The sequence below is a fragment of the Chanodichthys erythropterus genome, chromosome 15, assembly GCF_024489055.1.
Source record: "Chanodichthys erythropterus isolate Z2021 chromosome 15, ASM2448905v1, whole genome shotgun sequence".
In the NCBI taxonomy this organism is placed as follows: Eukaryota; Metazoa; Chordata; class Actinopteri; order Cypriniformes; family Xenocyprididae; genus Chanodichthys; species Chanodichthys erythropterus.
The window spans coordinates 33,716,611-33,999,533 of record NC_090235.1 but is presented as its reverse complement, the minus strand read 5'-3'; the positions used below and the strand labels follow the sequence as shown (position 1 = coordinate 33,999,533).

At 38.1% G+C, this 282,923-nt stretch overlaps 4 protein-coding genes and 1 long non-coding RNA gene across 6 annotated transcripts; 1 reads left to right on the top strand and 4 right to left on the bottom strand.

The window, feature by feature from the left end:
- Positions 1 to 88,227: 88,227 nt before the first annotated feature.
- tent5bb (terminal nucleotidyltransferase 5Bb) lies at positions 88,228 to 101,538 on the bottom strand. Its single transcript, XM_067411308.1, has 2 exons — positions 101,153 to 101,538; positions 88,228 to 91,619 (listed from the first exon to the last, which is right to left on the bottom strand). Exons 1-2 carry the CDS (start codon positions 101,306 to 101,308, stop codon positions 90,594 to 90,596), a joined length of 1,182 nt encoding a protein of 393 aa, XP_067267409.1. The 5' UTR covers positions 101,309 to 101,538; the 3' UTR covers positions 88,228 to 90,593.
- Positions 101,539 to 144,850: 43,312 nt separating this feature from the next.
- On the bottom strand, positions 144,851 to 148,009 carry LOC137002246 (uncharacterized). The gene is made up of 5 exons (XR_010891804.1): positions 147,963 to 148,009; positions 146,913 to 147,002; positions 146,675 to 146,764; positions 145,357 to 145,413; positions 144,851 to 145,232 (listed from the first exon to the last, which is right to left on the bottom strand). It is a non-coding gene; the product is annotated as an uncharacterized lncRNA (long non-coding RNA).
- A 4,635-nt stretch (positions 148,010 to 152,644) lies between these two features.
- Positions 152,645 to 179,684, bottom strand: zdhhc18b (zinc finger DHHC-type palmitoyltransferase 18b). Its single transcript, XM_067411258.1, has 9 exons — positions 179,012 to 179,684; positions 176,364 to 176,524; positions 170,176 to 170,331; positions 161,897 to 162,034; positions 161,040 to 161,091; positions 160,540 to 160,642; positions 158,494 to 158,606; positions 158,261 to 158,357; positions 152,645 to 154,026 (listed from the first exon to the last, which is right to left on the bottom strand). Exons 1-9 carry the CDS (start codon positions 179,251 to 179,253, stop codon positions 153,691 to 153,693), a joined length of 1,398 nt encoding a protein of 465 aa, XP_067267359.1. The 5' UTR covers positions 179,254 to 179,684; the 3' UTR covers positions 152,645 to 153,690.
- LOC137002119 (zinc finger BED domain-containing protein 4-like) lies at positions 164,127 to 167,640 on the top strand. The gene is made up of 3 exons (XM_067361630.1): positions 164,127 to 164,299; positions 165,103 to 166,496; positions 167,258 to 167,640. The coding sequence occupies exons 1-3, from the start codon at positions 164,127 to 164,129 to the stop codon at positions 167,638 to 167,640; spliced, it is 1,950 nt and encodes a 649-aa protein (XP_067217731.1).
- A 3,319-nt stretch (positions 179,685 to 183,003) lies between the features above and the next one.
- arid1ab (AT-rich interactive domain 1Ab) lies at positions 183,004 to 265,249 on the bottom strand. 2 transcript variants are annotated; one of them, XM_067361844.1, is made up of 20 exons: positions 264,071 to 265,249; positions 238,516 to 238,728; positions 234,233 to 234,799; positions 233,970 to 234,086; positions 212,763 to 213,003; positions 212,560 to 212,634; positions 211,018 to 211,182; positions 209,552 to 209,858; positions 198,498 to 198,634; positions 198,237 to 198,334; positions 197,629 to 197,838; positions 197,231 to 197,435; positions 189,053 to 189,185; positions 188,759 to 188,931; positions 188,131 to 188,272; positions 187,813 to 187,923; positions 187,527 to 187,623; positions 186,609 to 187,443; positions 186,394 to 186,524; positions 183,004 to 186,301 (listed from the first exon to the last, which is right to left on the bottom strand). In XM_067361844.1, exons 1-20 carry the CDS (start codon positions 264,950 to 264,952, stop codon positions 184,391 to 184,393), a joined length of 6,750 nt encoding a protein of 2,249 aa, XP_067217945.1. In that variant the 5' UTR covers positions 264,953 to 265,249; the 3' UTR covers positions 183,004 to 184,390. The 2 variants fall into 2 exon arrangements, with proteins under 2 accessions (XP_067217945.1, XP_067217946.1); XM_067361845.1 differs by lacking the exons at positions 233,970 to 234,086; positions 234,233 to 234,799.
- Positions 265,250 to 282,923: the final 17,674 nt, after the last annotated feature.

The following is a 282,923-nucleotide window of genomic DNA, read 5'->3' as shown; positions in this document are numbered from 1 at the left end:
GAAAGCATGGCTGTCAACTCTGAATCTGAGTCAACATTAGCACACACCATTACAAGTGGGAAGCTCAGCGTCATCCTCATTTCCAGAGCATAACAGTCCTCTCTCCGATGCAGTGATCAACATCTGATCCTCAACTGGAGCCCAAATTAAATGCTAGGTTCCTCCATGAGAAGGACCAGAAATCCTGTCCAGAAACTGTACAGCTTGCGATGTGCTAGAGGGGGAGGGGCCCTAGGGGTTGGTTCCCCGAAGGAGAAGCCCTCCATACTCCTCAGGTCACCCAAGCTATATCACTAAGAGCGCTGAGTTAGCGCTGGGTTGCCGTGACAACCCGTGCTGCAGCCCAGCAGCTCAACGGCACATGACACGCAGAGGAGCAAGAGGTCAGTCCGAGTTTTGCAAGGCGGATAAGTGCTTGCTGATCTCTTCAGTCTCCCAGAGTGTCAAGCAGACCTGTGGCTGTGATTTTACACACAAGCAGCGACTGGCCAACAGCAGAGGGGACTTGGTTATGTTCTCATGCAAAAACATGAACCACCCACATGCTTATGCCCCAGGCATGTGAGACAGTGATCATGGCCATCAATGAGGACAGGAAACGACAGCATCTAGAAACACACAGGCTGAATTTTATCTTTAAAAAGATGCAAGCTCAGTCCTGTGCAAGCTCTTCTAGGGAAAAACACTCTCTTTTAGTGCTGAAGCACACAGGGGATAACGGCCACAGCAACACTGACAGCGATTTAGTGCAGACTGCAATGCGCTTTCACTCTCATTGAAAATGCAACTTCAGCTGAATAAACATCGGCTCATTGAAGGTGCCCTCACTCAGTAGCTGTAAAAACAGCTGTTTTTTTTTTTTAAGTGCTCTGGAGATTGCGACCACCGCTGAAGTGCTATAATGCCAACAGGAATGAAGAGGCTTCTTCCTAAAGAACTGGCACGTAAGAGTACACTCTTAGTAGATTAGTAGAGTAGAAAACAGCTGAACCACTTGGCTCCAAAGCAAAAAGCTGATATGCGCTTGTACCTTCTGCTCATTTATACCTACACTGCAAAGCAGAGCATCTGAATGCAATTATCGCATGCCAATGTGCATTAGCTCATTTAGTTTACACTTGTTTAGTTTACATCTCTAGCAAGATCTCAATTCCTCTGTCCTCCGACAAGACATCATGAGTGACTGACTGAAAGGGAAACAATGCTTTTCATGCAGGTCTAACAGTAGTTTTCAGGTAAGGCAATTTAATAAAGTAGGCTAATCAAATAAATAACAATGCATAGTCTTCATATCCTTTTTAAAGTTCAAGAGCAGTGAGTGATTTTTTTTTTTTTTTTTTTTTTTTTTCCGTTTGTTGTTTGGTTAACATTAAAAATGCAGACAGTACAGCAACAGGATTATTAGGATGCTATCATTTTAAGACCAAATGAACACACAGATCATGCATTTTCTTTCTCAACTGAAGACATAAGTTACTATGTTTACTACAATACTTACAGAGACGGGTATCTTTAAGATAATTTGCAGGAACTGCAAGTTAATTTAAAATTCAACTCAGCTCAATTCACAGTAGCAAACCCAACCGCCGTAAAACATGAATAAGTAGTCACCTACGCCATCAAATGGAAGAGCTTCTGTTGGCTACACAGGTCCGTCAATGGCAGTTGCGTCACTTACTGATCCAGGATCAGAGATCCTTAGCAGTTGTATTTCCGATTTGAGCTTGAGCTTCAGAAATACTTGGGAAAATGTAGCTTGTGTGGACCATACCGTACTACAAAAGAACTTCGCTACTGAAAAGCTATTTGATTCAACGAAGCTACCACCACGCTATTGAGAAACATAGTTAAACTAGTAACGTCACTTTGTTGACCCCTTTGTTGGGGTCACTTAATATTCAACAGTATAATTGATCTGACTGTCCTGACGCTGTTGTATGAGAACTGATCTGAATTAGACAGTGGATAAATGCCAAATTCAATAAATTACAAGGGCATCCTGAAGTCTGCAGGTAGGTAAATATCCAGGAACAGGATTGGACACTCCTGTTCTAGAGGGTCAATATACTGCACAAAAATCTTGAGTTTGCTCCAGTCCTAAACAAAACTGTGTTGGGTCAAGGTTGAAGCTCAGGACACTGGTCCTCCAGAAACAGGACTGAACACCCCTAGAACCTATAGAAACACCCTGGTGTCATGACGCTGGGATTTGCACGCACCAGACAACCACCACTCATATTTGATTCAGAAAAATTAAAAGTCTGTTTTTAATGTTATTGTAATGGGCTCTACCTAAGATATACAAGATATACACATATCAAACAACCACACCAAACATTTCATAACCCTTATCTAAATCATCAATTTGAAAATGCTGAATAGAGTGGATTATAAGCATTATAAAGGCTTTGGGCCAGGTAATATAATTATAAAGTTTGAAAGAATGATTAATATCTCATCAAAGTGGCCAAACACAAGGGTTATTTAGCTGTTTGTCAAAAAAAGGAAAATAGACAAAATGTAAACAGAAAGTTATGCTATTAATCACAGTTTCCATAAATACTTATATATGATATAATGATAATATAATGATAATAATAAACATTGCTGAGAATTGGTTTGCTTATCACTCGTGTGATATGCATATTAACTCTATAAACGCCATCACAGACAAAATATGTTCCTCCCATCTGCTCCACTGTTCTACCTAACTGCTCACCCTTATCCTCCCAAACTTAGAGGCCCCTTCTCTTCCAAACACAGGGTCTTTGCAAAGAGGGCACAAACAGTAGGATCTCTATCAGTTACCCAAATTTTCCATCTAGCCACCCCCAACCATGAGCAACAGCAAAAAAAAAAAAAAAAAAAAAAAAAGCTGCAGTCTAACCTCAGCAGGAAATGGGGGCTGAGTTGTTTTAATGAGCATGGGACTTGGAGGCAAAGAGGTGTTTCATATGTAGGGGTCTCACAGGGCTCCCATAATTCCTGTCTCCTGGGGTTAACCTGAAGCTTAAGGGGACCATAAGAGGAGGATGTACACGTTGACTGATCTCAATTTCAAGATTAACCTGAGTTAGATATATAGCTTGGTTTAAGGGGAAGGAAGGTAGTAAAGGTCTGCACAGGATCGATTTGTTAGTCCCACTTCAGACAAGATTCTGTCCCACTCCTGCTAAAAATAAGTTATAGATCTTCCTGCTTCCGCCTGCAACAGGGGACAGTCGTGGCCTAATGGATAGAGAGTCGGACTTGTAACCCAAAGGTCATGGGTTCGAGTCTCAGATCCGGCAGGGATTGTCGGTGAGGGGAGTGAATATCCAGTGCTCAATACCACCTCAATACCACGACTGAGGTGAGACCTGTACCCCGGGTGCTCCCTGGGCACCGCAGCAATCACTGCCCACTGCTCCGGGTGTGTGTGTGTTCACTGCTGTGTGTGCACTTGGATGGGTTAAATGCAGAGCACACATTCCAAGTATGGGTCACCATAGTTGGCCACATGTCACTTCACAAATAAGTTATAGATCTTCCTGCTCCCGCCTGCAACTTTTATGTTTTATCCTGTTTTTATCCCTCCCACAAAATCCCACAGGTAAAGATTAAGACAAATATTCAGTTCCATTTCAGTATGATTCAGTCTCGATCCAGTGTCAGATTCTTTCATTTCTTCAGACATTTCTGACCTCACTTTGTTGCATTTGTCGTCACAGGCAAAAAGAATGTGCTCACCTCACCAAACCTCTGAAATACACTAAAAAAATTGTTAATGGCATTAAATCACATTGATGACTGCTGTAAATTATTCCATAATTGAGAAGATTTTCTGGGAATAGTGACATTAAATATCAGTATCTGTCGTACAAAAAGCTATCATAAAGCTTTAGACAAGTTAGAATTTAGAGCATGAGCCATATGAGCTACTTTCACAATACTTTTATGGTTTTATAGTGGACAACTTTTACTTTCATTAAAAGGAACAGAATGTGGTCAGGATATTTTCCAACAATTTTGTGTTCCATGGGGGACAGGATTGGAAACATGAGGGTAAATGATAAGATAATTATTTTTCAGCTTATCATTTTTAGGTGAACTTTTCCTTTAATGTCAATGTAATTAGTGGATCTGTCAGCACTCCTTTGATTTGACTCAACCTGCAGTCCCATGATGCAATGTAGGTAACCATTCCAGCTCTGATGTCCACTGTTACTTCATGTGGAGTTGTGGGGAGGTTTGGGATTAAAAACCTTGAGAAGAAAAGGAGAGGAGGAATTAGAGACAGACTCACAAAGCCACTATTGTTTGGCCTCCATAGACATATTTAATGCAAGGCCACTGTGATTTTCTCAAAGCTCCCACCTGTTTTTCTCATTAAACATCTCCGCTGTACTTCTATTGGGTACCTTACAAGTTCCACCCTCACTGCGATATCTGGTTAACTGTGTGGGAGGGAAATTAGAAATTGAGTATTTGGGGTATTTGTTGGATGCAACAAATAACATACATTCTGCATTTGGGTGGTGGACTTAAATGAAAAAGAGATCCAGACAAGGAGGAGGAGGTGGCCAGACGGACAAACACCATGTTACACTGGCAAGTGCTATATTAAAGCCTCTTGGAAACCCAAACACAAATACAGACAGATACATGAATACAGTGAGACAAAGAAGATTCCTGATGGCCCAAGATTAACATTGTTTACAAAACAACTGTCTATAAGTGTGCTCAAATATTACTTTCTCTGCAATGAGAAAGCAAAGTTAGAGTTTGTGTTCCATTATAGATTTACATTAAAGACGAAACAACACTTACTGTACAGTACAGACAAGCTGTCAAAAATATATTTTATAAATTGCATATAATAGGGATGTTTATATTAACATATACATATTAATACCAGTCATATCAAAGTGTCATCAAGTATAAACTTCTAATTCATAAACTTACAATTTGAATAACTTTAAATCAGCTTTTATAAAGATTTCTTATTCAAAAACATGTTTTGCACAATGGCCATTTTAAAATTTACTGTTTAAAATACTTTTGTAATTTTTTTGAGAAAATGTTTTCTATAACAGAGCTTGATGATGCCTATATAAATGCAAACATAATGAAAGAGAAACTAATTCTGCTTGAAATGTAGTCTGAAAGCCAGTCCTTGAATGAAAGGATAAAATCATTATTTTATAGGGGATAATTCAGACTGAATTGCCAGATGCATGGTTTATAACACTGCACTCCATTGTCCACCTTTTTCTTTCCACTATGGAGCACAAGAAGCCAAAGTTCTAGTATTAAGCATCCTGGAGTGAGTTGCCAAATTCAACAAATATTTCCTTTGTTGTTGGCCTGAAATGACTAATGATCCCTCATAGCCAGTACTGAAATCTATCCACTGGTAAAGATTTGACCATATGCAAACATATGACAAGAGAGAGACATTTTAAATATTTGAACATTGTGTTTTTATCAACAAACATGTATCTACTTTTTGTTTCACAATGCAATGCCAGAACAGAATGCTTATGTTTGTTATAGCGACCTGTTGAGTGTCTCTACACAGATATTTTCATCTGTGTATTTTATATATCAACACATTTGTCTGAAATAAACTGTTCATACACAATGTTTAAGGCTCCCATTCAATTGCATAACAATTATTAGAAATATTTAAAATAGATAGCCAAGCAATCAAGTAGTATTATTTATTTCCAGGATTGGAAATAAAAGGCAGTGAAAAAGCACAATGTTTTAATCATTATACCTAAGAGACAGAACTTCCAAATCTCATGTGATTTCCGCTTGTTAAAAAAAAGAGTGCTTATTCATATTTAAATGTAATGTACTAAATTTTCATAAAAATTTTCAAATTCAAATGTTCATAAAAAGTAAAAGGATATATATATATATATATATATATATATATATATATATATATATATATATATATATATATATATATATATATATATAGTTTTAAAAGTATAAAAGTTTTTGGTAACACTTTATAATAACTGCATGCTATGACTCATTAGTTAAGCATTAGTGAATAGTCAATTATTAGGCATTAATAGACATTAGTAAGCAGTTTATAAATACAGCTATAAATGCTTTGTTCTTGATTTATAATTGCATTTTCATACTTTATTAATGATCAAAACAAAGGTACTGGGTTGTTTTATGGGTTGGTAGATGCACCCAGTTATATCATTTAAACACGGAAAAGGTCAGCTTTTCACGATATGTCCCCTTTAAAGGACACTTAAAGGGTTAGTTCACCTAAAAATGAAAATAATGTAATTTATTACTCACACTCATGCTGTTCTACATAAGACCTCCCATAAGACCTTTGTTCATCTTCCAAACACAAATTAAGATATTTTTGATTTTTATATTTCTGAAGATGAACGAAGGTCTTATGGGTGTGGAAAGACATGAGGGTGAGTAATTAATGACAGGATTTTCATTTTTGGATGAACTAACCCTTTAAAGTCAGAATGAGTTGAAAATACACCCTATCTATTTTCTAAATGCATATTACAGATCTTATTGTGAACAGTTTATCATTGTATAATTTACAATGATAAACTTTTTTTATTAATTTCTTTATTTTTATCTCACATTTTTTTTTTTTTTTTTTTTATCAAATTATCATAACTGGATCGTCCAGTGAAATGTCAGATTTCTCTCTAGTGAAAACTGAAAAACTGAATTGAACTGGATGATGACACCACTAAAGCAGACTTGAACGTGACTTGTACATGAGAAGTTGATATAAACATGCTTGACTAAACTCACCAACAGCAGGTTACATTAACAAAGCTAGACAAGGGACAAAAAAAATCAAAGGGCTATCCACCTTTTTTCTTAATGAGCCTACTGCATTTTAGATTATGAGACAGCATAGTTACAATCCTCCTGCAGCAAAGCACCCCCATAACATGATGCGCCCACCCCCGTGCTTCACGGTTAGGATGGTGTTCTTTGGGTGGCAAGCTTCCCCCTTTTTCCTCCAAACATAACAATTGTCGTTATGGCCGAACAGTTCAAATTTTGTTTCATCAGACCAGAGCACATTCCTCCAGAAACTAAAATCTTTGTCCCCATGTATAGTTGCAAACTGTAATCTTGCTTTTTTATAGCGGATTTGGAGCATTGGCTTCTTCCTTGCTGAACAGGCTTTCAGGTCATGACAATATAGGACACGTTTTACTGTTGAAAAAGATACTTTTTTTTTTTTTTTTTTTACCTGATTCCTCTAGCATCTTTACAAGGTCCCTTGCTATTGTTTGGGGATTGATATTCACTTTTCGCACCAATGTACGTTCATCTCTAGGACTGAGAATGTATCTCCTTCTGGAAGGGTATGATGTTTGTGTGGTCCCACATTGTTTGTACTTGCATACTATCGTTTGAACAGATGAACATGACACCTTCAGGTATTTGGAGATTGCTCCTAAGGATGCACCAGACTTGTGGAGATCCACAATTCTGTTTCTGATGTCTTGGCTGATTTCTTTTGACTTTCCCATGACATCAAGTAAAGAACTTGAAGATTGGCCTTAAAATATATTCACAGGCACACATCCAATTAATTCAAATGATGCCAATTAGCCTATAAAATACTTCTGTAGTTATTACATCATTTCCTGGAGTTTTTCCAACTGTTTAAAGGCACAGTAAGCTTGGTGTATGTAAACGTCTGACCCACAACAACTGTGATATAATGAAGTGAAATTATCAATCTGTAAACACTGTTTTTGGAAAAATTATGTGTGATGCACAAAGTTCATGTCCAAACAACTTGTTAAACCTATATTATGTTAATATGAAATCTTTAGGGTAGATTAAAAAGTTTTAAGTTTAAGTTTTAATGACTTCAACCTAAGCGTATACACATATGACTTCAACTGTAGAATACTGTCTAACACTTGATGGCTGCTCTGTTAAGTCTTCGTCATCAGTTAGGAACCTGGGTACTCTTTGATACCAATCTTTCATTTGAAAGCCACATTTCTAGCATCTGTAAAAAAACGCATTCTTCCATCTTAAAAATATATCTAAATTATGACATATGCTCTCAATGACAAATGTGGAATAGTTAGTTCATGTGTTCATGACCTCAAGGCTAGATTACTGTAATGCTCTACTGGGTGGTTGCCCTGCACACTTCATAAACAAACTACAGCTGGTCAATAATGCAGCAGCTAGAGTTCTTATTAGAACTAAGAAGTATGATTAGCCTTTATGTAAGTAGGATTAGCCATATTAGCCTGGTTCTGTCAATAATGCATTGACTCCCTATTAAACCGTACAGATTTTAAAATTTTGCTAATTACTTATAAAGCACTAAATGGTTTAGCTCCCAAGTACCTGAGCAAGTTCTCATTATAAAGAATTATAGTCCTTCACGTCTATGGCGATCTCAGAATTCTGGCCAGTTGATAATACCTAGAATATCAAAAGTAGATTATTTGCTCTGAATGAATAGTTAATGTCTTAATGTGTCTGTAATGAACATAAACTGCTCTTTGTAAATAATTGGAATCTTTTCTGGGAGTGACATAGGCTTTTGCATGCTGATGGCCTGCACCTCAGCAGAATAGGTGCGGATGTGCGGAACATCTCCAAGATGCTACACACTGTATGACTAGTAAGTCAATCTTCAAATCACTGTCTTTGTTCTACCCACTTAATTGATACAAATGCGAGTGTAGTACATTCTATAGAAACTGTGTCTCTTCCCTGAATAGTGTGGTCAAACAATAAATCTATAGGATCTAGAAAAAATTTGATTGTGATTAAACCAGAAAATTTCAAAATTAAAACCTGGCTTAAACCAAATGATTATTTCGGTCTTAATGAGACACCTCCACCTGGCTACTGTTATAAGCACGAGCCCCATCCATATGGCCATGGTGGCGGTCTTGCAACAATCTATAGAGATATTATTAATGTTACTCAGAAAACAGAACAGGTTTAATTCATTTGAAGTGCTTGTGCTAAATGTTACACTCTCAGATACAAGAAAAAGGTCCTTACTATCTTTTGTTTTGGCTACCATGTATAGACCTCCAGGGCCCTATGTTGATTTCATAAAAGAGTTTGCAGATTTTCTCTCAGACCTATTGGTCAACGTTGATAAAGCAATGATTTTCAAAGATTTTAACATTCACGTAGATAATACAAATGATGCGTTAGGGGCTGCATTTACAGATTTACTAAACTCTTTTGGGGTCAAGCCAAATGTCACTAGACCCACTCATCGTTTTAATCATAAACTAGATTTAATTATATTACATGGAAACAATCCTACTTATATAGATATTTTACCTCAAAGCAATGATATCACTGAACACTACCTTGAAATGAGCATACTGCTTACTGCTGATATTTGCCATGTTGCGCCGCATTATCGACTAAGTAGAATAATTCTCCCAAAAACTATAGATGTCACGGACAACCAACACAAACAACATACAACCCATCGTCACCAGATCACCACGCTCCACCCACTCGTTCACTCTCCCCTGAGTTCTGATTACCTGAACATGCACATCATCATCAGCACTCACTATAAAGACTCACTTCTCCTGCACTCCCTTGTCTGGTCTCATCCCTACGAACATCACAGACTCCTTACCTGCTACTTACCTGATCCGTTGGACTACTTTACTGTCATCTGCCTTCTGTCTGCTTCAGCTGCATTCACCTGCAATAGAGATTAACATTACTATTGCAACCCAGCTAAGTCTTCACATCTTCATTCACTGTTGTTTCTATTCACCAGTCTGCAATCCTGTCCAGTTCCGTGCATCTGTTCAATAAACTGTGCAATAAAATGTTCAAGCTCAAACTGGTGCGCAACGTTTTGTTACGGTTTCCGGGTTAAACGACATGTTTCCTGCAAATGGTGTGCAACGGGGTTTGAGGCTACGTTTACACGTGGGCGGCTATTTTCATAAACGGACATTTCAACCTCTCCGGTTTCAAAAAAAAAAACCATCGTGCACACATGTCTGTTTTCAGAAAAGTGTTCATATACACGTACCCGTGTATATATGACGTCAAGAGTGTAACGAGAAGCTCAAGCCCATGTAAGCCAATCAGAATCCCGAAAATAGCAACGAATCACTTCCTCTTGAAGTGATCCGAAGTTGTTGCAAAATTGTTGACCTCCGAGCACTCATTCGTCTCTGCTCCTCGACATAATGGAGCAGCTGTATTTGCAAATGCAAACACACGAGAAGAGTTTGCACCAACATAAATGCGACTGCTACTCTGAACGCTTCCATGATCACATGTAAACATAGGTTGCACTTTTGACGTAGGTGCGAGCTCTGGCGCATAATGTGACGTTGGTTGCCTAAACACCTGTTTGTGTCAGTTTACATGCAAACGCGCAAACTAAGATTTTCAAAATCTCCACTCTGGCCGGAGTTTTTAGAAAGACTCGTTTTCAGAGGCGAATTTTCCGTTTGCGTGTAAACGAAGGCCGCAAATGAAGGGAAATGTCTCAGTTTTTCAAAATAAACATGTACGTGTAAACGGGGCTACAGATATGTTTGTTCTTGTTTGGTGGGTGTGTCAAAAATGTCTGCCCAATCAGCAGCAACCACTTGGAATTAAAGAGATAGCTCGCACAATGGGTCCAAGTAAAGTCGTTTACAAATGTGTCCGTTGCAACTTGGTATATGCAACAATTGAAGATGTAAGAAGACATGTTTGTCATAAGAGTTTTATAGTAAAAAATATAGCATATCAATTCTTAAAAAAAAAAACTCAAAGAATGGCCTTCTTAGCTGCCATAGTTGCAACTCTTGCGTCATCAGAACAGGGTGTTCAATGCACCACCGTTTCAGTTTAAAAAATGTTTTGCAATGTTTTGTTGGGGCTGAACGCAGCCCCGGTCATAGCTGTATAGGGCGTGTTTTTATTTCTCATCTCCATAAATATATCTAGTAGTAAAGCTAATGTAAGGGCTAGAAATCAATTAATCCTTTGCTGATTCTTCCATGTCATCATGGACAGCGCAGTTCATGGTTGCATAGCAACGACAGATGCCACAGGAGTGCAAGTGCTTGTGGAAAGGAGGAGAAAGTTGCGCAGCCACGCTTACCACTTGTTTTAGACGCGATATATGAGTGGCCACTTATACTGTAATCGCTGAACACATGCAGAACACTTTTGGCAGAGGTTGCATTATTCAGCATGAGGGTGGCTCTAATGTTGGCTGACAGGCTTTAACCCTCTACCGCATAGTGTTGCCATATGGCAACATACTCTTTATGTTCATTTTCTTGCCACCGTCTCTTTAAGAGAACATTCTAGTTTTTTTTATTGGTAAGAGAAGACCTTAATTTAGCCAATGATGTGCTTTGGTTAAGTCACATGACATGCAATTTTTTTCTTTGACACGATATCTGACAGACTGCCATCTCTTGTCGGTAGTTGCTGAAAGCAAACTAAAACGTCAGTAACAAACAAGGACCTTTACCAGGTAAGGTATGATGACATATTCACCACTCAAAAATGTTTTTATGAAATTAGTTTTTGGTAAATCGAGAAAATGTCTGTGTTGCCATATGGCAACACTGCGCAATAATGGAATGGAATGATTATAATAGGTTAGATAGCTAGCAAAGATCAGCTGCAGTCTGTTAAGCTATAACAATAAAAACATTAATGCTAATGATATAATGTTGATTAGTCGTATGTTAAGGACTGCCGTGGCATTTGTATTATGGATTAAATCAACATCAGAGATTTGCCATCACAGCCATGTATACTGGCCCAGACCTACCACTTTCCTATCATGGTGTCTCAAAAAGGCAGGTGCAAGTGGCTGTAAGTGTATTGTAAGTGTGAAGAGCACCAAATGTGATGTCTACATGTGTCTCACCTTTGGAAAAAAAAAATGCTTTTTGAAGTTTCATACAGAAAAAAGGTGAAATTTAAAGAATATAAAGCATTATTCAGCAAAAGAGAATGGAAAAACACAAGATGTTGGAAAATAAGTATAAGGTATTGTTTATAATTACTGCTAAAACTTATAATAGCACTAATTGATTCAATACAAACAACATTTCTGAGGAAAAATATGAACTATATACACTTACACTTATTCTAAGTTTTTCCACTATTGTACGTTGTTGCCATATGGCAATGTATCATAAAGTACCTTAAAATAATATTTTTTTCCAATTTTTTTTTTTACAGCACTTTAAGTTAAGCCATTCTAAGAAAAGAAAAAGTCACATTTTTTTTTTTTATAGATTTATCATAATGTGTGCGTGTTACGGTTGCTGCACAACCAGACACGACAGAGACGAAGATAACGATAATAGCGATACTTTAATAATACACGGGAGATTACTACAAAGGGAACAGCATTTACACATCAACGAGAACGGACAAGGAGTGAAGGAGAACACTAGGTATATATACACAAGAGACTAACAAAGGGAACTAAACAAGGTGATGAGGTAATTAACTAGACACAGGTGGAACAAGTGAACTAATCAGACTGGGGAAAACTGGGTCAAAGGGGAAACAGAAACATCAGATATGTGACAGTTCGCCCCCTCCCGGATAGGCGCGTCCTCGCGTCGTCAGAGTCCAACAGAGGAGGGAGGGGGCTCTGGAGGAGGAGCAAAACAAGTCCACAGAACACAAAAACAGTCCAAGGGGGAGTGGAGGGTGGGAGGATCCAGGGGACAGCCTGGAGCAGAGGAAGCCAGAAGATGACCCAGGCCACAGTCATCATGATGTTCCTTGGCGGTGGTGCAGGAGGGAGGAGCCATGGAGGAGACAGGGGTACTTCATCCTGCGGCGCTGCCAGCCACGGTGGAGAACCAGACGGAGCCGAAGAGACACGGAGCCTGGGTGACACCGAAGATCCGGAGGGCCGTGGTGGAGCTGACGGCTCATGGGACTGAGGCGGAGATGGGGCAAAGGAAGACCTCTGTGGAGCCAGTGCGACCGAGGATAACGGAGGAGCTGGAGGGAAGGCAGAGCCCGGTGGAGCCGGCGGGATGGAGGGCAGAGGTGCAACCGGCAGCCAGAAATCCCGAGGTGGAACCAGGGTGATGCCTGACCAAAGCGCAGCCGGTGAGACGAGGAAGCCTGGAGGAGCAGGTGGGATGACGTGCCACAGTGGAGCTGAGGGCGCGATGAGCCAAAGCGAAACCAACGGGTCAAAGGATCCAGGTGGAGTCTGGGTTTCTGTGGCTGAAGGTGAAGACAGGGGATCCTTACGCCAAGGCCATGCTGGAGACTGGAAGCCCCGCAGCGAATCTGCAGCATCGTGAAGAGGCGGCTGAGGAGGAGATGAGGGGTGGACAGGAACCAGAGGAGTCACAGCAGTAGAAGTAGGTCGGTGAAATAGAGGAGGTGGGAGAGGGAGGCTGGGTGGGTAATCTGCAGACATAGGAGGCGCTGGAGATACATAGGGTACAGGAGATACAGGGAACACTGGAGAAACTTTGAGAACAGGAGATACAGGGGTGTCTGCAGAAATGACCTCAGAAAACCAGTCTATTAAATCCTCCTCAAAATAATTAAATTGTCTCCCAGTGTCCATATAGCTTTTGCACTCAGCAGTGGGAGTGTAGGCGGGGCTTCCTTCCGAGCCCTCAAGCTCCACTAAAACTCCCTCGGGGACGGGCGTTGTTGCCGACTCGCTCACCTGGTCAGACATCATAACGGGCTCTGGCTCCGGGGTGAAGCACGGCTCAGCTGGGCTCGCTGGCGCTTTCTCCGCGGCAGGCACAGGCTCCGTGTCTGTGGTGGAATCAGGCTTCAGCTCCGTCTGGCTGGGCTTAAGCTGACTGGGCGCTGGGTTTGGTGGAGTGGTGCTGATAGGCTCCGCTGGGCCGATGGTGAACGCCGAGTTGTTGTTTTTCAGCACCCACTCCACACATGCGGCGAAATCTTTCTGTGGACAGCTCCCTGGGAGGCGTGCACGGGACCGCTCGCTCAGGCTGGCGATGTAGAAAACACAGAGCGAGCGGTCAGGATAGTTTGTGAGGCACGCCAACTCCAAAAAGTCCATGGTGTGTTCCTCCAGGGAGCGGTCCTTCTGCTCCAGGCATAAAAGGGAAACAGCAGGTTCCATAAAGACGGGGAAAAAATAAACGAAAGAAAACACCGCAAAAAATAAACAGTATTGGTCCGTTCTTCTGTTACGGTTGCTGCACAACCAGACACGACAGAGACGAAGATAACGATAATAGCGATACTTTAATAATACACGGGAGATTACTACAAAGGGAACAGCATTTACACATCAACGAGAACGGACAAGGAGTGAAGGAGAACACTAGGTATATATACACAAGAGACTAACAAAGGGAACTAAACAAGGTGATGAGGTAATTAACTAGACACAGGTGGAACAAGTGAACTAATCAGACTGGGGAAAACTGGGTCACAGGGGAAACAGAAACATCAGATATGTGACAGTGCGGTAGAGGGTTAAATATATGACACACACATAGAACGCTACCTTAGAATTGCAAAAAAAATAAATCATATGGGAATGCTTTATATTGCAAGCTCACGTGTTCCTAAAAGTCGAAACATCAAACAGCACAAACAGTACTAACTACTGTAATCCATATGACCCCAATGGATGAATCAATGTCTTCTGAAGTGAAACAATACGTATTTGTGAGAAAAATACCTAAAAAAACTTTTGACCAACTGTCTTCTGCACGTGCATATGCGAGGGTTGAGAGTTCATGCTTGACGTAACTTGAGGTGTGACGTAAGTGTGCCGAGAAACTCGTGCAGATGTTGGATGCTGTCAGTTTTTTTTTTTTTTTTTTTTTTTTTTTTAATTATTGTTTTATTAATGCTCACAACAAAATACACAGAATAACAGATAATGAGAATAAGAAACAAACAAGACAGAATAACAGAGACGGCAATTCTCGCACGAGTTTCACATGAATCTCCCGCGAGAACGTCCTGAAAGCTTCACGTTGCTCATTATAATGTGCTTCGTTGAACACAAAGTCGAGTCTCATGCAGGCGCTGGTGACAGTTGGTCGGAAGCGAAAAGATGAATAGCCTAAACCATGAGAAAATTTCTGGGTGTACTGTATTTTCTTATAATACAGAATAGCAATGGGATTCCTTCTTAAGATTCATCAGCTGAGAAACAAGAGCAGGAAGAAGCCAAGCGAGAAACAACAACAACCAAAAAACTGATAAAACTTGTTACTTTCTGTCAGGACTTTAGAATTTGAAATGAAAAGTTGATTTTAAAAAAATGAATAATAAGTGTTGTAGACCTGTTTTTAATAAAGTTTTTTTTTTTTTTTTTTTTCCAAATAAAGGTTTCGGAGTCAGTGATATCAGATTGTTTGCATTTTAATAATTATTTACCATGTAACTACATGAAACAAGAGTGTAACAAGCTCCACTTTAATTTACGGCCCGTAATATCATATTTACCCTGTAACTACATGAAAGAAGAGTGTAACAAGCACCACTTTAATTTATGGCCTGTAATGTCATACTTACCCTGTAACTACATGAAACAAGAGTGTAACAAGCTCCACTTTAATTTACGGCCTGTAATGTCATACTTACCCTGTAACTACATGAAACAAGAGTGTAACAAGCTCCACTTTAATTTACGGCCTGTAATATCATATTTACCCTGTAACTACATGAAACAAGAGTGTAACAAGCTCCACTTTAATTTACGGCCTGTAATGTCATACTTACCCTGTAACTACATGAAACAAGAGTGTAACAAGCACCACTTTAATTTATGGCCGCAATGTCATACTTACCCATACTTACCATACTTACCCCGTTGCCGAACTGAATTGTGGGTCGCTTGTAGCAGAAGTTAAAAACTTCTCAACTTTTCAAGCACCAATGCGATCGTCAGCCAATTAGATCACCTTATGCAAATATCCTAGCGCAGATGCTAGCCAATTGCATTCATGCAACACCGGAAAGTAACGTGATTGGCTGTTGCCACTATGACGGTCCCGTCAGCACCAAGCTTCAGACACGCCCTCCATCAAGCATTGACACCAACTCCCCATGTGAATGCACAGTTACAGTTCCTCCTGAACCAAAACAATGAGCTTATGCTGCATTCATGCCATTAGTATTGTAATTAAGAGATGGCAACCCATGACGTTATACTCATGGGTTGCCATTTGAGTTTTGTGACTCAAATTTATGCGTTTCAGTGGCAACACTACCAACTACGCAAAGAATCTGCAGCAGTGGTACAGATCAGAGCTCTTTAAGTTATGTTCATCACTAAATGTTCATTATTAATGTAATGTTATGTGCTTTGAGACATGAGGTAATTTAATGCCGTATCTTGTGATGCTTTTGCTCCCTGCTGTGCGCGTTCATGCATTTTGAAGGAGGCATGGCTTTGGAGATGTTCTGAAGGGAGAGTGGGATCTTATGCTTTCAATGCCAGCTCGCATTTTCTAGCCTCTCCGAAAATGACCTACCCTACCTTTAAGCCTGGTGATAAAAGTTATTGTATGTGAGAATAAAATAACATATTTAAATGTATTTTTAGTATTTTAAATACAAAATACTTTCTCTCAAAGTATTTAATTACAAATTACATTTGATTTTTTCTTTGTTAAGGAAAATACAAATTACAAAATACTCAAAAATAATTTAATAAATATTTTAAATACATTTAATTAAAATACTGCCCATCTCTGGCTGAAGTGGATTTATATCGTCTTGGTCTGAAGCAAGGTTTACATAAGGTAACTTGAAAATAAGCGGGGCAGTCTGAAATCTGCCCCAATGGCTCTCAATAAGAGCACGCTGCAGTTTCATTTTTCACCACAGATTTAAAGTATGGGCCATTGTAGAGCTGGGGAGGACTCAGGCACCCTCTGACCTCCTCAGTATCATGATACCTGCCAAAGCCATACATTAAATTTTAATTTCACTTTATGACTTAAAATCTAGAAAATCCTAAAAAAATTTGTTGCAGAATGAATACAATTACAATTTATATTGAGAGAGCTAGTAATAAAACAAGAATCAACACTGGCATTTCGGAAATGGCGAGAACTGGGGGATATGTCTTGTTAGCAACATGCTAATGTAAAACTTATGTGACTTCAGTCTCCTGTATGCAGAGCCTTTGTAGAGCCTTTGAAATCAGTCAATTATAATTGCCTATATAGGCAGTAGATAGAAAGACAGTTCATTATGTTTTGGAACAGAGCTGTTATCTAGGAACTCTGTTGAGTCACAGATGCTTATTGAACTCTATTGTTTACTGCTAAATCACATAAATGCAATTTCACTTGCAATGAGGCAAGCAAGAGAAAACGAATATCCATTCTTTGCGCATAGGCCTACATGTACACTCATCCAGTTCCAAAGACAGAAAGAGACTATAATCATGAAGCAAATTAAAGACTCTGAACTGAGGTCATACACGGTCACACCCCCTACTCAAGTAGCAATCTTCATTGTTGCATTTCCTAATCTCTGGACCCACCCAGTATATTCAATACACACACACACTCTCTCTCTCTCTCTCTCTCTCTGCTGGGGTGAACTGGCAATGAGAACAGTGAAATGTACTGTTTTATACAAGCTTGGTTTACCGCTGCCATTTCTGTAAGCCCAATTGCCACGTGCAGAGAAGTGAAGTCACTAGTTGAGTTTACAGATGATGAGAGCTTTATAGCATCAGGCTTTTCTCTGCTCTTTAATGTAGAATAAAACAAATGAACCAAAATCTGTCGTCAATCAGTCTCTCAGAAATTTGTCTTAAACTTCCCTCAATCACTCCAAGAATTTTTTTTTCTTCAGCTTTCTGTGCTCTGACTTCAGACGTTTGAATTCTTTGTCTATTCTGTCATTATGTCTGAGCTCCTTCGAAATTTTTACCAACTATATATTGTATTCTATATCATACAGTATTCTCTGTACTTCTCTGTACTTTGAGACTTTTCTTGTAAAAGGAATTGTTCACTCAAAAATTAAAATCCTTTGGAACACAAAAGGTACTGTGGTGGTTGCTATTTTACAACAAATAGGGTTGTCAGGTCTATGTTATAAAGTTTCCCCCTGTGAAAAATAAGTACACATTAGGGTCTCACTTTATATTAGGTGTCTTAACTGCTATGTAGTTACATCAAAAAATAAGTACAATGTGCTTACTGTATTCATATTGTATTGCAAAACTCATTTGCTGCTATTGAGGTGTGATATGGGTAAGGTTAGGGACAGGTTTGGTGGTATGGATAGGTTTAAGGGTAGGTTAAGGTGTAAGGGATGGGTCAACAGTTTAATTATAAAAATTCAGAAATTAATTACACATGTAATTACATGCAGGTATTTTTTAAAATACAAGCACAACGTAAAAACATGTATGTATCAAATTATTATTTTAAATGTAAGTACATAGTTAAGGAAGGACACCTAATATAAAGTGGGACCCACATTAGCATGCTTTAAAAAGAGTACTTATTACAAAAATAAAAGATTGTTAACCTTCATCATCTTCTTCAGGTGTTTTGTCTCTCATGATGGAGGACCTGACCCAAAAGTGAAAATAGATGTAACAACTTGTCCTGTTTCATTTTTTTTTTTTTTTTTTTTTTATTGTTGTTGTTTGTTTATCATGGACTTCTCTGTTTTAAAGATACTATGCCTTGAACAAGGAGAACACTCCCTTGTGGAACCTGGAGGAATTCTTGGATTTGGCCCATCAGACCACTTTCTCGGATGACATCACCATATGAGCACAGTTGTCCAGGGAGGCTCCTCGAGGGAGCTTTGCCGTCTTTGTGGAGTGGGTGGTGGTATCCTGTGGATCATCCTTCACTGTTGATGACGTCACCAGCCCCACTCCCAACCCAGTGTGCTGCCAGAACCCAACAGTCAGGATAAAGTAGTTTGAGCCCACTGCAGACATTGAGCTGTGAGTCCACACCATGGGGGGCGTGTGTGAGCCCAACATCGCCGTGGAGCCTGAGATGCCCGAATCTGACCAGGTGCAAGTGCCGGCTGTGCCATCCACTGCTGAGGGAGCTATCGTGGAAATTGGAGGGCAAGAAGGAGAGCATCACCCACCCTCCCACCACTGAGTGCGCGACTCTGGCAGCACCATATTCAGACCTTCAGTTAAGCGATTCTTCGCCTGTCCCATCAGTCCCACCTAGCCTCCCTCTCCCACCACCTCCTCCAACCACCTTAGATGACTTAGCCCTTATCATAGGACTGTTTCTTTCTCTCCAGGCTCATCCTCAGCACTCAGCCACTCCTGCCACCCAGTGACGTGGATCCATCTCGGGCCAGCTGGGAAACATCTCCGCCTGGGCAAGAGGAGCCCACAACTCCGCCTACAACCTTGGCATTCATATGATTTCATTATTGTGTTCAGGTGTGTGTGTCTTATTATCTCCTCTATTTAAGTTCAGTTCAGTTTGTGTGCTTGTCGGGTCTCGTCAATGTGTACATTGTGTGGAATGTCATTGGATTTACCTTGTGGATTTTTAAAGACTGTTAACCTTCATCACCTTCTTTGTGCATTTTGTCTCTCACCTCACAACCCGTGACAGTTTCACATTATCAGTTCCATAGTTCCACAAGTTCTGCAGTTCCTCTCCATATTTCAGTTCTCATGAAATATGGAGAGGAAGAAAAATATTTCCGAAGATGAAAATCAAGAAATGGTGAAATGTTATGTAAAAGACATGAAAACATCTAATATAGTGTGAAAATTGAATGGAGACAATCGAATTATTATAAGATTTGTGAGTAATTTACAGCACAAGACAACTTGGCCAGATAAAAGCTTATTAAGGAAAGTTTGTCAAAAAAAAAAAAAAAAAAAAAAAATTGTATTAAAAGGACAGCAATAAAAAGCCACTGTTGAGCAGCAAACAGGTATTTGAAGCTGATGGTGTCTCTGGAGTCTCAAGAACCTCTTCATGCAGGCTGGCAGTTGTGCACAAAGTTGCATTTTTAGCCATCTCTGACCAAAGTTCACAAAGAGAAACGTTTTACAGTGGATTTAGAAATACGTTTTCAAACTCCGCATGAGAACTGTAACTTGCTTAATAACGTGGAACAACCTCTTTAAATGGGGTTTCCATTTACCTAAGTAGACCTGACAAACTATTTAACAAACCTGTCTGTGATTGATATCAGTTATCTAAAAAGATGGGGATATAAAACACACATACACTTTCTTTAAAAAATTTAAATCTGAATGTTTATTGTACTGAAATCCTACTTCACTTGCATAATTTGGAACACAGTGTGGTTTGTTAAGATTACTTTAGATTAAGACTAAGATGTTACAGTTATAAATGTGTAATCACGAACGTTCCACAGGTTGGGGGGGGGGGGGGGGTATAAATCATAAATTCATAACTTTATTATTTGTAAATTGTGAAAAGTATTAAAAGTTAATTATTTAAAAGTTAAAGTTAATTATTGTTGTTGTTGTTGTTTTTTTTTGTTTTTTGTTTTTTTTCATAGTGTGATATTTGGGGAATTGTATTGAATCCAATTAAGATCCATTTTAGGCTGTATACAGAATTCAAACAGTGCACCAGGGTTTATAAACAAATAAGTATAAACACAAAGGTTGTGGACCAAACCTTTTGCAATTCGTCAAACATGGGTCTATGCAAACTACTCATCTTTTAAAGTTCAGCCCTTAATTTAGGTATGTAAAGCTCTTATCTTATTTTATTTTATTTTATTTTTTTGTGTGTGTGTGTGTGTGTGCTGGTTATGGTGGAAACAATATGAGAAATCCTCAGTTACTTATTAGGAGTTCAGCTGGTCTCCTCTTTGTCAGTTTTAACAGCACAGGATGTTTGAGCAGTCTACAAGCAGAAGTTCAAAGCTACTGGACCACAGCAAGCTGTTTAATGTGATGTTCACAATCATCTTGCCGTTTAGTCTGTTCAGTTCTCTTTCCTTTCTCATGTCCTCTCAGTGTGTGGTCTCTAACAAACAGTGAGATTGTCCATAACATCTGGACAGACATCACCTACACACACACGTTGTGATATAGTGTGCGAAATGAAAGGAATTGAACAGGGACTGTGAGAATGAAAGGGCAAACATGCTTTTTGTGAGCTTAATGTCCAATATTTCACTCTCTCTTTTTTTAGGCTACACAAACCCATTGACCCCACCAAGCCACTGTTCTAAAAACAGCTGGGCCTCTTTTTCCTCCAAAAACGTCATGAAAATAAAGAGCGCTGAGCCACCACCCTGGCTTAACTTTCCTTCTTCTGCAGTATTCTTAGGCATTCTTTCAGTTTTCTTTCATTTAATTCTATTTTATTGTTTTAAAAATATGTATTATGATGACTATATATTCTACAATTTATATACTACCTTCCCAGAGAAAAAAATTATTGCTTAGAGGTTGTTCTAGAATACCAAATGGAGCTCTCAGTCATATTTCAACTTTGTCTCAGATGTTTCATCTAAAATTCTTTTGGAATAAAAATAAAAGTTGGACTATTTTTTTAACCAAGGTAAATGAATAGCAGCTCAGATCATTTGATTTTGGAAAAATTGGAAATGTTTGAGTTCATGTTAAAATCTCTGGTTTCACTTTATTTTAAGGTGTACACTTTATTTTACAGTGTAATTATACATATAATACTGAGTAATAAAAATTAGCTTCATGTACTTACTATAGGGTAAGGTGTCACGAGTGAAGCTCCCCTGGTTCATCCTCCGGACCGCCGGAGGGAGCCATCACCGGAATATTGACCCGCTACCATCCGAACTCCATTTCCCATAGGCCCTCATTCCTGGGACTGATTACGTGCCCACCTGCACTGCATCACTCACACACTATTTAACACACTCACACACACACACACAGATCGCGAAGTCTTGATTTGCTACGGTGGTCATTTCTGAGCATTTTTGTGGATTGATCTCTTGTTGTTACCTGGACTGTTTATCTCTCACGAACCTCTGCCACTTGCCCTGATCTTAGCCTGCCTACCATTCTGTGATTGTTTGCCGCCTGTCCTGAACTCTGCCTGTGACCCGACTCTGATTCTCTGCTGCCAGCCCCGACCCTTGTCTGTCCCTGTTTACGGTAGTGATGGGCAGATCGAGGCTTCGTGAAACACTGAAACAGTTGAAGCACTCCACGGTGACCCCTAGTGGTCAGAACAGTGGAAATGCAAAAAAACTCAGGCCAAACATGCATTAAAAATACCCTTTAACAAATGTATTGCAAATGTTTTATTGAAAGTAAAATCAATCAAATGGAATTAACTAATCATCTAATAAGATTAAATATAGAGTGTCTGTATAATATGTGTTCTTTTATCAATTTTAAAGCCTTGTTTCTTTGTTCCATGGATCAAGCTAAACAGGCCAATAAGAGATTAATAACTACCATTATTCATTTTAATTATTCTAATGTATAATTAAAACATCTACAAATGTATAAAACTGATCAGAGATCAGGTAAAACCATAGGGTAAAGACACTTGTTCAATAGTTCTCAGTGAATCTGCATGATTCATGGGCTCACTTTATCATCGCCCTCTATCGGTGAACCATTGAAATTTCGAACGGTTTCGAAACAGTGATGACGTAACGAAGCCTCGTTTACTAAAATCACGTGACTTTAGCAGTTTGATACACGCTCCGAATCACCGATTCGAAACAAAAGATTCATGAAGCTTCGGAGCTTCATGAAGCAGTGTTTTGAAATCGGCCATCACTAGTTTACGGTATTGCTCTGCCCCTTGTCTGTATTATTGTTGTGAACAATAAAAGCTGCAAATGGATACACACTCTGTTGACACTTCATTACAGAAGACTTCGCCATCCAGTGATCCAGCAGCTCTGTTACAGATCTCCACCGAGTTGTCTGCACAGGCCAGCCAGTTAGCGATGCACCATCACCAGCTGAATCGTCTGACTACGGAGGAGCTGGTAAAAGCGCTGCACGGCCTACACCTCAATCCAGCCGAGACTGCCACCCCGCCTACTGCGGCGCCTGCCACGCCAGCCTCGACAAGCCCGCCGACCATGAACCCCCAGTTGGCCTTGCCCGAGAAGTTCGAAGGCAATCCAGTAAAATGTAAGGGTTTCCTCCTTCAATGCTCGCTATATATGTAAACCAACAACCCTCACTGTATCCCACGGAGACCAGCCGAATCTCCTTTGTGTGCTCGCTACTCACTGACAAAGCACTGGATTGGGCCACCGCTGTGTGGAGGGATGATAACTCAGTGTTTCCCACATTCTCTGAGTTTCTGGAGCGGTTTTGTGAGGTATTTGAACACCCTGCCGGAGGACAAAGCCCGGGTGACCAACCGCTCTCGCTCACGCAAGGCAAGAACACAGCGGCTGAGTACGCTCTACAATTCCGCACATTGGCAGCTCAAACGAACTGGGTGGAGGATACATTAAAACTGTTGTTCCGTCGGGTTTTGACTGTGGAATTACAAGCGGAGCTTGCCTGCCGGGACGAGGGTAATTCTTTAAGCTCATTTATTGAATTAGCTATTCATATTGACAACTTCCTGCGATCACGTCATCCCACACGCTCTGTCAGTGCACCAGGCCCAAGCCCCGAACCCATGCAAGTGGGCTACACACTGCTTCAGCCCGAGGAAAGAGAGAGAAGACGGCAGAAGAAGATGCATCTCTGCCTGTATTGCGGCCAGGCGGGTCACTTCAAGGTTAACTGCCCAGTACGACCCCCGTTTACCAGCGCCAAAGCGGTGAGTTCAACAACCTCATCTGATTACTCATCCTCCTGTCTCAAGATTCCTGTCCAACTCACTGTCACAGCATGTTATTTTCACTCAAGCCCTACTGGACTCAGGCGCAGCCGGGAATTTCATGTCTGACACATTCATCAACGAACATAATATCTCCCTAACTGACTGTCATTTCTCATTAACAGTGGAGGCGCTAAACGGGAAGCCGATCGGAGGAGGAAAAGTGGCTCATATCACCCGTGAACTCGGATTGGTCTACCATGGCTCCGCACCCACAACCCACACATCTCCTGGAAGGATGGACAGATCCAGCAATGGGGCGCCACATGCCACCAGAACTGCCTGCAACAAATCACCCTTCTCCCGATTCAAACCATCAAACTGGAAGAACTCAGGGCTGAGAAGCTGGACATTCCTGCGGAATATGTCGATTTGGCAGTGGCATTCAGTAAACAGAAATCAACCAAACTACCTCCGCACCGTCCCGGGGACTGCGCTATCGAATTACTCCCTGGTACCACACCTCCCAAGGATAGGATCTTTCCCCTGTCACAGCCTGAGTCCGCCGCCATGAAAGCCTACATTGAGGAGGAGTTAGCTAAGGGATTAATTCGGCCGTCCACGTCACCCGCCTCATCAGCCTTCTTCTTTGTGAAAAAGAAGGACGGAGGACTCTGGCCATGTATCGACTACAGAGGTTTGAACGACATCACCGTCAAATTTCGTTATCCCTTACCACTAGTACCTGCTGCCCTCGAACAACTCCGACAGGCCGAATACTTTACCAAGCTGGATCTCCGCTGTGCTTATAATCTCATTCGCATAAGAGAGGGGGACGAATGGAAGACGGCGTTCTCCACGACCAACGGCCACTACGAGACCCTTGTAATGCCTTTCGGCCTGTCCAACAGTCCTTCCATTTTCCAATCCTACATCAACGATGTGTTCAGGGACATGCTTAACCGTTGGGTCATAGTATACATTGACAACATCTTCATATACTCCAAGATGCTAGAAGAGCACATTCAACACGTTAGAGCTGTATTACAAAGACTTATCCAACACCAACTGTACGCAAAAGCAGAGAAATGCGAGTTCCATCAAACCTCCACCGCCTTCCTGGGGTACGTAATTAGTCAAGAGGGGGTCGCCATGGATGACTCCAAAGTCAAGTCCGTGCTCAACTGGCCGAAACCACACACCCTTAAAGAATTTCTGAGGTTCCTGGGCTTTGCGAACTTTTACAGGCGATTCATACGCAATTTCAGCATGGTAGCAGCACCTCTAACTTCCACGACAAAACGTCAAACGTCACATTTACACTGGTCCCCAGCAGCAGAGGAAGCCTTTAAGGGGTTAAAGGAACGGTTTACCACGGCACCCATTCTCCGTCACCCAGATCCCGATCGCCCGTTCATTATGGAGGTTGATGCTTCTAATACTGGTATCGGAGCCATTCTCTCTCAGCGCCAAGGTAATCCTGAAAAAATGTTCCCCTGTGCCTTCTAATCCCGAAAACTATCTGCAGCAGAGCGAAATTACGACGTGGGTGATAGAGAACTGCTGGCCATGAAAGCATCGTTAGAGGAATGGCGCCATTGGTTGGAGGAAGCCCGCCACCCGTTCACTGTGTTCACTGATCATAAGAACTTCTATCCACTCTCCACTCCATATCTCCACTCTGCCAAGCGCCTGAATCCCCGTCAGGCTCGATGGGCCATGTTCTTCACACGGTTCCAGTTCAAAGTGACTTACAGACCGGGCTTAGTGAACACCAAGGGGCGGATGCTCTGTCCTGGCAGACTGAACAGGTAGAGAGACCCAGAACTGCAGAACAGATAATCCCCAATGCACTTCTAGTAGCCCCAGTGCAGTGGGACATAATGTCAGAGATTACCCAGGCCAACGCACAAGCTATTCCACCACTGACATGCCCGCCTAACCGAAGCTTCGTACAAGTACACCTCAGAGAAAGACTGTTGCACCACGTTCACGACCTCCCCAGCTCTGGTCACCCAGGTATCACCGCCACTCACAAATAGGGCTGGGCGATATATCAAATGCTTTTGTTACGCGCATTTCATCAGTAAAGCCGGTTCCCTGATTGCCGCTAAATCGCCATCACCTACTTTCAAATGGAGCAGCATTTAATAGACAGAGCCGTAGTTCACTGATAAGCCACGCAATATTGCGTTCAATATCGATATGAATCGCCGTCGATATTGAACGCGATATTGCGTGGCTTATCAGTGAACTGATATGACTCTGTCTATTAACCCTTTCGCACGTAAGTTTCAAATATTCTGTATGACCCCCCAGCGTGAGTTTTTTTAAGGTGACCGTTATTTAGAATGTATCACTTTATGGTTTCCATGGTGACGCGCCATTGCTTGTTATGTGACACACCACAGCACTGTATGAATGATGATATGCTTTCATTTTATTTTTCCTTTTTTATTTAAAATATTCACAAATTTGTTAACTATAGCATACAATATCTAATATTCCGATTGCCAAATATGTGCAAGTGGATGTGCTTTGCTGTTTAAACACCTTTATAACGATCACGTTAGTTGAGTCATATGAGCGATGGGCGCCGCCATGTTAGTTTGCACCGCGCAGAGAATCAGATCTGTTGGATTTACAACCCGTGAATTTATCCACTTCTCCCGAAATTTATGAAAGTAAGTGTGCCAGTGAACTGGGGAAGATTAGAGTAAGCTTTAAAGTTACTTTCCCAATGTATATCTGATATGAATTAAACGTGTTGTCAAGTTAAAATGGAAAGGGTTGTTATTTCCACTTCTATAGACATCATTGTGTATTTTACAAACTCTAAATATATTGTTTTGTTAGTACTCATGTGCATTTAAATGTCTGAAACCTGAAATGAATATTATTTGGTTGAAAACACTGCATATATGTGATATGAAAAGCGCTGTGCGTGTCCGTCTCTGGTTTAGCGCCAGTTAAAGCGCGCACGCACATTTGAATTTGGCAGTTGATCACGTAATGCACTGAACGTTCTAATCACACCGGTGTGATCGTACGCTCCTGGGGCCAGCCAAGACTGATCACACCGGTGTGATCGTATGTGTTAAAGGGTTAAAGGGGGGAATCAGAGGGAGCTGTAGGAACTGTGGACGAACCAGACAAATGAATCATTCAGATGATTCTTTCAAAACATAATTCTAATTCAGAATTGAGGTTCCGGCTCCGGCCCGTCTGCAGATAAAGCCAGGCTGATTACTTTTACGACAAATGCTTCCTGATAGCAGAAGTGACATACCAAAGGGTCACCCAAGAAGACAGAGAGACAATCCAGACCCTTTTGTTTCCTTACTTCAAAGGAAAGCCAAAGAGACTGTTGAACAAATAAATCTGCTTCAAAATTGTTCCAACAATTTTAACGGACTTATCAAACATCTTTTAACTACATACATTTTGCATTATGTGTCCACAAGTACTACCTGTAAACAGTTAGAAACACTCACAATTCATGTAAATGTGTTAAATCTTCACTGAATGACTGAAAGTATGCCTTATTTGGACTTAATTTGATTCTTTCCCCCTTTCCTATATCCTGACTTGAATGAAATCTGTTTAAAATGTATTGTATCCCATTTAATAGAAATTATGTTAAAATGGCACTCTCTGCTGAAGCAGAAACAGGATGTAACACTTATGTTTTATTGGGGGCAGAGGAAGGCCCTCTTGAAACAGGACAATGTCTGATTGGCCAGGACTCCTCAGAGGGGTGACAAACAACTAAGTTTAAAGGATCATATTGCAAGATAGTGAACGAGAGAAGTTGGTTAGTAAACGAGAAAGGAGTTGGTTCTGTTCTGGGAAAAGAAGCCAAGACAAGTACCAAGAACAATGGAGTGACAAGAAGAACAGACAAGCCGCTCATTCAAGCCATCCAACCTTCACTCACTTTTCTTTTCTTTACTTAATTTTCCTTTACCGCTGAAAGTCTTGTGTCCTAAGTTTCGCCGCAAAGTTCAACCAACGACTTTTGCCGCTTCAACTCCAGGGACAAAGAGACTTCCTTCATTGTTCCACACGGACCTGATCTGGAACAATCATCGACTTGGGAAACCCCTCTCTGCACGACGAGGGAAATTCACCTTTAAGTCAACGCAAGCAAGTACCTCCAGATGAAAACTGAACTGGTGCATTTAAATGAATGATTCATGGTTCGTTCTGGTCTTTGAAATGCATTGATAGGAATTCTGTTAATCATATCACTCTCTCTCTCTCTCTCTCTCTCTCTCTTTCAAAGCTCTTTCTCGCAGGAAAGTGTCTTGTATTATGTGCTTTATGATTTAATGTCTTAAACTGTCGATTTCAAGTTACCGTGCTCTAATCAGTGTTTTCACGATTGTTAGATATTTATATCCGTTACAAGAGCTTATTACGGCTCGAGCAAATGAACGCTGGACGAATCAGTTGCTCGGTCGTAATCTAAACAACTCTTTATTCATTTGAGCTAATTTTACTTCCTATGGTGTTTTCCCTACAGAGCCGAGGACTGTCATCCCCCACATCTGGTGATTGAAGGCGAGGAGGCTTACCAAGTTCGAGAACTACTCGACTCCTGGCATCGGGGTCGGAAGTTGCAGTATCTGGTCGACTTGGAGGGGTACGGACCGGAGGAGCGATCCTGGGTCGATGCGGATGATATCCTGGACCCTGCTCTCATGGAGGAATTCCATAGGACGCACCCGGAGAGACCGGCCCCTCGACCACGCGGTAGACCCCGGCATCCGCCTCCTCGCATCTGGAGCCGCTCGCAGGGTAGGGGCTCTGTCACGAGTGAAGCTCCCCCGGTTCATCCTCCAGACCGCAGGAGGGAGCCATCACCGGAATATTGACCCGCCACCATCCGGACTCCATTTCCCATAGGCCCTCATTCCTGGGACTGATTTCGCGCCCACCTGCACTGCATCACTCACACACTATTTAACGCGCTCACACACACACACAGTTCACGAGTTCACACTTACAAATAAGTCAGGTAAATTAATTGGTAAACGTATTTGGCGTGCTGTCCGGGGAGAGGGCTTCGAGCTCGGTAATCGGCCCGAACACAGAGTACCCCCCCCCCCCCTCCTTTTAGATTATATGCAGTAATCCAGACAGTGTGAGGAGATGGGGTGGTGGAGGGATTCTGGAAACTGTCGAGGATCCTTGGGTGAGTTTGACTGTGATTATATACAGGCCTGAACTCATGCCGATTGGGTAGATACGTTGATTACAGATTGTTGACAGTTGGTTGAGATGATGTAATGATTAAGATGATGTAATGATTGGGTATCTTATTTGACTTGTTCCTCCTGAACTACGTTTATAAAACATCATATCGCAAAGAAGTCTTGATTTGCTACGGTGGTCATTTCTGAGCGTTTTTGTGGATTGATATCTTGTTGTTACCTGGACTGTTTATCTCTCACGAACCTCTGCCACTTGCCCTGATCTTAGCCTGCCTACCGTTCTGTGATTGTTTGCCGCCTGTCCTGAACTCTGCCTGTGACCTGACTCTGATTCTCTGCTGCCAGCCCCGACCCTTGCCTGTCCCTGTTTACGGTATTGCTCTGCCACTTGTCTGTATTATTGTTGTGAACAATAAAAGCTGAAAATGGATCCACACTCTGTTGACACTTAATTACATAAGGATTAGGGTTTGGTTTACAGTCAGTTGCATGTAATTTTGCATAGTTTATAGTTATTACTACAGTGACTTCATGTAATATAACAAGGACACATTTTTGGGGCACAATTGCAAGAAACTTGAGCAAAAATTGCCATTTTCTCTCAATTTAATCTTATTGCTTTATAGGAGATACAATCAAGATAAAGATATGGTGGCCTTTTTTTCTTTTTCTTTACCACATATGGACTAATGGATATTTTGATATTCTGTTTTGTTTCCTTTACTTCCTGTTTTCCTGCTCTATTTAGTTCCGGTTTCCTGGGTTACTGATTATGTTCTTGTTTGATTCTATGGTTACTTATGATTTGCACCTGTCTTTCATTATGTTTGTCTTGTATTTATACTCCCTGTTTTGTTCAGTCCCTTTGTTGGTTCTTGTTTATGATTTAATTTGGTAAGCGATAATCCACGAATACAGTTCCTGCCTCAGTCGTATTCTCTGCCAAATACTAACAACACATCTCATGGGCGTTGAATACGTGGGGGACAGAGGGACGTGTCCCCCGTACTTTTAATAAAACATCAGTTCGTCCCCTGCACTTTTTGCATGACCTGTCGTTTTATTCTTAACTAAAATGAGGCCATTTAAGTATTCTGGAGCGCTCACTCTCCTGTAATATATGTTTCATTCATACTGGAAGCCGGAGGGTGCTGTCTTGCAGAAAGTCCAAAACGGTTTTGTAGAAATAATTCAGCTACTCTCTGCAGCTGAATAAAATGCAGAAATGTATTGACTGAAACATGAAGACAAACACACGATTGCGACAAGATATGGTTTGTGCGTGTTTTTCAAGCCATCTCAAGGTATTTATTGACAATAAAGTATATATGAATAATGCAGTGCTGCTAATTGACAATGTTTTAAAGGTGCCCTAGATCACTATTTCACAAGATGTAATATAAGTCTAAGGTGTCCCCAGAATGTGTCTATGAAGTTTCAGCTCAAAATACCCCATAGATTTTTTATCATACCATGTTTTAACTGCCTATTTTGGGGTGGGATTAAAAATGAATTTCTGAATTATACAGACTGCAAGTGTTTAAAAATGAAGATAACGACATGGCTTTGGTCTCCATGAATACAGTAAGAAATAATGTTAACTTTAACCACATTTAACAGTACATTAGCAACATGCTAACGAAACATTTAGAAAGACAATTTACAAATATCACTAAATATATCATAATATCATGAACAGTTATTGCTCCATCTGCCATTTTCGCTATTGTCCTTGCTTGCTTCACAATACATGCATAACTTCTGATGATTCTACTGTGCATCTCAAGACGTTAACACTGCCTTGTCTAATGCTTAGAACATGGGCTGGCATATACAAAAGTTGGGGGCATACATATTAATAATCCTGACGATTGCGTCACAGTTGGTGTTATGTTGAGATTCGCCTGTTTTTCCGTGGTGTTTTTCAGGCACGAGATTTACATATGAAGGAGGAAACAATGGTGTTTGAGACTCACTGTATGTCATTTCCATGTACAGAGCTCTTATTTTCCAACTGTGCCAAGGTAAATTCAATTTTACAATCTAGGGTACCTTTAATGTTTTTGAAAGAAGTCTCTTATGCTCGCCAAGACTGCATTTACTTCATCAAAAAAATACAGTATAAACAATAAGACTGCAAAATATTATTACGAATTAAAATAGCTGTTTTCTGTGTGAATATACTTTAAAATGTCATTTATTCCTGTTATTTAAAGTTAAATTTTTTGCATCATTACTCATTAGCATCAGTCTTCAGTGTCACATGATCCTGCTTGTGAAAACCATGATACTTTTTTTTTTTTTCTGGATTCTTTGATGAATAGAACGTTCAATTAACTGTTTTTACTGCATTTTTTTGATTAAATAAATCCAGCCTTGTTGAGCAGAAGAGACATAAGGCTATTTCAATTGCACAGTTACAATTGTAATGTTTCCTAACTTTTGATAGGTACTGTATTTTCTGCTTTATTCTGTGATTTTTTTTTTTTTTGTTTGTGTTTTTTTTTTTTTTTTTTTTTTACATTGTATAAAATCCATGAGGACTTAATACACAATTGTTTGTAGTACATAAACCAATCATAAAATTGTCATAAAATATAGGGAAAAATATTAGATATTGGTTATTGTTCAGCAGTGGATTTGATTTCTCATTAAAAGCAAATTGATTTCAAATTAAAAGCAAGAGATGATTTCTGTCCCCCTCACTTCTAAAATGATGGTTACGCCCCTGAGTGTCACAGTCACCATCTTGTCCCATTTGTTTTGATTGTCATGTGCTTCTTTGTTTTCAGTTCCCGCCACTCATCATTCACCATGGACACTGATTAACCTTACAGCTATTTGTCATTTGCATTATGTATTTAAGTTCCTGCCTGTGTTCTGTTCAGTGTCCAGTATTGTTGTATGTTACTCGTGTTTGCTGTTGTCTGTAGTTTAATCTCAAGGAATGGAAGCACAATGTATTACTTAATCCCAATTAATCCTTGTAATTTTGTTTTGTTTTGACAGCAGTTTATTAATGATTCTACATTAATTAAGATGTTATACAGAGCTATGAGTATAGGGAGTGATATACATTGCTAACAGCAGAGGTGCTGCCGACACTTTATTGGGTTAAAGGGGTTTCAATGGGTTGCAATGGGAAACTGAAGATGAATGGTGTCAGTCTGCTGCTCAGGGGTAATAAGCTCTTGTTAAATTTATTGTTGGGTCATAAGTGCTGCTTTGAACATGAGAAGACAGATGAAGGTCTATGAAAATGGTTTAGGAGGTAAATGAGAGGCTTTTCACAAGTAATAAAGCTATTAAACTGTTGAGTCACTGCTATAAATTAAAAACATGCTGAAGCATTTCTGCTTTCATTGGTCACAATAGTGAATCAACCAATAACACTGCTAAAGTTTTATTCTTCACTTCACAAAAAAAAAAAAAACTACTGCATTGAATTTCACTGTCCAATCTTTTCAAAAGAGTTTATTTAAAAGGCTTGTGTGCACTCTAAAAAATATGTTATGATAACTTCGAATTAAATTATTTTACAATAACTTTTCTTAAATTTTTAAGGGGGGGGGGGGGAGGGGTGGTAATGACTACAGCAGAGAGACAATACAAAACTAGACAAAGCAACAACAAACTAGAAATATGACATAAAAGAAACGGGGAACATGTAACCATTGGGTGACTAATCCTTTGGCTTTTAAATCTGTCCACTGCAATTGTATCAGATGATATACATTAACTAGCATAATTTACTGTCCAAGACTGCCTCAAAATTTTATAATGCTACAAACTAACATATTAGCTCACATATTATCTCCTAAAATTCTCCAAGCAGTCTGCAGAAATGCAGTTCCTGGAGGTTTGCCAAAAAGCATTTGTACTTGGGGTTATAAAACAGTAACTGTATTCATAGAAACTGATAAATCATTCATATCCTACCACTGGAAATGTTATAATGAGTAAAACAAAAGTTTAAAATATGCACTTCGTCCAGAGTAAACATAGGAATGAAAATAAACAGCTGTTTGAGTCATTTTTTTTTGTGGATTCCAGGTTAGGATTCATTCTGCAGTGTTTTGATGAGGTGGAACATAGATTAGAGAAAGCCCTCATCAACACAACAAACACACACACATATACTGTATGAAGAGAGACAGCAGAGCAAAAATCTATTTTCATAAATGATCACAGTAATCAGAGCGGGGCACGCGGCCCACAATGAGACTTCACTGTTGGTTTAGTGTTATTCTTTTGGTCAGTTTGACGGCACACATCTCTTTTTCCTCTTCCTCTCTTTTATCCTCTGGCACACAGACTCATCATAAAGGAAGTGAAATGTTGGTTTTGATCACGTCTGTAATGAGAATGTTCTCAAAGCACACTTTGATATTATGGTGCACGTTTTAAGGTTTAAATGTGGAATATGAACAACCTCTGTGTGTCATTGTGTTTTTTCATACTGTGGAACTGTTGACATGTCAGAAAAAATTGTGGACTGTGTTCAGTCTTTTTCAAGTTGTAATTCGCTACCATACAGTATCTTAAGATTCTTTGGCATGGACCTTGCGTTTGCAGAGGCAACACAGATTATGGGTCTGTAATATATTTACAATGCAGAGGGAACTGAGCAGATGGGAGCTTCCCTTTCTCTCTCGTTCCTGATCACGTGCAAACTAATTACTGTATGTGTGTTTGCAAGCTATGATTTTTTTTGTGTTTGAGATTCTAATACTAATATTCAGCCTGTCATTCAGACAGTGTATGCGTGTCTGGTTGTTTCTTGGCAGAATTTAATTTTGATTAATTAAATTAAATATTTGTCTGGCTTTGAGACGTTGGATGTCTGTATGAAAATATTATATTCAGCCATTCATCTAGACCGAGTTTTCATGTCTGGTTGATTTTTGGCTGCATTTAATTTTGAGGAATGAAATGGTAAATACTCATCTGATTTTGAGAATTTAGATGTCTGTATTAATACACTATATTCCGCTTTTCATCTAGATTGTTTTTACTTATCTGGCTGATATTTGGCTGCATTTAATTTTGAAGAATTAAACGGTAAATATTTATCTAAATGGTATAATATGGTGCTGCAGCTGTCCAGCTCCTAGGAGGTGGATGTGCTGAGCATCGAGTCGTGGGAAATTGAAGATTCACCATCTCAATTCCTTGTGTATGAGGAGCTTGTGTAGGTTTTAACTCATATTGTGGCCAAGGTAAACATTATATGGCCGGCCGAGAGATGGGGTGCTCAGCCAAAAAGCAAAAAGACAAGATTTTCTTGTCGTCAAAATTATAATCTCCATGTTGGGGCCTTCCATTCTTTCCTGATCTCCACTATGAGTTTTCAAAATTGCAAATTCAACCATTTTCAGCTTGGCTTTTCAGCCCTTAAGGAAAAATATATGCAAATATAAGGGGGCTGAAAGAGCATGGGAATGGGGCGATGCCGTAGGTGGAACAGACGCTTGCAAGCTATCTGTTCCCTGGCATCTTAATGCGAAGAAGGCCTCAGCCAAAGAGAAGTCCTGATGCCAGAGTGCTGGACTTCAGAAGGCAGGTCCATTCGGGGGAGAATGGTTCCCACCTCATTATACAGTGTCCATTCCTCCATTCTGCCAACCCTACCACCCTTGGTGCTTCAGGGCACAGCAGTTTCCAGCGAGCTCATGCCTCAGGCACAAGACATTGCATCAGTGCATCTGAGTCAGTCCCTCGATGTTGTGTCGTTGAGATGCTCACATCTTCTGGCACCAACTACTCGAAGAACACCAGAGGCCAGTCTTGAGAGGCTGCTTCCTGTAGTAGACCATCTGTTGTGAAACTTCTGCCAAATGTATCACAATGGGTCCTACAGACTGTATAAAGAGGCTACAAAATCCAATTTGGTGTTATCTGCCTTATTTCAACAGGGTTTTACCACTGCGGTGGGCCCCGAGCAGGCTCTGGTAATGGAACGGGAAGTAAAAAACTCTCTTGGGCTAGGAGGCCGTAGAATGTGTTTCTCCAAAGAAGGATGGGGGGTTGCATCTCATTTCAGATCTGCATCTAAATTTCTCAAAGCATTGTGAAACAAATCATATCCGAGAACTGGTCGCAATAGATCTCAGGAAACATACTTCCATGTATCCATCCTTCCACAGCACAGGAAGTTCCTGAGATTTGCTTTCAGGGCAAAGTGTATCAATATTAGGTTCTTCCCTTCGGACAAGCTCTATCACCCTGCACTTTCATGAAATGTGTGGATGCAGCACTGGCTCCGCTGCAACTCTGGGGCATCCAAGTGTTAAACTACATTGACGTTTGGCTAGTTAACACAATCAGAACAGATGGTGGTTCAGCATCGAGATGTTGTCCTATGAAAGAGTTTGAGTTAAGGTTGAATGCCAAGAAAAGTGTGTTTTCCTCAGCACAGAGAACCACTTTTCTAGGTGTGGTGTGGGATTGAACAACAATGCAGGTATGTCTGTCTCCTGCTCATATCGATTTGATTCTCACAGCTGTAAACAAGATAAAGCTAGAAAGAAAAGAAAGTGCCTGCATCTCACACACAAAGTTCTTGTAACCCTCATGGCTGAAGTGTCTGGCAGGTTTATAGATAAAGATCTTTTCAAAGCTGAGTAGAAAAGAGTTCAAAATCTTGCAGAAACATTTCTGACAAGATGGCACCGTGAGTATCTTACCACTCTACAAATTAGAGACAAGAAGCCTTTTCTCAAGGAGGGAGACATTGTGTTGATGAAAGATAGCCAAGCCAAGAGAAAACAGTGGCCTTTGGCTATCATTGTAAAACACTACCTAGCAAAGATAATCTTGTGAGGAAAGTGAAGCTGAAATTTATTAAAGGTGGCATACAGAAAACCTTCATTCACCCTATATCAGAAATGGTTCTACTTTATAACTTTAGTGTCTTAGGAGAATTAAAGTCAAAGCGGGGTCTTTACAAGCCCCAGTTGGGGAGGACTTTTATTTTGATAACTATTTTTTAGTTTTTCTTAGCTTTCTTATAGTTTCCTTTTTTAAGTGGAAGTAGGCCATATTTCTTCAGTGCTTTAGTTGTGCAAGGTACTCTATGTGGCTGCAGACATCCAGCTTCATCTTGCTTATCAAAGCTCTTTGAAATGCAATATCTGTAAGTGAATTTGTTTAATTTTGTTTCGTGAGCATTATGAGTACTTTATATGATGCATACACTGGATTGCTTGATTGCTCCTGTCTGCCTCACTGCCTCTGCTTGCTGCCTCGCTGCTGGTGGTTTGCGTCTCTGAATAGCTTTGTTTTCTCTTTTATTGAATCTCTTACTTTTATTCATTGTTGCTTATATTATTATTATTGCCTACCACATTAATCTGACGTCACTAGCTTGTAATCTTTGAATCTAAATCACTGTTACAACGTGTTTGCATCTCGCTAGCTTGTTAACTTGTCATCAGTCTCACGCGCGCTCCTTTTTAACGCGTTCATCAAACAGCTGTGGTAACTCGGATCGGATCAGTCTACAAACACGGTGAGTCATGTCATCCTCTCCCAGAATTGTTTCCTGTTCCATCTGTCACATGTTCAGTATAGCTCTCTCTGTCAGCGACAAGGGATTTACATGTCTTAAATGTAGGGAAATAGTCAGGCTGACAGAGAGAATCTCAGAATTACTTTGCAAGAATTTTCTTGCAAGATTGATAATATTAGAGAGAAAATGATAACCATGCAACCGTCTACTACAGTATTGTGTCAGACAGTGCATTGTAGTGTCCCTGCAGAAAAATTCAATTAATTTTCTGCTTTAGGAGAGGAAGAATTGTCTAAACTTGTTAAATCATCAAAATCAACAACATGTATGTTAGACCCTATACCGACTAAGCTATTGAAAGAGATGCTTCCGGAGGTCATAGATCCTCTTCTTAATATTGTTAATTCATCTTTATCACTAGGATACATACCAAAAACTTTTAAGCTGGCTGTTATTAAACCTCTTATTAAAAAACCACAACTTGATCCTAGAGAATTAGTCAATCACAGGCGGATCTCAAATCTCACTTTTCTGTCAAAAATACTAGAAAAGGCAGTTTCATCACAACTATGTTCCTTTTTAGAAAGAAATAGTATATCTTTGAGGATTTCCAGTCAGGATTTAGACCGTACCATAGTACTGAGACTGCTCTCATCAGAGTTCCTAATGATTTGCTCTTATCATCAGATCGTGGTTGTATCTCTCTATTAGTGTTACTGGATCTTAGTGCTGCATTTGACACTATTGATCACAATATTCTTCTAAATAGACTCGAAAACTATGTTGGCATTAGTGGAATTGCATTGGCATGGTTCAAATCATACTTATCTGACCGTTATCAGTTTGTAATAGTAAACAATGAGATGTCATATCAATCACAAGTTAAATATGGAGTACCGCAAGGCTCAGTACTAGGACCGTTGCTTTTCACTCTGTACATGCTACCCTTGGGAGATATCATTAGGAAGCATGGCATTAGTTTTCATTGTTACGCTGATAATACTCAGCTCTATATTTCGTCATGCCCTGACGAAACTTATCAATTCGCTAAATTAACAGAATGTATAGCTGATATAAAAAACTGGATGACCAGTAATTTCAGAAAAACTACTACTACTAAATTCAGAAAAAACAGAGATTCTAATTTTTGGACCAAAAACTACTTCACGCAGTAACCTAGAATACTGTCTAACACTTGATGGCTGCTCTGTTAAGTCTTCGTCGTCAATAACAATACCAAGAGCGAGACTGCTCTCATTCGTCGACAACAATACCGAGAGGTAATGACTGAACTATGTAAACTTGAACTTAAACCAGCCCTGCTGTTCCCTGCCAGGCTCACCATTAAACTGAAAGAGGGAGGCAGGAAAGGATTTACATCAGTCACGGAAGCTAAAGATTATATAGCATCTTTTCGTCAAACTAACACTATTCACTAATCATTGTGTACGATTGCATCTGACTGCCCTGGGGAGCGCGGGTGTGTGTGTGTAACCATATCCTTGAAATATAGTCGTATGTTTCACCAGACTGTTGAGCAAAGTATTGATGACTATGGGCTTGATTTTTGATTTATGACGTTCAAAGACTTTACTACTGAGATATGTTCTCCAGAGGTGACACATTCTTCCCCTATCATGTGTTCTATTATCTCAATTTATGCATCTCAAAAAGGGGAGAGCAATTTTGTGTTCTTCTTAAGTATAGCGTCTAAGGTTGTATTTTCTTAGATTATTATATTACTGCTGGCCCTCATTTATTTTCCTATAAGTTCTCAACATAATGTTGTGGGGAGAGAGCTAGTTTAGTTCATTATAGCAGAAGATTAACGTTATCTGTGTAAACATGTACGTGTATGTATGTATGGGTTTTGTGTGCATATGTTATTTTTATTTTTATATGATCCCAGCAAACTTTCTGACCAATCAATTTAAATACGATTCTATCGGTGACACAAATCCACAAATTTGGATAATAAATATACGCATGACATTAATTTAGCAAATAATTTTAATAATTACTTTAACTCTATTGGGGAAAAACTCTCTAACAAAATAGTTCAACCTCAGGGTATCACTTTCGACCATTATTTACGGGGCTCTTATGTACATTCTTTTTTTATGAAACCAACTAATTGTGATGAAGTCTATAAAATAATTACAAATTTACGAAGTTCGTACACTGCTGGGGAAGATGAAATTTGTGGTAAAATTCTGAAAGCCATAGCATTCAATATCATTGAGCCATTGACTTATTGTATTAATCTCTCTCTGCTTGTTGGAATTGTACCAAAAAGATTGAAAGAAAGAAAGAAAAATTGCCAGAATTATACCAGTGTTCAAATCTGGGGATAAAAATGATATGTGCAATTATCGTCCAATATCAATCTTGCCCTCAATTTCTAAGGTTTTAGAGAGAGTAGTGTACAATAGGCTATATGGCTATCTTGATAAATTAAATATTATTGCTTCTTCTCAATATGGTTTTAGGAAAAAAAGAACCACATGCATGGCGGTACTCGATCTGATTGAAAAGATCAATGATGCCATTGATAAAGGCGATAGCGGTATTGGTATTTTTTTAGATTTATCTAAAGCGTTTGATACTATTGATTTTGACATCCTATTGAATAAATTACACTATTATGGAGTTAGAGGATTAGCCCTTAGCTGGTTCAGAAGTTATTTGTTTGGTAGACAGCAGTATGTAAGTATCAATGAACAAATTTCAGTAAGTAAACCCATTAAATGAGGAGTCCCTCAGGGATCCATTTTGGGCCCTCTTCTTTTTTTAATATATAAAAATGATTTTGAAAATTCCACAATGGCTTTACACAAGGTTTTATTTGCTGATGATACAAACTTATTTATGTCACATAAGAGTCCAAATGAAATGGAAGAAATAATAAATAGAGAGCTAAGAAATGTTGCTATCTGGTTTCGGTGCAGTAAATTATCTCTTAATATAAACAAGACAAACTACATCGTATTTCATTCCAAACAAAATCAATTGGCAAATAAGCATTTCTGTCTTAAAATCAATGAACAAATTATTGAAAGAGTAAACACCACTAAATTTCTTGGAATCTTAATTGATGAATGTCTACAATTTAAATGTCATATTGAGCAGTTAATCAAAAAATTATCAAAATACGTTGGATTATTTTTCAAAATTAGAAATTTTTGTCCCACAGTCAGCACTTGTCATCTTATATAAAACCTTGTTTGAGTCCCATATAAATTATTGTAATTTCATATGGTGTAACACTTTTGCTAGCTACCTGAAAAAAATACAGTCTTTACAGAAAAAAATGATAAGGGTAATAACGTGGTCTGAGCCAAATACCCCTTCGCGTCCATTGTTTCATCGCCTTGGTCTATTAAGACTTACCGAATATAATACTTTTCATAATGCCTGTATGATATTCCAGGTTGTTCATAAGTTAAATTACAGGTTGTGTGAACTTGTCCCAATTAGCCGACCCCAGCATACATATCACACAAGGGAAAAACTTTTAATTACTGGTAAAATAAGACGATTGAAATGTACGAGCCTGAGTGTAGTCTGTAGAGGTCCACAGATTTGGAACGAGCTTGAGGACAACCTTAATTGTTGCATTCTGTCTTCGTTTTCAAGAAAAATCTAAGGGAAAAACTGCTTTTAACATACTTCTTGATCATTTTGAAAGTGTTATATTTGTGCTGGGATCGTCTGTTTGCTGTAGTCTTGTCTTGATGTATTTATATATATATTTGTGTTTATGGATTGAGATTTTGTTCTTGTATGTTATATGTTGTATGGTGTGATTGGGTATTGGGCCCCCTTTTAAAAGCTTTCAATAGCTTCTTTGGGGTTTCCCCCTTTTTACACACATTAACTTTTCTTAATTATTGTTAATTTTGTCTTTAAAATGATGAAGTGTGTGAAATAAATTTTCAATCAATCAATCAATCAGTTAGGAACCTGGGTGTGCTCTTTGATACCAATCTTTCATTTGAAGGCCATGTTACTAGCATCTGCAAAACCGCATTCTTCCATTTTAAAAATATATCTAAACTATGACGTATGCTCTCAATGAAAAATGCAGAACAGTTAGTTCATGCGTTCATGACCTCAAGGCTAGATTACTGTAACGCTCTACTGGGTGGTTGTTCCTCCCGCTTGACAAATAAACTACAGCTCGTACAAAATGCAGCAGCTAGAGTTCTTACTAGAACTAGGAAGTATGACCATATTAGCCTAGTTCTGTCATCGCTGCATTGGCTTCCTGTTAAACATTGTATAGATTTTAAAATCTTGTTAATTACTTACAAAGCACTAAATGGTTTATCTCCCCAGTACCTGAGCGAGCTCTTAATGCATTATAGTCCTTCATGTTTATTGCGATCTCAGAATTCAGGCCAGCTGATAATACCTAGAATATCAAAATCAACCGCAGGTGGTAGATCCTTCTCCTATTTGGCACCTAAACTCTGGAACAATCTTCCTAGCATTGTTCGGGATTGTAACGTCTGGATGGATCCGTTCAGAGTCAATAAACTTTGGAGTTTTCAGAACGCTTTTAACCTGATGAACTTTGTTTGTTAATCACTAACTCGGCTCCGGACAACTGTGACTTTCGGCAGGTTTGTGGACCTGTGAGACTAAACAGAAAACGGCAACTTCCTCACTTTGGTGACTTCAAAAGGAGCACCCCCCCCCCCAGAGACTGACCAGATCCACATTCCAACACCCCACACACACAGGGACACACAAAAACACACACACAGACACACACAGAAACACACAATCATACATTTTGAACTGTATTTGTAAACTACCACTATGCTGAAATATATATTTCATATATTTTAGGGCCTATGCATATTTCCTAGTGTTTAAATGAATGTATTTGTGCTAGTGTGCATTTTAATAGTGGAATTCTGTCTGTAAACCATATCTTCTTGTCTATGCCTTTCTGATCTGTCGAGTTTGGTCTCTCCGTAAAGCTCCAGACACGAGCTACTCACTGAGATGTGTCACACAGCTGACAAATGCATTTTTCTATGTGTTTAATGATACTGTGAAGAACACACTCCATTTGGAGATCTGATCTGATAGTCATAAATCATTGGATTAAGTCGTGAGGCCAAACAAAGGGAAAGCTTTCCCGCCAACTTTGCACCCATGTTATTGGCTACCCCACCTCAAGGAGGTGTGTCGGCTTATCTGTCATAAAAGCAAAGACGCACAATTTCTTGTGTGTTCTCTCCCGATTGTCTCACGAGCATCTCGTGCACGTTTTTCCCGGACATCTCCGGTGACCACGCGCTGCCATCGCGCTCAGCTCCGGGACCGCCATCTTTCAGCGAAACTCACTCTCAAGTCCTCAGTTTAAACTTTCCCGCGGAACGGAGGAAGCCAACGAACTGCACCAGCGCTAACCTGAAATTCGACACACGCAACCAATGCAAGTATACTGCCGTTTCTCAATCTTAGATGATGAAACTGATTTCCGTGCTGGCTTAGGACTGGTTGTGAGTTTGCTACTTGCCTTCTCTCTTTCCTTCTCTACTTCCACTCTTGTACAGAGGTGTGTATTTATATATTTAGATGTATAACCTCTGTATTCGTAGTTTGCATATATTAAAACGTTATTCATGCTCGATTGTTCTGTTTGTTCTTTCAGCTGAAAACCAAGTCACTTTAACGTTTTTCGATCGCTTTATGCTTTGATGCTATAATAACAAGTTATTTTCATGGCCAGATAATAACTCTGTTTATAATATGCTGTGAGGGACTTAGTTTGCTGGACAAACGAACTGTTTCTCTAAATAATTATTAAACCAGAACTAATCATATATGTAATTGATTATAATTCGTTGTAATTGATTCACAATATATGTTTAATTCCCTGTTGGGTCGATATATGAATCATAATTTATTCATAATCTTATGAATTATTATATTCATATTTCATCCATAAATTGGTTAATATCCGCTACATTTCGTTACAGGATACAGACACACTCTGTCAGTTTAAATCTAGACTAAAAACACATCTCTTTAACCTGGCATACACATAACACATTATCAATTTATATTTTCAAATCTGTTAAAGGATTATTAGGCTGCATAAATTAGGTCAGCCAGAACACTTCCTATAACACCAGATGTACTCGTTATATCAGAAAAAGAATGGCATCTACGCTAATATTAGTCTTTCTGTTTATCCCGAGGTTTACCGTAGTCAACCGGATCCGGGCCGTATCCAGCTGAGACCAAGGACCTGCGCCTTGACACGACCGCAACGCAGCCCTGAAGTATCAGCAGAGATAGAGTCAACTAGATCATCCATTGTGAAGACATCATCAACACGACAGCCAGTGCCACAGTTCCTCAACAAACCGTCCATACCGGCATAATGAATGGAACTGAAATAAATACTTTGAATGTTGCGATCCCATCAGATTTATGATAGCAACCTGATTTGTAACAAAGCACTGTTCACCAGAGGAGCATTGGCCCCCTGACTAAGCCTGGTTTCTCCCAAGGTTTTTTTTTTTTTTTTTTTTTCATTTTAACACCTATTTGCCACTTGTTTGTCACCTGTTGGGTTTGGGTTCCTTGCCACTGTCGCCTTTGGCTTGCTTAGTTGGCTTGCTTAGTTTGGCTTGCTTCACTTGACATTTGATATTCAACAGTATTCTTGAAATTTATTCAACAGTGCTTTGATCTGCCTGCATTGACACTATTCTTGAAGGGCAATTATGAAAATTGTACCAGTTATCAATGTAAAGCTGCTTTGATACAATCTGCATTGTAAAAAGCGCTATATAAATAAAGGTGACTTTATTGCTGTGGTATGTGTTATAATTGCATGTGTTGGTAAATTTTGTAATGTAGCATTAAATTCAGCATGTTTGTAACTTTTTCTATTTAAGTTTGCAAAGTATTTATCTATGCTGTTGATATATAAATACAAAGTTCAGTCATGAAACTCTAACCGAGCGCTGATTGGGTCTTTCTACGCCGTGGCATCAGCCAATCGGAAGTAATTCCATATCCACGCAACCATATATATCGTACCCTAGCCTGCGATCGACAAGCTGCGCAATGAGAAGCGCTGTTATCCCTCCTCCTCCCCAGCGCCACCTGTAGAGATCTGCTACGGGGGTTCTACCATTCTTGCAGCAGCCTTTTCCTTGTTGTTTTATTTGACTAAGCTAAACAATTTGTATTTGTTCAGCAGCAACAGCAGCAGTAGCAGCAGCAGCAGCGTAGCAGATCTCGTACGCCAAAATCAAGCCATGTATACTTCATACCCCATGCCAATAAATGCTGGTTGAATTTAATTCACTCCGAGAGTTGTCATGATTGAACTATATTGTTGATTTTTCTTTGACTTGTCTGTTTGAGAATGTTCATTTATTTGATGATTTATCTACTTTGTGAAATCCATGCTTGTGTATTTTCTCTTCTTTGTAGTTTCACAATTTTCATGATTAAACTTAATAAACTGCATCTTCGTGGAGTTTATTGTGGAAATGTTTAGCGGCTGGATAACTGGATTAATTAAAACAGTGAGGCCAGTAACACCAGTCACTCACTGTCAAAGAGTTTCAGAGACTGTTGGGTCTGGTGGCAGCTGCATCCAACCTGATACCTTTTGGGCTGCTTTTCATAAGACCCTTGCAGTGGTGGCTCGAAACCAAGGGGTATTCCTAGAGGGGCAACTCCAAAGAAACTCATACAGGTTTGGAACAACTTAAGGGTGAATAAATGATGGGCTGAACTATCCTTTTAAAGCTACAGATTCACCTCTTTAAATATCACAAATTAGCCATGTCAGTCACTATCTCAAATACAAGATTTTTTATTTTATTTTTTCATTGGAAACAATGTAAATATCAGTTTCCTCAAATTCAATAGTGATTCAGGAATATGAATGATTACCTGATTAAGCAGTAATGAGGGACATGTCGACATCAACTCAATGTATAATCGTTAGCTGTGTTTGAAATCGGCTGCGGCTGAATGCAACCGATTGGCGAGAGTAGCCGCATGCAGGTGGGGAGGAGCTGAACATGGAGATGTGAAGTCGGACACTTTCTGAATTTACATACTTTATCAAAGTGAAATATATGCAATATTTGTCAAATACACTGATGTTTCAGAGATATTTTCATTCAGTGCTTTATGTACTGCTTACAGCATCTGTTTGTACAAAAATAAAGTTCAACATAAACATGTATTATTTAAATACCAAAGTAGTGGTCTAAGTTTTTTATCAGTTTTATTTTGATAAACATGGCACAATATAACATCGCGACTATATGTTACAAATCTTTTTTTTATAACAGTTGTATAAGCATTAGTGGAACTAAAGTTCCCTTTCGTGGGAACTATCGACGCTGCGTGAAACGCATTGGGAACCTTCTGCGTGATATCGTCATTGAAGCACTCCTGTATCCAACCAATCGTGTAATGAGACGTCAGAGGCGGGTGACGTCACGGACCAGGAAACTATAAAGCATGCCCGGATGCAGAGAACGCTAGCTTCTATTACACTTCACTGAAAAAAGCATACCTGATGGCGCCACTGTGTTTGGCTGGCCGTCTACCTCTGCCTTGTGTTTTATCGTTATTGTTAATTTTGTTACACTTTGCACAGAATGTGTCACCACTGTTAGTATATGACCGCCAGACTCTTCTGAATATAAGGAATTATGTGGTTATACCTTCAATCTGTGGCTTTAGTGGACAGTCTAAGATGCCACCGCCATTCCTGTCATCTGTACCTTCGTACCTGTGGCGTGTGCCCTGCCTGCTAACTGCCTTTAATCACTACCGAAAACGCAGCAGAAGGCGCGGCAGAAGAGGCGGTAGACTTGTCAGATTAAGAAGAGCCTACCTGACCCTGTCTTCGGCATCTGATCCTCGTTGCCTCAAGGAGCTCTCTCAAGAGTATGACGGCTATGTCGTTAAGTGTTCCTCGGAATACTGTTATCGGTGGCTTCGACCCGTTGTCCCCGATGCTGAGTACACACCTGCTTGCCGACGACCCGTGAGGATTTACAAAAGGCATCCCATAAAGGACAACCATCGCCCGATTGCACGCATCTCCCAGCAGTCTGGTCTCAACACATTGCGCGTTGCTTTGATCAACGCCAGATCGCTTACAAACAAAACTTTTATTTTAAAGGATTTTTTTATTTCTCACTCATTGGATTTTCTTCTGTTGACGGAAACCTGGGCTAAACCAGGTGACAACAGCATCTTCACGGAGCTCCTCCCACCTCGGTGCTGTTTTTTCAGCTCCCCGCGTGCATCTGGGCGCGGAGGAGGCGTGGCTACTGTCTTTAAAGACAATTTTAAGTGCCGACTTTTATCTATAAATAATTATTCTTGTTTTGAACTGCAGTTATTTTTAATTGAGTTTACACGCCCTGTGTTGTGTGCTGTTGTTTATCGTCCTCCTAAATACAACAAGAATTTTATCCAAGAGTTTTCTGAGTTTTTAGCTGATGTTGTCCCTAAATATGATCAGCTTTTGATTTGTGGTGATTTTAACATCCATGTTTGCTGTCCGTTTGATCAGCTGGCCACTGATTTTAAACGACTTTTGTCATCTTTTGATTTATTCCAACTAATGGATCGACCCACACATCTTATTGGTCACACTTTGGACCTTATTATTTCTCATGGACTCTCTATTTCCCTTACTGAAATATCTGAGACTGCCATCTCAGATCACTTCCCTATTATTTTTGAATTTCCAATTCTGCCATCAACAGCCAACAGGTCTATTGTTTCACCATGTTACCGTCGCATTTTCACCTCCTCAACAGCTGAAGTGTTTACTGCTGCTTTTATGGACTCTAAACTTTATGCCCTTAGTGAAGCTGTCTCTCCTGCATGCCCTGATGACCTTCTTTTATCCTTTTATTCCACTTGTTCTGAAATCCTGGACTCTATTGCCCCTTACAAGCATAGATCTCCTAAGTTAAGAGTAGATCCCTGGATGAACAATGCCACCAGAGACCTTAGGCAGCTCTGCAGAAAGGCAGAGCGCAGATGGAAGAAGGACAAATTACATGTGTCATTGGAAATATTAAGGAGCTGTCTTTCTGATTATCAAAGGGCTGTGAAGGAGGCAAAGTCTAAATATTTGTCAAATATTATTACCAATAGCGGCCATTGTCCCAGGGTGTTGCACAATTAATTCTGTTGTGAACCCACCTACCTGTTCTCCAACAGATGCCTCAGTCTCCTGTTGTGAGAATTTCCTTCACTTTTTTATTAATAAAGTGGAGTCTGTCAGACAACTCACGATTAAGAGCTCTGGAACTGATTTAGCTGTTGCTGCAGCACATTCTGCAGTGTTTGAACAGTTTGAAGCAGTCACACTATCATTTCTTAAGGAAGTAGTGCAACAAATGAAAATTACAAATTGCCCTTTGGACTTTGTTCCAACCAAATTGCTAAAAGAGGTCTTTACCACTGTAGGGCCTTTTCTGTTGGTTTTCATTAATAAATGTCTTAGCTTAGGATATGTTCCTGCTGCTTTTAAACACGCTGTGGTTAGGCCTTTACTCAAAAAACCTAATTTGGATCCCTCAGTTTTGTCTAATTTTAGACCAGTTTCCCACCTGCCCTTTCTTTCAAAAGTGCTAGAAAAAGTAGTTTTTACACAACTATATTCTTTTTTAGAAAATAACTCAGTTTTTGAGAAATTTCAATCGGGATTCAGATCGCGACATAGCACTGAGTCCGCACTGTTAAAGGTGCATAACGATATTGCTCGGTTTGTTGATGCTAAGAGCCCTGTTATTTTAGTATTACTTGATCTCACGGCGGCTTTTGATACAGTGGACCATGAAGTCCTTCTGTCTCGCCTTAATCACCATGTTGGCATTCGGGGTACTGCACTTCAGTGGTTCTCGTCATATTTGACCAATAGAACTTTTTCTGTAGCGATTGGGGACTCGTCCTCTTCCACCTCCTCTCTCTCTTGTGGGGTGCCACAAGGCTCTATTCTCGGGCCTGTTTTATTTTCACTTTACATGCTGCCTCTCGGGTCCATCATAGCCAGGCACAATATAGCTTATCACTGCTATGCAGATGATCTGCATATTTACTTGCCTTTGAGCCCAAAAAACACTGACGCAGTTGAGTCACTAATTGATTGCATTAATGACATTAAACTATGGTTAGAGCAAAATTTCCTTCATTTAAATGAAGAAAAGACTGAGTATATTTTATTCGGAGAGTCTGTAACTTCCGACTTTAATGCGCTGACTTCAAAGCTTAGACCATCAATCAGAAATCTCGGTGTGACTTTTGATAGTAGCCTGAAATTTGATAAACAAATTGACAGTGTGGTTAAAGCTAGTTTCTTTCAATTACGTCTCTTGACCAAGGTCAAACCATTTCTGAATCGCTCTGATCTTGAGAAAGCTATTCACGCTTTTATCAGCTCAAGATTAGATTATTGTAATGCACTTTATGTTGGTGTCTCACAGTCATCCCTCAGGCGCCTTCAGCTGGTGCAGAATGCTGCAGCCCGTCTTTTAACCAATACACGCAAACGTGAGCACATAACTCCGATTCTCTATTCGCTCCACTGGCTTCCAGTTTCTTTTAGAGTTGATTTTAAGATACTTTTGTTTGTTTTTAAAGCTCTCAATGGCCTTGCCCCTCTTTATGTAACTGAGATGCTGGCTCTGTATCAGCCAACCAGGGCTCTTAGGTCAACAAACCAACTTTTACTGGAAGTCCCAAGGTCACGGTGCAAACACTGGGGTGACCAGGCTTTTTCTGTTGCTGGGCCCAGACTCTGGAATAAGCTCCCCGCCGATATGCGCACTATCACTGACCTGGGCCTTTTTAAAGCTAAGCTTAAAACTTATTTATTTAGACTGGCTTTTAATATCTAGCAGTTGTGCTGGCATTTTGTGTATTTTGTGTATTTTTTATTCATTTTCTTGTTGCTTATTAATTTTTGTTTACATTGTTTTGTTTTTATTGGAAAGCACTTTGGTTCACCTTGAGTGTTGTAAAGGGCTGTATAAATAAATGTTGATTGATTGATTGATTCAGCAAGCACTCTATGTTATCCCTATGTATTATTGGTCTCACTCTTCATCTGAGGACAAGAGCTGCAGCAACAAGTGTGTGTGTGTGTCTAAGATCGCTGTTGTGCGTCTTATTGTTTGTGATTCATCTCTCTTTGTCTGAGGACAAAAAGTGTCAACATACATACATACATACACATCATAAGACACAAAAAATATAAAGAAATGGCGGATGAAAGCAGCAAGCGGTTCAGGAAATGTGTCCATCCCTGCACTCGCTTTATCCCTGACGGGGATACGCACGATATGTGTGTTGTTTGCCTGGGGGTTGAGCACGCGCAGGCAGCTCTCGAGGGAGCTGTCTGCGTGCATTGCGAAAGGCTCGCCCTCAGAGTGCTGCGATCTCGCCGGGCACTCTTTCATAGAGCGGAGGGTGCCTCGGCTGATGTTCCCCGCGGATCGGGTCCCGCTGCTGCCGAGGCAGAGCGGAGGCTCCATTCGTGGGGTTCACAAATGGATCTGGCAGCGGGGGATGAGACGGACCCCGCCCTATCTCTCCCTTTAGCTGCCAGACCCACTGTCTCTCCTGCCGTGGTGGAAGCACGCCCAGCGGTTTCTTCCCCTCGGGGAGAGACATCGGCACTTCATCGGTCTTCATCTGAGGATGTTGATGTGATGAGTGTCGACGCAGTGGAAGAGGAACCGCCATCCTCTTCCTCTGCAGATGAGGAGCTCATGGAGGTAGTGGCCAGAGCTGTTGCCAAATTAAATATTAGCTGGCCAGAAGCAGAGCGGGGAGATGTAAGACCCAAAAGCAAACTCGATGAGCGCTTTCTCCCCGCGCGGTCATTACCTCCACGTCGGTGCTTACCGTTCTTTCCAGATCTACACACTGAGGTGTCTAGATCATGGAACAGACCAGTCCAACACAGAGTGTTCAGCCCCCAGATCTCGGTCTATAGCAACATCTTGGGGCTGAAACAGTATGGTTATGCGGCGATGCCCCGGGCTGAAGAGACGCTCGTGGGCTATCTCTCACCCGAGTCGGCATCGTCCTTAAAAGCACCGACGTTGCCCACCAAGCCTCTTAAGACTACATCTTCCTTGGTGGGCAAAGCTTATGCGGCAGCAGAGCAGGCAGCAGTGTGTCTTCACACCATGGCGCTGCTGCAAGCTTATCAAGCTGAAGTGCTGGGGGAAATTGATACCAGCGGGGAGGCCACATTTGGGTGCATCCAGGAACTGCGCATGGCGACAGACCTGGCTCTCCGTGCCACCAAGGAGACGGCTAAAGAAGTGGGCCGTTCTATGGCAGCCCTGGTGGCCACGGAGAGGCACTTGTGGCTGAACCTCTCCGACATAAGGGACAGAGATAAGTCTGCCCTTATGGACGCGCCGCTGTCTCCTGCGGGCCTCTGCGGTGATGCAGTCACAACAAAACTGTGAATCCAGAAAAGTGTAGAGCAGTATAGTGTAGGTCAAAAAACTATCTCCCTTCCCCCTGCCATTGCCACATCACTTCCTGTTTTAAAATGGCTAACCCCCGGCAGATCCCAAAATGGCTCCTTAAAGTGGAAGTACAAAATAAAATAATGGATAAATTGATTAACAACATTAGTAACAATATGGCTTCTACAGTCGTCGAGAGGTTCCAGGAGACCAAGAAACAATCTGCGGCATTTCAGAGGTTCCTCCCCCGCCGGTCCAAAATCCCCGCCGAGACTGTTGAGCGGGAGCAGTCTCGGCCCGCAACGAGCTCCTCAGCGCACCACAGAGCACAACAAAAAATTAGCGTGGCCGCCCGTGCTCTCCCACGTAGATTCTGGGGACAGGGGCGAGCTGCACAGAAGCCTTCTCAGCCCAAGACAGACCTGCGGACTGTTATTGTGGCGCAGAAGGCTTCTAAAAAGCGGTCCTGATATCTGTGGATCAGGACCCAGGAGGGCGGCCCCCGTCTGACACCCGCTTCCCTCCAGCGCCCTCCGGGGACCACGCCATATCTATCATCCAGTGTGCGTCAGGTCCCAACCGTCCTTCCGAGGAAGGACGGTTGTCACTTGATTCGGCTGACTTCTGCCGGCGTGCCGTTTCAGAGCCAAGTGCTCAAAAAACACCAGAGACCAGTCTCGAGAGACTGGTTCCCTTAGTAGATTTTCTAGAAGAATGGAAAACTCTACCGAATATATCAAATTGGGTGCTGCTCATGATAGAAAAGGGTTACAAAATACAGTTCGGGTCTCGCCGCCCAGATTCAACGGGGTCCTTCCCACAGTGGTGACCCCCGAGCAGTCTCTGGTTATGGAACAGGAAGTTATGACACTTTTGCAAAAAGGAGCCATAGAAAGGGTTCCTCCTCCCAGCAAGCTGTCAGGTTTCTACAGCCGCTACTTAATAGTTCCGAAGAAGGATGGAGGACTTCGTCCTATCATAGACTTACGGATGTTGAATCGGTCGGTGCAAAGACTAAAATTCAAAATGCTTACACTCAAACAGATCATTCCCCAAATCAGGTCCGAGGACTGGTTTGTGACGATAGACTTGAAAGATGCTTACTTTCATGTATCCATCCATCCTTCTCATTGGAAGTTCCTCAGGTTTGCTTTCGGGGGCGAAGCTTACCAGTACAAGGTTCTTCCGTTTGGCCTATCTTTATCACCCCGCACGTTCACAAAGTGCATGGATGCAGCCCTGGCTCCTTTGAGACTCCAGGGCATTCGCATACTGAATTACATCGATGATTGGTTGATTCTAGCTCGCTCAGAGCATCAAGCAGTTCAACATCGAGATGTTGTTCTGTCTCACATGAAAAGGCTTGGGCTGAGGCTCAATGCCAAGAAGAGTGTGCTGATACCGGCTCAGACCACCAATTATCTAGGTGTTATGTGGGACTCCACAACAATGCGGGCACGTCTGACTCCTGCCCCGTGTGAGCTCTGTTCTCTCAGCCGTAAAAGGGGTGAAGTTGTGAAACAGTTTCAGAAACTGTTGGGTCTAATGGCAGCCGCGTCCAACCTAATTCCTTTTGGCCTCCTGCATATGAGACCCCTACAGTGGTGGCTCAGGACCAGGGGGTTTTCCCCGAGGGGGAACCCTTTTCGAATGATCAAAGTCTCACGGCGATGCCTTCGTGCTCTAGCCGTGTGGAAAGACCCCTGGTTCCTGTCCCAGGGTCCTGCATTGGGAGCCTCTGGTCATCGCGCAATGCTTACGACAGACGCTTCCCTCACGGGCTGGGGAGCGATCATGAGCGGTCGCTCAGCTCAGGGTCTTTTGGAGGACCATCAACTCTGGCATATAAATCGGCTGGAGATGATGGCGGTGTTTCTAGCACTAAAACACTTTCTCCCAGACCTGAGAGACCATCATGTGCTGGTCCGCACAGACAATATGTCAGTGGTCTCTTATATAAACCATCAGGGGGGTCTACGGTCTCGCCAACTAAATTACTTGGCCCGTCAGATCCTCCTGTGGTCTCAGGGGAAGCTGCTTTCGTTGAAGGCAGCCTATATCCCCGGGAGTCAGAATGTGGGGGTAGACGCCCTGTCGAGACTCCATCCAGAAGTGGTGGATCTCATTTGGAAAAACTTTGGTCAGGCACAAGTAGACCTGTTTGCTTCAGGAGAGTCAACCCAGTGTCCGCTCTGGTACTCCCTCACGCATCCAGCACCCCTGGGTCTGGATGCCATGGTACAGACGTGGCCGAGGCTACGTCTGTACGCATTTCCCCCGTTCGCCCTGCTCCCACGAGTCCTGGAGAAAGTACGCCAGGAAGGGGTCAGCCTGATACTGGTGGCCCCATACTGGCCGACCCGAATATGGTTTTCGGACTTGGTGTCCATGATAGACGGTGCCCCGATGGAGCTCCCCTTGAGGCGGGATCTTCTATCTCAGGCGGGCGGCCGATAATACATCCCCGCCCAGAACTATGGAAACTATGGGCCTGGCCTCTGAGGGGGACAGGTTCATAGAGGCTGGTCTCTCATCTGAGGTTGTTGAGACCATACTTAGCTCCAGGGCTCCCTCCACGAGGAAGCTTTACTCTTATAAGTGGAATTTATTCTCTACCTGGTGTAGACAACATGAAACGGACCCTCTCCGTGCTCCTATCAGCTTTGTGCTATCTTTTCTCCAAGAAAAATTCTCGGAGGGCTTATCTTATTCAACCTTGAAGGTTTATGTTGCGGCTATATCAGCCTATCATGTTGGGGGGGATTCCTCGGTTGGTCGAGACCCCCTCGTGTCACGCTTCCTCCGTGGTACATTGAGGCTGAGGCCTCCAGTGCGCACAAGGACCCCGGTCTGGGACTTATCAGTGGTTCTACGTGGGTTAGCTGAGGCTCCCTTTGAACCACTGGAGGAGGTGTCTGTAAAGTTTCTGACTTTAAAGACGATATTTTTACTTGCTATTACTTCTCTAAAAAGAATTGGAGATCTTCAAGCCCTTTCAGTGGCCCCCTCATATTTGGAGTTCGCTCCTGGAATGGTGAGAGCATTTCTTCATGCTAGACCTGGCTATGTGCCGAAGGTCCCCACCAATGTCCCGGGTCCCATTGTGCTTCAAGCCTTTCATCCTCCTCCATTTATATCTTCGGATCAGAAAAAACTAAATCTGCTTTGCCCAGTGAGGGCTTTGGACGCTTATGTCCACAGAGCTGCCCTGTGGAGTAAAACAGAGCAATTGTTCATCTGTTATGGTTCTCCTAATAAAGGTAGACCGGTGTCCAAGCAGAGGATGAGCAAGTGGGTGGTTGAGGCCATCTCACTTGCATACAAAGCAGTCGGACAGTCTTCTCCCTTTAACGTCCGCGCTCATTCCACAAGGGGTATGGCGGCATCGAAAGCTTTGATGTCTGGCGTCTCTATGAGTGACGTTTGTGATGCAGCTGGATGGTCAAACAAGCACATATTTATCAAATATTATAACCTTGATGTGGGCTCCACTCCGGGGTCTTCCGTACTGTCGAGCTAACATAGCAAGCATTTGAAGTACGGCACAGTTGGGATTGCGTTCCCAATGCGTTTCACGCAGCGTCGATAGTTCCCACGAAAGGGAACGTCTCGGGTTACGGATGTAACCCTGGTTCCCTGAGTAAGGGAACGAGATGCTGCGTCTCTTGCCGTACCCCTGCATGCTTGCGAGTGCTTGCTTCAGATTTTCCACAGAAGCTAGCGTTCTCTGCATCCGGGCATGCTTTATAGTTTCCTGGTCCGTGACGTCACCCGCCTCTGACGTCTCGTTACACGATTGGTTGGATACAGGAGTGCTTCAATGACGATATCACACAGAAGGTTCCCAATGCGTTTCACGCAGCGTCTCGTTCCCTTACTCAGGGAACCAGGGTTACATCCGTAACCCGAGACGTTTTCAGAGTAAACACGAAACACACGTGATTGTTGTCATGCAGTGAATTCGGCCAATCGTGAAACAGCTGTTTCGTCATCGGATCTCATGCAGCCGCTCTTGAGATGCTGTGCTGGCTGACTCATCCGACTGCTCTCGCTGTACTTTGATGCTATACGTCAGAGTCACATGGCAGTGGCACTCAAGTCGGACAAAATTGGTCTCAAGTCGGATAAAATTTCTTACCGGCATGCTCAGCTTCAAGTTAGCTGCTGATCGGTCTGTGCAGTGCTACATCAAGTCGAACAAACCTGATGTCAGCATTATCAGGAGGCTGCTTCTCTCTTTTTTTTTTTTTAATTGTCCATCTTCATCTGCCTTCACTCCTACTGAAGTAGAAATGTGCTCTGCAAGCACTGATGGATGCAAGACATGGGCTTTGTGCAATGTGACAATCTTGCTCATGATCATGTCTCTTGTACTTCAGTAAAATTTGTTAAATGATGTTAGAACTTTATTCAGGAAATTCCTAATAAACATTACTAAAACAAGTTAAGAATGTAAAAAAGTGTTATTAAAGTGCTTTATTCAAGCACTTTAATAACTTTTTAATAGCGCTGACCGATATATCGCATGCGATTGTCACGTGCATTTCGTCAGTAAAGCCGGTTCCCTGATTGCCACTAAATTGGCATCACCTGCTTTCAAATGGAGCGCCATTTAATAGACAGAGCCGTAGATCACTGACAGCCACGCAATATCGCGTTCATTATCGAAGGTGATTCATCTGCGATATGAACGCGATATTGTCAGTGATCTATGCCTCTGTCTATTAAATGCCGCTCCATTTGAAAGCAGGTGATGGCGATTTAGCGGTAATCAGGGAACCGGCTTTACTGACGAAATGCGCGTGACAATCGCATGCGATATATCGGTCAGCCCTACTTTTTAATATATCTAATTACAGTCCGTAACAATACAAATCAAACACAAATAACAAGCATGTTAAACAAAGGAAAAGAGAAGTAATAAGGCTGATGCACTATTGTTTGAAACTGTGCTAGAGAAGTCATGTCAGGTGGTTTAACACACAAGACTTCTGTATATGATGCATCTGTGTTTTCTCTCTAATGAGGAAGCATCAGTTAGACTACTGAGAGAAGTACACATGCAAAACCAAAATGGGTGGTTAACAGTAAGTGGCCAATTTCAAACCACAATAGATGTTTTTCAACCATTTTTCACTTGCTGAAATCATATAGGCCCACCCCTAAACCAAGCCCCCAGTGGATTAGAGCAAATTGGGTAAAGCAGTTGAAAATGCCTATTGTGGTTTGAAAATGCCCCACTGATTGGGAAACACTAGTGTTCTGCAGAGATACATGCCTGCATGATCTTGTGGTCATCACCCACATGTGCTGTCAACTTCCATCAAAATTTCAATGCTGATCCCACACACTTTAAACGTTGAAATTTCAATCTCAACCAAAATGATGGTTTGGATCAAAACTCAACATTGTATCAATGCCACCATGCTATAATCTGGGACACCATCACTGATGGTCTGCACAAAGTGTTTTTTAATTACACAACCTCCGTCCATTATTGTGGTGTGCCATCAGATGCCTGCAGAACTTATCACATTCTGATGTGAGAATTTCGTTGCTTATTGTTTTCCACCATTCTGGCTTGTTGCTTTCCTCTGTTTGTGGCTTAGTCTCTGGAGCACAATGTATTCAACTAAACATAAAATGTTCTTGCCAATAATGACCTGCTGACAGCTGTGAATGAGGGACCAAATCAAGTCACTCTACCAAACAGCTCTTCCTGCCATAACCAAAGCACTCATCAGTCTGAGTGTTTTAAACCTCCAGAATTGATCCCATATTACATCACTATTGGAAAGCTACACAGACATCTAGAATCTGTTAGTATGTACTACTTTCAGTCACTTATTCAAATTGTATAACCTAGCCAAGATGCAAAGATCAGCCACCCTTTCACATATAAACATGAAAGTTTTCCATATAATAGCCAAGTTTAAAAAATGATGACCTTTACCCTGGTAAGAAGGTAGAGAAGGTCTGCCATTCGGTAGCTAGAGGTCTGTACATTTTTACTGCATGTAGAATTCTTCACATGTGTGATGATTTTACAGGAAACTGTGTTGGTGTGTGTTGACCCTTTTAAGCTGAAACCATAAATAGTGCGGTCAAAGATCTCAGAAGGTATGATGAAGGACCTATTCCATGCCAAACTTAAAAAGGTCACATTTACTGAAGTTTGGCAAAATCTTATATTTAAAATTTCAATATCCAGTAATCCCAAAAGGAATTAACATGATTCATACACAGGTTTTGCTATTTAAAGTTGGTCACATGAACTTGTGAAGAGTGACTTCTGTGCAAGCAGTGCTACACTATTGACAATGGACCTTTTTGCCAACGAAATTTCACCAAAATTGTTACTAGCACATTCTTGCAGTACCTAAGCATTAGCCCATTCTGCAAGGCTTTTTTTAAGGTCATTATAGGTATTTGCCTGCAAAATTCAATACTCTGCGTAGTTATGAATTTAAATGGACGGTATAACATTGTGTTCTTTGAACCTGTGTTAGAAATCATACATTTTTGGTTCATCGAAAGTTATTGCTCTTCATAAAAAAAAAATAATCATTAGCAATAATTTAGATAATAAATAAGTGCATATGTGAAGCATTTCTGTCTTCTTGTTTCTTCAAGTAGCATAGCTGGGAACACATATTTCACTCACAATGTATCCTCCAGGTAAGGAAAGTAAACACTGGCAAGCAATTTGTTTGGGTTGTGGAAGACTCTGGTTTGATCCCAGAACTGAAGTTGTTTCAAATGGAACATTCCTATGTGCAGGTTTATGCCAGGCATGCTGCGTCAGGAACAGGAGATACTGGAGGTTTGTGTGTACCATTATGTAAAATTCAGTAAGAAAAAGAAGATGAGGTATGCTGGTGCACCTACACCTACTGATGCCAATAATCTTTCCCTCACAAGCAAAAGAGCATCTTGGGAGAGAAAGGAATGGGCTGGAGTGGGGAAGGGATCAAAATTTCTTTTTTCCCCTGACAGAGACCAGTGCTCAGCATTCCTGGCATTGCCACAAGAGCTGGAAAACAATCCTGACTCTATCCTGTGTGTGTAGCCAGGCCTGAATGGATGCAGTGTCTGTAGCCCAGTCTATAGTCCAGTGCACTCCAGGCCTGCTCACTGCTCCCTCACCACTAACCCAAACACACAGACGTCTCAAGAGCCGGCGTGGTGTCACAGCACAAGTCCACCACGACCAAATATACACTCTGTAAAATAAACAGGAGGCCTTCAGCAGGAAGAGAAAATATTTGATTGAGTTGCGAGTGGACGAGAAAAAGACCTCTTTAAAGTCTTAATTGTTTCTTCTAGACAGCAGGAGATTAAAGGGTAAGCAAATGGAGACTCATGGGTTAGTTATTTGTGGGTTAGTTCACCCCCAAAAAAAACTAAAAATCTGCCATCATTTATTCATCCTCATGACATTCTAAACTTGTATGACTTTTACTATTTTGTGGAACAATGTTTATGAATCTGTTTTCTAATGTACCAAAAACATACCATTGTGAAATAGTAACACTTTAGAATACTTAAAAAAAAAAAAAAAAAAAGTACCTGCTAATTATTTGCAATTAAATTAAAATGTATTATAGTGCTTTTTATACTTTTAAAATTTGAAGTACACTACAAGTGCACATTCAATACACTTAAGCACACTTTTTCAAAAGGGTTTTAACCAGAAGCTCTAAAAAGCAATTTTTTTTTTTTTTTTTTTGCTTCATCTGACCATAGAACATTTGAAAAGTAACTGACACTACTGTGACTTCAAATAGGATGGGTTCTATGGTCAGATGAAACAAAAAAGAAGATGGGTCACTGAACACAAAACCAAGCTTCTGCATGGTAGAAGTCATTGTCGCTGCTCATCATGCTGTTAGTTCTGCGATTCTTCAGGAACGGCCTTAATTTTCATCAGGTGGGTGGCATTCCTCATGACTATGTTGGTATGTGTCATCCATAGTGTTTACACTGCCTCTGGCAGTCATTAGGAATGAAACAGAATGCTAGTTACGCATGTAACTGTGGTTCTGTGAATTCTGGATGACCACCAGAGTTCTTGGTCTCTCAGAATGCGTAGAGTGCTGAGCTATTGTGGCTTATAACCCCCCAGGGCTCAGCATACGTCACTACATGACTTTGTTGGTAGATTCTCTCGACCTACAGTCTTGCTCAAAATTATTCATACCCTTGGTAAATATGACCAAAGAAGGCTGTGAAAATAAATCTGCATCGTTGATACTTTTGATCTTTTATTCAAAAATTCAAACCTTTCATTGGAGAATAATAATTTTAAATGGGGGGGGGGGATCTCATTATGAGAGAAATGTTTTTCTCTCCAAGTTAAGCACATGGTGGGGGTCGTGGGGTCGTGGCCTGAGAGGCCACCAGCAGGAGTTGTCTTGGGGCAGTTGAAGATGCAAGAGAAGGAGGCAGAGTTGTGCATCTCTTTTTCTTTAAGGTCTAGGAGAAGTCACGCCTCCCAGGGTGGATCTGACCAATGAGGAAAGTGAAACTTCCCTTGCCCCAGTTGGTCCATTGGGAGATGACTGCTCACAGACCCCAGAGTGAGTTTTAAAGATTATTTGTTTAATATGACCAATAATTGTGTCTGATTTGTCTAAGTCATTACATCATCATTAGCCAACTATGATAACTAGTTTCGTTGAATTGTGTTAGTAATGACAGAACTTGCTACCAGTGTTTGAAGCATGTGTAAAGCACAATAATCTTGATTGGCTAACGTCAATACTATGACATCACATAGAGCACCCGTATGTATAGAAGGGTGCCTGCATTAGACGTCATCAGATTCACTGTCTGAAGGAGATGCGCAGGCGTGCCCGAAGCATGGCAATGTGATGCAGCTTTACATACACAACCCCAATACATTCCCTTTTGAGGGAACAGGTGCTAGGGAAAACCCTTAGAGCTCCATGCTCCAATACTTACCTTACCGATATTTTAAAAGGGAAACTCCACCACAGGTAACACATGTCCCAATAGTGGGACAGGCACCTGCTTAGAGCTCAGGGGCAAATTTGTTTAGGAAATTCATTAACATATTCATAACTATGTCCCAGTAATATGCTTAGTCATAGACTAAACCACAGAGGCTGGAGTATAACTCTATCACTAGTAGCACCTGTTCCAACTCATTACAGAAAGGGACCCAAACATTTGTGGAGGGGGACAAAATGAGAGAATGGGAACATGAGTGCCTGCCAAGATAACTCTTATTCGTCCAGCTTATACTTTGCTTTCACTTAAGGAGCGACTTACGGAAGGGGGTGCATAAGAACCTCTCACTCACCATGACCACAGCTTTGATAAGCTGCTACCTGAGCAGTTCACTGCTACCACCTCCAGTCAAACTGGAGGGAGGACAATGAGAGCTGAAGGGGTTGCATCATCTCACCCCGACCACTCCTTCAGTAAGCTGCCACCTCAGCAGTTTACTGCTAACACCTCCGATTCACAATCCAAAAAGGGTCACATCACTGCAAGTGCTCCTTATTTAAACAGTTGTCCCTCAGTAATTACCAGTCTCTAATTTCTAGTGCTAAACACCTCTGCTAAAAACTGTCTCCAGAAAGTGAAGGGGTTACATCAATTCACCATGACCAAGCTGTCAACTATGCTGGAAACCAATAAAAAGTGGATCACAGTCCATCTTTATTTTATTTCACACAACCACGCCCTTATATGCAGGGTATAAGCAACAAGAAGGGTTTTCCTCAAGAAGCATGCAGACTAACTAGTCCACTTTAATCTACAAGCTAGTGAGGCCACAGAGCTATTTACAGAAGAACACAGCAGGTCTATGACAGCAGACCCCAAACTCAGCATAAGCCTAGAGTGAGTGAGAAATATGCCTCTTCTATCTTTGCTAATATTATAACCGTTACATTGACCCCACAAAAGTATTAATTCTATATCTGTTTTAAAGGGAGGGAACTACTAACTAGACTTTGTTTAATGCACAACAGAAAATCAATAACTTATGTTGTTAACTTAGCAAGCATTGACAAACCTGTGATAAATAAACCCAAACAATAAATAAATGTTTCTCATTCATTTACATCTCTTTATCTTTCAAATACTTTATACCCAATACAAAAAAAAAATAAAATAAAATACATTTTTCACCAATCAATAACCAGCAGCATAGAGATGAAAATCTTATCTGTGTTTAGGTGATGATGATGTTAATAACAATGAATGTTCCTTCACCACAGCATATGAATGTCCATGAAAACCAATGTCCAGGAACGCCATCCAAAAGTTTCCCAGTGCAACCTGTACTCCTAGTGTCAATATCAGTCCATGCCAAGTAGAAAGTCTCTTAATTCCCAAGTGGCAAAATCCGGTTTAAGGATCCACTGCAGTTGAATCAACTCATAGCCTCTAATCCCATTTTAATGTCATCTTTCTGACATGGGTCAAAAACAACAGGCATATGAATAAAAGGATAAATCCCACAGAATGTGGAGTCCTTCTATAAATTAGATGAAATAAATCACATTAGGAAAATAACATAAATTAACCAGTAAACATTCAATAAATACAAGAAAAGAAACAATGATTACTTCCGATTGAGCATAAAACTCACGGTTTCTCAATCAGGACCAGTGATTGTTTGGAGCCATAAGCCATGATTACTCCCTCCATTACAAATCTGACTTCTTCTACTCTTTACACTAATTTTTTCCTGAGAGTATAGCTACTTGTTGCCCCCTCATGGAAGGTAGTACACGTTAAAAAAAAAAAAAAACATGTTGTTAATATTACTCCTTTAACCCTCACAGACTCCTGAAAGATACTAAATGAGACCTTGCCTCTGTAGACTTCTGTTCACCGGCAGTCTGAAAAGGCCAGAGTGCAAGATCAGAGCATCAAGGAGAAAGGTTTTCTCTTTTCTCCTTATCACAGATGTATCTCCTTGGTATCTATAGCAACCATTGAACGGCAGGGTTTTTTTGCCTCAGGAAACAATACTACTCAATAAGTAGGCCTGGTTACAGCAGACATGGGGACTAAACCCAAGTGAGAGGGGAGCTCCCTCGATGTGGCTTATAACAATAAGAGCATCCAGCTCCCTCAAGAATCAAACACATGTTGGCATGTTTAAGAGACACCGGTCATGGTGGATGTTTTCCCATAGCGTCAATATAGACGCAGCATGGAGTTTCTTCAAAAAGGGAACTTCTCAGTTTACAACTGTAACTGTGGTTCCCTCAGAAGGGGAACAAGACACTGCATCTTGGATCAGCGTATGGGGAACGCCATCAGCGTGACCAGTGTCTGAAGCAAGTGTAAACAAATTCCAAATTGTAGTGTGTTTACATGTGCTTCAGACACGGGTGACGCCGATGGTGTTGCCCATAGCGTTGATCCAAGACGTAGTGTTGAGTTCCACTTCGAAAGGGAACTAATAGAGTTCTTGACATAACAAATTTGAAGTGCAAATGATATCTGCTAATACTTCATGACAGAAATTATATTTTGGGATGAACTATTCCTTTAAGTCTGTTTCTCATATTTTTCTCCAGAAAAAAAATAATAAATTAATATTACGTGTTTCAGAAAAGATCTTAACAATGTCTCAAGGTGTGCATAGATTTGCCAAGGTACCAATGTCTGCTATATGTCAATTTGCTTAATTTGTTTAATTTGTTTCCATTTATATTTCTTCTGAAGAAATGTAGACCTCTGAGCTTTTTATTGCAACTTAGAAAAAGAGGTAGATGAGGGAAGAAATGGGCTAAGAACTGAAAATGAAATGGCTTTTATGATATCCATGACATGGCTTATTAAATTTAAACCTTTGTAAGTAGTATTACAGTAAATGAAAAACAGGGTAATTGAAGCATCAGTTAAACATCCCAAAACCAAGTGCAAAAACAATAGACGGGAATAACTGGGTTGTTGTTATTTTCTTCATCTATTAAAGTAGCATGGGAAAAATAAAGCTTGAGTTAAACCGAATCCCTAGACATAACTCAATCTATCTCTCTCAATGCCTGAATAATCTCTTCAAGATTGTTTTATAGAGCGATTGTAACTTTACCATTTCCTGTAATGTCAGCACAGAATTCAAGATAATATAAAACAGCAATAAATTACACAACTGTCTGTGTCAGTTATTTGTGATTCTGTGATTATTTCTGTGATGAATGGTCACAGATGGAAAAGCATGATCATAATCAATCATTATGAGTCAGTGTGGTAAACAGTGTGGTTGTGAAGTAAACATTCAAAAAGTTATAAAATGGTTTGACAAACAAATTTTATATCATGTATGACATATTTGTTGCTTTGGCCATCCTTGATTGATGGTGGATTTGCAACTTGTTGTTCAGTTCCAGAAGTTTATTCAAAAATAGCATGCAGACAAGGTTCCTGTTTACATTGACAACATATCAGCCATTCCCCAACATGGTCTAATAGTCTTGAGATTAATTTACTAGTTTACTTTAAGATATGATGGGGTAAAAAAGTGATTTCATTACTACATGACATACAGGTAATTTTGTCTCATTGGAATTCTAAGGTTATATCTGCATTCTGAGCAGTTCTGAGATATTGCTTCAAAGTTGTAGGTATAACCTTTTTGTTTTCTAAATAAAAAGTCCCTAAATGTATTCAACATTACCAAAAATAATGTAAATAAGTTGTCACAGAATAAGAATATGTGAATAACTCAATTTTGACAAAAATGTCAGATAGAACCTTATAATTCGAAGAGGACGATTTGTCTCAAAAATTTGTTATTCTCTAGCTATTCCTTGGTTCTGAAAAAGTACTTTTCCCAAACTAACTATACAACCAACTAACTCTACTATATAACTTTACTAACTATACATAGGCATTTCTTCCACAGGTATTTCAAAACAGGAGGCAGGAACCAAACCAACCAGCTCTGAAAAGAAAGAAAGAAAGAAAGAAAGAAAGAAAGAAAGAAAGAAAGAAAGAAAGAAAGAAAGAAAGAAAGAAAGAAAGAAAGAAAGAAAGAAAGAAAGAAAGAAAGAAAGAAAGAAAGAAAGAAAGAAAGAAAGAAAGAAAGAAAGAAAGAAAGAAAGAGAGAAAGAAAGAGAGAAAGAGAGAGAGAAAGAAAGAAAGAAAGAAAGAAAGAAAGAAAGAAAGAAAGAAAGAAAGAAAGAAAGAAAGAAAGAAATATTCTTACTGTCACATAGGTTGGAGTAAAGACAGGGAAGAGGATCTAATCACAACAGAGTCAAAGTCAATTAAACAAAAACTAAGAAAACAAGGAAACAGAACAACCAGTATAACACAACGTTAAACAGACAACTGAACAAAGGAAACTAAGGACTTCGATACACAGGGGTAAACGAGGAAACTAAATGAGCATCAGGTGAACTTAATTAGTGAATAACTGGCACAAGAAAATTATTTCAGCATACAAAAGCAGGCAACAGAACAGAACCAAACCAAACCAAAACAATAAAAATATACAGAACAAAACATAATCCTGACACATACAAAGTAAAAGATTATTTATTTTAAAGAACATACTATACTTAATATGTTTTCTTTAGTCATTAATCAAAATGTCTCTTAATGTATAAATGAAATATTTTTGGTTTGCTTTCTGCAACTCATTTTACCAAAAAAAAGAAAAAAGAAAAAAAAAAGAAAAGGTAAATTAGCTATAATATGACACAGTCGTTTCACTTTTTTCAGATTACTCAAATTATAAAAACACTGTAAATGACAAAATCAAATAAAAATAATATGGTATCACTTTATTTTAAGGGTCCATAATCATGCAGTAGTTAAGCATTAACACACCAGTAGTTAATGATTAACTGAACATACAGTAAAGGAATATTGGCCATTATTTATGGAGTAGTTATGCATGAACTTACCAGAAATTGTCTTTAGTAGTACTGTAACTTAAAGGTCCCATTTTTCATGTTTTTTGAAGCTTTGATTGTGTTTATAGTGTGCAATATAACATGTGTTCATGTTTTGCGTGTAAAAAAACACAGTATTTCTTACATAATTTACTTATCTGTATACCGCTGTTTCCACTGTCATAAAAACGGGCTGATGACTTCCTTGTTCTATGAAGTCCCTCCTTCAGAAATACGTAACGAGTTCTGATTGTGCCAGCGGTTCCTGTGTTGTGATTCGACAGCAGCTTAGCGCACCCAGAGCCATAGAAAGCGCACCTTGCCCGGAAAGGTCACGCCTCTTACCATAACGTGTGATGCACATAGTTTTACATGTGGATTATTGTGGTGTTGTGCCGAATGAACACAAAAGACAATAATTCCAGAGAGACTGAACTCTTTAATCTCCGCAAGCAGCGACAGAAAATGTACAACATTAGCACTCACTCAGAAGAGTACCTCATACGGAAAACAGCCATATACATAAACATAGTCCCCTCTTGTGGCCTTTATGTGCACTGCAGTCCAACATTAACTGTTGCAGTAAGGATACCACAATTATAATTTTCGGGAACCGAGTTAAACATAAATTGTAACCATTGATCTCTAAGTACAGCGTGCCTGGGAAGGCCAAACAAAGGTGATTGGACTGCGGGATGAAAATAACACAGTTTCGACGACATGGCGACAAACACACTCTACAAACGCAACTCTTGCTCTTCTCCGTGGGAGCGCAACAAGACCACGCCCCCTTTTTTGTGTATTCCTGTGGGCGGAGGTTAGTCAAAAAACTGTTTTAGTGACGTCATTAAAGAAGGAAGTAGAGGGATGTAGTCCAAACTGGCCGTTCAATGTAGGCGACTTCTGTTAAATAAAATATCTCGCTTAGCATTGAACTTTGAGCTTTAAAATTTTACAGATTTTATTTATACTCTAACAACAACATTACACACTAACTAAAGTTTGAAACATGGGATCACGAAGAACGGGACCTTTAAGCAATTTACTTTTTGGTGGCTTAATTTTGGTGAATAAACTTGAACATCACAATCAAAAATTAATTTGGATATACTATTCACTTTAGAATGGGGGGGGGGGGGTTCTTTATTGCACAATTTTAGCAATTTATTACTCAAAACTGTAAAACTTACACTAATTAAACAATGATTAATATTTACTTAATAGATGGAAAATCATAGAAATATAACATTTTGTAAATCACTTACTACACAATCATATTTACAAACAAGTTGTAAATAATGGCTAAAAGGGGTGACATTTTATTTTGATAGTCCACTTTAGACATTCTGCTGATTATAAGTAACATGTCAACTAACTCTCATTAGAGTATTAGCAGACTGTCTGCTTAATATCTGCTGACACTTGTTGCTTTCCCAACAGACATTATACTGACTATGAGTAACTTTGAATTACATGTCAACTTATTCTACTAACCCTAAACCTACCATACACTCAATCAAATTAATCCCCTTTTTAAGATTTATTCAATTTAATTAATAGTAAAATTCCATCAGATTGAATTGAATAATCCTTGCATGTTTTAATTGAACAATCCTTAATCAATATAATTTTAAATATGTGAGGATTATTCAATTTGATTTGATGGAATTGTATTATTAATTACATTGTGTTAATCTTTAAAAAAAAAAAAAAAAAAAAAAAAAACTTAATTTTTTTGAGTAAAACCTGACAGTCTACTAACAGTTTACTACAGTCTACTAATTCGAGTTAGTTGACATGCAGTGGCAAAGTTACTTAAAGTTAGTAGAGTGTTTAAAGTGGATTATAAATAAAGTGCATTTAAAAGGCATTTACTGTACATTCAGTTACCAATTCATTGTTGGCTTGTTTATCCTTCAAATGTTTGATCAGTGGTAAATAATAATATGCCCTTAATATGTTCAGTAAAAGGGATAGTTCACCCTAAAATGAATATACAACATTAAAAACAAAACGAGAACAACATGAATAAATAATGACTTTTCATTTTAGAGTGAACTATCCCTTTAATTATTAATTACTGTCTTGTTAAAGCTTAACTAATTCATAAATAATGGCTAATATGCATTTACTAATTGTTCAGCTAATTATTAACTACCGGTGTGTTAAAGGAGCTTTATGTAGGAATAGGTACTGTACTGCAGTCCAAATTCAAAATATTGTTTGCCCCGCCCCCTCCTTCAAAGACGTGGGTGGCCAGCTTGAGGACACGCAACAAGAGGGAGCGCAATTTATAACGAAAGCTGAGGAAATTTACACACTGTCAGCTGATGAGTTGATTTATCTGTGTTTTAATATGCTGTCATTTATAGAGATTTTTAGATGGATGCAGAGGCTTTTTAGGACAGATAGAATCTGTGATTCTCTTACACAGTTTGCTTGCTGGTTTCCATGGCTGCAATATGCTGTGTTTTCTGCCAACTGGCAACCTGTGATGTCGAAATACTATAGGATAAACTGGCAGCACAAGGTTTCGCACAGACCAAAACAAAGACAGACATTCCAACACAGACGCACATTTCAAAGTAGAATATCTGGCTGTAGCATTGTTTTTCTGAGAAACAAGTAGGTGAACTTAGCATGTTTCCTAAATATCTGCAAACATATTGGGGTAATTTTATGCTTTATTAAAGTAAAAATCTTACTTAAAGCCCCTTTAATACTTAACTACAGCATAATTATGGATAAATGTTAAAATAAAATGAAATCTTAAAATAAAATGTTACCAAAAATACAATAAGTACAAAAGTACAATAAAAAATACAATAAAAAATTGATTCCAAATTGATTACATGTATAAAAACAAATTATTTTATGTTATATGTGTAAGTAGTTTTACAGTTTAGCTTTATAAGTGAGAGATGGTGCTGCTGAGCTTACTTTGTTGGAATTTCTGTTTCAATGGTAAATCTGACTTCTCTCCAGAATTATGGGTAATGTAGGCTGGTCACCTAGAAAAAAAAAAAAGCTTGTGGTCAAAAAAATGAGGTCAATCTGTCTTGAAAATGTATACATTATTGGATTTTCTATGAAGAAAAGGAATGGGATTTTTAACTTTTAGAACCCTAGTGTCACATCATCAGTCACCAGTTCAGTCACTTCACCATCACAGATCACCTTGGCACTACAATTCCCATGATCCCTCCTGGCTCACACCTGCACCCAATTCATGATCATTCACACCTGCCATCACTAACCCTCATCAGCTCCACTGCATTTAAGCAGTCACTCTTCAGTTCACTATTGTGGGTCTCGTTATTCACTACTGATCACCTTACTTGGATACCTACCTGATCTAGTCACCTGTTGAGATTCTGTTCCATCTTCAGCATTCATCATCTGTCATCATTTGTCCAGATCCACTGACATTTCTTCAGCATTGACATCCTCAATACCTGCAAAGAGACAAAGACTATGATCATAGAAGCTAAGTTTGCCTAACCTGCCATTTATTGAACACTCGCCTATTTCCCCTGCACTCTGCCACCTGCAAATAAACTACCATTGCACTTGAGTTACCTGTGTTGTCTCCTTCTGTATGCTGACAGCTGACTAGACCATATAACGACAACTAGCATGTTGATTGTTGTGTCAAATCGGGTATATATAAGGAGAACACCAAGTTTAAAAAAAAGGCAGCGGTTCCACTCATGCCTGGTGAAACTGGACTGACGTTCACTTTTTCGTGGAACACTTTGTCAAGGGTTGGCCCTGTTTTGGACTTTGGACTGAACGTTATTTCCACGAGTGAGCTGCGCTGTCGGAAGTACCGGTGTGGTAAGCAGCGGGAGTTTGTATGTTTGAACCGCTGTGTTCTGCTTATGCTTTCTATGAGTCCTAATGACAGCGAAACGAACGCATTGGACTGAACATGCATTAATATGCTGGTGTGGTAAGCAGCTGGAGTTTAAATGTCTGAACCGCTGTGTTCTGCTTATGTGTTCCACGAGTTCAATTGGCTGCACAAAACATGTTTTAAGGTGGACTGAATCGGAAGAGATTTTTTTTAAAAAACTTTTTAACAAAAGTTTTACATGCAGACGCAATCAGATTCCAGCCTATGCCCTTGAAGCGTGCTGTGAAATCCCTTATAATATTTGATGAGATATAAGTGGGTTCTTACAATATTGATTATGTACTGTGGCTATGGGGTTTGTCTCTCACTGACAGCATGGTGGAGGAAGATGCCAATTCCACTCTGTCACTTTCTCGCCAGTTCACTCCAGCCATCCTGGTATCATAGGTTTTGTCCGTCGAGCCACCAAACACCACCGAACTCTTTCGCTATCTTCACTCCTCATGCGAGCCCAGGAGTCTCCAGTCTTCCCTCGAGCCCCTGTCTCAAACAGCATGGACCTGATAGCAAATCTAGCGGACCCACCTATTATAGTCGTCGAGACTGCTCTCAAGATTTCAAATCTTCGGTCCAGAATCCTAGCCGGTAAGTGGAAATCACGAGTCTGTTCGATTGAGTCCTCGTCTCCAGTCAGTTCCTGTGAGAGAAATTCACCAGTCTGCTCAAGTGAGAGAAATTCACCAGTCAGTTCCTGCGAGGAGAAATTCCAAATCTCATTCCAGAGTCCTCTTCTACCCAAGAGCCAGCTCCAGAATCTGTCCAAAGGAGGCAGAGGATGAAGAAATGGTCCTCTACTGGGCCAACCCATCTGTTCCAGCCCCTGACCACAGCCCAGTGTCTGTAATTCCAGCCCCTGACCACAGCCCAGTGCCTGTAATTACAGCCCCTGACCACAGCCCAGTGCCTGTTCCAGCCCCTGACCACAGCCCAGTGTCTGTTTCAGCCCCTGAACAGAGCTCAGTGTGGTCTCCAGCACCTGACCCCAGTCTAGTGATGGCTCCAGCTCCTGAGCACAGTACATAGATGGCTCCATTCCCAGAATTCAGTCATGAGTCCACTCCAGCACTAGAATTCATTAATGAGTCGGCTCCAGTCTCAGAGTTCTGTAGCGAGCCTGTTCCGGCCCCAGAGTTTGCATCGGAGTCCACTCTAACCCCTGAATCTCCATTGGAGCCCACTCTAAACCCTGAATCAGTATCAGAACCTGCTCATAGAATTCCCCCAGATCAAGAGTCCGCTCCAGAGTATAGTCCTGTGATGGCTCCAACCCCTGACCAAAGCCCAGTGCCCACTCTCATCCCAGAGCTTGACCAAGAAGGTTGTGTCCGACTTTTCAGTCTGTCCAAATTTCGACCCAGACAGTTGTTTCTCAGTCTTCTGTCTGCCTTGATCTGACCACGGAGGTCATTCCTAAGTTTCCTGTTTGCCCAGAGATGACCCAGGAGGTCGTTCCCAGATTTTCACTCTGTCCAGATTCAACCATGAGAGTCATTTTCCAGTCTTGTCTGTTCAGATGTGACCACAGTGGTCATTCCTAAATTTCCTGTTTTCCAATATACGACCAAGATGGTTGTTCCCAAAGTGTCTGTCTACCCTATTATGACTAAGAAGATCCTTTAATTTCCTGTGTGCCCCGAGGCAACTATGGAGTCGGCACTGCTGTGGTGATCATCTGCTTCACCATGGGGGTCTTCAAGATTGTCTGCACAGCTATGGTGGTCATCTGCTCAGCCCCCTGAGCTACCTGCTCCACCATGGCTCCCTGCACTGCAGTTACCTTACTGGCTCCCTGAGCTACCCTTTCCTGCTGGCACCACTCTGATCACCTGCTCCCCATGAACCATCCTGCCCAGCACCAGGGTGCCCACCCTCCGTCCCTCCCTTCCTAGAGGTATCCTATTAGGCGTGAGGTCATGCCTTCTGGTACGATGAGTACTATCACATCATCCGTCACCAGTTCAGTCACTTCTTCATTTCCCATGACCCCTCCTGGCTCACACCTGTCTCCTTCTGTATGCTGACACCTAGAACCCTACTGTTGGGTTTAAGAATTTAAGGAATTACATGTGGTGTTGAAAAAAAAAAAAAGACAAACTGTTACAGAAAAGTATGATATTGTAAATGTAATATAACTTTAAAAAAAAAAAAAAATTCTATTAACCTTTCCAATAAGAAATATTTCCATACAGTAGTATTTTCATTTTGAGGGGAATGAGTGAATCATCTAAATGTGGGTTGGTTGGTGCAGGAATCACATATCAGCCCATTCCTGCTGAATTCCTGAATTCCAGAAGAGGGGTGCATGTCACATGACTGAGCCCTTTATACCAATAAACCACAATTACATAATTCTGTTGCGTAACATTCCAGAATCGGGGTTACAGAATAGCTGGGGTTGAAGGCTTGGTCAGAAAATCAGCCTGTTCTAACTTTTGTATTCCAGACAGAATACATTTTTATACAGCAATCAATTAATCATATATTTGAAGTTAAAGTTGGCTGTCATCAGAATGCCTGCTCCAATATGGCCTTGTTGATTTGTGACAGTAAAACGTAATGGGATCCAGATTTGCTGTTGGGCGGCATGCCAACAAATCTTTAGTTCTTTAGTTCCATATGTTGCCCCACATTTTCAGGAACCTTAAAGCACTAGTATCTTTAACCTTCCTTTATTAACTTAAGGATGCTATGTAGCAGACATTCTGAAGAATAACTTAAGTTATTGTAATTAAGATTTACAGTAGGTCTATAATCATATTTCAGTTCCACAGTAATTTCAAGGTACTGTTATTATATAAATATATTGTAATTATTGTAAAAATACAGGTTATCAGTACACTAATGTAATTCATTAATTTTTACTAAATATATATTAGATTTTTTTTTTATTTTTATACAGAATTTTATCCTACAATACTGTGTAGTAGTACTGCTGACATTCAGTTCAAACAGACACAATAATACAAAATAAATACAACAAAAGCTTTATTTAAAACATTGCATATAAAACACTTAAATGCTAAAAAAAAAAAAACACTTAAATACACAGCCTCCACCTCAAGCCTTCAAGTCTCGGCCACCAACCCATTGACTCCACCTTGGATTAATGCTCCCTCAGCTCCACCATGAACTGCCATCCTTCAGCCTCCACTGGGCTCCCTCGTACTTCTGGCTCCACCTTGGTCCATCCTTGCTCTGGCCTCAGACTTTCTAGTCAGTTTTTGCGGTGTGACCCTCCATCCCTCTAGCTCCACCGGGCTCCTCCTTCCCTTTGGTTCCACCACTGTCCTCACTCCCATCGTCTTTGTCCCGGTCTGCCAAGTCCATGCCTCCACCTCAGTCATGCCTGCCTGCAACTCCACCATGGCCCTCCAGGCCTTCTGTGTCATCCAGGTTCTTCGACTCCATCTCAGTCAGTCATCTTCTTGGTTTTGCCTGGCCTCCCTTCCAAGGTTCCACCATTGATCCTCCCTCTATCGACACCTAATATTCAGCATGAATCAATACTGAAATTACTTAAGCTGGCCAATGACACAATCTTCTTCTAGAGCGGCTATACAGCCAAAATTGTTTCCTGCTATCACTGTAAAGCTGCTTTGAAACAATTTGCATTGTAAAAAGCGTTATATAAATAAAGGTGACTTGACTTGACTCCACCTTGAACCTTGAAGTCTCTGCTCTGGGTCATCCTCCTGCTCCTCCCATCTTTGCTTTGGTTCCTTCTGTCTCCGCCTGGCTGCTCCCACCTTCATCTCCTCCCTGGTTGTTGTCTCCTTGTTTTTTCTTCTACCTGCTCTTCATCCTCATCCACAGCCCTCTCCCTTTTTCCTCAAATCTGGACTATGGTATATGCCCAAGGATCGCCGACGGCACTGTATTATTGTTGTTCAACATCCACTGCACATTAAAACATCACACTCTTACTTGTTCGGGACAAAATGAGCATCATTAGAAAGATTTAAGACTCCAGCTTTGATATTTGACCACTGTTTATGATAAAACTAGGTTGCAATGACATTAATTTCTTAATTTATGCCAGGAGTTCAATTATTTTGATTTGTAATTTTTTATATATATATATATATTGAATAGAATATCAACACTTAAATGAATTCAGTCACATCTGCTTCGGTTCATTTGTGTTCACATTGCTTCACTGAACTGCATCCGTTAAGGCTCTTAGTCCAAAAGTGTGCATATTTGGAGGAATATTGATTTATTCTCACATGTTTGCAAAATATTTCATCATACAGAATAACATTTCTATTTATTTCTCACTGAATTATGGGATCTGAAGAGCTGAAAGAGCATTCAGAGCAAGCTCTGTCTGTCTTCTTCCTGGTTTACATCAGCTATGATCTCAGCTCTCTCTCATTTGGCGTAGAGCTGTAAATCATCTTACTTGACCATATTCCATGCCCTTCTGCATGATGTTGTCCTATACACTTCCTTGTTCTGAGCTCTGTGAAGAACAAACCTAAAGAAACATTTCTGCACATGAAACAAGAAGCAAATAAACACACGATTATTATAGAATATGGTTTGTGTGTGATTTGCATGCGATTTGGGGTATTTCTATATCAATAATGGATGTTGATGTTATAAATACTAAGCAGGTGTAGTGATTAGCTGCATATAAAAGGCTAAAATAACATATTTCAACAACAATATATTACTAAAATCCACATTAGATTGCGATCGGAAGTTAATACAAACACTCAAAGGTAGTTAAAATTGAGTTTTGAGTAAAAGCGTAATATAATTTTTTAAAAATTGTGTTATGTACCTTGATGCTGATTGTAGCTATAATGCACCTGTCACACTAGGATGTATTCTATTTCACTATTTTGTTAAAAGTATTCAAATAAGGTCCCAAGAATATGCTTATTTTTTGTTTTCTAGAAAGACTTCGGTTAATAGGATTAATATATAGTGGGATGAAAGTGGTGTAGATGGACAAACAATGTAATGCCAGAATAAAGGCTAATAATGGCTGAACACAAACAAAAGAATAATGATAAAAGAACAATGAAGATTAAGTCTCATGCCGGCAGAGGTGTGAAAGGTTCGTTGAGTGAGAACAAAAGAAACATAATTTGGTCAGTCTCCTTAAGTACAAAATTAGTGCATGAAAATAGAGCACTTTAAGTATATTATAGAAATGTACTTTTTTCACCTGGGAATGGATGCTACAATAAGTACAATGACAATTTCCAGTTAGTCTAGCAAAGAATGCATAGAATTTTTTTATTTTTTATTTTTTCAGTTAAACAGATAGTATTATCAGGACAATTTTTCACACACACAAAAAAATGCATCTTTAGCAGTCTCTTGAAAATGGTTTGAGTTAGTCAGGTTATTCCACCAGCATGGGACAGTCCAGGTAAAGGTCAGTTAAAGTGAGTTTGTGCCCCTTTGGGATGGCACCACAAGATGCTGTTCACTTTCAGAGTGCAAGCTTCAGGAGGGCGTCTAGGTACAGGCTTGAAGAGCCAGTTGTTGTTCTGTTGTGTAGCATTTTCCGACAGGAATGGCCTGGTCTTCCCAATGTTGTACTGATCAAATCTGCAAGATCGGGCAGTTCCAGCACTGTAGTCTGTGAAGTTTAACTGATTGATTATAACACAAGGGATGGGTGGCTGAAACCATGAGCACTTCTGTCATGGCAAGGTGGAGTTGAATGTAAAGGTTGAATGTAAAACTCTTACCTCAGCCAGTGATCGGTTGGTATGATGTCCGCTGTGGTCTTCTCGCTGAAAGGACGTGTTAGTTTTTCCTCACACTTCTGAAGAATGGATCAACGGATGTGTTCAAATAAATTCTCCTGCCCACGACTGCTCTTTACGATTGCTTTACACAACCCACAAGCATAGCCTGAAATAAATTCAAATTACCTGCGGGGCTCACCCTTCCATCACTGACTGTACGGCTCAGACTGGGAACTGTTGTGGGCGGGATTAACGGAAAAGTAATCGGAGGCAAATTTGAATGCGTCACACGAATGCGGGCGCGCACACACAAACAAAGCTAGGCATTTGCAGCTCGATTTGGAAAAACATAAAATGTATATATCAATAATAGATGTGTTCAGGAAATTTAGAGGAGAATAAGTCAAGGCCAATCAGCAGTTTCAAAATAAGCATATGTGCAAGATTAGGTTAAAATATTAGTAAAATAAGCATTGCATAATTTATAGAAGGCACACACCTACTGTATGTACCAATACTATAACTGAACCTTAAAAAACTAACTTTCACCAACACATTATCTTAAATGGATGAAGACAAAACATGTTGAATGACTGTTGACTTCTGTAGTTAATATTTATATAATATAAATTATAGAAAAATCTGCAAATTATGTAAATTTACAAATTTTTCTGTAAAAATACAGAATATTTCTTTTAAAAAAACAGAAATTTAACGTAATACTAAAATACATGCAATTTTCTGTAAATTTAATAGTGGAAAATTAAATTACAGCAAATATCTGTAAAACAACAGGCATTTGAGAGTATAATGACAAAACGGGAAAAATCTGTAAAAAAAAATACAGACCATTACCTGTAAATTTACATTTATTTTTAACAGTGCACTCTCCTGTAAATAAAGCCTGCATGTGGATCTCCAACTCTGTTGCCCCGCTCCCATCCGTTACACGTTTACAGGGCAATAAAATATTTTATTAGCATCTTATGGTGTTTCATTAACAAAGTTGAGGACAAGCACATTCAAATGATCTATCCAATAAACATGTCAGCAGCAATCAACACTTCTATCCTATCAGCATAAGAGGAGGTCTATATATATGTATATACACACAGGTCAATTCATCAACAGTTTTTCAGCATCCCTTCATCAGCCCGACTCCTCACTCTTGGCTGGTTCCTACCACAGCCAGGGAATATAGGGGGAGTACTCTGGGTTTGGGCCAAATACCAAGCTCGGAGCCCTCTCCTCAGACAGCATGCCAAATATGCATACCATTTACTCTATCTGTAAGTGCGAACTCGTGAAATCAGCCTTCTCTAAAAACTCACTCTAACATGGTATTACAAAATGTTTAATTAAATTCATGGTTTTAGAGATATCTTCAGATTTGAAATTAAGCATGAGCAGATTGTGACTTCACTTTAATTGTTGTTAAAATTTGTTGCATATAAAATTTTTATACATTTAAAAATTATATTCTTGACCTTAAATATCTCCATATTAATAACAGTCTGAGTAATTCAGAGTATTGAACTGTAAACTCTCAAGTGTTGGCTTTTTAAATATATATTGGTTTGTGCGGGTTGGTTTGTGAAGTTGTGAAGTTCAACTTCATGAATGAACTCTGGGACATTATTCTAAAGTTTTGTCTTCACCAAATCGCTAAACTCTGTTATCACAACTCGCTGCGCAGTCTCTGCTCTGTATCTTCATCCAGACAGCGCAAAGAACATGACGGAAGCACAGGCAAACCCGGCATTGCAATGTTCATCATGCCACCAAATAATATCCAGTACGTCCATAAAAATGTATTTTGAATTTGATGTAAGTAGATTAAAACAATTTCCAGTAACATGCATACGGTATGCCTATCTGAGTGTGGTGTAACCATACTTATTAGTGAATAATCAGAGTAATGAAAATTGAATGTACACTGTAAAAAATGACCGTGATTTTAACAGTAAAAGACTGTAAAAATGCTGCGGTGAAAAACTGTCAATTGGTTTACAGAAAGTTTCCGTACTATATACGGTGAATAACTGTAATAGATCTAATGGTACATTTAATGTAATTTTACAGTAAAATACCGTTAAATTCACAGTTTTTGGAAGTGGAAAATAACAATTCATTGTAAAATTTACAGTGAAAAACCGTAAATTGACATTCCCACAATTCCCTGCATGACACTTCACATTTGATATATTTTCGTTGAAATAACTCTGTTTCTTCTTAGTTTTTCTCATTTTTTTTCTAATCAGTTATGTACATTAGAGTTTTGTTACATCTAATGTTGTTAAATTAATGTTTATTGCATTTTTAAAATTTCATGCATGTTACCATGATGGTGTTTAGTGTGTGTGTGAATGACACTGTGTGCACCTTCTATATATTAGTATTGTCCTCCTCAGCTTGTGGAAAAGCTGCTTGTGATGAACTTTGATTCAACATGTGACTCTTATCACCACTGTTTTTGGTGACTGTCAGTGTATTATAAAGGTACAAAACAGATATTAGTACTTCATTAGGTTGGTAAATTAACATTATATCAGTTGATGAAATACGTTATTTTACCGTAAATTTAACAGATTTTTTTTTTTTACGTTGCTAATGTATTTTTTACTGTAAAGTTCTGGCAACCACAGCTGACGGTTTTTTTACCGTAAATTTTAATGGGATTTTTTTTACAGTGTAAACTGGAGTGAAGAGTTCTGCTCGTGTAATGTAAACATCTTACTGCGATTAAGACCTTACACTGATTATGAGAAATAATCGCATTATTGGTCCAATGTAAGCGTAGTCAATATTCCACTTTTAACCAGATTAAGACAATACTCTGATTAAGAAACTACCATGTAAACAGCGAGGCCTGTTGCTGCAGAATTTGTATCTACCGTCATCTATTTGCACTCATAGCATGACAAATAATTGTAAATTTCATAAAATTAAAAATGAAACACCCAAAACTGTATGTGGGGATGTAATGACATGTGCCATTAACCCTTAAATGCATGACTGTTTCGCAAATCATTCTTACATATTCGGGTCTTTATCGACCCGGAACTATATCTAACATGGAAGGATCTCTACCTGTCGTGATAATATAAAACTCCTCTGATATTAGAGTAACAATTACAGAAGAATAAAATAAATCGTATTTTGTTACCTTTTGGAGCTTGAAAGGGCTCATTCTGAGCAGATGTTTTATGCCATCATCACTGTCCTCATCAGAGCTCATTTCCCAGTAAATTCAGCAAATAATGGGCTAGTTTTATGTTTCTGGTCACGAATATGAGCCCATTCGCGATCTCAAACGTATTCTCAAAACTATTTCATTTTCAACATCTTCAAAATCAATATTTCTATCACTAACAGCTTCACCAGATCAATCCAGTAACAGTTACAGTCATATTTCATTGTGTTCAGTACTTACTCTGCAGTAAATCACTGAGCCATTTCATGTTGTTATTATTATTTAGTTTTCTGTTTGAATGAGTTGTCACTTCATCGCACTTATTCCGTCATCTAAGATTAAATTATTGTTGTGCAGAAAAATATATGTACACTCATACACACCTCGGGTCTGTTGCGACCCTATACAATTTTTACAAAAAATGAATACAAAAATAGGCATTCTTTTATAATTTTATGATTTTTTTTCTTGTTATATTCTTTATAATGAATTGATTGAGGGATACCAAGAAGGTTGATGTTTAACTTTAAAAAATGAACGAGAAGGAGGGTAGTGAATAACGTCCTGGGACACAAAAGACACGAGGTATGCATTTAAGGGTTAACCATGATGTTCTATATCATGTAAAATGGGAACATGAAAGGAATATTTTAAAAGCAACTTATGTAAACACTTTAACCAAAATATTGTCTTATTCAGAATAAATCAAAAATTAGAGTCAATAATTAGATTATAGCTGTCTATGTAAACATAGTCATAGTCCCTTGTTGAAGTTATATTAGTTGTGTATGCTATTGCTTTGTGTGTTGATTAAATGTCTTCTTAGATTTAGCTCATCCAAGCCCTGACAATTTAAGTGTGTTTAGAAACATGAAATGCAGTCTTTATTCTTAAAAATTCTTTATAATTAAATTGACTTGACAGTGAATAATATGAAATGTACACACTGTAACTAACTGAATACCTCTATACATCCAATAATTTACAAGGTGACCATTATATAATAACATAATGACATAGTGACATATAATAAACTTAGTGAAATAATGAAAGTGAAACAAAAAATAAATTATTTTAAAACCATCAAAAAACAAAACATTATATATTAACAAGCCAAATATTTTAAACGAAAAAGATAGTTTTTTGTTGTTGTTTATTTGTTTGTTTGTAACTTGAGTGTATTATTCTTATGAAATATTGCCTTTTTAAAAAAATATATATATTTTGAGGTTAAACAATAATGAGCTAGATGAAAGAAAGAGAAAGGAGAGTAAAATAAATGTTTCTTAAGCAGTTCTCGATTGGCTGGATAATGTGGCGGAGCCATGGCGGATCTTGACACATGAGTCTCTCCCTCCTTCAGTTTCTGCTCAGGGGCCCCTGTAAGATTAGGCCTTATTAATATTCAGCAGGCATTAGCCACATATGGGGCCCAAGAGAGACAAACAGAACAAGCTTTCAGAGAGGCAGTGTTTAGATAGCGCACACAGGATGCTGGGAAGACAGGGGTCCCCCGTCCTTCAGACATACACAGTTTCACATATGCTGTTAAGTGCTCAGGAAATCCAAGTGAGAGTGAGAAGACTGCTGTATGATATGCTGTGTTTGTCAGTGTGTCTGAAAGATTCTCTCTATCCACTTTTTTGCTGTTATGCTTTTTCCATTTCAAATGAAGTCTGAATTTTGTCTGCATTTAATTTTCTTTTTTCCCCATCTTAAACCACTAATTTTGTTGGCTGTACAAAACTGCTCTGCATTTAATATTATAAAATAAGTATGTTGTGATTATCATGTGTGGTTGTAACTCCAGATGAGCAGGAAATCAGTTGAACAGATCGTCATGCTTCTGTAAAGCTTGTATTCAAGTAGAAACAAAATGGCAAACATGTGAGTGAATTATATTAAACCATGCCTATTTCAACCTACTAAATACTGAAAGGCAAAACTCTGCTTTTGAGACTCATAATTGTGGTCAAATAAATAAACAGGCAGTTTTGTCAAGCGGGAGAAGAAGAGAGTTTAGTTTATCAGAACTGCCACTACATAAGAATCAGTAAAAGCATTGTAGGCAATACTGTAAATGGCTCATTTTTAGAAATATGCTCACGTTATTCTTGAACGCAGAACCATCCAAGGTAGGGGTGTGTGATACCACAGTATGAAGACAAATTAATTTAATGCTAAAAGAAAATTGATATTCTAAGATTGTGTCTCTTAAAGCCTGTAAAAGGAAATACACAGAAACATCACTTCCATGCACAGCTTTGACTGCCTTCATCAGGCTTGTTCCACTCTGTTTATTGGTAAATGGATACATTTTTTTTTATCATCTGGCAAGCAGATTTGTCTTTCAATTATTTATTTTATGACTTTTTTTTTAATACAAATTGGATATTTTATAAGGGCATGGTGATTATGGCTGCTTTGAATCAGTGCTGACCTTTCCTTTGTTATGTCTTAGTCTTAAAGGGATAGTTCACCCAAAAATGAAAATTCTGTCAAAACATTCTCAAAATATCTTCTTTTATATTCCACAGTAAAACAGTTTGTAAACAATATGTCACATAGTAGGCTATTACATTTACCTCAGAAAAGCCATTCAGTGTCCACAGCTTGTTAGTTCGAGAAATGCACTATTTAAATAAATGCACTATATTAGCCTATATATTAATTTTATTTTACATAACCTAGTAGGCCTAAATAAAACCATAATGAAAAGAAGTTATGACAGCCACAGTGTTAATGATTATATTTCAATAACGAATTGGAGAAACATAAATTCATGCAAAAATTAATTGATTTATTGTCCCAGCCCTATTAATTTCTCCATGCTATTCAGATGGATTGCTTATAAACCAACCAAATAAACCAAAACAAATGCTTTTCATTAACTACTACTGTAAACTACTACTATTTTAAACTATACAAATACTCTTATCAAACTACTACAAACTAGTATTGGTATTTAATAAAAATTGGACATCATATTAACTCTGTAAAGCCTGACAAATGAAATAATAGTCAGACCAGTCAGTTTTTTGCTGTTGTTTGTTTTTTTTTTTTTTTTTTTTTTTTTTTTTTTTTTTTTAAATGTTATCTAAAAGAAAAAAAAACTGCATATGGGATTTTGTTGAGTATAGTATTTGATACATCAGGCTTTTGTAGCTCATATAATATGACAGGAGAATATGGAGCAAAAAGACCCAAGCTGGCAAAAATATGCAGTTGGATGCAGTTGCTGTTAGCTATATGACCAGAAAGTGAGATGAAATTCTCTGTGGTTTTTATTTTAGGTTGCAAAACATATAATGGCATGCATTAGATTGTGTACAAAATATTTTTCAGTTTTGATCAAGTTGATCATTTACTGTAGATGCTCAAATATAATATATTTGGCTTTATAAGGTTAAGTAGCCTTTATGAAAATTTACTATGGTAAACATACAGGTAGTTACCACCGCATTAGTGACTTATACCAAGATACCAAAGTTTTATTGTTTTTTACTGTGGTATCATCGACAAACTTTCTGTACACATACTATAAAAACAAAACTGTGGAACTGTAGTTGGTCTTTTTACATTTCAGGTAGACAATGGTTGCGTGCAAAGTTTAAAAATGCTGTATTCTGAGGATGCATTCCAAGGTAGGAAGGCATCAAGGCATGTCCGAAACCACTTTTGCCTTCACTTCCTGTCTTCTGAATGATTTTTGAAGGCAACATCCTTTGCTGCCTTTGAAATCTCATAATCCTGTGCGTTTCATTCTGAAAGAATTAAGATAAAAATGAAGATGTCACCAGAAGTAGCAGTTGGTAGTCAGTTTGTTTGTATATGTTTTTGACCAACTTTTTCCACTTTCGTATTAGGGTTAGTATTACTACAATTAGTATTGTAGTAATTAGTAATTAAATATTCACTTAGTTATCACTAAATCTCTCTCTATTGTGTTGTAGATCAATAAACCGTTACACTGCCTCAAAAGTCTGTCTGAAATCAGTTTCATGAGGTACCTTTGTGTGCAAAAGCTGCCTGTTAAGTCACTGTCTGATAGAGCAGCGAGGCAACAGGTCAGATGCCCTGTCAGACAATGTGACACATGAAGCTGACACATGAAGCCGACGTCAAAGTACTAGCGAAGATGAAAGCCGACTGGGTTATCGCCTCACGTCGGCTGTGTCTGGGCCAAAAAGCTACACTTGAACTGTAACACTTATTCCAAGACGAAGGTAGACAAGGTAATTCAAATATAAATGTGGTTTATCAATTAAGTAAAACGTGTGCATAGCACAACCAATACTCAACAATGTATGAAAGGAAATGAGGAACTTAAATACACAATGATGACTGACTCAAAGACAAGATGTGATCGAGAATGAGTGTCCATGACAACTGATAACTGTAACAGGAAAACTGTAACACTCAGCCTATGCAAGGCAGGCTACACAAATAAAGTTTGTCCTTTACCCTCCTAAAAGTGTGTTTGAATGAGTGCAGACACAATAAATAACCACAAAAACAAAGTATAAATGTCAACCCAGAGTGTATTATACAAGAAGACACAGAAAAACTATATATACAGTATGTACAAAAATGTATGTGTGCGTATAAGATTGTCTGTAGCAAAGAACCATCTCGTCACTTTGCATCAACTCCAACCATTCAGCCAGGAAGGAGGAATTTAAGGGGGGAGCAGACTGTCAGCAAAGCTGTGTTTGTGGATTGTGGAGTTTCCATTTTACGGACTTACCTCTCCAGTCACAACTTTACAGACCTTTGGATTATCACTACCATAGACTGGTGGACACTCACATTAGGACTTAAATGTGAGTGTCGTTTTAAAGTCTCTGGGGAATATTGTAAATACACCAATCTTTTTTAAACTTCTCTCCGTTTTATGTCTCATTCTTTTAACCAATAATGATCTCACACATAATACAATCGCATTTTAAATCGTCTAACCCAACCAATTTGCCCGATCATTACAAAATGAGAAAAACAGGAACACTGGAAAACAGGTGAATAAACATACTGACAGATAATGAGACCAAAACTAAGGCAGCACGTAACAGAACTCCTCCCTTCCAGAAGGCATCTCCTGGTGCCGTAAATGACAAAGGTAAGAAATAAAGTTTATAAGAGTGGAGGAGAGTTGTATTTCCCTGGTGGAGCAGAGGAGATTGAAGATTCCTATGGCGGAATGGCAATGACGATGGTGGGAGGAGTCATGGAAGAGGCACTGGTGTAATGACGCAGGTGGAATCTCTGAGCCCAGATAGAAAGGCCCACGGCAGAATCGATGGTGGGAGTTAGTGGCCCGCCCAGCAGCGATGGAGCCACAACATCTGGAGACCCAGGCAAACCTGAAGTGATGGCGAGATCGGACCACACCACAGGATCCAGATGCCTAGGCAGAGCCACAGCAACGAGAGCACTCAAGGTGGAACCAGGGTACCGGAGAACTGAGGTGAACAACTGAGGGCCAAGGCGGAGATGGAGGGAAGGCAGACCCCGACAAAGCCATAGGGGTGGAGGAACGGAGAGCGCAGCAAATGTCCTGGAAATCCATGCAGCAGGCAGAGTGACGTCTGACCAAGGTGGAGCCAGGGGGACAAAAGAACCTGGTGGAGCCTTGAGGACAAAAGTACCTGGTGAAGTCGAATGGGCAAGGAGCCAAGGTGGAGTCGTTGGTCCAATGTGGAGTAGTTTCATGAGGATCAGCAGCTCGAGGCAAAGCCTGGTGATCCACTCTCTGAGGCAGAGCTGGTGACTGAAAGATTGTGCCAAATCCAACATAAAGGATGGAACCACTAGAGGAGGAGATGAGGAACTGGAGGGAACCAGTGTCTATAACTGTCTATATCAGCAGGTATCAATATTCTATATTTATCATTCATAAAGGGAAACTGAAACTAGGTATGCAGATATGCAAATTTTAAATATCAATCATGCTAATCATATTCTTCATTCTAGGCAGCTTACGATGTTATGAAAATATTTGCATGTAAAGTTAGAACAGCATTCTGTCTGAGCCATCTTTATTTCTGTGCTTGCTTTCATCACTTTCGCTTTTATCCACTAAACTGAACTGCCAGAGTAATCTCTCTCACCGACGACCATAACGCTGATTCAACACGCTGAATCGGGTGAACTCCCGCCGACGTGAGCCAGATTACAGCTGACGTGTGGAACTCACCACAAGAAATAGCCTGACACGCTCCGTCGGCTTGGTATGTCACGACCCTAAGCTTTTGGATGCAGTCAAACTCTTTCTGTCGAGGCTGATGGTTCTTAGCCAGAATTAGCGCCAAACTGAACCAGACTGTAAGTCAGAGGTAATGAGGTCAAAAGTTCAAACCAGAGCACTAGAACATTTACATTTTTTCCTTACATTTATCTTTTCGGTTAATGTCAGTAAGCTAAAAGTCAACAGAAACTGTGAACTTTGACCTTAAAAAGAGAAATCATAATGGCAGGTATGGTGCTCATCAAAAAGTATGTTTAAAGAAAGAATGTCCTAGCAACCCATAGTATGTTTTAAACTAAACTAATTTGACTGAATAGTTTTGGTGTTGTTTAGTCTGTTTGTTATTTTGTTTTGTTTGTTTTCCTTGGCTTGGTTACCCTGGCAACCACTTCAAATGCTCTAAAGTGGGATGAGGGGTGAGCGCTGAAACATTTTGGTTCTCGTTGCCATGGGAAGAAAGATTCCCTCTTACACACACACACACACACACAGACACACACATCTGGGAATTCCTCTGCATGTCATTACAGGTGTCTTCCCTCACCGAATGCATGGAAAAGTCATCAAACTCCACATTCCACAAAGAATGAATGTTTTTTACCACTAAACACACACACATGTGCCAATCTTCTCTTCAGTCACAGTGACTCCGACTGCAAAAATGACAATTCATAAAATAATGGCTGATAGACTGGTTGGAGTCGCCCACCCAAGTGGTTGCAGAAAGTCGACACCACTTCTTCCCTATTGTACAGATCAATGATCCGATTTTTCTTATCAACACAAGAAAGAAATGGCCATAAAGTGGGAGTTGATTATGCAACTTGGCTGAAATGGTGAATTTACTTTAAGTTTCTCACTCCCACTGTCCCACTGTCCTAAAACTAACAAGTCCATGCCATCCTAAAATGAAAATATGAATTTTAAGTGTGACAACAGACAGATGGTGCAGGGTTCATAGGTTGCTGCTCTGTTTTGCAATACCCCGCAAGTCAGCTGTTGATACGTGATGTCTAATGTCATTGATATGTTTGTTATAAAAGCTTTTTTACAGCAGTAAGGGTTGCATCAACTACTCAGTTCATTCTACAACTTTTTTGATGCTTTGAGTAAACAGTTAAATGCTTTCCTGAATTATCTGTTGCTGTTTCAACATGTGGATGACAAAAACTAGTCATAAATCCAAATGTGAGCTAACATTTCATGTGATTTGTGTACACTACCTTTGAAAAGTTTCACCAAGGCTGCATTTATTTGCATAATATTTTGAAATATTATTACAACTGTTATTAAATATTAACATATTTTAACATGTAATTTATTCCACTGATGGCAAAGCTTAATTTTCAGCAGCCATTACTCCAATCTTCAATGTCACAAGGTCCTTCAGAAATCATTCTGATATTCTGAATCAAAAAACATTGCTTATTATCAATGTTGAAAACAGTTGTGGTGCTTTACATTATTGTGGAAACTGAACTTTTTTCCCTAAGATTTAAAAGTATTTATTTCTTTGAAAAATAAATTGTACTGACCCAAAACAGGATGATAATATTCTATGACTGGTATTCTGTGGTTGTGTTGGATCAGCTGCATTAACATGAAAAGGGAGTATACTATACCTGTACACCTGTGCTTTTCTTTGCCAGAGCCAAATTACACCAATTAGGCTAATCATAGTGTCATAATCATCAATTCCACTTTCATAAAGTGTTCATAAAGGCAATATAATTGGATGAAATTAAAGCTAAACTAACTTTTTTTGTTCCGTCTTTAATTGAAACTTTAAACAATGTGACAGCCAGGAGAGATTTCTTCAAACAATAGATCAGAAACAAGCCCTGTTCTGTCATTCAATGTTAATGCATGATCTTTAGAAATAAGAATGCCAAACAAGTAATTTAAAGAAGAAAAACATGAGGAACAAAATGGACAGACATAGACAACAGAGACAGTGGTTTAGTATGGACAAACAACAGAGACAGAAACACAAAATGGAGCTAATGTATCTCTAGCTAAGAAATATCATGGATTTCCCTGCTGAAGACCAACTTTGACCAGTTCATGCTGGTCATATTGGTGGAACAATATACCAATTCCAAAGCTTTGCATCCAATAGGCTGTTCTTTTCAGTCTTGTTGTCACTTTGAGAGTGTTCTGCACGTTTCCCTGTCAGATCTGAAACTGTGAATCATGTTCTGACCCAATTAGTCTCTAGAACCAGACAGAGAAAGAGGAATATGGAAAAAGAAACACACAGATGTACAGAAATACGATGCGCTCCACCCTACGCTGGCTAATTCTGTTGCGTGATTTTTTAATCTCAGACAGATATTAACCAGATGCCTCTGTGCAACTCTTTCTTTGTCAACTGTCATTTACACCGCTTGCAGAAAACAGCAGCAGGCAAGTAAAAATATCCTGAACTGCAAAGCATCTGGTCCTCCATCTTAGCATTGCTCCCTTGAGGGCCCTTTTTGTTTCCACAAACAGCCAGTTTCATGATTTACATCATGATTCCATTGCTTGTGAACATTTCTGAATAGAAATATTTGGACTGAGTAATCAAAAAAAGCTTCAATCCTATCATTTTAGAAACAGTTATCAAACGTTTGTCACAGCAGGCCATGCTTCATGGTACACATGCACGGCTGTCTGAATCTGACATCAATCTGACAGCAAGCTTTATTCATGCTTCCCATAAGAGTCTTAAATTAATATCACAGGGAACGATCTGTCACACTCGAATGGTCAAGACGCCCCACTAACCAGATTTTTTTTCTCTAAGTGGTTTTTACTGTTCCTCTATTAATTGCAGTTCCATATTCTATAACTCACACTGTGTTATTACAGTAAGTCAAGGGGACATGGCCTTTGTTGCCCAGAAATCATTAACTTGTTTAAGAAATAAGATATGTTCTGTGTAGTTCACCAGTCTGTCTTTCCCCTTATTTGTTTTTCTATGACATTCACAACTTCTGTGATGGATGAAACTAGGACAGAAACTAGGAGTTCCCGACTTTTATTGCTATTTTGTGTGTGTGTGTGTGTGTGTGTGTGTGTGTGTGTGTGTGTGTGTGTGTGTGTGTGTGTGTGTGTGTGTGTGTGTGTGTGTGTGTGTGTGTGTGTGTGTGTGTGTGTGTGTGTGTGTGTGTGTGTGTGTATTACTGAGATGAGATGTTGCGAGATCCTTAAACAACCAGATAGACTTGATTTCCTGAAGCAAACACCAGTGCTTGAAAGGCAGAGAAATTATAGTTTGACAAGTTGTTAACCCTAACTATTCAGTAAAGATGAATAAATAAAGGAGGTTTCTGTGCCCAGTGTGCGTCATTTTGGAATTACCGTAATTAAGAGTTTCCGAGTAGAAAAAAAAATCTTGTAATTAAGTTAGAAATTTTATGAAAGCTCTGACTTTTCTCACATTTGATGTCATGTAAAAACAGCCACAGTGGATTAAACACTTAAATGTTGTTGGGTAAAAACCTCTGCACATCATTTTGTTTGATATGTCATTTTATTATAGCTGCCAGGTGCACTTTCTTCTTAAATACAGTATTTTGTGTTTAGTATGGACTTTGGTGTTAACATGTTGACATGAAATTTGCATGTTCATCTTTAATTTGCAATTTAGACACTGCATGACTTTAGAAATAATAATCTTGAAAAGAAAAAAAAAAAAAAAGACTTTTTAGGATGCAAATTACATTGACGTCATCACTGTCAGTTTCTACCTGATGTATAATCAAAGGGATTTTCAAAAAGATTTTCACAATCTTAACTAAAGTAGTTTTTAAGTTTATAAAGACTAAAAAATATATACAGTATGGCACAGCTAAAGAATAAGTGGTTTGAAAGGCATACAATCATCAATATGAAGAATGCAGTGATTGCCGTTCCTTGTAAAAAAAAGTACACTTTATAGCATACTTCTAAAAAGAGCACTTACTGTATTATAATAATAATATACTGTAATAGAATACGCTTAGGGTTAGTTCACCCAAAAATGAAAATTATGTCATTTATTACTCACCCTCATACCGTTCAACACCCGTAAGACCTTTGTTTATCTTCGGAACACAAATTAAGATATTTTTGATGAAATCCGATGGCTCGGTAAAGCTTCTAATGCCAGCAAGATAATTAACACTTTAAGATGTCCAAAAATGTACTAAAAACATATTTAAATCAGTTCATGTGACTACAGTGGTTCAACCTTAATATTATAAAGTGATGAGAATATTTTTTTATGCACCACAAAAAAAAAAAAAAAAAAAAAAAAAAAACGACTTTTCAACAATCTCTAGAAATGGCCGATTTCAAAACACTGCTTTGAAGCTTTACGAATCTTTTGTTTCGAATCAGTGGTTCGGAGCGCCAAAGTCATGTGATTTCAGTAAACGAGGATTCTTTATGTCATAAGTGTTTCGCAATTTCAATAGTTCATGTGACTTTGGTAGTTTGATAAGCGATCCGAACTACTTATTCGAAACAAAAGATTCGTAAAGCTTCGAAGCAGTGTTTTGAAATCGGCCATCACTATGTATTGTTGAAAAGTCATTATTTTGACGCGCAAAAAGTATTCTCGTCACTTTATAATATTAAGGTTGAACCACTGTACTCACATGAACTGTTTTAAATATGTTTTTAGTACCTGTCTGGGCATCTAGAAGTGTAAATTGTTAATTGCTCCTCACTGAGCCATCAGATTTAATCAAAAATATCTTAATTTGTGTTCTGAAGATGAACGAAGGCCTTACGGGTGTGGAATGACGTGAGGGTGAGTAATTAATGACAGAGCGAAGAAGAATTTAAATTTTTGGTTGAACTAACCCTTTAAGTGTGAATAGAATGTAATGTTTTCAAACACTTAAGAGCATGTCTAACTTTATAGTGTATGTAACGTACTTAAGTAGGACTTAAGCACATATTTATATGTAATTTCATAATTCTATTTTCCTTGAAATGGGTCAAATGTACCACCGAATATACTGACAAGCAACTAAGATATACTTTAATGTCATTCTATTGAAACTTCTATGTATTTAAATATATTCGTGATTACACATTTGTAATAATTTTGCAATTTAGTACATTTAAAATATATTAACTTTAAATTTAATATTGAATAACACACTACACTTATTATAATCAAGTACTTTACATTTGCTTCAGTATGTTAGTCAACACAACAAAAAATTATTGAAACATGTTTTAAAGTAAAACATTTAATTTAACATTATTACAAAGTGCACTAAAAGTGTACTTAAGTGTGTTAAGAAGCATATCAAAGTGTACTCTCCTTAAATTACCTTTTATTTCATTAATTATCTCCAAGTAGATTTTTTTAATATACATTTTTTTTTAAATTTGAAGTACACTACAAGTGCACATTCAATACAATTAAGTGCACTTTTTTTCCAAAAGGGTTAAGAGCCATAAATATCCAATTATCCATCCATGAAAACATGTTGTACACACCTGAAATCTCAGTTTACGAACAGCCCATGGCACAGCTTCCTTTTTGCCACGCTGAATAATATTAGTCAGTAGTACATTACGTACCATGACACCAGTGCTTGAATAATGGCCTGAAGCATATACAGAAAATACAACATGTGGTGCGTCTGTTTCTAAACTGCATATTCAGCAAGCACATTCACTGCTTTCCTAACAGCTGTTCATCAGCTGTGACTTCAGCAACAATGAGCGCAACACAAGCACAACCTGCCCTGTTAGAGTCAATGAGAGATATAAACCCACTATGTCCCATAGACCTATACAGTGTCCCCAAAAATATTTAGACATTTCCTTAGCACTTGTCAGAATGTTATTGTATTCAATAATAAAACAACAAAAGTAGTTTATTTCAGTCTATTTAAGGACCTACTCTTAATTTTTATTGTGATTGATTGTTTTGCATAAGTTACTGCAAAATGCTGTTAAACATTACTTGTTCTTGATGAGATTTACTTGATTACGCTTGGGTAATGTGGACAAAAAAATACAGAGCATGCACTGTTTGTTTCTCCCCCTGTGATATTAACCTTTACATAGATCAAACCACTACATCTTTGACTTATCAAACTCCTCTATTAAACACATTTGTGCGCATACATTTCTACAGATACAGGGAAAAGGACTAGGAGCGGATTCAGCTTTTTTTTTTTTTTAATGATTTGTAAAGGAAATGCCCTGACCCTGAAAATAAAAATACTGTACTATACAGTAGCCCAGAGAACAAAACAATTAACATTTTTAATTTACATACATTTCAGTTTGTAGTTGGTTTTTAGGCACTTGAAGTCAAAGAAGTAACATTCCACTTAAACTGCTACATCTACAGTCTTTGGTCCTCAGTTTTTCAAATAAGGAAGGAAATCAAGTACGAAATCATCAGAATTGAACATCCTTCCAGTTTTACTGCTTTTCTTGATTTTTTCATTTTTCATAACTTCAACAAAAGCTGTGTTTCATAGCTTAAAAACATTTAACTTATAAAACATGAATGGGTTACACTTGAATGTAGAGAAGAGAAGTGCTTTTAGACATTTCCCCTTAATGTTCATTGTTATTGTTTCATCTGCACTGGAAAAAAATCCTCACAAAATGTTTTTGAGTGGACTTGGAGCAATTTAAAGCATTTTGAGTTTTCCAGTACAGCAGAGTTGATAGCATCCATATAAAGACACAGTATCTCACTTCTGGTCTCCAATTTTGCAAATATATATATATATATATATATATATATATATAATTGGATCATGAGTCTCATGACACTTGACAAAAACATGACTGGGTCATATTTCACCCCAAAATCACAAGGGGAAAAAAATTATATTTTACATAAAGAAAATTAAGTTGTTATTAAATTGTAAAACCATAAAGATTGTTTTGTTATTGTAATATTTTTATGACAATTAATGTTTTCTAAAGTCTATATAGGTCTATAATTTAAGTATTTATTTATCCTATTTCATTTTCTTTGTTCTAATTATATTACTGACTGTTTACTTTATTATTTATTAATTGAGAATTTTTTACTTAAAGGCAAGTATTTGTTTTACTGTGGTTTGCCTAAGATTTTGGTCATATTGCCCTTCCTAAGTGATCATGTTATTAAAAGCTAGATAGTACACAGTTAGACTTGTGTAATAAGGCTGTGCACCACACTAAATATCCCCCTTTCTAAGCCTGGAAAAAAAAATGTCTATATGATGTCTATAGTTAAAATGTATCAGAATTTGGTAAGAGACCAAAATAAACAAGATTTATGCATTTTGTTTGTTCTTTGTTTCATCTATGACTATTGTGTATCTAACATAATACATAATCTGGTAAATGTGGTGTGCTAATTATAAATAAAACATCATAAATATTTCGCAAATTTCTGTCATTTTGATCGCAAAAAAAAAAAAATTGCGATATCCTGGTGGGACTGATTAGTTGCACTTGAATGTTTGTTGATTTAAATAAACAAATACGTAAATTTTCACAGTAATAAAGTAAAAATCAATTAGAACGTAATAAAAATCACAACCGAGAAATTAGAATTTCTTTTTGCAAAATATACTTTCTTTTTTTCTCTTGATATTGAGGTGAAATGTGACATATTAACGACCATCTGAAGACTGCAAATATTCCCCAGAAGTGTTTTGGTCCCTTCCTGGCTCAGCTACAAGGCAGCCATGTTTGATAGGAGCTGTTACAGGCGGAAATGGGCGAATGCACATGTGCTATGTAGTAGTTGCTGAAGTTGACGTCTCTGACATAGGGAGCTGGTTGGTAGTAACACGTAACATTAGACAGTGCAGGAATTGCGTTCTGTTCAGCCAGCACGCGTAGTGCAAGAGAGGAGATGAGCGCGAGTGTCTGTCTCCGCTCATGGCCCATGAGACATACGGTGCTTTCATCTACCACTTGATGGAGAGTCACGAGACAATCGTAACGCTTGTGCTCCATGCCGTTAAAGTGGTTCTGCAGGTACGCCTCCAGCTTTCTCTGCTGCTCATTGATGTCAGGGAAGTCGATGAAGAAGCGTGAGCACATGTAGCGCTGGAGCGTCTTCATCTGCGCCTCGGAGGCTGGATGGAAGCCTCTTACCAGCAAGTGGCAGTACTTTAAGAGCCCACCTCCACGGATTTCTTCAGGGCTGTGCGTAGCGATGATTTTGGCATGTAGGTGTCCTAGCGCTTCTTCAAAGTCTCCATACATGCTCTCTCCGAGAACAGTGGGATGGAAACTCTCGGACATGGGCGTCTCGGAGCAGCGGTCGAAAAGCAGCAGTGAGTCCAAACCGATCTGAAATGAGTCCACGCTGAACTCAAACTGTCGTCGCAGAGAGTCCACAAACTTCAGCTCCACGTTTTTGCCAGTGTTATTGGAAAGTGAGATGAGGCTCCAGCGGTCCGTGTCATTGCAAACCTTCACCAGCTTCTGCACGTACGCTTCCTTTAAGGTCAGGGCGGTGATGCGGTCCCGGCTCACGCCGGCGGGCAGGAACTCCAGGAGGCTGTCCAGAACCACATCCTTCACCAGGCGGAAGGTCTTGTCATCAGTCAGACTCAGGCCGAAGATTAGGTCCAGGTCCTTGTAGCCCAGGCCAGTGTCCTGGTGGAGCACATAACTGGCAGCAGAGCCGTTCAGCTTCACATCACGCACCGCTACACCTCGCTCCTCTAGACGAGCTCGCACCACCTACACATGAAGGAGAGACAAAGCAAACTTTTTTTTTTACAAATTTCATATAGATTCCTGAAACTTTATTAAAGAGAATGGAATATTTAAGACAGTGTTATAGTGACTGAATCTGGTCCAAGACTGGTTTCATGGACTCTGGAACTCAGCGGATACGTTTTGTGGTCTCTGCAAACTTGAGCATATAATACGCTCTGTGCTTTTGTGCATCTCTGAACCGGAACACACTTCATGTGCCTGCAGCGGTTCGCGTGACACTGACGAGAAACCAGGCTTTATTCATCCCAAAGGAAAGCATGTGTACACTGTCTGAATCGTTCAGACTCCCTTCTCATATTGGTCTTAAAAAGCATTATCAATTAAGCCAAAATATGCAATAAATAAGCATGTAGGTGGTGATGAATGCATAGAACTTTGTGAATGATGGGCTTCCAATCCAATATGACCCTGGTCATACAGTACCTTGTTTGAAATGATTTGCCACAACAGCAATTGGGCATCCAAAAAGCACAAGTAAAAAAAAAAAAAAAAATGGTAACACTTTAGAATAATGGTCCGCCATTAATAAGTAACTATGCAGGAAGTAATGCAGGACTAATGAGTAGTACTACATTAACACTTCAGCTACTACTATTTACTAATATAGAAACAAGCTTAACTAATCAGTAAGTAATATCAAATTTAGGACTAAGATAGTTCCTTATTAGTTAATCAATAATTAGAGAATGAGATTGGCATCATTAAGAACTAATAGGTAACTATGACAAATTATAAAGAGTTACTAATTAATTACTAATCGCAACATTAAAGTGTCTGAGATGTGAGCAATTGTCTTTTTTTACTCTCAACGTGGTCATAAAATGCATCATTAATTACTCAAGTGTTACCTAGTCACTATGCAGGAACTACTAGTGATCAGGACCATTATTTTAAAGTGAAAAACATCTTTTTCACTTTAAAATAATGGTCCACATCACTAGTAGTTCTTGAAGATTGTAATTTTTTACTCTCAACGTGGTCATAAAATGCATCACTAATTACTCAAGTACCTAGTCATTCTACAAGTGATCTGAAACATTATTTTAAAGTGAAAAAAAAAAATGTTTTTCACTTTAGAATAATGGTCCTGATCACTAGTAGTTCCTGCATAGTGACTAGTGACATAGGAAAATTGTTATCCTCAAAGGCACTACCAGTCTAAACATTCAAGAGGAACAGGAATTAAGTTGGTTTGACATACTAGGTAATGGCAACTTTTATTTTCTCAGGTTCATGAAGTGCTGCAGTGTAATCTTAGTAAGCTTTTTCACACAACCTTAGAGTTCTCAGAAACACACACCTCTACCAGATTGGACACAGGTGAGAACTGAGATGTAACTTCTCTAGAGGAGGGATTTGGTTTTCCTAAAGCATGCGGATTAGCCCTGGAAGATGACAGGTCACTGTTGGTATTTGTTTAAAAGCTCTTGACAGCTTTCTTGCTTTTCTGACCCTTTATTACTCCATCTGTACATTTTTTCTCTCAAATACCCACAGAGAGAGGGAGAGAGAGAAGCCATCCAAGAAGATTCCAAAGCTAAATTACATCAACTTATAGAAAACATTTATTAAGACAGAACCATTTATAAAATAAATGGACCATTATATTAGTGATCATAGAGCAACGAGGAAATGGAGGAGCTCCTATTAACTTGACATTTGAAAAGTCAAAGATGTGACTTAGTCTGACTTGGCACATTGAGTTTTTGTGAAAGTCTAGTTCTGTGGAGGTTCTGGATTTCCTCAGTGCCTGGCCAGACCAGAAGAGATGTCACTAGCTATGTTTACATGGATACTTTTTCCTTCAATCTAAATGAATGTTTTCTGAATTCCTAACTGTGTAAATATCAAGAGGATCAGCTGCAAAAAAATCCAGTGGAGAAGAAAAGTCACCGCCATGATACTAGGGGTGTTGTGGATCGTTTTTCAGACCATTGTTATGTCTAGGGGGATACAAGAGGCTTTTAGTGCATTGCTATGTGGTTGCTAAGGTGCTCTAGGTTGTAGAATATTGCTATGCGGTTACTAAAGTGTTACGGTGCACTGCTATGTACTGTTTGTTCCACTTTTTTTTCTTTCTCTTTGTCTCAGTCTGATTTATGAAGGTAGGCTTGCACATTTTCTACACATCACAACACATGATATTGGTTGACCTATTTGTCTGCTCAGTTATAAGCAGTGTCTGTACCTCTCAGGATCTAAATGGCAGGCTTTTATTTCATCATATCTGTCTGCACACTTCTGACAACTTGTCTAAAAATGACCAGGTGAAAAAAAACAAACTATGAAACACTGGAAAAGTACTTAAGATGAAAAATGACACTATGCTCCAGAACAAATGTTGAATTTCTGGGATACAGGGGTCAGGACATATATTGAAACTTTCAGATCAGTTTCCACAATGGAATTATAATGACCTTGAAAAAAGAAAGAAAGCTTTTTCCAGTTATTTACATTGGTAACCAAACACTTTCAGACAGATGTGGCCTGTTACATGAAGCTAGTTAAACAAACTCTGAGTTTCAGAGTATGTTTGGAGTTGACAAATCCAGATAAATCCAACCTGGTTTAGATCAGGATCAAAGGTTGCACAACGCTCAGTATAAACTTTCTCTGTCAACTCAGGTTTAATCCAGAGTTTGCTAAGCGCGTGCACCTGAAAGTGTGACACGTGCGGCAAACAGCCAATCACAGGGAACAAGGAGAATGTCAGTTTGATTCACTTCTCGCTAGAGAGCCGCGCAATTCATGTCTCTTCCAAAGATTAATAAAGAGATCGTTATGAAAATATGAAATTAAACGCATTTACAAAGCAGGAATAAACACTGATGCAGTGGAAGTTTGAGGAGGCAGCTGAAAGAAAATATGACTATATCAATGCATGTGAATCAAACAAATAGACCAAATAATTAATATAGTTTCACAAAGATCTCAAAAGAATAAAGAAATAATCGGTTTAAAAGCCTTATATATTATGCATTTATCATATTTATTTTCATTTAAAAGCAGAGTTTAATATTGTCAATTAATATAATAGGCCTAATTATATGAATATGTCATGTTTTATTCATAACTTTAATTTATTTAATTTAAATATAATGAATAAGTAACAGCAAATGTTGAGCAATTTTTTCTCTATATTGTTTCACTATAAACTGATTTAATTTGGAACGAGATACAGGGGGAGTGGCTTTATTGCATCAGATACATGTCACTTTACTCACAGCTGATTGGTCGAGTTTGGGTTTGTGATCTCTAAATCAGAATAAAACCTGCTCCGGAGCAGGTTAGCCATAGCAAGTTACCATAGCAATGAAACCCGCTAAAAACCAATCCACCTTCATAAGCCCGAAAAACTAGAGTTTGCTCAAACTAATCTTGAACTTACCTGGGTAGCAACTTAAACCAGCTTTGTGCAACAGGCCAATAGTGGCTAAAAAAACTACATTCATATTGACTTCTGTTTAAACTTAATTTTTTTTCTTTCTTAAAATAAAAATAACATTTCTATTTTCTAATTTAAGAATAAAGTTCAGCATATTCTGTATTCCCAAAAACATGTCTTAAGAATGTTCTTATCTTTTTCATAAGTTTGCTCTAAAGACAAAACTTAAAGTCAAAGGGTCTCATTCATGAAACATTCGTAAATATACGAGTAAATATGTTAGTGATTTGCGCGTAAAGAGACCTTCCCGAAAACTCTTCTCCTGATTCACAAATACTTCGTAAACGTCAGAAGTGATGTGTGTGTATTAATGAATTCCAATCAGTCGTAAATGGGACGCGCGTGCACGCTCATTCTCAATTACCATAAATCCCGCCCATTAAATCGAACTGACAACTATATATGGGCATCATATTACCAAACAAAGGATTTTGGCCATTTTATAGGAAACAATTTCCATAACAATTAAGGGGCCATTAGTTTGCCCAGCCCTATTGAAATCAATTAATTATTTGATTAAATTGCTCCATTTGCAGATACTGGCTCTCACAATAAAAGTAAAAAGAAAAAACATATGTAATTACTATATATAATATTTTTATCAAAATGCTGTGTAATGTACCTTATTAAGGTGAATTAAAATGCAGCCTTATTAATGAGCAAAACGTTCGGATGTTAAACGCACTATTTACGCATGGCTGGGAGTAGGTGTAGATTTCTTTCGTACCAACTAACATTTGGAAAATACGAACATTTTAATGAATCCGAAAATTTACGCCAGAACCACTTTACACACAATTTACACAAAAATTCATTCTGCTCGGGTTTCATGAATGAGACCCAATGTGTATACATGATGTGACATTTTGCTTAATTCAAAATTCAATAACAACTCTATAAAAATGTCTCAGGACGTGATCACGCATAGCAGAGTCTACAAGACTACTTCCTTTAACCTTGTGTTGAATGCTTGTAAAAAAGCCACAAACACACTGGTCTGACTGGTGCCGACAATGCCTTGGTGACGCATGTCCTGTTTTGTTTTCCAACCTGGCCAAGATAAGTTTCATGTTTTATTTGTATGATGATCATAAGGCAAATTTCCACACAGCATTTTACAGGTTCAGGTGGGGGAACAGGCCAACAGCACATCATTGGCCCCTGGATACAGACAGCCACTCTGGGCAGCCAGTCTCACTGTGAACTGCAAAATGCAAAGGGATGAATGAACCACTCACGAGTCTCTGACACTGGCCCAGGCTCAGGAAATGAGTCAGTGAATCCACTGTATACTGGACCAGACTATTAAGAGTTTTATCCTGATTTTTATATTTTTTCCAAGAATTCACAATGGAATCTTTGAAATGCTTTGGAATTCTTTGAAGCTCGGATAAGCTCTTAAGCAGTTACATGTACATAACTTCCATTACACCAGTTCTATGCTTCGTTGGTGAAGGCCCAAAGAATCATTCATCTGATTTTCCAAACACTGAACCACTGAATGCTAAAGTTTGTCATCATTTACTCACCCTTATGTTGTTCCAAACCATGCCTTTTTTTTTTTCTTTTTTTTTGTGAAGACTAGGAATGTTGAGCTCCAAATAAGCACCATAAAAGTGATCCATACAACACATGCTTTTTAGCTTTCTGAAGTCAAACGATTGCTTTGTGTGAGAAACAGTGAAAATGAAGGATTTTTTTTGCTGAACACTTACAGGTTCTTACAGGTCTTACAGGTTTTGAACAACACGAAGGTGAATAAAGGCTACGATATACTTCAAACGAAGGCTTCAGCGCACACCTCCTATTACGTTATCGTCAAGGACCAATGGTAGTACGAAGGTATTTTGCAGCTGAACTTTTACTGAAAGTTCGCTTTCGAACTTCCAAAAAGAACACAAAATGAATTTGTTCAAAATGACGTCACATCAGTTCGTTCTTCGATTTCGTTTTAAGTATATCGGGGCCTTAAACAATGACTTGAACTATCCCTTTAAGACTCCATAATTTCTTGAACTATACTAAAACAAGTTATCAGGGGGTCAACATTACTACTATTTTCCAAAAAAGATACAGTTTACACTGTAAGAATGTTAAAAAGGCTCTGCTGATTAGCTCCCCCTGCAGGTATGGGTGTATGGTGTAATGTATACCTCTAACCCATTCCAGCCCCTGGTTTTACCAGGTTTATTTTACATGCTGGAGGGATGAATTCCTTTAAGACATCCTCATAAAAGCACCTGTTCTAAGACAGGAACAATGGGAATGGCTTAGTCTATGTATCCTTTCAGATTGAAAAAAAAAAAAAAAAAAATGTAATCCTGAGGTGTTAGTTTACACTCTGGCCAAATAGAAAGACTTACCAGGCTCCTCTTTACCACACGGATGCCGTGTCAGCTCCGGCCCACAAGTCTACTGTTTCCAACAGGATTAATCCACTTTTAACCTTATGTGCCACAAACAAGCCAACTTTGTCTGCTAAACAGGCCAGTGTAAGCCAAGCAACAATGCAGTAATGATACCACTGAGAAAAATGAAATAGTGGTGATTTGTGTCTGAGAGTTCTTTCTACACTTGGTTATAAGAATGATACATGCTTTACAACAACACCAAATACTGATGCCATGTAAAAAAAAAAAAAAACATTAAATAAAAATAAATAAAAAAAAACCTTCTTGAGGGCTGATGACCAACAAATCTAAAAGTTTGCTTCAAGGTTTCCACTATTATATAGACAAACCACTTGTGAAAACTGCAAGCTCCAATCAGATTGTCAGAATTCTACTTAACATCCATGATCAGGATGAACAGGTTTGTAATCAGTCTGTCAGGAAAGAAAATCATGTTTAAAGGATTCTGTTTTGGTACTATGAGCAGTGGAATTCAAATCTTTCAAAGATATTCATTTAGCATATTGCATTTGCATAGTTATGAGCAGAACTGTATATTGTTTGTCTTCTGTCTGGGAAATAATCTGTGCTTATTTCGTTTGGATAGACAGTTATTTTATGGACGAAATTGGATGGCCAGTAATGAAGGTGTTTTTGGTGTATGCTTTATATTCTCAGAGATTGCTGCTTTTTCTTAAAGCCTATTATTGTGTCACAGAAATATTTTCAGATAAACCTACCACTAAACAAGTTGAATTGTGGTTGGTTGCTTCACATGTCAGTCAGACGATTTCTTCCTGTCTATGTGGGCATTTCTAACCAGCCTAAACTGCAATGTGAACCAGACCTTGTGCCAAGTCAAAATTCAGGCTATGAAAGACTATTAGGTTGTCACCATGAATTGTAGAATAACTGCAATGCCTGTTCTATGTGTACCGTACATATTACATTAGTGCCTTGATTTGAAATGCATATTCCAAGTGTCAAGAATATAAAATTGACATGAAATGTTGATAACAATGTTTGGCAAGGCAAAAATTAATACTGACCTTATCGAGAGGGTTTTATTGAGAATAAAAGTAAATAGTTTTCATAAATCAAAAAATCTAAGTAAAGATGAGATCCTTAAAGCTTGTGGACTTGTCTGTGGCTCTCACATTAGAGGCAGAACCACACAACCAGATGGTAGAGAAATAAGCACTTTCATTTGGAGGTCAGTGATGTCATCAGAGAGAGAGGCCTAATTTTGAATAAGCCATTTAATACGGCTGGGTAAAAATACTATATATCTTGTTTCACAGTTAATTGTCTGACCTGGCTTCCTTGCAGCAGTGAGGTTGTAAATAAAACAAGCTAAATGAAGGGAAATACTGCATTGTCATTAAATATATGTTGACACAGAGGACTTTTAGTCCATTAATCACATTTAAAATGTTTAAGTTTATAGAAAAATAAGTTTCAAACATTTTGAATGTTTTTGTTATCTCTGTTAGTAAAAAAAAAAAAAAAAAATCTTAAGCCAGAATGTGTTTACAGGTTCATGTGCAGTTTTGTGTATTTACTGTTTATTGTTCCAAATTGAAATAAGTTTGTTATTGGGCTGAGGGGCAAGTGTATATTTGTGCATGGAATAAGACATGCTATCATAAATAATATGAATGACATTTTGTTTTTCAACATGAAGGGGACGTTTGTGAGTGTCTCAGGCATCAGTCAGCAGACAGCAGGTTCACTAAGAGTTTCTCCGGATGTTAAACAGATTAAATTGTGTGATTTGATTGCACAAACACCTGCTGATATCTGCTGGAATTCAGTATGGAAGAAAAGCTGCCACATAAACCTTTTCCAGAAAGGCTGCAAAAGTCATGACTGACTCCAAAAACTAAAATGTATCTATTACAGTAGAATAAACAAGAAAAAAATCTTCTTGGCATCTCATTGTGAAACTGACAAATCACAATGAAATTTTATATGAAGATGAGATGCTTAAGAACTTATACTTGAAAATAATCTACCACTTAACATTTTATGCTGGTCAAATAAACAAAAAGTGCATTTATTCATCAAGGATAATTAATAATCCAATTATTTCCTGGATGTATTAACAAATTGTTTTTCATAAACAATGATCCTTATGTAGGCTAAATATTTATATAAATTATATAGATTTATACATATTTTATAAGTCTAATTTTTCCTGCTCTATGTTAATTAGGCTCATTATAAAATAGCCAATAAATCCATATCTATTACCACATATTCAAAGTTTCTACATTGCGTGGCAACCATAAACACCCTACAGTTTGGATAATAAACCATATTACTTGGTGGAGGAATTTGTAAACCTTTAAACCTTTTTCAAATAATAAGTTAAGAATTAAAGGATTAGTTCACTTTAGAATAAAAAAAATCCTGATAATTTACTCACCCCAGTGTCATCCAAAATGGTTATGTCTTTCTTTCTTCAGTCAAAAAGAAAGGATGGTTTTTAAGGAAAAAATTCCAGGATTTTTCTCCACATAGTGGACTTCAACAGCTACCAAATTGAAGGTCCAAATTGCAGTTTCAGTGCAGCTTCAAAGGGTTCTACACGATGCCAGCCGTGGAATAAGGGTCTTATCTAGTGAAATGATCAGTCATTTTCAAATGCATCACGCATTACATAATCATGTTGGAAAGGTCACGTGTGATGTAGTTGGAAAAAACTCCATCTCATTTTCTCCTCCAACTTCAAAATCATCCGATATCACTGTTACCTTTTTTGTGTGTGTAAAGGCCGTTTGACTTAGTCTTTGCACGTTCGCTTTGTAAACACTTGCTCGGTACTTCCGCCTACATCATGCATGACCTTTCCAACGTGATTACGTAATGCGTGGCGCATCTCAGAGCTAGTGCAAAATGAGCAATTGAGGTTAAAAAGTATATCATTTATTTTTTTAAGATAATGACTGATTATTTAGCTAGATAAGATGCTTATTCCTTGGCTGGGATCATGCGATTTGGACCTTCAACCCATTGGTAGCCGTTGAAGTCCACTATATAGAGAAATATCCTGGAATGTTTTCCTCAAAAACCATCATTTCTTTTTGACTGAAGAATGAAAGACATAACCATCTTGGATGACATGGGGGGTGGGTAAATTACCAGGAAATTTTAATTCTGAAGTGAACTAATCCTTCAAGATTGCAATACAGAAACATCCTAACTTTCCTATCTGTTTCCAAGTATATCTGTTTAGTAGCCATGGTAATTCCATTTAGGAAACATAACTTTCCTGCAACACAATAATAGGCCTACTTTTGAGTATTAAATATACACTGTCTTTAATCATATTTCTTCATACAGCCTACCTTTAGGGCCTAACACCCCTTAACCGAGACGTAATAAAATAATACACTTGTATAAAACATAAAATGTTGTTTTGTGAAAAATAGAAATTTAATTTTTAACTTTTTAATATTTTAAAATTAATAAAAAATTCAGCCTATGTCCTAAATGTCTATTTTGTGTTGTGTCAGAAAGGATCCTTCAGGAATCCTCCAAATTACGTTAAAAATTTGTAATTAAAATTCAGTCCACATCTCTTACTGCATTCCTTCTTTTGGTGAACAGAGTTCAGCTGAGGTTTCATATAGTGTTATATTGGTTGGATCCAGTACCTGTACGATATGTCGTGGCTGAACGGAAAGTGTAGGAAAGTTTCCTCGCCCGTGGATCGGGACACACTCTCCCAGGATGGAGTCCAGACGCTGCACCTGCTCCCACGACAAAACACAACAGCGCCGGCTCTGCTCCGACACATCCGCGGAGGACATGGCGAAATCAGTCCGGTGAAGACACAAGTCTGCTCGATGGATGTCAGCTGGATGCCCCAACTTTATGATGTCCGACGAGTTCGGCTTAAAGTAGAACGTCAATTCAAGATCAAAGCGTGGATTTGAAAAGTTAGTTTATCAACGAAACAGAATCCAAATATTTGCCTATGAACAAACGAACTCAGGAGTCTGTTTCCCACAGTCGCAGTACCCACACAGTCTACCGTTCATTCACTGTGCCTGCCTGGAATAAACCTACAAATACATTTAAACCTCCCATATTTACATACGCCGCTCAATTGGTCAGCTTTATGAATAATTAAGTCGTTTATAAGAACTAAGGATTTGTGCACGCCCACGTCCATACGTCACAATAACCCGCTGCGATCATTGGTTGTAGGAGGGGCGTGCGATGTGTTGGAGCATGTGTTCAGTTTATGGTAAACAACAATCCAGAATTGTCGAAGCTAGTAAGTATCATTACCTTATCCAAAAGGTTAAAGATATGATAATATATTCACATCGTATTTTTAATGTCAGAGGTAATTAAAAAAAAAGAGTTATAGTAGGTTTTGTATAGGTTTCACAAAAGTTTTTTTTTTTTTTTTTCTCATTGCTTTTAATCTATATCATAGCACCTGTTCTAAAAGAGTTATGTGACTTTAGTTATCTTTTTCTTATATTTAAATGTCTATACAGTATTTAGATTTGCACAGTGAGAACTCAGCTATTCAAAAGGAAGTGAAACTGAAGAAAGGTGATATCATTTGTACACATTAGCTGGTAATCTGATATCTTTTTACATGACGCTGGAGTAGGTGTGGTTTCAAGCAGTCTAAACCGTAAGTTCTCCATAGTAATTTGTATAAACAAGACATTTATGAGTCCCATAGAACACAATTCTATGAACATTATGCATGTAATACAATAAGGCAATTTACAGAACAACATAAAGATATAAACAAGCAGAGTAATAAAAGGAAGCATGTCAATGATAAGCAGCAAGAAAGATTTGGACATAATTAGACAGTTTTACTGTTGAGGTGAAAAAGACTTTGAAGATGCACTGTGAAAATATTTTGTTGGGTAACCAAAACCAGGGGATTTCAATCTTTTAGAGGCCAAAGACAACCAATCCTTGTATCCTAAAATGTAAAAGCAGCTATATATTCTAATTTAAATTGTATACTATTAACATATTATTTGGAAAATATTTAGTAAATAAGTTACATCAAGTTTTTTAATGTTAAATGTTAAATTTATTGATTTTAACATTTTGTTGTTTACTTAATCTAATCTATATTAATCTAATTTCTGTTATTTATTTTATTCAAAATGTATTTTAATTCATTTATTTCAATGTATGTAATTATTCATTTTAATCTTTTACATTTTAGACATTTTTTACACTGTTTTTCTCTAAACTGTTTAGAGAACCCTGAAAAACCCTGACCTAAATGTGTCCATGTGTGTCCACTTCTGTAAATTGTGTAGTGATATGAAAATAAAATGGTTTTATTCAAAATAAAAATATATATTATTTATTACAACTGTATCAACAGTCATTTTAAGGTTGAGATAAGCAATAAACAGCTCTTCAAGGTAAAAACTGCACATTTTTGCACAGCCCTGTTAATTTTGGCTCCTGTATGTCTTAAACTTTGGGTCTGATATTATATTTGATAAGTCTCACAGGAAGTTTGAATGGGCCTTTTATAACCTGATCAAACAGTAAGGCCCTTACCTCTGCAAACATCCTTTATTTTCCCAGGCTCCATATAGCAAACAGAGAATGTCTTCAGCTTGAAACACTGCTTGTATATGACTTCAATCCTGCTTCTATTCCGTCATAGAAATATGATCTTTAGCTACAAGGCATTTAAAAGACGTCATCAAGTAGACCGACCTGTTAAGTCTAACAAAGTATCAAGTGAAGGAACAGAAACAAATCTCTGGCAGAAAATAGAAAAGAAAAGCCTTTAAAATGTTTTTATTGTGATATACTGTACATGACATGCTTTGATTAATTCACTGTAATTTGTGTTATTTTCATGAATCAAATACAGACAACCTCCTTAAAAACACATTTCAGTATTTTCTCTGCTGAAACATTTGTCTTGTAGTTTGTAAACCGCTATTTAAATGCTCACAAATATTACTACTGTAAAAACCCTGGAAGTTGTAGGCAAGTAAACTAACCACAAAGATCCGGTATTCTTTATTAAGATTGTTGCTAAGAAATGTGTATGTGTGTGTTTAGATAGAGAGGAGTCTGGGGATGTGTTTGATATTTGCCTCATAAATCTATCTAAGACTGCTGACACACACACACACACACACACACACACACACACACACATATACATATACTTGCCAGGGCATCTGTTTGTTTCACATAATGTTTTTTTTTTTGTTTTTGTTTTTTTTTGTTTGTTTGTTTTAATAAAACAAGCATATAAGAAACATACTTTCATAACATAGAAAAACATTGTACAATTGAAAATGATAAAATTATAAAACCAATTTATATAAACACACTTTTCAAACAACATTTTATAGGTTTTCTATTCTAGGAATGATATGACAACAAAATTAAGGTAAAAGAATTGTGACCTTTTGTGGCTTTTAAACTGAATAATGTTCAAAGACTTTTCCTATGGTTTCATACATCCACATCGAGATGTCACTTCTGATTCTTTGTTGGTTTGATGTTTTGCAATCAAAATACAATTAATTATATATTTGTGTAACTTAAGTCCCAGGGTCACCGTGATTTTGCCTAGTAAGACATGTTCCTGGATCAACATATTTTGTTGATCCTGGAACAACATTCCTATCTGAAAATTTAGTCCTAACCTTTTCCCAACCCCTAAACCTAACCCTACCCATAACATATCCCTAAAATCAGAGGGAAATGATAGTTGAATAATACTGTTGTGGAAGCACCTCACCCAGGTTGTAAGCCTAAACTTGACATAAACAGTAAACTTGTCCCTCAAATCTGTTTGGTTGATTGGAATGTTGTTCCAGGATCAACAAAGATGTTGAATTTCGCTTTGTGTTCATTTCAGGAGTTCGAAACAACTTGCCAAAGTGAACTTTACGGAAAAATTAACTCTGGCTGGTAAACATCTTTAAACTACCATTGGTCCGTGGTGATTATGTAATAGTTAGGTGTTCTCTGAGGCTCCGCCTTCTTTCACGTGGAAATCTTCTCCGATTAATTTCTTCTGTTCAGTCCCTCGAGGTCAGACATTTGTTAATAAAAACACGAAAACACTGGAGAGTCGCTTTATAGTACAAAATGTAGTTGTAATTCTAAATGAAAGAGACACTTTTTTCATGTTTAATACTGCTTGCTTTTAAACAATTTATTGTATAAAATGGTATATAAATAAACGTGACGTGACTTGATTGGAGTGCCAAATTGCAGAGCTTGCAAACATCCACATCGCTATGATCAGATGCTTTCTTAACTACTGTTTTCTCATCGCTGTCATTTTTGTAGTATTTTTATTTAGTTATGGAAAGGGAAGCACGCAGCACATATTTACATATTCATCTAAAAGCCGCTTTCTGCAGCGTGGACGTCATGAGGATGTTCGCTAACAGTATACAACATAAATCAAGAGGTTTATTCCAAGTGTTCTGAAGAGACATGATCGCTTTATATGATAAACAGATTTCATTTACACATAAACATTAATCAGTGTACATAAAGTACAACAAATATGGTAAACGGAAGCTCAAACGTGCTTGCTTGATGCATGCGCAAGAACCAATGAAGTTTGTTCTTGCATGTCACACAAGCACATTTCAGCTTCTGTTTATCATTTTTGATGTGTTCTATATGCGTTGATCAGTTTATATTTAAATAAAAGTGTAAATTAAATCTGTCCAACATAATCATAGCAGAATATGATTGTAGAATCTATATTGTAGAAATACAATAGTAAAACTATTGTAGACATTTCCTACTCTGCGCTTCCTTGTTATGCTGACACTGTTAATGTCATTCCTGTAAATGTGTGATATGTGTAGTCTGCAGTCTCTGCACACATAGCAACAAGTTCACAATGAAAGGTAGTGATGAGGCATCAAACACTACGCCTATCAGATGTGTTCACTAAACAAAGAAAACAGGTACGTGAACCAGATGGGCTCTTGAGGTAGCTGCCTAAAGGAGCCTTCACACGACACTGTTTTCAACTAAAATAGAAAACTTTTTATGCGTTTTGGAAACTTTTAACACTTTTAACACTTTAAAAAGTTTTAAAACAAGTAAATGTACCCTACTACTTAATTGTTAGACTGTTCATCTCGGTCACAATTAAAAATGATCTTGTTATTAAAAGAATAATAAAAAATAAAAACACAAATTCTTTCTCACAACCATCCTCCCAACATCTCAGGATGTCATCAGGGTTCTATGAGTTGTCACACCTAGTACAGTGGGGGAAGTTTTAATCTTCTGATTGATCAGTTTGAATGTCTCACATTTGGGTTTTAGTCACATGGTCAAGGAAGGGATAAAAGAAGATTGTAACTGTTGCTCTCTATCTTTTTTATGCTCTTCTCTTCTTTTCCCTGGGCTCTTCTTTGCTCTGGCTCTTCTCTTTCTTTGGGGCACTCTCTCTTTGCCTCCTCTTTTCTTTGTCTCTCTCCTTCTACTCTCTCTCTCTCTCTCTCTCTCTCTCTCTCTCTCTCTCTCAGGTAAGATTTTACCATTAATCTTACCCAGCATATATGATTTTATCATCTCATACATCTATTTTGTAACTATTTTAAGTGTAACCATCACCAGATATTGTCATTAAAGAGATAGTTCGCCCAAAAATGAAAATTTGATGTTTATCTGCTTAACCCCAGGGCATCCAAGATGTAGATGACTAGATGACTCGAATGCAAATTATGATTTTTAACTGCAACCGCTGCCGTCTGTCAGTCAAATAATAGCAGCGATTGGGAACTTGAACAATAAGAGTCGAAAAAACTTCCATAGACAAATCCAAATTAAAACCTGCGGCTCGTGACGGCACATTGATGTCCTAAGACACAAAACGATCGGTTTGTGCGAGAAACCGAACAGTATTTATATAATTTTTTACCTCTAATACACCACTATGTCCAACTTCGTTCAGCTTCTGGTTAGTGAGGTCAGATCGCGCTCTGACAACGGAAGTGATGTCTCGCGCTCATTGAAGTATATGGGCGAGACATCACTTTCGTCTTCACAACGCGTTTTTTGACCTCACTAACAGGAAGCTGAACGAAGTTGGACATAGTGGTGCATTAGAGGTAAAAATTATATAAATAATGTTCGGTTTCTCGCACAAACCGATCGTTTCGTGTCTTAGCCGCAGGTTTTAAATTTTGATTTGTCTAAGGAAGTTTTATTTACTGTTATAGTTGAAGTTCCCATCTACTGCTATTATCTGACTGACAGACGTCAGCGGTTCCAGTTATAAATCAGAATTTGCATTCGACTGAAGAAAAAAAGTCACCTACATCTTGGATGCACTGGGGGTAAGCAGATAAACATCAAATTTTCATTTTTGGATGAACTATCCCTTTAAACTCTTTCAGTTACAAATGATGTGCTAACTATTTTTGATTTTTAGTATTAACATTAATGTGCTCCCTATTGCAATATAATTATATCGTCACACTAGATATGCTCTCCCACATATTTTGCTTTTGTAACTGCGCTTATTTCCGTCATTGATGTAGCATTGGGTGGTAATAGACAAGAAAAGTACAGTTTTGTACCATCTTGCTGATAACATTTCTTTAATCATTCGGCAACCCTACAGCCTGAACCCCTGTAGGCAGACCACCCTTACAGTAGTAATTAAATATTCAATTAGTTATCACCAAAGCTCGCATTACTTTGCTGTAGATCATTAAACCGTTACGCTGCCTAAGAAGTCTGTTTGAAATCGGTTTAGTGAGGTGCCTTCGTGCACAAATGCTGCCTGTAAAGTCATTGCTTGATAAGGCAGCGAGGCAACAAGTCAGCTGTGGCAACCTATGGAGAAATTGGGGAGATAATGACTGACAGGTGAGGATGATTAGTAGACTGGAGAGTTCGGTCCTATGGCTGAAGCGGTGGAGACTGGTGTGCATGTGACACTTATGGCAATTTGTGATCATTTATTATGTCTTGGCAAATTGGTGGCACATTCATAACTTGTAAAATCTCATTTATACAATTTGGTACAATCTGCTTAAACCCCTGTGACAGTTATATTTAGGTGTAGACCTTCATGCTTTGTTTCTAAAAACTGTACGTTTTGTTAGATTCAAATCATACAAGATCACCCCCTCATAACATAGTTTTGTTTTCCCATGAGATTGGGTTGGAAATGCTGCCTAATATACTTTACAGTAACAGCCTCCCGTCAGCAAACTCTCTTTCAGGCAGCGATCAGATATTGTTAAATCGTTCAGGTCAGTCTCCAGAGGGTTACCATACTGTTGTTCCTGGAATGAGCTGCTTCCCAGCCCTCAGATCTGCTATTTACATTCACTACAACTCTTACACAAGACTGTACACACCTACTCACGTCAACATGACAAATGGACATGCCAGCCAACACTGTATATATGGTATGGAAAAATATGGTTGTTTATGTAATTACTGTAAAAACTGGGATATCAGTAGCAAAAGATTAGCCAGAGGTTTGGGATTTAGTCTGATCAGCTGGGAACTGAAATTTGGCTCCACAGGTGAAAACAACTCTCTTAAATGTATGGAAAGAAAGCCAGAGGCACATGGGGAAGATAGAGACGAGAAGCAGAGACACGTGTGACACATGTGTTTGGTGTTTTTTGAACATCTACTGTATTACTTAACAGCACTGGATCAAGTCCAAAAGAGTGAATCTATAGCTGTTTAAATTGTTGCTATATTTCAGTACTTACTTGCACACCTTGAAGCTATTTATGTTTTTTCATTAATGTTGTACCTTTGTTAAATGTGAATGCAAATTCAAATGTTTTAATATATTTGTATTTTCATTTAAATCAAGTCACTGTATAAAAAAAATAAAAAAAATAATCCTGTTAAATTTGCGGTAATTTAAAATGGCAGCTGTGGCTTCCCAAAATTCACCATAAAAAATATGGTGATGTTTCAATCTTTCAGGTATTACGTATGGCATATTGGTGTCTGTATATTTTACAAACTATAACTGTATATTTCATTAAGTGAAATACATGTGGTAAAATAGAAAGCCACGTGATTCAGTGCACAGGATCGTACATACAAACACAAAACACGATCAATATAACACATGTGATACTAAAATAATGCAATGAACATTCACTAAATAATAGAAAATGTAAGACAAAACACCCTAATGTACATTACCAATACAATAATAAATACAAAATAAATTATAGTAACATTATTGTTGTTACGTTTGCTGGTGTAGAGATGAGGCAGATACGGATTTCCACAATACATTCAATACTTTAATATAAACGAAGGCAGAGAACACCATACAAACACTAACACAAACAGAGAACGGACCAGGAGTGAAGGGAGTGAGTGCAATATATGGGGAGTGCTGACAATAGAGTCCAGGTGCAGGTGATGAGTGACGATGAGGAGCTGACGAGGGAAGTGAGTGCAGGTGTGGAGAACAGAAGGATCTTGGGAAATGGAGTCCAGGGGAACAAGGGATCTGTAACAGTACCTCCCCCTCCCGGTAGGCGCGTCCTCGCGCCGTAGATGTAACAACCGGGAGGGGGGCGGGCGCCCTGGAGACCTCAAACCGGAGCAGGGGGAGGAGTAGACTGGAGTGGAGGTCTCCAGGGCAGGCTCAAAAGCCATGGCGGGTCAGGAGCCGTGGGCAGCCATGGCGGGTCAGGAGCCGTGGGCAGCCATGGCGGGTCAGGAGCCGTGGGCAGCCATGGCGGGTCAGGAGCCGTGGGCAGCCATGGCGGGTCAGGAGCCGTGGGCAGCCATGGCGGGTCAGGAGCCGTGGGCAGCCATGGCGGGTCAGGAGCCGTGGGCAGCCATGGCGGGTCAGGAGCCGTGGGCAGCCATGGCGGGTCAGGAGCCGTGGGCAGCCATGGCGGGTCAGGAGCCGTGGGCAGCCATGGCGGGTCAGGAGCCGTGGGCAGCCATGGCGGGTCAGGAGCCGTGGGCAGCCATGGCGGGTCAGGAGCCGTGGGCAGCCATGGCGGGTCAGGGGCCGTGGGCAGCCATGGCGGGTCAGGGGCCGTGGGCAGCCATGGCGGGTCAGGGGCCGTGGGCAGCCATGGCGGGTCAGGGGCCGTGGGCAGCCATGGCGGGTCAGGGGCCGTGGGCAGCCATGGCGGGTCAGGGGCCGAGGGCAGCCATGCAGGGTCAGGGGCCGAAGCCTTCGAGGCGTTGAGCCCAGGCGGCGGTGAGGGACCGGCGGGTGATGGCCGAACTGTAGGCTCCGCCGACCGAAGCGCAGCCGGGGCTCCAGAAGGCCGCAGTGGAAGCAGGAGGACAGCCAACAAAACGAACACCGGGGGGAGTGAGGAGGCCAACTGGAACTGAGGGACGGAGTGACGGAGCGGAGACGGAGGAGTGTAGTCCAGAGGGGAGGGCAGGCCGACGAGTGAACAAGGTGTGAGTGGAGGCAGGATGGATACTGGTGAAGCTGGTGGACTGATGGACAACGGTGGAGCAGAGGGAGGTTGGAGCCGGGGTGAAGGTAATCGCCCAGAGGTCCGAGGTGGAGATCTGGGCGAGGGGGCTTGAGGTGAAGGTTCAGTGAAGAAACAGGCTGGCTCGGCGGCGGCGGCTGGAGCGGCAGGCTCGGCGGCGGCGGCTGGAGCGGCAGGCTCGGCGGCTGGAGCGGCAGGCTCGGCGGCGGGAGCGGCAGGCTCGGCGGCGGCGGCTGGAGCAGCGGCGGCTGGAGCGGCAGGCTCGGCGGCGGCGGCTGGAGCGGCAGGCTCGGCGGCGGCGGCTGGAGCGGCAGGCTCGGCGGCGGCGGCTGGAGCGGCAGGCTCGGCGGCGGCGGCTGGAGCGGCAGGCTCGGCGGCGGCGGCTGGAGCGGCAGGCTCGGCGGCGGCGGCTGGAGCGGCAGGCTCGGCGGCGGCGGCTGGAGCGGCAGGCTCGGCGGCGGCGGCTGGAGCGGCAGGCTCGGCGGCGGCGGCTGGAGCGGCAGGCTCGGCGGCGGCGGCTGGAGCGGCAGGCTCGGCGGCGGCGGCTGGAGCGGCAGGCTCGGCGGCGGCGGCTGGAGCGGCAGGCTCGGCGGCGGCGGCTGGAGCGGCAGGCTCGGCGGCGGCGGCTGGAGAACTTGGCTCGGCGGCGGCGGCTGGAGAACTTGGCTCGGCGGCGGCGGCTGGAGAACTTGGCTCGGCGGCGGAGGCTGGAGAACTTGGCTCGGCGGCGGAGGCTGGAGAACTTGGCTCGGCGGCGGAGGCTGGAGAACTTGGCTCGGCGGCGGAGGCTGGAGAACTTGGCTCGGCGGCGGAGGCTGGAGAACTTGGCTCGGCGGCGGAGGCTGGAGAACTTGGCTCGGCGGCGGAGGCTGGAGAACTTGGCTCGGCGGCGGAGGCTGGAGAACTTGGCTCGGCGGCGGAGGCTGGAGAACTTGGCTCGGCGGCGGAGGCTGGAGAACTTGGCTCGGCGGCGGAGGCTGGAGAACTTGGCTCGGCGGCGGAGGCTGGAGAACTTGGCTCGGCGGCGGAGGCTGGAGAACTTGGCTCGGCGGCGGAGGCTGGAGAACTTGGCTCGGCGGCGGAGGCTGGAGAACTTGGCTCGGCGGCGGAGGCTGGAGAACTTGGCTCGGCGGCGGAGGCTGGAGAACTTGGCTCGGCGGCGGAGGCTGGAGAACTTGGCTCGGCGGCGGAGGCTGGAGAACTTGGCTCGGCGGCGGAGGCTGGAGAACTTGGCTCGGCGGCGGGGGCTGGAGAACTTGGCTCGGCGGCGGGGGCTGGAGAACTTGGCTCGGCGGCGGAGGCTGGAGAACTTGGCTCGGCGGCGGAGGCTGGAGAACTTGGCTCGGCGGCGGAGGCTGGAGAACTTGGCTCGGCGGCGGAGGCTGGAGAACTTGGCTCGGAGGAGACTGGGGTTGAGGGCCATTTCATCCCCTCAAATACAATTAAAATCCCCACAGGCACTGGAGCTGGCTCTGTGGGGACTGGAGCTGGCTCTGGAGATACTGGAGCGGGCTCTGGAGATACTGGAGCGGGCTCTGGAGATACTGGAGCGGCCTCTGGAGATACTGGAGCGGCCTCTGGAGATACTGGAGCGGCCTCTGGAGACACTGGAGCCGCCTCTGGAGACACTGGAGCCGCCTCTGGAGACACTGGAGCCGCCTCTGGAGACACTGGAGCCGCCTCTGGAGACACTGGAGCCGCCTCTGGAGACACTGGAGCCGCCTCTGGAGACACTGGAGCCGCCTCTGGAGACACTGGAGCCGCCTCTGGAGACACTGGAGCGGGCTCTGGAGACACTGGAGCGGGCTCTGGAGACACTGGAGCGGGCTCTGGAGACACTGGAGCGGGCTCTGGAGATACTGGAGCGGGCTCTGGAGATACTGGAGCGGGCTCTGGAGATACTGGAGCGGGCTTTGGAGCAGGTTTTTTCCTCCTCTTCCGCTTTCCGGACCCAGCAGGAGAGTCTGGGTCCAACGTGGGGCAGGAAGGACGTTCACTGGAGGGGTAAGCGGAGGAATACGGAGGCTGACTAACTGGCCCAGCCGACCGTGTTTCTGGACGGACTGGAGACCAACACTCATCCACATAGAATTTGGAATTATTCAAAAACAAAATAAAATTGATAGTTTCACTTAAGGAGAGACGATAATCAGGTTCATGGAGACGGAGAGTGTTGTCATCCAGACCGTCCAAAAACAGGGCGATTAAATTAGCCTCGGGCCAGTCAGTCAGATAAGCCAGCTCAACGAACTCCTCCACATACCTCTCCAGTGAACGACCAACCTGAAGAAGCCCGATGAGGCGATCGCCAGCAGAAAGGTGAGTGAGAGGCGTTGGAGGAGCGGTAGCCAGGGAGCCGGGGAGTGTCTCCATATTTCTTGACTGTGGAAATCCGGTCGGTTTAGGTCCGTTCTTCTGTTACGTTTGCTGGTGTAGAGATGAGGCAGATACGGATTTCCACAATACATTCAATACTTTAATATAAACGAAGGCAGAGAACACCATACAAACACTAACACAAACAGAGAACGGACCAGGAGTGAAGGGAGTGAGTGCAATATATGGGGAGTGCTGACAATAGAGTCCAGGTGCAGGTGATGAGTGACGATGAGGAGCTGACGAGGGAAGTGAGTGCAGGTGTGGAGAACAGAAGGATCTTGGGAAATGGAGTCCAGGGGAACAAGGGATCTGTAACAATTGTAATTTGTTTGAAAAATAAAGATAAATGTAATGACAATTTAATGTTTCAAATTTATTTTGTTCAGGTCACCCAACAGCTTTCAGAATAATGTAATTCATTATGTGACCAGATACAGACCATGAACATTGTTAAACCCAAACTGGCCCTAAGATGGCCTCACATTTAAGCTTAAATATTTTCAAATATTATAGAGCTCTTAAGCTCTTAAACACGATAAGCAAGTAAATGCACATTGTTAACAAACACTTTTTGATATCAACACAAAAAAAAGCATGGTCGTGATGGAGGGGAAACAAACATGGTCAACTGTGACATGTGCATGTGCATTCAAATCTCCCATTGTGATCTGACCACATTTCCAAAGGAGTGTTCTGCTTGTTCACTGAAAGCAAAAGCCACCTGTGTAAATGTTCAAATACTGAAAATTGTGTAGGAGGAAATTGCAATGGTTGTTGTATACTGTCAAACTCATTTGCTACTGGGTCCCCTGTTATGCAACCTTTATCATTCATTTGTAGGAGAATAGAGCCTTTTTCATAGGTTTTGTGAATTTGTCTCCTCTTTTCCCCTTTGTTGCAAATCTCCACATCAAAAACACAGCAGCAGGAATAGAGGACAGGGCAAACAAGGAAAGACAGTGTGCTGTTTCAATCATTTCTATTCCATGAGGACTACAAACTGGTTTATATAAAACATGTACAGTGGCCCTAGAAAGAATTTAGAAACTCTGCTCAAACTTACTTATATGCACTCAAATGCACTCAAAACCCTTTTCTGAGCCATTTTTGCAATGACTTTTAATCAAATGGTGTTTTGGTGATTTTTAGTCACACATAATGCTTTTGTCTTCATTTTAAAACAGTGTATCTATTGGTTTATTATCAACTTCTTGAGAAATGTTGTTAAATGTTTAAAAACTGTGTTTGTGGTATACAATATTTCTTAAATTGCACCTATAGTTGATATTTTGTTAAATAATGGAAAACATTCATATAATTTCATATTGCTTTGGATAAAAAAAATCTTTTTATTATAGTTCTAGACCACCTTTGTTAAAGAGGTATTGGTTTGTTTTAAATTGCATAATCTTGGAAAGTTTTTCTTTGTGCATTATAATAAAATTGATTGTACTGAATGACGTATTAGTCCAGCTCATTTTATTCTTATCTTAGATTATATGACTGCATAATCTGTATCTTACCAATATGTATATCTAAAGAAAATAAGTATAAAAAGATTATAGTCATACTGTACTTGCTGTGCAAGCAAACGAAAATAAATCATTTGACATCTTCCTTGTTTTGGCTTTAATTGCACAGTCAATTCTGGATGGCACAGACAAAAGAGAATGAGGGAGTGTTTTATCAGGACAGATGAGTGTACAGTAAGTGGAAAGTGATGTTGTATGCTTTTCTTCAAACGGAGCAGTGAAGCATGTCTAGAACTTGTACTATCATAGTAATATTTTAATTGTATCATTATATCCAGATTCTTGCAATGATAAATGTATGCTGTCGCTGCATGTGCTGCCTTCTGATTTGGATATAAAATACATTCAATGCAACATTTATATTTCCATTTCAAATGCTTAAACCTTAAACAAATGGGTGAGGCTTTCTTTATGGAATGGAAAGAAGCTTGTCAAAGATTTACAAGTTTAGGTATAGAGCTGAATTCTTGCTTCTTCACGTCTCCTCTGCTTAGAGTACATCTGGTCCTAAAAGTTACAAGTTGATTCAAAGTGAGTTTATTTGGCATTTGTAACTAGTGCTAACAGAGCCAAAAGCTACACCTGGATTTAAAATGATATTAGAGGATACATGTCCTTGCGAATTCAAGTCATATTTTAACAAGCACCTGAAGATGGCTTTCTTAAACTAAAATGTCTGAAGAAAATTTTGGTGGTAATTGCCTGTGTAAAACTTGCCAACTCAATGCTATGGTGTTCAAAGTCAAAAGAATCCACCCACAAGGCAAGTTGCATAAACACAGCCATTACATTAAGACCATGTTTAAAGAGCTAGTCTGACCAACTAGAAGTTAGCCCAGGGATAATGAGTCTTACTTTTTCAAGATTTAACAGTATGTAACTGAGTAAGGGGGAAAAAAAACTTTTAGACTTGTATAGTCTAAGCAGTTTAAATGCAAAAGTCCCTTGATCTCTACATATGACTTAGGTCCGTTATTCATTCTGTATTCTTCTTCTTTTTTTTTCTTTCTTAGATTTAATGGTCAGCCAAGCAGAAACTGTAAGACATCTCTCCTTACCCAACCCACATCATTTGAGAAATGTTTGTATGTATATATATATTATATATATATATATATATATATATATATATATATATATATATATATATATATATATATATATATATATATACAGCTATGGAAAAAATTAAGAGACCACTTAACATTGATTTCTGAACTTGGAGTGGTCTCTTAATTTTTTCCATAGCTGTATATATATATATATTTGGTTTGGAGAACACCTGACAAGATATCAGAGATCATTCCTTCATACAGAATCTCTCCAGATCCTTCAGATTCCCAGCTCCATGTTGGTGTTTCTTCTCTTCAGTTCATTCCACTTATTTTCTATAGGGTTCAGGTCATGGAACTGGGACGGCCATAGCAGAAGCTTCATTTTGTGCTCAGTGACACATTTTTGTGTTGATTTTGATGCTTCTTTTGGATCATTGTCCTGATGTATGATCCAACCACGGCCCATTATAAGATTTCTAGCAGAAGCAGTCAGGTTTCGATTTTTATCTGTTAGTATTTAATAGAATCCATGATGCCATGTATCTGAACAAGATGTCCAGGACCTCTAGCAAAACAAATAGGCCCACAGCATTAGATCCAGCAGTATGCGTGGGCATCCCTGTTTGCACCAAACCCATTTGGTGGGTTTGCTACCAAAATGCTCTTTTTTTAGCTTCATCTGACTATAGAACCAGGTCCCTTTTAAAGTCCAAGTCATGTCTGACAACTGAATATGCTGGAGTTTGTTTTTGGATGATTTTTTTTTTAAACCCTCCCAAACAACTTTTGGTGATGTAGGTGCTGTTTGGTAATTGTTTTTAGAATTTCTGACCTCAAGACTAATTTCTGCAATAAGTCCTTAAGGAAGTCATGGCTGGACAATTTCATGCTCTTAGTCACCCTGGTGTGCTAAAAAATGTAAATATGAATGGGAATATATTTCAGGGATATTTTACTTATAAGAATTTCTAGGGGTGGCAATAATTGTGACCAATATGTATTGGAGAAAAATATTTATTTCATAATGTGAGTTTCCCCCCACTTTCAGTTGTTTTACTTCAATGAAAGGTTAGAATTTTGTGAATTTTTTAATGAAAGATCAAAAGGATAAACAATGCAAATTTATTTTCACAGCCGCCTTTGCTCATATTTACTAAGCGTGTCAATATTTGTGGAGGGCACTGTATGTGTGTGTGTGTGTGTGTATATATATATATATATATATATATATATATATATATATATATATATATATATATAAAAAATATATTATATTTATATAATCAACAATTTATAAATGAGTGGTTTTATATTGCTTCATCATTTTTAATGTGATTATTGCTGTTCGCAATGGGACTGTAGTTCTTTCCGTCACTAAAGCAGTTAAGTAGCTTTGTCTTTTTGTCCAATTTTAATTTTTTTTTTTGCTTCAAACATAGTTTGTAGTGTTGTGATTCACCCCCTTAGCAGATTGGCTTGGTTATTGGCTTATTTTAAAACCCCCATAGGAACAATGAATGAAAAAACAACAACTCCAGAACAAGCACCGCTGAAAAAGGGGACAGGCACTGTTGTACTCTATTGATTTAGGAATGTAGCAGGGTCATTAGCAGCATACTTCAACGATTCTGTGTTTCCTGAAACCATAGTTCCAACAAACATTCGCAAAGTTGTGTGGTTGGAACTACAGCCTTCGACCTGTGATTACAAGCATGCATTCTAGATGCATACATGCAGCCAACTATGGTCGCAAGTTCCATCGTTACCAGTTCAACAATTTGGCCTATCCTGAAGCCATACTTCCACCAAACATTTGCAAACAGCATCACAAACTTGTGTGATTGGAACTACAGATCTCAACCTGTGGTTAGAAACAGTTTCTTGATAGTATAACACGTGGACTTAAATAAATTATCCTCTTTAGTAAAATATGAAATCTGTTACTATGGATTCAGGAAACAGTTATGACTAACTAGTTAGTTTCTACAATGATGCATCATACTACAGTGGTTAAATATATGGGAAACACACCCGTTTCGAACAATGCGTGTCTGAGAAAGCTATGGTTTTGTGAAACAGTCATTATAGCTAGTTAATTTCTCCAATGATGCAACATACTACACTTAAGCAGTTATGGGTAACACTTTAGAATACTAATCCATCATTAATGAATAACTACACAGGAACAAATAAGTAATGTATTATTAACACTTTATTACACTCTATAAGAAGAAACTCTGATTAATGAATTAGTAAGTAATAGTGCTCAGTTTAAGGTGGTAGTTCACTATTAGCTAATCAGTTTCATAATTAATGTGAATAATGCATAATGTATAATTAATTCTAAACTGAAGATCATGGTAACCCACTAGTAATGACTGAAGTATTACCAAATCCTTCAGAACTAATTACTAAAAGTTTGGATCAGTATTCTAAAGTGAGAAACATCATAACTCTCTAGTAAATACTGAAGTCATTGTAAACTTTTAAGGTTTTTGTAAAGTTTTGAAAAGTAATAACTCAAGAGTTACTACATAATTCTAAAGGAATAACAGTGAAGTTCTAATAGTGAACTACCACATTCAACTGAGCACTATTACTTACTAATTCATTAATCAGAGTTTCTTGTTAGTTGATAGTAGTTACCAGAGTGTTAATAATGCATTACTCATTTGCTCCTGTGTAGTTATTCATTAACGAAGGATCAGTATTCTAAAGTGTTACCCAGTTATGCTGTTGTTGTAGAAAGAAAAAAAAAGTTTAATGCTTCAAATACTTAGTTCAAACAACCAATCGTACATTTGAGCAATAGTACAAAGCTGTAACTTCAAATCATTTAAATAAATGTGTTTGCTGTTGTTTCTTTGTAATTAATTGTGAAATTTACTAGCAATTCTGAAAAAAAACTTTTTTTCAGTGTAGTAATGCTTGCCTTAACAAATACACAACAGCATGCTGCCTACAGCACAATTACTAATGCGTTATGAAGCAGATTTATGGTGTTTATTTAAGATGTTATAAATACTGGATATAAACTATAAAGCTTTTATACTAGGAATAGAAATAAAAATGGGGGGCCCTTACATCCAAAACAGAAGCAGATCCTGCTAAACTGTATTGTGAGATTAAAGGGTAAGTTGCTGTAAGCTACACCTCCAGATCAGTCCCTCTTCCTCTTTTGGACTGTTAACCGCAGGCCTGCAGCATGCACGGACCCCCTGCCTGACACCCCTCAAGAGAACAAAGGCCTACTGCACTCTTGTATACGCTAAGCCAAAAATTGATCCCAGATGTCAAACAGTTTGTGAGAAGCCCAAAATCCTCTTTTATGGCCACATAAATTTATCACGACCCATGTGTTTGAAGTAATGGCATAAAGTATGTGTGTTATATTGCTGACATACGCCTGCACTTTGAAGTTGATCTGGGATGATCCTGATATCTTTAAAAGCATATCTGATGACATCAGTGACTTGATTTATGCACTGTATTTGGCAAGAGTCTGTTGTTCTCCAAAGTATGAAGGCTCTGATATGAATTGATTTGAGATTAGACTACTGTTTGGAACTGGTTAGTGGTGTTTGCTAAGGCAAACATCTTTATTACTGTTGCTCTCACTTAGGGTTAAGGATTTCAGCAAGCCCCTAAACCTAAGTAAACTAAATTTGGGGATGGACTCTTCTGACTTAAAACAGTAAGTAAAAACCTTGTGACACCCTTGTGAAAAAGAAGTGCACTGAATTGTGCTTGTGTACTTGTAGTGTATTTCAAATCTTAGAAGTACATTTGTTAAAAAAAGAAACTGTACTTGCAGATAATATAATATCAATGAAATAAAAGGCAACGTCTTGGTTACTGATATAACCCTCATTTCCTCAAAGAGGGAACAGAGGCATTATGTCGACACTGACAAATTGGGTCTCACTTGGGAGCCCCAATCTCCTCTGAGTAGTTAAAAATGGGCCAATGAATATTGGTGAGTGAGATTTACATGCCAAGCCACACCTATCCGGATATGTGGGTATATAAAGCCGACTCGCACTAACTCATTCAGGTTTATGCTGACACATAATTCAGGATTCCCTTCAGGGAATGAGGGTTACATCAGTAACAGAGATGTTCCCAGTCAGTTAGTCCCGTTTGACATTATGTCGATACTGACGTATTGGGGTCCCTATGGAAAGTGCCACAGTTACTGAACCATGTTACGAGTGTTGGAGACACAGATGCTGGCAAGCTGTAGAGTGCCCTTTTGACAACTGCCTTCACACAGTCATAACCTACCCAGTGCCCCACTTACCCTAAAGCAAATAGTCCGTCATACCAATGGGTTGGAAGGGACTCTGCGATAGGTCTTACCTAGCAAGGGAGGAACTACTACCTGAGATAGGGCAGAGCAGAACTGCCCAGGTTTACCAACAGGGAAACTGTACTGTGGAAAGTACACATATGGGATTATCAAGGGGGGATCAAAGCATGTGGGCATCTAGCCCAGTACAAGTGATGACTGGTTGGGCATGCACGAAAGTACTGGGCCTGGTGTCAGACGCCTCTGCTGTGTCTGACTTCCCAAGGATGCTGGAGGAACTTGATTCAGGGTACGCTGAGTGTGGAATTCACCTAAAGAGCAAAGTAGGCACTCTTATCCCCACGCCGAAGGGGATGGTGCTGCAAGCGAGATACAGAGCCAGCCTTCTTGCACATTACCTGTTTATACTCAACACATGGGAAGAAACTGGCTCAACTGGGAGATTCTCAACTTGAAGAATCTTGCAAAGTTGTTAGGCATTGCCCAGCCCTCAGCTCTACAGATGTCTGCCAGAGTATGCGGGAACACCCAGGAGGAAGCAACACTCAGAGTGGAGTGAGCCCTCACTTCGAGGGGGCATGGCTTGCTTTGGGAATGGTACGCCAAGGCGAGGACATCCACTATCCAGTAGGCCAACCTCTGCTTGGAGATAGCCTTTCCCTTCTGCTGACCTCCAAAGCAGACAAAGAGCTGCTCAGTGTTTCTGAACCTCTGCATGCTGTCCACATAACATGCAGTGCGTGAACAGGACACAGAAATGCAAGGGCTGGGTCTGCCTCATCCAGGGGCAGTGCTTGCAAGTTCACCATCTGGTATCTAAAGGGAGTGATGGGAACTTTGGGCACATATCCAGGCCAGGTTATCAGGACTCTACCCCATAGAAAGGCAAGGCCTGACCAGGGGCTGAATGTTTGGTGACAGCTCAGCTCAGGGTCAACCCAAAGGGGAGGACCTTGCACTGATATTCTCGACCCTCGAAAGCAAAGTGTAGGAATGTTCTATGTCTAGATAAAATCAAGACATGAAAGTACATGTCATTTAGGTCAACTGCAAACCAATCCTGGGGGTGAACATGCATGAGGATGTGTTTCTGGGTGGGTATCTTGAACAGGATCTTGTGAAAGGCCCGATTCAAGACACACAGATCCAAGATTGGCTGTAGCCCACCTCTTTTCTTGGGTATGATGAAGCATGGGCTGTAAATCTCTGACTTCAACTTGGCTGGAGGGACATGTTCTATTGCATCCATGGCCAGCAGGACCAGAATCTCTGCACACAGGACCGGAGCATCTATATTTGCCACCAAGGTAAATGAACCTGAACCTGGGGAATGCCTGGCGAGCTGAAATGCATAGCCGAATGAGCCCTCAGTTGAGGACAGAAAATGACCGCATCCAGTAATGCACAGACGGAGAGGCATCTTTAAAAAGACACTCGCTGCCCATGCTTGCTATTTTAGGGAAATTGTTGCACATAACTCTGCAAAAGTTCTTTTATGAAAGGCAAAACACAGCTGGATGAGCCCTTTCACCACCAAGAGAGATCTTTCATAGGCTAGCTCTTTTAGAGATGATCGGAAAAGAATGATCACTGTGCACAACCACTCGGCTCCGAAGCAAAAATCTGAATGAGTAAGTGCGAGCTGGCCTTATGTATACCCGTATGTGGCTCAGCATACAAATCTCACTTGCCGATATTCATGGGCCCATTTTTTACTACTCAGAGGGGATTGGGGCTCCTGAGTGAGACCCCAATATGTCAGTATTCAAGGAACATCAAATGTGACTGACTGAATAGGAACTTAAGTTTACTTAAAGAGAGTACACCTTCTATGTTTCTTAACACACTTAAGTAGACTTTTAAAAAGTGCACTTAGTAAAAAAAAATAAATTAAAAAAATCTAAGTTTTATTTTAAAGTACATTTTAATTCATTGTTATAATAATCTTTTGTCATGCTTAAAAGAAGTACACTTATTTTAATGTGCTGAAAATAACATACTAAACATACTAAAGCACATATAATGTAATTGATTACAATTTTAACCATAGTGTGTTATTCAATAATACAGTTATTACAGTGTTATTCAATATTAGTTAATATATTTTAAATGTCCTAAATGGCAACATCATCATTATAAATATGTATTTACAAATATATTAAAATATAAGAAATAGAAGTTTCAATAGAATTGAAGTCAGTTTACCATAAATGATTGTCAGTACATTTGGCAGTAACCAAATTTCAAAAACAATAGAAGCATTTATGAAATTACAGATAAAGCTGTAAGATAAGCTTAAGTCTTACTTAAGTGGGTCGAAAAAGCACTGTAAAGTTCCGCTAACTGCATTTAACAGAAATCTAAACTATATACATTTTCATTTAATTGCAATTGTGTATATGAAAGATTTTCTTTTAAAGTGTAATATTTTTGTAACAACTAAAGTTGTGCTTCTTTTTCAAAAGGGCTTATCTACATCCAAAAACACCTGATTAGAAACATGCTAAAATCTACTAAGAACACCTTATAAACAGAATGCAGAAAATGTATTTATTTATTTATTTGGAAGTTTTGACGTTTTTTTTTTTTTTTTTCTTTGTTTGTTTGATGGTTGTTTTATTTATTTATTTATTTTCGCCCGAAAAAGCCCCCAACAACAGATGATGAGCTTATAACTTAGATAAATAACATAAAATAGAGGATGGAATCTTAGGTTAGACAGTTTAATCCCTCTTGGCAGTACATTTTGTAATTAGAATATAAGCGGGGGCATAAATCTCATTAATGTGCTGAAATTTAAATGGAGACTGTGGTTTATCAAGGGTGGTCTCACCCCTGCAGGGGGACACTTTCATATTAAACAGCCTGTAATCTCTGCTGTATGTTTTGGGTTCCTCATTCATCATTTCTACCTGCCAACACACATCAAAATGGCACAAAGATGGCAACAACATGCTTTTAATCCAAAAATATAGCAACGCTTTGGAGGTTATTACTTTCATCTATCAAAGCAATGCTGCAGTGACTTGGTTAATGTTGCATACAGTACTTGTGTTGGGCTGTGTGATGAATTGAACAATCCACAATGTTTTTTTACATAAATTGACATTTGTTCTTATAAATTAATATGTGAGAAGATGTGTGTCACTAGTAATATACCATTTGTAAATAAAGCTTTATACATTTATACTGTTTTCATAAATATAGTGTCAGACCATGACTCAAATCACTATTTCTATTATGCATTTATAGTGCCTTTTTTTCTTTTTCTTTTTGGAGCTTGATTTTATAAATTACCATACACTTTAAGTCTGTGGTTTGAGTTGCAAGATGCCAGCCATCATTGATTTGAAAAGAGAGTACAGAGTGATACAAGAGACTTGAAAGTACCGGCAATATGTTGCCATGGACAGCAGTGAAATATCAAGTTTCAAGGTCATTATACAAAAAAATGCATATGCTGAATATGAATGACTAATCATAATCGGGATTAGATGCTATTTACACTAAATGAAAATAGCCAGCCTGGTCTCATTGTTAATATGTAGGTATTAATACATAACTTTCAAAGACACAAAATGTTCATTTTTGTACATTTAGAAAGGTGCTAAAACATTCAATATTGACGTAATTATGGCACTAAAACATAAAAATACTTACTTATTTATAGCGAAAAAAAGCAAATCTTTCATGTCATAAAGATATATGTAATGTAAAATTTCCATTTTATTGTTTTGTAGATAAATGTAAGATCCCTAAACCCCATCCCAAACCTAAACATACCCATTTTATACAGAATGTTAAAAGAATAAAATATAATGGACAAAAATGTGTAGGAAAATGACAATTTTAGTACAAATATAACATTAAAACAATATTTTGAGCCACTAATCCTACACCTACCCCTAAACCTACCCATAACCATTTATTAAAACTCTGTATTGTTATAAATAAAAGAATAACAGACAAACAAGTGTAATCGCAATAATTTATTTATTGCGAAAATGTCAAAAGTGGTAACTTACCAAAAGTAGTTCAAATGATGATGAGTTCCAGTCGCAGTCCTCTCTGGCGGTAATAGTTTTTTATAGGGTACAAAGCAGAATTTAACTTATTTAACTTATTAATCCATGAAAATATGATGAAACCAGCTTCTCCATGAAGACGCGCACTCATTTTAAATGTCAATCCTCTGAAACACGGCATGTCGCAATCTGTGACGATGCAGGTGAGAACCAATGAGCGTTCGATATCAATGCCGTAAAACATATCGTAACACTTCTCGATGGTGGCACTACTTTCACATTTGAATCATACGGTGCATTCCAAACGGGAAATATTGCCCTCTGAAGTGCACTTCCGAGCGAAAACAATCATGGTCGCTATATTGAAGGTTCGTTCCAAACCGAAGTGCTCAAAACTGGAGGTACAACTGATGGACACTTCGGGCCCCCATGATCCTTTGCACAGGAAAGTTGTTTGATGTCACAGAATAGGTACAGGAGGTTAGGTGTTCGATTTTACCTATAAATGCATATATTGTATTTTTCTATACTACTGCAATATTTATACAAGTTCGATTTGGTACATTATTATGGTCAAAATGACATTGTACTTCAACAAAAATACGAAAATGCGTAGAACTTCAAAGAGTAATCCAGGGGGAAAAAGACGAAGGCGAGGTGCGAGCGCGGGCTTTGACTGTGATGGTCGCTGCTGAGAATGAAGATGAAGATTGATGGATAAAGGGCTGAATTCGGATCTGTTCCTTACAAACATATGGATTCTAAAGATATGGAGTAGAGCAAAACAAATAAAATGGATGTTATTTGTGAATTTATGTTGTGCTTTGGTGTATCTTATGGTTGTAATGTCAGCCACTGCATAGGAGAAAACGCCTTCTGTGTCGCACAGCAAACAAACTACTGTAAATATTACAAAATGGTTAAACAATTAAAGGATTTTTTTTAAAGGTTTCAAATTATGGTCTTGTTTAACATTATATCACGAACAGAAACGTTATTTTCATATTAAGTAGATGAGTAAACTGCATTTTAAAAAAATTGACTAAAAACATGTATTGATATGATACTTGAATACAACAGATTGAAAACATTAATGCCATGATTTTAATATTATGGGAATTCATATAGGCTACATTCATACTTTACGTTACATGATTTACGTTTTATTGCTGTTAATACGCAAGTATTTTCACGTTTTAGTGCTATAAATACATCAAGGTTGTACGTTTTTGTATGTATGAAAATGTAAGTAAACGTATGTGTGGTAGAACCACACTTTACATAAAAACAAACGTATTCTCATGAGATCATGTTGAAATGGCATATTTTCTTATAGCGATACATGCTATACACTAAGTGAAAATAGCTATAGATGCTATTTACACTAAGTGAAAATAGCAATATATTCAATTTTTACTAAGTTAAAATAGTAATATATTCTGTTTACACTAAGTGACAATAGCAGCATTTTCTTAGTGATATGCTATTTACACTAGGTAAATAGCGAGATTCTATTTACACCATGTAAAAGTATCAGTTCTTTGCAATAAGAGTAAATAGTAATTAGATGCTACTGTATCTATACTTTATATTGGCAGATACTATTTGCACCTCAGTATTTTTGTACATTAACAGGATGTAGTAATTACATAGAGTGTAAATGATTATATTTATTAAAATTATTAAATGGATGCTGCCTTGGGAGAATAAAAACCGTCCATACACTTTCCCCAACCCTTTCAAATTAAACACTTATTCACATATTAAACACTCGTTCACAGTTTATTTCCACTTTTAGAACATTATTATTATTTTTTTTATATATATATATAAGTAAATGCAAGCTCGGCAGCCAGGTCTGCAAGCATTACTTGATACTGCTGCGCCATTGAAGATGTTTGCTGTGGCCCACTTCAGGTGCTGTGTCCTCAAGAGGTCGCATTTGAAGGCTGCATACATTGAGTTGGTCTCATTTAAGAAAAGTAATAAAATTGACTGTTATTCCTGAGGTGTTAAATACTGTAATTTCTTTATTACTTTGCAATCTAATGGTTACTTTTCTTAAATGAGACAGACTCGATGACGTATGCAGCCTTCAAATGCGATCTCTGGAGGATGCAGCCCCTGAATTGGGAATTGGGAGCTGTTGATTTCTTTTTAAAAACTTGAGTGGCCCAACCACACATTGTGTAAATAGTAGGGATGGGAAGATTAACCGATATGTATCGATACACGGTCATGCGCGTGCACGATGCGAGCGCATCGGTAGAACAGCAGAGAATGAATGAAATTTTGGAAGCAAATCGAGATGCATAGATTTTTGCGAGATGCAGCTTATCCTTTTAATACAGAATGTATTTCTTTATTCATTAACAAGTGTTGTCAACCTGTTTTTTTGCACATAATTTAATCGACCTACATAAAGTAGGCCTAAGCAACGGACTTGTGTGTGTACACTACAACTCCATGTATCAGCTGTGCGGATGAAGCCAGTGATGCGCCCAAAGGTAGTTGTCAGGAAGCTTGAGGAGTAAGCAAAACAAACATGTTGGACGCCGAGATAATTTATCCTCCACTGAATTTTATATCTAAAGTTTGGGAACACTATTGATTTTACAAGAAAGATGGACGACTTGACAAGACAGATGCAATTTGTAAAATGTGACGCGCATCTGTAAAATACACGGGTAGTACGACTAATCTGATATCTCACTTGAAAAGCCAGTTTGTAAAAAAGTATTGGTTTTACTTGGTTAATAGGCTAAATAATCAAACTAATTCAATGGCACCGCATCCTCTTTCAAATCACCACATAAGCTTGATCTAATTAGCTAGTGCTGAATTATCGCATCGTATCGTGATATGGGTGTGAATCGTATCGTATTGCATCGCAAAATGCCACACATGTATCGTTAATATATCGGATCAGATACTTTGTATCGAGATGCATATCATATCGGCATTATACCTTAGATGCCCAACCCTAGTAAATAGCATTTGCTAACAAGGGACATTATTTGCACTTGGTGTAAATAAACACTCCGTTAATGGCATACAAACACTATGTTAGTAGCAAAGAAAATTACATGTATGTATTGTATTGAGCAGCAAACAAAAATGTATTGAGCCAGAAAACATAACACATTGTCACATTTCTTCCAAATAAACGTTTTTTAAATCAGACTCTGGAAACAATTACTAACAGTTCCTTGATGATGAAAAAGTGATGTTTTCCCCAGTGGTAAACCACATTCTTACCACCACCATAACTTGCCGCAGATATAACGACCTTGCTCGCAAAGCTGATTCAGAGGTTTTCCATGCAGATTTGCTGGAGACCCCCTCTCTCCGGGCTTCCCTCGGGGCACGGGGACCTTCTCTGGAGCTTGTGGGAGAGTAGGAGCTTTATGTGTCTCATGGTGAGTCATTTGAGTGTAAAACCTTCCACTGCTGGAGACCACAGTCTGCTGACAGCTCACTTTTCAGTCTGTAATGAACCCACTTTCTCCACACATGTAGAACAACCCTGACCGTAAGCTTAAAGGAAAAGTTCACCCAAAAATGAAGACTGTCACCAGTTACTCAATCTCATGTAATTCCAGACCCGTATTACTTTTTTCCTTCTGAAAGTAATGCAAAAAAAAAAAGAAGAATGTTCACAGCACACTGCTCTTTTCCAAAAATAAAAGCAGACAGTGACCAGAAGTTGTCAACCTTCAAAAAAAGTACTGATCACTTCGTAAGATGCAAGATGTAAATAAACAGTACACTGTTTATTGACATCTTGTGTCTTATGAAGTGCACGTTTGTATGACTTAAAATGGTAACACTTTACAATAAGGTTTCATTAGTTAACTACTTTAGTTAACATGAACATTGAACATTTACTAATACATTATTGAAATCAATATTTATGTACTGTTGTACAAATGTTGTACTGTAGAACTGACATAAACAATGAACAACTAGATTTTTATTATCTAACATTAACAAAGATTAATAAATACTGTAACAAATGTACTGCTCATTGTTAGTGCATGTTAGTTAATACATTTATGTTAACAAATGAGACATTATTGTAAAGTGTAACTCTTAAAACTTATGCTAACATCTTATGTTATCACAGCACTACGCATGTGTGCGAGATATTGAATCCGATTGAGAAAATAGTCAGATTCAAGCATTTACATGCTTCTTTTTTTCCCCCTGTTGATCGCATTTTGAAGAAAATTGAAAAATGTAGAATTTTAAAGAAATGGATTGATGTTAACAGGCTATAAATAAATTTAAGTATCTATCTGAGTCGCTCACCTCGGTCATGCCATTGTGGGATCCTGAGTGTACTTTGGAATATTACATCTACTTGGCATTACAGCTGAGCATACACCAATGCAGTATGTGCTGCCAAAGTGACTCGTACCGGCTTCAAAGGTTTTGCACCTGCCAATGATGTTGGTATGAACGGTGCTATAAGCCTTTGTTGTCCTAGCGCTTCTAAGTCCAGCGGTCCCATGTCTGTTGGTCTCAAGTCCATGGGCTCATCGGTCCCAAGTATGTCCCACACTGTGGTAGTAGTCCCTTTATAGTATGTTTATGTCATTGGTTCCCTTCATTGTATCTCCAGGTGTTTCTTGTTTCCAAAGTGTTAAACTGTCAGCTTTCCCTGTAGCTCAGTGTTTCAGTCAATCTTAGTCAGTCTGTGTTTTTGCATATTTTGTAAATCTGTTGCATTCTTGTTCCCAGTTTGGATTATGTTCCAGTTCCCTGTCTGGATTATCTGTAAGATATCTGTAAAGGCCGGAACACACCAAGCCAATGCTGATGAACTAGTGGCGACGAAAACAGTCTGTGGGGTTGGCTCACGTTGGCAGCGTCTGTGTCCAAAGTTGCCCTGACACAAAAAACCAACGCTGGACAGCCGACGGCCAAGTAGCACGTCAGTTCTGTGCCTGCGTGAGATGAAGTGCCTTTCCGAATCAGCAGGTGGCAGTATCTGAACAGAATGATCAGATGGCCCGACGAGCTCCGACGCTGATTCAACATTTCGAATTGGCAGAAAAAAAGCCAGCGCAGACCAACTTCAGCCGACAGTATGGAACACACTAAGAAAACTTAGTCGGCCAATGAACAAAAACTGCCAGACGGCCGACCGTCAGCTTGGTGTGTTCTTGCCTTAACATGATTAGCTATAAAAGGATGTCTTAGAGAGGCAGAGTCTCTCTGAAGTAAAGATGGGCAGAGCTGTGAAAGAGTGCATAAAAAGATTGTGGAATACTTTAAAAACAATGTTCCTCAATGTCAAATTGCAAAGACTTTGCAAATCTCATCATCTACAGTGCATAACATGATCAAAAGTTTCAGAGAAACTGGAGAAATCTCTGTGCGTAAGGGACAAGGCCAAAGAGCTTTATTGGATGCCCGTGGACTTCAGGCCCTAAGACGACACTGCATCACTCAGCGGCATGATTGTGTCAATGACATTACTAAATGGGCCAAGGAATACTTCCAGAAACCACTGTCGGTAAACACAATCCGCCGTGCCATCTGCAGATGCCAACTAAAGTTCTATCATGCAAAAAGGAAGCCATATGTGAACATGGTCCAGAAGCGCCATCATGTCCTGTGGGCCAAGGCTCATTTAAAATGTTTCAAAGAGGAAAAGTGTTCTATTGGTCAGACTAGTACAAATTTGACATTCTTGTTGGGAATCACGGATGCCGTATCCTCCGGGCTAAAGATGGGGGAGACCTTCCAGCATGTTATCAGTGTTCAGTTCAAAAGCCAGCATCTAATGGTATGGGGGTGCATAAGTACAGTATGGGCAGCTTGCATGTTTTGAAAGGCACTATGAATGCTGAAAGGTATATAAAGGTTTCTAGACAGCGTCTATTTCAGAGAAGGCCTTGTATATTTCAGCAGGCCAATGCAAAACCACATACTGCAGCTATTACAACAGCATGGCTTCATCGTAGAAGAGTCCGGGTGCTGGCTTGCATGCAGTCCAAATCTTTAGAGAACATGTCTTTTAGTTTTCGTTTTATTAAAATTAAAAAAAAAAAAAAAAAAAAACGGTCCCAACATTTCCGGAATTTGGGTTGTAAATTTGCTACATTTGGATCCTCACCTCTCCTTTTACTTGCACTGCTGTGACATTCAGAGACTGGATGAGAAAAAGTCATAATAAACTTAGAGAAATGCACATTTTAAGGACAAGGACAAATATAAAAATGGATGTATATCTGTTAATATCTGTCAAAGGGGTGAAATTGTGCAATAAATGTGACATGGAATTAAGAATGTGTAGTTCACTTTGCAAATAAAAAAATCACGTCATAAACAAATATATAATACAAAACAATATAAAATAATTTGTATATGAAATACATGAAACAATCATCTCCCTGATGATAATGATGATGATGATTTCAGGTCTACATTACCTCTTTTGATAACAATGGAAATTTAATTTGTGTCAAACTAAGTTGGATTGATTTAGGTGTTTATGTAAAGGCTTTTAGCACTATTGGTACTCTGCCCTTAATGACTAAACAAAAGCAGGCAATATAAGATGCCACCCTTCACAGCAATTGAAACTTTAGTCCCCACTTGGCAGTGCAACACAACAAAAGAGAGTGGTCTGGATTGCTTTAATCGACGTTATCAAGTAAGACTATAGGCAGAGGATCAAATGAAGTCGTTTCCCAGGGGCTCTGTTAGAAAGCAGTGACCCAGCAAACCTTTGGAGCCTGAAGAGCAGGCAGGTGGGGTTCTCTAGAGAGCATATCAACCTCAGGCCAAACAGCACCTATTTGAAATAGAAACAATTTATGTCTTTAATGTCACTTTTGAAAAAAATAATGTATCATTGCTGAATAAAATTGTTGATTTTCATTTTTTTTTTAAAAAACCTTCCCAAACTTTTGAATGGTAGTGCAATTTTACATTTTCTGAAAACAAACGTGATACCTCATAGACACCCTGAGATTATAACATGGAATATGGGATTATTTGCTCAATGGTAAAATGGAATTTTTTTTTCGGTAGTTCATAGTTCATATGAGAAATTGCACTCTACTAGACTTCTTTTCCCAAAAAAAAATAAATAAATGTGCAAAGTATCTTCCAGTATAACACAATAAAATCAACCTCACCTTTCTATCAACTGCACAAGACCACCCACTTTCTTCACATATACCTGATGCTGAACAATGTAACAGGCAGGGGGTCTTTAACTGAGTGCCAGTAGGCCTCTGTGATCCTTGTAATGAATTTGTAGAGGCTTAATATGGGCAATCTAACTCAACAGATCTAAAGAAAAAAGTGTGCCAATTTGAGTTGAAGAGGTTCAAGCCAGTAAAAAACTCACCCACTCTTACACTGGACTCACACAATTGTTGCCAGTGGTGCATTCTGAGAATTGTATGGTTAACTGAATTCTCTGTATGCACAGTCTTTGAACTGATGCTCTATATGCCTGCAAGGTAACAGTTTAACTATGCTGAGAATATCAGTCTTGTATAGCCACACTTTTGACTGTGAGAACACAGTCTGGTTCACTTTGGAACTTAGGTAGCTTTCACACGAGCTCCCGGGTTCTATTGACGTCAGAGTTTGGCTCATTTGGATAATGTGAACACTGTTTTCTGTATCTGAGTCCACCTAAAAGTGTGGTCAGGTTATACTGTCACGAAAGTGATAGTACGATCACAAATGTGATAGTACTATCATAAAAAGTAAACTGCTATTGATAACATATGATTCGATAAAACTGTGTTCTTACTCACTTTCCTGTCAAGCGTGACTGACGCACTGCAAGTAGAGAGAATGTAGATGCTCGCCATCAGCATTCTTGAGAATATTTGCAGTATTTGCAGCAGATAGATGCAAGTGCCATTATCAAACTCAGGTTTCAGACCAGGCAATAAAACCAAGTGTGAAAGCACTTTTATTTTAGCCAGAACTACCCACATAGACGGGAAGGGGCCATTTGGCCAACATGTGAAACTTCCTACCAAATTTGAAATCCATTATACCAAGATATCACATTCACATTTAGTTTCTTTTGAAATCCATTATACCAAGAGATCACATTCACATTTAGTTTGCTTTTGTTGTTGTTTAGGCCCTTTTAAGTTTTCCTCCTCTCCCTGCACAGTATATGGATTCTGTGGATTCTTATGGATTCAAACCAAATCTGTTAAATTGCTACTAAATTAATAAAACAAAAATTGAATATATAAAGGTTAGATGCCATGATCACATTACACAGGTCCCTGCAATACTTCAATCAAGTAATTGAAACCAGTGCTACTTTTGTGCTTCTCGCGACTAGTGAAAATACTCCATGTCAGGGTCTTGATCACACTGTCAGGGTTTATTTTGTGATAATGACAAGATGACTGTACATTTTCCCTTGACTGGCTAAATATTGCATTGAGGGAAAAAAAAAAAAAAGCTGCATTGGTGTATGTCACATTTTTTATTACATTAAGAAATAATGTAGCTAAAATACCAGTAAATAAAATAAAACATTTACAAACATTATAATCACTATAAACATGTATTTTAGTTCACCTCTCTCCACAATAAATCCTTTAAATTTAACATAGTCAGAACATAACAGGAATTAAAAAAGTATAAAACAAACATAAATTACAGCAGAATTCATTATTTAGCAGTGGTACAGCGATTGTGACTTCTTCAGGGAATGGGGGTTACGTTAGTAACCTAGACATTCCCTATCAGTCAGTCAGGTTCAACAGAAATTAACTGACAAATTACACGAGTGCTAGCGCCTCCGCTGCGTCTGGCTGCCGAGGGTGCTGGAGGAACTCCATCCAGGGTTCGCCAAGTGGGGAACTCACCTGGGGAGCAAGATAAGCGCTTGTATCCTTGTATCAGAGGGAAATGGTGGTGCAAGTGAGACACTGAGCGAGTCCCCATAATTTACTAGCTACTTGTAGCCAGAACAAGGGAGGACACAGGCTTTACACAGAGATTGTAAATCCTCGTAAACGTGTTAGGTGTTGCCCAGCCCGCAGCTCTTCAAACGCCTAGGAGGGGGCAACACTCTGAGTGGAGTGAGCTCTCACCCCAAGGGGGCACGGATGGTCTTGAGACTGATACACCAAGACTATGGCATCCACAATCCAGTGGGCCAACATCTGCTTGGAGACAGCCTTTCCCCTACTGCTGGTCTCCATAACAGACAAAGATATGGTCTGAGGCCCTGAAGCTCTGTGTGCAGTCCACATACAAGCGCAAAGTGTGAACAGGACAGAGCAGAGAAAGGGCTGATGGGAACCTTCGGCACATATCCAGGCCTAGGTCTCAGGATTATGTGAGAGTTGGCCGGCCCGAATTCCAGGCATGATTCTTCAATTGAAAATGCCTGCAGGTCTCCTACCCTTCTTGACAAAAGAGAACACAGTTAGGAACCCTGTCAGTCACCGTGATTTTGCCAAGTAAGACATGTTCCTGGATCAACATATTTTGTTGATCCTGGAACAACATTCCAGTCTGAAAATTTAGTCTTAACCCTATTCCTACCATTAAACCTAATCCTACCCAAAACTTATCTCTAAAATCAGAGGGGAAAGATAGGTGAATAACATTGATGTAGAAGCACCTAACCCTGGTTGCAAGCCTAAACTTGACATAAACGGTAAACCTGTCCCTCAAATCTGATTGATTGGAATGTTGATCCAGGATCAACAAAGATGCTGATCCAGGAACATGCCTTACTTGGCAAAATCACGGTGACCGAAGGCTGTCTTGAGAGACAGGAACTTAAGCTCTACCGACTGCAGGGTCTCAGAGGGCACTCTCTGCAAGGCTGAACCTTCCTGGTTCGTTGTACACAATCAAATGATGATTGCAGAGCAGAATCGTGAGAAATGCTTCCTGATGCTTCCCGATGTACCCGTCAGTTCAGGTCTGACCATGTGTGCCACATGCGTCCTGAACAGTGAAGCCAAAGCGTCTTGATTGTTCCAGGTTGGCTCGATGCAGGTCATAAATCCCCACCCTCTCCATGTAATGTAATGGGACGTGAGGCAAACTAAACAATCAAATTACACTTCACATATTTTGTTGTAAAGATGGGGTGTCATTTTAGGCAGTTTTTATCATGCTGATTTTAGTTCAAATGTTCATTCTTTAAATAAGTTTGGATTTAGATGCTAAATTGTTTATTTGATGCTATAAAACACGGGTTTTAACATTATGATTGACAGCTGGGATTGACAGCTTCTCTTAGTGAAGTAGTCAATGAAGCACCAACAGACTTTTTTCTGGATCTTCGGAAGGAAATTGGAGCTTTAACTTTAATTTCTACATTTCCAGAACTGTTTATTTTACACCGACATAATGTGTTGTTTTACAGTAAACTGTATTAATCGATTCTGCAGAAGTGTGGGCCGGACCTTGATATAGCGGCTTCACTTCACGCTCACTACTGCGCAGACTCGGGCTCCATGTTCACTCACTCAAGGCCCAAGATGTCAGTGCCATATTGGCACACTGGCGGCTTCACTTACTACAATGGAAGAGAGTGAAGGTGCAACATCCATCTTTTTTTACAGTTTAAGGTTCTGATGTAACACAGAATGAGACTGGCTGATAGAGAACACTCATTCTACAAACCCATTCCTATTTCCCTTAGCAGACTGATAATAACCTGTGCACCCTGATTCCTGGGAAACTGTGCCAGACTGGAATTTACTATTTCTGCCAGAGCTTTTAAATTTTTTGTGCAATACACAGTACATCGCATGGCCAATGAAACGTCTGTGTCTATGGCTTAGACTATGTGTCCTGTACTGTGTAAAATGTATTATCGAGTCAGAGTTGCATTTTTTAGTATACAAGGAAAAAAAGATTAAAGGCAGAAAGAGAATAGGTTAATCAAGACAGTGAGGCAGTAGCACAGGAAAATGAGAAACAGAAATGCGAGGATTCCATTGGATGATTTTTGTCAGTCCCGTCACACTCCACCACAAGCATCTGCTGGAATTCCATCACAACAGAAGTCCTCAAAGCCAGAGGTACGAAAATCACAGGGTGTGCATGAGAGCCCAAAGGAAAAGCTTAATCTCTTTTCCTGCCTCTCTTTCTCGGGTTTGCAGTTCTGAGAAGTTACGGCTACACGTGCTGGCCAGGCCTACCATCACTGTTTCCATTCACATGCTATCTGGGAACCAGCCACTGAATATTTACAAGGACTGGAAAAGAGAAATGACAGGAAAACCGGAAAGTACTTATCTTCTTTTAAAGAGTGGCAGAAGCACAGAGAGAATGGATGTGATTGCCTTTAACTGGTTACAGAGGCCTTGAGTGAGGTATGAGGTATCAGCCACCCTTCAGAAACCATTAGAGACTCCAATGACAGTTTTCAGTAGTACACAGAACAGCTGTCACTGCTATGTTGAGGTACACACTGTTAAGTTGCTGCATACTCACAGGCACACAAATTAATGCACCATTATGGTCAAATAGTCTGTGAATAGGAGATTGTCAGTCTCGCCATGAGCACATAAGGAGAATCAATCACCAATCACACAAATATGACACAGATAAACCATTAAACTTCATCATGGTTGGAAACTATACTGTAACATCTATACTATCACACAGAATTCAGAGAGATTTTATCAAATCATGATATATTGAACAGATCTCAGGTTGTTCTCTTAAATTTTACAGTTCAAAAGGTAAAATAATTGCAACATAAAAAGATTACTCATTCGGCTGGAATAGGGAAACATGTGCCATAGTCTGGGTTGCCAAAGTAAATTACATTAAATTAATTAACAAAAGAATTTCAACATAGTATGGCTAGAGTTGCTCTGAATTTAGCTAACACTGAAAAATGTCCATGAGCAATCGGCACCATCAATCTGTATCACTTGCTGGCCAAGGTATGTTACTGTTGCCTTCCAGACTGGTATTTACCAGGTTTTAAGATAAGCCAGGAATTTTCAAAGTGTTCTACACATTCCTGTGTATTCAGTCCACTTAACCTAAATATACTTCACAATGTGCATATCCAATAAAAACCAAAGAAGTTAAGAAAACTCCCTTAGACCTTAGCATGGCACTGCCAGTTGATTACGTAACCTCATTCAGCATTAATTACAGATTAGAACTGTCAATAATGGTGATCAAAATATATCATTATAATTAATGAATTAATTTATGTTATTGACCATGAAGTAAGTTAGTATTCTCAAAATGCTCTAATTTACTCTACAGTATATGCTATATTTGGCAATTTTGCATAGCATATTTTCCATCCATCCATCTATTTTCCAAATCACTTGACCAATGACCTGGTGGATGATGGTCAGTATTAGAATATTTTTGGTTACACTTTATTTCAATGGTGAGCTTTAGACATTTTACTAACTATAAGTAACTTTGCAACTACAAGTTACAGAGTACAACTTACTCTCATTAAAGTATTAGTAGACTGTAGTAGACTGTTAGGTTTGGTGAGACTTGTTAGTGTTTGGATTATAGAATAGGTTGACATGTAGTTGCAAAGTTACTTAGAATGTCTGTTGGGCGAGCATCAAAATAAAGTGTTAGCAAATATGGGGCTTCATTTTTAATTTTGTGTATTCTTATGCTGTTTGTTAGATTTTGGGTGGTACCTTGCAATCTGATTAGTCATGCAGTAGGTGGACAGTAACTTTACACAGTGACTTTCAGTCACTGCGTAAATTACATCCATATAACACTATAATCAAATCCGCACTCAAATTAACAAATTAACAAATCACGTCAACAATAACGGATGTTTCATTTGCATTATATCCGTGCAGCGAGATGACAATTTCGACCCAAAAGCACATTATTTTCACGAGTGTTGTCGCAAGTCGTGCTCTTGCTGATATCTTATGCAAGGAGAGTTTGAGTTTGAGCCCGCGCATGTATCTGATCCATGATATGATCGAGAACAGAGCCATTTTTTTATTGGTTAAATCAATGGAGAATATCTCATATTTTTTCGTGGGTGCTCGACCATTTCCGTGGGTGCTCCAGCCCCCGAGTACAGAAGAAAGTCATACAGGTTTGGAACAACATTAATGTTAGTAAATGATGACAGAATTATCATTTTGGGGTGAACCTATAAGCTTCCTAAGCTATATATAAGCTATTCAGTCAGCGCACCATTTCTTAAAGGGCCTCTCTTCCCCAGCTAGCGAGCCCAAGGCGCCCACAGAGGTTGTTCCAGAGCCAGAGCTAGAAAACGTCAGAGCCCTGGAGTCGACGTAAGCGAGGAAGTCCATCTCAGAGCCAGGAGCAGAATGTGACCTGATAGACCTGTGGTCCACAGATCCTATTCCCACCCAAGTCCCCACCCTCACATCATCTTCTTCACCGGTCCTGTCCGGAAGTCTTCAGCCCATATCCCTGCCTGTTGTCCTTGTCCCGTCTCCATCGCTGGTCAAGGCCAACCCACTGAATCCATCGGCACCATTGGTGTTGTGTGGCTCCTCAGCTGTGCCACCGCTGCTCACTTTGTGTGGCTCATACTCCGTGCCTCGGGCTTACCTACCACCAGCTTGGCTAGAGGCAGAGTCCCCGGCTGCACCTCGACCTGTCAGCCCATCGCCCTCACCTCGACCCACTACTCCTTCATCCGTCACCGTCCGTCTGCCCGGAAGCTCTGCTGGTGGTCCGTCTGCCCAGAAGCTCTGCTGTGTTCGCTCGACACTCCAAGTCGGCCTTTGGTAGTCGACGCCCAGCTGCAACCACTGACTTCTAGGATTCAGGCTTCGTCCTCACCATGCATCCCTTCAGGATTCCTCCCTTCCTCAGACCTCCCCGTCGGACTCCCAAACCATATCGTCACCCCAGTCATCCATCCTCACGTCATCACCTCAGTCCCGCAAGTCAGCAGCTCAGCTCCCGTCTTCCAGATCTGCGATGTCGCCCTGGTCCATCAACCACTCTGTTCCGCTGGTTCCTCCACCACTCACCATGATTCCGCCATCGTCGATCGGCTCCCAGTTGCCGCCCAGCCCGTCAGTCAAAGCGGTATAATAAGAGAAATAGAGGAGGAGATGGCGAGGAGGAGGGATGCTGGAAGAATCGTCACTGGGATGACGCAGTGCATATGAAAGCAATATATAAATGCCTCATTCATTCATTCATTCATACGCTCGTAATGATGATTGACAGGACTGAATGTTTAGGCTCCTCCTGAACCTACATTTGTAACTACATTTAAATTCATTCAACAGCAATGACTGATCATAAAAAAAATTGTGTGACTTTATTTGATTTTTTTTTTTTTTTATCTTCTTAATGTTTTAGAGTGATCAATGTCTACATTATAGAAAAAGGAAGGGCCCAATATAGAGAGCAATGTAATGTGTTGGAATGCGAAGGAATTCTCCATATTGATTTTTCACAGATTTTTCAGTGTTTTGTGCATTGTATTGTGTTTTGTTATAGAGTTAAAGGAAATATCTGTAATCTTAATGGATAATGTCCTGGCAGAAAAATACCAGTGCATTTAAATTAGATTTTGGGTGGTACCTTGCGGTCTGATTAGACATGCAGTAGGTGGACAGTAACTTTACGCAGTGACTTTCAGTCTTATAGGCAGAATTTGAGAAACAATTTTAAACTTTTACATACTGTTTTGAATGCTTTGCTTATGCTGAATAAAACAGTGAGATAACCAAAGTCCATCATCCATCTGATGCATGTATACAACTACTAACAATTAAAAAACAAATGCAGAAATAATTGCAAGCATAGTGAAAATGCAGTTTATTTGTACATGTAGTTTATTTGTGCAAATAGAAATTTTTCCTTCCAGTGTGCTTGTCAGATCTTTTGAACTTTCTTTTCAACACCTCCATAAACAAACACGTCAATCAAAGTATCACAGTTTTGCTTGTGTCTTTAAAGCTTTTGTAGTCAGGGTAAAATCAGACTGAGGCAAACACAGATCAGTTAAATCGGTTATTCTTTGTTTGATTCCTTGATGTCAAGCTCTAAATATGACTGAAAACACAAAATCAGCACCATAAAAGTAGTCATATGACTATACTCCATGTTTTCTGAAGTCTTTTTTATTCACTGATAATATTTCCTTTTTAGTTAACCCAAGAATGACTGCAGTCACATAATCAAGTCTTTGCTTTGTGAATTAATCGATCTGATTCATGAACCAGATAAACCAACTCATTGAAAAGAACAATTCACTGACGTAATACAAAATATTTGACATAGAGGTTTGGAACAACATTAATGTTAGTAAATGATGACAGAATTATCATTTTGGGGTGAAACTATAAGCTTCCTTAAACTATATAAGCTATATTCAATCAGCGCACCACTTCTCAAAGGGAATTTTTTTTTTTTTCTCTAGCAAACTCAACAAATGCTTGGAGTGTACACCACCTGTCCTTTCTGAATTTTTCCCTTTAAGCTTCTGGAACTAACTCATAACTCATGCTGTGCACCCGGCCTTCACGTATTCACACAGCTTTGTTAACTTTTGGGCTCTAACCTAACTCAAGTTATGCCTGACTCTCTTATTTAACATATTTCTGCACTCTGAACTTCTGTTTTTGTTGTTGTTGTTGTTTGTTTGTTTGTTTTCCCCACTCATAATTCAAGAGACTTTAAGTGAACTGAAGCTATAGCAACAAATGGATGATCAGAAGAGAAGGATGATTCAGAAACTCTTTGCATTAATATTAGGCCAGTACAGCATCTGCAGAGCTTTGATTTTGTGGAAGGATCAGGGTCAAATGTCATTTTTGAAGTGTTTCACATGATGTCAGAGTAAACAGACCTGGGTGTAGCAGCTTCTCTGCAGCTTTCCCACCAAGGAAACACAATTCCAAGAAAAGAGAAATACCAGTCAAGGCCAAAGATAGGTAAAACCCATCATAAAATGGTGACAAAAATGTGGAACAACTGCGAATTTGCTCAGAGCTGACTGATCTTCCAGACTTGAAGAGCTGTAGAAGTAGAGTGGCCTTCAAAAGGTCTATGGCTACAATGAAGGACTGCAGAACCAAGAATGTTAAGCAAAAAGCACTACTGGCACAGTGAGGGATGGTGGTGACAGAGTCATGCTTTGGGAATCTTCTCTGTGACAGGAACTGGGAAACTCATAAAGAAGGATGAATGGATGAAGCTAAGTGCAGAAAAATACCAAAAACAGTGTGCAGAATTCCACAGGAGTACTGGGATCTGGAAGATTATTCATTTTCCATCAGGGCAGTGACCCATTATGCTTTAAAACATAATTTTAGTGACCTGTAACAGTCCAGTTTAAGTACAGATCACTCAAATGCATATGTGGAATGATTTTTATTTTTTTTTTAATTCTCTTGCATTTCCCATTCAACTGGATGGAGGTGGAGCAGTGTTTCCAGTGAGACATTCTGATAAAGTCTGATCCAGAGACGATCCAGGAAAAATAGTCCTGGTATGACTAATGCTATCACATATTTACACTACTGTTTCATTTGCTAATCAAATCAATCTTAATTAATCAATCTTTGAAAAGATTCAGCTGGTAAAACATCTAGCAACTAATTAAGATAATTGATATCAGGTCTGTAACATGATTAGCTATAAAAGGGATGTCTTTGAGAGGCAGAGTTTCTCAGAAGTAAAAATGGGCAGAGCTGTGAAAGAGTGCATAAAAAAGATTGTGGAATACTTTAAAAACAATGTTCCTCAACTTCAAATTGCAAAGGCTTTGCAAATTTCGATCATCTACAGTGCATAACATGATTCAGATTCAGAGAAACTGGAGAAATCTCAGTGTGTAAGGGACAAGGCCAAAAACCTTTATTGGATGCCCATGGTCTTCAGGCCCTCAGACGACACTGCATCACTCATCGGCATAATTGTATTAATGACATTACTAAATGGGCCCTGGAATACCTCCACAAACCATTGTCAGTAAACACAATCCGCTGTGCCATCTGCAGGTGCCAACTAAAGCTTTATCATGCAAAAAGGAAGCCATATGAGAACATGGTCCAGAAGCCCCGTTGTGTCCTGTGGGTCAAGACTCATTCAAAATAGACTATTTCAAAGTGGAGAAGTGTTATATGGTCAGACGAGTCCAAATTTGACATTCTTGTCGGAAATCACAGACGCCGTGTCCTCAGGGCTAAAGAGGAGGGAGACCTTCCAGGGTGTTCTCAGAGACAACGTCTATTTCAGGGAAGGCCTTGTGTATTTCAGCAGGACAATGCAAAACCACATACTGCAGCTTTTACAACAGCATGGCTTTGTCGTAGAAGAGTCCGGGTGCTGTATTGGACCCGCCTACAGTCCAGATAATTCACCTATAGAGAACATTTGGCGCATCATTAAACGAAAGATGACAACAAATTCTTCAGCAGTTGGAAACCTATATCAGGCAAGAATGGGACCAAATTTCAACACCAAAACTGCAGAAATTCATAACCTTGATGCCCAGACATCTTCAAACTGTTTTGAAAAGAAGAGGAGAAGCTATACCATGGTAAACATGCCCTCGTCCTAACTATTTTGAGACCTGTAGCAGGCATCAAATGTGAAATTAGCTCATTTAGTGGATTAAAGAGTAAAATTTCTCAATTTAAATATTTATGTTATCTATGTTCTATTGTGAATAAAATATTGGCTCATGTGATTTGAAAGTCTTTTAGTTTTCATTTTATTCAAATTTAAAAAACTTCCCAACATTTCTGGATTTCAGGTTGTACTTACCCTCAAGCCATCCTAGGTGTATATGACTTTCCTCTTTCTGATGAACACAATTGGAGAAATATTAACCCTTAAATGCATGAATGTTCCAGATCTATATCTAACACGGATGGCTCTCTACCTGTCTTAGTAATATAAAACTCCTCTGATATTATAGTAACAATTACAGAAGAATAAAATAAAGCATATTTTGTTACCTTTTGTAGCTTAGAAGGGCTCAGTTTGAGCAGATGTTTAATGCCATCAACATGTACATTCAGCAAATGATAGTTTTGTTTGAACTATATCATCTTCAAAATCAATTCTTTTATAATTTTATGATTTTGTTCTTGTTATAGTGTTTATAATGAATTGATTGAGGAATACGAAAAAGGTTGATGTCTAACTTTAAAAAATGAATGAGGAGGAGGGTAGTGAATGACGTCCCGGGTCGATAAAGACCCGAGGTATGCACTTAAGGGTTAATAAATATCCTATATTATAATATATATTATATGATAATATATCAAGTTTTTCGTACGTTGAACACGTAAGGCGGTCTTGCGGAAGACCGCCTTACAAATTCAACGTACGAAAAACACGACGCCAGTTTACACTTTCTTTGTAACTTGAATATGGAAGGCGGTCTGGCAGAAGCTAGATATTTTACTTCATAACTTGTTAAGGTTCATTAGTTAACATTAGTTAACTACATTAGTTAACATGAACCAATAATGAACTGCACTTAAACAGCATATATATTCATCTTTGTTAATGTTAATTTCAGCATTTACTAATACATTATTAAAATCTTGTTAACATTAGTTAATGCACTGTGAACTAACATGAGCAAACAATGAACAACCGTATTTTCATTAACTAACATTAACGAACATTAGTACATACAGTTACAAATGTATTGCTCATGGTTAGTTCATGTTAGTTAATACATTAAGTAATGTTTAACTAATGAACATTATTGTAAAGTGTTACCAACCCCATCTCACGGCAATTCGTACGCATTTTACGAGGTGGCTAATTCGTACAAATTCATCGTATGAATTCATAAATTTTTTGCTAAATCGTACGTATTTTACAAGTTGACAAATTCGTATGAACTCATACAAATGACCTACCCCAAACCACGCCCCTAAACCTACCCGTCAGTGGGGTTTAGACAAATCGTACAAATTCATACGAGTGAGGTCGTATGAATTCATACGAATTAGCCACCTCGTAAAATACGTACGAATTGGTCGTGAGCTAGCGTTGGTGTTACCGATCTTTTTTTCCCACACAAACGCATCACTCCGCTTCAGAAGACTTTTATTAACCTCCCGGAGCTGTGTGGAATATGTTTATGATGGATGGATGCACTTTTTTCGGCTCATACTCGTGACCCCTGCCATTATAAAGATCAGATGCGTCAGGATATTTATTAATATTTCTTTCTCATCAGAAAGAAGAAAGTCATATACACCTAGGATGGCTTGAGGGTGAGTAAAGCTTGTTTTTTGCTACTTTTCATTTGAAAGTGAACTAATCCTTTAAGTCCGTTAAGTGCCAGTAGAGAGACTTTTATATTGAAAACGACTTTTATTTTGATAGTGCTGTAAAGTCCAGAGTGCCAGAAGACAGAAGCTCCCATTCTCCATCTTCAGAAATGTTAAACAAAAATAGCCAAAAGTACATGAAAAAATATTATATGTTATTAAACCCTCAGAGGTTTGCATGAGGTTCTCATAAACTTCATCTCTGAATGCGCTGTGAGTTTAATGTGCCTTTTGGGAATGCAGTTTGCTCTTGGTTAACTTTATTTGCACATACACACAACATTTAGAACATTTCTGTGGACAGAAGTTTACAGAATTTCACATATTCTGCCAAAAATAAAAGCTAAAGGAAATTGAACGTTTGAAACTAAAGAATTTAAGACATAAATGTTGGTAATTTGTAGTGTAAAATACAATTATTTTTATAATTATCAAATATTCATTTTTATATGACAAAATAATTGCAATATATATATATATATATATATATATATATATATATATATATATATATATATATATATATATATATATATATATATATATATATATATATTGTGGCCAAGTTGTGCAAATAATTTTAAAATAAGAATTAAACAAAATTTACAGAAAAATTTGACCAAACAGAACTGTGAATTTGCAGATGTGCTGTAAAATTATTTAAATATTAACTTAAAATCCCACTTGGTACTTCAAGTATTTTGGGGGATACTGCTGATTAAAAAAAAATAGTTAGGGGTTCCCAAAAAAATTCACATTTGTCATTAAAAAATTCATATTGGGAGACCACTATACTACTTTGTAACAGGAATGGTAGTTGGAAAGTAACATTTTCCATCTGATGAGTCACTCACCAACAGACTGAAGTATGTTACAGGAATGCAAAATTGACATGAATTTCCCATAATAACCAATGAGAAAAAAATCCCTGATTTTTCAATGTTTTCTATGACCGTGGGAACCCTGAATACTAAGGAGGCCATGACACACACTTTCACACACTTCTGTGTCTCTCCTTTCACTGCAGCTACAGGCAGCCAGACAGGAAGGGCAGTTCACACACTGTCCAGACCCAAAGAGACATAATGTACCACATCTCCTAACACACCCCAGATACATGTGACTGCCCGCTGCAGTTTAACTCTCCCTGTAAATTAGACCTCTGAGGCCAAAATCCACCCCATAAAGAACCGTAATGAATCCTATACGTGATGTGAGAGCAGAGCGGGTGTGCTTACGACTGACATGGTAAACACACTGCCTCCATTTCATGTTCTCAGACACACACGTGAGTGCTCAAAGACACTTTATCTCACTTCAAAAGAATACACTGTTTTTGACTGATTTATTTGGAACGCTCCCCTCTAACATGCCCCGGCAAGACCGGAGTAACATGAGCCTTGGCGAGGAGCGTATAGTAAATTGTGTTGAAAAGCTGTGACCCGGAGCTCCGTCGCCTAGACAAAGGTGCCTCTCATGTGCCCCAGACGTGGGATATCCCTCACATCACATACCAGCCAGCCACACGAGCGCAACCCTCTGCCTGGCTGCTCTCCAAACCTGTATATATTTTACTTAAGAACTCATAAATTTGCTTTTCTTATCTTCAATTGTCCCTCATCTGTTCTGACAAACAGGAGAGTGAGCCATAGAGACAGAGGGTTGAGATCTTGTCCCTAAAGATAACAAGAGTCACATGACACAATTCACTGCACAAAATAATTAAACTCACACTCAAAAAAATGATCCTTTAAACCTACTTAATTTTATTATGGACAGTGGTTCCACACAAGCAAATTGTTTTTTTATTAACATTAATAGAATTTTTTTAATCTATGTAAAATTCTTGTGTTGTGACAACACAACTGAATGAGGACAAATCTATTTAAAATAGTAATGTCAAATCAAATCAATGCAATTGCTTCCCTGTAACTTAAACTTGTTAAGTTTAGTGGACATGCTTTAGTTTATTTAAAACCAGCCAAATATGTTTCATTCAACCAACAAAAGGAGATTTGTTTCAAATAACTCAATTAAATTATGGACAGTGATTCCATCCAATTAGGTTTTGTTACTTTAACTCAGTGATTTCTATTTAAAGTAACTCCCTTCAAAGCAGCATTTATTTGTGTGTGATTACCTTGTAGAGACAAAAAAAAGACAAGATATGTAACAAGTTATCAAACTGTATTTGTCAGTTGCAATAAACTGTTTTAAACAGCCTATTCAGTCATTACATTCAAGAATCTTTAAACTTGTGCAAATGCTTTTAACAGTCTGATGTAAAAGTAATTTTAGATAATGTTAGAATCAAAAGACTTCTGCAAACTCAGAAAGTGAAAATTAACCTAGAAAAAAAAACAAAAAACTAAGGATAAATACAATTAAATTTTTTTTATACAAATTTACAAAAAAAAGTGTCCAGATGGTACTGTGCCCTTCAATGCACTTTATTGGATAACTTGTTGCCATCAACTTTTGCAGTGCTTTGAAAGTATACCTGAATCCAGGAGGGTAGCTCAAATTCAGTCCATATTTTACTCTCATCAACATGGCTGTATATGGCATATGGGACACTGCTAAGGTCTGAAGAACCTTTTGCCCCTCTAACACCACTCCAACATCTGCTAGGCTCTCTTCTATATCTGCACCTTCCAGTCTTATGAAATAAATCCCCATCAAAGTCTTCTGAATCGCCTCCTGTCCTGTCCTAGTGTGGATATTAAAAAAAAACAAAAAAACAAACAGTACTCTTAAATTCCTGTGTATTAACTTTAACAAAGCATTTAGCATCCTTGAAAATAAACAACATTTTAAAATGCACATATACTCACCATATACAGATCAGACTGCTAGATTGTGCACTCTCTCTTCAGTTCAATGTCACCATTCTAAAGATGCAAACAACAACAACAACAACAACAACATTACCCAAATATAGCCTTTACCCTTTAAAATGAAAATAATTCACCTTTCCATAGGATTACCCTGCCATTGCTCCCATCATACTCAACCACTTTCAGTTATCCATCCTCCTCATGCTTTACATCAGGGGTGTGAAAGCTTGCTCTTAGAGGGACTGTTCTGCGGAGTTTAGCTCGACCCAAATTAAATGCACCTGAACCATCAATGTTTTTTTGAATTTTCAAATAAGAACAAAGTGTTAAACTTTCAGCTTGCGCTGGGGTAAGTTAGAGCTAAACTCTGCAGAACATTGTCCATTAACAATAGTGTTATACATGTAACATCTGTCAGTTACTTTGCATTTATTGTATTTATCATGGTAATAAACAATCTTATATCTGTTTTTTTATGCATGCTCATGACCATAACCCCAGTGAGAGAATATTGTTTTAAAGGGTTAGTTCACCCTAAAATTACATTTCTGTCATTTGTTACTCACCCTCATGTCGTACCACACCAGTAAGATCTTCGTTCATCTTCTGAACACAAATTAAGATATTTTTGCTGATATCCCAGGGTATCTGATCTACTCAAAGGCAGCAACGTCATTGCACCTTTTGACGTCCAAAAAGGTAGTTAAAAATATGGTTAAAGTAGTCCATGTGACTGCAGTGGTTCAACTTTAATGTTATGAAGCGATAAGAATACTTTTTGTGGTCAAAAACAAAACAAACATTATGACTTTATTCAACAATTGGAACTGTCATCCTTGTTTACATCCGAATGCCAACTTAGTATATATAGGCTGAAGCTGAACACGTGCATTTGATGCTGACACAGGAGTCAGCCAATAACGAGCTGTTATTCGGACGTAAACAAGTCAGTCAGCAGTGAGTTCACTACGTATGACAACAGTTTAAATTGTTGAATAAAGTCATTATTTTTGTTTTTGTGCAAAATAGTATTCCCGTCACTTCATACCATTAAGGTTAAACCACTGCAGTCACGTTGACTATTTTAACCATGTTTTTAACTATATTTCTGAACGTCAAAAGGTGTAATGACGTTGCTGCCTATGAGTAGATCAGATACCCTCAGATTTCATCAAAAATATCCTAATTTGTGTTCTGAAGATGAATGAAGGTCTTACCGGTGTGGAACGACATGAGGGAATGTAATGACAGAAATTAAATTTTAGGGTAAACTAACGCTTTAATTTAAGGTTTTGTTGAGTGTAGTTTTTCATACCAGTGTAGTGGGCACCAAGAGATGTTTAATTTTTTGTCCAAGGACGACTCCTCAATTTGCAAACATCCGTTTTCCAGAGTATCCATCCAGCTTGACAACGAATGTTGACACCAATGGGATAAATTTAAAACAAAGACGTTATGAAGAGCAGGTTTAGCAGTTTTATTGTGCCAAGCCATGGGTTCTAACTAACTACTTTTATTAAAACCTAAAAAGACAAATACAGTGCTTCACTTACCTTAGCCAAAACGCCATTTTCTCCTTCAATAAATCTCCTTCCTTTATTTCACCAAAGACAGTGACGAACTCCAAAAACCATGATGAAAAACTGTCATAAAAAAAGTAATATCAGATAAAATGTCAAAATGTATGCATCTGCAAGGTGAACGTGGCATTATTTGTACAATTTTACTGGGACTTACATAGCTTAGAAACTACACTGGGAGGTTTTAGGAGCTAAAACGCTTTACCCCATTTTCACAGACTAAAATGCATATTTTAGCTGTTTTAACTGAAAGCAAATTGTACTGATACATCTTAAAATATGTGGATGTCATTGTTTTATCTAAAGATGCACACCAGTAATGTTTTTTCTAGTTTACGTTTATAAAAGCTACAATGCCCTAATTGAAATAATGCCTAATCCTGGTTTAGCCTAAGCCCTGTCTGTGAAACCAGGCCTTAATATACCAAGACTGTGATAATCAAAGACCAAACTCTGAAACACAATTCCAATAAAAGCAGATGAGCCCAAAATATCAACGCAATGCGTTTAGTTACACGATAAGCGTTTTTCCTCCCATGTTTTACATGCTTAACATAGCTATTAATACCGAAACAGCAATCTAAAAATATCAAATTCTGATGATGATGATAGCCTAAACCACATGTTATTCGTGCAGTTTAACCTAAAATATGAACGACGTTTAACGTTACGTTAACTAAACGCGTTGCATTCATATGCTGGATTCATCTGCATTTAGTTTATTAATAAGGTGCGTACTGAGTTTTAACTTTTAATATCACTGTCTTAGTGCATGAAGCCACGTAAAACTTTTTCAAGTTAAGCGTTTTACACAACAGATTAGTGTAACAAGTACAAGTACTTATGTTACAAATAAACACGCATCTTTCAATTGCATGGAATCATCCATTAATGGCACAATAAACGTTAAACAATAAAGTTTAACACAATATTCAATATCAATATATTAAAAACATCCCAGCGCAGACTTTGCGAAACACTAACAGAAATTAAAGCCTTTAGATTAACTTTTTATTTTCTTACCTCACTGACTGACGTCTGACGCCATTCACCTTGCCACCTCCTTCGCGCCGTCTTCATCAAATACGTTGGAAGTCGTCACATCCGGTTTTTTGAATCGCGAACTTAAACACTTTACATTAGTTTAACGACTGATAATTAAGTATAGTGGAGATTGGCACAGTTTCAGTTAATGAAACGCAATACAATAGTGTTTTGGTGGGAAAAGAAATGTATGTGTGTTATTTTAACAAAACAGATTAGGGTAAAACCAACAGTGCTGCAAAACCATTTTTTTGAGTGCACAATGCAATACGGATGACTTGAACTTACATTTCCAATGCGAAAAATTATTTATTCAAATGTATTGTCTTGTTTCTTTAAAAATAGCTGCAAAAGCTTTATGCATTTCCATCTTTTATTTAATTTGACTTCATACGAATGAACTGAGCAAATTGTGGCTGACAAATTTAAGTGCCTAAAGCAGTCTAGCACAGCTCAAATTACATGATATTATGCTCGAATAAACTGCATGCACGAATAAGGACTTGACAGCTATTGCTGCTCTCCAGTGCATTGATTTGGGTTTTCCTGCACTACACTTTTGTGTCTCGGATGATATAATTGCGAAAATGTGTTTACAATGTTTCATCGCTCACTGAGGTGATTACCACGGCATTCACTGGCTGGAAATGCAGGCCCTACACTGAATGGCTGATTATATAAAACCAAATGCAACATTAATTAAATTATACTGTTATGTTGTTATCACTAGACCTCATTGCATGTGTTTAATTCATAGAGGAACTAATAAAAACAGTTATTAATCCAATTTTGTGTAGAAATATCTTTACAAAAGTCAAAAGTGTTAAAATCACATGTAAGCTTATAGCTAATTTGTCACTGGAAATGGAAGGCCAGGTTGAATGGGTCACATTCAGTATTTTGTCAGATAAAGTTCATGTATTCAACTGTTAAACTGCACACAGGATCGATTCTGGAAAAAAGAAACATATCACTATGCTATTATGTAATAGGCCTACTTGAAAACACTTTTCCAAATGCAGTGCATATCAAATTTGTGGGTACACTGGAAAAACATGGAAATGTCTCAAATAAGTTCCAGAAGAAGGCAATAAAAACATTTAATACTGTCAGAAACTACTTTCAATCGCCAGTTTGTGGAACGAATATTGCTGTAGTTGGCCGTTTTATTTATGAAATCCAATGATTTAATTATATAACATAACACAGGCCATCATTGCTCATATGAGATAAGCATACAGAGAGGTTATAAGTAAGAATTCCAAAAATCGCATGGATTAATCTTTGATTTCTTGTTATTCGTGTTTTATGAACCAAGTAAAATCCTCCAGTTGGATTTAGTAGGTAGGCTACTATCGCCATCTAGTGGTCATGCACGGCTCTGACGTACCAGATGGGGAAAATGTGTCTATTTCAAGCAAAGAGAGCACCCCTGAAAAGAATCAGTGAAAATTAAATGTTACTTGTGTTTATTATTATTATTTCTACAGAATACGCATAGATTTTTGAACGGCTGTTAAAAAATCAAAACGCCAGATGCTGCAGTTACGCTACACCAGCAGGGGGCAAACAGAGCCATTCTAACCAGCCAACCCCTCCTTTGTACACAACAGAACACACAAATAGACGTGATGCTTAGGCATAATGAATCTCTCACTGACTTTGATTTTGCAGTTGCACAACTCTTTTGAGTTCTGATTGTAACACTTTTCATTTAGTCTTTCTTTTTTTAAAACCATTTTGGCTTTTGCAGTTGGACTACTGTGTTTTTACAGTATGCAAACAGTGAATATACAGACATTCAATAGGCCTACTATACAATATTCAGCACAATACTATACTTGCAGTGTATACAGTATTCAATTTATTCACCTTTTACTATACTTTTTATGTAATTGTGAAATTAATTTACTGTTACATATACTTTTGTCTGTAACTGCATACTTTGGATGCTGTGTTCTCCATTTTTTGATGTAGTGTCTATGATCTGTAGTGTTTATATTTTGACTGGCTGTGTGTATGGTCTGAAAGCATTATTTGATTTTGAGCACAGATAAAATAGTTTTGAGGCAGATGTTCTTTGGATGTAGTTTGAAGATTTGGTTTTGTGTTTAAGGTTTTGAGGAAGTGGGTACTGGTTTCAAGAAATGCATTTCAGCAATTCAGATAAACTAATATTTTTACACAAAAAATGTTTAAAAAACAACCACAATTATTTTCAAGTTGACAACCGGACTGTATTAAACGTGCAGCACTATGAGGTAATGTGACAGCAATGTAGCATATTACTGTTTAAAACAATATTGTTGCATACAGCATCACGTATTTAAAATTGTTATAGGCAGTTAAATATTAGGCACCATATCCCTTGTGAAAAAGAAAGTTTGCTTAAAGGGATAGTTCAAAAATGAAAATTATCCCATGATTTACTTACCCTCAAGCCATCTTCTTTCAGACGAACACAATCAGAGATATATTTAAAAATATCCTTAGTCCTCCAAGGTTTATAATGTTTGTGAATGGGGGGCTGCGTTTTGAAGCCAATAATAATGCATCCATCCATAAGAAAATAAAAAAAAAAAATCCATACGACTCCAGGGGTTAATAAAGACCTTCTGAAGTGAAGCGATGTTTTTTTTGTTTTTTTGTTGTAAGAAACCATATTTAAAACTTTATAAGTATACCTATAAGTACTTTATAGTATCCTTTGTCCCGACGCATAACGTAATGCCGAATGTGGAGGCGCAGAGGATAGAGCAAAACAAATCACCGGCCACGGATTATAAGTCTAAAACGATTATTTTTAAAGTGAAATTTCGGAGGATTTTGATATAAGAGAAGAGGAACTTAAATTTGTTGCACAGCCCTATTTGTTTGAACCGTGAGAGACGTCTAAGCTTACAAAACTCCTACATTCTGCGTCATACATTTGAATTTATAAAGTTTTAAATATTTTTCTTATAAAAACACATTGCTTCACTTCAGAAAGCATTTATTAACCCACTGGAGTCGTATGGATTACTTTTTTTTATGGATGGATGCATTATTTTTTACTTAAAAACGCGGTCCCCCATTCACAACCATTATAATCCTTGGAGGACCAAAGATATTTTTTTAAATATATCTCAGATTGTGTTCATCCAAAGAAGATAGTCATATATACCTAGGATATGGCTTGAGGGAGAGTAAATCATGGGATAATTTTCATTTTTGGGTGAACTGTCCCTTTAATTGTATTGACTGTGCACTTGTAATGCACTTCAAATCTTAAAAGTATACATTTTAAAAATATATACTGGCAGATATATTAATGAAATAAAAGATAGCTTAAGTGTACTTAAAGAGAATTCTCTTTTATGACTGTCTTAACTTTTAAAAAGTACACTTTGTAATAATGTCAAATTTAAAGTTTTACTTTAACGTGTTTTACAGTAAGTTAAAAACTTGCTGTGATTTAAAAAGTACACTTAATGTCATTTTAACTGTAGTGTGTTATTTAATATTGCATTTAAGTTATTTTATTACCAAATTGCACCATTACAAATGTGTAATTACAGATATATTTAAATACATGACATACCAGTTTCAATAAAAATAACATTAAAATATATTTTAGTTTACCAAAAATGCTTGTCAGTTCATTCTGTAGAACACTTTAATACAGAAGAGGATTAGGGCCAAGCAATAATAAAAAATAAAACCATCTCGAGATTAAAGTTGTTAAATTTCGAGAAAAAAAGTCTAAATAAAATGTTAAGAATAAACTCGTTAAATTACGAGAAAAAAAGTCAAGATAAAATGTTGAGAATAAAGTCATTAAATTACAAGAGAAAAGTCGTTAAATTACGAGAACAAATTCGTTAAATTATGAGAAAAATGTCGTTAAATTTCGAGAAAACAGTCGAGATAAAATGTAGAGAAAAAACTCATTAAATTATGAAAAAAGTCATTAAATTATGTTACGTTACGTTAATTTAACGACTTTTTTCTCGTAATTTAATTACTTTATTCTCAACATTTTATCTCGACTTTTTTCTCGAAATTTAACAAGTTTATTCTCAACATTTTATTCCGACTTCTCGAAATGTAACGACTTTTTTCTCAAAATTTAACAACTTTAATTTCGAGGTGGTTTTATTTTTTTATTATTGCTTGGCCCTAATCCTCTTCCGTACTTTATATTCATATTTCATATATCATATTTCAAAGACAATAGAAGTAATAATGAAATTATAAACATGCACTGAAATCCTTTTTAAGTGGTTCAAAAAGCACTCTAAAGTTCAGCTAATTGCATCAATAACTGTAAACTAGAATAGATTATTTAACTGCAATTAAAATGTAATCAAATGTTCCAAAACATTAAGTATATAATTTCAATAATAAATACTATTTTTAAGAGTGCTAAAATGTACTTTTTTCACAAGAGATAGTATGCAGTAAGCTAGCTGTCCATTCCAGACACAGAAATAGAACACATTTGAATCCATAAATCCTAAATATCAGAATCACCAACTGGTATTTTCTCTCACATGGTAATAAAATAACAAGCTTCGCAAATATCCTGTCACTCAGAATCACAATTCATTGTACACTAAATGTAATGTGACCTGTTTGTGAGGCTTGTAAACACAGAATGTACCACAAACTGGCCTGTTGGTTCTTCATATTTATTTGTGCAAATGTTGCAGAGGTCTTGAGAAACAGAGGATCGATTTCAGCATTCATAAATAACATTCAGTTTGCATATTAAGTCAAAACCTGGATAACAATAACACCCATATTCCCATTCCCATTCAAACACAAAGTGTCCACACATACTGTAGCACATGTAGTAACAATGAGTAACTAAAACATTACAGTATTGCTGCATTGAGACTTAGTGCATTAAGACTGTCTGATTACTAATTTACTGATAGACAGCAGTGGGTCAGGAATGCAATGTGAAGAACAGCAGTTGTGACGAGGTTAAGAGAGAACGATACTTTTCAACTAGATCTTCAACACGGTGATCAGGAGGCATCATCTCATCCACATTAGCAGGTACTTGTGCACACTTAATACCATGTTTCAAACACAATATGTTACAAAATCATGCTGAAGTCCTTTGGGAGAAGAAAGTATTCAACAAGACTCAACATGATGAATGATTGTGAGCTATAATCTCCAGGCATGCTCTTGTAATTATTTTTTTTTTATTTTTTTTTATTTTTTTTGCATAATTAGATTGGTTCTTGCTTATTGAAGCTTGACCAATGTATCCCCGATGAGGCCTAAAAGAGGCCAGAGAAATGATTCCCAGAGTTTGTGTCCATATCGAGGACGACAGTGTTCTTGTTCCAATATGATGAAGCTCATTTTGGAACTCACTATTAAGACTGCCTTGCAGTTCACTTTTGAGACCTTTGTGCTTGTCTGTATGGAAACACTGCGTATATGAATTACAAAGTTTTCCAGTCATCAATCTGTTAACGGAAGCCCACTTCATACCTGATCTCCAGATTGCAGCATTGATGGTATTCCTCCAGAGAACAGTAAGACTGTAACACCACCATCAGTTTACTAAAACTGGAGGTCTTTCTGGAAATATTAGTCCTATGTGTTTGGAGTCCCAACTGAAGCCACCCTACAAACTGATCAATCTTATGAAGACAAATTCAAATAATCCAAACAACATGACGTTGAAGGGTTCATGGAGTCTCATTGCTCAGCGCAGAGAACTGAATTTTGGGTCTCTGTTCTTGGAGTCTTTCCGTCTTGAACTGTGGCTGTGATGGGGTCTCGGAGAGGAGTTGGTTGTCTTGTGGGTGTGATGACTGGCTTGTTTTCCCTTGGATCTGTGGTGGGAGTGATGTTTGTGAGAGGTGTTGGTCGATTGGCGTCCTCCAGCGATCTTGGGTGGCTCCAGCGCAGGTGACGAGGTGATCTCTGGAAGAGGCTCCAAGACGGCCGGCGCTGCTTGAGGTTTGGCCTGCGGACAGGAGCTTGTGAGGAGAGGAGATCGAGAGGCCGTTTCCAGCAGACCTTTGGTACCATGCGTGCACTGCGGAGGAAGACGGGAAAGGGTGAGGGAGCAATGGACGAAGGGTTACGACAGAAATTATTAAGAACCAGGGATAAGGGAATGGGTGTGACAAAGACAAAAAAGGAAGTAGATTCAAGTTAGAAAAAGTGTAAGTAAAAGTATTTTGATGTGGTTTAAAACTTAAATAGCTGAGCAGTAAGCAACAGCCAATCAGATATCAGTGTCACTGATGACTCATGCATGCGATTCTTCTTTTGTTCTGCTATACAGAACTGTATATGACCACTTGAGTCATACTGAAGTGCTCATATAAAGTCTGCCAGGAGAGAACAATGGAAATTAACAACAGCAAAATCATGAGAATTACAGTCAAATCAGAACAAATCACGCAAAATAACGATTAAAGGGTAGTTCACTGAAGAAAAAAAAAAAAAAAAAAACAACATTATTTACTCACCCTCATGTCGTTCCAAACTTATTTGACATTATGTCCAGTACACTAAAAGATGTTTAGCAGAAGTACAAGCTGCTCTTAAAGGGTTAGTTCACCCAAAAATGAAAATTCTGTCATTTATTACTTACCCTCATGCCATTCCACACCCGTAAGACCTTCGTTAATCTTTGGAACGCAAATTAAGATATTTTAGCTGAAATCCGATGGCACCGTCAGGCCTGCATAGCCGGCGATGACATATTCTCTCTCAAGATCCATAAAGGTACTAAAAACATTTAAATCAGCTCATGTGAGTACAGTGCTTCAATATTAATATTATAAAGCGATGCAAATATTTTTGGTGTGGCAAAAAAAACCAAAATAACGACTTATATAGTGATAGCCGATTTCAAAACACTGCTTCAGGAAGCTTCGGAGCGCCAAAGTCACATGATTTCAGTAGTTTGGCGGTTTGACACACGATCCGAATCATGATTCGACACGCTGATTCATAACACTCCGAAGCTTCCTGAAATGTGTTTTGAAATCGACCATCACTATATGAGTCGTTATTTTGTTTTTTTTGGCGCACCAAAAATATTCTCGTCGCTTTATAATATTAATATTGAAGCACTGTACTCACATGAACGGATTTAAATATGCTTTTAGTACATTAATAGATCTTGAGAGAGGAAATGTCATTGCTCCCTATGCAGGCCTCACGGAGCCATCGGATTTCAACAAAAATATCTTAATTTGCGTTCTGAAGATTAACAAAGGTCTTACGGGTGTGGAACGGCATGAGGGCGAATAATAAATGACAGAATTTTCATTTTTGGGTGAACTAACCCTTTAATATAGACAGGGGCTACAGTAATAACAGTAAATACTGCATAATTACACGCAACAAACCCTTAAACAAACCTTATTTCTAACCATAACCATATAGTAAGTATGTTAATTAATATTACTCAGCCTAAATGTACAATTACATTGTAACAAAGTCACCTTAAAATAAAGTGTAACCAAAATTTGTGACAATTTCAAATCTAGCCATAACGTGTGACTGACACTTGCAAAAACTTAGTGCGGTTTTCATCAGATATCATCTTTAGAGTGCACACCATCTTCTGACACACGCAATAACAAACACCATGTGAGCCGTGATATCCCATTCACAGATGTGAATCTTGCGGTTTGAATCAGACTCGCTCAGTCAGTGAGTCACTTACTCTCACTAAACCACTATGCCCGATATGGCCAAACCCAAGAAGCATTGTGATGTGTATTTTAGGTTTATGACACTAACATGGCAGTGACATTTACTGACAGTTTTTTTATATGACGTGTAATTAAAATGCATATTGACAACAGTTTTGTTGTAATGGTATTCTAATATTATTATTATTATTATTATAATTATATTATTATTATTATTATTATTATTATTATTATTATTATTAATAATAATAATAATAATAATATTTTTATTATATGAACTAAAGAGGTTATAGATTTTTCTCTTCTTTTTTATCTGTTGCTCATACAAAACTTTTATATGGCCTCAGAAGGAATAGATCATATGGACTATTTTAAAAATACAGTACTTTTACTATGCTTTGTCCTTGTAGTAAACAAGGACTGTATGGGAAAACCACCAAGACATTCTGCTTAACATCTTTTGTTATTCAAAGAAGTAATCATACAGTTTTGGAACAACATGAGTGTGAAAATAATGACAAATTATCATTTCTTGGTGAATTATCACTAAGATTTTCGCCCACAGCATGATAATACAGCTTGACATGAAAGTCTAAATCAAAGCCAAAGTCCAAAATATATTGCACACATATATTTACACAAACTAAACATGGAATAGTGGTTAGTGGTCAGAGGAAGAGCAGTGCTGATCGTGTGCTGATGCTGTAAAACATCAGGCTAGACGCAGTGCATCAGCACTATTAGCTCTGGCAGCAGCAGTAAGGCAGCATGCAGGCCAAAAGCATGTAGAGCCAATGTGACGCCACCTACAGGAATCTATGAATGTGCCCCAAACACCTGCCTGAGTCTTACCAACCTCCCTACAATTCCCTACTTCTGCCCACTGAACCATCAGCCGGCACAAGACATGGCGAAATCCAGGCAATCTTTTTCCTAAACAAACATGCACATACACACACACACACACACAGAGGACAAGGGTTAATGTGCTAAGAACGGTAAGTGTAACATCACTAATGTGCACTAATGCACACAGATGCATCGGAACATGCCAAAAAAAGAAAAAAAAAAACAAAAAAAAAAACACGACAACTGTCAGAGTGCGGTAAACAAACAACTCACCCTACATAATCAAATTAGGGCAACAACAAAAAGTGTACATGCAGGACAGGAATTCTGTGGTTTAGTTTGAAAAAATATTTATTTAACATTAAAATGCATTTTTAACATATACAAGCACAAATATATTCAAAAAGTACAAAATATCAGGAATAATCTTCATTTAAAAAAAAAAAAAAAAAAAAAAAGATTTAAACTCATACTGTCATAATACATAAAATCCCATAGGGACATTTCCAAACTATTTTACAACGTATACATGCACGCACACACACACACACACACACACACACACACACACACAATAATAAGGCAAGTACGAGCATAGCTACACTACTGCTATTAACAGTGAACAGTGCATCAGTGAAGAGATGCATTAGCACCTTATTCATTTTATCAGTTTTATTCTGCAAAAGAGCCTGATACTTTCCATAGTTGAATAGAAGTCATATTCAGATATTTACTTTAGACTTCACAAAATACACAATGACATGTAACCTAAGTTACAACCAGAGAAACGTACACAAACACTAGCGCAGTTTGTTTGTTTGTTTGTCGCGATGAGAGGCACGTTGTGTTGGTGACAAGGTTAACATCCGAGTATAAAGCAAAACAAATAACTGAAAAAAAACATAACTTCAAGGCACATTCATGTTGATAAACACCAACTACAAAAACTAAAACAAAACAAAAGTTGTTTGATTAAACAAAATAAATTATACAAACAACTTAAACAGCCTGAGTTGTTTGTATATGATCAGATTATAATACAAACAACTTGAGTTACACAAACAACCCTAAAAAATAAAGGAAAAATTTTAGAGAACATTTTTTTAAAAATGTTTGTTTATACTCGGATATTTTTTTCAAGAGCACGATTGCATGTCATAATCTTGCACATCTGTAACACAAAGGTCTCTGAACCTTCAAATAAAGGGCTTCAAAAACAAGCACCACCATCACTTGAAACTACAGCGTCTTTCCTGCTCACTAACTCAGAATTCAATGTTACAGGAAGCCAGAAGTTTCATTTCCTCTTTCTGTAAATGTGCAACATGATGCATGTCAGCTACACTCATCTCCACTCCAACCCGCTGATCTAAGAGGGAGCTAAACCATAAAGAATGAGTCCATAAACATTTATTTCCCTTTCAAACTCAAAGTAAACATAAATCTCATCTACATATGACTTTGACCAAGGCAGCACAGCCATAACAGCTCTACCCAACACCAAACAAATCTGAGACAGCCGCACTTGGCTGAAGCCCAGTGACCCGAATGCTGTCTGACATCTAAATGAAGGGTGCGACCCATGCCAAAACACATCAAACAACACAGCAAGAGGGGGGATGCTCGGTTTGGAACGGACACAAGAAGTCAGGCTGTCGAGTGGTTCTGAATGGAGATGGCAGGTTGCTGTAGGGTTACGCCCGGGGGTGGAGGAGGAGGAGGTCGGCCTGAGGTGATTGCTCGTCCTACCATGTTTATGTCGTTTTTAGCAGCTGGAAGTTCGATTTCCACTGGACTGGTCTGGACGGAGTCATCGGAGGGCACAAAACCTCGCCTGTCAATTAAACTGACAAGACGAGAGATGAAGAATGGGAATCACAGTTCAGCCACAGTAATAAACAAGCTTCAACTACACTATTTCATCCGGCCATGGCATAGTGGAGTCCATATATGCTCAATCTACTGATCTACACGTGTCTCACCTGGGCGGCATGGGTCCACAGAGCACAGAACAGCAGTTTTTGATCATACTGTTGTAGCTGTAAGGATTTCCAACATCTTCATTTCCACTTTTCCCTGACCAGGAACCTTTAATCTGTAATATGGACAAAAACTAAATAAATGAATAAAAATACAGCTACACTTACAAAATATTGAATCTAAGATTTATGTATTTGAACAGCATATAAAGTTTCCATTCAATTTCTAATTAATCTGGATTATACAGTTCTAACACAAATAATAAACTTAAAGGGTTAGTTCATAATAAAAGGGTTAGTTCATGATAAAAACCGATGGCTCAGTGAGACCTGCATTGCCAGCAAGATCATTTCCTATTTCAATGACCAGAAAGCTACTAAAGACATATTTAAAACCGTTCATGCGAGTAAAGTGGTTCAACCTTAATATTATAAAGTGATGAGAATACTTTTTTTGTGCCAAAAAAGCAACAACAACAACAACAAAAAAACTTTATTCAACAATATCTAGTGATGGCCGATTTCAAAACACAGCTTCATGAAGATACAAAGCTTTGTGAATCTTTTGTTTCGAATTAGTGGTTCGGAGCGTGTATCAATTTGGATCATTATTAAAGTCACATGAACTACTGAAATTTTGAAACTCTTATGACGTAACGAAGCCTCGTTTACTGAAATCACGCAATTTTGCTGCTCCGAACAACTGATTCGATACTAAAGATTCGTAAAGCTTTGAAGCTTCATGAAGCAGTGTTTTGAAATCGCCCATCACTAGATATTATTGAATAAAGTCGTTATTTTGTTTTTTTGGCGCACAAAAGGTATTCTTGTCACTTCATAACATTAAGGTTGAACTACTGTAGTCACATTAACCGTTTTAAATATGTCTTTAGTAGCTTTCTGGGCACTGAAAGTTTAAATTAACTTGCTTTCAATGCAGGCTTCAAAAATATCTTAATTTGTGTTCTGAAGATGAATGAAGGCCTTAGGGGTGTGGAACGACATGATTTAATGACATAATTAATGACAGAATTTTCATTTTTGAGTGAACTAACCCCTATTTGTGGCTTGCGTTTCCCCTGCACTTTTGGCATTTTGCACACATTTTTTCTGCACCTTGTGACTTGATTCTGACTTTATTTTTTTTATTTTTTTATTTATTAGAAAGGTATATTCTGGTTTAATTGTTAATTTTTAATTGTTTTTCCGTGCATCGATGTTGAGCTGTACTTAGAGGGTGCTCGCACAGGCATTTTAACGTTAGCCGATTTAATTGATTTGCCAACATGTAAAATGTAAATCTTGTCTGCAGTGTGGCCTTTCTGTAGTTATTCATTTGTTTTTTAGGCTTATTGATCCAAAATGTTTTTACACATTTTTTTCTATATCTTTGTGTGATGTTCTTTACATCATGACTTTAAAATGTAATGAGGAATAGCTTTACGAATGTTTATCCACATTGCCTTTTATTTCAACTTAGAAGAAACTGAAAATGCCTTTTTATCTTTATCACTTGACAGGCAGTTTTGGTCACTTTATTAGAAAGTTGTTTCTGTGTGCTGTGCGTGAAAGAAAATAAAAGTTGTCTCCATTCTGTCTGAGCGTGCAAGTCTTTCAAAGTATACTCCTTTATCTGTGAACACGGAAAGACACATTCAGTCTATCTAGTGGACTACTGTTTTCAAGCGCTCAAGTCACTCGCACGTGCGCTGTTGTACACGGACTGAACCCCACCCCCATACATGATTCGACTATCAATCGACTGTAGACTGTAGACAAGACTTGACAATTCTGATTCGACTATGTAAATCCTTAGTCAGGGACACCCCTCATATCATATATCATATCATATCATATCATATCATATCATATCATATCATATCATATCATATCATATCATATCATATCATATCATATCATATCATATCATATCATATCATATCATATCATATCATATATATCATGTGTGAGTGTGTGTTTGAGTGTATTACAATAAAGTAGCCCTGAAATGAAATATACATCATCTAAGTTATGAAAGGAAAAACTCACATCCTCATTAGTAGTAAGATTTGCAGCCACCAGGTATGTATGAAAGCCTGAGAGGCCCAAAATGGACCATACAGAAAAGAAGCAAACCACTAACTCAAGAGCAGTGGACAGACGTCAAGGAAGGCTTCAGAATTTGTACAAATAAAGAGGAGCACAAATCAACACAATACAGGAATATTCTGGGTTAATTACAACTTGATCACCAGCATCTGTGGCTTTAACTTTCACTAAAAACAAGCAGTGCACAGCACTTATAATGGAAGCCTATGGGGCAAGTGTAACAAAGTGTAACAAGCTTCATAGATTTCCATTGTAAGTACATTACTACAGACTCAATATTTTTTGTTTGTTTTTACAAACTCGAGTTGAAATTTTTTTTCACCATCACAGATGCTGTTCATGGAGCTTTACTTGTATTAACTCAGAACATTCCTTTATAGGAATAACAGACTTTTTCAAGGTAAAAAATCTGAAATCAGACATCAAAAATGAAAGGATATCTGGCAGGACTCGCTTGGAGAGCAAAAACCAACCCATTTCCTCCTTGTGACCCTATAAAAGAGAACATTAGTCAATAAAAGCTCTTCTCACATGTTATGAGATAAGAGATTCACATGGCCTCTTTGAAGCTAATTTGGCATCTGTGTTTGATTTACAAAGCTTTAAAAAGAGCTGATGTAAACTCTACCAGTTATTTGACTAGACACATTTGACAAACTTAAAGGTTCTGGTTACACTTTTTTTTTTTTTTTTTTTTTTTTTTTTTAAGGTGTCCTTGTTACAGTGTAATTATACATTTTAGTACTGAGTAATATTAATTAACATGTACTACTTACTATAGGGTTAGTTGCATGTAATTATGCATAATTTACTGTTATTACTATAGTAAGTACATGTAATGTGTAACAAACACTGTAAAATAAAGTGTTGCTAAGGTTTTTGTAAAAGTTGGAAATTAGTTTTTGTAGTCTAAATTTTGCAAAAATATATTGACACTGTATATCTTAAAACATACAGTAAAAACAGTAATCGTGAAATATTATCTATTATATGAAATATTATATATTATATGAATTTTCAGCATTGTTACTCCAGTCGTCAGTGTTACATGATCCTTCAGAAATGATTCTAATATAAATTGCTGCTCAGGAAACTTTTCTTCTTATTATAAATAATTATAAACATGTAAAATAAAAGCATTAGAAAGAAATACCTAGTTTTGTTACAAATCTGTTTCTACAAGAACTCTAAACCAGAAAGTGATCTGCCATCACCGGAACTAAGGTTTCAACTCACACACCTCTCAAAGTTCAAGAGATGGAGAAACTGTTGGCAAGTTAAATGATATGACACATACTTAGAGCCAGGTGTGTGGTTACACAACCGAAGATGAAGGCCGTGAGGAAAGAGAGTGAGACGATGAAGGTGTAGAAGAAGCGATAGTTTCGTTTTCCCACACAGTTCCCGACCCAAGGGCAGTGATGATCGAAGCGCTCTATCAAAAGATGCAAGACAGCAGGCCGTCATATGGTGCTTGATTTATTACAACAGTAATTAAAAAGTCTTCTGCCTTAAGAACAAATGAGAACCTGAGAGACTAAACCAAAATACAAACTGGTTCAAATCAGCTTGCATAAATCTAGCACTATTAATAACACTGAGAAAGATAACATCCCACGTAGATTCACAAGCAGCATAGTGTGAAACTGCTAACAGATCAAATATATTGCCATTTAATACCGATTGTTACTAGATTACAGTTACATTTTATAGAGACATTATGAGTGATGTTTGTCTGTACAAAAGAGTGCAACAGTAAAAATTAAATTCATTTTCTTCAAAGGGGAACTGTTTTTTAACTTATAAACAGTTAAAGACAGACCTACTGTGTGCTTCGAGGTTGTTAATCAATTATATGAGCTTTTGTTGAAGCCATTAGTGTGCATTATTTCAATGTAATCTTTAAATTACTGATTTGTGTTTAACAGCTGAAATCCTGGTGAAAACTACATTATCCATGATTTTACCAAAAAAAAATCTGAATCAGTGAGGAAATCACTGTATAATAACTTGTTAGCGCCTAACCACTCCCATGAAGCACTGCAAATCACTTAACTGAGTCAGTTTCCAAAAGCTCTCAAACTAATGAAATATTTGACTATGCACATTTTGCAATAAAAATTAAATTTAATCCAATTGCCAGTTGCAATGCTTCATGGGACTGTAGTTCTTTACCTCAAAGCAGTTAAGTACACAGTATTGTACCTTTGTCTTTTTTGTCAGATTCTCAAAATTGTCATTTTCAAATACTCAAAAAAAAAAAAAAATGCATATTTCAATATGCATCGATACTGAAATATCTGAAACCGTTCCAATACTCCTTTTTCTGAAGTATCGATACACTAATACCAGCTGAATGTTCTTGCTGTCTGCTCTCCAACGGCGAATTGATACACACCCGTCTCCACTCACTCACTCTGGTTGAATAGTGCTTACATTGCACCTAATTTTACTAATACCCACCGTTTTATGCTCACATCAAAAGCACATGCACCATTGATCTATAAAAGTGGCGCTCATATAAAGTCGCCTCTCAAACAGCTTGCGAATACCAAATTGACTTATTTTTCATGGCTTATTGCGCTTAAATGCCAAATATGCCACATGCCAAATACATACAAAATTATGTCAAAATGCCCATCTTGCCAAGTATTCAAGTAAATACATTAAGTTTTGGAATGTAAATAGTTGAAAGAAAATACATGTTGTGTAACAGTATATTGGATTCGTGCATTAGCTCTTACGCCCGTTTCACACTGCAAGCTTGAGTGGCGCGTGAGCGTAACTACATCGTGAAGCGTTTGTACAGCGTCATAACAGCGGCTCCAAGCTACATATAAAGTGAGCATTTCTTTACAAAGTCAACTATAAATTTGTTATTATAAGTTGGTAATTTATAAGCTAGTCTTGAAAGCTTGTCAACATGGCGAGTTGTACAACATTCCCATGTAAATGTAAAAAATAAATAAATAAAACCCTTGTGTTATCCATCGCTGCACACGAATGAAGCTTTGTGTTTTACATCATCCGCGTGTACATGTTTACAAGAGAGCAAACTCCGGTTTGATTTGGGTAGTGCAAGAGCCTATATACCGGTCTCTAACAACTAAAGGAATGTTTATATATCATATTTTCTGGCTAGTTTACTTTAGTTTATATTACACCATACTTTCATCCAAACTGAATAATTTAAAACAAATTTAAATGGGTAAATCTTATTCATATAATTATATTATATTACAGAGGTGGGGGACTCGAGTCACATGACTTGACTCGAGTCTGACTCGAGTCACAATTTTCAGGACTTGCGACTTGCTTGATTGAAGTATGAAAATGACTTGACTTGACTTTGACTTGAGAACAAGTTACTTGAGACTTGACTTGACTTGAAGTGAAAGACTCGAATGACTTGAACTTATAATAAACAAACAGCAATAAAATTCATTTAAAAAAATAATTATTGTGACGTCAGCACCACTAATCAGCGTCTGTGCCTTTAACGCTGCACAATTCAAACCGCGCCAAACATGGCAGACAGTAGTCGAGCTCCACAAATAGTCTCGTTTGGCTATAAGGACTTTGAACTGGACCGTGCCAATAAAAAAAGATTTGCCAGATGCAAAATATGCAACGCAAGAATATCCGACACGACAACCACAACGTCAAATTTCATTCGACATTTCAAGAACCACAAGGAAAGGTAAGAAAGTCATCTCTTTATAGTCAGTTTCACTATTGCTAATCTAATGAATTAATATTTTCTGTTTGTCATAATTTGGCCTTGGTTGCATATTATGTTTTTTTTTATTAGAAATGTGACCATTATCATTACTGATAAATACTCGTAAATAACGTAGATTTATTGGGGAATTTGGCTATAACAGTGGCGTAGCCTGAATTTTAATGTTGATGGGCATCTTAAAGTGAGCGGGCCGCTCTATATTACATGTAGGCTATAATGTCTGTATTAAATGTGCGCATTTTCAAGTGTTTGTGTGGACTGCGTGTGGAAACTAAAAAGCATTGCGCTTATACCATACTGCATGACAGGCTAACATGGAGGCGCCGATGTGATCACTAGCACCTAAAAATTTCTAAGAGTTTTTTTTTTTTTTTGGTCATACAGACAAGAATAATTACAGCGTAATTACATATTAGGCAGTTTTTCAGTCACAATAATTAGTTTATAAGGTTATTATTAGCCCTTATACATGCTTACGTTTTACATTCTATCAGTAACTTACATACAAGTATTTACATTTCTGTGTCTATGTAAACATATGAAAATGTGTGACTGCTGGAACCAAACTTTACTTGCATACATCAGTAAATGATCATCACTTAAATTAATTTATATGTACAATTGATTTTCCTTAAATTACAGTATTTAAAAAAAAATTAAATAATGTTTGTGCATACGAAAATACATTTGTTTTAATGTTTACAGTTAATGTTAATGTTTACAGTTTTCCCTAATTGTTTTTTTTTTTTTAATCCATGCAGATATGATGAATATCTCAAATCCAAGATACACTGCAGCGATCTACAGCAGCCATCCTTGTCACAGTTCATTGTGCCCCAGACTACTACATATCCAGTCAACCACCCTCGACAAAAAGCCATTACAGAAGCAATAATATCTGATCTGATCATTAATTGCAACATGCCCCTGTCTATCACTGACAACAAGCACTTCATTCACTTTCTCTCCGTTATGGACACAAAATATACTGCAGTGAGCCGCAGAACCATCACCTCAAGACTTGACACTGTGGTGTCTGAGAGACAATCAAAACTAATAAGTGAAATGGCCACAGTTGAAAATCTGTCTGTCACTGTGGACATCTGGTCAGACAGAAGAATGAGAGGCTTCCTTGGCGTCACCGCTCACTGGATGAACACTGCAGCAGATGCTATAACGTTGAAATCTCATTTACTAGCTTGCAACCGGTTCAAGGGGTCACATACGGGAGAGAGAATTTGTGAAGAATTTGAACAAATATGTGATCAGTATAAAATCAAACAAAAGATTGATCATATAATTTGTGACAATGCACCAAATATGAAAAAGGCATTCACCACATGTTTTCCTAGTTCAGCTGAAGCAGATGAGGATGATGATGACTGCCTTGATGATGCAGAACTTTGGAATGCCCTTCCAGTGGATGAGGAGGAGAGGCTGAATGAGACATTGACCTCCAAAAGTCAGCATAGACTACAGTGCTTTGCACACACACTACAATTGGTTGTTGGTGATGGTCTTAAAGAGACCAGGGCTGTCAGTTCGGCTCTGGCCAAAGCGTCGCGGATCAGTTCTCTGCTCCACACAAGTACTTCTTTTAAGGAGGAATTTGAGAAAGAATTTGGCCAACGTGGAGTCCCTGCTTCTGTTGTTACTCGATGGAATTCGACTTTCCGACAGCTGAAGTCCTTGCTTAGCTGTGACTACCAAACTTTGAGCAAGGTCTTGGATGTTAGAGGGCACAGAGAGACTATTTTCACTCTAAGAGAGTGGGCTCAGATTAAAGAACTGGTCAGCATTCTGAAGCCCTTTGCTGATGCCACTGATCTCACTCAGGGAGAGAAAGTTGTAACCATAAGTGCTGTGATTCCCTGTGTTCTCTCCCTCAACCATCACTTGGAAAACCAGAAAGAAGGAACACAATACTTGGTCAACCTAATCCACAGTCTTCAAAGATCACTGCAAAGAAGATTCAAAGGCATCTTTGTCAATGTAAAAATGTCTCAGCCAGAGACCAATGAAGGAATCCTGCCATTCTCTGATCCTGTTTATGTCAAAGCAGCTGTTCTTGATCCAGCCTTTGGGTTTATTTGGATAGAGCACGATGTATTGGTTGATGACAAGCTGAAGGAGCAGTTGACCATGGAAGTAAAAAGTAAGTGATAGGTTAACTTGTAAATATTACATTATTAGTAGTATTTTTATTTTTATTTTTAATTTTTACAGAAATTGGAAGTGCTGCACAATAAACCATTAAAAGTTTGCAATCTTGATTTAAACACCCAAGTAATCTTATTCCTAAATGACAATGTTTAAAGTACGATCACAGCAAACATTAAATTCTGCATTGGCTCTGCATTGGCACTGCTGCTGGCCCAGAGAGAGCAGTTATCATGTATAAGTATTAAAATTGAAATACAGATACTGTGCAGTTGAAAAACTGTTACAATCATTCAAACCATCACAGAAATACTGAGATAAAAGTTTGTAGTTCGGATATACACACTTGTGTCTACGCGATTTAAAAGTACCGATTTACTTAAAGTTACTTACTCAAGTTACTTAAAGTAATTTGATGCTTCAAATAAAGTTTCTGTCAGTTACAGTGACTGTCACTTAATGATTCATTCAAGAGATTCTTCAAAAACACCGATTCATCCAGTAATGAAACAAGTGAAGCTTTTATGAGTGAGACATTGAATCATTTATTCAGTTTCTGACAGCTTAAAAAATCTTTTAAATATTAAATATTTTTAAATAGACTACAGCAATTAACATTTTGTCATTTAGTAAATTACATAAAATTTATTTTAATTGTCTATTTAGAAGAAAAGCATGATTCTCAATGTATCCAGAATAATGCAGCTCTAGAATATTGTGTAGGTTTACTTGTAATTTTACATTTTTGTGTTTTAGATCTGATTCTCCAGGAGGCAGAGCATACCAATATGGAACAGACAGGTCATGGAGATGAAGAAGAGCAAATCAAAGGTGATGAAACTGGGCTGTTCTTATACCACAAAAAGCAGAAGAAATCCACTCATTTCAGCCCTGCTGCCCAGCTCAACCATTACCTGGACAATTGTGATGGCCAGAACTGCCTTTTGTTTTGGGGAATGAACAAGGAGAAAATGCCTTCACTGTTCCAAATCGCAATGAGGGTATTAGCTGTGCCTGCTTCAAGCGCACCTGTTGAGCGTGTGTTCAGTCATGGGGGGATTATTATGCGGCCCCATCGTTCACAGCTTAGTGCCATTGTCTTGGCAAACCTTATTTTCTGTAAATGCAACACATTTTAGACCGTTTCAATTAAATTGAATTAGACAGATTGGATTATACATCTTAGACTCAAAACGTTTTGTGTAAACAATTTTATTTTCAGATATAAATGTAGCACAGATATGCATATGATTCATATATAGCAAATGTATAATGAATAAGATACATAATATATGTATACAAGTTCATCTTTTCTGTGCAAAAATAAATATGTATTGAAAAAATTTACCTCTATTTATATTAGTACTGTGACTTGACTTGACTCGAAACTTATCAGGACTCGACTTGACTTGCTTAGGGTGAACCCTTGACTTGACTTGACTTGCTTGATTTAACTGAACTGTGACTTGAGACTTGACTCGAGACTTGATGGTTAAGACTTGAGATTTGCTTGGACTTGACCATGTGTGACTTGTCCCCACCTCTGTTATATTATATTATATATGATAATTTATTTATTTATTTATTTTTGACAGTCAAATTCTTGTTAAAACACACTAGACATGCTTATTCTGTGCATTTTGAGCAACTTTTGTATGAAATAATATTTATTTTGTCCATCAGAAGTGTACTTTCACTTTAATTGAGTGTCAGCAGTGCAGCAAAAATAGACTCGGCACAGAAACCCCCTCTTCACTGCTGCTCACGTGAAGCTCCTGCTTGACGGTGACCTGCTGCTCCTGCTGCCAGTGTGAATGCATCTATTGGTTAACATGCACGGCGAAAAAAAAACGCGCTGCTCTCGCTCGCAGTGTGAAACTGGCGTTAAAGTGACAGCAGCCTAATAAACCTGCTGCTTTTCCTCATGTTAATCAAACAAAAAACAAAGAAAAAATAATTTGCTGCTATTGTTTTGACTGAATAACTTTTGTAACTTTAATTTTAAGCATCAATATGAATAAAATTTTTACAATGAAGACTATCAAGTGATATTTTACATGTGATTATTTTAGTGTTAGACCCACCAGAAAAACTTAAAGCCATGTTTATTTCACTTGTCTCTTTATTCTATTGTATTTATTTGTGCTATCGTTAGCAATTTATTTGTTATTTTATTACTGAATGTTGACAACGTTTTTTATAAATTTAGTTCAGTGGTGCAAATAAAACCTCCCTGTTCTGTGTAAGCTACTGCAACAAAATTACCCAAGTTATCAAAAAAAAAAAAAAAAACATGATAATAAATGATCTGTATGGCAGTTTTCCCCATGTTTTAAAAAATTGTATCGAATATCAATATTTTTCAAGGTATCTTATCAAAATTGCAAATTCCAGTATCGTGACAACACCAATCACTTATAACACTTTAACAATTTTTAAAATGCCTATTTGCAAACATGAATGGAGAAAATAAAGATTTGATTACAAAAAAATTAAAGAAATATTTTTATTATAAAAATTGTGATTGCGAATTAAAAAAAAGCTTGTTTGCAGGGCTGCACAATTTGGTCCAAATTTTGATATATCCATTTTTATTTATTTTTTTAATAAAAATTACTAAAAAACAATTATGTATAATATTTCATATATACAGCTCTGGAAAAAAATTAAGAGACCACTTAACATCCAGAGCTAGCTAGCTAGCTAGCTAGCTATCTAGCTATCTATCTAGCTATCTATCTAGCTATCTATCTAGCTATCTAGCTATCTATCTAGCTATCTATCTAGCTATCTATCTAGCTATCTAGCTATCTAGCTATCTATCTATGTATGTATGTATGTATATATATATATATATATATATATATATATATATATATATATATATATATATATATATATATATATATATATATATATATTCCAGCAATATTATATTATACAATATATTACAATAATCTGTAAAATTAGAACAGTCTTCATTTCCAAACATTAAACCAAATTTTTTTTTTTTGATGGAAAACCACAAGGAGCTTAAATCTTTTGTTGATAAGTGCTTCTCATTACAAGTACGGGAAAATTTGGTGCATGATGGGTGCCCAAATGCATGCTAAAGCGACCAAAACTCAGAGAAGATGCAGAGAGGGAGTTTGTGTAGAGCAGCATTTACTATGAACAGAGCCGCTCTGAGACACTGAAAACACCAGTGGATCATGAGCTGCTCACATGAATAGTGCTGCTCTTCACTCTGAATTTAATTAATTAAACCATAGCATCTGAAATGTAATAAACACACTAAACCATATTGCGATTACGGTTTTATTTCGATTAATAGTGCAGCATTACAAGGGACTGTTGCACTATTACGTTGGTGGAAAATTGCTATGGTGTTCTAAGTGACATCTGGTTCCAGAGCAGTACAGCATGGCGCTAGCAGCACTAATGATATTGGATTGATGAACTATACGTATGAACTGAATGTATACCTTGAGTGCAATTTAGCCAATTTAAGCTTTATGCATTTGGCAGATGCTTTTATTTAAATAAAGCTAGATTAACAAACCCTGCTAATAATTATCTTTAAAAAAAACTGACCCAAATTTGTTGGCCCAAGCAAAATAAAGCTGCAAGTGAGCTCACTGTTCTCGGCCGTACATCTCCTCCTCAACACTCACCCACACAGTTGTCACACAGGCTGCAGTGGGAGGTGCGCGGCGGGCGGAAGATCTTGCAGGTGAAGCAGTACTTGAGTTTAACCACCTGCTGATTGATGATGACCTCCTTGGTGCGCGGAGGGGGGCGGTAGGATGAAGATGAGCCTGTTGGGTTGTCTGAGAGAGAAAAACATTTCCAGCTGAGGATGAAATGTCAGGAAGGAACATTAGGGGTGTAACAATACCCTCATGTCATGATTCGATACATATCGCGATACTGAACTCACAATATGATATTATTGCGATACTCAAAGACCTTTGGTAAAAGGTTAAAAAAAATATATATATGTACTGTTGATTAAAACGCTACATTTGTTATTACATTGGGGGTGGAAATGAATAGGCATCCCAATGTGCATACTATCCACCCTATCTGCCCTAAATAGTATTGAAAATTACTAATGTAACATACTATTTAGAATGGATAGTATGCATATTGAGATGCAGGCTTGGACTTGGTGCTGGTAACCCAATGCACAGGATAATGGCTACACCAGAATAAAAATATTCGAGATTCTGAAGCTTAAAATACAGAATTATTTTAGAAAAATATGCTCGCACTCTGTCACTGATTAGATACATTTAAAATAATGTAGGCCACTCTTTACTGGTAACATAAGACATTTGGCATTATCAGGACCCACAAATATTTCCCTGTTACATTATTATACATTACATACAACATTATATATAGTAATATTGTAGTGACAAACTCTGTAAACTTAATTTTTTCCCCTCACACAGTAATTTTAATTTTGGGTGAAATAGACATAATTAAGGTGAAATATACAATACATATTGTCACTATCCACAATACATATGTTGCATTTTTGTATTGTGATATTTTGTGACACGATATATTGTTACACCCCTAACACACAAGAAGAAAAAAAAAAAAAAAAAAAACAATTCTAAAGCAAAATAATGCTGCTTTAGTTGTAAGCTTGTAAAAAAAAAAAAAAATGCATTTTGTGTAATATATTATATATTATAGTATTATTATAATATTTGCCACTTGTTTGCCACCTGATGTCACCTGTTGGGAGTTTGGGTTACTTGCCGCTGTCGCCTTTGGCTTGCTTAGTTGGGGACACTTGACATTTGACTTGACATTTGATATTCAACAGTATTCTTGACATTTATTCAACAGTGCTTTGATCTGCCTGCATTGACACTATTCTTGAAGAGCTGCTGTGCAGCAAAAATTATGTACCAGTTATCAATGTAAAGCTGCTTTGACGCAATCTGCATTGTAAAAAGCGCTATATAAATAAAGGTGACTTGACTTGACTAATACAGCAATACATTATTTAAAAGGTGCTATATGCTTCACACGCAAAAATGCATTAATAAAGCAAAAAGGCAAATAAAAAAAAATTAAGAAAATCAATGTGTTCTGCCTCAGAAAAAAGAAAAAAAGTCTTATGTCTTATGTTTTGTCGTTGAATTCCTCTCTGTAAGCACCTGTCTGAAGAATGCACAATATCCTATTCTGTTTCAAACTGACCAAATATGGTCACTTATTGTATTGACTGGTTAATATTTTCCATCCAGTTCAAACCAGAGACACACACCCATGCTTACACTAAATTTTAGTCCATGTAAATGAAAATGGCAACAATGGTTTAAATGAATGGGATCACCTCACCTTAATAAACTGTAAACTACACTAACAGTTCAAAAAAATGCAGAACTTGTTTGTGCATTAAACTGTGCCGTTTTTTCGAACAAAAGATTGTTTTTATATGTAAATATGTGCTTGACGGAAGTCTTTGATGACTGAGTTCATGTCTCACGTCTTTTGCTGTGTCTTACGCAAGGCACGCGGCTTTCTAAAAACACGGTGCTCAAATTAAAAGATGTTAAAAAAAATGTCTCTGTAGACACTTATTCCATTGCCATGTGTTTTACTTTTATTATTATTATTATTATTTAAAAACATGAGAAGCAGGGTAGTGATGTGAACACACACACACACACACACACACAATTAAGGTCTAGAGATGAGTTTTTAAAAAGTTGAATATAACTTGAGCGTTTGGTTTTTAAAACAGCTGCAAATGATGCAAGATGAGCACAACTGTTAAAGTCTAGTGAGTGTTTACATAGAAAATCAGGGCAGTGTAATGCAAAACATTCTTCTCACAGCAAGACTTTTGCACTTAAAAATGTGAGACACATGGCAGTGAAAAAAAAAAAAAAAAAACAAGGTCTAGAAATTAATTTTTTAAAAGACATCCATCCAGTCCTTTTAAATAGAAGAGCCATGGAAAAGCCTCTAATCCGTGATTTTTTGCTTCTGATTCAGTCAATGAGTCAATCACATCATAAACTACTCCCTATATACAGTATTTGATCCTCAAACTCTCAAAAACAAACTTGACTTCATTTCTACCACAGACTTCAATTCTGACTTCAAATTCCAACTTAATCAAATTCAGCACAGCTTTACCATTGAAAATGAAATGACACATCACAAACGGTAAATTTACAGGTCAGAAATAACGGGTCACAGATGTGAACTAATATCCGCAGATTGTTTCAGTTCTCTTACTGGCAGGCTATCTGTTTGGAGGACAATAATAGATAAATCTGCATAGATGAAACATGCATTTCATTGCCACAATCAGAAAAGACCGTGCTACTGTACTGAGTAAGTGAAGATATTTTAAGGCCTGGGGGAATCCGTGTTCCTGATGACAATCATCCTGTCATATGACCGTCATCATGTCAGTGTCACCCTCTGTAATTAGAGCAGAATGTCCTTTAATCTTCGCAAACAAGGTTTTTATACATTTGCTTTTTCAAATGTTTTAAGGCACGGTCACATTAGCGAAACTACTGCAAAATGTTGTGTTATCGGCCGATAATAGCTTTATAGAGTTTTATCGGTTGTCTCTTTTAAAGTCGATCCGAAGAGCCAATCAGATGACGCAAAACTCGTGAAACAATTTTTATAGGTGCAGCTAAAATTGCTTCACTACATTATGTAGAATGGAATGGCAGTTCTACTAGGTTTCTGAAAAGGATAATACATTTATACAATAATAAAACAGCAACCCTACAGCAATGACAGCAAGAAACTAGAGCAGTGCGATTTTAGTGCATTTCATTTCTTCACAACGGTGTGCTTTTGTTCCTCCATGCCCAAATCAGCTAGATCAGTGATTGTCGTAAAATGCAGACTACTGTTGCTAAACTGCTGAATGTGCTCAATAATAAAGGAGTTATTAAAATTGCATTAAGCCACGAAAGAAAAGTCTTTATGCATGAGTCATTGAATCATTCACTCAAACCATTTTTTTAAAATATTAATTTAAAGCTGCAGTCCATAACTTTTTTTGGTTATAAATTACCCAAAATCAATTTCTGAGCAAGTACATAACCAGCCAGTGTTCAAAACTATCTCCTTACCTTAGCCTGATTCACAACAGTAAGCTTGTAATAATGTTTTCTAATTCAAGTGGTACTGGTGGGTTTCCGCGGGAAATCTGAGCATGCCACCTTTCATTTTTGCGTCATTACATTGGTCAGAACAAAAATGGCAGATTTGTTACATCCTTGTTCAGATGACATTTTCCAGTAAAAATTCTTATTTTGGACATACTTCCAAGACTACAGTCTGTGATTCTGAAGTACAGCATCCACCAGTGTGGTGACACATTCTCCTCAAACATTAGATTCATCCGCGCTGAGGAGTCGTGCCGATGCACAACCCATGTAAAGATGATAATTACGCAAATAACTACAAGTGCAGCTTTCAAACGGAGATGGCGACAAAGAGGCAAAACTTACGGACTGCAGCTTTAAATTAAATAAATATTTTTTTTAAAATGAACACTTTGTCAGAACCCCTAGTAAATTACGTTATTTTGTTTAGTTGTCTATTCAGAATTGTTGAGGAATTTAATCTGTATTAAAAAAAAAATAATAAATAAAAATCATGATTCCCAATGTATCCATAATCATGCAGCTCTACTACATACAGTACAGTCCAAAAGTTTGGAACCACTAAGATTTTTAATGTTTTTAAAATAAGTTTCGTCTGCTCACCAAGGCTACATTTATTTAATTAAAAATACAGTAAAAACAGTAATATTGTGAAATATTACTACAATTTAAAATAACTGTTTTCTATTTGAATAATTAATTTATTCCTGTGATGCAAAGCTGAATTTTCAGCATCATTACTCCAGTCTTCAGTGTCACATGATCCTTCAGAAATCATTCTAATATGCTGATCTGCTGCTCAAGAAACATTTAATGTGTACAATTGTACAAAATATTTGTGTACAATATTTTTTTCCAGGATTATTTGATGAACAGAAAGTTCAAAAGAACAGTGTTTATCTGAAATCTAATCTTTTGTAACATTATAAATGTCTTTACTGCCACTTTTGATTGATTTAATGCATCCTTGCTGAATAAAAGTATTCATTTCTTTAATTTCTTTAAAAAAAAAAATAAATAAATAAATTCTTACTGACCCCAAACTTTTGAACGGTAGTGTATAATGCTACAGAAGCTTTGTATTTCAGATAAATGCTGTTCTTTTGAACTTTCTATTCATCAAGGAATACTGAAAAAAAAAAGTACACAACTGTTTTCAACATTGAAAATAATCATGTATGTTTATTGAGCAGCAAATCAGCATATTAGAATGATTTCTGAAGGATCATGTGACACTGAGGACTGGAGTAATGATGCTGAAAATTCAGCTTTGCATCACAGGAATAAATTACTTTGTCATATATATTTAAATAGTACACAGTTATTTTAAATTGTAATAATTTCACAATATTACTGTTTTTACTGTATTTTTAATTAAATAAATGTAGCCTTGGTGAGCAGACGAAACTTCTTTTAAAAACATTAAAAATCTTAGTGGTTCCAAACTTTTGGACTGTACTGTACATAGCATGTATACGGCTGTATCTATATCAGGGGTAGGCAAGTCCGGTTCTAGAGAGCCGCTGTCCTGCAGAGTTTAGCTCCAACCCTGAAAAAAAAAAACCTTCAGCTGCCTATAGCCTTAGTAATCCTGAAGATCTTGATTAGCTTGTTCAGGTGTGTTTAATTAAGGTTGGAGCTAAACTCAGCAGGACAGCGGCTCTCTAGGACCTAACTTGCCTACCCTTGATCTATATCTATATATCAGTATATGTAGGAGTGTGGAGGACCTAATACGTTTGTCAAAATGTAGCAGCAACAGAGCACACTGCACTGGGCACACTATCCCATAATGCAACGCCCTAGCCTTGTCCTTATATTTCCAGAATAATGAATGAACCAGAAACAACATCAGACGTCTCTATCTTGACTGATTATACAATCAGCTATCAAAAGATATTTTAGACAAACTTGGATTAAAAATGTAAAATAATCAAATTCATTTTAATAGATAACTGAACAACACTCGCTGAATTAAACATTAAAAACGTTGAGGTCATGTGACAGTGTTGCAGACCTTTTTTTTTTTTTTTTATCATTGCATAGTGCAGTGGGTTTTCAAACTGGGGTGCAGGGACCCTCGGGGGCCCAAAGGAGTGCTATAAGGGGGTCGGTGGAATTTTGGAAAAATAAATAAATTTAAAAATAAATACATTTGATTAAAATAAGAAATTTAAAATAGTTTAAATTTGATTTTAAAAAACTAACAGTACAGTACTATATTGAATAGGAAAAAAATAATGTAATGATATAAATTAAATATTTTCAAATGTATTTTACACATTTATAAGTCAAGTCAAGTCAGCTTTATTTATATAGCACTTTTTACAATGTAGATTGTGTCAAAGCAGCTTTACAGTGATAACTGATACATAATTTTGGCTGCACAGCAGCTCTTAAAGAAAATGGTGTCAATGCCAAAGGCCACAGCGGCAAGGAACCCTGTACAGTATAAATTGGGTCTTTAGACATGAAAATATATAGCTCCTTATAAATTTTAGAATGCCTGTCCCTCGCACAAAGATGATCATATTTGGGGGTATCAAAGATTTATTAAAAAAAAAAACAAAAAAAAAAAAAAACACTGGCATTGTGCATACATTTCACAAACTAGATTAAGCTAAAACTAGTATGCCAGTATACTCTAGTTATCCTTTCTGAATATAACCAAGGACACGTGGAGATGTGTGCTCCCTCACCGATTTGTTTCTCAATGTCTGCGGCCTCCTCTGGTGTTGCCCGGGGCAGAATCCCTGGATCCGTGAAGCTTGTCTGGAAGAGAGAGATGATCACAAACACAAAAAGGACCCCTCCGATGGCCGGGATGCAGCTGGTGAGGTGCTGCACCAGGAACGGGCAGCTGTAACCACAGAACGGCTCAATTAGGAAAACATTGATTGTGGAACAAGGAAGCTTTAAAACATAGTGCTCCATTAAACTGTTCCATTCCCTGCAGCTCTGTGGATCCCAAATCCAATGTCTAATGCTAAACCAATGCCCTACAAAGAGAACAAGAGACAGCGGTGGTTGTGTAAGAGGATTCAAACAAGAACTAATATCTAAGGTGTTGCAGTACATTGAAAATAAATAACATAAACCTAATGTAATATAAAGATTTGAATTACAGTATCAAACTGAATCTCCACTTAATGTGCTGTATCCACAAGGAATTGCTTTAAAATGAGGGGTATGATTAACACTAAAATTAAATAAGCCACTTTTAAGTAACCATACATCATTAATTAAGTCCCTAAAAGTGGCTTCAGTACAAATAAAGTCTCAAGAGACATAGTACATTTCATACGCAGATTTATAGAACAATTTCTATTATTATATAAATCAGAATAGGGAGGCAAGTTTTACTTCAGTGAATATTTCTCAAAGTTTATTTTCAGTTTGTAGTAATTGTCTTGCCTACAAATGAAGCTACTGAACATTTTCAATATTATTGCCTGGGAAAAGAGACGCATGCTAACTAAAAACAGACTGAAAATCAGACCAAAAATTTTTACCATATGCACACTTTGCAACATTATCTGGCATATACTGATATGGCATTAAACTTATTTTAATAACAGGCATTCAGTCATAATTGAGATTTATGTAGCTAAAAAAATTTGAAAATATTTGTAACCATTTATATCACAAAACAAGCTTACATTATTAATACTTATTGTTATTATAGTTATTAAAACAGTACCCAGTATTGCAGTAGTATTATGATCTAGTAATTATTATAAATAAAACAGAATTTATTACATCTGTATCGATAAAAATTGTTCTTGATATAAAAAAAAAAAAAAAAAAAAAAAAACATGCATAATACCCATTATATTTTATTGTTGTAGTCTAAGAATCATTTAGTAGTTATAACTGAAGTAATTAAGGTACTCCATACAGGTTAAATACCATTTAAATCGAATTATCAGATTCTGTCCAAAGCTGATCCTACGGAATGAAATAATGAAATACTGAAATATGACATATCTTCGTACAATTTATAAAACATGACAAATCAGCCCAATCTAACATTTGTGACGCCGGACCACAAAACCAGTCATAAGTAACATGGGTATATTGAAGCAATAGCCAACAATACATTGTATGGGTCAAAATTATCGATTTTTCTTTTATGCCAAAAATCATTAGGATATTAAGTAAATATCATGTTCCATGAAGATATTTTGTAAATTTCCTACTGTAAATGTATTAAAAAAAAAAAAAAAAAAATTGTGAGTGGATGTGCATTGCTAAGGACCTCATTTGGACAACTTTAAAGGCGATTTTCTCAATATTTTGATTTTTCTTTTTTCTTTTTTTTTTTGGCACCCTCAGATTCCAGATTTTCAAATAGTTGTATCTCGACCAAATATTGTCCTTTCCTAACACACCATGCATCAATACAAAGCTTATTTATTCAGCTTTGACCCTCACGACTGGTTTTGTGGTCCAGGGTCACATTTATGAAAAATACTCCCGTCTTACTGAAGATTGTACGGTGTTTATATTACCTTCATTATGACTCTTGACTTTAGGGATAGTTATTTTAAAATGTAACCAATTAAAAAGGTAATGTATTATTTACTCCAGTCTTTAGTGGCGCATGATCCTTCAGAACTAATATGCTGATCAAGAAAATGTCTTACTTCTAATTAAAGTTATTATCAATAATAATATAAAACTGCTGCGTAAAGTTCACCCAAAAATGAAAATTATGAGTATATGTTGAAGAATATTGTTAACTGGACAGTTGACGGTAGCTTTGACTTCCATAATGTTTTACTATGAAAGTCAATGGTTACCGTCAACTGTCCAGATACCAACATTCTTCAAAATATCTTTTTAGTTCAACAGAAGAAAATCATACAGGTTTGGAACAACATGAGGGTGATTAAATGATGACAGAATTTCCATTTCTTTTTTGGATGAAATGATTCATTTTTTGAAAAATGTTACCACTGATTTCCATTGTACAAACAACAACAAATAAACTCTCACATTATACAGATTATGAGGGATTTTTTGAGTGATCTATATCCTTTTAATGTGGCCGCATAGCATTATTTCACACATAAATCCTAATTTAAGACTGTTTGAAGCAGATGTTTGAGACCACAAAACCACAAGCAGAGTTAACACACATTGATCTAAATCGGATTTTTCCCTTAAAACCCTGACCGCGTTGAGATAGTTGAGATGCACTTGTGACACCTTCACCCCGGTCTCCTCTATCTAGGCCTATATCGTTGTGTTCATCATGATTTCAGACTGCACTACTTGCTTAAATGTTCTAACAACAGCCAGCTAAGTGACCATGCGGTCTACCAGCCAAAGGCATCAGACTCACTCGAATACGAAGAAGAGTCCGCTGGTGAGCAGGATGAGTCCCAGTGTGAGCGGCAGCACGCCGCTCTGACGCGCCACGATGATGCGACCGTCACAGTAAAAGCGGTTCTTGCCGGGAAACACCTCCCATTTTCTCCGGGCTCGTTTGGGCTTGTGGTCGGGCAGAGGTCGCGGAGGAGGCGTCGGGGTCGGTGTCGCGAGTGCCTGAGGATCTATTTGCTGATATTCGCGGTTTTTCATCATTTACGGCGGTGCAATCGCGCTCAGTGTCCATCAAACATCAGCTGCTGCGCGATACGAGCGTGTAGATATCGCTGAATGGTGTCATTACACAAACACTCCACGCACACACGCCGACAGCGTCCCGCTTTATTGGCAAACAGATCACAATCCGCGAAACGCGACGGATTTACCAGCATGTGACGTAACGCGATATGCAGCGGCGACGTCACAAACGCGTCCTCGCTACATGGTTCGATAATAAACCAGCGGCTTCAGTGGTTTATTTTAACGCAAACGCAAATGCACGCTTCAAATTCAAATGTAAACGTTCCGGTTCCGCTTTCATTCTCCGGTGAATGATGTACGCCGACTGAGGATCGGTTTTATTATTATTATTATTTACATTTAGAGCACAATAGAAGATGATCTGCCGCACATATTCATACCGCCGCACAGATGATGTGGATGGCTCACAGGATGTGACGCTACAGTCCTCAGATGCTCTTCACACAGCAGGCTCCGTAATAATAGAGGCTCATGTCATAATCTTTTGAAAGCTCTTCGTGTATTACATGTTTATATTGTTTAGAGTGTAATTCTGCAAGAACACATTTGTTGTGGGATGATGAAAGCAGTGACAGGGATACAGAGCTCACGTCAGTGTCATTCAATATCTATCTAAAAGATTAATTTTCTTCAATAATGTTGATTTGTATGAATAGTTCTCTAATAAGTTGAGTTATAATAATATAATCTAAATTAAAATAGTTTTTATTATTTTCCTTTTATCAGTAATAAACTTTATAAGAAAATCCATAAGCAATAGGCTACCTAGGCTACAAAGAAAATTGCAGAAATGTCTGCAGCCTCTTAATTCTTTATTTTAACCTTTTGGAGAAAAGAAGATGGGTCATTGACGAACAAGGTTTTTAAAAGTAAAAAAAAAAAAAAGGAGATATAATTAATTTTGAAGTTTTATTAAGTGTTAACGATGCGATTATGTGGTTTTTATAATCATTTAGCATGGCTTTTGACATTTTTGGACAAAATTTGTCACCAAAAAAGTCATTCAGTTTAACCCAAATTTCAGTTATTTTAGTGGTTATACCAAATGACAATATTTTGAAACAACAGGCTGATAGCTAGCTAACAAAAGGACAACCAAACATTTTATATTTAGTACAAGTTTTTAAAATATTACAACATTTTCCATGTTTTATTGTGGTTGTACCAAATGATGTTTCGGGAAATGCTTATGAGTGAAAACATGAATTTTTCAAATAGTTAAAAGAGAGTTAGTTACTTTGCTTCATGACCATGTGGTCCTTTGCAGGTGTCTGAATGATGTCACATCCTGTCACATGATATTGACAGCAAGACTTGATCCAAAATGGTCCCTTTATATTGGTTACACCAAATGACATTAATGAAATTCACTTTTCCAGACATTCTTTCTCATAACAAAGCAACGACTTCTACACACAATTTTAATACCATTTTGCACTATGTTGATATATGATGTTATAAAATCATGCCAGAATACAAAAATATATACATTTATTACATTTTAAGATTTTGATCACAAATGAAATGGCTGTATTGGCCTTTGGATGGTTAAACCGAATGACCTTTTGACACTTCAAAATCTTTAAAATACCTTTATAATGTAGCAAAATATAATTAAAACCTTTTGGATTCAATAAAAAAGAGATCTATACTATCTTACATACTTTGGATGTCATATCTTTGTTTTTTTATTATTATTATTTAAGGCCTTTGGAAAAAAAAAAAAAGATACGTCACGTCATTGACCCATATAGTCATAAAAATACAACGAAAAACATGAAAACAAAAGAAAAACGTGAAGAACAAACTCGGTATGAATACAGGATGGTTCCAACAGGATTCTACAGACGGCGTGCATTTCCATGGCAGATACACACTCTAGGAAATAAACATTAAACTGATGAAATAATAATCAAATATTAAATCTAAGTGCTATTTTTATTGAACAGATACATAATAAATAAATAAAACCTCACTTGACTGAGCGAAAATGTTTCCTAATAATGATAGAAATTGCTCTTTCTGTACACTAGAGGGCGCTAGTCTGGACGGGCCAGAAAGATGAGTCCATGGCATTCAAACAATAGACATTATGTCCGATTTAATATGATTATGATTCAAACCTCCGGACACGTTTTGTCACGCTGGTGGACTGGTACACGTATAATTCCAAAACAATTACACCTAGAATGCATAAAATAAAATAAAACGAAAGGAAGAAAGAAAAATCCACTAATCACGACTGTGCATAGCCCACCTTTGCCAGCGCTGAAAAAAGTAACAGCTACTACGTGACAACAGCATATTGCTGTCACACCCCCAAGACAGACTAAATGACAAAACATCCAAACCACTTGGAGAATGATCACTTATATCGTCATATCGCTCAGCCCAACATGTTAAATCAAAATATAGCGGGTATACATTTACCCCCAAAACCAACATATAGCACAAAACGGTAACTGCAAATCCACGTTTCGCTGCCTGGATTCCAGTTGTTTCTGCGAATTGCAGCGATCCATTTGCTTCTCTTTTCATAGCTTTCGGGCAGTCTGTAAAGAGACAACATCCATTGCGCACATCCCTGCGCTGCCGTTTATTAATCAGTTTCTAAGTACTGTTAAGAAGGGAAAAAAGAGGAATAAAAGAAAATCTGCACGTAACCACTAGATGGGGCTATGGGATTAACATTGTGTGCTCTGATATTTCTAAGCCTAGATAGGTAGCCACGTGTCTACTGCTAGCATGATATAAAACACGTATAAAGTACAACTTCAAAAACTAGTTTTAAATGAACTTTAACTGAACTGGATGCAATTGACTGATTTTAACTGAACTGGATGCAATTTTTCTGACTGTAGACTGTATTTTTTCAGTATGCAATTATTCCATTTCAAATAGCCTAGGCGTTTTCTTTGGGTTGGACACCATTAATTCTGAGAAAACGAATTAAACTCAGGACTTGCAATTTGCAGTTCATACAATCTTCCATACTACTACAGTACAGAAACTGTAGAGTCAGGCCTCCACCATACCTGACAGCTAAAAAATGCATATTGATGCCAAATCAGTTGTGTTAATACTCTTACCAACAGCACCTGAGGATAATTTTGATTACTACAGAAATTATTTTTTACAGGTTTCATAACAGAATTGCAAAGGAAGTAAATGGGACATTCAGTTTATCAGCAGAAATGTGATTCTTGTATTTGTTTTCAAGCACTTACCTGAATAGAAAAAAATTAAATTTGGCTGTGAAGTTGTCCAAATCACTTTTGTGGCAGCATTACTGTTCTAGGTGAACAAACTTTAGTTGCGTCATACATATTAGGATTTGACCTTTCAAGTATCCTTGTGCATATGAAAATTAAAGTGTTTACAGAGTCAGAGTCATGACATGACATGTGGAATTAATGGACAACAACTTTGCATGTGCAGTTTGTAAGATTGTATCAACAACTGAACATGTGTAACATTTAAGTCTTCTGGCTATACTTGCCAAACACTGGCATTTGAGCATATACCATTTACTTCAATTATAACTTCCTTGGTTCCAGCCACATTGTTTTTGTTTGTTTGTTTTACTGAGGAATCTGTGGTAATCAACAATGCAACAAATGCAGTCCATACAGCTTATAAATTCATAAACTCCAACTGCGAAACTGATAAAAAATTGATATAAATAAACCAATCACAAGCGTTTTACCAAGATTTAATGTACATTTATTCTTAACACGTGGAACATATAGTATAAAGATTTCATACGGAATAAATGATATTCATTAAGCCAAAAAGGGGGAAAAAGGAATTTACAACAAGATTTTAGCTACATCATCTGAAATACAAATATGAATCCATAGCACTGGAATCGACTAAGGAAACCGCTGGGAAAGAGGGGAAAAACTTGTTTATTGTATCTTTGTTCCGGTGAATGATGATGAAATCGGTTGGAGTTAATGGACTTGTCTGGTTTGATATATGCCTCTACAGCTTTAACAAAAAGAATTGAAATGTTATGTGTATGGGATCGCAAGGGCAAAAGATTGCATCCCTACAACCAGAGATGTAAGGAGAGAAAGGTGGTAAATAAACACATGGCAATGCGCAATGAGAGATCTGTTGAGTGAAACCTTTAATTCGTCAAAGATTAAAAACGGTGAAGAGCGCCATAAGATGAGAGAGAAAGAAAAAAAGAGCAAAGTGTAATTTACAACATCATTATATACACTGCAGCCTGGACTGCATCTAGAGCTCAAGACCAGTCCTAAGAGGTGATTTCTTTAAGGGTCAAGTCATACAATCGAGGGACAAAGAAGAGGTCGGGGTGTTGTAGGTTCACGTTACTTTGGGGGGAAAGCCATTTTTTCCTCTCTCAACATGAACTAAAATCATTTTTAAAAACTACAGTTTTTTTGCTGCCAAGCCAGCATTATCTCAGTGTGAAACAGTATTGTTACAGTATGTTTACAGTTTTAAGGTGTACAGTACAGAAAAAAGTCCTACAATCTACTGCACAGGCCTCCCATTTACATTTCTGTTCACAGCCAACGACCTGGTTCCTTTAGGGCTAAGTATATATTTAATCAAAGTTACAGCAATTTATACCACACACCAGAGTCTGCAAGTCCATTTAGCCTCCAAGAACCAGATTATGGTCGTCTTCATGCCCATCCTCACCCGGAAGGTAAATATGGGCACAATTTTTCCCCAAACTCACTGTAAACGTGACAGCAACTTTGGTTACAGTTTTGTTTTTTGTGTCTTTTTTGTAATTTTATTTTTCCTTACAAAAAAAAAAAAAAAAGTCCAAAGGGCAGCGCACTCTTGCAGGTGAGGATCTCGATCGGCACATCCTTGTTAGTTTAATTCTTATCATACATGTTAAATCGATCGCGACTTAATGGTATATCCTTCCTTGAGAGCAAAGCAAGGGTAGACAGGATAGACAGTGGAATCTGAGGTGATTTTGCATAAATTAAAAAAAAAAAAGAACATACAGTCAGTCAGTTTCGCTGTTAAATTTTCTCCACTCACGCAGACACACACACATTAAAAAAACGAGTGGGGAAAAACATGATCACCCCCACGGCTGTCATGACTGGCCGATCAGAAAAAGTACGTCACAGATTACATGGGACACCAAAGAGTTCATAAGTGGGGACACCGATATGTCCAGTAGCCGTGACTCATACAGCGTGAACTCAGAGTGGTTCTCTTCCACTTTGGCAAGGGCGTACAGGGCTCGTGCCGCCCGCCTCATCATGTCCACACTAGTGGGCTCGAAGTGTGCACCTTGTAAGTGCAATAACGAGCCCTGACTCTGTTGAAACTGGGTGGCTGCAAGACTGTCCTCCAAGAAGCCAAGAAGGTTTCCAACACTTCCTTTCTGCACAGCAATAGCACGGGCCGCGACATTGTCGCCTTGCGCGAGATTAGCTAACAGCACTACCGCCATTTCCCGGCAGACGGGCACTTTGCGGTCACCAACCATGCGCACGAGGGAGCCGTAGAGCTTCTCCAAGCGGCTGAAAGGTGGCGTAGCCAGAATGAGGTCAACATTGTTATCCTGGATGCTAAGCTTACTAAGGGTTTCAAGGACGAGTCTCTGGGGAGACAGTGTCCCATTGAGCCCCAGCGTGGGGAAGGGGTCAATCGCTTCAGCCGAAGGGCACACGGCCCAGTGGAGCAAGCCATCCAGCAGTGGCAAGCAAATACTTTCAGGGTAGATGGAGAGGTCCAGCTGGCCTGAGATGTTTGCTAATGTGACCAAGCAGTTTTCCCGCAAAACCTCAAGACAGTCCCACCACCACTCGTCTCGCTCGCAACTGACACCTTCATCTTCCTCCTCTTCTTTTTCATAGGTAACCGGGGCCTGCTTGCGTTCAGGATGCCGATGGTGCAACAGCACAAGCCGACCAAGTAACAGCAAAAGTCCTGGATGCTTTGACATCTCCAGATCATTACCAGGAATAAAGGAAAGGCTGCGAACAATGTTGGAAACACAGATGCAGCGGCGAGCAAGGGCATCCTGCCAATCTGAGAGTGTACAGAGCGGGGTCTCATCCTTGCTATGTGGCTCGTCTTCCAAGATCTTGATTTTGCGACTCTGCTGTGCAAGATCAATGCCAAAGAGAAACGTATTTTTCTCCTTGTCACTATCCCTGTTGCCTCTGACTGCTTCCTCAGTCACAGAGCCTCGCCTTGCAGACAGAACATCATCAATGGTAGCCGTTATACTCGCCGACGTGCTTGCTGTTGTAGTAATTTTACCTTCTGACAATGGTTGATTTGAGGATGGCTGAGGTTGTACTTGTTGCTGCTCTTCATTTGTCTGAGCCTTCTGAGCATTATCCGTAACAGTTTCCACTACTTGAGATATCTTCTTACGTGGGTCAACATTCACTGGCACCCGTTTCTGATGCTTCAAGAGTTCCATCTTGCTCTCAAAATGGGTTTGTATGTGCTCTGTGGTGTCACCACCACCCACACTCCAATGGATAAGACCACTATCAAAGGCTTGTCGCCGACCCAATTTACTAGTGCGCCCAATCACAAACGGGTCTTTTTTCCTCAATATCTTGATGGGAAGCTTGTCAAATTTACTAGCCTGCTTTGGCCTCTCCTGGGAGGCACTCGTGTCCTGCAATGGGGTAGATGATCTGAGATGATCTTTGCATGAAGTGTCTTCACCTTCCCTTTCTTCTATGTCATTCTTTTCATTGGATTTTTGGACCTGCGTAGACTCCTCTTTTTCCTGCTTGACCTGGACTTGTGCCGTCTGGATAGGGTTGATCTCGACATCTTCATCATCCTCCTCCTCATCCACCTCTTCCATCTGCTCTGCCTCTGGCCCCTCCTCATCAGACACCTCAGGGTCAATGGCATTTGGGTCAATTAGGGTACGCTGCCCAGGGTCTCCAACCTCATACTCTTTCAAGATGCCAAAGATCTCAATGAGACACCTCCGGAAGTACTCAACAATGAGCTCAAGGAAGCCAGGAAGCTGCAATCGGAACAAAGATTAATTAAAAATAAATAACACTAGTTGACAAACCTGACCCATCCCTAGTCATATAGTCTATAAAATTTACTAACCTGGTTCAGATTAAAGTTAGAAATGCTGTTGTCATCATAGAGAAGAATATTAATGGTATCCAAAGCCCATGTGCTCTCAGCTAACAAGCCTGATTTGAGGGACATCATGACTCGCCAAGCCTCCGGTGTTCCTGAAACAAACAACAAAACTTTTAGAACACTTTACAAATGGATCAAGACAAGTATTCATGGGAACGATGCTGTGAGCCTCTTACCAATATCTTTCATGGTAAGCCGACGACGTGGTTTCAGAATGGGCTGTGAGGCCTCTATTGAACCTGGTGGGAATGCTACGTCTCTCCGAATCAGAGGGGGCTGCACTGGCGGCTGGGCAATGTGTGATGCAGGAACTGGAGGTCCAGCTTTCTGAATTTTCATCCCCGAGTGCATGTATGGAGACTTACTGGGTGAGGTCCTATTCTCCATTGGTCTTGGCATGGGTGCAGGGCTGGATACTTGTGGAATGTGGTTCTGGGAGGATTGATAGTTGGGCTGAAGAGGTCTGGACATTGGTGGCCCAGAGGCTCCAGGCCCGTATGGGGGCTGCCGCTGGTTAACATGGCCAGGCCAAGATCCCTCATGGTTAATGCGCTGATCTGAAGGCATCATGTCTTCAGAACGATTCATGCTGTGGTAGCCTTGACTTTGAGAAGGGACACCAGGGGGCCCCTGGCGATTATGATAGTTTGGGTAGTTCATCTCATTACGCCCAGGCCACATGGGACCTTGGGGTCCATCTGGGACTGAAGGCATGGAACCACTCATGGAGCTACCCATTATCTGTGGCTGCATGGAGGGCTGGGAGTTTGGACCACCCGCGTTAGGTCCTCGGTCTCGCCCAAAACCAAAAGGAAATTGGCTCTGTGGGCCTGGTGGGCGTCTGTCTGAGCCTGGATAGGTATTATATTGATTATACAAATCTGGTTGGGACTGAGGTCCACCTGGGGCCTGGGGTCCCTGTTGCTGACCACTAAACGGGTATATGTCCCCTTCATGGCGCTTTGCAGGAGGACCATAAACACCATCAACCGGTCTCTTCTGTGTGTAATTCTGTATGAGAAAAAGTTTTTAGATCTTAGGCAATGACAGCTACCAACAATACAATAAGTTTTAAAAGGTTGTCTTGCACTGACCGGTTGCTGTTGTGGGTACATTCCTGACTGTTGGTTTGGGTATGGTCCACAAGGGGGAGCACCTTGGCCAGGGTATTGATTACTGTAAGAATCATGCCTGCAATCCAAAAATATACATCGAGTTTCAGAAAGGCCCAAAAAGCATGGATGTTCAATAGTGAGTAGCAAACAATAGAAATAAGCGAGCAATAATTGTGAAATTTCAATTTCAAGCATTTCAACATTTTAAGCAAGTTTTCTAATAAAGCACAGATACAACATCTGTGTAGTTTAATTAAATGCTAACCTCTGCTGTTGTGGGGGCCGGTTGGGTGAGTACATCCCTGCATCTGCACCAGAAGGCATCATGTTAGGTTGTGGACCCATATTACCATCTGGGCCCATACTTGTCTCTGGTCTGTGAGGAAATAAAGAAATGACTTTTGAGAAAGGTAACAGAAGACAACTCCTTGGTTGGGTTGGGTTGAAATGTAAAAATCACAGCAAAGCTATTATATATTAAAATGAACACTTGTCAGATTTCTGTAGTAATGTATTCATTGCTGTGATAAATTCAATGGCTACACTTAATATATAGGTAAAACGGAGAAATAAATGCTCTCACCTTCTGTCGTATCCTGGACCATATGGATACTGTTGTCTTTGACCCATTGGCATATTGCCCATAGGTCCTGGGGCGCCTCGGTTATATTGTTCACTCATGCCACTGTTTGGGCCTTGACTTGGGCTCATGAACTGCTCACCTGCTGAAAATGCAAGCAGAGAAACACACTGAACATCCCCTTTTGTATACTAAAATATTATGTACAACCTATGATTCTTATCATGGTGTTTTATTTACTGCATGACAAATCATTAAAAAACGCTTTTTATATTTATATGTATAATTACTAAATTTGTTTAAAATGTTTTTTTTTTGTTGAGCCTTTTAACAATCAATCACACTGGGATAAAAATAATAGGATGTGCATAATACTTATGAGAGCAGACAACTTTAAATTTTGAAGTGTTAATGTAGCAAAGTACAAACAAACTACACCGTAACAGAGCTGGCTCAATATTATAGCAGCACAATAAAGATTTTATCTTATAAATTGGGCCCGAATATATGTATGCATGTCTCATACATGATAATGGCGAGAGATAATTCCATATGAAAATGAACAAACACAGAAAAATTCACCCAAGTGATCCTGAATATTCCAGAGTAAGAATATGACCAGAAGAGTCACCTTTTCTCATACCACCAAAGGGGTCCTTATTTGGCTCATAAGGCCCCATGCGGCCCATCATGTCTGGTCCACCAATACCAGGCTGATAACCTGAATTGGGGGTCACAGAGTTACGTCTGGAAAAAGCTGGATCCCCACCATCAGCAAACGGGTCCTGCAAATTCACACTGCTCCTGTGCGAGACATAATGATGGTAAGCTCAAATAAGAAATTCTGGCCCTTGAAATTAATTCTGAATATCCTGTCCCAAAACTGATATTACAGTTGATACAGAAAGGCACAATATTGATGTACCTAGCACCAGGCATGGGTGGCATCTGACTGTGCGGTGTTGAGGCAGGTGTAGGGGGCTTCAGGTCACCACCTTCGGCCATAGAACTGCTGGTCGACTGAGGCGTCTGAGGACCCTGTAACGATCCTGATCCAGCTGAAGGAAAAAAAAGATATCAGATTGGTCAGTCAGTAAGTTTAGGTGGTTGTATAGTAAACACTTTGTCCTTTAAGAAACAAACTAGAAAACAAAAGTCCCTGTCCACACGGCTGTGATTTAAACATTAAATATGTTCTGATGGGCTGTATTTGTTGTTTCCACAGCACTTTCACTGTCAGTGTGGACAGACAGCATGCCAACATGCAGCGACACGCTTTCGAGGAAATGTGCTGAGCTCGGCTCATTTGGCAACCTTCCTCAGCCTGAAATCACGCTGCTTTCATGGCACTTAATCTCATTTGAGGACTTCCCCCCCACCGATGACACAGGGAGAGGTGCTCTGCCAGCTAAGTGCTCAGAGAGTAGCATCCTAAGGTTTGAAGTTCCATATCCCAGCATGACAGTCTCCATTACTACCACTCAACCAGAAGCTAACAACACTCTAAACACACAGCCAAGTGCTTAGTCATGTGCTGAGAAAGATGAGGCAATATGCCTCAAGGGTGGTCAGCTGGATTGCCTGAGTGCTCCGATAAACAGGCAAAGTATTCAAATGCAAATCATAAAATTACAAATGAGGTCCCATTTTGGTATGTTCGCATTTAGCTAACCACTTGCTTAGTCATATCAAATACTGTTTCTGGGTTCAAATCTCAATTCTGCAATTAAGAATTCTATTTCAACAGATGTTAGGGTGCGTTCACACTTGTCATGTTTGGTTCGATTAAAACGAACCCTGGTGCGATTGCTCAGTTAGTGCGATTCATTTGAACATTTGTGAACGCTGCCATCCGAACCCTGGTGCGCACCAAACAAGCGGACCGAGGCCGCTGAAAAGATGGGTATCGGTCCACTTCCAAATGAACTCTGGTGCGGTTCGAATGATATATGAACGCAACATGGACCAAAGACATGTAAACAAATAAACAGGAAGGTGAGATCCTAAAAAGGACAGAATCCTCAATCATGTCGATTTTTCTCATCATAGACGCGAGTTTGCCCATGACAGGCATCAGACTCGCGTCCCCATGCAGCAGATAATTTGTGTGTGTGACGGATGGATTCCCACCGCTGTTTTGACTCACAAGCTTCCAGCTGGCCAAAATACCATCACATGCAGGCTACGCACCGCTACGCACACACAACGAGCGCATTTACCTCAGCACACAGCCTTGTTTTGATGTTCGGCAAGTTCCGTCTCAAAACAGGCAATACGTCATAAAATCCGACCAATCACGTTGTGAATGTATCCCTATGCCTTAAGGTTCGGTGATAAAATTGCCAATCTGAATGCTAATCAGACCAGGACTAAATGGGGGTTTTTTTCTTCTTTGGTCCGGACCAAATGAACCAAACGAACCAAACTACAACCAATTGTTTTTTTTGTTGTTTTTTATAACGCACATTTAAGCGAAGCTTTTAAAAATTTCCAGTGTACTATTACAGTCTATGGGCTCACAACCTCACAAAAACCAATATTTTAATGATTCATAAATTAATCACTGACTGGCTAACTGAGATTTTGCTATGGTGATAAAGGTTAGCATCATGATTTTTAGTATTAGTACAATCTGTTTGCTTTTGGGATCTGATATAGTTTTTAAAACAAACAAACAAAAAAAAAAAAACACTTTGAACTTCCTTATCAAACTTCACTGTCTCTCTTAAGTCCTTGAGTGCTCGTGCCCATCACAACCAACATGCTTTCTAGGGGTGGGACAAAATATTGATAGGGCGATGTATCATTGTCCTTCTCTGTGCGGTAGGAGATTTGATATGCTGGCGCCGAATATCAATATTTTAATTAATATAATAAGGCACTCTAAATAGATTTCCTTGCTCCCACCATCGCTACTTCAAGGCGCTCAACACATGAATGAGGGAAACGTGAACATAAATTGACTTGCTTAAGAAAAAGTTGTTTTTAATGGGATGGCAGATAGCAGTGAGTGAACTTAAAACGTGGCTGGGGCATCTATTATTTTTAAGTCTTGACGCACTTAGGCTTTTATACCACTGATATGACAAACGTGGACATCTTTGACGTCCTTCACCGAGCACTTAGATATACACGGAAGTCTATCAGTGCATTTGTCTATCAGCGGATATATTAGGGATCAGCTGATAGACGCCTGCTTTCAAATGCTCCCGTGTAAATCTAGAGCATCAAAGATGTCCATTTACAATATGTTTTTGATCATTGTAGCCAATCACAGACATATATGTGAACACACAATGGTCAATCAGAGGTGTTTAAGAATCCGCTCAAAAGCGCTCAAATGCTAGGCTATGCTGGCATCGTCACATTTTTAACATTTTAAAATACCCATCGGTAAGTCAGTACCTTTTTGACAACACTATTGCCAGGATGACTTTAAGAAAGCTGGTAAACACAGATGTTCCCAGGTTTAAATAAAAGAGATTGGTATTTTTTTTAAATGTACCAGGTTTATATAAAATAAGTCGATAAGCAGTTAACTTAGGCTAAATGTGTCAGTTTACACGCAAAGAAAAGTTTAAGTTTTTAAAAAGTATAAGCATAAAATGTTTCATTTACTTAAAATGTTAAATTTAATTTACAGACTAAACTTAGTGCTGTTTTCTAATAGTTTGGACTTTAATAAAGAGATTTTCACTAGCATTTTGTTTGTCTAGCATATTGATTATCGCAGAATCGCTGTATAGTGATATTGTTATCGTGAGCCATGTATCGTGATCGTATCATATCATGAGGTACCCTGCGATTCCTACCCCTAATGCTTACCATCTTTAAGTAGACTTGAGCCAATGTGCATGTGTGTAAATGTCAGAACGCAGGGAATGATGAAGAGACAGACACAAATGTGTGTGGATGAACAGCATGTTTGCACACCACATGTTGCAGCTCATCTTGCGGCCAGCTAGAGGACGATTACTACTGGCACGGCTGTTGGATGACTCATGCTTCCATTCATTAACTCGCACACACATCGGGGTCACTGCCAGGTCAGACGTATCCGTATCTCACACTTCACACATGCTCTTTAACACAAACGGCACAATACCTCAGCCTCCCTCCTCTGGGCAAGAATATCCCTCAAACACAGATGGGGAGGGGGGTGGGGGGATGGGTTTGAGAAATAAAAAAAATTAAAAGAAATAAGAAAAACCCCAGCTTGACTTTACATACCACTAACCCCTTCGTTCAACCCCCCCCACCCCCCACCTATTCAAACTTTTTCAGGCTTGGTTCAGCCCTCCAGGGGTTTGCCTCTGAATCCTAAGGCCAGAAAAAAGCTGTCTGCAGCAGGGAAAAAAAAAAAAAAAGAAAAAAAACAGTCAGCCTGGAGCACCTGACACAGTGCCAAGGAGACATGCTCTACATCACAGGGGATCCCCTTTAACTCGCCCCATTTCTCTTGTAATCTCAGTCTCTCTTAACTGAACTTACTCTCTTTTTCATGAGACTTCTTCTTGGTTTTGAAAAACAGCTGGATGGAGTGAAACAGAATGGAATGCATAACCCAGCAGTCTCCTTCAGCGTATTTAACAGCCAGGCTTTTTTTGCCAGTTTTATATAATAGGCTGGACACTGTCACTGTTGCAGACCAATGCTATGCTTGATACAATAAATACGCTTGGGGTGCCTGTCTAGTGCACAGCTTCTTCTGACTTGTCCATTATTTTAAACCTGATATTCATGTGCCGTTGGTACCATTGAGATATTAAGCAGACATGCCATCTTTATATTTAATTTATATAGCGAACACTATGCAGTTTAAGCCGCATTTCCACCAAAATTACCCAGAACAATTGTCCCAGGAACTTCCCCCCCCCAAACCTGCTGCTGTCTGCGTTTTCATCCCAGTCTAAGGTACAGTGAAGATTAGGCAAATTAGTGACGTAGGACTGTGCACAACTTTCCAGTTCCCACTGGATTTCTAAACTTAATAAAGCCTAAACCTTGTCGACAGGCTATCGGTTGTATTTTTTAAACTCCATTGTTGATTCGAATAGCAAACAACTCTTACTACATGCACCGCAACAGACTTTAAAAAAAATGGTGGTTGAAATAAAATGCTGCATGCAGTCAACCAATCAAAATGCTGCGTGAACTCAACCAATTAGCATGTTCAGCACGTAAGTCCCACCCCCGAAAGTTCCTGAACTTTGAAAAAGCACTGCCTTGCGAGCAGGGACTTTCTGAGGTTGGAAATTTTTACCAGGAATTTTATTTAGACCCTGGTTCCTGCCGTCGAAACACATTGAGTACCACCCCAATGTCACTAGTTCCTGGGGAAAGTGGAAATGTGGCTTTATGTTTGATTATTACATTTCTTGACCTGAATACTGTCATCATTTTAAATATTATGACATCTGTAAACAGCATGTTAACACAGGCCAGAGAGAGATCACACTGAAGACTGATGCAAAGAATAGAGCACAGACTCGCCAGCAAAGAAAATTCTGTACCAGGCACAGCAGCTCAATTGTTCATGATGCACAAAATATGAAGAAAAATATAATGAATTGGGGGGTTTATATGAAAATGTCTGAAGGGAACGGACTGTCTTCAAAAGTTTCGAGTGCATCTCCATATAAAGTAGTGTTTATAAGCGCAGTGCTACAGCGGAAACCAATGAAAAGCTATATCACTGAATGTTCCACAAGTGAATTTGCATTTTCATTCAGTTTGTCTGCTGTTTTTGTTTTGTGCAGGTGTGTCTATGTAGCATAATTTCACAAATCTCAAGTCAGACCATTCTGTTTTTACTTTAAATCTTAAAATTATATAATCCAATTTAAATCAAAAACCACTGCTCATGCTACATGTATGTATCTTTGATTGGATCATAATTAATGCAGTGATGCCTATAATTTCAAATGGCTATAGGTATTTTTGTTTAAGGTCAGTTTGGCCTTTAATGGAGCAAATAAGCAACAAATAAGTTTGCTTAGAGCTGCAGTCTCTTTTTTTTTTTTTTTTTTTTTTTTGGTTAAAAATGATCCAAAATCAGTTTGAGCAAGTACATAACCAGCCAGTGTTCAAAACTATCTCCTAACCTTAGCCTGATTTACAACAGTAAGCTTGTAATAATGTTTTATAATAAATCGATACTGGTGAATTTACGTGGGAAATTCAAGCATGCGACCGCTCGTCTTTGCGTCATTACGTCACGTCTGTAAACTGAAAGAAAGGAGTCCCTGCATATAGGATGCTGCTGGTAGCGGATCATTTATAGCCTCAACATTTTGATCCAAAAGGGTCCAAATGACAATCTTCAGTGACAACTGGAGATTCAGCCGTGGTGAAAAAGCAAAAGACGTCGGACTGTGGAGTGGCTACTGAAATTGAAATCTACAGGTAACACTAATACACACTAAATGCAGTCATGCAATGCTTATGTTGTTTACCTTAACAATTTGAGAACAAAGTACAACAATAATAATTTGCACGGTTTGATGTGATATGAGTTAAGTTATCGTTAGATTTAATCACCATTGGCAGTGCAATTTATTGTAGGCCTAATGCTTTTTCCCCTCAGTTGGTCAGAACAAAAGTGGCAGACATGTTACTTGTTTAGATGACATTTTCCAGTGAAAATTCCTACTTTGGTCATACTTCAAGACTACAATCTGTGACTCCGAAGTACAGTATCCACACCGGTATGGTGACTGACAGCAAACATTAGATTTATCCGCGCTGAGCCGCCGTGCCGATGCACAATGCACGTAAAGATAATAATTCCGCATATATCTAATTGCAGGTTTAAAACAGATGGCAACTAAGAGGCAATTCTTACGGACAGCAGCTTTAAAGAAGAAAAAGATAAATCAGCAACCAGTATCGGAATCTGCCACTTTGCTTGTTAAAAAAAAAAAAAAGAAAAAATGAATATGAGTATAAATGTTTAAGAAAAAACCAACAAAATATAATAGCAGAAAAAAAAAAAATTGCAATATCAGGGTTTTTTTTCCAATGTCATGCAGTGCTATGTTAGACCTACCTGAAAAACAGTTTATTTAATTTGTATCTTTATTCTAAATTATCTATGCTATTTATTTATTTGTTCTTATTTTATTACTGACTGTTCACTTTTTTGTAAATTCAATTAACCCTTAAATGCATACCTTGGGTCTTTATCGACCCAGGAAGTAATTTGCTACCCTCCTCCTCATTCATTTTTCAAAGTTAGACATCAACCTTCTTAGTATTCCTCAATCAATTCATTATAAAGAATATAACAAGAAAAAAAATAATAATTATAAAAGAATGCCTATTTTCTTATTCATTTTTTGTAAAAATTGTCGCTAACAACCCAAGGTGTGTATCAATGTACTTTTTTTTTTTTTCTGCACAACAACAATTGAATCTTTGATGAAGGAATAAGTGCAATTCACCTTTAATCCTCAATGTGTCTGATACACAATTATGAAGTGACGTTTCATTTTGAAAGAAAACTAATAGGTAAAACATGAAATGGCTCAGCGATTTACTGCAGAGCAAGTACTGAAAGCAATCAAATATTAGTGTCACTTGAAGGATGATCTGGTGAAGCCATCAGCGATCAAAATATTGATTTTGAAGATGTTGAAAATTATAGGTTTGACATAAACATACAAATTCTCAAAACTATCATTTGCTGAATGTACTGGGAAATGAGCTCTGATGAGGACAGTGATGATGGCATAAAACATCTGCTCAAAATGAACCCTTCCAAGCTTCCAATTAAGTAATGGTTATTCTAATATTAGGGGAGTTTTTTTTTATTACCGCGACAGTTATTGCAACAAAACTACCCCATTGTAAAAACACTAATAAATTAAGAGAGCAAACACTTATGTGAGATAATTTTAATAGTAATTGATCAATGTTTATACATGAGTAAAAAATTAAAATCTGTTCATCCTATAAAGTGATCATATCTGTTCAGAAGACTTTGATTAAACCTGCTTGATTCATATCGATTACTGTTGGGACGTGTCATGCTTTTTAAAGCATTTTGAAAATATTGATTACCTAGGCTTTCAATAGATGGGTGTCAAAATGATGAGATAATATTAAAAATATGTATTATTTGGGGCAGTTATTCCCCATGATATTGAAAAAGGTATTGAATATCGATCATTTTCAAGGTATCGTATCGGAATGAGAAATTTCAGTATCATGACAACACTAGTTACAACAGGTAAATATTTTAGCAGTGTGGACGCACTTCACCATGACCAAAAAGGATGCTGAAGTAGCAAGATGTAAAACTTGTCCAGCTGAAACACAAAGGCAGCTCATTGCTGAAGAACAATACTAAAACTGGATTAATTTACCACCCGAGAAGACGACACCCCAAACAGAATACCAAGTTCAAGTACCCATTTACCCAAATTGAACAGTCCAAAATTTTATTTTCTGTTTTTGGCTAAATGAAAACTTTAATTTGGCAATAAAATTCATCAATATATTTCTCAGCCCTAAAGACCGAAGCACAAAAGGGAATAAACTATGATATCTGAGGAGAAAGGAGAGGACAGTAAATCACTATAAACGACAAAAGAAATGAACATCAAATGTTGGCGTATAAACATTACCAGCTGTATTCAACCACATCAAAGCAAAATTCCATTAAAACAAGACATGCACACTATAATGTCACATTTACAACCACATTAATCTAGCTGGTTACAGGTGCATTATCAGGGCAATGGGAAGGGGTTTATATACAGACAGTTATCGTCTTTCAATGTCAGCTTTCCTGGACATCATGAACACATTGTACCTGCATTTGGGAAAATGACTCAGAATAACAACGCATTAACCTTTCCTTCAAATTCATCTCAAATTGCTTCAATTCTGCACAACATTGTGGTAATCTAACATCAGAAAGAGAATATTTTATATTTAATACACAGCACTTTGAAGAGGAATTGTGGACCAATGAGATTGCACAATGGCAGGGCTACCCAGTGCAACATAGCAAAATGAAAGACTGAAGAACTAACATGTGATTTGGATTTAGTTTCAGATAAAGGCACTATGACCAGTTGCTGGGCATGCCTGCACTGACCTGGTGATGGGGGCTGGACCTTGGCCTGGTTCTTTTTAGGGTCACTGTTGAAAAAGTCGGGTGGAGGGTCTTCTCCTCGCTCGATCTTGCACTCAAAAGCGTAGAGACACTGAATGTACTGTTTCTTCAGAGAGCTGGCAGCACTACTGGATGTGCCCACATTCAGGTTAGTGGCTAATTCCCTCCACTTTTTGTTCTTGTTCACCTGATAACAGCAGACAGACATAATTTAATGACTGTGACAGGCTGGAGAGACCCTTCAGTGAACTCCAAAGCCAACAGAAACCAAAATAAGCATTGAAAATCGACCTGAAATTCAACATGAAATCATAAATAACTCCTAATGAAACCATTCTGTAATTTACAGCTACCATATCAGGAGAAGTTCATCTTCACACCTGAGTGAGGCCGCCAATCTCTTTGACGGACACGTAGAGGCGGAAGAGGTCAAGGGGCTTGCGGCCCACCGCAGGGAGATTGCTCATGCCCATGGCTTTCTCCTCAGCAAATGCAAGGTAACGATCAACCCACATTTTTCGCTCTGGTTCTGGACCCAGCTCATACAGACGGGTTATCTTCTCATTAGTGGTGGTAGAGGAACTTGACTTCTGCAAAGATGAAAAAGCAAAAATCATATATTAGATTCCTGCTGTTTAGTTATGGGGGGAAAAACATGCAATTTTCATAAACAGGAAGCACTGGGGGGAAAAAAGCACACTATCAACTCACGAACACATCAACAAGGTGTATATGTGCAATGCGCATTTCAGTGGAAAAGCATTTTCATTAATGATGTATAAAGCAAGGACTGCAGGGAGCAATTTCAAAACCCCTGAATGTGCATTCCTCCCCATGTACATTCTCCGGCATTCACAACCCTCCATATAGATGATCAGTCAAGCGCTGTTCACAGAGCTCAGGGCTGCCCATGTCCTTGAGCTTAAGAGAGGCATGCCAGCCTACAAAACTAAGGCCGAGACCCATTTAAATATTAATAGCTCTTCACCTTTTTTGATTCAGTCTTAGGAGTCCCATCCACTTTGTTATTCAACTTCTGAGATTGGTTGAGTTTGTCCATGCCAAACTCTGGACTGGGAGCCATGCCTATGAGATGAATTGAAACACATTGTCATTGTGGGATACTTCAATAAAAAAAATAAAAATAAAAAAAATGAACAACTAGAAAAATGTGTAGACAAAAACTGATGCATATGGAAAAACGAAAGAACAGTACAGGAAGTAGCCCACAAGCAAGTTCAGTGCTTACCTGAGTTATTGGACATGTTGCCAGGCATGGGGTACGGTCCTGGTTGATTCATCATACCCTGCATGCTGTTCATGGGTGGGGCATATGGAGACCCAGCTCCCATCATTCCTTGGTTCATGTTGGGATATCCAGGTGGTCTAGAAGAGAAAGAGATTTTAAAACATTTGACTAAACTGAAATATCTTAAATGGTATGAATGATTTAGATCAAGGATGGGCAACTGGCGGGCCGCATACGGCCCACAATGTCTTTAAACATGGCCCGCTGGATCACTCGGATGATCAATTTTAAAATATTTGAAATGCAAGTAATGTAAAGATTGCGTTCACATTATAATGTTAGTACTAAATCAATCAAGGAGAGGTCGCTATTTCCAGCCGATCCCTGTATTAATAACAGCCTGGGATGTGCAAGCTAATGTGAAAGTTTACTAAAATTAGCAAAAATAAATGAAAAATTGACAGAAATTGAGTTTTCAGCATCCAGTCAGGATGGTTAACAGATTATCATTTTACCATTTTCAAGGGGTCACCCATATGTTTGGTTTGTTTGGAAATGAAACATATGGGTATATTCAACCACATCAAAGCAAAATTCCATTAAAACAAGATATGCACACTATAATGTCACATTTACAACAACATTAATCTAGCTGGTTACAGGTGCATTATCAGGGCAGTGGGAAGAGGTTTTATAATTTTTATTATAAAATGCCATTACACCACTGCACTGCTCACAAAATCCGCTTTCCACCATCGGGCCGAACGGAATAGTAAGTAATGGTTCCAGTTGTATTTCCACTTGAGCCTTGTGCGGTACGGCATGATTACAAACCATTCTCCGCCCGGAATTAGCCAACCGTTCTAAACCGTGCTGCTAGAATGTCACTCAGGATCGGTCACTTGTCTGTTGCCTGGCTGCCAGTTTCTATGTAGCTTGCTAAACACGATATTTGAGCAATGTGAACACAAATTAATCATCCAATTAAAAGAAATAACTGATTATCCTACATAACGCGGTCACTATTTACATCTCATATCGTGTGTAAACTCTTGCGTTACTAAGGCAACGATTTAAGAGCTCCGTTGTCAGCCCCACAGTGGAAAACGAAACCATATCCGTACGGCACAGAATGGAATGGTAAAGCAGAGAGAACGGTTTGACCCGACGGTCGAAAAGTGGCTAACGAGAAGTATGAAAGATAGGCTACACATGAAACGCTTGTTGCAGTTTTCTTAGATTTCAAAGGTAAAATGCAGTCAAAACCTTTTTGTGAAATGAATGACAGAAATGTATGCATTTAATTATGTTCTTATACATTTTTAAAATTAGTATTTTCCATGATAATATGTGGATGTGGATTATGGTAATGCGATATGGAACAACTTTTTTAAAATAAGCACTTTTTAACGAGGCTGAGCTTAAAATGTTCTCTAGGCTTGTAATAAAAAAAAAAAGGAGAACTGTACATTTGTTTGTTGCAAATTTACAGACAATGCAATTGAGATGTTTTCATTTGCTTGTTGAGGTAATACTGCTTGACAACTGAAAACAAAGTTTCCCATTTGTATTAGCAAAATTGGACAAGTTTTACAGTTCATAAAATCTTTAAAAACAAATTACATTAATTACACATTGATTTCCCTTAATAAAAAGTAAATTGAGTAAGACGGTGTAAAAGGTGCCAGTGTGGATTAGTCATCTGGCCCCCTGGTATTAAGGAGGAAAAATGTTGGCCCTCGTCACTACTGAAGTTGCCCATCCCTGATTTAGATAATCTTCCATTGTCTCAATCATTGTTTCAACAAACTGCCTTCACTCTCACTGTTTTGATCTCATTTTCAGCTCTCACAGTATGACCAGACTGACTCCAGCTGTGCTCCCCAGGACTGTAAAATCTCTGCTGCAAGCCTGATTCTACCAGCAGTCCCTACAGGATTTCATGGTTTTGCGACTGCAGAATTTAAATGTAAAATCAAGCAAGCTCTGCATTATTTGCAGTGGCTTGCCACTGTCTTTTTTTACACATTTTATCTGCAAAAACCAAGGGTAAGGAACAATTCTAGCTAATCAAAATTTAGAATTCTGAGCCCAAATAAATTAATCAATACATGTTCAATTTTACTACTGCTGCATTGCATTGAATTTTATTGTAAAGTGAGCAAATGTGGACCGACATTTGGAGCACCAGGACTATGGGGTCAGATTCCCGCCAATTGTATTGCAGTCACGGATCAAAAAATAATAAACGTGAATCACAAATTTAAAAACACATGTAAAAATATATAGCACAAACTTAAAAAAATAATGCAAAATGATCGGAATGGCAAAGAACATGGTCACGGATCAAAATATAATAAGCGTAAATCGAAAAATCAAAAGCACATTTAAAAAAATAACAAGCATGAATCAAAACTTTAAACACATTAAAAATGATATTGCACAAATCTTAAACTTGTGTTTATGCGTTCTTAAAAGTTGTTTTCCTTGCTTTTATTACTCTTTTCTTTCTGCTCTCTTTACATTTTCTGCTTATATTTTACTCTTTTGTGCGCTTGTGCAGTTTTTCTCTTTGCTCTTCTTTCTACGTTCTGCTCTTGCTTTTCCAAATGTTGCAGTTCGAGTTTCATGTAAATTAGGCTGGGCTTAAGCGCCACCATTGGTCCACTAGTTCTAGATTGACAGCTCCTCCTCTAGCCAATCAATCGAAGGGAGGGAGATGACATCACTTCAATGCGACTCATGGCTACTGATGCTCACACTCATACAGGAGAAGATAACCATCACAGCTGGCAATTTCCGAGCTGGGGTAAACTCTTTCTGTTGCAGGACACTGTTATAATGTATATATATATATATATATATATATACACATTATAACATATGTACATATGTACCTTCATACATATGTACCTGCAACTCGACCTGTCACCGGTATATAGGCTGCTTCTACCTGGACAATCTTTTATTGTTAAATTTACCATCCTAACGACAACCTGTCACAGTTGTGCCTGTCTGACGATCTATCATTGTTATATTAATCTTTAATGCACCTATCACTGGACTTGGCACCGTCAAACGCAGCGTCCACCATGCAGCAGCCTCACAACATCACTCTTATGTGTGCCTGGCTCGTCTATACCTGTTATGTTACTGTTAGATATTTTTAGTATTCATACAATAATATTAATAATAATATGCTTGCTTGTTGTCTCTTTTTTTCCTGTCTTTTGCACCAGAGAATATAACATATGAAACCTACCTTACTAGGCTAATATATTTGCTCGTGAATTACATTTAAAGTAAGATATGCCATGGCAATTGTTTAGATCAGTAGTTCCCAAACTGGGGTACGTGAGGTGACGGAGGGGGTAACGTTACGCGAACAAAATGCAGAATTTTGCCATTCATTTAATTCTTCTCTACATTAAAATAACATTAAAACTGATCATGTATTTTCTAACAGGTATAATATGCCATATGACATCCAATCAAAATACCACATCTTTTGCGGTCAAATCTGACAGAGTCCATTTCCACATATGGGCGCATATAGTCTACAGTATAGGTTGCGTGCGGAGTCTGCAGCCTGAGCAAAACGCGCAACATACTGCCATTCTGTACCTGCAGATTTAGCACTTACTAGAACAAAGAACAATAGCCTGGCACAAAACGGGCTTAAATATCAATTTAAGATTCAAGCTCTTGATACAAAACATAGCCTACCTTTTGTGAGTTCTTGTTTTTAATGTTGATAATATTATATGAGCAAGAATGCAAATCCAAATATCCACACAACAGTTCAACAAACAAAGGGGTAATATTAAGTGTTATTCTTCACAGTATTGTCAGTATTTGCTCTATTTTGCAACGAAAACAACAGCAGGATTACAACACAGCAGTGCTTCTAGAACGAATCTGCAACTTTGAATGAATTGTTCGTGAAAGTCATGATTCATTCATAAATACAGCCACTTGCTTCTTTGAATGAATGACTCGATGACTCAGGCATTAAGACAGTGACTTACCGCCATCTACTGGCGGTTTTAGTATTTAAAATAATCACTTTTCAAGTTTTTAGCATTGCATATTTCTCTATTGAACATTTTTTAATTTAAAACATTATTATTGTTGTAAAGGTATTCATAAAGATCAAAAACTGCACTAGAAAGTCAATTTAGGGGGCAAATATTGTCCCTTAATGGAAAATTTACAATCTAAGTGGAAGAGAGGGGGTACGCAGAAGGATGGTAAGTGTCTCAGGGGGTACTCCACTCTGAAAAGTTTGGGAATCACTGGTTTAGATCATTGTATGTTGCTCGTAATAGTAAACTGTGCATATTTTGTCATGTATTGTTTTCCTGTAAACAGATTTATAGATTTTGTCTTCCATGTACAGTATGTCATTGACACGGGTGTTGGTTTATGAATTTGATCACATTTTAACACTGAGATTATAAAGTTATAAAGTTAAGCAATAGCCTTCACATCAGTGTTTTCCCCAATATTAGAGCAATTGCAAATGTTTATTGAGCTGTTGTATAAATCAATATAGCTATAAGTTAATTTTGAATGTGTTTTTGCACTATTTTAATGAAAGGAGTATCAAACAAAGTCACAGCAGAACAGCTTCGCTCGTCTCTGAGCAACACAGCAGTGTTTCATTAATGAATTCCTGATTTGAATGAGAAGTTTGAATGAACTTTTCGCCACCTACATATCTGTATCTGTAATTTTGTTTTTATTTAAAACATTAATCTTTATTGTGCAATTATGTAGTTATGTAATTAAACACAATAAATGTGTGAATAAATCACTGCATATCAAATCCACCTGGTTTCTGTAACTATCTTCTCTGTAACACTATCGTAGTCAATGCAGAGATGATACATTCAGTCTTAGAATTAATTTACCTATGATCGTTTAACAACAATTAAGAAATATATTAGCTACAGTAGCCTTAGCATATTAGCACCATGAGCCAAGTAATATTTTAACACCAAATACCATATATTATGAACATAAAGATTAACAATCATAAGGAGACTGCACAATAAAAAGAGTATCTCAAAAAGAGGAATTATTTGTCCATAGTTCAGATAACTTTACAGATTGAAAGTCCTTGTAAAGTTTCAGATTAAACTGTTATCTTCTCCTGTATGAGTGTGAGCATCAGTAGCCATGAGTCGCATTGAAGTGATGTCATCTCCCTCCCTTCGATTGATTGGCTAGAGGAGGAGCTGTCAATCTAGAACTAGTGTACCAATTGTGGCGCTTAAGCCCAGCCTAATTTACATGAAACTCGAACTGCAACATTTGGAAAAGCAAGAGCAGAACGTAGAAAGAAGAGCAAAGAGAAAAACTGCACAAGCGCACAAAAGAGTAAAATATAAGCAGAAAATGTAAAGAGAGCAGAAAGAAAAGAGTAATAAAAGCAAGGAAAACAACTTTTAAGAACGCATAAACACAAGTTTAAGATTTGTGCAATATCATTTTTAATGTGTTTAAAGTTGAGATTCATGCTTGTTATGTTTTTTAAATGTGCTTTTAATTTTTCGATTTACGCTTATTATATTTTGATCCGTGACCATGTTCTTTGCCATTCCGATCATTTTGCATTATTTTTTTTTAAGTTTGTGCTATATATTTTTACATGTGTTATACATGTGCTATTATTTTTTGATCCGTGACCGCAATACTATTGGCGGGAATCTGATCCCATACAGGACTTCCAGTGTCAGGGTTATATAAAAGAACTTAAAGAAATGCGATTAATTCATATTTAATATTTCCATATGATCTCTACAAATCATTAATTCATGACATGCACTTGACTATTGTGTTACCAACTTGTTTATCAAAAAAGGCACAAGAGACATCCAGCTATGCAAGTGTTCCAACACCAGAGGCAGTGTTAAACCTTCACATTGTCTGTAAAAATTGTCAATCTATTGGTTACTGTCATTTTAATTGATGATGCCTGTGCGTAATCAAAACCATCAAGGGAGACTGATGCAGAGGTAACTGTCATTAGATTTAGCATCAGTCGGTTGTTCTGGAGGCTGAAGCCACACTCTGCTGCCACTAGAGCACACTTGCCACCAACTGGATGGGTGGGAATTAGTTACAAGTTACAATAGATCATCCTCAGTGTAATGTCCAGGACAGTCTTCAGATTTTTCCGTCACAGCTAGGGTTGGGCCATTAGACAATGCCGTCGAGATATATATATATATTTATTAACAGGATGGCGGACAGCAGTGTGAGTAAAATACATGCCCCAGCCACATTTAAGTTCAAAGTCTTGACGCACTTTTATACCATTGATGTAACAGCCGTAGACATCTTTGACGTTCTTCACCGAGCGCTTACACGGGAGCATTTGAAAGCATATATTAGGGATCCTCTGATAGACGTCTGCTTTCGAACGCTCCCGTGTATATCTAAGCGCTTGAAGAACGTCAAAGGGTCTGTTTGCACCTGGTGACTTCATGCATTTTCTCTGATCGGATAGCTATCTGATCGTGAAAAGACCAGGTCTAAATGCCTAAATGCCTAAAAACGCATTTGAGACGCGCATTTTGTTTTCATATTAACACCAATATCGCGATGTATCATTATAGGATTGTCTAACGATATATCGATTATCACAGAATCGCTGACTCGCGATATTATCGTTATCGTGAGCCATTTATCGTGATCGTATCGTGAGGTACCCTCCGATTCCCACCCCTAATATAAATATAAATATATATATATATATATACACACATATACACACACACACACACATATTATATATTATATATATATATATATATATATATATTATATATTATATATTATATATTATATATTATATATATATATATATGTGTGTGTGTAGAGAGAGAGAGAGAGAGAGAGAGAGAGAGAGAGGTGTGTGTGCGCGCGTGTGAGACGATTCAATACAAATCCGATACAAATCCTAAACTCACGATTGCAATATTTTAAGCCAAAGTAAGAGTTTTTTTATTATTATTACTTTATTATTATTATTAAGACACAAATATTCCCCCATTGCATTATTATACATTACACTGAACATTATATACAGTAGAACTGAAACTCCGTAAACTTTCATAATTTTCCTCATGCAAGACTCGCAATTTCAATGCAGGCATTCGTTGGATCTCTTACATAGACAAGCCACGCACACACAGACTCTCCTGGTGCTCGCCATGTCCCGCATCTCCCGCTATTAATGCACTATACATATAAGAATAAACCATCTAAAATGCTTTGAATAATCGTACTACTAAAACTAAATGTGATACGGTGATTTAAATTATGTTTGCACTTTCACTTTGATGAGTGTTGTTCCAGCATGTGTGAACTTCAGATGATCAATGCAATCAAAGTTCTAATGGCAATAAAGCAAATCAAAATGACTATTCACGAACTGAAAATGGTGATTTCATCCAAATTTTAAACTCTGCATTTACTCTCTCATCTTGTTTTCGTGCACCATGCAAGCTTTTGAACATCTGTAGTGTTTACTACAGTATGAGTGGTGTTGTAAATCTGTTCATCATATAAAGCCATATAAAAAGGGCCATCATTAAATTACATTAAATTACTTGAGATTAATTGCACACTTATTGTGAAATTAAGCATACACCATTTATATTGTTTAACATGTTAATTTTGTCATCATTTGCTATATCCAGCAAAGTAAACAATCAGACTGAAGGGTGACACACCACTACACAAAACTGTATTTTCTTTTTCCAAGGTAAATTTAGGTTTCTTTCCAAAAAAAGGACACCTAATAACCAAGTGATATAAGAAGTCCATATAATTCATAAATTTATGAACACCACAGTACCAAAGAATATAGAACCCAAGAGGCGAAACTCTTATTCTTATTCAACAGATACTAGATGGCGCTCTGGTAGCGCGGCCACCATTATGGGGTGAAAATGCCAACTGGACCATAGAATCCTTCACATCTTACGCACCCAAAATCTGCGAATCTCAGCCAAATCAGAAGCACAGTACAACATTTCTCAAATTAAGTCAGTATATTTTATGACACCTACAGTAAATGTTGTATTGTCTTATATGCGTTTTATTTTAACAGTTGTGGAATCCAACCATTCAACCATCTGAGGTAACGTAGTTAGCCTACTTTGAGTATTTCCATTTTATGCAACTTTACACATTTATTGATAGTAAATGAATAATTATTACATTTAAGATCATCATGTTTGCAGCGAACAATATAGATCAGACCTAATGGAATAATAATAGTATTACTCCATCTGAGTTGAAATATATATTGTATGTTTTAACGGATCACGCTATCACGCATAATGATCTTATAATACATGATGCATTGATGTGTCCGTTATCGCATAATTCACACTTTTGGACACTTTTGCTTTAATGTACAACACTGCAAAAACAAGCTGTTATTTTCTGTTATATATTTATTGTCCAACATTCCCAATTTTTCTGATGCATATCCTTAATTTAATTTCATATGTTGGTATTAATTCAGTGTTTATAATGCTAATACTTGAACTTCAAAGAATTTTAACCCAAACAGACTGGGTTTCTAGAGAGCAAAGGTTTTGTGAAAAAAGTGGAAGACTTAATAAACTGTTAAAAGGATTTGATGATCACTAGTGATGGTATTTTATTGTGTTGTCATCATTCAGGTTGGATTCTAGCTTTAATGTACTTTTTTTTTTTTTTTTTAAACAAAGCAGCTGATATTGCTATAGAAACTAGTGGACCAACGAGTCGCTTTCACGCCAAAATGACGGAAACGCAGGGCTGCTGCTGGGCGCCGGTGTTGCAGTGGAACCTTCTATTGAGTTTTGCTTCTTGTTAGTGTATATTCTTTGATAGTGAATATTTTTTCAAGAAAAAAAAAAGATAACTGAATAAAACTTTTCAGAATTCAGTGTATATAGTATGTGTACAGTGCAACAGCAAATAGCTTGTTTATAGCTTTTTAGAGCTTGTTTACGTTTTAGACATGTCAAGTACAATACTGAACATTACCACATGGAGATGCCAAAAAAACCTAAACCAACCACCTTGACCTTACTGCATTATATGCCTACTACAGTACACAGATCCATTCAAAATTATTAAACTCAAAGCCACATAAACAAGACAGATCAAAACTAGTACATTCACGTTGTTTCCACACACATTCAGCATAAAGTAAAAAGTGTCTGTGCATAAATACAATGTGCAATCAGTGCATCAAGAGCGCATATACAGGGTTTGTTTGCGCATCAATATAACGGACTCACGCGTGCTTACTGTACGCCTCCTGTACGTTACTGCAATCATCTTTACCTTGATTACAATTCGCATCCATCAAAACTTTACTAGCGAGAAGTTTGCTTTATCCAGCCGAGAAATGTAGTTTGCATATCATCTGGCCAGGTTGGGATGTTTTGATGTTCCGTTCAGTCTGTATTTCACACAGCGTGATGCGTGAGGGCTCACGCTCTTCAGAAACAATCACAGAGTATGACAGAATATTTAAAGCGAAACACACAATGGAATGAATAATTCACTGAAAATTGTCTGCAAGTCACTGTTCTCTCTGCCATCTCCAATAAAATAAGCCTGATTTTCTTACATTATTACATTAGCGCCGAGTGGATAATCGGACTGAAAACTTTCCTAGAGTTTATTGGATTTAGATGATCTGCTCGCAAACAGAAACAAAATCGGGTTATGGGGTTAGAATAGAAGTTTCCATCTACTAGGGTTACAGCTATTGTGCCATGTAGATGCTCAGTTTGATAAAACTCCCAACTGCCAAGATCATCTAACTGCATGACGTAAATTACGTTAATGATGCAATTTTGCGTTAAATTATTTGCATTAAATTATTTTAAAGCTGCTGTCCGTAACTTTTTTTGGTTAGAAATTATCCAAAATAAATTTTTGGGCAAGTACATAACCAGCCAGTGATCAAAACAGTCAGTGTACAGAAAATGAAATCTACAGGTAACGCTAATACACACTAAATACAAATTCACGCAATGCTGATGTTGTTAACAGTAACAATTTGAGAACAAAGTTTAACAATAATAATTTGCACGGTTTGACATGATCCAAGCTAAGCGATCGTTAGATTTTATTGGCAGTGCGATTTACTGTAATGCTTGTTTTTACCTCAGTTGGTCAGAACAAAAGTGGCAGACATGTTACTTATTCAGATGACATTTTCCACTGAAAATGCTTACGTGGTCATACTTCAAGACTGCAATCTGTGATTCCGAAGTACAGTATTCACACCAGTGTGGTGACTGACAGCAAACATTAGATTCAACCATGCTGAGGTGCCGTGCCGAGTCACAACCCACGTAAAGAGGATAATTCCGCAAACTGCAATTGCAGGTTTCAAACAGAGATGGCGACAAAGAGGCAAAATTTACGGACTGGAGCTTTAACACATTAAGGATTTTGAATTTATTGCATGGTTACTTGTAATCACGTAAAAAAAAAATATTTATCGCAATATATATATATATATTATATATATATATTATATATATATTATATATATATATATTATATATATATTTATATATATATATATATATATATATATATATATATATATATATATATATATATATATATATATAAATAAAATGCAGCATCTGTTTTTCCCTTCCTGAAGTAGCTAATGCTAATGTCTCCCCACATCCTTTGGCTGTGGGGATTACAGTACAGTGTGTACAGGATTACAGTACAGCATGATCCCATACATTACAGTATGAGATCACGCTCAACTACCTGCTGATTGCACCTACGACCAAACATTTTTTAAATTTGTATTGGCTATCAGTGGAATGGACTCTTGTGCGAACGGAACTGACCAATGAGCTTGTTCTCGCACTGAATAAATGGCATTGTCAGATCAGATCCAAACGCATTGAATAATTGGAATTGTCAGATGAAAGTCCAAGGGGGTCTGTATTCTGCATGGCACTTCTCAATGAGTTTATCATTTAAAAGCAGCATGTGATGCACTCTACCTGTGTATGGAGTTGGATGGGCCATGGTGCATGCCCGCTGACGCAGGATCCTGAGGCTTTCTATTCATTCCAGGTGGCGGACACATTCCAGATGCCACCTGAGGGGGCATGCCGCCCATGTTGGGGCCAATGCCAGGGCCGTACGGCCTCGTACCCATCTGACCTGGGCCCATGCGTCCTGGAGGCATCCCTCCATATGGCCCCCCTCCACCCTGCCCAGCCATAGGGTTCATGGAGCCACTCATGCCAGGACCACCTGGATAGTTAGCATTTGGCATGCTTCCATAACCTGGTGGCCTCGGGTATCCTGTTAAATATATTGAGGTTAATGTAAACTAGGCTACTGTAATAAAAGTGAAAGTTATGTTTTTGATGTTCTTAAAGGGGACCTAGTATGCACTTTTTTTACAAGATATAATATAAGTCTCAGGTGTCCCCAGAATGTATCTATGAATTTCAGCTCAAAATTCCACACAGATCATTTATTTATTATACCATGTTGTAAATGCCCATTTCTGAGTGGAAGGAAAAGCATGCTGTTTTGCTGCATGCATCTTTAAATGCAAATGTGCTGCTGCTCCCCACCCCACTTTCCAGAAGAGGGCGGAGCCTTTACAGCTCATGCCTCAGATACTCTGCCAAAAACAAAAACATTTGTCTGGTTTTGATCATCATCTCTATCATAGTCTCATTCATGTGACATTGCCGTTCTTCTTCATCATGAAAGTTTATTGCATTTAAAGTCATATCAGTCTAAACTTCTGATATATGGTTTTCTGAAACCACACCCCCAAAGCATGAGCACAGAGAGCTGGATTTCAGACAGCACGTCCTGTGAGTATTAAACTAAGATCTCTTTCACATGTTATTGTGCATAAACTGTCAAATACACACAAGGTTATGTAAAAAAAAAAAACAGTTCACATAAATGCAGACGGTTAGGTCTGAGAGCGTAAACAGCAAGTGAAGAAATTGCATATGTATATTAGATGGATACTAACTGGAAAGCAGCGTAATACACAGTACTTACAGCTGTAAATGCTATTAATATGAATTAAACAAAAGGAAAAACAGAAAATCTCTCACTGCTCTTGACTGCATTAAATAAGCATACATTTCTTTCTTGAATGCTGCCGTTACATGCTCTGGTGAGGAGATAAACATGGCGGACTGTGTTGAGCTCACTGAGGGTGGGATCTATGCTAATAGGGCAGATTCCATCAGCAGTCATGGGTGGGACCTAGACATTTTGTGATGTCACAAAAGGTGGATTCTGCAAACGGCCTGTTTTGAGACACTGCTTATGATTTGTGAGAGGACTAGGTGGAATTTTACCATTATAGGGTGGTTGTGTCCACACTGCCGACACACATTTTTGTTCAAACACCATGTAAAAGTGAATTTTGCATAAAAGGCCCTCTTTAAAAAGCACCAGTCAACTGTTCAATCAAAATAAAGCTTCTTACCTTGTGGTCCATACTGGCCACCCTGCGGCCCATAGTTACCCATGGAGTTGTTCTGGGGGAAGGAACCCATCCCACCATGCATTTGGCCACCAGATGATTGCCGTGGGGATAAAGTTGACCCGGGTTGAGGAGAGCCGTATGGCATCTGAGGGTTCCTCATATATACTGTAGAGAACAGACACAGTTATGCTATGGTAAACTCAAAGTTCCTTTCATGCTAGCAGTTTTGGTGTGGATCCAGGTGTTTGATGTCTGGTTTGTTGATTGCTGTGAAAGCAGCTTTCTAAACGCAAGTGCACAGCATAGAACAGCACTGAAGTAAATTGGAAACAAACAATGGTCTGATGCAGTTTGTGTAGGCACCAATAAGGTTTACAATTCAAAAGCAATATGGTCAAATTTGCATGAGCAAACCACAATTTATGATGTATGATTTGCCTATTACAGTCTCTACAGAACCTTTGGTGACCAGCTAACTTGGCATTCTTACTCTAGGGTACATCAGGAAGAGTACAATCAATGTGGGGGGGTTTTGGGGATGTACATATTTTTTTAATGGCATCTTTTTATGAATGAAGGCCAGTATCACTGATACTAATACTGGTACTGACGTCTGTATACATTTTTTAAAACATTAATCATAGACATGTATAACCGTAAGCTATCAATTTCAACAATTTATTAGACATTAATAAACTGCTCTTATGAAGATACTCGACAAAACTGACATTTTGCCATAATTCTCTGTTATTGTTTGTTCAAGCACGAAAGAGAAATTGATAGTGGTGCACGAATATAATGGTGCACAAAGACAGAGCGTTTTCATTTGTCTTGTGGCGCTTTGTTTAAAAGCATTTGCATAAAAAAATGGATACTGTGTTAATTGCGTTAAATATTTTTAACACGTTAAACTGAAAAAAAATTATTTCATGCGTTAATGTGTTAATTTTGACAACTTGGCCAAATTGTTGTGATTATATATCAATATGGATATAAAATAACTTTAAAATAATAGTTTACATTAGTAGACATTAAACCATTAAACTTATTTCATCTGAAAACTACAGGGAGCTTAAAGCTTCTCACTTGTTGTTAAGCGATTCTCATTTCAAGAATGGGAAAGATGGTTGGTGCGTGTTGCGTTCACAACGGCACAAAAACTCAAAGCAGATGGAGAGATGGCATTCCTGTGGAGCAGCATTTACTGTGAATCGATCCACTCTGACGCACTCTAACGCACTGAAAAGACCAAGACTGCATTTTCAATAGTATTGTGAGCTAAGCTGATCGTAGAAAACATTGGTGGAAATGGTTCTACGATTTACTGAGGATTACAATGCATTTGGGAAAGTCAGCACAATGTAAATTAACATAGCGGCAAGCTTCACTCTGAAACACGCAGTGCAAATATTTAATTCAATGGCATGCTTTGTGATTTGTGATCAACCCATATCATGTTTTCGGTTTTGATCATTTATGCAGCCCCTAGTGAAAATGTAAAAATCATAAAATGTCACAGTAATTCAAAAAACTAAGACTCACCTCTATCCTGACCCATGGAGGAATGTAACATACCATCCGACTGGACACTCGAGGGTCTGGGGGGCATTTGGTTTCCTATAGGTGGCGTGAACAACAAAGTTTATAAAAAAAAAAATAATAATAAATAAATAAATAAATAAATAAAGTAAATTTAAAAAAAAAAAACACATTATTAAAATAAATTATATAAATGAGGTTCCCACCAGGCATGGCTCCGGGTGAGAGGGGTCCTGTGCGCGAGGCCGGGCCGCTGGCAGGTGAGCCCACGGGTGAGGGAGAGGGGCCACGGATACCCGAGAGGTGAGGAGAGGTGTGGGGAGAGAAGGGCGACTGCGCTGGGTTGCTCTGTTCACCCTGACTGCTGGACACACCCGATGTGCTCACGCCTGGGCTCAAAGCACCCTCTGTGCCTGTGGGGAGATCGTCGATGGAGCCCGACAAATCCTGCACAGGAGAACAAGAGAAATGAAGAAATGATATTAGTGTTGTTTGATAAGGTGTCACCATCTTTACAATCTGAACAAACCCTTTAGAACTTGTGCCACATACTATAATAATACCTAAATTCACATGATTTAATGAGGTGTGCTAGTAGGCACTAAGGAAAAATTGTATTTCAATGTTCTTGTGCTCGATTGCAAAACTTTTGCATTCTCAAAAGTTTTTCACATTGTTAAAAAAAAAAATTCTGAAACATTAAAGCCATAAATGAGAACCATTAACCCCATATTAAATTATAGGCCTGCCTATCTATATTTATTTAGATCAATATCAGACTCTGATTACTTGTTTTTGATTTTGCTACCATTTAACCTACGACGGTTGAGAAAGATTCACTGGTTTTTGTTATTTGTTGATAAGATTTGGTTTATTTTGCTCTGGCCATTGTTATACCAAGCCCCTTCAGAACACCTTAGCAATGTTATATCAACTAAGCATGTGCACGCTATAGACCTTAGGTTAGCCACCATATTGAATTTAACACAGATAAAAACAAGGCTGTCTTAGCAATAGGATGCACCGCATAAAGGTCCTAGATCACAATTTTTACAACTCACAACTTTTAAAATTGTTTTATGGAGTTGTCGTCTACTGAAAGGTGAAAGGAACAACAGTACAATCTATTAAATGCACTGTATTCTATCACTCACAGCCTTGTTTTCATTCCTGTCAAAAATTAAATATGGCGCTGCTCTGACTAAGGTCTATTGATGTACTTCTGGCATATTAGGAAGAGCTTCTTGCTTCTAGCATTGTAGACAGATTGTAATGGTTACTACTAGCATAATAAAAGGACATCATGCTAAAACCCTCTCCAAGATGTTTACAATTTGTTGACAAAAAAAAGATCACAATTTAAATCATAAAGGGATAACAGCCAAAAATGAAAATTCTGTCATTATCATTAAAAAATGTTATAAAACAAAAAGACTTATGTTCATCATCTGAACAAAAACAAAGATATTTTTAATTTTCTCTCATTTGTCCATAAAACAAAATGTTCATGCTTAAAGTATGAAAGTATAAAAAGATATTATAAAAAGCAGTTTAATCCAAGTCTTCTCGCCTGTACTGACTTAACGAAAACAAATCTCATTGCTTAATTTCAAGTAGGGATGTCACGGTGAAGAAATTTTCATACTGGTATATACTTGCTACAACACCTATACTACTGATAACACCACTAACTACCACAGCGAGCCTAATGTGTCAAGCAAGCATGCTTTTGTTTACCATATTTCATGCACGTTGATCAATGTTTATGTGTTAATAAAAGTGAAATTAAATCTGTGATTGTATCCGTTCCAAAGACCTGGATTAAACCGTTTAAACATGTCTTTTTGTACTTTTTGATGCATTAAACTTTTGATTACATAAACTTTCAATGGATGAGCAAAAATAATGAGAATTATAACGATGTCTTCATTTGTGTTCTTAAGATGAACAAGCATTATGGGTTTAAAATGAAATGAGGTTGAATTAATTGACTAATCAGTTGTTGGACCATCCTGACCAGAACCTAATAGCAACAATCTGGATACCACCCACAAAAAACTAGCATTGTTGTGTCAAGTTTTGTACTGGCAAATATAGGGTTCACAATTTCTTTAAAAAATAAATCTAGCTGCAGGGCAAACATCAGCGACATTTACACAAACTGTGCATAACATAAACACAACATGACACGTATAACAAAAAAAAAACTAAAAAAAAAAACAAGTATTAGATATGAAAATGTTCGCTCTATATACATGAAGTAAACATGGATATTTTGTGCTACCATTTGTCTTTGATTATTGATGATTTTGCCCATTACAGAACACTGGCTGCCTGAAAACCAGCCTGAGCAAAATGAGCAGCGAGTTCATTTGGGGTGTGATGCTGAAATCAATCTGGCAGTCAGTCATAAAGCCTCCCAGCGGAGGAGTGCGTGTGTGTGGGAATATTTACACACTAAACTGTTGTCACGTGGAGCGCATGTGTTCAGTGAAAATTTGCAAGCTCATCTGCCAGTCAGATCAGAGAGGGAAAGGGAAAAAAAGTGGGAGTGGAACGAGAAACACACACACACATACACACACACAGCCCGACTGGAGCTTAGCCAAGTATTCCCATAGAAATCTCACACTCGCAGACTGGCTGCGGCCCCAAAGTCGGCGGTTTTGCACTTGAAACGGCGCCCGCTGCTATTTTTGGGCTGTGACCTGCTGGAGGAACCCTACAGGGAGAGACAGGAGGAGGACGCTGATTCAGGCTCCTGTTTTAACTGCCACACACACACTTAATGCATCCATGGAGAGAGTTTGTATGACCCAGGTCTGCTCTCCTAACAGGAAACAATCCTCTGTGGATGTGTGTTTATGTTGGCATGTGTGCCTCTACTAGGAGATTCCTGTGTATGTGACCCATGAGGAAGGTGTTTATTACCCAAGTGTGTGTTGTAAATCCAGAGTCTTGCATCACTGATCCCAAAGAGATGGCATTAATTAATGAAGAGACTCTGAGGACAGAAACGGTGTGTGTGTGTGTGTGTGTGTGTGTGTGTGTGTGTGTGTGTGTGTGTGTGTGTGTGTGTGTGTGTGTGTGTGTGTGTGTGTGTGTGTGTGTGTGTGTGTGTGTGTGTGTGTGTGTGTGTGTGTGTGTGTGTCACATTAGGGAAACTTCTGCAATTTACCTAAGAACTGTTACAAATTCATTTTGCTCAGACACGAGTTTGTCACAGAACTCTGTGAACAATGACATTAATGTGGAAAGTGCAAAGGATGAAAAACAAGGCTTTTCAGAAAGCATCATGGGACTGACGTCACATTTATATGTATGTTTGCCTATATATTAAGTAGGGCTGCCTACCTATCTAAATGTTAGTCAACTAGAAGTGACTTAGTCGACAAATTGTGTTAGTCTGTTAGTCAAAGAAAAAAAAAAATGGTCTCCAAGTCATGCAATCTGTAAGGGACAGCTCATTAACGGCAGTTTATTGTAGTAATTACAGTATGTCAGGCAGGAAATCCAAACTTTCACCTATCATCCAACAACCTCAAATATGGCTTATTTGAAACATGCAAGTAGCAACTTTACATGGCTGCTCACTTAATGTTAACCTAGATAAATGTGCACTATTATTAAGCGCACATCCAAGTGTTTGTGCAGAGTGTGGAAGCTAAAGTACAACGTGCTTATTGCATGACATGGAAGCGCCAGCACGATCACTTGCTTTTTTTCCTGATAACAGCAGAAACAACTTAAAATACTGTAATTTTTTGGTCATACAGATAAGAGTAACACATCATTCTACATGTATTTGCGTAAACTCACAATAACAAGAAAACATGCCTTTGTATAATAAAGAAAACAAATAGGATGCGCTTTCTGCTGTCTCACAAAAATGAACTGAAACCCAGCATATATAGGCTACTTGCCTCACAGACAGGAGAAATGCATCTATAGAAAGCTTGAAATGTCTACGAACCAATTCAAATTTAAAAGAAATACTCTACTGTTTATGTAATCCATATGAAAAGTTCATTACTCTCTACAGGTGCATTGACTATACTGCGGAGATAGCAAGGCAGCATCGTCAACATCTTTGCAGCCAACACAGACTCAGAAAACACTAGTTTATTAATAAATAATTAAAACGTCTCCTTGCTAAAAAAAATCTGTTGCCAACAGCCCAGACTTTTGCCAATATATGTGGGTGCAAATAATATTAAGAAAGAGCACATAGTTAATTTACATATATTACAGACATTGCCCATTTTCAACCAGCACTGTATTGTTACAAAGTTACCCTTCAGAATTTAAGGGATAGAATGCTAGATTGTGACCTTATTTAATATCTCAAGTTCAAACAAACTGGGAGAAACTGAGATATCCAATTACACAAAACATAGTGAGAGAATTTCACTGATCAATGAAATAAAATCTCTTCAAATCCAGACAGTTCTATCACACTTTTACTGTAGCTTCGCACAGGAACACTCTGCTATCATAAGAACAGTCATCTGACTGACGGCTGAGGGTTTCTTAACCCATTCTGTCCCGACAGGAGAGTCACATGAACTTGTCTGACCCTGTGATCTCTAAATGTCAGGGAGTCATGAGAGGTCAGACTGGGCTCTCCTGATGACACAGAGGTCAAGAGTAGCATCTCGGTTCACGGCATGAAAGCAGCACTGAGCAACATGTTATACTGTCTGAACAGAGCAATACATCATATTGCAGTATGTATTCACAGACTGACCCTCCAGGCTTCACCTCTGCTTGTTTCTTCTTTAGTTCACTCTCTGGTTGGGTTTTAAAACAAACTAAGATTTTTTTTTTTTTAAAAGTTGGAATACACTACATAATGTGTGTCCTGGTTTGCAGACTGGAGGAGTTAATGCTAGTTGCAGTCCTAACACTGCTGTCTGCGCTTTAATGCTAATCAAATAACAAAATATCACACACTATTCTTGACTAAGGAACTTTTGTAACTTTCATAAGTGTAGCGGACCCCATCCGAATAATGACCAAAACTTTGCTGATATTTTATAAAGTTTATATGGTATATGTCAAACGTCACGTGACCAAACCGGAACCCTGGGTTAATCACTTCCGCTTGCCGCTTCTAACAGTAGCTTGTGAAGGTTAGGACGTTTGTTATTGTTATTTGAATTATTGTTAGTCTTTTTTATTTTAATATCTGAATGTATGTGAGAAGAAATGCCTTTGTCAAAAGCCATAAAGTATCATAGGAGGGAAAATCCTAACAGTGATTTCTGCTGTGTACCTCAATGCACGATGTCATGGCAGTTCAATTCAAGCATAAATTTCCAGAAGGGAGACAATTCTTAAAAGAGGAGGCTGTGCCTATTTTGGAAGCATATAACTTGAAACCCTTGTCCATTTTGGACATCGGATATTCTCATTTTTGGTTGCTCCTGAAGGCTTCATGTATAAAACAGCGCAATTTCAGCGTATACTAGAGCGTACAGTCTAGAACCGGAAGCAAAGTACTATGGTTTACGGAACGCGGAAGTAAGTTGCGCATATACCCTATTGCATCTGTTTTCACTCCCATAAAAAAGAAAAAAAAGAGAGCTAAAGAAGTGCACATTAAAATCTCTCTCTCCATTGCATTATCAACATACAGCGAATTATGTGTTAAAGAATGTTAAATGGATCCAATCGATGTTCATTAGAAATTATCAGATGATGCAGCAATAATCCTGCTAGTATAATACTGATTTTATGCTGATTGTTTGCTGATTTGAAAACATGATCAAAATACTATCTATTTTGATGACAAATTTTCAAAAACACAGGAAGTGACAAATATCAGTATCGCCCAATAATTGTTTACTAAAATAGGTATCGGCCCCAAAAAATCATATCGGTGTATCCCTAATCCAAAGTATTCCCTTTGCCTACTGCAAATTTTAACTTATTTTTCAACAGGAGATCGAGATTAGAGATAACAACCTCTGTCTCTAACATTTTCTCTGCTGTACGTGTATAGAGCAAGTTGAGAGTAAGTCACTGATAGCACAAATATCTCATAGTAAAAGGATCATCCTAAAATAAACAACAACAAAAAAGCACTAAACAATGTCTCTATGAATACTATAAGAGTTTTTATTTGTAATATTATTGCTGTTATAAATAAAAAGGTGCAACTAAACTACACTAAATTACTAAACTGCAGTACTAGTTCTAAGCTACACTAAAGTAGCAATGTTTTTTTCAGACAGTTTAAAACTTTTTATGCTCTTTAGTTCGTTAGAATTATTTTTACATGCTGTATTTGTTGCCTTTTTTTTTTTTTTACATCAAAGCTTTTATTTAAAGACACTATAGTGATAAGACTTAGAAAATAAATCTCAAAAAATATATATTTAGCATGAAAGAGTTGTGATGAATATCAACACTAAGGCACTAAGGCAGCCATGTTTCACAGACACCATAGTGAAAAACAAGTTTATTAACTGAAAAGAAACATTATGTTGTGGCAAATGCTCTTTGTGATGTTTTATTAACACCAGTCCCAATGAGGTGAAGGAAAATCCTGTCAGAGGTAAGACAGCATGCACAGGGGATGTATTGTTCAGAATGCAGTCACAGGTTGTGTCCCAAATGATGTGCTCTACGCTATGCACTTATACTATGCTCTAGGTACTCAACCATCTAGTTTGTGAATTTTAGAAGGTTATTCTGTCATCCAGTATTGGAGTCTGAAAGCCCCTCCACCTCTGCTATGCAAAGAAAAGCTGCGACAGTTGAGTGCATGTCCAATGTTCCACACTTCATTTTTTCGGTTAAATGAGTGCATCATCCAGCTATTTCAATTGCACTTGTTCTTTTTGTCATTTTCAGTGTCTACACTATTTGCACCATTTACTACAAAATGGCATAGAATAGTGCATAAGTTTGCAAATTGGGACGCACCTACAGACTTAGTCTGACCCTTGCTGGCTCTGGATGCTGATCCACTCCCTCTCCTTTTCCTGTTCACTCACACACACACACACACACACACACACACACACTCGCCCATTCATCTGTTGCCAAAACGGTAGAATGAGGAAAGGCAGAGAGGGAGGGAGGAGACAGGGACAGGAGGAGATAAAAAAAAAAAAAAAAAAAAAAAAAAGCACACACGCAGCTGCATCTGTGAGGTTGCCATAGCAACTGTCTCCACGTGCTTGACACATTAGTGCAAAGTAGAGCCCCCCTCCCCCTCCGCTCCCATTCTCTGCCGCTGAGGTCACAGTGCAGTCACACACACACACACACACACACACACACACACACAGGCCTTCACCGGTCACTTGCTGTCAACTAACACTACACAGCATCACCATATCTGGATGAGCAACGCATGTCGCAGACGTCAAGTTAAAGCAAACCCAAACACACCAGGCCAGACATGCACGCATACAAATACACAAACATACAGCTTGTTGTAAGATTAACACAAATTTTTGCTCCTTACACCAAATCACAGCAGGATTTGGGGAACAAATGTCTCTTCCCTAGCTAGGGAGAACCCAAGTATAGTGTGCTGTGTCTGTACAGATGTCAACCATGAGGGGGCGCTACCAGCCCACTGACTGTGAGAGTGATGGGGGAGAGAGAAAGGGCCCTGCCTCCACCAGCGGCCATTACTGCTTCACTCTCAGCACATACACAGATACTCTTCTCGCACAGGCAAGCATCCCTGCTACTATTGCTCATATTAGGGTTAGGGATGCGCATAAAGGATGTGATATTCAATGACTAGCCAGAGACGAGAATACCAAACAGATTTATTGGTGAGCTCTTGTGACTTGTGTCAGTAAGCAAGAACCGAAAAACTACCCAGAACAGCCTAGCAACCATCCACACCACACTAGCAACCATCTAGCAATGTGCTGGCAACCATCATGGCTGTGACGTCTGCATGAGCAAGCACCACTCACCAGGACTGCGCAATTTGGCGAAATTTGCTATTTAAAATGCGATACTAAAAAACTCTTCCAGATTTGCTGTGCTTTCTTTGCAGGGCAGCGCAATTTTTCCTTTGATTACTATATATAACAAATTATATCAAGTTAAAAAATAATAATAATAATAAATAATAATAATAATAATGTTAATATATTATCTTGTAAAAATTACTGTAAAAAAAGGTAGCATTTAAGAAATAAATACAAATATTAACAAAAAGAAACCACTATTGTCATATTTCACTATAAAAAAATCTGAATTTCATAATTTATTTTACAGTACAACTGTAAAATTACAATAATATTGATGGCACATTTTTAAATGTTCAAATGTTAACATTAAATCAAACATTTGCTTTTAAATTTTGGCAGGCAACTGCAAGCAGCCCTTAAAAGGTTAGCTCTATTATATCTAGCTTTCTTCGTTAGGTGAATACGGAAGGCGGTCTGGCGTAAGCTAAAAATTTTACTTTATAACTTATTAAATATGGATATTTTTCTTACACAAATGCATTGCTTCGCTCCAGAAGGCCTTTATTAATCCCCCGGAGCCGTGTGGAGTATGTTTATGATGCACTTTCCTGAGCTTCAAACTCATTGGTATCGTTCACTGCCATTATAAAGCCTGGATGGTGTCAGGATATTTATTAATATACCTCAGATTGTGTTCATCAGAAAAAGAAAGTCATGTAAACCTAGGATGGCTTGAGGATGGGTAAAGCTTGAGGTAATTTTCATTTTAAAGTGAACTAATCCTTTAAAGAATGTCTTGTTGACAACAGCTGGTTTATTAGCACTTCTCATTAAAAATATGGAAAGATGGCTGCCGCATACTTCGTTCCTAAATGCATGTAATAACCGACCGAAACTCGGAGTACATGCAGCTGCAAACAGAGCCAAACTGATATACTGAAAACATCAGATCATGGGCTGCTTAAAAAGGTAGTGCTGTGCTTTGCTCTAAAACATGCAGAGAATGTTTAATTAGAAAAGCAGCCATATAGCGATTTATTTTTTATTTATTGTGCAGCCCTTCCATTCACATTGTAAAAAGAGTAAGTTGCACTAGCTCAGAAAGGAACTGAAAATAAAATAAGTGATTTTGTTTTATTTATTGAGCTTTGCTGGTAATAGCTGATAACTCACTTTTCACACTCTAGGGTCATATCCTCGTGTCACCCTAAAGTATGGATCTTTCCAAGGGCAATTTTCTCTTCTCAAATACTCAAAGTTAAACTGGCTGTTGCATTGCATCTCATTGTTTTTTCAGCATCTTCAGCCAAGTTAGAAATACTCCTATTAAATAATGCTTTCTATATAAACCACTTCAAGACCCCAGCGGTCTTGGCAATGTGTCTGGTGTGAACGCCCCCTAATCCACTCTGGAGAGCTGCCATAGACTGAAAGTCACCATGAACAGTGCTGATGCAAAATTGCTCTGATAAATAAAAAATAAAATAAAAATAAAAAAATTAAGCCCCATATTGGCATGTCTGTGCATAGTTGTTACTGAATTTCAATTGGTGTGAAATGTTTTTAAGTAATAAAACACATCGAGTAACAGAATGATAGTTTTCATTGCGGTCACTTCTGAGCATTTGTGCCCACCCCAACCTAAACACTTCTGAACTGTCTGCACATACCCAGAATGTTAATAAAACAGGGGCTTGGAATATATGAATATTAATGTGATTGAAACTGTTCACATGAAGACAGGCACTGTCGTTGATCATTTCTGCTTTGGTACCACACGCATGCAAGTGGTTACAGGTGTTGCTGATGCACTGTGGTTGATGAAAGCAACAGAGGGCAAATGACTGCTTACTTTTCCAGTCTTAGATACAAAAGTATTTTTCTCCACAGGAATAATGAAGAGTATAAGCCATGAACCAAACCAACCAGCTCTGAGATAAACACCACGGCATTTGATTCAAAGTAGGGCTATAGCTAACCATTATTCTGATAATTGATTAATCTAATTTTTTATTTTTTATTTTTTTTATCATCAAGTTAAATCTTTTTCTTTCTGTATCTTATTTAAAATATTACACTTCAAATCTAATTCATTGTCAATTATTTTCATTATTGATGTTTATCGATTTCCGTTTTATTGTTGCAGCCTTCTTACAGCCCTAATTGAAATTTGAGAACCTCAATTTATTTTATAAGGTAATAAAGTACCCATCCCACAAAACAAAGAAATTGATTAACATAATTTAATCCAAGAGGACAACAAAGTACTGAAATGTATTCAAAATTAAAAAGTTCAAGTTTATTGTAATATTTTTAACAATATACCAACATTGTTCCACTATGTAGGGAGACTGATACGTTTACACCATTAGTTTTCAATGTTTCATAGGACTGCTACTTTTGGCGCAGTGTTTCCATGGTAACAGTGACTTGATTGGTCTGATTGGTGGATCTCTCTTGACTATTATGGGTAATGGAGTTCTACACTGAAAATCCTGCAATTAAGCAGTTTAAATTAAAAAAAAAAAAATAAAAAAAATCAGCAAGTTGAAAATCACACTGACTATATGCTTTTAAGGAAACATACATCATCACTTAACCTCAGAGCTCCTGGCGTGTCTTTAAACCTCTTACACATTAATCACTACAACTCAATTTATCCATGGGGAAAATGAATGGGATTTTTCCGGAACCTGACTGTTGCGTTATATACCATGGTCACTCTCTCTAAGAGTGATTGAATGTCTGTGATTGGATTTACCAGTAAACCAATCAAAGCTGGAGCCACCGAGTCAAGGGCTGCATCCGAAAACTTAGGCAGCTGACTTGTTGCCTCGCTGCTCTATCAGGGACTTTGCAGGCAGCATGAGCATGAAGGTATCCTACGAAACTGATTCGGACCGACTTCTGAGACAGTGTAATGGTTTAATGGTCTACAGCAAATTAGAGTGTGTTTTGGTGATAACTAAGCAAATATTTAATTAGTACAACCTTAATTTCTCACTAAAATGACATCAAAAGTGGTCAAAATTGTATATTTACACACCAACCGCAACTTTCAGATGCCATTTTTGTTTTTCAGCTCAATTGTTACAGAATGTAATGCACAGGATTGTGGGATATAGGCAGCAAAGGATACATCTATATGCCTTCAAAAATCATTCAGATGAAAGTATTTCAGGGGACAGGAAGTGAATCTCACACTGGATTCAGACGTGATTTGATGCCTTCCTACCTTCCTCCGAAGGCAACATTTTTAAGCTTTCGGATGCAGCCAAAGTCTGATAAATACTCTCAATGTCTTTTGGCATTTCTCATAAATTTTGGTTAATAACTACACCAGATAAATATGTTCAAAACACTATATAACAACTAAGGGTTTCCATGAGTAAAAATATCCTTCAGTGACGCACTGAATCATTTTGTAAGCCAAATGTTATCACATCATATGGGCACCACCGTCAGAGCTGCAAATAAAAACATCTATTCACAGGCATCTGGACTGATCCATCGTCTCTCTCTCTCTCATGTTTGACGGTGTTGGGGAGGGGTTCTCTGTATGAGTGCATTAGGGGGTCTATTGTGTGGGTCACAATAGTAGCGGGAACCACAGATGCTTCTGTTAGGGAGGCAGCCGCCCAGTCTGGGTGAAAACAGAGGGAGAGAGAAGGGAGGATACTGGGGGGCTGGGTGCCTGACAGAGGAAAAAAACAGCCTGTCTGCCTCCTCTTCTCCAGAGCAACGCCCCTCCCACAGCAGAGCGGCCCCAGAGTCAGAGCTGAGCAGAGCACAGGGCCTGAGACATGGATACAACACAGAAAAACTGCTGGAGCTGTAGGCCAAGCATAAGAGACGAGAGAACTGAGATCTGCAAATAGGGATAGGAATCGTAAGCAATTTAATGAGATTCTAGTTGCATTTACACTTAATGATATTCTTTAACAATTCTTTTAGTACTTTTGAGAAAGGGCAAACATGCCTGAATAGCAGTACAGGAAATAGTTCAATATAAGTACGGCTTACAAGTATTTTAGTGAGATGTCCCGTCTGCATTTTTCTAAGGAAAAACATATCGCAGTTTTTATATCTGAACACCGTTATTTAAGTATTAAGCATTTTTTGATAAGAATCCACAGAACCGGGAATTTCAAGTTACGGCAAAAGATTTCCCTATAGAGTTCAATTGGTCAAAGATTTGCCAGGTTGACCAACAGAAAGCTGGTTGGTTTCAAAGTGACTTCTGTGTGAATGACACTTCCTACATCGCTACACTCATGACAATAGACAATGCACCTTTATTATTTTCATTAATGTGACATATTGTGAACGGGTGCATCCTGCATTACAAGTTAAAAACAGACTAAAATCAGTAGAACTTTAGAAATAGGATTGCATAAGCCACATTTCAAAATTGTTTATAAAAATAAATGAGTGTGCAAACCAGTTGAATTCCAATAGTTACTTACAGCAGCACATCCCTACACAAAACCTTGCCAAAACACAAAACACTTTCATTATAATCAAAATCTACATTGGAAGCATCCATCTGCTTCACACTACAGTTTTCTGCTTGCCACTTGACTTAAATTACACCACAGATATACAAAGGTATAAACAGTATAACAGAATCCTCCGGTTGACATCTCTACTATCACATGGAACATACTGCCACACCACCCAGCCCTGGGGATGGAGGCTGACGTTTAAGAACCACTAATGGAACTAAAAATTGTGAATATAATTGATGACAGTCTCTTTTTTATTTGAGGAAAAAAAAAAAAAAAAAAAAAAAAAAAGGAACTAGTTCTAAATAAGAACCAGTTCTTAATTCTAAATCCCATCTACAAACTAACAAGAAAAAAAAACCTTGAATAAAAACACTGTATTGATGCAATTCAAAAGTAGCGTATGGAAGAGGAAAGATGAGGAAAAACAGAAATAATGGGAGAGGCAGTAGAGGGAAAGAGAGAGAGAGTGCTGCAGTGAGACACGGCCTTTGTGCTGCCGTCAGCCGAGCAGGAGCGCCGAGAGAGAGAGAGAGAGAGAGAGAGAGAGAGAGAGGGTGGGGTGGGGGGGCTGGAGGGCTGAGAGTGGGTGTGTGAACGAGTGTGCGAGAGACAGACAACGAAGGGAGGAAGGAGAACACGATAAGACAAAAAAAAAATACAAGTGAAATGTATTTGATACACAAATCCTTTTAGAAAAAAAATTCTTAGGAAAGCATAAAATGCACACTAATACTGCAGCTTTTCTTGAATCCTGCTTGATTCTGTTAATTAAACTAACACACAGGACGAGGGAAAAACTGTGCAACAGAGAGCACATGAACAAGAGCAACCTCAAGCCCCTGAACATGAATAAGCCACGCGCACACAGGAAGACCCAGAATAGCAACAGGAAACACGCCCCAGACTCTGAATACTGCAACGGCACAGCCGCGCAAAACAGGCCGAGAGCTGCGCTGAACCACTGCCTTCTGAACAACATTCAGATCACAGAGAGAGCAATGAAAAGTTGAAGGACAGTGTTATTCTAAAAGAAAGCAGAAGAATAATATACTTATAAACTAGATTACATTTTCCGAAGAACATAAAATGTCTGTGTTTTCTGACATTTTTACACATTTTAAAAGTTAAATGCTTCAACCTGGTATTCAGTGATAAACACTGCAGTAGTGCATGTCAAAGTGCAAAACACCACCACATTTCGAGGGTGTTGTAGGTAATTGCCAACGCGTTAATATGTAAGTGCCAAGGTTTGTTTATCACATGGTCAAAAGTGTATCTCCAAACCTATTAAACCTTATTTGGTCCCATGATAAGGCTTGAGTCCCTCCTTCAATACACCTACTAGTGTTGTAAAAAATATTGATATTTTATACACATATATATATATATATATATATATATATATTATATATATATATATTATATATATATATATTAATATATATATATATATATTAATATATATATATATATATATATTAATATATATATATATATATATTAATATATATATATATATATATATATATTATATATACATTCCAATACTAATTTTCTGCAGTATCGATACACCGATACCAGCTGCACGATCTTCTCTCCAACAGCGATTTGACACAGACCTGCCTCCTCTCACTCGCCTGTTTCATTAGCTCTAGTTGAAGAGGGCCTGAATTTCACCGCAGGATTGCATAATTTTATGCATTTGCACTGGTTTCGCGCTCACACCCAAAGTGTGCACTAGGGTTGGCTCGATACCACAATTTTGGCTTTGGTACGATACCACAATCTAATACCGTAGTATCGGTATTAAATCAATATCACATAAGGTCTGAATTTCGGAGCAGGATTGCAAGTATTGCGCATAATTTTACTCATTCCTGCAGGTTTAGCGTTTATAATGCAGGATATTACCGCAAACATTTATTAGTAAATTAATCAACACAGATCATCAGCAGTGAATCAGCAGTGCCACGCCTCCCCTCACTCAAAAATGAGCAAATGGCTTCTGGCTTCAAATGGCATTGCATCTGCACTACAATTCGGCACCAGATTTTTAAAGGGGGCATGACCAAAAAAAAGTTTCAGAACCAGAGATGCAAGCTATTGTGATAATTACCCCAATGTAAAAACCAATACATCGAGAAAACATTAATGTGACAAAATTGTAATGGTAATTGATCGATGTTTATATGTGAATAAAAGCCTAAATTAAAATCTGTTCATGATACAAAGCGATTGTGTCTATTCAAAAGACCATTTATATGTATTACTGTTACAGTGTGTCTTGATTGCCTAGAATATCAATGTACAGACAAAAATTATGAGAATATTAAAATATCTCTAAGTCAGTTTTTCCCCATGATATCAAAAATGGGAAAATTGAGATAAAGTTGCAGTTTAACTCAAAATATATAAAAGTCAAAAATGATGATAAATCCATAATTGTGTAATAAACTTGCAATTCTAAGAAAAATAGGATTTATCACAACTATGAATTTATATCTCAATTCTGGCATGTTTCTCAGAATTGCAAATTTGAGGGGAAAAAAAAAAAATGTCAGAACTGCAAGATGTTAACTAAAAATTACAAGATATAAACTTGGAATTTGGAGAAATAAATGTAGAATTGTGAGATTAAAAGTTGCCATCATCTTATTTTTAATTCCGTGGTGGAAACGGGCTTCCATAACATTCCTTTTATCTCCACCAGGCAAAAATCTTATCTGATTATTCTGATAATTTGGTAAAGTATTATCACTCCACTTCTCAAGCTACATTTTTGAGACATGTTCATACCACAAACAATGGAGGGTTGAGCAATGACTGTTGAAATCACTAACTATGTATGAGCAAGAGCAATAGTCATGCTAATAATAAATATGAAAGCTACAGAATATGACAAAATAAAAGAGTAAAAAGAGGGCCATAAATACACCACTCTGCAACCAGACAGCACAACAATGAGAGAGTAAGAAGAAAAAAAAAGGAAACTTCAACAAAGACAAAACTGTTAGATGGGAAACTAAGTGAAAAGGAACAGGACAGAAAGAGAGGAAAGATGGATGGAAAGAGCCACAGACAGTACTGGAGCACTTGGCACTGGTGGTCTGTCAGGATGGGAGTGCTGGGGGAAAAATGCGGGTGGTCTTAAAATGATGTCAGCCACTGGGGTTCCTGTGTGAACATGGCTCAGTGTCTAACTTGCTTGCTCTCTTTCCACTTTTCCTCTATTTACTTCCATTTCTATTTTCATTCTCAATCTCCTACCTCAATCCATCCTGACGCCCTCTTTCTCCATAAATATCCATTTGCTTTCATCCCTATCAGTGTTTCCTATATAATTCAACTTTATAATAAAAAAATTAAAAAAAAAAAAAAGAAGGGAACTAGTTCTGAATAAGAGCAAATCCTTAATTCTAAACCCCAGCTGCAAACCTACAAGATATATACCCGTCAAGCATTTTTTTAAATACATATTAGATTGCATACAAGTAGTGATTATGATATTGTGATGTGTATCAAACTAGTGGGCAATACCCACAATGAGTTTTATCTCCATCTCACTGTATTCCAGCCCCATTTTCTCTTTGCATCTCTCTCGCATTCCCAACGGGCTGTGCCCCTGTGATTTGGAATTACTACTCCATAAAACCTTTCCACTGGGAGGAAGAGGGGGGGAAAACTAACGAGCGTGTGACTAACATGTGACCTTCCCCTACAGGCCTGAGCACATTTACTTATTATGCATCTTAGAATAAGATACTGCAAAAAGATTATGGATAAAGTTTAAGGGAGAATTCGAACGGAGCACTTACATGACACTGAGGATATTGACTTAGAAAGGAAGAGTGTGAGATATATAAAGGCAGTGGGGAAATGAGGGGCCGGGGGTGACAGACCCCTGAAGACACAGCAGAGTTTAGAAGTACAGAGGGGAGGCGGATACTGATTCGGATTAGCCGCACTTTGAGGAAGGGGCACAAAAGCCCGTCAGAAAGGAACTGGAGGAGATTAGAAAAGACCAGAGGGAGTGTTCATGTTCTCTCACACACAGAGAGGATATATCACTTCCAGGGCGTCCCACATTGAAATCCCAAGCTATTGGAAATCTCCCCACGCCAGATCTCTCTCACTCGTATATGCGGACATAAACACCATTATCATCAACCAAATGGAAGAGGATTTGATTTGATCCTCGACTGATATGAACCACACTGCATTGAGATTAATTTGGGAAATGAAAAAGAAAAAACATAATTCAAAACTAATTAATCAGGATCACAACAAAAGATGCCCAGTCTTTCTGCCTATGAAGACACAATCTGGGGAATCAGTTTTTTGGATTCAGATTCTCCCCAGTATCTGATCAGCTCCAGCTTTCTGTCTTTCTCTATCTTGGCATGTATCAGGATACATATGACGGAGACATTATGGTAAACCAGAGTGCGTCTACAGAGGAATATGCCAAATGGGTATTAAGTAAGACAAATGCAAGCTCATGAAAAGCTGTCTGAAGGTACAATCTTGCCAACAAAAACCCACAAGTCCAATTATTTTTGTTGTCAATATAATTGCCAATCACTGAATGTGGCTTCACACTTATTTAAAGCAGAAAGACTTTTAAAAGCATTAATTCATAAGGCACAGTGTACTGTGGTTGCGCGCTGTATCAGTTCAATAAAAGTTACTGACATCCCTTTAACATGGTGGTTCTCAACCAGAAGACCAGGGGCCCACTAGGGGCCCACTAGGGGCCTCAGCAAATATCTATGAGGGGCACAGGAAGATTTTAAAGTATTTCAATTAATTAATTGCATCTAAACACTTAAAAAAAAAAAAAAAAATCTAATTCTAATCTAATTAAAATAACACACTAAAATAAAAAATGCTACACAACCTGACAGGTTTTAGATCAATGAGGCCTTACTGTGGACAGGGCTAACCAAGCAACAAAATATCTCTTCACACCATGGTTGAGTGTTTTGAAGGTTATTGAGAAGTTCTACCCATTAGCAAGATTTCAGAATAGCATTACTATTGTCAGTAGCCTTATACTCACGTTTCACATTTATGTGTGTGGCCTCAGTGACATCAGTCGAAACAGAAAACTGTTTTGTAGGTAAAGCAAGATGCATTTTTTTAAAAGATTAAAAAATAAACTTTTTTATTCTTTGAATAGTGTGCAATGATTTCACCGATTTACACAAAAATGCCTTTAGAAATTTGGCTACAGCAGCCGCTACTAAATCAAACTTTAAAAAAAAAAAAATGCTGTAAATATCCTTCAGTGAAGACAACAAAACATGCATGAGAACAAACAGTTCACAGAGAGCTGACAAAGTGTACAGTTGCTAGACTTGTTCATTCGTTGCAGTGTGAAGCAACGACTGTCAGGAAACCAGCTGAACCAGTTAAACTTGTCCCCATTCACTCTCTAAAATGTCTCTGCAGTTGGCAGCTTTAATCCACATTAACGTTCATAAAATCAGACCTCAAAAACCAAATGAATACTTAATCTAAAAGATCCCAAAGCCTAATAATTCAAGGTGGTGGAAGCACTATACTTTTGTATTAGGGCTAAAAAAAAAACTTTGAGGCTACAAGTAGTAGAAAATGTAGACCCTAACACAAATAAACCCTGTAACAATACATATATGCCCAGTATTGTTTCTCAGCATGGTAGTACCATTAAGCTTCTAGTAGTTTTGTTACACAGCTGGATAACTCGCATGCAGGTCAGGGAGTGATTTGGAGGTGTTTTACCTTCGGTCTTGGTCGGGCTAAAGTTAGCAGTAGGGGCTAATCTACCATGAGAGCAGAGCATGTGGGACATGTTGGTGGTAGAAGGGGTCAATCGAGGGCTACATTATTGCCTTTCCTGCAGGCAACCATGGGGATTCCTTGGATTGAATAAAATCTCGGCCAATCTCAGTCACTGGCTACGTAAGAGAAATATATAAATAAAGAGGAAATCACATCCTGAGGGCATCCCCCACTGACAGAGACGAAACGATCTCATTTCTCTCACTCACTCATCCCCCTTTTACCTTCTCAAGCCCTCGAGCTCCAGTCAATTGGCATCTCTCTATTAGATACTTTTCTCTCTCTCTCTCTCTCTCTCTCTCTCTCTCTCTCTCTCTCTCTCTCTCTCTCTCATTAATTATCTCAGGTCATTTGGAAATTTTGGACACTCTGTTGCTCTGAATGAGCCATTTGTATCTGCTAACCTATAAGCAAACCCACACACATGCGCCATATTCTGAATGTTTTACACAGTGATAGTGATTCACTTCAGGTTTTTGCTGACCTGATTTCCAAAAGCAGCTAATCTTGTATAGCCGATTTTTGGCGTCCATGCTTATCTTGGATTGGAATTAACCTTCTAACCATCATGTAGTATGATATAAGGTTTATGCTGGGTAAATTAAACAAATCAGTAGCACTTAGGTGTGAAACGCTTACGAGCGAAACAAAATATACGTTTTTTTGTTTTTTTTTAGAGAATGATGCAAAAGGCTCAACGTTAAGGATTTTTTTTTTCTACTGGCCTGGAGGGGGCCAGTGGTTCAAATTTGTACTTGCCCTGTAAAACCTTTCACTGGCCCCACCAAAAAATAAATTTTATATAAATCCTCAATTCCAATTTCGATAGCACTGCAAAAACCACTATAAAGTTCAAGTGCATAGTCAGTAATAAAATAAGAAAAAATAAACAAATGTAACAGCCAATAAATGAACAGGCAACAGCACAAAACAAATACAAAAGAACAAACTCCTTTTTGTATTCTGGTGCCCACACAGAGAGCTGTCTGAGATGAGGCTCTCTGTGTGTGCGTGGACAGAAAACAGTACACAAGTACTGAATTGAGTTCCCTTTTGCGTCTTTTTGTGCATGAATAGTTTAAAAACGCTTGAACGTTTAAATTAACAAGACTTAAAAATATGCAAATAATAAACTTTCGTAATGACGCAGCACTGGCCTGACCGGGAAAATGGTAATTCTGTCAAGTGTCCCAAGCATCTTTCACAATGGCCTCAGCCCATCGGGCAGTCCTTATAGCCCTGCTGCAATAGCTTTCATGCAAGGCTGTACAGAACACAACCAGAGGATTCTGTCATAGACTGGTCAGAATTTCTACCCATCCAAAATTAACAAGTATGTTACAGATATGGCCTGGCGGTGGGCAGTGCTTATGCTATGTGCTGCTTAAGTGCAGTTCACCCTTAGCTGATATTTAAACATTTCCTAGTTGAAATCCAAAACATCGGGTCATTTCCAGATTCAGAGGCACTTAGGGTGTCCGATTCTGCACCTGGAGTTTAGCTCCAACCACCGCACCTGCCTGTAGGGTTTAAGCCAGGGGTTCTCAAAGTCCAGACTCCGGTCCGGATCCGGACACGGAGGGAATTCAATCCGGACACGCCTCCATTTCGCACTTCAAGAGCACTAATTGTGTTTACGGGATTAAAAGTGTGGATTTCCTACTTTGATAAACAACTTTGTTAAACTTGTAAATCATTTGTTTAGGTTTTTTTTTTTTTTTTTTTGGAGATGTTCCAAAATGAAAGCGAAGGCAAGATATTTTAAGTTTACCTGCGTGACACTGTTGTCATGACATCCAGCAAGCGTATGACGTAATCGGGTGGGGTAATCGGACGGGGTAATCGGACGACACTTCGCCGCAGTGAGCGTTTCGGATGGTTGAGGATGTCAGTTTCCAGGAAAAGAAAAGTTGTAGAAGAAAATAGAGTTTTCAAAGATGATTGGACAGAGGTAGGAGTTCATTTTGCCCCAATCCAGCACAAAGCCATTCTGTTTGATTTGTAATGAGAGAGTTGGAGTTGTGAAGAGTGGAAATGTCAAACGCCACTATGAAACAAAACAGACATTTTGTCGTTTTTCCACCGTCGGGCTGAACAGTTGTGCTTTCAGGTGAGCCTGGTACGGCATGGCACGATTACATGGTTGTCCGTGCTGAATCGTGCTAGTAGAATTCGTGAAGTGACGTCGCCACTCAGGAATGGTCACTTGTATGTTGCCTGGCTACCAATTTCTCTGTAGCTGGCTACGCTCTATTTGAGCGACGTAAACACAAATTAATAATAAAATTAAAAGAAATAACTGATCATTCTCCATAACGCGGTTTTTATTTACATCTCATATCATCAGTAAACCGTTGCAATACCAAGGCAACGACAGACGCTTTTGTATAACATTCCAAAGAGCAGCCATTATCAGCCCTGCAGTGAAAATGAAACCGTAACCGTACCAGCTGGCCCGGATCAGCACAGAATGGAATGGTTACATGATGAGAACCGTTCGGCCCGACAGTGGTTTTGTTCAGAAAAATGCTGACACTTAAATTGTAAAAATAATTTTTGCATTATTAATGCAATGTTTTTAATGTTATTAATGTTATTAATTAATTGTTAGTAATGTAATGTATTTTGAATGCAAAAGGCACTTTATTATAACTGTTGAAAATTCAGATTTGGACCTTTAAATGTAGACTTTGAGAAAACCTGGTTTAAGCAATCTTGAAGACCTTGATTTGCTGGTTTAGGCGTGTTTAATTAAGACTAGAGCTAAACTGTGCAGGATGGTGGCCCTTCTGGAGAAGGACAGGACACCCATGACTTAGGGACACATTTTAGGATATCTACCGCCCACAACTCACAAATCTTTCTCAAAGGTTCAATGCCAGTTACCGGGTAAGCTACCTTACAGCCACAGATCTGATCCCTGTATAGTACTGGCTATGACTACTGTCTTCCAGCCAATCACTATCCCAAAGGCACAAAAGCAATGTGGAAGCTGTGGTAGATACACTAAAAATATTTTGAGTAACCAAACAGTTGCATAGACTCAATGCAAGAGTGCTTACCCCTTAAGAACTTTAAACTGTTTAAAAAACTAGCATGGCATGACGTTATTCTGGTTTGAAACATTAATACTACTCACAGGCAGACTGGAAGGCCGACCCTGCATGCTCTCCTCTGGACCACTCTTACCAGACACCATGGGCTGATTGGAGGAAGGAGCTGAAGATTGAGAGCTGAAGGAGTCTTGAGAAAGCTCCTGAGGAACAAAGTGATTCCAAGATGAAGAAGCATTTTATATAATAAAGGCAACAAACTCAGCACTTGTGTAAGAATAGTTTTCATCAAAGCAGCTTCAAGTATTTGGATACTGTTATAACCTGTCATTTTTATTTTTGTTTTTACCTGAGGTGGTGGAGGAAAGCGCTGGAAGGGAGACTGCTGCTGTTGAGACTGCAGTGGAGGGGTCTGGGAGTAAGGTGAGGGCTGACCCTGTCCTGAAGGTTGCTGGGATGACTGAGGCGGCACTGAGCTGGGCGGCTGTGATTGTGGTGGGCCCTGCTGCTGTTGTGAAGGTCCCTGCTGCTGAGGAGGCTGAACTGGACCAGAGGGTGGTTGAGAGTATCCAGGCTGTGACTGAGAGCCTTGCTGGCCCTGAGAAGGACCCTGTGACTGAGGGGGACCCTGGGACTGGGGGTAGGGAGGCTGTCCTGATTGTGGAGTCTGGGAATATGGAGGTTGGCTCTGAGGGGGACCATGGGGGCCCTGAGGTTGCCCGTAAGAGGGCCCACTCTGGCCATGGGGAGGACCAGGAGGTTGCTGGGAATAAGGGGGCTGAGAGCCTGGTCCAGTGGAGGGCTGCTGGGGGTATGGAGACTGCTGGGGGCCTCCGTGAGGTGAAGGGCCCTGTTGTCCGTAGTAGCCACCTTGGTTCTGACCATAATTACCTGGGCCATGCTGTCCATAACCCATCTAAAGAGAACACAATAAGAACTAAGTACTCAAATTAGCAAGCAAACATTAATTTTGCAAAAAAACTATAAACTAGAGACATGATCTATCTGTGACCATCTGTAACTATCAGTATACGTTTTAATTCCTGATAACCAGATATGTGAAGCCAAGATATTCCATTATGGAAAAACCAAATTGTGATGAAACGGCAATAGCGATAGATCTTTTCTTCTGTATTGTGACGTACATTTAAGTTGACTGGATTTAGAGATGTGGGCTCAGTCAAAAGTGAACGTGAGCTTGCAGTCAATTGTGGAGGGGCGGAGTTTAAGCGGACTAAATTTGAGACCTGCTCTGCACCAAAGCCAAGTCTGACGTCTCACCGGAAGTTATGACACCGATTAAAAATTGTGTGATCAATTTTTTTTATGAAACTTATGCAAGGATGAATCTTTGATCTATAATATGCTTTTACAAAATAGAACGTGTGAATTTTCTTTTCATGCCGACAGTCACAACAGTGCTTTATTGTTATAAAAAATTTCACTATCATCATTTTCATGATTTAATCATCTGCTTTTGTTTATGTTTTATTTTCTGATTTGAAAAGTTCTGATTGAAGTGCTTTTCACTTAAGCTTTTCTCATGGGCATGTGGGCAGACAGCCAGACGATAGCAGCAGAAGGGAGAGGTGGTGGTGGTGGAGAAAAGTATAGCTCAAGGAACTGCTTGGAAAAAGTTACCCGCTAGGACACTTTCAGTTAAAGGAATGAACTGACACTTAATTTAGGGCCAGCGTGACTCGTAAATAAAACCGAAACAGATGAGTGTTAGACGTAAACTGCGTGTCTGTGAACAAATCTGTGCAGAGGTAGTCTGCAACCTGCAAAAAAAGCAGACTCGTTACAAATAAACATTCACTGGCTACTTAAAGCTTCCATTGAATGTATATAATGAGCCATAGTGGAAATTTTTATTACCATTCAAAAATAAAAAGCCAAAAATGTATGAATTAACATTATTCATTCTCAGTTTTAGGTTATTACATGAAAAATATTAACTCATCAAAAATCCCAAATATAATTATGAGAATCGACTTGCCAAGTAACTACATAAAACAGCAGTTAATGCAAGTCGCATTGTGAGATTTTGTGTTGTCATTCCACACTTTGTAAAGGCTCACAACAGCAGCAAAAAGACATAATTTAGGTTTCACTAAGACTGAGGTCGGTGTTTTCTACAGAGCTCTTATCCATTTGAACAACCAGGGCACACATGGGCTTTCAGGGAAATGCTTGAATTTCATTACTTTCAGTCAGCCTACAAAACAATTTGACCTTGCTGGAGAATGTACTGTGACAAAAGCCTGATGGTGACAAGCTGGGCACTTTCCCTCTCAAGGAAAAAAGGAAATATAAAAATGGGGAAGAAAAACACCTCTGACAGGAAGGTTTAATAAAAACAACCTGAAGAGCATGTTCTATGCCTTTCTACAAATGGATGGCACTCCAGTGCATCTGCTTACTCAACACAAGCACAATGGGGCACGCAGCACAAGTGCACAGACAACAGGATGAAGAAAGGCAGACACTTGAAGACTGCCACGTACAAAAATACGGGCGTACAAGGAAATCCCCAAGTGACAAACCCGAGCCTCACTGTGACCTCATAACAACCTTCTTTGAAAGCAAAGATAAAAAAACAAAACAAAACAAAACAAAAAAAAAAACAAAAAAAACAATGAGCTCATGCTGCTATGATCAAGAATGTTTTAAGACTATCAGAAGCCTTCAGTTTCAAGCTGAACTTCTGAAAAAAAATTTGGCAGCAGAGTAAAAGGTATGCACACTTTGTTAATAAACAGAACGCTTGGACCAGAACCACCTGAATTCGGAGCTATATATGCATACATGACGCATATATGAATCTTTTTGTAAAATCCATTAATTTTGAGAGTATTTTAGCTCCATACTTTTAGGTGCCCTGCACAAGATTTGCGTTCTTTGTCCCCCTCGGTTAAATCTGCTGTACTGTGGTAATGGATGTGCCAAAACAAAACTCAGAAAAAAGGGCAGTTTATATTATGTGACATTTTAGAAATGACCGATCGTTTCGCTAGACAAGACCCTTATTCCTCAGCTGGGATCGTGTAGAACCCTTTAAAACTGCAGTGAAATTGCAATTTGGACTGTCAACCAATTGTACCCCAATGAAGTTCACTATGTGGAGAAAAATCCTGGAATATTTTCCTCAAAAACCTTCATTTCTTTTCAACTGAAGAAAGAGACAAACATCTTGGATGACATGGAGGTGAGTAAATTATCAGGAAATTTTAATTCTGAAGTGAACTAATCCTTTAATGCACTAGCAAGTGCTGCAGAAGAGCGATGGAAAGGGACTCTTAAACAATGACTGAGCAAAATTGATTTGTAAAATTTTATATTTCTATTAAACTAAATAGAAAGTGCAATTTTGTATGAAACACAAATGAAATCTCAATGTTTGTGCACTGTACATGCGCTTCTGCGTGCGCACTTTGGATGAGTGCACAAATCTTCTCACAGCATGCGCTTAAGTTCTCTTTCGCGCCTTGCACTCGAATGTTTAAATTGGCAAGGCTTAAATGAGTTTGGTTTAAGCACAGATAGCAACGTGTGCTGTTCAGGTCTCACCTGCGCTCACACGCCATCAACACCCAGGTAATGACGGCGTAAATGACTGGTCACATAGGCCTAGAAAATTCGGCACTCGCATTGAACAAAGTTTAGGAGAAGCCAGAATGCGTATCCATCGACAGAAACATACATTAGCCTAACTCTCTCTCTCTGTCTGTTTTATTTATTTTCTACAAACCATATTAAAGATGTGTATGCATCATCAGATATGAGATGAACCGCGGTGCAAGTGCATGCCGAACAGAGTGTGCAGAACGGTACGGTTCGTTTGTTTTTTTGTTTTTTTTTTACTGTGAACAGCTTCACCCCTACTACTCATACAGGTCACTATATCTGACAAATTAAAATTGTGGGGTAACAGCACAGTTTTATTTGGTCAAAACAATCAAACAAAAAATACATTTGAATGTGTTGAAAGTTATGTTAATGTTACTCTGTGCGTTCACTCTGTGCCTGGTTTGAGACACTTGTTGCAGTCTGCAGTAAACTAGATTGATATTAGAATATCATACTGAAGCTGGATGACTTGTTGCTAAATTACATGCAATTCATTTAAAAATATATTATATGACGAAGAAAATGCTGTATTACTGTTAGCTGATTTCTCTGTATTTTAACATTGTTCGAAAGATTTGGGATAAATGTAAGTACACAAGTCAACAAAATATATAACATTTTTCTAGTTGTTTTCAGATATTTTAATCCAAAAATCTTACATATTAAGCCTTTAATAATATTTTAATAATTAGTAGTTTGGCTAGCAGTTTTCGCTGTGGTAACGAGATTGGAATTTGGGAATGGTAAAATATCAGGTTAAATCTACAATTTTGGGGTCTTATTTGTTTGAATACAAGGTTACATTGATCAAAAACAATGAAAGCAACAAGTATTTTATTTATTACTTTTCTGTGGTGGGGCCAGTGAAAAAATCCTTAGTGTTGAACCCTGTGTGCTACAGCTTCCATACAACTGACTATTTTGCTTGGCAGGAAAACATCTTAAAGCTATGTAAATGCATAAAAATGACAAAACATCACAACATGAATTAATTAAGCTGACCTGTTGTCCGTACTGCATTCCGCTCATGCTTCCAGGAGTGCGGCCCTGCATGCCCATAGGATATCTCTGGGGTCCCGGGGGTCCGTAACCTTGTCCTGGGTAAGGAGGACCCTGCTGGGAGCCAGGGGGAGGTCCCTGCTGCTGAGAGTAGGGGTTTCCAGCACCGTAGTGTTGCCCTCGAATTTTTCCCACCTGTTCCATGGGGACAGGAGGCTGAAAAAAGAAAAAGAATAAAAGGTAAGTGCTAATAATTCAGCTACACAGTTCAAAATAAGCTAGTGCCATACAGGAGATGAAATTATTGTGGTACGATTCAGCTTCCTTACAGCATTGATCCAGCTGCACGCCAAGCATTTGGATCATTAATTTTCTGAAAGCATTCACTTAAGCATCTCTGGTTAAGATGAAGTCAATGGTGATCAATACCAAGAGAGGCTTGTTTCCACTGTTAAGAATGAAAACAATCACAATGTCACAACAGTATTAGCCAGAGCATAGCAAAGGCACACCACCCAAAATCAAAAATAGATGCTGTATGCTTCAAAACAGTGCCAGTGAAGGGAGGGGAAATTGGCGCTGAATGAATGAGAAAATGAAAGCAGCGGTTCTATCTGCCAGGCTATGCTGAGTGCCAGCGGCTGGAGACTGGATGAACACTGAACTTCCCTTTGAAAACAGACAAGAGGAAACAAATGTGTATGATGACTGGAGGGTGACCCGAACATTAGCTCACAGGACAGACAGAGATTGGAAAAAAGTCTCTGGGACTACAAGAATACGGTGCTTGGGAATTAGGAAAAGATGACCGGGACCCTTCCACTTCAAGGCAGGAACTGAGATTATCAACTGAAATTGGAGGAGATGAACTGCCTGTATTTTTTTCTACTTGTAAAAAGACAGCACCTGCTCTCAAGTGTTCTCAAATAGTTTTATGAGACTTGAACTGAATAATACTTTCTTTCTTTCTTTCTTTTTTTACGCCATACCAGCTTCAATGGCTATATTCATGGCGAGAATAAAGTATAATTAAATCAAAGGAAGATTAAAAAAAGATGTTTAAAATTTATTTCCTCTAAAAATCTTAAAACCATGCTTGGGCTGAACTGAATAATAATATTACATCCAAATCAGAAAGAACCAAACTACATTGTTCATGTGAAGGCCATGACACAAGCATACGTCAAAGAACTAGCAGCGGCAAAAGTCGACCAGGTTGTCGCTTGCGTTGGCTGCATCTGGGCCCAAAAAAAAAAAAAAAAACTGCACTTGTACACACCACAAAGACTACAGACAATGGCCAACTAGCATGTGCATTCTGCTTCTGCAAGTATCATATGTTAGTCATTCAAAAAGGGAAACAAACTAGGACTGCAGATATATAAACCTTAAACCAGCACTTGCTTACCATTTTGAGTATCAAATCACTTTCTACATTCCTGGCAGCTTGATATAAAAATATTTGTGAATTGGAATGCTACGGTAAGATTACATAAAATTAGAACAGCCTTCTGTCTGTGCCGTCTTCACTACTTTGCTAACTTTCATCACTTTCACTTTTATTCTCATGCAATGACTTTCTCGTTAAACTGAAGAGCAGTTCAGAGCAAACTCTCTCACTGACAGCCACAGCAACGATTCAACATGCTGAATCGGTCAAACTGCTGCCGAAGTGAAGCCAACAGACACTCACAGACAACCACACATTGCCTGATGGCCAACCTGGTGTGTCACGGCCCTTATACATGAGCAAAGCTGACAACGCTGCAAGTGAGTCGGGCTGCACAATTAATTTATGCCTCTCTCAGTTATGCATGATCGGTCTGTGATATTGACCAACTGATTATTCTAAATATCTTTTCCCCCTATTTGAAATTTCCATTATCTTGCATGGTAACACACTTGAAGTGGTACATTTCCCCAATCAGAGCTTTTCTCACTTATGTTAATAATTGAGGTGTGACCTGTTTTCATTTCACTACAAAACGTCGCTCATTAATCAAAAGTATGTGCCTGCAGTGAGCTGATACAGGTCCATCATATTATCAATAACCAATTAAACTCAGGTTTCACTGCGCTCCATTTTCACGTGACAGAGCTAACTAGCACGCAAAATGTAGAAATGAAAAGTAGGGCTGGGCGACAGGACGATATTATTGTATTTCGACAATGTTTTGGAAGTATCATGATGTCGATATTAAAAGTCCGTTACAGACGATAATCGCCAATATCCAGAGAGAAAAAAAAAAAAAATTATTTAACATAGTCCCGTAGTTACCATTCACATATTTATTCACATGCAATAGCATAAATAAAATATTTTGTAGCCTATAGTATCTAATTAATAGGGTTAGGAATAAAAAAAAAAAAAATCTATTCTGGAATCATTTACTTTAAGGCCAGGAATCGAATAAGCCTATGCTACTCTTTATAAAATTAACATTTTGATTTTGCTTATTAACAATGTATTTTTATTTTTAAAACATTCCCGTAAACACAGTTTTGTCACACATGTGTGTGTAACAGACTATATTGGATTCGTGCATTGACTTCAACCTAGACCTATTCCGCGGCGCTAATAATATAGGCTACATTTCTGTTTAAACCGACAAGATTATTAAATTAGAATGAAAAGGCTAATTTAAATTAGAATGGATAGCCTAAATGTCTATAATTCGTTAAAAATAACCACATTTGTTTTCCAGTAGTTTCGCTTTACACGCGCAAACAGAAGAGGATTCACATCATGCACAGCAAAATAAACTCATATAGCCTAAATATAACGAATAAATACACAAAATATAACCACTTAAACAATTAACAGATTAACAAAACGAAAGAAAAAAAAAACTGAAGCCATATGCTGTTTCAATTGCTTTATTTTTTGCTGCGCTCTCCATAAACACGTTCAAAAGGAAACTAAGACGGAAGAAAGTGGTAGACCTACCTGTTTTCTTTATTTTACAAAAACAAAATGTTTTGATTTTATTTTATTTTGAGTGTACACAGATATGATTAAACTCTTTACAGTTCACGTATGACCAAAAATGAGTAGGCCTAGGCTATTTTAAGTGTTTTCACCGGTGTAAGGAAGCAGTTCTTGTGATCACGCCGGCGCCTCGCGCGCACACGTCAATAGCACTGCTCGACATCGGAGCCTGTCCATTATCAAAATATTTTTATTAGAATTTCGTTATAAGAGGCCTGTAAGGAGGACACATCTCTTAAAACATGAGAAAAAAAATAACCTTTCCGTTTCTGGTCATGCAGAACGAATCAAACTGTTTTTAATCGCTTTTAGACAAATAACAAATACATTATAGCTAAACTAGAAGTTTATAAAAACAGCGCTACACGTTTAAAATGAAATAAATTAAACGTATCATCATGATATGTGTTCGATGTTTCTCTTCCAAAAATGAAACAAACATCGGACCTTAAGAAAAAATAGACAAGACACAATTGACATCAACATGCATCATTCTTACAATCACCACCAGAATGTCCACCTTCACAATGAACTCTTCATTGTGTTCTCTTCACGAAACGAAATTCATTTCAAACACTTGAGCAGTGTGGAAATGATTAACATAAAGCTAATGTTTTATATTAAAGCACAAACTAAGAAAAGAAAAACAAACCTTTAACCTTATGCATACTGATTTGCAGGCTATTGTCAGATAAAGTGCAACCAAACTGATGTGTATTTACAGTGCGTGTCGGCTATGTTGTCTCCGACGGGGAATGGGTGGGGCTCTGCGAGGCGATATTATCGGATATCGCGATATTTAAGGCGATTATCGTTCAAATAATTTTTACATATCGCCCAGCCCTAATGAAAAGAACACTGTCACATATCACATACCCAGCAATGAGGCCTGGGACACACTAGACGATTTTCAAATCTTAAACCATTTTAAAACTGCAGGAGACCACAGACATGACGACAGTTTCAACCGATTTTTAGCATTGTAATGCTCTGAACGCACACACTAGATGATTCAGCCGGACTGCAAGACCGCACACACTTGTTGATTGTAGGATCGATTTCACAGTGAGATGCGATCTCATGGAGACTCGCTAGATCAAACGTGACTTAAGAAAAACAAATGGAGGACAATCGACAATTGTCAGCTGGCTCTCCTGGGGCGTGTTCTGTTTTACAGTGAAAAACAAAGTAGAAAAAGAGAATATATATCTTCTTTCTCAATACTCCACTTTCGTGGCATGTTTGTGGCTGCAAAGTTTCAGTTATAGAAGGACGGGTATCACGTCAGAGGCAGCCCGATCAAGAGTACACGTTTGACATTTACGATGTGGGATCGTGGAAGCTCTGACGCAGTCGGGAGTAGTAAAATAATCGTAATGACACCACACAATTTTTTGTTTTTTTGGACAAAAAGTTGGCTGCAATCAGGCCACACCCTCAAGATCGTTGGGGAGTGCAAATCTTCAATTGTGTGGCCAGCCTAAAACACTCCAACATTGTGTTTTTTCTTTTCTTTTCTTAATTTCTCTCAGATCAGTTCTGTCTTCATTGCTGCTTAAACAAGTGGACCCCACAACTGCCTAGCTTAATGAGTCTCCAAATTAGTGCCTGATGAAAAAAAAAAACTTTAATATTCCCAACATAATGTTAGAAAACACTTTTCTTAGAATAATTTCTGTATATGTTTAGTTAAGGATATAACCTCATCACTAATCCACACATTAAGCACAAGAGCTTAATTAAACATGGTGAGAGCACAAGAAATGCCGGGACAAGTGTGGCAAAGAATTCAGGATCATCATTTTAGTTGTACTGCTCTTAAATTTTAGCTGCCAAGTTCTACCAAGTAAAAAAGTTAATTTCGAGCCCTGTAATGTAAATAAAGCTGTCATTTGTCATGAACCATTAATTAAAAAAAAATGAAAGTACCCACTCCATTCTTGCAGCAAACACATTTGCTTTCCCACTTTTCAAAGATCACTAGGACCACTAAAGGCACAGAGCAGAATTGTTGAAGTGGTAACAGGTCCCAGCTGCAACCACAGCAGATCTTCAATCGGCGCTGCTCCTCCAGCAGCTGTAATAAGGCTCTCTGGATGCCAAAGTAGCACTGGAGACTGGACCTGCCTGAGACTACTGAAGTGAATCTGGACAGTGGACACTTTTTTTCCTCTGTGAATATGAGCAAGAAACAGGAACAGAAAAAAAGGATATTTTTAAATGTTATTTCAGATAAACAAGCAATGGGCTGCAGCGGATGCTTCTTGTGTAGACTACTCAGTTGATTAATGGAAGGCCAAGTCCAGCGGGCTACAAACCATTACAGGGCAATATTTGCCCCTCTAATATAATTTCCAGGGGCATTTTTACCATTAATTTTTTCAATCTTATTAAATGTATGCATCATTTTTTGTAAATTTCTTAAAATAGAAAATTTGTTTTTAAATGTTATACAATCATTTTAGTTAGAACAATAAGTCCCAATCAGACTGTTACCAGTCAAAAGAAAAAAAAAAAAAAAAATCCATCTTTGCACTGCAAAAGTGGCACAGAAGCTCCATCTGAAGTAGTATTTAGACATTTACATAGACTGCTTAATGCAGCTCATGGGTAAATAATGTTGTATTAATGTTTTTAAATATAATTTTTTTTTTTATTTAGAAATAAGTTTAAAAAAATAAAAATAAAAAACTTTGAAAGTTTGATATTTAAAAAAAAAATAAAAAAAAAAAATGTAATGTGTAAATATGAAAATAAAACTGCCAGTCGGTGGCGGTAAATCTTAATGTGCGAGTCATTCATTCAGTCGTTCAAAACACAGATTCATTCAGGAATCACCGTTGCTTCTGTGGCTTTGTTTGAAACTACTTTCACAAAAAGCAAAACTGACAGTATTGTGGCTAAAATGTTAAGTCACTTAATAATCAACTCATTTATTGGACTTTTGCACATTTTTTTTTTTTTTTTGCAATCATACCAATACTCAGAGAAATAGGAGTCTACTCATGTGGTATTACTTAACATATTAGGCTCGCTGCGAACTACAGTGTTACCGGTGTTCAGCCGCAACACCAGTTACATCACTTGCCCACCGTGATCGCAGCACCTGCCCCACCGTCGTTTTGATTTTTTTTATTAATTAAAATCATTAAGTTAGAGAACAGACACTACAGTTAAAAACTGAACATGTCTGCTCAATTCAGTGATCTGAACGAGAGTCGCAGCACAAATCAGCATGAGTCAGATTTCACCTTACTTTCCTGAATTATAAGACGATGGGTGAAGATTTGGTTGCAAAGCGAAATGTAAAAGTGCATATTTAAGCGAGTTTGTCATTGTACTGTTTTGTTGTGTTTTTCATTAAGAATAATAATGAACCCACCCACCATTCAAGCAATTGCCGCTACTTCAAAAGCGAAAGTAATACGAGCGTGGGCATTCATAACGGTGCATGTTTTTTGTTTATTTTTTGTAGGTATTTAGGTAACCCCCATTAATTTACAACCTTGCTTATGATAATCCAAATGTAGTATTTCCAGTTAATTTGGCTGAAACCTCAGCATCATGACACTTTCTGGTAACTGTGCATCACCCATTTCACCTTGTAAATAATCTTTAAAGTGTAGTCCGTCGTGCACACGTTTTGCACTTGCTCTGCTCTGCTGACAGAAGCAAAGTCTTTGAATGAAGGCATGAAAAGCCGATTGCAGTACGAAACATAACTGTTGTTCAGTGTAGATGCATTTTCGGAGTTTTTATTCCGATTGTATTATAGATTATGAATGACAATCGATCTGGTCACTCGCACCGGTGCGCCTAAGTGCGCAAGTGCGAGCAAAATGGTCACACTGTAGAGCCCTGTGTTTACTTGTATAAGAATGGAAGATGGCATCTTCATGCAGTGATAAAGCAGTCCAGACAAGGTTATGGCAGAGATCAATGAGCCCCTTGACCAAAAAGGTAATGGAAGTAGATAGAGAAGAAATATGTTTGAACAAAGATCTGAGCAAATCTCTGACCTCAAGTTGCCATCTTCATTTGTATTCTTGGGATTTTACATTGTTATAATAAGTGAGATTTAATGTCCCTGTTTTAAAGCAGTACATATCCAGTCAGTGAAAACTATTATATGAACAATAAATTCATTTTTGTATGTTGCCTAAAAGGAATGGCTCACAAATAAAGACAGCAGGCCAAAAGACAAAAATGCTCTTTCTGCCAGAGACAGTAGTAAACATGTAGTAGTGGGCACATACCCGCATCCAGTCTGAAAAAATGCTGAGGTTGCCTCACACAGTATTATGTATATGAATTACCCCAGGGCTCCCTTAAGTGCGGGAATGAGGGTTGGATGTGACGGCAAGAGAGAATGACAGTTGTTCAGAAATGAAGTGCTTTTAATTCATCCTCAGGCAAGGTCAGAGATAAGCAGAACCATATCTCGCCGTCTCTCATTTTTAAATAGACAGACGTACTTTATTGATCCCTGAGGGGAATTCAAGGATTTCCCGCTGCAGCATTACTCACTGAGGGTGAGAGTTTCCCCTTTCAATTTTTTAAATGAATGATACTAGTTAATAGCAACAAAAACAAGGAGCCAGTCATGGGATTTTCTCTTGAAACACCCCTGGCTGTTCTTGAAAACAAGACCATACAGAAACTGAAATAAACCTGAAACATTCGAAACAGGATATTTGAGAAATAAATGCAGGAAAGGAATTATTATCAGCAACTGACTAGAAAATAAGCATTTTATTTGCACATTGATAACTTATTGATAAATATTGATGACTGAAATATATTAATTCAAAAATTACTTATGTTCAGCATTAAGTCACTGTGCAGATTAGTTTCCTACTGAATCAAGTTAAGGCAGCAGGACATATCAAAAGTTTATGTTAAATAGCTTGCGCGACATGGGTGACATCAGCCAGACAGCCAGAAAGGAAAGTCTTTGGGAAAGAGGTGGCGATTCAAATTTGATCAAAGAATGAAAACTTTTTGAAACAAAAAATAAAGCACACAGGGTCAGGTATGTTTTTTTTGTTTTTGAAAAAGAAAAAAGTAAAGTGATTTTGAAAAATATTACTACAATTTAAAATAACCATTTACTTTTTGAAAACATTTAAAAAATGTAATTTATTCCTGTGATGGCAAAGCTGAATGTTCCACATAATTACTACAGTCTTCAGTGTCACATGATCCTTCAGAAATAATTCTAATATGCTGATTTGCTGCTCAAAAAACATTATCAATGTTGAAAAAAGTTTGAGAATCGTACAGTTTTACAGGATTCTTTGATTAATAATTTAAAAAAAAAAATGTTTTTCAAAATAGAATTTTTTTTGAAACATTATAAAAGTCTATAAAAGTTGTTAATTTCTTAACTTGCTGACCTCAAACTTTTGAATGCAGGTACATTTTGATTCCATAATGACTTTAAATACCCAAATTCAAATATTGTCATTAGGGTCTGTAAATCTCTCAAGTGATTGGACATGAAATCTCTTCTCTGTTAAAATAATCTTATGGCTCAGAGACACTCATGCTATTTGGCTCACCTCTCAACCCATCCTCTTCCACCAATCAATCGCTCGTCCATGGCTGACTTCCTTCCTCTCGCACTCTCTCTCCAAAAAGGGAGGGGAGAAAAAATAAATAACTGCAATTAGCACATGGCTAATCTGCATAGAGGAAAGCCAAGCGCTCTTGGCAGAGGAGGTTACACCGGGTGGAATGTCTCACTGTCTGTTAGGGAAGCAGGAAGGGGGTGTGGACCACTCTGTGTGTGTGTGTGTATTTGAGAGGTCGGGCGTTGGAGTGAAGTATGATAGCACAGATAGCGCCGACTCTACTGAGCCAGACAGATGGATTGGGTACGGACGATAAACAACTGCTGCTAATTTAATCCTCCACACGGACAAACAGTCCAGGCCTACAGCAAAGGACTATCGTTGTGCCAAAACACCAACATGCATGAATACAAATCACATCATTCCAATGTAGGTTTATCTATGAGCGTAAGTGTGGAACAGTTAGCATTGAACATGTACAGGCACGTGGAATCTAGATTTCCACTCTTAACGACAAAGATGCCATCTCCTCCTAAACGGCATCCTTGAGAGTTTTATGAAATGTGCTAGGTTGCACACTATAGCTAGGTCCAAATGGCTGCTTTTTATATTTTATGTATTTATTTAACATACATCAATCCATGCCTACTAGTCGGATCAGGGGTTTGAAATTTTTACTTGCCAAAATCTTCACTGGCCCAGCCATAAAAAATAAATAAAAGTTATTGCTTGCATCGTTTTTGACCCTGTATTCTAATAAATAAGGTTACAAAAGTTATATTTAAAGTTTTTCCTTGTCCTTTATTAATTAACATTAGTGACAGAAAGCAGCAGGTTTATTAGACTGCTGTCACTTTAAGAGCTCCACGGATCCAATATACTGTTTATTTCTCTACTGTTTATGTCAACTATGTTTACAAGGATACTTGACAATATAGGCATTTTCACGTAACTGTGTGAATCTGTCCAAGTGCAAGCAGTTCTTGCGTGTTGTCTTGAGTGCGCATGCTTCAGATGTGTTGTGCACACAAAACTTCTCACACGTCGCACAAGTATGGAATAGAGTTCTTTCACATCTTGTTGCGCTTGAATATTTGAATTGGCAATGTTTAAAAACACGTGCAATTGATAAACATTTTTGTCGATGCAGCATTGGCCCAATCAGGTGTCAGCTCTGAAATATCATCAGGCAGTCCTTATTGGCGAGCCCTGTATTTCGAAAAATTTGAAATATTTTTTACATTGTTCATGACCATTTTCATGAGATTCACAAAAGGAAAAAACTTAAAAGTTTCGACTCCAACATTTTTCATAAAGGTCCACGTGTACAACATGCTTACTATCTGTAAGTTCAAACAAACAAGCATCACTGAAAACAAGTCAGAACCAACACTTACAACTCATCTGTTCCCTGATTTGCTCCGCATTGGGAGTGCGACTTCAAATGAGATTCTGTCCTCGCTTAGACAAGTCTCATCTTCTCAACAGCAATTTAAACAGCAAATTCTTTTCATTTGTTGAGTAAAGGACTCACTGAAGGAGAAAGCCGTACTCCTTCAATTCTCAATTACACCTCACTGGGTCGAGTAATATCAAAGCTATAAATTGAGAAAACTACCACCAGTGGCAACACAGGAATTATTAGTGACATTTACAAACAACAACTAACACATTTACAGATAAACTCAACACCTCAAATGTTTCTCCAACTATTCAGAAGAATTCCAAAGAAATGGAGCAAAGGAAAAGGCTTGGCATGCTATTCACCTGCACAAATTCAGTAATGTAATACATAGATTTTAACTGACCTGCTGATATTCACATCCTGCATTTCACATATATACAAGGAGTGGTGTAATGGTTTATAACAGAAACTGTATATCACAACATAGTTCTTGTCACCACTGGGGGGGAAATTGTTTATATTAAATAATGATGGAATAAAGGACCACTCACATCAAGAATGATATCATTTTATATATATTATATATATATTATATTATATTATATATAAAATGATAACTATTGTGGTCTCTATCCACAACAACACACGATAATGTTCTGTTTATTAAAAGCGCACGTTTCAGTTTTGACATCTGCAACTCTAAACACTCAAGCTCTTTAAAATCAGGTAAATTCTGATTGGCTGAATTTTTTTAAAATCGGTCATCACCTATAAAAAAAAAAAAAAAAAAAAAAAAAAAAAAACCAGTTCTGATAGCAATTCCAATTGTATCATTCCTCTGCCAGTTTTCTATTCACATAGAATTACAAAGACTATTAAAACAGTTATTACAGTCAACTTATTTGGTGTAAATGGGCCTCAATACCCATTTTTGCCTAATTCAGTGAATTAAACACTTATAAAAGTTACTTGCAAACCAAAAATTAAATTCATAATAAAAAAATAAAAATTTTTTAAAAAGTTTGGCATCCATGCAAAAACCTTTTCATGTTCAATTATTCATCAAATTTAGTCATATTTAAAACTGTCAAAATCCACATTATTTTCCAGCATGGAAGTAAGCCATTTTCTGTGAATAAGCAACACTTACAATCTTTTAGACACTGTAGGTAAATAACTAGAACAACAAAAAACAATGGTAAAAAAATGGTAAAATTATCTGCACTACAAAACAGCACTTTTATGATTATGATAAATTAAAATAAAATAAATACCAGTTTGAAATATCAATTAGCAGCACAACTAGACTGTTTTTGTACAGCTGACAACAGATGCCTCGCATATTCAAGTTACAAATAGCCACGCCCAATTTACATAAAAAAAATATTAAGATGGATATACACACATCTGTGACCACATAGCAGTTGAAATTTATTACATGTAAAATACAGCAAGTTTCTAGCCAGCTGTAACAACCAAAATTTGCTTCACTTTACACCTAATAACCACACATCCTAGTTTGTTTGACACGCATCTTTGCATTAGTAGTCCTGCCTTCTAATAGCTGTGCATTGTGTGCAAAACACAATCCACCATGCTATCAATCTTTTTCCTACACCCCATGACACTTTGCACAAATTACTGAAGTAACTTCTGATAAACTGTAAACAGCAAAAGGTTCGCTCTATAAATGCAACAAGCATTTTCAAAAAGATATTTCATTAAGATATTATTCTGCTCACCCTTTAAGCATCGAACATTAAAAAGGGACATTTAAAAGAGTAAAAGCATTAACAAATTACTACCACAGTCCATGAATAACCCGATTATTTCCGCAGCAAATGCGTTTAATAATAGTGAATATTACGAATGTGTTAACTATCACTATAGTAATATACCTGCATTATTGTAACACTTTGATATAGTCAAAAATGTTAATTAACTGGAACACTGAGTGATAATGAGTGATGTTATTTCTGTCATTGTGTCAGACAATAAATATTGTAATGTTTACCTGCTTTAGAAACATTCCAGTAAACAATGCATATTAGTATTAAAAGTGAAAAGAGGAGATGATTACATTTTAAAGCGTCAGTGTGAAAACAAACCTGGAAAGAGAAGTGAGGATTTGGGGGAAAAAAAGAAAAAAAAATGGGATATATTGTAAATTAAATCAGGAGAGTAGACCAGTATATGTTGTCCCGTTTCATATTGTTACAGCGGAATAGAAAGGAAAAAAAGAAAATCAGGAGGAAAAGAATGCAGCGTGAAGGAAACATGAAGGAAATTTTACAGCACATTCAGTGGCAGATACAGATTATTTCTAGTGCAACCTTATGATTTGAAATATTTTGATTTAGTCTTTTTGAGTGGAACTTACCCAAGTGCCACCCATAATCTAAATGCAGTAGACTTGTCGGAAAAAAAGGTGGATAGCAAATTCCCCACCAGACAGATTTCTAGCATCCAGCCCAACAAGACCAACAAATGTGGGAGAATATGGAGCCACCGTGTGATAAAATGGCATGCATTTCTAGGTGCGCTCAGTCCATGTCAATCAAAAACTGTCCGAATAAGCATTCTTTTAGGAGACGCAACCATGGCCAAATGCACTGACAGCAGAGACGGCATATTCTAGTTCCTGCGTGGATTTGGACCTGTCAGCCAGGCCCGTCATTCAGGTAGTGCTTTTGAAACATCAGGAGAAGGTGGTTAGCTTCACTGCTTTGTGGTGACAGCTGCAAGTTAGTGATGCCCTCAGCAAGCTGTTACAGGAAGAGATGCTAGAAAGACAGTCCTGAGGACAAAGTTATGCTATTACAGGACTTTACTAGTTTATTATCAGGTAATTTACGTTATGCTGCCGAAATATATGCCAACATGACAACAATAGGTTTGTTTAGCAGCACCTGTGCTTTGCATATTTCTCAGTTGGATTGTGGACATGCAAATTCTTAGGTCAGTGTTTATATGGATGGAAAGACTTTGTAACTCCACATTGACAGCGCACAGCATAAAGTGAGTACATGAGTACACCTCCTCTGAAACTTCTGAAAGTCAGCAATTACTCAATTACTTAGAAGACATATTAGGGTTCTTTATAGATAATGTTCCAGCAAGTCTGCTCAATCAATTACCAAATAAGCATGTCAAAATTATTCAGGAAAATAAGATTTTCTTAACAAGGTAAAAAAAAATGTTGTGTAACAAAAATGAGTACACCCTCCTGAAAGTTACTAAATAAAACAAAATAAAAATTTTCTGGTGAAAGTTTAAGTCAATGTTTTTTGATCAACATGTATGCATGTTGAACCAAAACATTTAAGGAGAAGTAATTTCTTGACAATTAAAAGTGTTATATAGCCCACTGAATCATTCTCAGACATAATGCTGACAACAATGGAACCACTTGGGAGAGAACTATCAAGAGACTTATTTCTTAGCACAAAAGAGGACAGTGCTACAAGAGGATTACCAATCATTGTTTTAAGTGTGAAAATATAGCAAAAGTAACACAGGAATTCAAAAACAATGGACTTGTGACGAGGCCCCTGAAATAATCAGGCCTTCATTTTAAGCTTTCATTTAGTGATGAGGGATTTTTTTGTTAGACAAAGAGCAGGAGTAACACCAAACGAGTGTCTGAGAGCCAGCAAAAGCTATGAAAAGAGTGACTGTTTATCTCACAGAGTAATGACCGATTTATACTTCTGCGTCGAGTGTACGCCATAGCTACGACGTAGGCTGTTTGTACCACGCGTAGCCTACGACGTAGCCTGATGTGCACCTCTTCAAAAATGTAACAACACGTCTATTCTACGCGGACCGCAAGCGCTGTGATTGGTCTGCTAGAACCCCTCCCTCGGGTCAAAAAACTGGCGCGGAGCACTCGGAGAAGAGCGAGTGCTTTCAACTTCCATAGGAATGAAACTGCAACAAAAGTCGTTACCTATTTGCCGCTTATCTGCCGTTTTTTTATGTAAGCTTCTCTGACAACGTACATGACAAGCTGCTTCTTTGATTTTTTTTTTTATTTTGATACTCCACATGACTGCAGACACTGCCTACTAGTGGTCTGCATGCACGTCGACGCAGACAATGACGCAGAAGTATAAATGAAAACGGACGCATAGCCTACGGTGCAGAGGCTCCGGCATCCAAAATGTTATGGTGTTGCTAGAGGAGGAATACAGTGAAAAGTGTACTGGTTACCACAATAAAGTTCAGTGGTAGTAAAGATCTTATATAGAGATGTATGAGTGCTGAAGGTGAGTTGTGGGAGTTGTGCTTTATCAATGCTGTCATGAATTCTCACACCACTGTGTAATTTAAAACACAAACTTGAAACAGAAAATGTTACCCTTTCCTCATTCCCTGTATTGCTGGGCATTTTTTCAACATGACAAGGAGGATTTGCATTCTGCCAAGGTGAAAAACCTTCTGCGGACATGTATTGCACTCAATCTTAACACTCTTGAGCACCTGTGGGGGATTCTGTAGAGATGAGTTGAGCAACGCTCCCCATTAAAGATCAGGGCATTTAAAGGAGCTCATCCAGGAATTAAACAGGACAGATGTGACAACTTCTCATGAACTTGTACACTCCCTGCCAAGAAGGGTCAGAGCAGTATATTCAAAATTATGGAGGGCATACTAAGTACTAGAATATTATAAATTTTGTTGAATTAAATCTAGGGTATACTCATTTCTGCAATCCTTAATTTAAACAAAATTGGCTAATTTACTTATTTTATGGCTATTAATGACATATTTCTCAGTTTTTATTATGTATATGTTTAATACATTTTAGTTTTGCCATCTTTCCATTTGTATTAGAGATCATAAAGAAAATTTATTTATTCAGAGGGGTTGTACTCATTTATGCTGTGCACCGACTGTACATATACTGAAGACCTCAAGTTCACCTTTATGTTTTGATTCTGACCCTTTTACAGGAGTACTACCGCAAAAAAAAAAAAAATTTGGGCTGTGGTTATTTAACTGATTGACTACAGGGAGACAAAAATCCTACAGATTATTTGTTTAGGCGGATTCGCAGTTCACACTCAAAAAAAAGAGTGTGAGCCGAGAATGACATTTAGCACTGACAGACGACAAATAAAAAGACAGTAAAAGCCACTTGAGCGATATACAGGTATGGTTAAGTGCTCAATAGCAGTAAAAAAATTCAGATTGTAGTTCAAACAACTACAATATAAAGGCATGCATTATTTCAATATAACAAACAGGCAAATAAGGGTATGAAACCACCTTTCTCTCTAAAGTTGTGCTCTCATATCACTAGGGTTTAGTGTGATTTATGTGGCTGACTCTAGTAGCCAGTAAAAGGTTAATGGCGTTCTCCACACAACACACACATATATGTGTCATGTAAATGAAGCCTGCAGACTGCGGGACCATAAGTTTGAAGAAGGAAATTACTATGCTAATCTGCTACATTTTAAAAGTAAATGTCAAAAGAAAATACATTACCTTCACATTTCCAAACAGCCCTGTGGAACTGCTTAAATGTGACATTTCCCCAATCACAGAGGAGAAAGGGAACACCTCATCATCAACGGTACGCTATGGCAAATGATTAGTACTCCATTTCAAGCAATTGATTGTGGCTTTTAGACAGGCGTCCAAGACTATTTCTCATTGTATGAACATGCAGAACTTCCAAAGAAGAAGAATGGAAGGGAAAGAGAAAGAAACAAACAAAGAGGAACACTGCAATGAAGAACCAACAAATAAAGTGGGCAAAAAAAAAAAGTGATAGATGCAAGTACAGCTGGGTGATAAACGATATCATATCAGAACCGTGATAAAATGTAAGTCAATGATGATAAGCATTGGACATTTTTACTCAAAATGGATTAATCTAACAGCCTATCACACAACAGAAATAAACGCGACAGCCAGTCAGTGCATGTCGCTAATAAGTGATTTCTGCATATCTCTGTGTGAATGAGCGGCACGGTTTTGTCTGATACACAAATTCACAGGCGTGACGGTCACTGTGTTTTCAGTGTCTGCCATCTATATGAGGACATGAACACATAGGCTGTTTCTCAATTCTCGAGGAGACCAGTCTTGCCAGGCTACCTTGAAAGAACAAATTTGGAAGGACACAACGACACCGAACACATCCTTGCGAGAATTGAGATGTGCTGCGATCTTGTTGCTCAACTAACCATCCCAGCATATAAATAGCGAGCAACCAACGCACAATAAATACAATCACAAACAACTGTCATAACCTATTAAAACATTTATTTCATATTATATTGTATCATTTTATTTTACCGCATATTTTGTGAAAATGAGTATGTATGTTTAATGTCAGCTATATGCTTTGTCAATGTTAAGATTTCTTTTTAACACGGCAATAAAAATACAGCATGCCTTCTTCAGGTTTTTAACACTATTTAAATTAAGCAAAAGAGATGGACAAATGTTTATTTTCACGAGGGGTCACATATTTGCAAACTTGCAGCGGGAATCTCAAGTGATAAGACCTCAACGTCTTCTGGGATTTAACAATTTGATTTTCTCAAGTCTGTATTCGATACATCCTCTATATCAAAAACACATCCGGGTACTTTCATGAGACCTTTACTTGCGTTCTTGAGTTTTGGAATTGAACTTTGAAGGCTGATGATGACGTTGTATAAGAACACATGGATGCAAGATTGCTTAAAAACACATATTAAGAAACAGCCATGAACTTGTTGCTTTTAGAGTCACTTCACAACTTTTCAGTTTCTTTGAGAAAAAAAAAAAATCTGTCAACTACATACTGAAACTAAAACTGAAAGATCTTTATGACAGAAATATATCACTACTGTTTACTAAAATGTACTTTTCAAAGTAATAAAATAATATTTCTAATGAATATACAACCAAGATATTTTTTTCAATTTATACAGTTCTGTTGTGCAGCATCTTATGACAAAAAATAAAAAAAATTTTGTTGTAAATTAATTATTTTAATTTGATTACATTTTAAAAGCTTGATTAAATTGTTAGTTTATTTAAATTTGTATTAAATCAAAACAAATAAAAAAAAAAAATCAACAAAAAATAAAATGGAAAACAGAATTTAGGGAAAAATAAAATGGATTTCAGGGCCTTAAATTCAAAGGTTTTAGCTCCGACTATGAGTGACACACTTGACAAGTGGAATTTAAAAAAAAGGAAACAACTGACTGAACTGTATCGATAAGCTCATGTTTTAGACTTCAGTCCTTCAGACATGTATCATGTTGACAATTATACTCATTTACATTTTGAAAGAACATTGTGAACAAATGACTTGCAGTTCTTTAACATGAATCCGATCTAATCTAAACAGCGCACCTTGGTGTGCATCGCTGCATGTTGTGTATGTGAAAAAAAAAGAAATTGTAGTTTGTTAACCATACCACCAAACCTTTTCCCAACCTTACCCATATTCCAACTAAATAACACAATATGAACACAATAAGTACATTGTACCTAACAATTACTTATCATTGACAAAAAAAAAAAAACCTCATCATTAAAAGGTAAATGTCGTCATATGCGACTACACATTACTTTAGGAAGATTTTACAATGTACTCGATAAGTTCTGCCTTAAGAACCAATGGTGCAACAAAAAGTAAAGAGTTAGTTACAAATTAACTAGTATTTACTAAGATAATGGTCTGGAATTTATCTTCCAAATTTAAGTAAGATTTTACGAATGGCTGGTGCAACCCTATCCGTTCGTTAGCATAGGTACAACACTTGCACTGAGAGAACGGAGACATCCAAAATGTGCAAAGCTGGCATCCTCCAGGATTTTAAAAGTATATAGTTTTGCACATCCCTACTGCATGTTTGCATCTTAAACATACACATACTTTCAAATCACTTCACCCAATCACCAGCACTGTCTGATACGTCTAGTGTATAGTAGCATGCAAACTGGCATAAAGTGACAAAGTGAAAAGCAAAGAAAGAGTGATGAAAAGAAAGAGAGAGAAACATGAGGAATGGATGTTATGTGCAAAACAGTTCGAGGGCTACATGAGTGCTTTTGCGTGGGTAAAGCAAGCATTTGAGAGGCCAATTTGTGCAGAGTTTGTTCAACCTAAACGCTCCTGAAAAGATAGACGGATCACTGGTGCCGCATGAAGCATGAGCAGGTCAGAGTGTTTCTCCCGGCGTCCGCCAACATGTGCATGCTCACACACCCACCCACATTCACAAGCGCACAGCTGTCACCGGCAGGCAGCAAAGGATCATTCACAAAAACACCCCCCTCCCAGCTCTGTTTCCCTAAGTATCTGTGACACACTCACACACACACACACTCACAGTGAGGCAGCATGTGGAGATTCATTACTCAGCAGTGCAGACAGTGTGCTGTGGCAGCAACAGTTCACTCATTACCCCGCAGGCTACTGAGTCCGTGCCCTTCATTCGGAGGATGCTGGGATAGGATTCTCCCTCTTAAACAGAAACGCTTTGCTCTCAGGGAAGTCTGATGGGTCAATGCCAAGGTCTGGGTCAGTCTTAGAACAGTTCAAAGGGCATACAGTTAACTTTCAAATAGAGCTGTATACTTCATGGTAAAACAATAGTATCCTTCGGAGAATCTTACGGTACCATGTAAATTAAATCATCCAGTACAATTTATGGTTGTCAAAAGTACAGCTACTTTGGTGCCAAGTCGATACTTAAATTTTAACAGGTATCAGCCTTTCTGCAGTACAGTAGTACAGAGTACGGAGTCAATCCGGTACCCGCTGATGGCCGGCTGCTTTCAAACGCTGCCATGTGTATTGGAGTAAAGGCTCTATGAATAGCATCAAAGGTTTCTATTCACAGCGTTTTTTGCAGCGTTGAGCATTGCAACCTATCACAGACAAGTTTGTTGAGCATGTGAACTCAATGGCCTATCGGAGGCATTTAAGTTAGTCAGAATCTGCTCACTATGACCGAGTTCATTCAGCGTGAGCTCTACATGCTTGCGAATCATTTCGCTATAACCAACAAAGCATAAACAAGTTGTAAATAAGTACAAATAAAATAAGATCCTTTGTGCGTATTTTTATTTTTCATGCTGCTAAGTAGTACATACTGCAAAGTTTCAGGAGTGAAAACCTTTTTAAATTGCGATGTTTGACAATGGACAGGAGTCAGGACGAAACAAAAAAATAATCAGATGTGTCAAAATAGATCTGTGCAACGTCTTTCGTGATCAACTTTTATTTTTATCTTTAAATTAACAAAATAACACCCATTCAAACAAACAAACAGGTAAGGGGAGCAACAGACATTTAGCCTTGTTGATTCATGCTGTTGTACATTCACAAGTCACTATTTTAAGAAGGCTATAAATCCAAAATGTTTTTGCACACGAGTGCATTAAGTCTTAAAGTATGCAATCATTTCTCAATCATCAATTTCCTACTTTGAAAATATTTTGGCGGCCACCCCTAAATGAATCTTTGTCTTGCCATATATTCATTTAATAATTTAATGTTACGATACCTGAAGTTCTGCAGTACAGGTCGACTGATAGCCGGCTGCGTTAAAACGCTCCCTTGAGTTTTTATTACTAACTTTTCAAGTCAGTCACTCAGGAACTTTTTACACAAATGTACAGATTTTACATTATAAATTAATGTGTTTAAAATTAATTTATAATGTAAAATCTGTACATTTGTGTACGTTTTATGATCTGTCCCAGTGATTTTTTTTTTTTATTCATGAATAAATCTGTATTTTTTCAATATTAAATATCAATATTAAAAACCATTTCTTTGCATTTATTTTGAATTTGTCAGTACTGGGTTCGCAGTTCACATGGGTAGGGTATTTTGTACTGTGTGTGTAGATGGCTGTGTTCATCCACCATCACTAAAGAGCATTTTTGTCCCAGGAAAAACCCTGGCAATGTTTATTTAACTGAACAATATTTGAAGGCTACAGGATAATGTTTTAATGTATTTACTTATAATCAATAATAGTACTAATTTAAAAATTTATTTAAAATTAAATTATTCATTTTTTTTTTATTTTCAGTTAAATAAAAAACAAACAAACATAAAAAAAAAAACATTAAAACAAAATGGTTACAACAGTTTTTGCTATGATACCGAAATTGGTACCGAGAACTAGGGCTGCACAATTAATCGAATTTCTAATCGCGATTACGATTACAGATGCCTTGATTTTGTAATCATTCAAAGGTGCGATTATAAAAAAAATTAAATCCACTTACATGAATTTGCGTGCTTAAAGGTGCCCTAGAATTAAAAATTGAATTTACCTTGGCATAGTTGAATAACAAGAGTTCAGTACATGGAAATGACATACAGTGAGTCTCAAACTCCACTGTTTCCTCCCTCTTATATAAATCTCATTTGTTTAAAAGGACCTCCGAAGAACAGGCAAATCTCAACATAACACCGACTGTTACATAATAGTCGGGATCATTAATATTTACGCCCCCAATATTTGCATATGCCAGCTCATGTTCAAGGCATTACACAAGGGCAGGACGTCTGGATGTGCACAGCTGAATCATCAGACTAGGTAAGCAAGCAAGGACAATAGCGAAAAATGGCAGATGGAGCGATAATAACTGACATGATCCATGATATCATGATATTTTTAGTGATATTTGCAAATTGTCTTTCTAAATGTTTCGTTAGCATGTTGCTAATGTACTGTTAAGTGACGTTAAAGTTACCATCGTTTCTTACTGGATTCATGTCGTTATTTTCATTTTTTAAACACTTGCAGTCTGTATAATTCATAAACACAACTTAATTCTTTATAAATCTCTCCAACAGTGTGTAATATTAGCTTTAGCCACAGAGCACTATCAAACTCATTCAGAATCAAGTAAACATCCAAATAAATACCATACTTACACGATTAGACATGCTGCATGATGAACACTTTGTAAAGATCCATTTTGAGGGTTATATTAGCTGTGTGAACTTTGTTTATGCTGTTTAAGGCAAGCGCGAATTCTAGGGGCAGGAGCACGAGAATTTAAAGGGGCCGCAGCCTGAATCGGCGCATATATTACATCTTTTGAAAACGCGTTCTACGGCACCTTTAACAGGTGTGTTTAGAGCATGTTACGTTGTGAGAGGCGAATCACAACTACTTCAGTTCAGAGTGTAAAAGGTCTGGGTCTAACCTAGCACAAAAGGAATGACTAGTGAGGCAAGTGTACGCTGATTAGCTAGCCACATTAGAAATCAACCACATGGCAAAAGCTACTTTTTCATATACTGTCTACATTCTTTGTATAATAGTTATATAAAATAACGTATTAGACAGGACTGCTAAACAGTAGTTCCTACTGGCGGTGCAAATGCAACCAGGAAAATGGCACTTGGGGAACCACCCTGCATATGTTTACTTTTTTTATATAAAAGAAACCAACCCCATGTATAGGTCTAGTTGACATTTGCGGTTTAATGCTATAGAAAAGCAATAAAAAATAAAAATAAAAATCAGGAAGCGTGTTTTCAGACTGTTTGTTATTTTTACATAAAAATATGCCATTCAGTCGTTTCGAACAATGGTATAAAACTATTCAAAACATCATTGTAATTGTGATAATCGTAATTAATAATCGCATTTACAATTTCAAGGGAATAATCGACAATTATGATTTGTCATAATCGTGCAGCACTACCAAAAACCATGAAATTAGACTGGTATTGGCACAGACTTCTGAAATTTTTGAAAAAATTTCTGAAATTCCATTTCAACAAATAAATTAAACTCTTGATCAAAAATCCACATTAATCACTCAAAACGTTCATAGAAGTCTTTGCAAAAAAAAATATTACATTTATTAAAGTCCCTGTAAAGTCTTTCTAAACACTTTATAAATGTTGCAAATGTATTGCTAAAACACATTACAAAGTGTGTGAATTGAGTAATGCTTAATTGTGAAGTTAGAGCGTTAAACAGTTTTTCACCAAGTCTCTGCTCAGGATTTTTTTTAAACGGGGGTCTAATGACACATCGTCCCCCGTGCATAGCCCCTCCCCTAACACTATATAACTGTCGATGACGCACCGAGCGTGGCGCCGCCTCTACAGTGGTTCATGTTATAATTAGTAGGTAGTCCACAGGAACTCTACTAAAATGTGCAACCCTCAAACGTGATTCTTTTGTTTAACGTTATATGCATCAGTATGTTTGACTCATTAGACAAGTAAGTTGAGACGGCAGCTCTCGCGAGTGGGTGTGGTTTCAGCGCAGACAGCGGACACGCCCCTAACGTTTGAGAGCAAAGAGCGCTGCCTATTTTTTCGAGATTTTGATAACTTATTTAATTTACTTGCAGATTTTTTTAATCATTCAAATTTGGCTGGGTGGTTAATATTTTTCTGTGGTGTGAAAAGCTCAAAACACATACTTTAAAATGACTTTACAGGGACTTTAATAATTTATCTAAATGTGCAATAGTTGTGTACATGAGGTAAAATTAATAGCGTTACATTTTAATTAAAAAAAAACTTCAAGGAAACATCTTCATGTCACAGGTAGATTTTACATATTGCAAGTAATTAATCTACTTTTCAGCAAAGACTTTGCAACATGATGGTGCCCAAAAAAAACACACATTTATTCCCTAGTTTGTGACTTACATGGAGAGAGAAAAAAAGATTACCGTAACAAAATATGACTACTGATTAGTTCACTCAAAACTCACAGTTCTGGTATCTGTACACAAAAAATTCCCACTTTAATATTAGCACAGACATATGCAAGATTGGTTGCTTTTGAAAATTACACACCATCATCAAGTTCAAGATGCCCATTGCATCATTCATGCAAATCTGCAGTTTCAAAACCTTTACCATGATACAATTTATATGGCTTACATCTGGACCACAAATGAGAACTTCAAATACACAAATCTATGCAGAAATGTAGTAATACATGTACACTTTTATAAATACACTCATCTGTCTAAATCTAACTAGGTCCACAAAGGTTCTGCACCAACAGAACTCCACAGAAAGCCTATCATTCAATTTTCTACATATTAAATATTCATTACATAAATATTATAAAATATTTATTAATTTAACAATGTCTTAAGCTACATAAACAAAAGCTGCTCACAAAGCTGATCTTAATCACAACTCTATACAGTGTGTACAATCAATAGATTGTAAGTTTCTTGTTTCTAAGTTTCTGTGCATTTACGAGTCACATATACACTAAATCACCTGTTGTTTATCTAAAAATAAAAAAAAGACAATGCCACTGCATCCTGCACAAGCACTGAAAGAATCACCAAAAATGCAAAAAGTTATGAAATTAAAAAAAAAAAAAAGTTATGGCATATCAGACGCACTAAAAATATCTATTGCATTGGCTAAGGGACATTAAAGCACTTTTCACTTCCACAATGAGAATACGCCATCACGTCTTTAAGCATTATTCTCTCATTCAAAAACAAAAATCTCCAAACAGCATAAATGTCTGTTGATTCAGTAAAGGTGTGAGCCTGAGAAAGACAGAATATTACTGTTGATGGTCAGAGGTTGACAATGAAGACAGGATGGTAGTAAAACAGCAGTGACACTTGGCTAACACCTACACTGCTTGTAAACACAGACACAAAGTGAGTCTGAACAAGCATGCTACTTTCAATATTACCTGCACTGAGATCAGTGACACACTGTACATAGTAAGAATGCTGAAATTTAAACATTAAGAAACCTGGATGCAGATAAGACAAACATCCCTGTAACCCACAACATGGTTTTCAAGTTAGGATATAATTCTACATATCTCTAATTGTAATACACTGCTATTAATGAACATTTCAAGACATGCAAAGAAAAATATGCATGAAAGAAAGGTTAAGTCCTCTAAATGGCATGCATTTCGATGTTAAATTTCATATTAAGAGAGATTCAGAATAGACAATCGATTCTCATACAAATACCACAACCTGTTTAGCATCGCAAAAAAAAAGAAAAAAAAAAAAAAGAAGAAATGTGCCTAAACTAATAAGTTAAAAGCAATTAAAATTTTAGAAAACCTGGAAGCAGGCAGCTTGCATTCAGATGCCAACAGTTCATCATATAACCTAGTAAACAACATTCATTATAATAGACCTTTTTATGAAATGCAAATACCTCTTAACACTGGACATTTCAGACCATGCAAAACAATGAGCATCACTAAAATGTGCTCTATATTGCACGCATTTTTAAGTTGCAAATTCCCTTAATCATTATTGTTAAAAACAAAGCAGATTTGTGCATGCATTACCTGTGCATAAATTAATTTAAAGTCTGTTATGCAAGGCAATAGTGACTCAAATTAAAAATATATATTTATCTTATTAATCATCATTTTGCATACATTTAAAACGTTTTAAAAAGGCTTTAAAACGCGCCTATGCACACAGTGAGTAAGTAGAGCAGCTCGTCGGCGGGGCTCTTTGCTGCATTAGATGCAATTATAAATGGCCAGGCGCAGGAGAAGAGGCAGCCAATCAGATTTGAGCTCGCGTGTCAACCTAAGACCAACTGTCTTCTGCCTTTGACAGAAGGATTTTACCTCCATAATTCAAATCCCAAAGCAAAGCAGCCCGCTGCACTTACTCACATCACTCAGCCTGTTTACACACACGTACGGCCAAAAAAACGCCTCAAAACACTCCCAAACGCGACGCGTTTCAAATCAAACCGATTTTAACTGTTAATGGGGCGTTAATGTTCACTTTTACCCCATGTATGCTGAAATATTCGGGCTGAAAATATGTTTTTGGCATCGGTTTTTAACTAGCAGTTATCCTGATAGTCTGGGGGCTAATAAACGAGGCGTTAACGAACTCGAATAACTTAACAGTTAATCATTCAAACCAACAACCTTCCTTCAAAAACGTTTAAAACTTTCCCGACATAACTTATCGAATCCCATGAAGCTGGGTTTACACGAAGCTGGTATTTTGCTAAATGCACGCAACGAGCCCTACCTCAAAAATTAGCATTACTTTAAATTCCACATGCTAACTCATGCCCCATCAGCCCTGTCCGAGCTCTGGACATCTGTCTCGCACAATCAGCCCAAAGCGAGACAACAAGGGACAGAAATACAGTACAATAAAAGCTGCTTATATGAACTGAGTTCGCTGGAAAAACAGAGGCAGCCATTTTAGAGCAGACTGAAGTTGTGTTCCAAATGTCATACTATACACTATGCACTTACACTATGTACTATGTACTCAACAGTCTATTGTATACATTTTATACGGTTTTGTCATGCAGTAGTCTGAAAGCCCCGTCACCTCCACTATGTAAGGAAAGCTGCGACCGTTGAGTGAATGAAGTGTCCAGCGTTCCACACTTCTTTTTCGGTTAAACGAGTGCATCATCCGGGTATTTAAAATGCACTTGCTCTTTTTAAAATTTTCAGTGTGAACACTATTCGCACTATTTCCACTTCAAAACGGCATACATAGTGCATACGTACGCGAATTGGGACGCACCTTGAGAAAAACAATGGCAGACTCTCGTACCGAAGCACACAGCTCTAGCCAAGCGAGTTAAGCAAAGTTTACCTGGGTCCTGTTGAGGGCTTGTCCAGTGTTTCCCGGGCTCATGGGAGGAGGGTGATGGCTTCTTTGTTGCCAGGCCGGATGGCCGCCACCGTACTGGCTACTGATGTCCCCCGGTCCTTTGGCAGCCCCGTCCTGGCCGCTGTACTCATTGGCCGGGTAGTTTTGGTAGCTCCTCGTGGAGCTGGGAGAGGTCAGAAGCTGATTCAGCGTTGGGGTGGACGTGGGCTGAGGGGTTCCCATGTTATACCTCTGGTTGTTGTAGGAAGCAGCAGCAGTAGTAGTTCCTCCTGGTGGCGGTTGCTTGCCTGGCTGCCCCCCGGCCGTCGGCGGCTGGCTGTTTCGCGGGGAATTCATGCCGTAGCCTTGGCCCTGGTGGTACGGAGTCCTGTTTGGGAAGGGGCTGTAGTTGTTGAAGTGGTTCGGGTAGCTGTGTTCGTGCGAATTGGGCGGGTATGAGTCCATTACCGCCGGCCCTGCCATGCCAGGGCTTTGTTGTCCGCCATGTTGATGAAAAGGGGCCCGGTTGTAGTGCTGGTTGTAGCTGTATGGAGGTGGGGGGAAGGCGCCCGGGTGGTGGGGAGCCATGCCGGGGTGGTTGTTCCCTTCGGAATCATTCTGGCTATTGTTATTGTTCACCCTGGACGGGTTCCCGTTGCCGTTCTTCATGTCAGGGTCTCCTCCTGCTCCTCCTCCTCCCCCAGCAGCATTTCCCACATCGGCCCCGTCTTGTAGTTCCTTCTGGCCCGGGGATGCGCCGTCGGCGCGGGGCTCCTTGCTTTCCTGCTGCTTCTCTCCGAGCACCGACTCGTCTTGCGGCTCCCGCTCCGGCTTTTTGAGTTCGGCGGGCGGGCTAGTGTTGAGAGTGGCGACCTGAGCGGCCATGATCTCTCTCTCTCCCTCTCTTTCACCGCGAGTCACTTTGAATATAAATACAACGCTCTTATAAAGACGTGCCCGTGTCCCGTATCATTCCTTCGACTTTCAGACCGAATTCGGTCTTCTCTCCCGAATGCGACTCGAGTATAAAAAGTTTCTTGGAGAATATAAATAAAGGTCCCGGGAATGAATTTAACCGACACAAATGTGTGTGTGAGTGTGTATGTGGAGGGGGGGCCTCTTACAGAACGAGAGCGCGAGAGAGAAACCGATCAAACCAGCACGAGGCTCCGCGAGACACAGCCATTTTACCGAAGCGCGCGGTCACATGCAAAACGCGTCATGGAGCGCTATGCGGATCCGGAGTGAGAGAGAGAAGTATGTCATCTCAAGGTACTTTCACATAGTTCTTGTTCCAGTTCGTGGATTGAGCACAAAACACTCATGTGAGCCTAGGGCTTTATTGTGAAATAATGCATACAATAAATATTGTATTGTAAACATTGTATTAAATAAATTTAGAGTTGTTGTTTTTTTTTGTTGTTGTTTTTTTTATTATGGAATATTGCAGTATGTATTATAAATTATTTACCCGTGCACTTTATTATTATATATATATATATATATTTTTTTTAATTCATGTGCCTTCATAATCTTTTACCAAAATAACTTCCCTCTCTCTTGCAGCTACATCTCTGATGACATGTTTACTGGCACAAGGGCGGGGCGATTCCCCATAGACAAAATCAAGTCCTGCCCAACATTTTTTCTTGTTCGAAAAGACGTTTCACTCAGATATGTCACAATAGGGGGGAAAAAAAGACTATCACAACTTCCATTTCATGCCAATTTAAAAAAAAAAGATCATTTGAAAAAGTGCCCATGCAAAACTCAGTGCCACAATGTTAGGGTGCTGTGGATGCTATGCAGTTTCCAGTGTGGTTGCTAAGCAGTTGCTATGGCGTTCAGGGGATAGGGTATTCTGAGTTGTTGCTGGGTGATGAACCCTTTTCATACTTCCGGGGTTCTCAAAAGCGGAAGTCTTCATAATTTGGTAAACTTATAAACTTGTATAGCGGTGGACAGTAGACGACATCAAATATAATTTTTGTATTTCCATTTGCTCCAATAGCAAAAGAAAAAAAAAAATCTGTGATAGAGTTTCCACGACTTTCCAAAATGGAAAAAAAATATATAGAAAGATTGATTATATTGATTATGGTTCTTCCGGAACTCTTCTGACCAACATAATCAGTCTCTCTTTTTAAAAATTATATTTAATAATTAATAAAAATAAAAAAAATGTTTTAGTTAACAATAACAACACCAAAAGGACCGACAGTGCCACAGTGTTTACACTTTTCATGGAAATCATACATGTCTCAGCATATTAAGCTGAAACAGGACAAAGTACACTTCAAAAAACAATTGTTGGTTTAACTTAAAAAGTAAGTTACCTGGTTTACTTAATTTTGAGTTCATTGAAATTTAAAATTTTAGTTAATACAATGAAGGCAATTGGTTTAATCAATAGAAACTCAAAATATTATGTTATCTGAACCACATTAATTATATAAGTTGATTTAACAAAATAAAAAAAGTTCAATTAAGAAATCATGACAATAATTTTATACAGTGTATTTTAACATAAAACATTTCACACTTTAATGCTTAGATTAGGGGTTTGTTCAAATTGTGCTTTTTTTTTGGGCACTACTAAGAATGGAATAAATACAATTGTACAATAAATAATACTGTAAATGTGCCATCATATTTACATATTTATCACATGAATGTACAACAAAGCATTCTTCATATACAAAATATAAACAAGTGCTTAGAACCAAGTGTTCTTGCATATTTCAGACAGCAAATGAGAGGGTTTATTGCAGCAGCATTATGTTTGATCTGTGCAGAGGACAGCATGAAATTACAGCCTGTGTGCTAATGTGTATGTGCGCATGTGTTCAGAGAGCGAGCGCGAGAGAGAGAGAGGGATGGAAAGGGAAAGAGGATGGGGGATGGACCGAGAGCAGGAAGTGAAAATGAAAAAAAGTGAAATGCAGCGCAAGCCATAGAGAAAGGAAAAAAACTGCGTAGGCCGCAGCAATCAAATCTGGCACACCAAATCCAACCCCAAATTCAACAGTGAAACGTGTATTTGGTTTGGTAAAGAGATACCGGAGAGCTTAGAGACAGCGCAAAGTAAATAACCAAATGGAAACAGCCATGCTCTTTACCCCACTCAAACACTGCTGCTCTCTCCCCACCCCCTCTCATTCTCTCTGCCTGTCTGCCTCTGCTTCTCTCTCTCTCTCTCTCTCTCTCTCTCTCTCTCTCTCTCTCTCGCTCGCTCGCTCGCTTCTCGCAGCAGCGACTGGCTCTGTGCTTGCAAAAGCAGCAGAACTTTGCTATCTGGCTGTGGGGGATGGGCAGCGAACACGCACAGCGCCTTCTCTCTACAATGCAGAACCTGCGCCTGCGAAAGGCGCCAGGTAGCCTGACCCGTGTCAGTGCTCACAAACAAGTTTTTATTATTATAAAGTAATATAGACCCAAAATGCTTTTATAAATGCGTTTGGGCGCGTGTGTGAGTGTGTGTGCTCGGTGTGAATGCGTGTGTGTGTCGAGGAGGAGGGGGGTCAGTCGCTGACTATATCAGCAGAATTGCGAGTGTTGTGCGGGTAGAATGTAGACATGCAGGCAGCAGAGGGGGTTGGGAACTCTCTCCAGCGTTTTTGCATTTAAAACCAATTTAATGTCTGTTTCCAAGCATTTTTCCAGTTACTCTAGTAAATTACTAGTACAATAGGTGCTTAAAGTCAACATGAAATCAAAAATGGCCTTATATGATTTCTTAATGTGTGTCCCTGGTCTTGTGTACAAGTCATTAAGTGCATGTTATTCCTAAGAAAAAGGTGTTTCTATTTGTAATCTTATATCAAAATATATGAATTTCACTTTCCGCAGATGGCACATCTGATAATAACCAATAGGAACGTGTATAATTAGGCATTGTTTTAGCATACTTCCATGCAGCCAGACTGTAACAACACTAGCCACGTGGCACATAGCTCATACAGAATAAAGTATCCGTGTTTTAAGTTATTATTTCACACATTCTCTGTAGTTATGCACATATTTCATCAAGTCTTCTTCAAATGAATTATATGTGCAAACTGGACACTGATACAGTGGTGGAGCCTATCTGAACGCGACAACACGATTATTCTAATAGACAAAAGACTGATTTTGAGCCTGCATTGTTCGTAAACCTAACCAAAGTAGCCTATTATTAGCCCTATTAAATATTCTTTCGCATTTCTCCCTTGTGCTTGGGAGTTTGTTGTCATTTTCTCCGTGCTCATATATTAATATTCATTATTCTGTATAATGAGTGTGTTCTATGTCTGTGCTTCATTGGTTGTTCTCTCCCCTCTTCCCCCCTCTACACTACCACTTTTCCAGGGCTTTACACGCCCATTTTAACAGACTTTTTTGAGCTTTTAGGTTTGAACTACCAGGGTAAAACAGGGGGGGTTCATGACCCTTTAATGTACACTTTTTACAGTACAAACAAGTCAACCCTACACTTTTTCTTGAATGGGGAATATCCTGTTTTACTCATACATATATCAAATTATGATAAAATGGCTTGCAAAGGCAATTAAGACTTTTTTTCGAAAGTGGAAAATGTCATTAAAATACAGATAAACCATTTTTGCAGCACATAAAATGCACACTTTTCCTTATATGTTTCATTAACTGTTGTGAGAAAGAAGTGTGCTTAATTAGCCTACTTAAGTGGGTCAAAAATACTCTCAATAATTGAATTTAATATAAATTTTAGTATAATACATTTTCATTTAATTGCAGTTATCATACACTTAAGTGTTTGAAAACATTTTATTCAGTTCGCACTTAAATTTATTCTTGTATTTTTTACATAATAAGTATACTTTTTTACAAGGTAAGGTTAAGCTATAATCTATTGGTTACACTTTATTTTACAGTGCCATAATTACATTGTTATTACTAAAATAAGTACTGAGTACTATTGATTAACTACATGTACTTACTATAGAGTTACAGTTATATGCATAATTTACTGTTAATAAGTACATGTAACTACGGCACTGTAAAATAAAGTTGCCAATCTAAGTTCATGGACATGTTGTTTACCAATAAACAAATGAACTGACACCAGACTGACAAAAGGGAAGTATAGCATTTTAACAGTGCTTAAGCAGATAGGCAGTTGTAATAGGAAGATTTAAGTTGAATGCTAAGAATCCAGCACAAAGGCCTTTAGATCCAGGGCTCATTGAATACCATTGACTTTAGGGGCCACTTTCCTTTGAAACATTTGGCTCCGGCTGCAACTCCTGGGCTTTCAGACTGAGGGACCAGGTTGTATAGCAACAGAAATGCTTGGCCACCAGCTCTCCCCCACTTGAAAAGAATGAATCAGAGATTTTTCCACCTACATGCATTTCACATTCACTCTCTTAGTCATAGTTGTCCACGGATAAATGAAGCTTCTGCATAAGTGTCTTTACCTCTAATTTCTGCTGTGAAACCCTTCTAATGAACTCAAATTAAAAGCTTTCTCAAAGTCAGATCACCAGGTCTCTGGCTGTGAGTTCCCAGTATGGGCACCGTGACACAGCCCATCTGTGACAGCCCCGTGATCTACGACTGTTTACTCTGTCCCCCTCCACCACCTACCCATGAGTCTGAGCGTGATGCATCACCTGTGGTCCGCTGCCGAGGGCTCTCCCCGGTCTCCGCGATGACGAGCCTGGAACCGATCCAAGAGGAACCTGGCCAAAAATACACTGTATTTGCAAGATTTACACTGTTACTTAAATATTAAGCCCATACACTCACTGGAATAGTAAGTGGAAGCCATTTATTACAACAACCTGTTGACAACTGGTGAGCATCCACTGATTAGAGCTTTCAAGCTTGAAATGAATATTTTCACCTTTACATTATTTGTAAGCCAGCATCTTTAACTACAAAGACAATAATATTTAAAGTGAATTAAACATTGGCTAAACATGTTTGGACACTCATGTCACACCTAAAATGTGTGAATGTCATTACACGGTGTTGAAATATGAAATCAAGAGGCACAAATGCTGCTAGAGCTTTTCCCTGAACTAACTTTACATTTCTGGGTCTATTTTTGTGACCAACTGCTGTCAAGGTGATTTTTAGTGGATGTATGCAGTCGGTTCTCATCAAGTTCACAGGTATCCTAAGAACCCTTTGGGGGGAAAAGTACATTTCAACATACTTTTTAAAAAAAGGACATTCATAGAAATAACATAAGAATAGCCTTAAATGTGAATTTAATATGTTTTTAGACACTGAACTACATGTTAAAGGCAAATAAATGAAAATGTATTAGAGTTTAAATTCATATTAAATACAATTAGCAGAACTTTAGAGTGACTTTTTGATCCACTTAAGTAGGACTTAAGTACATGTCATTTCATAATTACGTCTATTGTCTTTAAAATATAGTTGTACTGGCGAATGTAATGGCAAGCATTTATGGTAAACTAAAATATATACTTTAATGTCATTAATAAAAATTTAATATACTACATGTTAACTTCAAATGTAATATTGAATAACTCACTATATTTAAAATTATAATCAAGTACTTGTGCTTTAGTATGTTAGTCAACACAAAAATAAGTGTCTAAAAAATAATACTTCTTAAAGCACAACAAAAGATTATTAAAACATAATGATTTAAAATGTACTAAAATGTAAAATATTTGAAATTGACACAAGAAAAATGAAACAAATGTACACAGTAAAATATTGTTTTCCATTGAAACAGCAATATACCATAAAAACAATGCATTCTGGGTAATATTTGTAATTTTAAGAAAAGAGGCCTATAGGCTACTTTCTCGAAAATGACAAATATTATTACCCAGAATGCATTGTAATATACAGAAGTAATGTACTGTAAAAACAATGCATTCTGGGTAATATTTGTCATTTTTGTACGTTATAGGTAGCCTACTTTCTCGAAAACAACTAATAATATTACATAGAATGCATTGTTTTTACGGTATATTACTGTTTTAATGTAAAATGGTATTTTACTGTGTACATTTGTTTCATTTTTTGCAGTTATTTTTTAGAGTGTATTATTACAAAATGCACTTTTTAAAAGTGTGCCAAAGTGTGTTGAACAATCAAGAAATTGTAATCTCATTAAGTATGCTTAAGTGGCCTTTTATTTCATATTTCATATTTAATATATATTATCTGCTATTAGTTTTTATAATGGCCTACACAGATGTATTCAATTGTTTTACAGAAGTTGATTCAGTAGTTTTGAAAGGTTTTTTTCTCTATCTTGAATTTAAGCACAATATGTGACATAATTTACTTAAAATGTATTTTGGACTCCTAATTAAAGTTTTAAGCATCCAAATACTTTTTGTCTTGCGGCATCAGTTTGAACAGTGTATTTATTGTTCAATCATTTTATACCTAACAAAATGTTTTCTTAAAAAGTGTGCTTGCGTTAACTTGAAAATAAATGACACATCATTTGTCTAATGCAATGACATAATATTTATTCACTTTTAAGTATGATGTTCAAATGTTTTTTGCCACCACTGTTATTATGGTCACAGTCTAATGGAAGGGAAGCAAAAAGGCCTAGAGATAACCAACAATAATCAGCTTAAAAAAACAATTACTTTTTAAAAAGGGGGTGTGAAAGATCATGACCACCATAGAGGTATGGTTTTAATGAAATGTGTCTTAGTTTAATGTAGACATGCGTGTTCTGTATTGTGACAACTGATTCGGTCAAGCAGTTCTTTAGTGCATCAAGATGTCGCCAAAGGTACTATTTGACCAAATCTCTCACTTTTAACAGACCTTTTCAAAAGACAACGGATCACTCTTTTCCTTACATGATGCTCAAAACCGCTTGTTGCTGGCACCTTATAAACCACATTGTGTTTATAGGGCTCTGAGGTGAAAGCCACAGGTTTTGATCCTAAACCAAAAGCATCTGAGGCTATAGCTTTGTCTTCATAGTGTGACTCAACCACACAGCTTTGCATGCTTGCTACATTTGCAGTTTTCCTCAAACCATACACTGATAAAGTTCACAGAGAGGGTTTTTAGCCACACTTGGGTTTTTCTGGTCTGCAAAAAAAAGATTCAACTGCAAGAATAGATAAAGCCAGTGTAATGTAAATTTATAATCATTTATGACCCAGTCAAAAGACAGTAAAACTGTCAGGCATGAGAAAAAGAGTCCTCATGGCAGGTACCTTTTTCCCCCATATTTTTTTTTTTTTTTTTTTTTTTGTAAATCCCATGGAATCCAGTCTGGGAATAGAGCCATTGGATTGTCAAGACAACTCAATAATCCAGAGTGGAATTTTCTAACAAGAGTGGAGTCAAGTTTGGCATAAAAACACACACTGTGTTCACAATTTTGCTTGTGTATGTTAAGCAACACATCCTGGATGTGAACACTACTAGGAACAACTATTCTCTGAGTGAACACAATCCCACACAAACAGCAGTGTGGCCGCATGAGCTCCGTCCAGTGGATTGTTGGGTAGCTGTAAAACACATCGTCTGAAGTGCGCAGAGGAAGGAAGTGGCACTTTGAGCAGAGCAATTGAATTTCAGCTCATTCTCACACTGGAAAAAAAAGATACTTTGGAACAAATTCCAAATCTTCATTTCATATACTTAATCAATAATTCAATACTTAATCAAAATTAATCAATCAATTATTGAATTAATTCTTTACTTTTTTTAAAATATGCATCATATTTTCTGTAAAAAAAAAAACACCAGAAAAATGAATAAAATCAATAATAATTTCTGCAGTCAATATGCTCTGCACATCTCTGTCATGCAAAAAAAAAAAAAAAAACCTATTTAAACAGAATTTTTACTTTTTCTTTTCTTTCATGAGTGTTGCTTTTAGATAAATTGAACAAAACAGGTTTAAATTAGAAACCATGGTTTTTGATTAGACCAATATAAAAAAGCACTTTAAATAAATGACAGTGTTGTTTTACTTTTTTTCAGTACAGACAAGCTGATAACCAAACTAACCAGACCACTTGCGCTCTCTCTCTCTCTCTCTCTCTCTCTCACACACACACACACACACACACACACACACACACACACACACACACACACACACACACACACACACACACACACACACACACACACACACACACACACACACAAACTTTCACAAAATTCAGAATGTATCCTCCTTATTTAATCCAAACACTCCAGTGATAAAAAATAATGAAATCTCATTTTCATTGGACGTTATTGGTGATATCATTGTGTAGTACAATGGACCGTTTTAGCATTTGGTTGAAACACCTGAAATTTACATAACTGACATAGTGCAATGGCAGCTGCTAGCACACATGAAGGACCTCATCTATCAAAACACTTCTTTAAACTGAACTGAGCCTGGTCTTTGATGACAAAGAAACTTGTTAATAAAGACTAAACAGTCTTAATTAACAGAATATCTTATAGGTTTTGTATACACACAATTGATGGACATTCATAAAGCCTATATAGCCTATATTTACAATGGGTTAGCTTTACACTTGGCTTTGGCTTGACTGCAGACTTAGTTTCTAGTTGCTAGATATCCTTGATGCAGTGTTCCACATTGTAAATAATATAACAATTCATGTATAACAATTCATTTGTGCCTGTATCAATGCAAATGTTTATTAGTAATTCAATTGATAGAGTGTTTTTATATATATATATATATATATATATATATATATATATATATATATATATATATATATATATATATATATATATATATATATATATATATATAATGTGTTTATGTTGTAATGTGCATATTTTTTTAATGTCCATGTCTGTCATCCACACCAGATTTCCACTTGAGGACAATAAAGTAAACTTTTACTTTAAGGTCATTTGGCCATGAGAAAATCTTTAACATCATATTGAAATCTCTGACTTTTGATTGCAAATGGCACATATACGTATACAGTAGATGCCTCATTAGCTGCTGATTCTATGGGTTGCTATACGTAAGCTGTCTGCCATATTGTAACGTAACAGTCAAAGCCAGTCCGTGAACACTCGAGAGCAAGTTGACTGAGCATTTGCAACAGTAGATTGACGCACAAATATTTATCTGCAAAAGACTTCAGCAAATGATTTTGCTAAACTAACACAATACAACAAGACGAAGGCAACAGGTAACACATTAAAAAGTTACCTAAAAGTAAAAACATTAAAAAGTACTACTGTAAAAACCTGTAATATTGAGTTAATACATTCAGGCCCGGTTTCACAGACAGGGCTTAGCCTAAGCCAGGATTAGGCCTTAGTTCAATTAGGATATTTAAGTGGGTTTTATAAACATTAAAAAAACATTACTGGTGTGCATCTTGAGACAAAACAATGGCACTGACATATTTTAAGATATGTCAGTGCAAGTTGCTTTCAGTTAAAACAGCACAAACATGCATTTTAGTCTGGGACTAACTTAAGCCTTGTCTGTGAAACCGTGGGATAAAAACACAAACCAACTCACCGACATGTCTGGAGCGGTCAAATGTGGCATCTACGTACACATCTTTATGTTTGAGGCATTGTTTTAAAAAATCTAAATTGAAAAGAAAAATTGGGAAGCAGACTTAAAAATGGCCTAACTTTAATAAAAAATAAAAATTTAATAATGACCAAAAAAAAAAAAATATCTGTCAACATTTATTCACCCTCATGTCAGTTCAAACCCAAAACGATTTCTTAAATGAATTTAAGCCTAAACGAAATCTGTTCATCACATAAAGTGTTCACTCAGAAGACTGGGAATAAGTTTGTTTTGGATCATTGTCCTGATGGAAGATCCAACCATGGCCCATTATTGGATTTCTAGCAGAAGCGTCAGGTTTTGACTTTTTATCTGTTGATATTTGGTAGAATCCATGATACCATATATCTGAACAAGATGTCCAGGACTTCCAGCAGAAAAATAGGCCCACAACATTTAAGATCCAGCAGTATATTTAACCGTGGACATGGAATACTTTTTATCCATGTGTGCACCAAATCCATCTGGTGGGTTTGCTGCCAAAAAGCTCTTTTTTTAGTTTCATCTGACCGTAGAAGCCGGTCCAGTTTGAAGTTCCAATCATGTCTGACAACTGAATATACTGGAGATTGTTTCTGGATGAGAGCAGAGGATTTTTTCATGAAAACCTCCTGAACAACTTGTAGGTGCTGTTTGATATTTTTTTTATCGCTTTCTGAGACTCATGACTCAACTAATCTCTGCAATTCTCCAACTGTGATCCTTGGAGAGTCCTTGGCCTCTCCTCCTCACCACGCATTAGGACGATTTAGACACACGTCCTCTTCCAGGCAGATTTTGTAACATCTTTAGTTAATTGGAACTTCTTAATTATTGCCCTGATAGTGGAAATGGGGATTTTCAATGCTTTAGCTATTTTCTTACAGCTACTTTCTATATTGTGAAGCTCAGCAATCTTTTGCTGCACATCAGAACTATATTCTTTGGTTTTACTCATTGTGATGAATGATTAAGGGAATTTGGCCTTTGTGTTTCCTCATGTTTATACTCCTGTGGAAGAGGAAGTCATGGCTGGACAATTTCATGTTTATGATCACCCTGGTGTGCTAAAAAATATGATTGGGAATATACTTCAGAGATATTTTACTCATAAAAAATTCTAGGGATGCCATTAATTACGGCCAACATGTTTTGGAGAAAAACATTTATTTCATAATGTGATTTTCCCCCCACTTTCAATTCTTCAATGAAAGGTTAGATTTTTACTCATTTTATGAATTAAAGATCAAAAGGATAAACAATGCAGATTTATTTTTACAGGGTGCCAATAATTGAGTACCACAGTATGGATCACACTTTTATGATGTCTTTTTGTACTTTTCAAAGCACGAAAATTGGAAAAAATAATGACAGAATATGAAATATTACTTCATTTGTGTTCCAAAAATGAACAAAAATCTTAGGGGTTTATAACGACATGAGTGTGAGTAAATGATGACAGAATCATAATTTTTGGGTGAACTATCCTTTAGGTGAACATTTCCATTTGATCTCCTCATTCTATTGATTTTCTTTTCATTTCATTGCTGTCTAAGAGAAACAATTGAAAAGGTCTTATTTTTTTCCCATGAGCAGGTACCTTTCAGCCTCAGAAAGAAAAGAAAAAAGAAAAAAAAAACAGAATAAGATCATACTTGCCTTTAAATACTGCAGGGACAGCTTTATTGCTTAATATTATCCCTTTTAGCAGAGAAGTGTGGCCCGAGCACATCATATCGGCATGTCATCCATTTCAAAAAGTTTAAATATACCAGAAAAAGTCATACTGACAAAGCTAATAGAATGCCTACATATTCAGGTTACATAAAGCATTGTCCTCTCTGTATGCTCTTGCTGTGAGAGGGACTCCTCTTTCTATCTTTAAACTCACCTCGCCCAGGGCTTTTCACACTGGAACTCTTAGGAATACCCACATTTCTCATAATCAACAGTCAGAGACAGCTTTGAAGATATCATCCATCCCTTAGGGGAGATGAAGATAACATGAGGAGATCCTCCTGGACCAACAAAACACTGCAAGGTTAAGAGTACTACTCACTTGTTTTAGACTCCATGAATTCATAATATGAGTTTTGTGGCTTTTAGTTCATGTCTATTAGTTTTAAGATCATCCAGTGTACAACTGAGAGTGAACAAAATGTACAAAATAAGTGTACAAAAATGAGAAAATGGAGCAAAACTACTAATGACAGAGGTGTATGCAAATGTTTTGCCCAATCAAATGCCCAAATGTCCCTCCACCAATACCTCCAGCTAGGGTCAGAACACGGAAGACTAATTCGCCACTTCGGGATTTTTTCTACAAAATTGACCATAACTGCTTCAAAATTTGTGTTTTCGCTATGGGTGTGTGTAATTTACGTTGTAGAGCAAAACGTCAAAGTATAGTCAAGTTATGTTTACCAAAAGCTTTATTTTACACATTAATCGAAAACCCCCATTATATAACCCAATGTGCCGTGTGTTGCAGAACAAAACATCAAAGTATAGTCAAGTTATGTTTACCACAGGCTTTATTTTACTCATAAATTGAAAACCCCCATTTTAAAACCCAATAAGAAAATCTCAAAGGAACCAGCGGCAAATTAGACTTCTGGGTTCTGACGTCATATCTGCACCACTTGAGTATTGGAAGGAAAAATGTCATTCATCTTCTCCTATTTTATATATATAAAAGAGTATTTAAGTTTTTTATTTGTCCCTGGTTGATTTGATTCATGGCTTATAACTCTTTACAAAAATTTTTTTTTTTTTCAATCCTTGTGGAAAAAATGAAAGGGTAAAATGCTTCCAGCAACAAGACTGCTGAAAAAGTGGACAGGCATTGTTGCATTCTACAGCAAGTAGCAAAACATAGTTTGTTGGTGTGTCTTAAATAAAAGTGTATTCCCTATTTAAAAGAAGACCAGTCCACCTTCCTGTTTCAATATGAAATACAACAATGGAAAGAAAATGACATTTGTCAGTCTCTAAGTCTCTAAGTGCTGAACTGTCCTTTTACCGTGAGAAAAATAGCTATGAAATAGAAGGTAGTTCTGGCTTCTGTATGTTTCGTTTCATTAAGATTAAATTTTTTCAACCATGTGCTTTGCTCCATGTAATTCCCCAGAAGAAAAGAAAAATCACAGAAATTTCTTTTTTATGTCTCAGTTGTTTCTCATAGACAAGAATATAAATAGAGATCAAACTGAGACTTGCTTAAAGGTGCCCTAGAATCAAAAATTGAATTTATCTTGGCATAGTTGAATAACAAGAGTTCAGTACATGGAAAAGACATACATTGAGTTTCAAACTCCATTGTTTCCTCCTTCTTATATAAATCTCATTTGTTTAAAAGACCTCAGAAGAACAGGCGAATCTCAACATAACACCGACTGTTACGTAACAGTCGGGGTGTACGCCCCCGATATTTGCATAATGCCAGCCCATGTTCCCAACATTATGAAAGGCATGATATTTGTAAATTGTCTTTCTAAATGTTTCATTAGCATGTTGCTAATGTAGGCTACTGTTGGTTAAAGTTACCATCGTTTATTACTGTATTCACTGAGACAAGAGCCATCACTATTTTCATTTTTAAACACTTGCAGTCTGTATAATTCATAAGCACAACTTCATTCTTTATAAATCTCTCCAACAGTGTGTAATGTTAGCTTTAGCCACGGAGTACTATCAAACTCGTTCAGAATCAAATGTAAACATCCAAATAAATACTAAACTCACATGATCCGATGTATGCATGCAGCATGACGAACATCTTGTAAAGATCCATTTGAGGGTTATATTAGCTGTGTGAACTTTGTAAATTATAGAGTCGTGAGCTCGATGGGCAGGGAGCATGAGATTTAAAGGGCCAGCAGCCCCTGAATCGGTGCATAGTTAATGATGCCCCAAAATAGGCAGTTAAAAAAATGATTAAAAAAAAAAAAAAAATGTATGGGGTATTTTGAGCTGAAACTTCACAGACACATTCAGGGGACACCTTAGACTTATATTACATCTTGTAAAAAAACGTTTGATGGCACCTTTAAATATGCTGCTTCTCAGAAAAATCTGAAATCTGTAATCAAAAGTCAGTACATAAACCTTTGTCATCAGATTCTTCCCTGACCAAATGATCTGAGCTCTTCCATTCATTTTACAAGTCTTTACTCTGTACTCAACATGTAACTCTTGTCAACAACAACAAAAAATCTAGAAAACATGTATTCTTCAATACAACATAACTGAAAATTTTATTTGCATCTTCTCAGCTTTGAAAGAGTAGCATCTGAACAATACAAATGTTCAAATGTTCAAATGGCCCAACCAAAACAAGCTGGTTTGTCTGATAACATCTGCTGTGCAACTCCAAAGACCATTCAAACTCTTGGATGGGCACTTGATCAGATGAATAATCCCTGTAATCTTAAGGCCACGGAAGTGTCAATTGAGCTTTACTGATGGTTCAAATGACCAGTAAGAGATCAGGCCCTGGAATGGATGCTGTCGACACAGTACAGATTTGAAGACTGAGCAGCCGTTGGGTGAGTTCATGCTTAGAGCTGCTTGTATCAGTCTTGAATCTGACGTTTTGAGAAGATGGATGGATCTAGTGAAAAGCAGCGACTGCCCAAAGAACATTGTTATCCAGGATGGAAAAAACTTCTGAAGCCATAGAGTAGAGCAGTAATGTGCTCTATACAAGTACACGAATGAAGATGTGGCCAAATTCATGTGTTTATGCGTTTCTGTGGCAGTAACAAATATCAGTTCTCAAGGCGGCGATAGAGTTAGGTTAAAATGTCTGCGCCATTAAACCGGGTATGTCAATGTTCAGCTAGCTAGCTATAAATATGTTTACTGTTTAACTCACTAACTTTGCTCAGCAAGATCCTCTTGAAATTGCAGCACCATAACAGTAGATAAACGAGAAACTAACCACAAAAGTTGTTGCTTTAAGCTATTTGTGGTAATGAAGACAATGCAACACATACTTGCATTTGCTGAACTGCATTCTGACTCATTTGGATGAAACCAAGCTTGTGTATATCCTTGTGAAAAAGGTTCACTTTAGCATATTTAGAGTACCTGTTAAGGAAAATACTTGAAAAGAATTAATGCAAAAGAGTTAATGGAATGGAATGATTTCGGACACTTTGAAGATTAAAATGTTTTATATATATATATATATATATATATATATATATATATATAATTTTTTTTAAATTAAATTCAATATTGTAATTTTAATATTTTAATTAATATTCAATACCCTAAATACCTACACTAAATAGGACTTTGTGTAATTTCATAATAACTTCTATTGTCTTGGTTAAAGTTTCTATTTCTCATTTCTATTGAAACTTGTCATGTATTTAAATATATTTGTAATTACACATTTGTAATGATGAATATAATATAACTTTAAATAAAACTTGATTAGGTTACACTTTATTTTACAGTGCCGTATTTACACATTACATGTACTTACTATAGTAATAACAGTAAATTATGCATAAATATAAGTAACTAACCCTAAACCAAACCCAACTGTAACTCTATAGTAAGTACATGTGGTTAATTAAAATTTCTCAGTACTTATTTCAGTAATTACAATGTAACTACGGCACTGTAAAAGTGTTACCCTTTATTATTATCTTTAAATGTAATATTGAATTGCAGGCCATAGTTAAAATTATAATCAAGTACTTTACATGTTTTTTAGTATGTTATTATGTGTACGTCTTTAAAGGAACACTCCTCTTTTTTGAAAATAGGCTCATTTTCCAACTCCCCTAGAGTTAAACAGTTGAGTTTTACCGTTTTCGAATCCATTCAGCCGATCTCCGGGTCTGGCGGTACCACTTTTAGAATACACTCTAAAAAATGATGGGTTAAAAACAACCCAATTTGGGTTGAAAATGGACAAACCCAGCGATTGGGTTAAATGTTTTCCCAACCTGCTGGGTAGTTTTATTTAAACCAACTATTATTTAAAAATTGCTATATGGCTAGCTTAAAATGAACCCAAAATAGTTGGGAAATTAAAAACCAGATGCAATTAGAGACAACAATAATAGATAAAAGGTGAATGTTTATTAATAAGCTTTAATATTTTATTAATATAAATTTAATAGTTTATTAATATATATTTATTAATAAGCAATTTAATAAATGTTTATTGTTTAATAATTATTCATGAATAAATGTTCATTTCCAACATTGGGTTAATTTTAATTAAGCAATACAGTAATTTTTAAACAATAGTTGAGTTAAATAAAACTACCCAGCAGGTTGGGCAAACATTTAACCCTACCGCTGGGTTAAAACAACCCAATTGCTGGATTTGTCCATTTTCAACCCAACTTGGGTTGTTTTTAACCCAGCATTTTTTAGCATAGTTCATTGAATCTGATTAGACCAATAGCATCTCGCTAAAAATGAGAGAGTTTTGATATTTTTCCTATTTAAAACTTGACTCTTCTGTAGTTAAATCATGTATTAAGACCGACGGAAAATGAAAAGCTGTGATTTTCTAGGCTGATATGGCTAGGAACTATACTCTCATTCTGGCGTAATAATCAAGGAACTTTGCTGCCGTACCATGGGTGCAGCAGGCGCAGTGATATCATCAGCTAAATGGATTTGAAAACGATAAAACTAATAATAAATAATGATTTCAAATGTACTTCAAAGTAAAACTTTTAATTTGACATTATTACACTTCTTAAAAATGTACTTTAAAAACATAGTCATAAAATTGTACTCTCTTTAAGTACACTTAAACGTACAATTTGTGATATTTTTTTCCGCTAGAGGTCGCTAGAAGCCTATTCAAAACAAAGGCGTAGTTTGATGACGGCAAGTTTTAGAGCGGAAACTTGGGACATGTGGTCTCCATCTCAAGGGACGGTGCAAAAGAATAGGGATTGGAGTCTGGAAGAACTCATGTTCGTGGATGCGATTATTAACGTTAACTGTAGTATGAAGCAGAGCAGGACCGAGTGTGGCGGGAGCTGAACAAGGAACTGGAGCGATTGATCAACACACGCCTCACGAGCAGCGGGACTTTTATTATGACACAGTCGCCGGCGCCGCTTCCGCTTTTCCGGTCATGAGTTTAAGGGAGCTGTCCTTGTGGACAGAACCAGCGGCAGATGGTAAACAGTAATTATGTTCCATAAATAAGTAACGCAATCCAGCATAAAACGTGCAAGAAGTAAATAAGAAACTGCTTGAAGCAAGCTAGTGGTTTGCTGGACGCTAGACACTACTTCCGCATTTGTCCACGACACTGTTGTCATGTGGTTTCTACGTCAGTAAAGGCGGTAACAAAGGTAACTGATGTCATTGACAGGCGACTGCACTGCCCCGTGTCACTGTTTAGAATGGGAATTTTCTCATGATTTACAAGTAGTTGAAAAAATTTGAGATATTGTTTGTAATCAGCTGGACGAAATATATAACACTAGCCTAGTGGTTTTTGGATATTTTACTGCAAAAAATTTACATATTGTACCTTTAATTGCCCATTTATTTCAGCAATATATTATATCATTGCCATTTCCGGTTGCAATAAGATTTATTCGCAGCAGTGTGGATCTTTATTTAAAGTCCCCCTGCTGTAGTCAATTATTTTATCCCTTAAAACTCCTCTTTAATCACCAAAATGACATATTTAAATGTTTTTTCCTGTGAATTTTTTTTTTCATGCCTTAAAATAGCTTGAATGTATCTACACCCTTGCCTCATTTAGTATACACAGATCAATGAATATGCAAATTAGCCAGCTCAGAGATTAACTCGCTCAATTTACTGAGGTAAACGCTGCACAATGGTATCGCTCTTTACAACATCGGACACATGTGTTGCTAATGTTACACAAACAATGTTCCTGTTGGACATCTCAGAGTCGGACAGCTGCCTTTACTAACATTAAGTATCCTTGCAGATGCTTTGAACAACTCAGAACGTTAGTGGAGAAAGGTTCATCATAACATTGTAATATACATCATACACCCGCCATATTGCTAAATCTACACAATTTTTCATACCAACAGAAAAATATACCGGGATAACCTGGCCTCTCTCGAAACTCCCCTGCTAGTTTGCTGTCAATGATATGCTAAAGCCTGCCGGCACTTTGACATGATTGGATACAAAGTAGTTTGTGATGTCACAGACACCAGTGATTTCAAACTTTTTTTCACAGCAGTTTTAAGGAAAAAATACTCAGCAATGGTGTTGACATATGAGTTTGCACATGGTTTGTCTTAAAGGATATTAAAAACACAGCATAGACATTAAAACAAC

What these genes read in the sequence shown, in the direction of transcription:
- zdhhc18b (XM_067411258.1), bottom strand. Translation starts at nt 179,253, where the DNA reads ATGATGAAAAACCGCGAATATCAGCAAATAGATCCTCAGGCACTCGCG. An exon ending in ATCTTACTACTAATGAGGAT is followed by an intron (nt 158,607 to 160,539) that starts GTGAGTTTTTCC and finishes TCCATATTACAG; the next exon opens with ATTAAAGGTTCCTGGTCAGG. An exon ending in TGTGGACCCATGCCGCCCAG is followed by an intron (nt 158,358 to 158,493) that starts GTGAGACACGTG and finishes TCGTCTTGTCAG; the next exon opens with TTTAATTGACAGGCGAGGTT.
- LOC137002119 (XM_067361630.1), top strand. Translation starts at nt 164,127, where the DNA reads ATGGCAGACAGTAGTCGAGCTCCACAAATAGTCTCGTTTGGCTATAAG. An exon ending in TTCAAGAACCACAAGGAAAG is followed by an intron (nt 164,300 to 165,102) that starts GTAAGAAAGTCA and finishes TAATCCATGCAG; the next exon opens with ATATGATGAATATCTCAAAT. An exon ending in GTTGACCATGGAAGTAAAAA is followed by an intron (nt 166,497 to 167,257) that starts GTAAGTGATAGG and finishes TTTGTGTTTTAG; the next exon opens with ATCTGATTCTCCAGGAGGCA.
- arid1ab (XM_067361844.1), bottom strand. Translation starts at nt 264,952, where the DNA reads ATGGCCGCTCAGGTCGCCACTCTCAACACTAGCCCGCCCGCCGAACTC. An exon ending in GAATGCAGTACGGACAACAG is followed by an intron (nt 234,800 to 238,515) that starts GTCAGCTTAATT and finishes TGTTCTCTTTAG; the next exon opens with ATGGGTTATGGACAGCATGG. An exon ending in GTCGGCCTTCCAGTCTGCCT is followed by an intron (nt 213,004 to 233,969) that starts GTGAGTAGTATT and finishes TCTCCTGTGCAG; the next exon opens with GATTTGTCGGGCTCCATCGA.
- tent5bb (XM_067411308.1), bottom strand. Translation starts at nt 101,308, where the DNA reads ATGTCCTCCGCGGATGTGTCGGAGCAGAGCCGGCGCTGTTGTGTTTTG. An exon ending in AGCCACGACATATCGTACAG is followed by an intron (nt 91,620 to 101,152) that starts GTACTGGATCCA and finishes CTTCATGTGTAG; the next exon opens with GTGGTGCGAGCTCGTCTAGA.